We start from the raw sequence: 288,358 nt of genomic DNA, 5'->3' as shown, positions 1-288,358 counted from the left end.
TTATTTCACTGAATATATTACCCTCTAGGTCCATCCATGTTGCTGCAAATGGCAAAATTTCATTGTTTTTGTGGCTGAGTAGTATTCCGTTGTATGTATTGAATTGACCAAAAAGTTCATTTGAGTTTTTCCATACAATATGTCAAACCTTCTTTATTGATTCTTCTGTTGATGGACACTTAGGTCACCACCACATCTTTTTTAAAATTTCTATTTGTTTATTTACTTTTGGCTGTGCTGGGTCTTTGTTGCTATGCACGAGCTTTCTCTAGGTGCAGCGAGCGGGAGCTACCATCCAGTTGCAGGGCCTGGGTTTCTCATTGAAGTGATTTCTCTTGTTGTGGAGTATGGGTTCTAGAGCATGTGGGCTTCAATAATTGTGGCACTTGGGTTCAGGTGGCACACGGGCTTAGTTGACCTGTAGCGCATGGAATCTTCCAGGACCAAGCATCAAACCTGTGTTCCCTAGACTGGCAGGCAGATTTCTAACCACTGGACCACCAGGAAGTCTGGCCATTTCTTGACTGTTGTTAATAATGTTGCCATGAACATTAGGGTGCATGTATCTTTTTGAATTAGTGTTTTTCTTTTCTTTGGATATATACCCAGGAATGGAATTGCTGGATCATGTGGTAGTTCTATTTTAGATTTTTGAGGAAACTCCATACTATTTTCTACCAATTTATATTCCCACCAACAGTATACAGGCATTCTTTTTTCTCTACATCCTCACATTTGTTACTTACAACATTTGTGGCCTTTTTGATAAGAGCCATTCTGACAGGTATGAGGTGATACCTCATTTTGTTTTAATTTTTATTTCTCTAATAATTAGCAATGTTGAGCATTTTTTCACGTGCCTGTTGGTCATCTGTATGTATTCTTTGGAAAAATGTCTGTTTGGGTCTTCTCGTTTTCTAAATAGTTTTTCTTTATAGAGAGTTATATAAATTGTTTACGTATTTTGGATATTAACTCCTTTTCAGCTGTATCACTTGAAAATATGTTCACACATTCTGTAGTTTTTGTCAATGCTTTCCTTTGCTGTGCAAAAGCTTTTAAGTTTAATTAGGTCCCATTTATTTATTTTTGCCTCTGCCTTAGGAGACAGATACAAAAAATGTTGCTATGATTTATGTCAAAGAGTATTCTGCCTATGTTTTCTTGTAGGAGTTTTATGGTTTCCAGTTTTACATTTAGGTCTTTAATTAATTTTGAGTTTATTTTTACATATGGTATAAGAAAATATTATAAACTCATTCTTTCATGTAGCTGTTCAGCTTTCCCACCACTGCTTATTGAAGAGCCTGTTTTTTCTTCATTGTATATTCTTGCCTTCTTTGTCACAGATTAGTTGACCTTAAGTGCCTGGGTTTATTTCTGGGCTGTCTATTCTGTTCCTTTCATTTATGTGTCTGTTTTTACGCCAGTACCATACTGTTTTGATTACTGTAGCTTTGTAACATAGTCTGAAATCAGAGGATGTGATACCTCCAGCTCTGTACTTTCTCAAGATTGCTTTGGTTAGTCAGAGTCCAGTGAAAATTTTCTTGATTTCTGAATTATGACTTGTCTCATTCATCTGAATCTACCAAATTAAGCAATATATTTCTTCAGTGTAGGACAAAAGATGCCCCCTTCCCTCCTATTCTTCTATATTTTCTTCTCCTTTGGCCGATTCTCAGAGGTTGGAGTGGACCACATTTACTAGTCAGCTGTGGTCCACTAGTCAATTGACTAGTTGGACTAGTCAACCCATTGAAAACCTGAATTCTCTAGCTTGCTGATTCACACCTTCTTTAAGCAAAGAGATAATTATTTTTAACTTTCAGTGTCTTTTTTTTTCTGGTTCCTTTATGAGCTTCATTCATCTGAGATCCTTTTCACATCACACAAGTAAACACTTAAATAATAGAATAAAAATGACATGTCCAAAAAGAATTTCAATTTGAGACTGTTTTCCTTTAGAAATTGTCAAAATATAAATTTTCTGTCTGCTTACAATGAAAAGTTAACTGAACTGACACTGGTTAATCTCTACTAGCATTAGGCTGCCTCTTTTTGATGAAGTCCAGTAATTAAGCCCTACAGCTTAATGGCAAGACCAGTAGGCAGGAAGTTAGAAGACTTAGACTCTATTTTTATTTCTAGCTCTGGCTCATTACCATTACTTTGCCCTGACCAACTTCTGTTATTACTCAGAATCTCAATCATAATAGCAGTGCAGAGTGATCTGGAAAAACCACCCTGTAGACTGAGAACTAAGAGGATGCAGCAGTCCTATTCCTGCAAATTGATGTACCATTGTGGTCTTAGGCAAGAAATTGTCTAATTCGGTGCCTCAGTCTCATTGACTGTAAAAACATGATAAATTATTTGCTCCTCTTTCCTCCAAGATTCCTCACAGAAATACAGTGATAGAAATGGTATCAATACTGTAAAAGACTTTTGATCGCTCTGATCTGTTGCTACATAAAGAGAAATATCCTTTTATTATTTCTACTGGTATTTCTAGGTTCTTAGTGCTCCCTGAGTTAGAATCATAATAATTCTACTTAGGAAAGGTTACTATTTATACTGCCATTCTTTGCAGAAATAAAATAATCTATGGAGAATATGCTTTAAGAAAGCAAAATTATTCCAAAATATTTGTAATTGTTGGTAGTTAAAAATTCTGAGTCACATTATCATCCCTCATCATCCTGACTTGATGGAGACTGCTTATTAATTCAGAGTTGTCTATAGCCATGTTGTCTAGCTAACAATTGAGGATATTACTCAAGTGATCCTAGTTATTCCAGGATTTTTGTAAAGTGCCTGAAAAGAGTGTGGAGGTAGTGAGGGATCTTGCTGCTGCTAAGTCTCTTCAGTTGTGTCCGACTCTGTGCTACCCCAGAGACAGCAGCCAACCAGGCCCCCCATCCCTGGGATTCTCCAGGCAAGAACACTGGAGTGGGTTGCCATTTCCTTCTCTGATGTATGAAAGTGAAAAGTGAAAGTCAAGTCACTCAGTCGTGTCCAACTCTTCTCGACCCCATGGACTGGAGCCTACCAGGCTCCTCTGTCCATGGGATTTTCCAGGCAAGAGTACTGGAGAGGGGTGCCATTGCCTTCTGCAGTGAGGGATCTTGACAGCTTCTACTCTATTTAGTTCTGTGTGTGTGTCAAACCTAAGAATTTTATAGGGATATTCACCTATCATGTGTAGATAATAGGAGGGTTGAGAGATAACAATTATATCTTACCTAATTGCTAAAAGAAGTATTATCCTTACAATGCTCATTTTAATTTTTAAAGACTGTGATGATCATGTACTTTGTTACACAATCTCTTTGTCACCTTAGAGTACTATCAGATCTAAAACTCAGACAGTGAAGAAAAAAATTCTCAGACTGAGTCAGAAAATCATATTAATTCAAAAACAAGTCTGAAACTAAAAGATAAATTTATGGGTTAGAGGAACATACATACAAACAACAACAACAAAATAAGCCAAGGAAGAACCAAGATGTAGAGCTGGCCTAGTAACTGACAGAGATCCTTTCATGCAGGTCAGAACTGTAGATGCCTGGTAACAAGTCCTGAGGGTTAGTCACTAGGAAACTGGAGTACAAAGGCAGGAAATCCAGTTACTTTAGTTACAAAAAATACACATCGAAAACCTATAAACCTCCTTGAGGAATATCTTCATTTAATAAATATATATTAAGTGCCATTATATGCCAGACACTATTATAGACACTGAGGGATCAGCAGTGAATATAACAAAATTCACTGACCTTGTGCAGCTTATATTTTAGTTAATTGGGGAGAACAGAAAATAAACAATTAAGTAAAATATATTGTATGTCAATAGAAATTATTCTATGGAGAAAATTTAAGTGGTGAGTTCTGGAAGCAGGAAGTGGGGTTGCAGTTTTAAATAGAGTTGGTACAAAAGGTCTCACTGAGAAGATGGCATATAAGCAAAGACTTGGATAAGACAGAAGGAGAGATTCATGCAGCCAAGAAAGAGTGTACTAGGCAGTGTATACTGCAAATGCAAATACCTTAGGTAGGATCCTGCCCAGCACATCTAAGGAAAAGTAAGAAAGCCATCATAGTTGGGGAAGAGCAAGGAAGGGGGAGGAATAGGAAGTGATGTCAGAGAAGTAGAGACAGACACACTGATTATGTTGGGTCCTGAAGATCATTTTGAGAACTCTGGCTTTTACTTTGAGTCACATGGATTACTGAGCAGAGGAAAGGCACCATATGACTGACCAGATTAAAAGGATCAGGCTGGGGCTTCCCATTCGAGTGGCTAAGACTCTGCGCTCCCAATGCAGGGGGCCCAGGTTTCATCCCTGGTCAGAGAACTAGATCCCACATGCCACAACAAAGATCAAAGATTCTGCATGCCACAGGGAAGACCTGGGGCAGCCAAATGAACAAATAAATATTAAAAATAAATAAATAAGAGGATGAGGCTGACCATTGTTTTGAGACTAGATCACAAGGGAGCAAGATGGAAGCAAGACCATTTAGGATACTATTCCAATAATCCAGGTAAGAAAGAATGGTAGCTCAGAGAGGCTGGTGTGGTAGAGGGGTGAGAAGTGATTGGAATGTCATTATAGTCTGAAAGTAAAGCCATTAGGATGTGCTAAGGGACTTGAAATAAGATGGAAGAGAAAGAAAGGAATCAAAGATGACACTAAGACTTTTAGTCTGAAAAACTTGAAAATGGAGTGGCTCTCTATTGATGCAGGGAAGATTGTAGGAGGCGTCTTTTTCTAAAATTAACTTCTATTGGAGTATAGTCGCTTTACAACATTGTGCTAGTTTCTGCTTTACAGCAAAGTGAATCAGCCACATATATATATATGTCCCCTCTTTTACAAGTTTCCTTCCTATTTAGGTTACCACAGAGCCTTGAGTTCCCTATGCTATACCGTAGGTTCTTATTAGTTACCTATTTCACACAAAGTAATGTATATATGTCAGTGCCAATCTCCCAATTCACCCCACCCCCCTTTCCTTCTTGGTATCCATACATTTATTCTCTACCTCTGTATCTCTGTTTCAGCTTTTCAAATAAGTTCATTTGTATCATTTTTCTAGATACCACATAGAAGCAGTATTATACTAGATTTGTTTTTTCTCTTTCTGATTTACTCTGCTCTGTATGACAGTCTCTAGGTCCATCCACAGCTCTGCAAATGGCACAATTTTGTTCCTTATTATGGCTGAGTAATATTCCATTGCATATATGTATCACATCTTCTTTATTCATTCTTCTGTCAAAGGACATTTAGGTTGCTTCCCTGTACCGGCTATTGTAAACAGTGCTGTGATGTTCATCACAGGAACTATGATTTTGCAACTATGATTTTCTCCAGGTATATGCCCAGGAGTGGGTGTGCTGGATCACATGGAAGTTTTGGTTTTTTAAGGAACCTCCATACTGTTCTTCACAGTGGCTCTATCAATTTATATTCCCACCAACAGTGTAAGAGTGTTCCCTTTTCTCCACACCCTCTCCAGCATTTATTGCTTGTGGATTTTTTGATGACAGTCATTCTGACCAGTGTGAGGTGATACCTCATTGTAGTTTTGACTTGCATTTCTCTGATAATTAATGATGTTGAGCATATGTTCATGTGCTTTTTGGCCATCGTATGTCTTCTTTGAAGAAGTATCATTTTGGTCTTTGGCCCATTTATTAATTGGGTTGTTTGTTTTGTGTTGTTTTTAATATTGAGCTACTTGAGCTGTTAGTATATTTTGGAGATCAATCCCTTGTCAGTTGCTTCATTTGCAAATATATTCTCCCATTCTGAGAGTTGTCTTTTTGTCCTGTTTATGGTTTCCTTTGCTGTGCAAAAGCTTTTAAGTTTAATTAGGTTCCATTTGTTTATTTTTGCTTTTATTTTCATTACTCTAGGAGGTGGGTCAAAAAAGATCTTGCTGGGGATTTATGTCAAAGCATATTCTGCCTATGGTTTCCTCTAGGAGTTTTATAGCTTCTGGACTTACATTTAGGTTTTTAATCCATTTTGAATTTATTTTTGTGCATGGTGTTAGAGAGTATTCTACCTTCATCCTTTTACATGCAGCTGTCCGGGTTTCCCAGCATGTGGGAGGGGTTTTAACCTTCCTTGCGTCCTCACGGTCTAGCACAATGGGAGACTCATGGGAATATTCAGTCCTTTTGTTGTTTAGTCACCAAGTTGTGTTTGACTCTTTTGAGACCCCATGGACTGTAGCCCGCCAGGCTCCTCTGTCCATGGGATTTTCCAGGCAAGAATACTGGAGGGGGTTGCCATTTCCTTCTCCAGGGGATCTTCCTGATGCAGGGATTGAACCCTTGTCTCCTGCATTGGCAGGCAGATTCTTTACCACTGAGCCACCAGGAAACCCCAATTACATACCAGTGATCTAATCTGAATCTGGTTTCTGTATATTTAAGATGAGTTGTTCTAGATAGAAGACTGATTCATTTGAGTTGCTAAACTAGGTCTTGGTTCTAGAAACTGGGGCAAGGTTAAAACCATTGCTATGTTAGAGCTAGCTAGCAAGAGCCAATATTTTCAGGATATTATTGCAAGCCAAGAGTTAAACACAGCAATATTTTAAACTTAAGGTATTTACACTTACAGGTAGAAGGCTGTATTAAAAACAGAGGTAAAAATACTGAGACTCATTCCTTCCTAATTATTTTACTACATTTTACTATTATCTAATCTCTTGAGGTTATGTATGTTTGTTGTGTCTGTATGATAGAAATACTGTATAAAGGTGTGTTACTGTACATTGGTTCCCAGTTCTGTTTTCAGTGATATCATGTCAGTAGCTTCACATTGTCCATGACATGAGTATTTACAATACAGAAATTGGCCAATGCTACAAATCAGGGATCCCCGCTCCTTCCTTGTCCCCAGAGCTGGTTAAATCTATAAATGAGTAGTGGGATCAGCTTTGAAAGCAATGATTGGGAATGAAAAAAACTCATATATTTTGTAAATATACACATGTTTAGGCTCTGCCCATGGAGTATTATAGTATGGTTTTACAGGTAGTCTTCCCTTTTGGGGTGAGGGATGGTTGAGGACTGAGGAAATTGTCGTAGAGGACAAATATACAAATAATTCCACATGGTGAAAGGAAGGCCTTAGTTACTGACCAAACTAGAAGTTGCTAAAAGAGATTAGCTTCTATATTCAATCAATGTCTTAATAGAATTAAACCTAGATACAAATTACAAACTGTTAACAGGGGAGTTTAACAACTTTGGACTCTTTGTATATCTGATATTGTAAGGAGAAAATGAGATGAGCCAATGCCACATGTAGTGAGTACATATTTGTGAGACTTTCCCAAATCTTAAGTTGCTAGACCTTATAAAAAAGAATCATCAAGGACACTAAAGACACTATCTAATTATTCCTATGAGACACGTGGAAAAACAATACAGTTTCGTTTTACTGTGTGTATGTACACATGTGTATGTGTATGTATACACACATACACACATACAAAGGAAGCCTGGAGTCCTAACCACTGGATCACCAGGAAATTCCCAAGTAAAGCCTTGACAATCTCATTAGCCATCAGAATGTTACTATCTTTTGACTCAGTAATTCCACATTCCCATATCCATAAATATGTCTGGATGTTCAGACCAGGTGATTCTGCTAAATATGAAGTTTTGCCGAGCTATGGAAAACAATTTATGAAAACATTTTAAATTAAAAAAAAGATTACAGCTTTGAACCAAAAGCCAGTAGGGGAGAATGGGAAATGGAGAATGAATATATTTAAGGAGAAAGAAAAAAATAACATCTGGAAACACTTAAAATCAGTGAAGTGAAAAGATACGGGGAAAATGGGGATCAAAGATGTATTTTTTTTGTAGTATCTTTTGTCATTTTTAAGTTTTTATTGTTATAATTTCCATATTTGTAATTAATATTGATACTTTTATTCCTGCTTCTCTTGAAAAATGAATCACTTAAATACTGTGCTTTTTCACTATTGTCCAGTTTAACATTTTATATATACACTCTTTAATTTATATGGAATTTATTTGAATGTATAGTATGAGAGGACAACCTAATTTTTTTTCTAAATTGATAACCATTCCAAAATGGTCCTTCCTTACTCTACTGATTTATGAAATCTCCTGTATCAAACAGTAAGTTCCTATACGTAATGGGACTGTTTCTGCACCAGGCTATTTTTTTTTTACTTGTACTTCCCTGTTTTAGTATAGTGAAAAGTGAATGTGAAAGTGTTAGTCTTTCAGTCATTTCTGACTCTTTGCAACCCCATGGACTGTAGCCTGCTAGGCTCCTCTGTCCGTGGAATTCTCCAGGCAAGAATACTGGAGTGGGTTGCCATTTCCTTCTCTAGGAGATCTTCCCAACCCAGGGATCAAACACAAGTCTCCTGCATCGGGGGCTTCTGAGCCACCAGAGAAGCCTGTTTTAGTATAGTAGTTTGGGTATATTATTATATTCAATTGGCTTAGTTCTTTTCATAGTTAAAATGAAAACACATGTTACCCAAGGCAGATTCATGTTGATGTATGGCAAAACCAATACAATACTGTAATTAGCCTCCAATTAAAATAAATAAATTAAAAAAATAAATAAAATGTTTTTATCTTCTATTATTTGCATTCTTATTCTCCCATATAAAGTTTTAGAATCATTGTACCTATTACAAAAATTTTGATAGTTACAACAGTCTTTTTTCTTAATAGAGCAATGTTATTTCCTCAATATTACTAATTATACTAACAATGACTAATTAGGTTAACCACAAGGAAAGAAGGATGCCAAGTTAACTCAAGCTATTGAATTCTACAATATTGTCTGAAATACTTCTATGTCTCAGAAGTTTCATGGAAAAAGACTTTTTAGGACTCAGTTCAGTTCAGTTCAGTCGCTCAGTCGTGTCTGACTCTTTGCGACCCCATGAATCGCAGCACGCCAGGCCTCCTGTCCATCACCAACTCCCGGAGTTCACTCAGACGCACGTCCATCGAGTCAGTGATGCCATCCAGCCATCTCATCCTCTGGCGTCCCCTTCTCCTCCTGCCCCCAATCCCTCCCAGCATCAGAGTCTTTTCCAATGAGTCAGCTCTTCCCATGAGGTGGCCAAAATGACAAAAAAGTGACAAAAACATCTATGCAAATTTTTCCCTGGAAAGCTATTTTATGATTTGGAAGTAGTATTTCTCTTTGAAGCAAATAAAGAAAATATGAAACTCAGTGATTGAAGTATAAATTTACATGCCTTAGAGAATGTTATATATCTTTCAATAAACTTTTCAAATGTTTCTGAAACATAAGCCTAAGCATAGAGACCAAACTGAACAGTAGAGCTACTTGCACTAATTGTCCTAATTCGAGTTATTTTCCACGTATGTTAATTTGCCTAAGACTCACTTAGAGCCTTCTAGAAGTTAACAAAAGAAGGCTTTTCTTTCTCAATTTTATTTTCTTCAAAAATAATAAAATTATGAGATACCATATAGAAATTGAGAGATATTGAGAATCTCTAATTATGGCACGTATTTCTTGCTACTTAAAATAAGGTGAGACTTGCACTCCCATGTTCATTTCAGTATTATTCACAATAGCCAAAGAAACAACCTAAATATACATTGACGATGAATAGATGAAGAAAATGTGATATATAAACATATATGTGTGTGTGTGTGTATATATATATATATATATATATCAGTTCAGTTCAGTTCAGTCGCTCAGTCATGTCCAACTCTTTATGTGATATATAAACATATATATATATATATATACACATAATGAAATATTTTCAGCCTTTAAAAGAGGGAAATCTTGTCATTTATAACAATGTAGATCAACCTCAAGGACACCATCCTCTGTGAAATAAGCAAGATGCAGAAAGACAAAAACTGCACGATCTCACTTTAATGTGAAATCTAAAATAGTCAAATTCAAAGACATAGAAAGTAGAGCAGTGGTTGCTGGGGGTTGAGAGTAGCAAGAAGAAATGGGAAATGTTGGTCAAGGGATACTAAATTCCAGTGATGCAAGATATATATATAACTGTAATTAAAATACTATGTTGTATATTTTAAATTTGCTGAGTGTAGGTCTTAAGTGTTGTCAATGTACACACAAAGTAATTAGGTAAGGTGATGGATATGTTAGTTATAATTAGGATGATTATTTCACAATATGTATGTATATCAAAACATGAGGTTGTAAATTTAAATATATGGAATTTAAAAATTGTCAATTATATGTCTGTAAAGCTGGGGGTGGAAATGGCAACCCACTCCGGTGTTCTTGCCTGGAGAATCCCAGGGACAGCAGAGTCTATGGGGTCACACAGAGTCAGACACAACTGAAGTGACTTAGCAGTAGCAGTAGCAGTAAAGCTGGGGGTGGGAAGCAAAAATTAAATTCCATTGTTCTAACATGAACTATTAATACTTACTAAGCTTTCATGATTTTAGATGGGTCTCTACAGAGCTCCACTATGTCATCTTTCCTTTAATATATCACTCAGGTGAAAAGTAATAGAAACAGTTTGAAGTATTTTCCTGGGAGTTGATGATAATGCTTTAGAGTCCTTATCCACAGTTGTTCCTAACAATGTCTAAGTTTCTTAATTATGTGACAAAGGCATTAGTTCTCCAAAAATAACCAGGAAAATGGACTTGCCCAATAGCAACAGGGCTCTTCTTTGTAAAAGGAACACATAAGGCATGAGTGGGCATTCACATAAAGCAGCTTCATGTGCCCTGCATCTCTTTTTCAAAATGATTCTGTCAAAGATATTTCACTATATTATGGTTTCTGTTATAATTGGCTCCCATTTGAGAAGAAGTTGGCCACACTGGAAAAGAGTGTCCAAGACTTATTAACTTATGTGATCCCCTTTGGTCATGTTAAAAGTCTTTGAGATGTGATTTCCTTTTCTCATCTTGTTTTCATAAGCTCTTGCTTATGAAACATATATATTCTGCTTTTGATTTATCAAGTTTCTTTACACTGAATACTTAAATATTTTTCTCAGTTCAGTTCAGTTCAATCGCTCAGTCGGGTCTGACTCTTTGCGACCCCATGGACTGCAGCACGCCAGACTTCCCTGTCCATCACCAACTCCTGGAGCTTACTCAAACTTGTGTCCATCCAGTTGGTAATACCATCCAAACATCTCATTCTCTGTTGTCCCCTTCTCCTCCCACTTTCAATCTTTCCCAACATCAGGGTCTTTTCTAGTGTGCCAGTTCTTCACATTAGGTGGCCAAAGTATTGGAGTTTCAGCTTCAGCATCAGTTCTTCAAATGAATATTCAGGACTGATTTCCTTTAGGGTAGACTGGTTGGATCTCCTTGAAGTCCAAGGGACTCTCAAGAGTCTTCTCCAACACCACAGTTTAAAGCATCAATTCTTTGGTGCTCAGTTTTCTTATACTCCAACTCTCACATCCATACATGACTACTGGAAAAACCACAGCTTTGACTAGATGGACCTTTGTTGGCAAAGCAATGTCTCTGCTTTTTAATATGCTGTCTAGATTGATCATAACTTTCCTTCCAAGGAGCAAGTGTCTTAATTTCATGGCTGCAGTCACCATCTGCAATGATTTTGGAACCCCAAAAATACAGTCTTTCACTGTTTCCATTGTTTCCCCATCTACTTGCCGTGAAGTGATGGGACTGGATGCCATGATCTTAGTTTCCTGAATGTTGAGTTTTAAGCCAACTTTTTCATTCTCCTCTTTCACTTTCATCAAGAGGCTTTTTAGTTCTTCTTTGCTTTCTGCCATAAGGTTGGTGTCATCAGCATATCTGAGGTTATTGATATTTCTCCCAGCAATCTTGATTCCAGCTTGTGCTTCCTCCAGCCCAGCATTTTGCATGATATATTCTGCATGTAAGTTAAATAAGCAGGGTGACAATATACAGCCTTGTTGTACTCCTTTCCCGATTTGGAACCAGTCCATTGTTCCATGTCCAGTTCTAACTGTTGCTTCTTGACCTCCATACAGATTTCTCAGGAGGCAGGTAAGGTGGTCTGGTATCCCCATCTTAAAGAATTTTCCACCGTTTGTTGTGATTCACATAGTCAAAGACTTTGGCAAATTCATTAAAGCAGAAATAGATGTTTTTCTGGAACTCTTGCTTTTTTGATGAGCCAGCGGATGCTGGCAATTTGATCTCTGGTTCCTCTGCCTTTTCTAAATCCAGCTTGAACATCTGGAAGTTCACAGTTCACGTACCGTTGAAGCCTGGCTTGGAGAATTTTGAACATTACTTTGCTAGTGTATGAGATGAGTGCAATTGTACAATAGTTTGTACATTCTTTGGCATTGCCTTGCTTTGGGATTGGAATGAAAACTGACCTTTTCCAGTCCTGTGGCCACTGCTGAATTTTCCAGATTTGATGGCATATTGAGTGCAGCACTTTCACAGCATCATCTTTCAGGATTTGAAACAGCTCAACTGGAATTTCATCACCTCCACTAGCTTTGTTCGTAGTGATGCTTTCTAAGGCCTACTTGACTTCACATTCCAGGATGTCTGGCTCTAGGTGAGTGATCACACCATCGTGATTATCTGGGTCATTAAGATCTTTTTTGTATAGTTTTTCTGTGTATTCTCGCCACCTCATCTTAATATCTTTTGCTTCTGTTACGTGTATACCATTTCTGTCCTTTATTGTGCCCATCTTTGCATGAAATATTCCCTTCGTATCTCTAATTTTCTTGAAGAGATCGCTAGTCTTTCCCATTCTATATGTTCCTCTATTTCTTTGCACTGATCACTGAGGAAGGCTATCTTATCTCTCCTTGCCATACTTTGGAATTCCACATGCAAATGGGTATATCTTTCCTTTTCTCCTTTGCCTTTGGCTTCTCTTCTCAGCTATTTGTAAGGCATCCTCAGACAACCATTTTACCTTTTTGCATTTCTTTTTCTCGGGGATGGTCTTGTTCTCTGCCTTCCATACAATGTCACGAATCTCCGTCCATAGTTCTTCAGGCACTCTGACTATCAGATCTAATCCCTTGAATCTATTTGTCACTTCCACTGTATAATTGTAAGGGATTTGATTTAGGTCATACCTGAATGGTCTGGTGGTTTTCCCTACTTTCTTCTGAATTTAAGACTGAATTTGGCAATAAGGAGCCAGTGATCTGAGCCACAGTCAGCTCCTGTTCTTGTTTTTGCTGACAGTATAGAGCTTCTGCATCTTTGGCTGCAATAAATATAATCAAGCTGATTTTGCTATTGATCATTTGGTAATGACCGTGTGTACAGTCCTCTCTTATGTTTTTGGAAGAGGGTGTTTGCTATGACCAGTCCGTTCTCTTGGCAAAACTCTGTTAACCTTTGCCCTGGTTTGTTTTACACTCCAAGGCGAAATTTCCCTGGAGTCCAGGTATCTCTTGACTTCCCACTTCTGCATTAAAGTCCCCTGTAATGAAAATCTTTTTTGTTGTTAATTCTAGAAGGTCTTATAGGTCTTCATAGAACTGTTCAACTTCAGCTTCTTCAGCATTACTGGTCAGGGCATAGATTTGGATTACTGTGATATTGAATGGCTTGCCTTGGAAATGAACAGAGATCTTTCTGTTGTTTTTGAGATTGCATCCAAGTACTGCATTTCAGACTATTTTGTTGACTATGATGTCTACTCCACTTCTTCTAAGGGATTCTTGCCCACAATAGTAGATATAATGGTCATCTGAGTTAAATTCACGCCTTCCAGTCCATCTTAGTTCGCAGTTTCCTAGAATGTCAATGTTTACTCTTGCCATCTTCTGTTTGACCACTTCCAATTTACCTTGATTCATGGGCCTAACATCCAGGTTCCTATGCAATATTGCTCTTTACAGCATCAGACCTCGCTTCTGTCACCAATCCCATCCACAACTGGGTGTTGTTTTTGCTTTGGCTCCGTCTCTTCATTCTTTCTGGAGTTATTTCTCCACTCTTCTCCAGTAGCATAGTGGGCACCTACCAACCTGGGGAGTTCATCTTTCAGTGTCCTATTTTGTTGCCTTTTCATACTGTTCATGCGGTTCTCAAGGCAAGAATACTGAAGTGGTTTGCCATGCCCTTTCCCAGGGCATCACATTTTGTCAGAACTCTCCACCATGACCCATCCTTCTTTGGTGGCCCTACACAGCATGGCTCATGGTTTCATTGAGTTAGACAAGGCTGTGGTCCATGTGAGCAGTTTGGTTAGTTTTCTGTGACTGTAGTTTTCATTCTGTCTGCCCTCTGATGGATAAAGAGGCTTAAGGAAGCTTCCTGGTGACTAAGGGGGAAACTGCTCTTGTTCTGATGGGCAGGGCCATGCTCAGTATCTTTAACCCAGTTTTCTGTTAATGGGTGGGGCTGTGTTCCCTCCCTGTTGTTTGATCTGAGGCCAAACTATTGTGGAAGTAATGAAAATAATGGCGACCTCCTTCAAAAGGTTCCATACACACACTGCCGCACACAGTGCCTCCGACCCTGCAGTAGGCCACTGCCAACCCACGCCTCCACCGGAGACTCCTGGACACTCACGGGCAAGTCTGGGTCAGTCTCTTCTGGGGTCACTGCTCCCTCTCCTGGGTCCTGGTGTGCCCAAGGTTTTGTTTATGCCCTCCAAGAGTCTGTTTCCCCAATCCTGTGTAAGTTCTGGCAGCTCTATGGTGGGGTTAATGGTGACTTCTTCCAAGAGGGCTTATGTCATAGCCAGGTCTGCTGCACCCAGAGCCCCTGCCCCTGCGGCAGGCCACTGCTGACCCATACCTCCGCAGGAGACACTCAAACACAGTTCTAGCTCAGTCTCTGCGGGGTGTCTGGGTCCTGATGTGTACAAGCTTTGTTTGGGCCCTCCAAGTATCTCTGGCCCATATGGGGTTTGATTCTAAATGCAATATCGCCGCTTCTAACGTCTTGCTGTGGCTTCTCCTTTCCCCTGAACGTAGGATATCTTTTTTTTTTGGTGGGATCCAACAGTCTCCTGTCAATGGTTGTTCAGCAGCGAGTTGTAATTTTGGAGTTCTTGCAGGAGAAGATGAGTGTATGTCCTTCTGCTCTGCCATCTTAATTCCATTTTATTCTATTTTTATTGATTGCCCTAAGTGAAGTGAAGTGAAGTGAAAGTTGCTCAGTCGTGTCTGACTCTTTGCAACCCTGTGGAATTCTCCAGGCCCAAATATGGGAGTGGGTAGCCTTTCCCTTCTCCAGGGGATCTTCCCAACCCAGGGTTGAACCCAGGTCTTGTGCATTGCAGGCGGATTCTTTACCAGCTGAGCTACAAGGGAAGCCCAAACATTTTTTCTACATCTCTGTAATTACTTAATTTCTGATTGCTTAGCCTTGCTTTGTTATCTTAATAAAGCATAAATGGTATCTGCTGTGGAAATGGGTTTACTCATGCTATTAAATAACCACACCCTTATAATTAGAGATTTGGTAGTCATCTGAGTGGTACAGTCAGTACCAAAATATTACACAACGGGCATTATGTAAATTTTTTTGCATAAATCTGGAAACTAGCCAAGAGATGCACTAAACACTAGGGACATAATGGTTATGTTACCTACCCAAACTTGGGCCCTTTTGCTGGAATGCAGTAAAGCCAATCTACTGACACTGGGCTGTGGTGAAGGAAATTGCAATGTTTACTGTAGGGCACCAAGAAAGGAGACCAGGTAGCTAGCACTCAAAGCACCCCAACTCCCAGGTGGGTTTAAGGAAGGCCTTTTTAAAGGAAAGGTGAGGGAGGGGTGTCCCAGGGTATGTGATCAGCTTGTGCACAATTCTCTGATTGGTTGATGGTGAGGTAACACAGCAGTGTCACCAGGTTAATATTATCAGTCTCTAACATTATTCCTATCATCATCATCCCAGTGAGACAGACTGCTATGCACACAGTAGATATCTGATGAATATTCTATGTTGAATGAATAAGTATTGTAGTTTAGGTGCTGAATGGTGATTTCCAATTCCCAAACACTGAAAACTCTGGGAACTCGGGCTCATCAAGTAGTTGATTTCTTCCATTTAGAAGAAATGGGGGTTTAGCATCTGTAAAACAACTCAGGAAATGTGCATCAAGTACTTCAGAGAGGAGCTAAGGCAGAGAGGAGCCACTTCAGAGTGATGCTAAAGCAGAGAAGCTAAAGCTGAAGGTGTCCTTGGGGAGGGGGTGGTCTTGGGAAGACCCCATAGGGTTCTGCTCAGTTTAGCTTACTCTTCATTTTTATGAAAGTAGTAAGCTTGAAATTTGGTAAGAAAGATCACATGGTTACAAAAGTACTACTTACTATGTTTTCTACAGCTCAAAAAATCTGTTTCCACCTCACCTACCCCAACCAATACCTGCAACAGTTTGAATTACACTACAAAAATTTAGAATAAGGGGCAAGTGATGAGGAATCAATCAGTGTAAGATTTAGTGCTTTTTCAGAAAATAACCAAAAGGTTTTAAGAGTTATCTGCAAAAACAGAGGTGGCTAAATACATTATAATTAATTTACACAATGGAATATTATATGAACGTGAACGTGAAGTTGCTCAGTCGTGTCCGACTCTCTGCGACCCCATGGACTGTAGCCTACCAGGCTCCTCTGTCCATGGGATTTTCCAGGCAATAGTACTGGAGTGGATTGCCATTTCCTTCTCCAAGGGATCTTCCCAACACAGGGATCGAACCCGGGTCTCCCGCATCGTAGACAGACGCTTTATCGTCTGAGCCACCAGGAATATTATATAGTCTTTAAAAATAATGGTATAAATATGTCTATTGACATGAAGAGATATTTATGCTACATAAGTTGATGAAAGGAGCTTATAAAAAACAGGATCTCACTTTTGTTTAAAATAAGAAAAAATAATATTTGTATATATGCATGGAGAGAATATAAAAAAGATAGTTTGTGGATGTTGAACTCAATGTAACTTTACTTTTGTTCACATTTTCTGACTTTTTTGCAATAAGCATTTATTATTTTCATGATCAGAAAAAACAAAGATATTTCTACTTAAAAATAGTATGTATGAGTTTTTGGTGATGAGAAAACAAGTTCTCTCACTCCATCTTTCAATTCTGCTTGCTTCTAATTGGCTTACTACTATACTCAGGTTTACTATTACATACAGGTTCTAGTACCAAAGTGGGAAAAATGACTGTCCCTGGCTCCAGACTCAAAAACTGTAGCTACAATCAACTCCAGCAGACAGAAACAATATTCATGATTAGTGCCAGCAGCAAGTCAGAGTAGGCTCAGTGTCTTGACTTGGATTAGGAACCAAAATGTGGAAGGAAGTGAGTGGAAATGAATAAGGGATGTAATCATTTTCTGATGGGACAGGTCTTGGTCATAGTACACCCCTTATGACCAGTGAGGAGAAGGAGCCTACAATGTTTTGGTCCCCAAAGGGAAATAGGAGTTATAACATCTCAAGAAGGGAGGAGGAAGTGATGCTAAAAGGACTAGAATAACACAATACCCATTATAACATTTATTCTAGACTCCCATAGTAATAGTGACAATAACGAAGTTCTTAAAGGAGTTTCCAGAGTTTTTCAGTGTTTGGGAATTGGAAACCATCATTCAATACCTAAACTATAATACTTATTCATTCAACAAAATATTCATCAACTATGTACCATATGCATAGTAATCTATCTCATTAGGATGAGCAGTAAACAAAAAGTAAAATATTCCTGCCCTCATGGATCTTATATTTTCAGACATAATTAACAACTCTAAAACATGAGTCTGAAACTGGCCTCTGACTGGACATGTTATTGCAGTAGTTGGGATAAGAGAAAATGCAATTTGACTTTCATATGATTGATTTCTTTTGCTTGTCTGTGAACACCATATTAAGATCCTATTCTTAAAAGAAATCGAATTGAGACGAGTCATGAGATGTATAAGCAAGTAGGAAGAGTACACAAGGGCTTTTGTGCCTTGGTGTTAATAGAATATTGCATTGTCTAGACACACCCCAAGGTGTTCTATAGCACCCTTGAGCTTTAACTTTTATCTTACTTAACCTGCCCTTATAGTGACTCTGAGTAAACCAATCTTGCGGTGCATATTTAATTTCAAGCAAAAAATCTTTACGGTTGACTACAGTTGCTGCTGCTGCTGCTGCTGCTAAGTCGCTTCAGTCGTGTCTGACTCTGTGCGACCCCATAGACCGGCAGCCCAGCAGGCTCCACCGTCCCTGGGATTCTCCAGGCAAGAATACTGGAGTGGGTTGCCATTTCCTTCTCCAACGCATGAAAGTGAAAAGTGAAAGTGAAGCCTAAACAAACTTCCCTTTGCAGGTCAATAGGTTAAGGTACATGGTCAGAACAAGAATATCTTGTTCTGTTTTGTGTCTTGTTAGTGTCTGTCAGCTATGGACTGAATGTTTCTGTCCCCCCACCCCCAACTCATATGTTGAACCCTAATCCCCAATATGATGGTATTTCAAGGTGAGGCCTTTGGGAAGTGATTAGGTCATGAGGGTGGAACCCTCATGAATTGGATTTGTTTCTATATAAACGAAATCCCAGAAAGCTCCCTTGCCCCTTCTGCCATGTAAGGGCACAGCAAAAAGATAGCCACTGATAAACCAGGAAGTGGCTCTTACCAGATACCTAATGTGCTGATACCTTGATCTTGGTCTCCAAAACTGTGAAAAATAAAGTTTTGATGTTTAAGCCACCCAGTCTATGGTATTCTGTTACAGGAGACCAAACAGACTAAGACTTTATTTTTGGTAGCACAAACACACCTAACAGTGATTTTTAAAAGCTTTGGAAGGAAAATGAAAACAAGTTTTGGCAAATGTATCTTTTCACTTCTTTTTTTAAAAGCTTGAGGAACATAACAATTATAGTTTCCTAACACAGTGATTCTCAGCTTTAACTACACATTAGAATCACCTTTTAAAAATACTGGGATGGGGTGGAGGGTGGGGATTGGGTATTGATGTCTTTTTAAAAGACATAATGAGAGAGGGTAAGAAGGTGAGTATTTTCAGTCTGTAACTCTTGGGTATATTTATTTTATTGCCAATCTGACTTTCATCAGTGAATTACTTTAACTCATCATTTATCTACCTTCAAAAGAGGGATAAATAATCCTACATCCATTCATTCATCCATCTTCCTTTCTTTCTTCCTTTTTCTCCTCTTCAATTTCTCTTTCTCATTCACTCAACAATTCATCAAACCAGCATTAACAGTGTAAGTATGTGCTAGGTGCTAAGGATACAGAAATCAAATTCATACTTTCATTCGATTTGTACTTTCATTAATAAGGTTAATATAAATTAGTCATCCTGAGATTCTCAACTAAAGTTCAATTTTTAAAAACAGTTGCAAAAAATACATACTAATGTTGATTTACTTTGCAAAAGCTCATGTTGAAACTTGAGTTGTTGTATTAGACAAATGTAAACATTTCTGACCTATTGTGCTTCAGTGAGTCATAGTAAGCTCTCCATCTGTCACTGTAATTTTCAATCTTTCATACATTGAATGAAAGGAGGTAAATGCTTATAATTCATTAGATTCTAGATAAGACATGATTTATTTTATTCTATTTAGCTGTTCTCTGTGGATTGTGGGAATCTTAGTTCCCTGATGAGGAACTAAACCCTTGTGCCTGCAGTGAAAGCGCAGAGACATAACCACTGGACCACCAGGGAATTCCCATAAGAAAAGATTTAGAGATGCTATCAACTTTAATTAGGAATTATTCTAATTTAAGAGTCTGAAGATGCTTTGGGCATATTTGGTGAAGTCCCGTTACTGCTGATATACCAAATCACACCTGAAATCCAGCCATGTATCTTGATCTTCGGCTCCTAACCAATTCCAAAGTCAGGCTACTTTGTAGATAAAGGTGGATCCATGAATACTTAAAAGGTAAGCAGACACTTTTCTCTGGACGTTTCCTGCCATTTTCTTCATTTTAAAGCTCCAAGTTGCAGCACAGTAGCAGGTCAAAAACCCACTTCCGTGGTCAACTCTGAGACTAGGACTGCAGATCCCTCCTGAGAAGCTGGACACTATCATAATATTGAAGTAGTTGCTGATACATATTTAAAACTAAGAACAAATGCAGACTCACCTCTCCAACAGAAGCACCACGACCCTGTCTGCTGCAATAGTGCATCCACCCAACATCAAAAGATAAAAGATAAATATTTTGAATTAACCAACATCAGTAAGAAAACAGCACAGGGTATAGAGAGAGAACATTCTTCTTGCCAAGAACAGGTTCAAAGCCAATGGATTCCAAGAGAGCAAGCCTTATTCATAGCATGAGTTTCCCTATAACCTGATACTTGATTTAGGTACTACCATATAATATATAATTATATTACATTAGGACTTCCCTGGTGGCTCAGATGTTAAAGCATCTGCCTACAATGTGGGAGACCTGGGTTTGATCCCTGGGTCAGGAAGATCGTCTGGAGAAGGAAATGGTACTTTCCATTCCAGTACTCTTGCCTGGAAAATCCCATGGGCGGAGGAGCCTGGTAGGCTGTAGTCTATGGGGTGGCAAAGAGTCAGACACGACTGAGCAACTAAACGATATACTTATATAGCTATTATGAAGTTTGCTCACAAGAAGAAAAATACAATCAAAAGAGAAAAAGGGAAATCAACCTGAAGAGAATAAAGTAATTCTATAACTAGGGGAAGATGGATTTACATTTTTGAGGTATATAACCATTTGCTACTCATCATGAATAAATAATTGTGGCCTAAGAAATAATAACAGTTACTAATAAGAGTAATTGTTACTCGCTAAGTCCTGTCTGACTATTTTGTGACCCCCATGGACTGTAGCCTGCCAAACTCCTCTGTCTATGGGATTTCCCAGGCAAAAAATACTGGAGTGGTTTGCCATTTCCTCCTCCAGGGTATCTTCCCCACCCAGTGATCGAACATGCATCTTCTGCTTGGCAGATGATTCTTTACCACTGAGCAGTAAAGAGGCCAATAATAGTGATAACTAACAATTACTGAGCACTTATTTTATGCCAGGCACTGTTAGTGCTTGCCATGCATTATCTTGTTTAATCCTCACAACAATACTATTATTCCTATTTTCCAGATAAGAACAACGAAGCTTGGAGAATTTATGTAACTTACTTAAGGTAACACAGCTTGTAAATACTCAAGCTTTGGTTTGAAACCTAGACCTGTCTGACTCCAAAACCCATGCTCTTAACTATTATATACCTCATTGTACTAATTTACAGCTAGAGATTAAATACCTAAGCCTTCTGGCTCAGAGGGACTTATAGGACTTTAAAGACTTCTGTACTTTTTGTAATGACTCCAGGCCTTTTGTATCTGTCATCAATAGTAGACAAATTTCTAATGGTGATACAGTACCTAGGCAGGTAGTTGCAAATGGAAGCAATTTGCAGCTGCTGAGTACACACTGCACAAAGTTAGGGGCTGCAACAAATCGAGTACAAATGTGAAGCAGAAAGCAAAACTCATCAATATATATTTTGGTAACTAATTACTAAAAAAAATATTGCTAAGACTAATTGCTCCTCTTTAAAATAAAAAAAGGAATGAAAGGTTATAGGTTTAAAAAAATATTTGTTCTCATTTTGTATTAAAATTATCAATAGTAAATATAGCACACACACCATCTCCAGATTATCTTGGACATTAACTTAATGGGGATAATAGGTATGTTGTGCTGAAGTAACAACTTCAGCCTCTATTGGGGGAAATTATACTAGCAATGTGATAAGGAAGTAATTAATTTTCAAGGAATTAAAAAAAAATGAAGATCCTCTGACAATGCCAACACTATTATATTGCATAAAATGAAATGAACTGACTTCATTAGGAATTGATCATGAGTTGCTAAGGATAGGTTTTGGCTCACAATTTATATTTCCATATGCTTGAATAGCCTACATACATACAATGTAGGTTTCTATTCAACCTCTGAATGTTAAAGCTTTTCTTCTATTTTAAAATCCACCACCCATAACCTTTAGTTCAACATAATTCCATGACACTTAAGAACTTCTCTGGTGGCTCAGTGTTAAAGAATCTACCTGCTAATGCAGGAGGTGCAGATTCGATCCCTGGGTCGGGAAGATCCCCTGGAGGAGGAAATGGCAACCCACTCCAGTATTCTTGCCTGAAAAATCCCATGGACAGAGGAGCCTGGCAGGTGACAGTCCATAGGGTTTCAGAGTCAGACATGACTGAGCACACACGCGTGAAGGTTAGTGCCAAAATTACAGCCACATGATGCTTAACTTCCATGTACATAGTGGGAAGGTTAAGAAAAATCACTGTTATCAGGAAAGGAGGAAAAGAATTTCTGATAATAAGCTTCAGGAGATATAAACGTGTAACTTACTTTGGTAACCTCTTTAAGTATATACACATGAACATTTCCAGTAAATATAGGAAACTTTTAATTAATAGTTATAAGCTGTATACCCTGTGTTGGCTGTGGTCAGAGAATCCAAAGTCATATCCTCAAAGTTTATATTGCTTCTGGGTACCCCGGTAGCGTAGTTGAATCTAAATATGGTGATACAGAGATATTACAGTTTAAGAGGAGCCTCTAGCAACTGTAAGGGACCTAACACAGTGCTTCTCCCACTTTATGGGGCATAAGGACAGCCTGGAAAACTTGTCAAAGCAAATTATTAGTCCCCACCCCAGAGATTCTGACTCAGGAGGTCTAGGGTTGCATGGAAAAATTTGCATTTCTGATGTGCATTTAGGTGAGAGGAGAGCTGCCTATCCAAGGACCATGCATTGAGTAGTACTGATATAAAGGAATCTGTGAATTAAAAAGTTCACAAATTCTTTATATTAATCACATTCCTGTCTGAGTGCCAATCTGATGACTGTAGAAGGTATACTCCAGAAAAAGGAGAAACTGGCAAAAGGTATGAATTTCTTAGATAGAACCAAGATTCTTAGAATAGTAAAAAACTGTAAATATTCAATAGAGTTCCTTCTTGAAACAATAAAGTAAAGGTCTTTTGCTATATGATGATACTGGGGTGATGTATAAAGAAATTAATGGGAGGGTTTAGCCACCTATTAGAGAAATAACTCAGCTTAAAGCAAATATCCTGATTCTAAGCCCTTCACAGTTGTATTTCGATGTTTCTGGACCTGTGTCTAGACCACCACCAGCAGGAGCATCACCTGGAAATCTGTTAGAATAGAAATCTTTGGGCCACACTCCAGATTTACTCAATTAGAAAGTCTGGACGTAAGGCCCAGAAACTTGTGTTTTACAGTGCCAGGCTAGTGGTTTTCAAATTTATTGTGCATCACAATCAGATAGCCTGGAATATTTATTTAAAATACAAATTCCTATTCCTTCTTCAGTATGGGCCTAAAATTTTACAATAGGGAATTCCCATGTAGATAATACTTTGAGAAACAGTGCCCTAAACCAGAGGCTTTTAAACTTTTTTAACCAGGACCTACACATTACATCAGAATCCAGTTAATATAAAAATTTTATAAGTAAAACAAAAGTTTCTCAAAATAGACTAGCACAACATTGTATATCAACTCTATTTCAATAAATTTTTAAAAACTGAAAAAAAGTCACTCATAAATGCAATGCACTCTAATATTTTTTATTTCATTTAAAAAATGCTGGTGACAGAACCATTAAATTGATTTCTCGGCCTGCTAATGAGCTATAACTGCAGTTTGAATAACATGTCCTTCTCAAACTTTACAGTACATTTGAATCACCTGAGATCTTGTTATAATGCAATTTCTAATTCAGTAAGACTGGGATGGATCTTTAGAGTCTGCATTTCTAACAAGTTTCCAAGTGCTGCTAATGCTGCTGGTTCATGTATTACCTTTCATAGGGCAAACCCTGAACTATAATGAGTACAAGAAGGTAACAGCAAACTTGGTGCCTCTTCCTGTCACAAACCTATCTATCTTCATGATAGTGAGCTTTAGAAAAAAAAATGTGAGACTAGGGGTATTATCTCACACTCAGATGTAGTGGGCAGTGAGATGTCCTTAATATCATTGCCAGTAGCAATGAGGTTCAAACTCTCAGTTTGTGTGGGTGTATGTAGGCACTGATTCTCAAAAGATGTCAAATTGGTGCATTCATGAGAACCTAACAGGAGATTTTTGTCTTTCATCATCTATCTGGCTTAATACCAGAACTGGAAGAGTTCTAGAATGACCATTAAGTTCTAGAACAATGCTATGTGTGTCTTGTGTCACTTTATTAAATACCCTGTGATACATAAGTGAGGATGTGCAGAGGAGATGGTTGTACATAGAGAAGTCAGGGTATTGCCAAAGCAAAGCTGGCTGACTGATCCCTACGGAGGGGAGGGCGGGGGGAGGCGGTCCACCTGAGTGAATTCACAGGCTAAGATATAGCCTTCAGTTTTGAAGGCTCAGAAGCCTCGTATGTCAGCTACCAAAAGGTGTCAAGACGCTCAGAGGGAAGTCTGATATTAACCTAGCTCATTGAAAATAACATATAAAATAAGAACATTGGATTATTTCACAATGAAAAGTATAGTTGTCAAGAGAACTAACCCTTGTAATCCTTTCTCTTCCTTTAGAGAAGTTTATATGAGAAGGCAAATTATAATTACAAAGTTGCTGGGTGAGCATGGAATCAGAGAAGTTTGTTAAATGTTCCAATATTTATGCATCATCTCCAGAATACAATACTTGCTACAGGGTACTTTTTCGCTTGATCAGGCTTTAGACAGGCCATTGTCTGTCTCTGTATTTTCTAGATTCCTGTGGCTGGCTGATCCACATTTTAATTGAATCTTTCTTTAACTACATTAGTACATTTAGTCAGTACATCAAGTGTTCTGTGATATGTATCTATCTACATTTTATTTCTCTAGTCTCTCAGAAGGCATTTTAATATCCATTTTTTTGAAGGACATCTCATCTGCTTCCTTTTATTAGCTACAATAGGTTTAATGATTAGACTATTAGCATTAAGGAAATCTCACTCTCTCCCCATTTTAGTCTAAACAATTAAAAAAATTTTTTATTTTTATCAAATTATTATAAAATGTAACAGATTTAAAGGTCAGTAATGCTAGAATGATTATAGCAAAAAATGGTAGAACACTGCCCTTCTCCCAACACTTTCCCTGTAACTAGCTACCCAGAGATAGCCATTTTCAACTTTTAAAAACTATTTCTCCTGGCACTTACTTCCATCCATGTTTCTAAATAATATATTTTTGCTTATATTTCTTGAGTTTTCTAACTTAGACATTATTTACTAACTTCCTTCTATGGAGGATGAGGATTTGGCAATCTTATACCTACACTCATACATTTTCTTCTCCTCTTTCTAAACTCAGTTTAATTATGTTTCATGAAGTCAAAAATTAGTGTTTACTTTATTAGTATTATATAAATATCATCAACTGCTGAGCCATCAGATATACTATGAGAGCATTTCCTCATATAATTTCTTGGCTTTTCTGAATGTAATGATTGTCTCTCACTTATCCAAATTAGTTCTTCAGAAAACAAACTTAGAACAATTATAGATCTACAGAAAAGTTCTAAAATTAGTACAAGGGGTCTCCTAACTTGTATCTCATTTCTCTTATTAAAATCTTACTTTAGTATGATACACTATTATTACAATTGTTGCTATAATATACGAACCAATATTGATGGATTAACTAAAGTTAATAATTTATTCAGATTTCCCTAGTTTTTCCCTACTCTTCTTTTTCTGTTCCAGGGTACCGTTTTTCTTTGCAATTATGTTTCCTTAGGTTCCTCTTGGACCTATATCTGACATTTTTTCAGACTTCCCTGTTTTTGATGACCCTGATAGTTTTTTTTTTTTTTTTAATTATTTTAATTGGAGGTTAATTACTTTAGAATATTGTAGTGGCTTTTTCCATACACTGACATGAATCAGTCATGGGTGTACATGTGTCCCCCATCCTGAACTCCCCCTCCACCTCCCTCCCCACCCCCTACCTCAGGGTTGTCCCAGAGCACCGGCTTTGAGTGCCCTGTTTCATACTAAGGAGTACTGCTCAAATATTTTGTAGAATGTCTCTGAATTGGGATTTGCTTGATAGTCTTCTCATGGTTAGATCAGGGCGAGATGTTTTCTGGGAGAAAGATCAAAATTGTAAACTGATATTTTCATCTTTTGAATATGCTTGCTATATCTGGTTGTTGTATTATTGTTTTCCCCTGTTGGCACCCTAACTAACACTAGTACTTACTATGTACCAGGCACTGAAGATACAACAGTAAACAAAATGATTAAAATTCCCATTTTCTGGAAATTACATTCTAACCAGTTTCAAAATGCCCTATAGTTAGGGCTACATAAATTACAGCCTTGCCTGTCTGACATTTATATGCTTGTCTTGTCATTAGTCACAATTAAGGAAGTGCACACATGTGCCCGCGAGTATATTTTTGTGTAAACCCTTATAATTAGGACCTCGGGAAACCCTAAGGGTAGGAACTGTCAGACTTCTTCAAATCTCAAATGCATTGCTGTCGTTTATTAAAAAAAACTTTTTATTGAGAGCCCAAATGCTCAATACATGTAAGTTGTCTGTTACTGTGTTCTAGGCATGCTCCAAGTTGATAAGTGGATGATGGGTAGGGAAAAGGAGGGTACAAAGGTGAGAAATAAACTCATAAACAATCATTACACAGTATAAAAAGGCTATAATAGAGGTTTGTGAGAAGTGCTATGAGAGTAAGAGGAGAGAATGACTTGATTTGGGAAATTGGGAAAGTCTTCTTGAAGGTAATGTTTGATCTCAGCTTAGATAGATGGGTAATACTCTGCCAGAAAGAGGAAAAGGGAAGAATGTATAGGAAGAGGACAGGAGTTGAAAGGTATTGAAAGTTTGTTACAAAATGTGAAATAGTTTGCTTTGCAATGTAGACTACCACATTGGGGATGGTGGTAAGTGACGAGAATGGAAAAGGAATGCAGGGTCCAGATTTTGAAGGAAAATTGCATATAAAGAATTTGGAATTTATTCTACTAAGTAATGGGAACGTTTTTTTAAAAAAGGAGTAAATCAGATTTATATTTTAGAAAGAAAATTTGGGGAATAGGGAATATGGAAAAAGATTAAAAACACATTAGACATAGATTTTTGTTGCAGCAATGTAAGAGAGAAAAAGAGTCGGACACGACTGAACAACAACAGCAAAGAGAGTAATAATGAAGGCCTAAACTAAAACGATGGCAATGGGAATGAACCACGAGGGGCAGTGAATTTCACTGATATCTAGAACATAGAATCAAAAAGCTCCAATGTGAGAGAACAAGATGGTGGAGGAGGTGGATGTGGAGTGCGTTTCTCTCCACGGATACATCAGGAATACACCTTCAGACACAAAAGTGCATGCAGAACACCAGCTGAGTGGACAGGAGTACCTGACCAGAGGAAAAGAATATATACAACCACCCATCCGCAGCTTAACAGTAGAGAGGCTGGGCCATCAAACACCTGACGCACTGAGCTACAGACTAGGACCCCACTCAGGGTGCCCCTTTACGTGCCTGATGCGCTGATCTACAGAGTTAGGACCCCAGCCAGGGGGGCCCCTCTACGTGTCTGATGCACTGAACAACAGAGAAGGACCCCAGCAAGGGAGCCCTCTAAGTGCCTGAACGGAACTTAGAGAAACTACAGAGAAACACTGGCCAAAGAGGCCTTCTGATCGCCAGCTACAAGAGGCTCGAAAAAAGACTCTGATAGGGCCGTAACTCCTGCAGCAGGTCTGTGTCCCTGCACACTTGGCGCCACCAGGGTCCCCACAAGCCAAGCAGCTGCACCACCTTCACGCTCAACTCTCACTGGGGCAGAGCTGCCACATGCAAAAAAAGTCTTGTGTCTATGCACACAGGGTTGCTTCAGTCAGGTCCAACTCTTTGCAACCCTGTAGACTGTGGCCTGCCAAGCTTCTCTGTCAGGTAGGGGGGTTCTCCAGACAGGAATACTGGAGCATATTGGCCAATACTGATGGCCATACCCTTCTCAGTTCAGTTCAGTTGCTCAGTCGTGTCTGACTCTTTGTGACCCCATGAACCACAGCACGCCAGGCCTCCCTGTCCATCACCAACTCCCGGAGTCCACCCATGTCCATTGAGTTGGTGATACCATCCAACTATCTCATCCTCTGTCGTCCCCTCTAGAGCACTATATTTCCTGCTGCCCTAGACGCCAACCCCCCTGAGTACCTGGTGCTGCCAGAACCCCTGAGACCCATGCAGCTGCACCACCTCCACATCTGGCCCTCACAGGGGCAAAGCCAAATCCTCCGGGGCAGCCTCAGGAGCAAACCCCAGTGGACGACCCACATGCAGAGGTGAAAATAAAACCACAATTGAAATGCAGGGGCAGTGTGGCTAAGGAAGAAGACCTCAAAGCTTCCTACCAACTGTATAAGCTGCAGATTAAATCCACACAATCAACTAGGCAGACTCTGTGTCTATGGAATATATAAAAGGCCACTGAGAGCTCCCACAAAAGAAAACACGCTAGTTCTGATAGCTGTGGACATTATAGGCAAGAACACAGAGGCATAGGACCAGATTAGAATCTGAGCTGCCCCACAGCAGGTCCAGAGATCAGCATAGTGTTGGAGGGCATCCTAGGGAGGTAAGGTGGACGGTAACTCCCAGTGAGGGAAAGGACTCTGACAGCAGTGACTCAAGAAGAACATTTAATATTCTTATTTTTTTGACTTGTTCTGTATATTCTTTTGGATTTTTTTTCCTTTTCTCCCCCTCTGTTGTAGTTGTCAGTTTTATTGGCACTGCTGCTGCTGCTGCTAAGTCGCTTCAGTCGTGTCCGACTCTGTGCGACCCCATAGACGGCAGCCCACAGGCTCCCCCATCCCTGGGATTCTCCAGGCAAGAACACTGGAGTGGGTTGCCATTTCCTTCTCCAATGCATGAAAGTGAAAAGTGAAAGTGAAGTTGCTCCGTCATGTCTGACTCTGTGCGACCCCATAGATGGCAGCCCACCAGGCTCCCCTGTCCCTGGGATTCTCCAGGCAAAAACACTGGAGTAGGTTGTCATTTCCTTCTTCAATGCATGAAAGTGAAAAGTGAAAGTGAAGTTGTTCAGTCGTGTCTGACTCTTTGCGACTCCATGGACTGTAGCCCACCAGGCTCCTCCATCCATGGGATTCTCCAGGCAAGAGTACTGGAGTGGGGTGCCATTTCCTTCTCCAGGGGATCTTCCTGACCCAGGGATCAAACCCGTGTCTCCCACATTGTAGGCAAACGCTTTACTGTCTGAACCACCAGGGAAGTCCGGGAATGTAAATTTATACAGCCACTATGGAAGAAAGATGGTATGGAGATTCCTTAAAAAACTAGGAATAAAACCACCATATGACTCAGCAATCCCCCTCCTAGGCATATACCCTGAGGAAACCAAAATTGAAAAAGACACGTGTATCCCATTATTCATTGCAGCACTATTTACAATAGCTAAAACATGGAAGCAACCTAGATGTCCATCAACAGATAAATGGATAAAGAAGTTGTGGTACATATACACAGTGGAATGTTACTCAGCCATAGAAAGGAATGCATTTGAGTCAGTTCTGATGAGGTGGCTGAACCTAGAAGCTATTATACAGTGTGAAGTGAGTCAGAAAGAGAAAGATAAATGTCGTATTCTAATGCATATATATGGAATCTAGAAAAATGGTACTGAAGAATTTATTTATAGGGCAACAATGGAGTAACAGACTTAGAGAATAGACTTAGAGGGCAGAGAGGATGAAATGTATGGAAAGAGTAACGTGGAAACTTACATTGCCATATGTAAAATAGATGGCCACAGGAATTTGCTGTATGGCTCAGGAAACTCAAACAGGGTCTCTGAATCAAACTAGAAGGGTGGGATGGGGCAGGAGATGGGAAGGAGGTTCAAAAGGAAGGGGTTATAGTTTACCTATGGCTGATTCATGTTGAGGTTTTACAGAAAACAGCAAAATTCTGTAAAGCAATTATCCTTCAATAAAAAATAAATAAAATTTTTAAAAAGTTCCAATGTGGATGTGGATGAAGATGGAAATAGAGGAGTCCACGATGATGCTACATAGATGGAAGACCAGTCACTAATTTGGTAAAACAGAGAAAGAGAAATTGAAATCTATCTTGCCAAAAGAGAAGCCAACAAGAAGCAAACTGAAAAAGTTTAGGGATTGGAGATATCATGTATATCAGAAGCTGAGAGGTAAGCTGAAAACAGGTGAATAGGCAGATAGTTCTAATGTATAATGTTAGACCCACAGATCCTCTTTGTCCTCCTGGGTTAGTCAACAAATATCCCTTCTTCACTCTAGCAATATTCTCTTAAACTGACCTGGAAAGACTGTGAGATCAGGGATAACGAGGTCAGGTAGAGGGCCTGGATAAGCCACAAAAAGGATTAAGTGAGTCTCTCAAATCCTGAGACCACCCCCTTCCCACTCAGCTTCTGGGCTGTTGGTACCCAGTCAGAGACCCCAAGCAGAAGCCTCTGACCAACATTTCCTGTTATAGGAATGTCCAGTGGGCACAAGCCTTGCTCATGCAAAGTAAACTTACAATCAAATCTTTCAGTCCCTCATTCTTAAATATGAGTAGACACTCAAGAATCACCAGAAAAGTGAAGAAACACTGTTAACAAGAAAGCCAGAGATAGATGCAGACAAAAGTATCTTGGAGTAAACAGAGAGAGAGTTTAGGGAGCTGAAGAAAATATTTTTAAAACTCTGTTCTCTCGGATAAAAGAAGACATTTTATTCATGAAAACATTCAAAGAGCAATAAATAACTCTGGTAAGTTTGACATATGATGTAATCAAAGATTTAAAGGAATTTCCTAGAAGGTAACACAAGTCAGAGATGAAGAATAGGAGAGAAGAGAAACAGGCTAGCCAGTGTGTGTCACCACCGACCTTTCCCTTCTATGGTCCCCAACCTGGCCCCCAGGGCAGACTTTCTTTGTCAGTAACAGTTCTTTTTCCTACCAGAGAGAGCCCTCTACTACTCTACACAGTACTCCGGGCAGTGATTACCAGAAAATTGTCATGACCTGGTATGGAACCTATTTGCTAATCTGTATGTGCTGTGTGTGTGCTCAGTCGCTTCAGTTGTATCCAACTCTTTGCAACCACATAGAATGTAGCTTGCCAGGCTCCTCTGTCCATGGGATTCTCCCGGCAAGACTACTGGAGTGGGTTGCCATGCCCTCCTCCAGAGGATCTTTCCAACCCAGGAATCAAACCCATGTCTCTGGCATCTCCTGCATTGCAGGTGGATTCTTTACCACTGAGCTACTGGGTAAGACGTTTGCCAAACTGGCTCTGGTCAAATAAAGATACAAGTAGAGTTAATAGATACTTTCTAATTTGAAGAAGGTCCCTAACCATCAGCTAGGGATACAGAAGTTGGGTCAGCTCCAGGGAGAAGTGATTGCCAAACACTAGACTAAGCAGATTTTTTTCCCTGAGCCCCAGACAGCTAGGCCAGGGTTCAAGTTAGGATACTGATCCTAAGGGAAGAAATAACGCAAATCAGAAATCAAAATAAAAATTCTACAGACTATCAAAACAATGAGATTTGAGGAAAGGACATAGTAGGTATATATGGTATGTTTTCAAAGCAAGATTGGTTTCAGGCTCATCTGCTGGTAGAAATGGTATTTTCCATATACTATTAGGCATGATATGGATTGACTGAAATTTGGTGTGACTAAACGCACAGTTAGAAGACCTTAAGTACCTGCAGCTAAGTAAGGAAAGATAGAGAAAGGAGTAACAAACTGCTTTCTTTTTCTTCTCCCATCCTTTTAAATTTTTTTCTAAATGAAGCCTAAAGCTTTTGCCGTGAACAATTAAAACAAGTATATCACTTTATAAGAACTACCATTTTACTGTGTATCAACTACATTTTATGGTTTAGATAAGCTCTCATTAATCTGCATAACAACTCTATAAGGTATATATATGTATATTTAATTTACAATGAGGAAATGGGAGTTTAGAGTAATAAAAAAAATAGCAGCTTTAGGATTTTGATCCAAACTTATTTGGTTTTAAAGCCTGTACTATTTTTGATGTTTCAGCTGCCTATGCTACCTTGTCAGGATATGAGTTCAATCAACCTCAAGTCTTGGATTCCTCAAGGTCATCATAAATGGTGAGAACAAGCAAGCTTAATGTGATAAGGCCATAAAAGAATGGATATTAGTAGATTACCAAATATTAGCATGGTTAAGAATAACCAGAATATTTTATTTATCCTTAATTTTTTCCATGTCAGTCATTATACTTTCCGTACTCAAAGTACTTCCTAAGAGTGAGAAATCGTCTCACTTATGGTTTCTGATGACAGAGCAGTCTGTACTTTGATATTTTTTTCTTTCCTATTTTTCCCTGCCCAGGTGTGTAGCCCAGGGATGAGCATCTGTCGCCAGCCCTCACACTAGCCTGTGTCCTCCCACACAGCCTGGCATGAAAAGAAAAGACAAATTGAGTCAATTGCCTCAGATTTTTTCACTCAAATTTTGGAATTGGCAAGATTTAGAAATGCCAGAGATCAAATTGCCAACATCTGTTGAATCATAGAAAAAGCAAGAGAATTCCAGAAAAACATCTACTTCTGCTTCACTGACTAGGCTAAAGCCTTTGACTGTATTCAGTTCAGTTCAGTCGCCTAGTCGTGTCCGACTCTTTGTGACCCCATGAACCGCAGCACGCCAGCCCTCCCTGTCCATCACCAACTCCGAGAGTCCACCCAAACCCATGTCCATTGAGTCGGTGATGCCATCCAACCATCTAATTCTCTGTCGTCCCCTTCTCCTCCTGCCCTCAATCTTTCCCAGCATCAGGGTCTTTTCCAGTGAGTCAGCTCTTCGCATCAGGTGGCCAAAGTATTGGAGTTTGACTGTGTGGATCACAACAAACTGAGGAAAATTCTTCAAGAGATGGGAATATCAGATCACTTTACCTGCCTCCTCAGAAATCTGTATGCAGGTCAAGAAGCAACAATTAGAACCAGACATGGAAAAACAGACTGGTTCCAAATTGGGAAAGGAGTACATCAAGGCTGTTTATTGTACCCCTGCTTATTTAATTTATATGCAGAGTACATCATGAGAAATGCTGGACTGGATGAAGTACAAGCTGGAATCAAGATTGCCGGGAGAAATATCAATAACTTCAGACATGCAGATGACACCACCCTATGGCAGAAAGCAAAGAGGAACTAAAGAGCCTCTTGATGAAAGTGAAAGAGGAGAGTGAAAAAGTTGGCTTACAACTCAACGTTCAAAAAACTAAGATCATGACATCTGGTCCCATCACTTCATGGCAAATAGATGGGAAAACAATGGAAACAGTGACAGACTTTATTTTCTGGGGCTCCAAAATCACTGCAGATGGTGAATGTAGCCATGAAATTGAAAGATGCTTTCTCATTGGGAGAAAAGCTATGACAAATCTAGATAGCATATTAAAAAGCAGAGACAACACTTTGCCAACAAAGGTCCTTATAGTCAAAGCTATGGTTTTTCCGGTAGTCATGTATGGATGTGAGAGTTGGACCATAAAGGAAGTCAAGCACTGAAGAATTAGTACTTTTGAACTCTGGTGTTGGAGAAGACTCTTGAGAGTCCCTTGGACCGCAAGAAAATCAAACTAGTCAATCCTAAAGGAAATCAGTCCAGAATATTCACTGGAAGGACTGATGCTGAAGCTCCAATACTTTGGCCACTTGATGGGAAGAACTGACTCATTTGAAAAGACCCTGATGCTGGAAAAGATTGAAGCCTAGAGGAGAAGGGGACAACAGAGGATGAGATGGTTGGATGGTATCACTGACTTGATGGACATGAGTTTGAGCAAGCCCCGGGAGATGGTGATGGACAAGGAAGCCTGGTGTGCTGAGTCCAACGAGTTGCAAAGAGTTGGACACGACTGAGTGACTGAACTGAACTGATAGAGAATGTGGGCTTTCCAGGTGGTGCTAGTGGTAAAGAACCTGCCTACCAATGCAAGAGACAAAGGAGACGTGGGTTCAATCCCTGGATTGGGAAGATCCCCTGGAGTAGGAAATGGCAACCCACTCCAGTATTCCTGCCTGGAGAATCCCATGGACAGAGGAGTTGGCGGGCTGTAGTCCATATGGTTGCTGAGTCGGACACGACTGATACAACTTTGCACTCAGAGAATGTCAAGTAACAGGTGGTTCAGATGGTAAAGAATCTGCTCACAATGCAGGAGACTCGGGTTCAGTCCTTGAGTAGGGAAAATCTTCTGGAGAAGGGAATGGCAACGCACTCCAGTATTCTTGCCTGGAGAAATCCATGGGCAGAAGAGCCTCGTGAGCTATAGTCCATGGAGTCACAAAGAGTCAGACATGACTGAACGACTGAAAAAAAATGAAAATGTCAGTAGAAGTAGAGCCATGGTGAACTGAAGCAGAAGCTGTGAGATAAAAAAGAAAATAACAGAGAAACAAGTATGTAACTCAGGCTCCTAATTAAAAAAACAGATGACATGTGTGGATAAGGATAAGTTGAGGGGGGTTTATCTACCAAGGAACCAATAACAAATGTGTGGGCAGGGAGTGGGGAAGCCACAATGATAGCAGAGGAACCCAATCTTAGTAGCAAGGGAGCTGTTACCACCCCTAGATCTGAAGAGGCAAAGCAAAGAAGCAGGTGGAAAGGGAGAGTTGTTTAGAGTGAGTCATCTTGAGAGGAGCGGTGATTTGCAATTGAGAGATACAGTCTGCCTAAAGTGACCTTGCAGAGGGAGCCGGGAGAATAAATACACTGACCTCATTCTGTTGGTATAATCTGTACGGGCCAGATTTACTGGAAAAGAGAACACTGGAGAGGGTGAAGAGTGGATCCAGAGGAGGCAAACAAGATATTTTAGGTATGGAAGGATAAAAAGTGAATAAAGCAAGGAGTAGAAGGAAGAAAATAGAGTAGATATGTAGAGAGAAAAAATTGCTGTAAAAGAGAAAGAAGAAGAGAAAGAGAGCAGACTGCCCACAAGAAAGACTGAAAGGACATCTAATTCCTAGAGTTGCTTCACTTCCTGATGACTTTCCAGTTTTGAAATCCAGTTCCAATTTTAGTCTAAGTGTAGCTTTACAATAGCCTTTCTTTCTTTAGAAGTCTATGAGTAATTCCCCATTTCTTGCAACTCCAAAGCTTAATACTGGATACAAGGAGACAAATTTATTCACCTTACAAATTCTACAAACAAAGATATTGGAGACTGGCAGGCCACCTGCTAAGAAAGAATTCTAACACTCTCCTTAGCTTTCTGTAAAGTGTCTAGATTTTAAAATAAAGGTGTCAGTGTTGTAAAATCCACTTATTAAAACAGTCAAATTATTAAACCTACCTGATTAAATGAACTGTCTTGAATTATGGAAAATATAGACTGCTCTTTGAAAGAATCACAGATCATTCTACAGAAAATTAAAACAATAAATGTTTCTTTAATAGCCTCCTCTATCTTTATTGATTTATTGATATATTAATACTAACTTGCTCATATTTAAAGTGTACAGTTTGACCAGTTTTGACACATGTATTCATCAGAAATGTTAAAATAACATTTCCATCTACTCCCAGAATTTCTTTGTACCTCCTTGTAATCCTGCCCTCCCTCTACTCATATCCCCAAGCAACCACTAATCTACTTTCTGTTACTAAAGATTAGTTTGCATTTTCTACAATTAATACATAAATGGATCAAACCATATATATTCTTTTTTCCTGCTTGTTTTTCACTCTGCATAATTATTCTGAGATTCAATAATGTGCAAATCAATGAGTTTTTCTTTTTCAGAAAGCTAAATAGTTTTCCTTGTATGGCTATATGTAAATTTGCCTGTTCATGTATTTTTTTTAATTGAGATATACTTGACATACAATATTATATTAGTTCCAGGTGTACAACATAATGATTTGATATTTGTACATATTGTGAAATTGTTATCACAGTAAGTTTAGTTAACATCTATTACCATACACAGTTACAGAATTTTTTTCTTGTAATGAGGTCTTTAAGATTTACTCTGTTAGCAACTTTCAACTATATAATATAGTATTATTAACTATAGTCACAGTGCTGTATATTACATCCCCATGACTTACTTTATAACTGGAAATTTGTAACTTTTGACTTCTTTCACCCATTTCTTCCCCATACCCACTACTTCTGGCATCCTCCAATTATTCTCTGTATGGATGAAATTATATGGTATTTGTCTTTCTCTGCCTGACTTTCACTTCCCTCAAGGCCCAAGTTGTCTGACTTTTAAACCTCAAGGCCCATGTTGTTGAAATGGCAAGATTTCACTTTTCTACGACTGAATAATATATATGCTATATTTTCTTTACCCATCCATCCACTGATGAACATTTAGGTTGTTTCCATATCTTAGGTATTGTAAATAATGTTGCAATGAACATGGGGTTGCAAACATCTTTTCAAATTAATGCTTTTACTTTCTTAATATACAGAACTCGAATTGCTGGACTATATGATTGTTCTACTTTTAACTGTTTGGGGAGACTCCACACTGTTTTCCATAGTGGTTTCACCAATTTATATTACTATAAATGCACAAGCTTTCTTCTTTCTCCATATCCTGGCCAACACTTGTTATTCTTTTTAATAAGTCATTCTAACAAGTATGAGATGATACTTCACTGTGGTTTTAATTTGAATTCTCATAATGATTAGTGATGGGCATCTTTTAACGTGTCTGTTGACCATTTATATGTCTTCTTTGGAAAAAAAGTCTGTTCAGATCTTCTACTGTTTTTTTAATTAGTTTTTTTTTTTTTATACTACTGAGCTGTATGAGTTATTTATGTATTTTGGATATTAACCCCTTAGATAAATGATTTGCAAATATTTTCTCCCATTCAATAGATTGCCTTTGCATTTTGTTGATAGCTTCCTTTGCTGTTCAGAAGTTTTTTAGTTTGATAGAGTCAGCTTTTATTTTTACTTTTGTTACCTTTGCTTTTCATGTCAAATCTATAAAAACCATCTAGACTAATGTCAAGGGGCTTATCTGTTTTCTTCTAGTATTTTTATGGTTTCGGATCTTATATTCAAGCCTCTAATCCATTTTGAATTAATTTTTGTGGTATAAGCTAGTGGTCTAGTTTTATTCTTTGTATGTGACTGTCCAGTTTTCCCAGGACCATTTATTGAATAGACAATCCTTTCCCTATTGCATATTCTTGGCTCCTCTGTCATAAATTAATTGATCATATATGTGCTTATTTCTGGTTTATTTCTGGGCTCTCTATTCTTTGTGTCTGTTTTAATGCTAATATCATACTGTTTTGAATACTACAGCTTTGTAAGATAGTTTAAACCAGTCAATCTGAAAGGAACTCAACCCTGAATATTCATTAAAAGGACTGATGCTGAAGCTGAAGCCCCAATACTTTGGCCACCTGATGGGAAGAGCTGAATCACTGGACATGAAAAGAGCACGTTAGACATGACTGAGTGACTGAAGAACAATAACAATATAGTTTGAAATCAGGAAACATGATGCCTCCAGTTTTGTTTTTCTTTCTCAAGATAGTTTTGGCTGTTCAGGGTGTTTCGTCCTTGTCCATTCATGCAGAGGTGAACAATTGACTTGTTTTCAGTTCTGACTATTACACAACTGTCAGTTTTCAGGTAGAATTAGAAATAATATTTTTCTGGAAGACCCAGGGATGAAGAAATTAGAAGAAATTGCTTCAGTAAACAGAAATCCAAAGCACTAGACCTGAAGTTGGAAGATCTGGGACAGTTATTTACTGGATGTGGGTCTTCAAACCAATAACTTTAAACTTTTTGAGCTTTGATTTCCTCATTTGTAAAAGATTAATAATATCTGCCTTGTAGTGTTTTGTGAGGATTAAATAAAATAATTCATATATTTAACCTTTCTTTAAAATAATAACTTTGGTCACTATGAAAGTAGAGGGAAGAACACTGAGAAGTTAGAGCATACCTTCTTTACTTTTCCATGACCCCTGTACTGATGACCAAAAGACACTATCAAATATGACCGAGCAAAACAATAAAATATGTTAGCCAATGTCTCTTTCTCTTTGTCCTTCCCCCTCCCCCCCCTTTCCTCTACCCTTCTTCCTCCTCTTAGCTGTTTGTTATTGTTGAAGGAATCTCTTTATTTTTGAGGATAAGATTAATTTCTTTTCCTCTGCTTTCATATTACCTAATACATTACTCTTACATTAGACTCTCCATGAATATCTATTGAGGTAATAATAAGTACTTACATAGTGTTTTATAGATGATAATGCATTTTCAGATACAGTATCTCATTCTGATCCTCAAAATTCATCAGGGAAGTAGGATGGCATATAATATTATATCCTCACTATCAGAGGAGGAAACAAAAGCTCAGAGAGGTTAAAAACTAACTGAACTAAGAATCTAGCTCTACTTCAAAGGCCAATTCAGAGTGTCTTTCCCCATGGCACACTGCCGACCAACATTCTTGACAGAATTCAGGTGGATACTTTAGTCTTTAGTTAATACTAATATATAAAATCCTTGCAGGATAAAAGACAACTTTATTTTTAGAAAGCTAACGGTGGCATTTTGATGCTTGCACTGCAAAATATGCTTTTACAGGATAACAAATGAGAACCGAAATTTTCAGGATATAGTATTAGGGCTGTAACTGTTTACAGAATTTGAGATAGATATAACTATTATTCTCCTTCATCCTAAATACAATTCTGAGCAAAATGAGAATTTATACTATAAAGTACTCCATGATAGTTAAAAGTAATTTATTTCTAGAGTATTGTTTCTGACTTAACCAGTATATAAACATTGCCTGAGGATCACTTCCCACTTTTTCTTCTCTCTTTTTATCTAATCTTACTTGGAATAGGTTTTTAACTTTTTGCAAAGATATAATCATTGATAGCACATAGTACATCTATTTTGCATCTTTGTGTAAAAATTTCAGGGTTTTCATTTTCTTTGGGGCTAGTCTTCTCCTAACTTTCTCTCATCCCGCTTTTTTTTCTTTCCTGTAGATAGAAGAAGTGGTTGGGGAACCTTCTTAGATAACCACTTGTATTTCTGTTGCTTCATCTTAAATTAGATGTTATCTCAGAGTCTAAATTAGTACTTTTTATGGTTATCACATGACAAAGAGCTTAGCAAATGCACCCTGATATGGGATAAACTGGACTGTGTACTATTCATAATTAAAGCTGTTGATGTTCTTATTTTGAAAATTTAATTAGAACTATTTATTTATTAAGAGGGATTTGTGTGTGTGTGCTTAGTCCCTCAGTCATGTCTGGCTAGCTGAATTACAATGATTCTAACTCCTTCTCTAAGAAAAGTGAATTGTTGAGGAGATATAAAAATCATGGTAAATTTTTAAAATTCATTTTCATATAAATAAGATTTCATATTTCATAAAGTCTGAGTTTTTTCAAAATATAGAAATTCCATAACCCTATTGTTTTTTTATTAGTTTTATACTAAATGCTCCATTACTTAAAGGATGATAATAGTTTTCAACTCCATAGAATTATTGGCTACATTTTAAATGTACTAGATAAAGCACCTGTCTTGTTCTAGACATTGATAACAATCCCACAATACATTAGTCTGGTGAAATTAGAAAGTTTTCAAACTAAAATTGAGAGATTAAGACCTAATTTAGAGTTATGAAGTCAACCACTAGAAAAAAAAACAACAAAAAGTAAAAAATAAAGAATAAAGAAAAGTGAGAAGTAAAATAAAAATAGAGGAAAGAAGATATTTAAGAGTGTTAAATTTTTTATTTTTCATAAATCAGCAATTAATATATACTATTGAAAGTTGATAAATCAAGAAATAGAAATACCTTTATTTTAAAATATTTTGTACCTTAGAGTACTGTTTAAAAAATTTAAGTCACGTGCATACATCACTTTCATAATTAAAAAATTAAAACACACCAAAGTACTATTTTTTTAATCTGACTTAACTAGAGCAAGTATTTTGTGTTCCAATTTCCCACCCCTAAATTAATTCAGGAGACAGGAAGGCAGCTTCCTAAGGGATGTGGCTGTACTTTAATTGCTACTCAGAATAAAGCCTTATCTAGGCTATGGAGTTGTGTTCATTACTCCTCATTGAGAGACTAAACCAGACTCTACCTACCTAGGGCATAATGATGGTAAGCCAGAGGGGAAAAAGAGGTGATTTGCTAGACAACAGTCAAGAAGTAGTCCCTTGGAAGAGAAATAATTAATGTGCTTGTGGAGAAATAGGACAAGCAAGGGTTGGATTCACAATCTGTATATAGTTAGTGTTACTAACTAAATGCTTTAGCTTAGAAAGTAAGTTTTGAAGAGGCTGGAACACTAGCAAATTAGTTTGTGCATAGTAAGCATTAGTAATTTTCTACTAGATTGAGAGAGAAATGTATAATGAAATATAATATACTAATACTGGGCCCATCCCCAGGAATTCAAAGACTGAGAAGCCAACCTAGGAAAAAAAAAAAAAAAGCACTGGAAGAGAGCCACACCATTCATTGGATTGGGAGGAGAACCCTCTATTATGTAAGGTGTGCAGAGTTCCTAACATGTGTTATTTCTTTTATTTTTATGAAATTCTCTTCTGATATGTTCTGACTGGTATCCTGGCTGTCCAGTAAATAGATTTCCTGAGCATTTAGATGGAAGCTCAAGCCTAGTGAGGTATGATACACCCATAAAATGTATCATAATTCCATGACTACCTGTGACCCATGAATCAGTACTGGAACATCTTGTTGGTGTATGTTATGACATGCATTTATACAAGGTGCATTCTTGAAAACATGTCATTAAAATGTCAGTACAATTAATTGCCGGTAAAGGAAGCTTACTATGCTGAAAAATAGATTAGTTGAGTTCACCGTTATTAAATAACTCTTACATTTATGAACAAAGAGGGTGAGGTGAGGTAGGGATGCCCTAATGCTTAATTGCTTCTGTTTGGGTTCCTTCAAACATACCAAAGAAGATTCAGATGTAATGAGTTTATTTAGGAGAGTAAGGCAATGGGGAAGTAAGATAGGAGAATGAAGACAGCCAATAAGAAGTGAATTATCAAGGCGGTTATTGAGATAATATTAGGTTGGTGCAAACGTAATTACGGTTTTAGATAATGAATTTTAAATCATAACTAGGCTCAAACACATCTTTGATAATCATAATAGGAACCATTATAAGCAACACATTTTTGCCAATGAGAAATAAGTTTGTTTATTCTTGTACTTTGGGACTCGCCAACTCTAGGAAAGCGTTTGCAGCATCCTGCTGGTTGTGGAAGCATCTTCCCTGCAAAAAGTTGTCAAGATGCTTGAAGAAGTGATAATCAGTTGGCGAGAGGTCAAGTGAATATGGTCGATGACACAAAACTTCGTAGCCTAATTCATTCAACTTTTGAAGCACTGGTTGTGAGATGTACAATTGGACATTATCATGGAGAAGAATTGGGCCCTTTCTGTTGACCAATGTCAGCTACAGGCACTGCAGTTTTCCATGCATCTCATAGATTTGCTGAACATCCTTCTCAGATGAAATGGTTTCACTGGGATTCAGAAAGCTGTAGTGAATCAGATGGGCAGCAGACCACCAAACAGTGACCCTGACCTTTTTTTGGGTGCAAGTTTGGCTTTGGGAAGTGCTTTGGGGCTTCTTCAAGGTCTAACTGAAGGATGAACTGGTCATCGCTGGTTGTTGTCAAAAATCCACTTTTCATCGCACATCACAATCTGATTGAAAAATGTCTTGTTGTTGTGTAGAATAAGAGAAGATGACACTTCAAAATGACATTTCTTTTGATTTGTGGTCATCTCAAAAGGCACCCCCTTATTGAGCTTTTTTCGCCTTTTCAATCTGCTTCAAATGCTCAACAACCATAGAATGGTCAATGTCGAGTTCTTCCGCGACTTCTTGTGTAGTTTTAAGAGGATCAGCTTTAATGATGGCTCTCAATTGGTTGTTATTAACTTCCAATGGCCAGCCACTGTGCTCCTCACCTTCAAGGCTCCCATCTCCTTTGCAGAACTTCTTGAACCATCACTGCACTGTACATGCATTAGCAGTTGCTGGGCCAAATGCATTGTTGATGTTGCAAGTTGTCTCCACTGCTTTATGATGCATTTTGAACTCAAATTTTAAAATTACTCAAATTTCCTTTGTGTCTAACATCATTTCTCTAGTCTAAAATAAATATAAAATTAACAGCAAGAAATATCATTAGAAAAAAAACATAAAGCAAAAAACGAGTATTAAAATGCAATATAAGCCCAGAGACGGCAGAGCCTGGTGGGCTGCCGTCTGTGGGGTTGCACAGCCATACATGACTGAAGCGACTTAACAGCAGTAGCAGCAGCGACATATCCATGTTTAATTAGAAAGTGTTTTAATATCAAACAGCAAATTTCAACAATGCATAAACCACAATTACATTGCACCAACCTAGTATAACCAGGGCACCAAAAGAAAATAAGACTAAATTTCCTATCAGCTTTCAAATGGGGCTATAGCTTTAATTTTTAAAAACTAATGTTTTATATCTTGTGCATCCAAGTTTGTAGAGTAAGATTCACACTCATTTAGTTCACCATCTAGAGTCAATACTGGTTGCTATCATTTAGCTTGGAAAGAAATTAGGTTTTGAAGAGGCTGGAAGCTTAGTATAGTATTTCGGACCAAGTGAGCATTTAATAATATTGAATTGAGAAAAGAATGCATAATAACACATCATGATTCTAATACTAGGCCCATCCCCATGAATCCAAAGTCATTTGACTTGAGAAGCCATCCTGGAAAAAAAAGATAGGTGGGGAACTCCATTCCTTAAGAATTATTCTAGACACTTTATGATTCTGGATCATATTTCAGAGTCACCTGGTTAAGGATGTCAATCAAGTTTATGGCAAAATAGTTGACTATGTATCCTTTCATTTTCACTTCAGCCATGTCTTCCAACTTTCTCCATTACGAAATATGGCAAACGTGCACGAAATAGTGTAACTAACACCTGTATGTGCACCAGGCAGATTTCACTTTATTTGCTTCTGTTTTTTTCTTGAATCATCAAAAAGCTCTAGATAAGTTAAAACCCAGCCTTTTTTTCTCTTTCTCTTTTTTCTCATGATAATGACCATCTTCGAGGTGGTATATATTCTTTCCATGTTTGTTTTTATACTTCTGCCTTATGTGTGTCCATTAATAACATAGCGTTATGCGTTTTTAAACTTTAAACAATACTGGCATAATGTTTCATCTTACCTTTTGAAATTTAATCTTTTTACACATCATATTTTAGAGATTTATCTATGTTGTTATATTTATGTGGCATAGATTTCTATCAGTTCAGTTCAGTCGCTCAGTCATGTCCGACTCTTCGCGACCCCATGAATCGCAGCACACCAGGCCTCCCTGTCCATCACCAATTCCTGGAGTTCACCCAGACTCACGTCCATCGAGTCAGTGATGCCATCCAGCCATCTTATCCTCTGTCGTCCCCTTCTCCTCCTGCCCCCAATCCCTCCCAGCATCAGAGTCTTTTCCAATGAGTCAACTCTTCACATGAGGTGGCCAAAGTACTGGAGTTCCAGCTTTAGCATCGTTCCTTCCAAAGAAATCCCAGGGCTGATCTCCTTCAGAATGGACTGGTTGGATCTCCTTGCAGTTCCAAGGGACTCTCAATAGTCTTCTCCAACACCAAAGTTCAAAAGCATCAGTTCTTTGGCGCTCAGCCTTCTTCACAGTCCAACTCTCACATCCATACATGACCACAGGAAAAACCATAGCCTTGACTAGACGAACTATAGAATGAATAAATCATAGTGATTGTATTCTTCTATTAGTAGATATTAGATTTTTTCAAATCTTGCTATTATAAAAAATGCTGCAATACTCATGCTCAGTTTTTTATAGGGTATCTGCACAGAAATGGCTTGTCTTTTCATGTGGCTTATAATAACTTTTGCAATATGCAAGTTTTAACTTAAAAGTTAATCTAATTGGATCTTTAATTAGGATTTATTTTTGTATATACTGTAAAGTAGGGATCTAATTTTATACTTTTCCATTTTGGAAAACATGAAAAATTTCCACTTTTTCATATTAAATTAAAATATTTCAGATGTTTATCTCTCAGATAAAAACTTCAAAAAACCCACAATGTCATTATCACACCTAACAAATCAAAAGTAATTTCTCAATATTATTTAATCCCTCATCCTTGTCCAAATTTCACCAAATAACTTTTCACAGTTGATTTCATCAAAACAGGATTCAAAATAAACATATTGCATTTGGTTGACATATCTCTTAAGTCTATAGTGTATTACAGTTTCTTCTCTTCCATTTTTTTATACCACTTATTTATTTATGAAACAATGTTTTTTGTAAAAATCCCGCATTTTGGATTTGGTTTATTGCATCCTTGTGGTACTATTGCAATTCATGGGGTCGCAAAGAGTCAGACATGACTGAACGACTGAACTGAACTGTGGTACTATTTAATATAGTCATCTATCCATCACATTTCCAATAAACTAGTAATTTGATCTGGATGCTTGATTAGATTCTAGATCCGATCCTTTTGTCAGGAATACTTTGTAGGTGGTTCTTTGTACTTCCTATTTCCTTACATCAGGAGGAACATAATATCTGCTTGTCTAATTGTTTGTATTACTTTATTTTTAGAAAAATTTTAGATTTACTGAAAAACTGAGCAAATAGTAGAGTTCCTGTATTTATCTTATCTCCATTCCCACAGCTTTCCCATTACTAACATCTTGTGCTAGTATGGTACATTTGTTACAATTAATAAACTAATATTGATACCTTATTTTAACTAAAGTTCATAGTATCTCCCAGGTACTGAAGCCCCTCCATGTCCCTGTTTTTTGTTTGTCAACAAAGGTTTTAGTCTCCTAGGCCTTCCCTGAGTTTCAAAGACTCAGAAACAGTTACTAGAGAAAGGATGAAGGAAAAGCAGTTAAGAAAGATGGCTTCAGCAATAAAACAGAGTCCTAGCTCTTCCTCAAGAGATACACATAACAATCTATGCATATCTTTGAGTTGTTCTGCAGAAACTAAGACTTCCACGCAGGTGGAGGGTGATGACTGCATGCTGACCACAAGCACATAGACCCCACACTGGCTGGAAACAGAGGGATGATGATTAAGATTCCCAAAACATCACCCTGTTACCTCACACCAACCAATCAGAAGAAAGTCCATGAGCTGCAATCCTCACCTCAAATGTTGCTTTTAAAAACTCTTCTCTGAAAGCCACTTGGGAATTTAGGTCTACTGCACATTAGCAGCTCCTTCTCCTTGCTTGGCACCCTGCAAATAACCCTGTATTTTCCTTCACCACAACCTGATGTCAGTAAGTTGACTTTGCTGCATGGTAGGCCAGCAGATCCAAGTTTGTTCAGTAACTGAAATTTCGTAGTTTTCACCAAATGCCCTTTTTCTGTTCTAGGATCCCAACCTGATACCAAGGCTGTCTTAATTTATTTTTTCAAGAACTTTTTAAACATTTTATTTATTTAGCTGTGCTGGGTCTCAACTGCAGCATGTGTGAACCAGCTCCTTGACCAGGGATTGAACCCACGCTTCCTGTGCTGGGAACACAGACTCAAGGCCACTATATGGCCAGGGAAGTTTCTGTCTTACTTTTAATGATATTTAGTTTTGACTAGTAGACAAGTGTTTTCAGGTAGATGGATCCATCATAAAGTTCTCCACTCAACCTTCCTTTTAGTGGTCTTAGCATCTATTGGTTATCATTGCCTAGGTCCATTATTTCATTAGGAGTTGCAAAATTTAAAATTCTTTAACTTTTTTCTGTAAGTATTAGCTAGAATTCTCCTATAAAGAAGAAGTTCCCCTTCTCAGGTATTTGGTTACTTCTGAAATACTGAACAATTTATCTTGCATCATCTATAATGGTTCTAAATGTTAATGATTCTAATATACCCATGTGATATGTGGGAGAAATTCCAATTACTTTTTAACTTTTAAATTGTTTGCACAAAAGTCCAAAGAAAATGTTTTATACTGCTAGTCAAAATCTGTGGCTTTCATCTTCCTCTAACTTCTGCCATTTATGAAGACTGCCCAAAAACATGCTGAAAAGATAATAGTTATGTTGCATAAAATGAAAATGATTATATTTGTTTTGAGCCAAAAAATTCCTGGAACTTAATAGGTATTAACAATTAGTCCTCACAGATATTTTAAAACTTAGTTATAATAAATGCTGCTGCTGCTACTGCTGCTAAGTCACTTCAGTCGTGTCCGACTCTGTGCGACCCCATGGACAGCAGCCCACCAGGCTCCCCTGTCCCTGGGATTCTCCAGGCAAGAACACTGGAGTGGGTTGCCATTTCCTTCTCCAGTGCATGAAAGTGAAAAGTGAAAGTGAAGTCACTCAGTCGTGTCTGATCCTCAGCGACCCCATGGACTGCAGCCTACCAGGCTCCCCCACCCATGGGATTTTCCAGGCAAGAGTACTGGGGTGGGGTGCCATTGCCTTCTCTGAGTTATAATAAATACTATTCCTAATTAATTTTCATGACATAGTGACAAATTCCATAATAGATTATAGCTGAAGAACTGAAACCCAGAGAATTAAAGAAAGTAGCCTAAGGGAATTCAGTAATTTAAATATACAGGCCTATAAAAGAGAATCAATAATAAAAATATAAAAGAATATAACCCCTCTAAATACAAAGGTATGGCATGTCATCTGTTTCACTTCTATCAAATATAATCTGTGTAGAGAAATTTTCTAATAGTAAAATATGTTACATAATATTAGAGCCATTGAAAAAAATACCTAATAATGAGCCAAAAAGTATTTCCAATAAAACAGTGGCCTCTTCACATGCTCCATGATTCATTATCTACTTTATTTTGTTCACAAATATCAGTACCACAATTGTTTAGAAATTGAGAGGACATGATTCAAATTTTTAAAGTCATGTAAGACAGGGTCCTTGGCTAGTTAATTAAAGGAACTTTTCACATTTTCCAGCTCATGAACATATTACTAGAAAACATGTTCCTAAAACTAAGACAGATACTCAGTTGACTACAATACACTCACATGATTAATGATAACGACCTGAGGAGGTAATAGTTGAGGGCACAAGAAACTTAGAATGGATAGTTAAGGAGCAAAATGACAGCCTGAGACTAATTGCAGTTTGGGAAGACTGTAGCTTAGTCCTACTAATATTCCACTTCTATGTTTCCCCATGGGAAAAGAAGCCCATAGGAACCATGGCAAATCTATTTCCCAAACATACACAAAGAAATGGGTTTGTGCAGAATAAGAGGTAGACTGTAGTAGTCATGGAAGTGCCCACTCAGATTTCCTTTAAGAGATACTGCTGCAGGGAGCATAGCTGATTGACCATTGATACATTTTTTACTCTGATGCTTTTGGGTCAGGCCATGCTTCCTTAGGCTGTGCTGTGTGTGCTTAGTCGCTCAGTCGTGTCCAACCATTTGCAACCCCATGGACTGTAGCCCACCAGGCTTCTCTGTCCATGGGGATTCTCCAGGCAAGAATACTGGAGTGGGTTGGCATTTCCTTCTCCAGGGAATCTTCCCAACCCAGGGATCAAACCCAGGTCTCCCACATTGCAGGCAGATTCTTTACGGGGAAACCCTTAGGCTATTCCCAGTCAATGGCAGCAAGATGTAAGAACATTCCATTCCATTCCTCCACAAAGCAGGATTCCTTTAACTGGTAACTTCAGCTCAGGGATTCCCCATTGGCCTGGGTGAGATTTTCTCAGAATTGCTCTATGGTTTGAGGTTCTTTCCATACAATCCTTCCTTCTCTCTCTCCTGTCACAGGTGTTAGACCTCCCTCATTCTCCCTGTATGCCCCTTCTCCTTTCCTCTTTGTCTTTCATAAGCATTCCCTCCAATAAATCCCTTACACATCAGATCTCATCTTGGTGTCCGCTTCTTCAAGGATTCAAATTGATACACTTTACCTAAGAATTTAGCCTCCTGGGTTAACCTTACAACTGTTTATAGCAAGTACAAACAATTTCTTGGAAAACTATATAGATCAATAGATGACTTAAGATTAGAATACATACTTTAACTTAATGTTAATAATTTACATGTAAACCATTGAATGTTTTTTAAGGTCTTAATTAGCAATCTCCTGGATTTGACCTCAAAGGTCTATCCACTATTTAAGAGCTATTCTCTAGTTTGGGGATGATGTGATTATGTACAACAGAATTCTTCTCAATTCTGAATTCAAATTCTGCTCTTTCACTTCTTCTTAGCTCTTATGGGTGGGTATGAGATATTAAGGACCTGTGTTTCTACATGCTGTTGAGTAAGGCATATCAGCAGAAGGAAAAATAAAAGGTAAACAAGGAAAAGATCAACCATACTTCCTGGTTTATTCATGTTTTTTCCACCTACCACCAGTAATACTATATAGCTTTGGTGTGCTTTTTTCATAGTGCAAAGCAAACAAAACTGTAAATAGCAAATGCTGGGCATCCTGAAAGCCAACTGATACTGGACCGAATTCACCTACCTAGTGTCTCAAATACCATTCTATGCCATGCTGGGCAAGAAGTAGAGTCATTGAATGTATTTGTCTCGATTTCCTAAAAGAATAAATAAAGTCAAAGTCACTTGGCTTGGGAAAAAAAATCATATGATACTCATCAAGAAAAATGAAAGAAGTTTGATTTGGGAAAAAAGAAACAGTATATTTTGTTGGCTTACTTTTAAGCCCCTCACCTTGGAATATAGCCAGCACTTAATAAAAAAACTTTAAATTGTTGACAGTCTATGTCAAACATCAAAATGATATTAAAATTTTGAAATATCAAAATTGATACTTATTATAGCAAAATAGCTCCCTTTACTCCAGAGTGAATATGAATCGTGACTCCAGGTTGATAGAGAAGTAGATGTGACAAAAAATATAAATACCAGATCATCATTATTTTAAATGTTTTAAGAGATAAAAATTAGGAACTCCCCAGAATATGCTGCTTGAGGTGTGTGTGCAAGTGTTTATTTTCTATTATCTAACGAATGTGCTACTGCTAAGTCACTTCCGTCGTGTCCAACTCTGTGCAACCCCATAGACAGCAGCCCACCAGGCTTCGCCGTCCCTGGGGTTCTCCAGGCAAGAACACTGGAGTGGATTGCCATTTCCTTCTCCAGTGCATGAAAGTGAAAAGTGAAAGTGAAGTCGCTCAGTCATGCCTGACCCTCAGCGACCCCATGGACTGCAGCCTTCCAGGCTCCTCCGTCCATGGGATTTTCCAGGCAAGAGTACTGGAGTGGGGTGCCATTGCCTTCTCCGTCTAATGAATGTACTTAAGTGCAAATACTTGTGAAGGACATTCATTCAGTAAATATTTACCAATTTCCCACAATGTGCTAGATACTGTTGGAGGTTTTAGGATATCTGGAGAGCCTTAAAAGTGGTGATCACTCCCTGTTTGATACAAGAGACAACCTTAGCTCAGCTATCTTTAGAAAGTAATAGCCCACTGATTTTGTCTCTTGATGAGGATTTCGTGTATTATTAAACCTTGGATTCTGTTGTGTCTTTCATTTCCCTTTCTGTACTATCATGCAAATTATGTCTAGTAAACAGCAATCTAGACACCACCTACTGAGTGTTTTTTGAAAAGAGATCACCTCTGAAGAAATTCTAGAGAGAACAGGGAAGCCAGACAGGAGGAAATTATCAAAGAAGCAAATCAAGGTCCTAGAACTAAAGGACACAAGTCCCCTGCTATAGGACCTACTGAGTGGCAAGCAGATTAAATATGAAAAATACCCACAACATGATACATCATGCCCTGGGGAAAAAAGAGAAGCCCTAAGAACTTTCAAAGAGAAAACATGTATAAAAGATCAAGAATTAAAATTTCACTACACTTCTTGAGACCAACACTGGAAGCTGGAAGAGAGTGGTGAAATGTCTCAAAACTTCTCAAGAAAAATTGTTCCTAATCTAGAGTTCTATACCTGGTCATACTATCAGTTAAGCCTACAGCCAGATGAAAGACAATTTCTGACATATTTCTCAGAAACTTCGCATTCTTTCTTAGAAAGCTATCATCAAAAAGAAAGAATAAACTAAGCAAGAGGAAATGCTCATGAAAAAGAGGGAGAAAAACAAGAAAGACAACAAGGATACTGGTACCAGGAGATTTACCATAGGAGAGAGGTGAAGGGGATTCTCAAATTGATAATGAAGGGAAGTTCATGAATGACAGATACACAGGTGGTAAACAAAACAAAAGGTTGAGACGGGGGGATCCACGATGCACAAAAATAGCTTTTCTGATGAGTTGAACCATACAAAGGAAAAAGATACTAATTTACAATAAATATTTATTGAATGTTCACTTTGAGCCACAAACACTGTTCTCATGGCGCTTTCATTCTATAACAGACAGTGAGATAATAAACATAATATTCTTCTATATTAAAAGGCGGTGCTGTGCTTAGTCGCTCAGTCGTGTCTGACTCTTTGCGACCCCATGGACTGTAGCCCGCCAGGCTCCTCTGTCCGTGGGGATCCTCCAGGCAAGAATATTGGAGTGGGTTGTCATGCCCTCCTCCAGGAAATCTTCCCAACCCAGGGATTGAACCCAGGCCTCCCACATTGCAGGCAGATTCTTTACCATCTGAGCCCACCAGGAAGCCCAATTAGAAGGCAGTAAATGTTATTTTTAAAAGAAAATGTAAAGCAGGGTAAGGAAGATTAAAATTATTCTAGTTGGGGAGGGGTGTAGGGTGTGTATAACAATTTAAAATAGGATTATGAGGATAAACATCACTTTGAAGTGATACTTCAGGTAAGACCCAAGAATTCAATCCTGAAAAAGATTGGAATCAGGGAATTCGTCATGTAGCTTTCTCGTAGAAGAACTTTGTAGGCAGAGGGAACTTCTAGTGAGGGTGGAGAAACTTGAGAGGGAGAGACGCCCAAGCAGCAGTAGGAAATGAAGTCAGAGAGGTACAAGAAGGGAGATGTGTCTTGCACAGCCCTGCTGATCACTGTAATAATTGTTTTCTCTCTGAGGTGTTAGGTAGGTAGAACAGGGAAAAGGAGTCCAAAATGGCGGTGGCTAAAAGACAAGGAAGATCCGAGGACCAGAGTGAAGACTTCAGGCAGAACAAACAGAACAAACAGCACTCCTGGCTAAGCCCAATTTGCATAGGGCAGGCCCAGGTGGAGGAAAAAACATATAAAAGGAGGAGCCAAAGCACTTTCTCTGGGACTCTCTCTCCCGCGTGCGTGCACGCTCTCTCTTTCTCTCTCTCTCTCTGTCTCTCTCTCTCCCTCTCCCCCACTCCCTCCCCATGCACTCCTCCACTCTCTTCTCTTTGAGTCTTGGATTCTCCTGCTATCTTCTAAATAAAATGGAGCTGTAACACTGATTTGCCTAAGAGCTGTAGCACTGTTTGTCCAAGACCCGAGAGCTGTGACGCGCCGAGGGCTTTAATGTCCATCGCTCCAAATCTTTGTTGTGACGAGACAAAGAACCGAGAAACATACACTTGCGTGACAGAGGGAAATGGAGATACATTGAGGAAGTGAAATGACTGGCTTACATTTTAAAAGGATCAAGTCTGGCTTCCATGGTGACACAGACAGTAAAGAATCCGCCTGCAATGTTAAATGTTAATCTTTAACATTAAGAGTTCCTACAAATTACTTTAAAAAAATTAGCCCAGTAGGAAAAATGCAAAGGATAGAAATAGACACTTCAAAGAAAAAAAAAAGGACAAAAAGAAGTTTGACTTCCTTCAAAAAAAAAGATAGGAAAATTAAAACTATACCAGGACATCACTGGGCTCCCCAAGTGGCGCTAGTGGTAAAGAACTCGCCTGCCAAGGAGGAGACATAAAGAGACATGTGTTCAATCTCTGGGTCAGGAAGATCCCTGGAGAAGGGCAACACATTCCAGTATTCTTGCCTGGAGAATCCCATGGACAGAGGAGCCTGGTGGGCTACATTTCATGGGATTACAAAGAGTTGGACACAACTAAAGTGATTTAGCAAGCAGGCAAGCAAGACATCACATTTCACCTAATCAGATTGGCAAAGATTCAGAAGCTTGATAAAATTCTGAGTTGGGGAGGATATGAGTAAACAGACATTCTCATAAGTTGCGAGGTGGGAGTATAAATTGGTATGGCAATTTGGCAAAATCCACCAAAGTCACATACCCTTTGGGGTTGAACGTGGAGATGGGACACCTAGATACGCTCTTTCAAGGAAGGTTTTATTGCTCCAGCTTCTGGAAGATCTGTCAGTAGACAATCTTCAACTGTCAGCCCCTGAAAGTTTTGCCTTGCTGCAAAGAATTGCCCCACCAAAAGTCGATGCCTTCCTGGGACAGCCCACAACCAATGACTAACAGAGAAGGCGGTATAAAGGCCTTTTTCACTTACTGTGTAAGGGCTTCCCAGATGCCCAGTGGTGAAGAATCTGCCTGCCATATGCCGGAGACGTGGGTTAGATCCCTGGGTCAGGAAGATCCACTGTACAAGGAAATGGCAACCCACTACAAAATTCTTGCCTGGAAAATCCCATGGGGTCGCAAAGAGTTAGACACAATTGAGCAACTAAAACAACAGGCACCCAATGCGGGCCACTTCTGATAGGTCATCTCAGGTCCATGGCTTCCCTATGGAGTTGGCTGAGGCTTCATGCGGCATCTCCAAAGTTTAGCTTCTTTTGCTCAATCCCGCTTCCTCCTTCTCCCTTGCACAGCTGTTAAACCCAAGGGCACTCCCTAAAAACACCCTGAACTCTAAATTTCTGTCCCAGAATCTGCTTCTTAGAAGCCCTAATCTGTGAAAAATTTGACTCACAGCTCCACTTTTAGGAATCTATCTATACCATAGATTACCCACATATTGGCAAAATGATGTATATTCAAGGTTATTCATAGCAGATTATTTTTAAGAGCAAGAATTAGAAACAGTCTGACTAAATAACCAGGTGACTAATGAAATAAAGCCATGTCTATACAATGTAATATGACAGTTATATACAATTGAGGAACCCCTTTATGTAATGATATAAAAAGATCTTCTGTGTGTGGGTGTGTATGTGTGTGTGTGTGTGTGTGTGTATGTGCATGTATCTGTATATGAATGAAGGATGTATAAAAACCAATGTCATTTGTTGCCCATAAGTAGATTTGGGTATCTCAGGGACAGGTAGAAGGGAGATTATTCATGTTGTATACCATTGTACTTTCTGAATTTTAAGCCATGTGAATGTGTTACATAATGATTAGAAGCAATTTTTGCTAGTTGAATTATTTGTTATCCTACTTGTAAAAAAAAAACTATACATGCATAGCTTTGATAAAATAACAATTAAATTAAAAAAAAACTTTTGTAGCCCTGATGTTTAGCATGTGGAATCCTAATACCCTGACTAAGGTTAAACCTGCACCCTCTGAAGAGGAAGTGTGGAGTCTTAACCACCAGACTGCCAGGGAAGTCCCTAAAAATTAAGGTTAAAAAAGATTTATGTGTTAAATAAGAAATAAAAGAACTGTGCAAAATGATCACCATTTCTTAAAACATTGTATACACATACAGATAGATACAGTGACAGAAGCAAAGAAAAAAGTCTAGAAGGATATAAAATCATAAGTGTTGTTATCTTTGTGGGTAACATTAGAGAGAACCCACTGTGTATTGAGAACCCACTTCTCAATTCAAACAATTGAATTGAGAACACCTTCAAACTGAGAACAATTCAAACAATTGAGAAGTGTATGGCATGCATTTTATTTCATACACTGTTCAACTATTTGAATTTAAAGGCATGCATACATTTGTAATTAGAAAGTAATGTTTAAGAATTATGAGACAAATTAAAATTAGAAAAAAAGGAAAAAACCCTCCAACTTGACAATTATTTAGGGGAAACTTGATGAATGCTTATAGGAAGTAGAAAAATTAATTTTCTAAAATAATTTTAGGAAGACTGGAATGTGTGCTAATTTCCCTGCCTTGTTTAACCTTAATTCATCTAAACAGCTGTCTCAGTTAATTTCTTAAAATATCTAGAATCAAATTTTAGTTGCAAATATAAAAAGTTCCTGCAACTGGGATTAGGAATTGTTTGAGAGGGGCTAGCATGTGGCCATGCCAGAAGATGTATCTAGGTCTGAACTTCCGGGAATCCCCTGACTTGCTCTTAACATTAGAGATCGTTGTGTTGTTTAGTCGCTAAACATGGGGTCGCAAAGAGTTGGACACGACTGAGCAACTGAACTGAACTAAACTTAGTCGCTAAGGTGTGTCCAGTTCTGTGACCCCATAGACTGCAGCCTGCCAGGCCCCTCCTATTCATGGGATTTCTCAGGCAAGAATACTGGAGTGGGTTCTCACTGCCTTCACGAGAGGATCTTATTGACCCAGGGATTGAACCCACATTTCCTGCACTGCCAGGTGAATTATTTACCACTAAGCCACCAGGGAAGCCCAGCGTTAGAAATTATCTAGTCCTTAAAGGTACTCGAGAAATCATATTGTATTGAGCTTGGGGAAAGCAAAGGTCATGCCGTTCAATCTATTTTTCTATATTCCCTGTCTTAAAATGGAATGATACAGAGATTACCATGGCTCTCCATAAAGATGCCATGAAATTCATGAAGAGGTTCATATTTTTAAGGAAATTTTTCTCTTTTTGGCTTTTTACTCATCTGTATCAACCATTATGCTGTACACCTTAAACTTACACAATGATGTATGTCAATTATATCTCAATAAAATTGGGAGGGGAATTCTTATAGTAACTCCTGTGAGAGATAAAAGTGGCCTGAACAAGCTCAGTCAGTTGGGGTGGAGAAGAAGGTGCATTTTTTGATAAGCATTTAGATTTTAAATTATCTTCTAGATAAGTGCTCCTTTGCCCAAAGATACAATGAGTGAATTGTATTGAGTGAACAGATAGATAATGGTACTATCGACTGAAATATCAAATGAGAGAGCAGGAGGAGGTATTTGAAATAAGAGGATGAACTTTGTTTTGGATATATTGAGTTTGGTTGGCTGAGGCCAGCCATGGGGCCATTGTTTGAAGTGGACAAAGTCTCTCGAGTGTGAACAGGTCTGGGGTTGGAAGGTCACTGGAGGCTCAAGTCTAAACGTTGGTGGTTGAGTGATCCTGAACATAATCTCTGTCACTGCATTTACTATGGCATTTTGAAAGTCCCCTTGACTACATTTGTCTTTTTCCCTAGCATTGTGCTGTCAAATACTGTCATTCAACCACACGTGGCTATTTAACTCTTGAAATGTGGCCAATCCAAATTGAGATGTGTGGGGAATGGGGGAGGGATAAATTAGGGGGTTTGGATTAACATACACACACTACTATATACAAAACAGATAAACAAGAAGAACCAACTATATAGTACGGGAAGCTATACTCAATATTTTGTAATAACCTATAATGGATAAAAATCTGAAAAAAGAATATATATGTGTATGTATATGCATAACTGAATCACTTTGCTGTACACCTGAAACTAAAACAACATTGTGAATCAACTATACTTCAACTTTTTAAAAAATCCATGGGGAATTCCCTGGCAGTCTATTGGTTAGAACTTGGCCCTTTTAGTGCTGTGGCCCGGGGTTCAGTCTTTGGTCAGGGAACTAAGATTCCCACAAGCCAAGCAGTGAGGCAAAAAAAAAAAAAAGTCCAAATTGAGATGTGCTGTAAATATAAAATACACATTGATTTTGAAGATATGTTATCAAGCATAAAAACCTAAGATATCTCATTAATAATATTTTATGTCGGTTAATTGTTAAAGTGATATTTTGGATATGTTGGGCTCATTAAAAATATATCATTCAAAAAAATTTTTTAAAGGGTATTGCTTTTTGCCTTTCATAAAGTCAGTTGCTTTCCTTCTTTTGATAGTATATAATTAACTAAAATGATAAAAGATAATTACCATCTGACTAGTAGTAATAGTAGAAATAAAATAACTAAACAAAGGTTCATGATGAATGAACCCATTCTAGCCCATTTTGGGATGAAGCCTAAGAGAGACAAAGTGGAGAACTCTTAAAGTTTTTTTTTTTAAACATATAGAAAAATTGCAAGAATAGGACAGAGAATTTCTGAATATTATTTATTCGAGTTCAACAACTTTTTTTGCCACATTTGCATTCTCTGTCTCTAGATATTTTTATTTTTTGAACCATTTGAGAATAGATTGCATGCATTATGCCTCCTTATCTCTTCATACCTCAATGTGTTTTTACTATGAAAAGTAACTTACTTTATATAATCACCACACAATTATCAAATGTGGGAGCTACTTTTTTCTAATCTGTGGTCCATATTCCAACTTTGTCAACTGTTTCAATTAATCTTTAATAGTATTTCCCCTGCTCTGGTACAAGTTACAGTTTAGATCACGTGTCGACTTTAATTGTTAAGTCTTCTTGTGTTTGCATGTTAAGTCACTTCAATTGTGTCTGACTCTTCTCAACACTAAGGACTGTAGCCCACCAGGCTCTTCTGTCTAAGGGATTCTCTAAGCAAGAATACTGGAGTTGGTTGCCATGCCCTCCTCCAGGAGATCTTCCTGACCCAGGGATCAAACCCACATCTCTTTACATCTCCTGCATTCACAGGGGAGTTCTTAACCAGGGAACAGGGAAGTCCCATCAAGTCTCTTTAGTCCCTTTCACTAAATAGTTCCTCGACATTTTTTTCTGGGATGGGGTTCTTTCATGACAGTTACTTAAGAGAATGTTCTCTTAAGTTTGGTTGACATTTCCTCACAATTAGATTCAAGTGACATTATGTCCTTCTCAGAGTATCTCATCTGGAGGCATGTGGTCACTGATTAAAGTTTTGCCTAGTTTTTCCACTATTATAGTTACTTTTCCCCTCTTCTGTTACCTTAACACAAGTCAATATGCCTGGTGCACAGTGAGGTCAAACAATACCATAATGTCAGAGTTTGGAAGACAGGTTTATTGAAGGCCATACAAGGAGATGAGTGGCTCATACCTTAAAAACCCCAAACTCCCCCAAAACTCTCAGCAAAGCCCTTTTCTAGGAAAGATGGGGAAGGGGCATGGTTAGCTGTTGCAAACTTCTTGGTGTCAGATCCCTTGTTCTTGGTGTCCAGTCATGGTCAGGTACTGATGTTTCTGTAAAGCTGCACCAAACAGGTGGCGCTAGTGGTAAAGAACCCACCTGCCAATGCAGGAGACATAAGAGATACAGGTTTGATCCCTGGGTTGGGAAGATCCCCTGGAGGAAGGCATAGGAACCCACTCTAGTATTCTTGCCCAGAAAATCCTATGGAAAGAGGAGCCTGGAGGGCTACAGTCCATGGGGTCGCAAAGAGCTGGACACAACTGAAGTGACTTAGCAAGCATCACCAAACAAATGTTATTCTCTGTTCTGACAAGAAAGGGCCAGATTCCAAGGCACAGACTGTCACCCTCTGAGGTCAGGTCCTGGCTAAGGGGCAGCTCAAAGTTGGTGGCTGTTATCACTGGGGGAGCCAGGCATCTAGGACTCAGCTGGCCCTCAGCCTCCTCAGGCTGCCCACACGGCAGAGGCAGAACCCACAGACTACACCCCAGGCAGACAGATTATGCCATTAGTTCACAGAGGCAGGACTGGGGAGAGGTTCACTGCTGCCTCAAGGCCTGGGCGTAGCCCAATGGGCAGCCTTGGCAAGGGCTGTGGAGCTCTGCAGGACACATCCCCTTAGCCTGTTCCCTGGGCCCTGCAGCTTACCCACTGGCCTGAGGCCAGGTGAGCCTGACAGTCCCAGTGAGAAGGCCAGGATCCACTCTTACCTCATTCTTTGCCTGATGACCACCATTCCACCGACCATTAGCTGAATGGACCACTAACGGTCACTTACTGACAGTTGGTCCTTGGGGGAGGGGCTCTCTTTAGTGGCAACCAATGGCTGAGCAGACTACTAACAGTTGCTCATTGACAGTTGCTGGCTTGAGGGAGCAGTCCCCTGTGGTGCTGACCAATGATTGAATAGGACCTCTAACTACCACTCTAACCATCCTGTGTCAGCGGTTTTGGGGTAACCACTGCCTGGTAATGGGTTGTGTGGGAATGGTGCCCAGCAATGGCCATATGCTAAGGATTGGGCCTGCCCCACTCTATTATACTTCTAAAAAAATAGAAAATCCATGAAGAGATACTTTGAAGATTTGAAAAATATACTGCTTCTCATCAAACTTTCCCCCTAGGTTTAGAATCCATTGATGATGTTTTCCAAACCAATCTTTTCTATGATAGTTGCAAAATGGTGATTTTCCAACTGCACCACTCTCTCCATCTATCAGTGGGCAAGCTCTATAGAGAACACCTTTTCCTTTTCCCCATCTCTCTCGTTAGAATACATGAATAAATTCTTATTTTATTCAGTGGATCATAATTCATTACTGTTCTTATTTTGATACTCTAGTTATCCCACATTTGCCCAATGAGAGGCCCTTCAAGCAGGCTGCTATTGACATGCCCCCATTTTATTTTTTGAGCACTTATTTCTGACACAACAGGATGTTCCAGATCATCTTGTACCTTCCTGTGCTAGCCCTGAAATCAGCCATTTGTTCAAGAAGCTTTGATTCCTTTTCACGGGATAAAATATTTCGAAATCAAGATCTGTGCAGGAAGTCTTTAATTTTGAAGTTATTATCAATCATATGATTAAGAGAAATATATATATATATATCAACTTTTATTAATCATATTTATGGCTCAGTTAGCTATTTCTTTTATTCCCCTCTTTGTGGTAAGAGAGAAGGAAATATTAAGCTTGTTTTTAAAATTTTGTCTTATTTACTCGAATATAATTCTGGCTACAATATTGGCGAAGAACACTGACAGCAACAGAAACTATGGATCATAAGTCTCTCAATAGCTCCTCAAACATAACATATCCTCAAAAGAAAACCATGAAGAAAAACTGCATAAGTTTTGAAATACTATAATCTGTGGAATCCTAAAGATAAGCATAATGGAACATGGGGCATTTCATTGAATTCATTTTAAAGGAATTTAATCAAAGCTCTATAAAACAACACTTTGTCATCAGATTCTTGTTGCAAAAGATGTTTTGCTTCTTACAGTGGTGTCATGTGATGCAAACTGCTATGGTAATATCTCACATTATTTTTATGTGATAAAGGCAGATGAACTATACAATGTTTGAAATAAGTATGTCAATTTCTATTTTAACTGAATGAAATTATTTACTCTGTCTCTTGATAACAAGGTCTTCAAACAATAATACACTTTGGAAATATTGAAGATGAAATAAAGAGATCATATTTTACGTGTCACACTACTAGCGACAGGCTTTCCAGGTGGCTCAGTGGTAAAGAATCCACCTGCCAAGACAGGAGACATAAGAGACACGGGTTCCATCCTTGGATAGGGAAGATCCCCTGGAGGAGGGCCTGGCAACCTGCTCCAGTATTCTTGCCTGGAAAATCCTGTGGACAGAGGAGCCTGGCAGGCTACAGTCCAGAGGGTTGCAAAAGAGTCAAACACGACTGAGCACAGTACTAGGGACAAAGACCAAGTCCATTTTTTGTTGCATGTACTTTGTATTCATTTCCAGACCCATTATTATATGGAAACACTTGGGTCACTTAAAAAAAAATCCGAATTGTTGAGCACCATCCTGATGCACTTTAACATCATATCTCTTAAACTAGGAATACATATTTTTAAAATTTCCCCAGATAATTCTGAGACAGTTGATCATCAAACTCATTTGGGAACCATTGAATGTGGCAAAAATACATTTATACCAGGGTTTAAGTCTTATTATACATATATAAGTTGCCCAAGGGCAGGAACTGTGCTTATAAAATTTTATAAGCCCAGCACCTATTTAGGAACCCTGCATGTTGTAGACATTCAATATATGTTTACGAAAAGAATTTTAACTTCAAACTTTGGGTCTTAATTTGTGCAGGGAATATAAATCTACTTTAGTGGTATTATATATCATGTGACAGGAACCACCTTGGATAGCAGGCAGGTAGAAAGACAATATTGGATTGGTGTACCGGTTTCCAATGCAGAATACAGTTGTGTTCAGTTACTCCTGCTGCTGCTGCTGCTAAGTCGCTTCAGTTGTGTCCCAGCAGCCCACCAGGCTCCCGCGTCCCTGGGATTCTCCAGGCAAGAACACTGGAGTGGGTTGCCAACTGTGTTCAGTTATGACCCTGAATTTCGATAACTTAATCTGTGCTCCTGAAAATGGAGAAAGAGTACTCACGTTTACAAGGTTGGTCTAGTTTGCAAATTGTTTGTATTGTCTCTTCTGTATTGTCCCTCTTTCCCCTAAATGTTCTGCTTGATGATAGCTTTTGTTTGTTTGTTTGTTTTTTAAAGTAGCTGACATTTGTATGGTTTAAAACAGACTTCTCAAAGTATGGTTCATGGACTCCTGGGGGTTTCCTGAGTCCTTTCTGGTGATCTGTAAGGGCAAGAGTTTTTTCCTAATAATAATAAGCTGTAATTTGCCTTTATCACTTTCATTCTCTCAGTGTACAGTGGAGCTTTCCAGTGGCTATTTGATGACTGATACAGATTAGGCTTTGCTGGTAGCTCAGTGGGTAAAAAATCCACCTGCAATGCAGGAGACCCGGGTTCAATTCCTGGGTTGGGAAGATACCCTGGAAGAGGGCATGGCAACCCACTCCAGTATTCTTGTCTGGAGAATCCCCATGGACAGAGGAGTCTGGCAGGCTACAGCCCATGGGGTTGCAAAGAGTCAGACACGACTGATTGACTTAAGTGTGCACAGACACACTCATGGAAACAGATTAAAGAAGAAAAGATATGAGAATCATCTTATTTCTACAAACCACCCATTAAAAATTTAACAAAAATGTAAAACCATGATGCACTAAAAATATAGTTATTATTTTAAAATATCTATTTATGTCAACATACAATGTGCTCTTTTTAATGACTAAAAAAATTAAAAATTTCAAGTTTTAATTTCTAAAACATGACAAGTATTGATAGTTATAACACATAAAAGTTGTTGGAGTTCTTAATAATTTTTAAGAGTGTAAAGGGGTCCTGAAACTAAAAAGTTTAAGATCAGTGACTTATGTTTTTACATGACATTTAATAATTAGCTTAACAGGTTATTCAGTTTTATATAGACAAATTTAGACCTTTTTTTTTCTTGGCTGGACCACATAGCACATGAAATCCTAGTTCCCCCACTGGGGATCAACCCCTGCTCCTGCAGGAAGACTGGAAGCTGTGAGTCTTAACCACTGGACAGCCAAGGAAGTCCCTAGACAAATTTTGACTAAAACCAGGATTGAATTTTACTAATTCTTAATAACTGATCTTTGTCCAAAATTTATGTATTGATAACTTTCTTTTTCTTATTCTGAGAAACACTTGACCGAGCTACCAGTTAAGATTCCATGAGCCCCAAAGTGTTTTTTGATAGTAACCTATGACACAACTTGAAATGCCCATCATCAGCGTGAATGGATGGGCTGCCTGAGAAGGATACCATGCTAAGTGCCTTCTAGTAAACGGGGAAGGATGTCTTTATTAGATTTTTCATTTAACAGATAACAGGCTCTAAATAGAAATACAAAAAAGGCACATTTTGATAGCTAAGAAGAAAATCAGCCAAGATTCCTAACTCCTGAGGCAAGCGGATCCAGAGGACAGCAGATTGAAGAAAACTGCTTAAGACGTCCTTGGTGATCTTTAGATTAGGTCTGTGCCAGCTCTAGCATTTGCTCATTACCTTGGGGTCTTAGCCTGCAATTGTATAAAAAGTTTTCATCAGCAGGATGGTTGTAAACAAACATTGGGTTGCTTGTAAAGTGCGAGCACAGTGCCGTGAACACAATAATGTGTCGTTCTTAGGGTAGCGCGGAGGGACAATCCTCTGAGAAGAAATGCAGAAAATAGCTGTTCTACTTACTTCACCGAATCCAATGATATTAATAGTTCTATTTGTTGTAGCTTTTTCTACAGCTTTAAGGAAATTTTTGAAGAAACTTTTCTTTAAAACTTCTCTCACATCATAATCAAAATACTGTCATTCTGTTTCCACAGCAGAAGAGGGGACCCCTCTCCATCCTCAGTTCTAATAGGAACATCAGGAAAAAACATGCTACTAGTAGGTTAGTGACGAAACTCTTCAACATTAGTTTGCAAAGAGAACACTTAAAAAAAAAACAAAAAACTAAGAGTAAAAGAATTGGTGAGGAGGTTTTTTAAGTTGAAAAAAAAACTTCAAAATCAGGAAACAGGCAAATTTTATCAGATGCCTAAATCTAAATGCAGCTCGAAAATAATTTCCAACTCACTGTGGTCCAATTCTCTTTTCACTGACTCCTTTTTGCTTAGCCAGCACGAAAAAGGTATCAACGAGGTGGCAACAGGCACAATAAATCTTTTTAACAGATTCCTATACTTGTGTGTCGGGGAGTGAGGGCGATAAAGGTAGAATGCACAGAGCAAAAACCAGCGAGCGTCTCGGTGACAGCCTACCTTCGCTCCTAAATACTGCGGGGGGCGGAGCCGAGGCTAGGGCGGGGCCCGAGGCCGGGGCGGGGTCCGGGCGGGGCGGGCTGCTTCCGGGCCTCTCCCCACCCCTTTTCCTCCGTGCTCCTCCCACACGAATTTCACCACGATCCCGAAAGGCCCAGCGACTAGGAGAGTCACGTGAGGGTGGGTGGTGGAAGTGGAGGCTTGTCTTGGCTGTTTCTTCGTCTCCATGGTGTTCGGAGGTGGGCGGCTTTGACGGAGAAGCAACTGCAGCTCAGGCGTGGACGGGTGAGTCCTGGGACTGTGAAGGTTTGAGGAGACAGCCTTTTAGGGAAGGCGAAAGGAAGGCGGATGCGAAACAGCTTTAGAGACCAGACCTCTGGGGCCAGCCGTTTGTCTGCTTTGGGGTCAGGCGACTTCTCTGGTCGAGCGGGACAGCTGTCTCCCCCTGATGTGTCCAGACTGGGGCTTGAGACCAGTCCTTAGTCCTGCCTGCTTCGCTTCCTCAGCTTTCCTTCACTTCTCCCAGTCCCTTCTGCCTGTCCCGGGAGAACTTCTACTTCCGAGTTCCCAGCGGCAGGGTTCAGTTGAGCGCCGACGTCCCTCTTCTCACAGGCGACCAGGGACCATCCTTGGCATCTGGGGATGTGGTTGGAAGTGGGTGGGGAGCTTATAGTTAGGTCTCTGATGAGGGGAAGTTTTAATCACTGAAATGAAAAAAGTGGAAAAATAAATGGGGACCTGAAGGGACAAAACAAAGTGCAGGTTTCCTGGACCGTTCAGTTTTTATCTTTCCCAGTGTCTTACCCATTCTCTCTCAAGTTTCCTTCTCACTATCCTATCCTGGTCCGCAATACGATGTTTTGAGAATGAGCCGGGCGTTATTGACTCAGTGTAAAAATGTTGGAAGAAGAGTTTAAACCGAACTACTTTTTGAGTTCCTCCCTGTGTAGTAGTATGGTTTCTTTATCTTCTCTTTCAGATGCCTAAAAAGTATTGTAGATACTTGCGCGTATATGTAGAATAACCAGTTTATAGTTAGGACTAGAGTAAAATACTTTATTCTCTTTGTGGTACTTGGAAAGACATATTTACTTTCTGTTTTATAAGTAGATGTGTCTGTGAATTTGGGGGCAGTTTCTCAGGTATACCTTTGTTTATGGTAAAATATTCCTTTGAGTCACAGGTGCACGTGATCTAGCAAGAGAAAGGAATGAAACAGTTTGGGGTTGATAGCTGTTGGAGAGTTTAGGTTTCATTAAACGATATGACAAATTAATAAAATGTCAGCATCTTGAGACTTAGGTGTTGGCCACGTTGACCGTCCCATTATCCTCTTGGCGTTGCCTACGGTGTTGAGTTTCTTAAATATTGTCTCATCCTAAAACCTTTTTAGAACTCACTCCCTTGTTTGTGAAAACGTGGCTCTGGCTTCCAGCTGCTCTCAGTGTCCTTTTAGTAGCTGAGTTGTGTGGGACTCTTTGAGACCCCATGGACTGTAGCTCACCAGGCTCTTATGTCCATAGGATTTTCCAGGCGAGATTACTGGAGGGAGTTGCCATTTCCTTCTCCAGGGGATCTTCCAGACCCAGGTATTTAACCTGTGTCTCCTGCATTGCTGGCGGATTCTCTACCACTGAACCACATAGGAAACCCTCAGTGACCTTACTGAAGGTTATAAGACACAAAGTAATGCTAACACAAAGTAAAGATTCAGGGGTTGGTTGTGTACTTGGGGAGAAAAGGAAAATGACAGAAACTAATATGAGCAAGAGAACAAAAGAGTGTATTGCTATCTTCGTTTATAATCTAGAGAACATTTACTATGTAGCATAGACTTTGCATTCCCAAGAGGTAACTCTTGAGACTGACTTTCCTGTGTTTAACAATGGTATGTAATTTATCCTATAATGCAGTATTATGTAAAATAATAACTGAAAGACTTAATTGACCCTTCAGATTTTATATTATTCAGAAACACAGGACTGAGTAATTGACAAAGTTATTACACCTAATTTGGCCACTTTTTCCATCTTGACCAATTTTTACAATGACTGCGACACTTGTAAATGTTTACCAATTTTTTTCCACATGGAGTAGTTTTTTGTTTGGCCACGTCACGTGGCATGTGGGATCTTAGGTCCCCAGCCAGGGATGGAACCTGCGCCCCTTACGTTGGAAGCATGGAGTCTTAACCACTGGACTGCCCTTGAGTATAATTTTTTTTTAATATTTCCTTTAAAAGAGAACTAACTTTTTAAAAAGTTTACTCACAACTTTTTTTTTCCCCCACCAGAAAGGAAAATGGCTTGATTTTATGCTAAGGGAAAAAGTCTATTGTTTTTAAGTAGATTTTTACTCACTTAAGTAAATTCTGAGAAAATTACTAATGCTTTTTAAGACATTAAATATTGCTATCTCAGAATAGTTGAGAAGAAAATACAGGGGTAGTATTTTTAAATATTTTATATTTCCTATTATAAAAGTAATATGCATTTATTTTTGAAAAACAGAAACATTATAAGAAATACAACACTGAAACTTGAAATCCTAATTTATCTTTTCCCATGCCAACAAGTAACCACTACTTCCTCTTGCTTTGGGTTGGGCATCAGTGTGGAGAAGTTGAGTTTGGGGTCAGACTCCCTGGGAAAGATGGCATTGATAGCACTGGGCTTACATCCTACAACCTCAGAAACTCCAGAAGAGAGAAAATTTCCCTTTTTCTGATTCTATTATAATAGAATTCTGTTACAATAGCAAACTACTCTGTGGCCTTACTTGGGTCATCGCCCATCCTAGAGACAATCTCTGTGACCAGACAGATGGAATGCCGTGGGTGGTCAGAATTGGTTCTTCTTCCCACTGTGGAGTAGGATGGAGGGAGATACAGTTTAAAAGCACATGAATTAAGGGTAGGTGACATATAGTTCCCAAAGGAAAATTGAAGTGTCATTTCCTGGAGAAGGGAGAAAGATTGCTGGGCAGGTAGTAATAGCATATGTTCACTAAAATAATTTTACATGTATTTAAAAAAATTAACTGCTTTCCTTTCCCAATATAAATTATTTTTTACAGTTTGCATGTTGATTTTTCCTTTTTAAAATGTCTACTATTAATTTATAGAACTTGAAATTTGAACTCTTTGAGTGCACCTATTTGTATTGTTATTACATGTATAAGTACCCATGCTCTGGAGTACTCAGATTTTCCAACTTTAAATATGTTGTATATTTGGCCAGTTTGTTAAAATTGATTATTGGTAAGCATTTTTTGTTGTGTGTGAACTTGATTATATAAACTGCAGTTTATAAATAGTAAATAAATGTTTTAAGTATTTAAGTATATGTAGTAAATATGATTACATACTTGATTCTTTAATTATTTCATATTCAAAAATCTGTATAGAAACTACTTAATTTTGAGCATTGTTTAAGAAATAAATAATTGTCACTAATTGCTGTTACTGAGTGTTAACTTTAAAATTATAGTTAACATTAGTATCTTGTTTTGTATCTTCATGGATTATTCTGATGATTCATTATATTTTAAGAGCAAATATAATTGATGCAGCGTATTGTTTACTCCACTTTCTTGTTTTCATATAGAAGATGTTAGTAGCTCAATTGAGTGGTTGTTTGAACTGTACTTGCTAACACTGGTGGCACAGGCTTTAGTTTAGGCAGACAGGTCTCTATTCTAAAACTCAACTCCATCACTTCTTGATGTTGAGTAAGTTACTTAATCTCTCAGAATTTGAGTTTATTTGCAATGAAAATAGTAATATCTCATAGGGATTTTTTAAGGATTAATTAATATATGCCAAGTGCCTGGAATTTAGCAGATTCTCATAAATGTGATTGTTGTGTTTTTCAATTATTTATGTATTTATTTGGCCACGCCAGGTCTCAGCTGTGGCACACGGGACCTTTTTTAGTTGTGGCACATGGAATTTTAGTTGCGCCATGTGGGAACCAGTTCCCTGATCAGGGACCAAACCCAGGCCCCCTGCATCGGGATCACAGAGTCTAGGCTGCTGAACCACCAGGGAAGTCCCTAAATGTGATTGTTAACAGTGACAATAACAAAACATAATGTCTAAAAAGAATTTATTTTCCCAACTGGAGAATGTTTAGCCCAGAGAGTTTAAAATAGATAGATGTTAGAGGAATTAAGTTCTTTATTCAGTTTGTCTGGATTTTAGCGGGTTTTAAATTGCATGTTGCATATATAGCAATAAACTAGAAAACTTTGTTTAAGCTACACAATTATTAGCAGACTGCCCAATTTGTAAAGATTGCTTAGGCTTATACAGCTTCATATAAAAAAAAAACCCAAAACAACCCAATTGAAAAATGAGCATACTTAAATAGACATTTCTCTGAAGAATACTCACAGATGACCAACAGGCACATGAAAAAATGCTCAATATCACGAAGTATTAGAGAAATGCAAATCAAAACTACAATGAGGTATCACCTCACACCAGTCAGAATGGCCATCATTAAAAAGTTTAGGGAATTCCCTGGTGGTCCAGTGATTAGGACTCAGCTCTTTTACTGTTATGGGCCCAAGTTCAATCCCTGGTCCAGGAACTAAGATCCTGCAAACTGTAGGGCATGGCCAAAAAATTAAAAATCTACAAATAATAGATGCTGGAGAGGGTGTGGAGAAAGGGGAACCCTCCTACACTATCCTTGGGGATGTAAATTGATACAGCCACTGAAGAGAACAACATGGAGTTTCCTTAAATAACAAAGTAGAACTACCATATGATTCAGCAATCTCACTCCTGAATGCACGTCCGGAGAAAACTCTTAATTCAAAAAGATGCATGCACCCCAGTGTTCATAGCAGCACTGTTTATAATAGCCAAGACATGGAAGCAACCTAAATGTTCACTGATAGGTGACGATAGATGAATGGATAGGAAGATGTGGGATGTATGTGTATTGTGGAATATTTCTCAGCCATAAAAAAGAATGAAATAATGCCATTTGCAGCAACATGGATGGGCCCAGAGTTTATTGTATTAAGTGAAGTAGGACAGGGAAAAACAAGTATCATATGATACCATTTGTATGTGGAATCTAAAAAAAATGATATAGATTAACTTATTTAGAAAACAGAAATAGACTCACAGACATAGATAACAAACGTAGGGTTACCAAAGGGGATAGTGAAGTGGTGGGGGGAGATAAATTAGGAGTTTGGGATTAACAGATACATCAGATCAGATCAGATCAATTGCTCAGTTGTGTCCGACTCTTTACGACCCCATGAATTGCAGCACACCAGGCCTCCCTGTCCATCACCAACTCCCGGAGTTCACTCAGACTCACATCCATCGAGTCAGTGATGCCATCCAGCCATCTCATCCTCTGTCGTCCCCTTCTCCTCTTGCCCCCAATCCCTCCCAGCATCAGAGTCTTTTCCAATGAGTCAACTCTTCGCATGAGGTGGCCAAAGTACTGGAGTTTCAGCTTTAGCATCATTCCTTCCAAAGAAATCCCAGGGCTGATCTCCTTCAGAATGGATTGGTTGGATCTCCTTGCGGTCCAAGGGACTCTCAAGAGTCTTCTCCAACACCACAGTTCAAAAGCATCAATTCTTCGGCGCTCAGCCTTCTTCACAGTCCAACTCTCACATCCATACATGACCACAGGAAAAACAGATACATACTAATATATAAAATAGATAAATATCAAGGACCTATATTCAGTATCTTGTAATAACCTATAGTGGGAAAGAATCTTAAAAAAATATATTTATGTATAGCTGAATCACTTTGCTGTACACTTGAAACTAACCCAACATTGTAAATCAACTATACTTAAATAAAAAAAAAAACACACAAAAATAAAAATTGCTTAATTCAGGTATAAATGTCAGGATGGGGAAATGTATTGAGTAAATTTTACACAAACTCTGAGCTCAGTAAAGGTCAGTAAGAGGAAGATAGCTTGTTCCTTTTAAATAAGTTCAGGATAATACTCCTGCAAAACAGTAATACTTTGAGAACATGATATACTGGACACCTGCAGGTGGAAGAGATAGCAGTTTAGAATGTTACTTGAAAAACCAGAAGAGGCAACTGTGGAACTGAACAACTGTGAGAACTGATTGACATCAAATATCATTAATGATCTGGGGGTGGGAGTTTAAATACTGCTACATTGGGCAGAGAGGTGTTGGCCCTATTAATGAGAAAATAATCAGCTAGAGCTGGATTAATTTTTTCCCCCTAAACTAACAGAGTAATCAGTTTTGTGTTTTTGCAAATTGTAAGGATTCCTCGCCAACAATAATAAATTTAAAATAGGGTTACTGAGTATGAGAAAAAGAAAACTTCATGGAAATCTTTAAGAGATAAATCCTTATCATTCATGTGAAGCATACAAGTAAGGTTTGCATTTTCCTTCAAAATGATTTTGTTTTAAATTGGCCTGTGGTGGATTCATTTTGATATTTGGCAAAACTAATACAATTATGTAAAGTTTAAAAATAAAATAAAATTAAAAAAAAAAAAAATTGGTCATTTAAAACTTAAAATGCCTATCTTAATAATCTTGCTTGTTCAGAGTCAGACAGTTACTGATGTCTATTTATAAGCTCTACTTACAGTTCAGATTTTTCATTTTAAAGTTTGTTCATTGGAGTTATTGGACTTAAACCAGCAAGCTAAAGTTTACGTTTTTAAAAACTAAACATGTGAAATTTGTCCACTATCCTAGTAGGATTAAATGAGCATTCTGTAACATGGCACGTGAAGGGCATTAGAATCTAGCTGTAATATAACTTCATCTTTCTACCTTCTCTTCCTGTTCCTTCTCCCATGTTCTAGTCATAGTGAACTACTTTTTGTTCCCCATACGATTTGTGCCTTTTTGTGTCATTATGCCTTTACTTGGGCTGTTTGTTGTACTTAGAATGCCTCTTCACCATCCTACCATCTTCCAACTGGTGAGTTATTATTCATCTTCAGATTAGATTAATGAGTTGTTCTTCAGTTTGTGTATTTCCCTCCACTCTCAGGTGGTTATTTGCCTTGGTGGTTCCCATATTTATTTTTTTAAAAATACTCTTCTTATTTTGTGGAGCAGTTGTATGTATTTTCCTAGAGAATGAGTGATTCTTGATGCCATAAACAAGGCTTATTCACCATCATCTCCTGAACACTCAACAGAGTACCTGTCTTATATACAAGCTCAGAACACGTTTGGTGAATAAATGAGTAATTACGATATTTTATCTGCTTTAAAAATCAGAGTAGAAGTAAGATATAATTTAATAGATTAAGTCTGCATTCTGTAACCTTTATCAGACTGATGCATTTAGAGAATTTACTTGGACATTCCTAGAAAATTCTATCCACACGTTCTGCCACACATCAATTATTTTCTTTTCCTAATATGTGCCTAAGCACTAGAAAGAGAGAAATAAAACATATTCTACTCATTAAGGAGCTCACAGTCTAGTGGTGGAGACAGATGACTTATAACTAAATTTTATGATAATTAAAATTAAAAATCAGTTTATTACTTTTACTAAAGACGCTTCAGATGCTCAGTAGCCACAGATAACTAGTGGCTACTGTGTTGAACAGTGCAGATAGAAAACCTTTCTTTCATCCTGACATATTCTATTTGACAGAACTGTTGTGAATACTATAAATACACTTAAATCTACATTTTCTAGTTTCAGGTGATAGTTCATTTTCATTTCAATCATGTCCTTTCCTTGTTCAAATAAAACTTCCTTTTAGATTTGAAAATTGTGTTTTTAAAAATGATCAAGTAGATTCTATTGTAATGTGTTTCAAATAAAGCAGCATTACCAATTTTCTCAGGCCTGTAATCTGTGATAGCATTTGAATTAAGTAGTTTCATAATTTGATTTTCAACTTAAGGTTGATATCATTTGACTTTCTATCCTAATAATTCCTGAAATGGTAAGGAAGCATAATGGTTAAGAGCAATGGCTTTGGAATCAGAGAAACCTCAGAGTTATTGAGGATCAAATAAGGCAATCAAAAGGATGATTCACATGGGGAGCTGGCAGGACAGCGAATGGGGCATGGAACACGACAGTGAGATTTTTAATCAGGCTACTCAGAAGAGCACACAATTTAAAACTTCTGAATTGTTTATTTCTGGAATTTTGCATTTAATATTCTTGGGTCAGTGTTGACCATGGGTAATGGAAACCACAAAGAGCCAAACTGCAAGTAAATGGGGACTTGTGTACTCCGAACAGTTTTGCCTCAGTAGTGAGGTAAATTAGCTTTAATCTAAATACTGCTTTGGCCTAACCTAAAAAATTTAAAAGCGAGACTTGAACAGTCAAACTCTTTCCAAGTAATTTATTCGTGTCCCAGAACCAAGCTCAAGAATAGGTTCAGGAATACAAAAATATCCAGCACCCAAAAATGTAAAATTCACAGTGTCTGGCATCCAATCAGAAATTACTAGGAATGCAAAGGAGCAGGAAAATATGACTCATAATGAAAAAGAAAAAGAAAAACTGAAACAGAAGTGACATGGGTGATAGAATTAGTGGAGAGGGAGGTAAAACAGTTTTTTATAACTGTTCCATATGCTTAAAAAGCTAGAAGAAAGATTGAATGTGTTAATTAGAAACATGGAAGGTACAGATAACATCACCAACTTAATGGATATGAATTTGAGCAAACTCCAAGAGATAAAGAAGGGTAGAGGAACCTGGCATGCTTCAGTCCATGGGGTCACAGTCAGACACGACTTAGCAACTGAACGACAACAGAAGCAAAGCTATAGGTGGAAACTACAATGGCTGAGATGAAAGACAGACTTGATGTTATTAATGGCAGGTTAGACCTGGAAGAAGAAAACTTAAGCCAAGGCTTATGAAATATACAAAATGATCTATGATGAGTTCTTGCTTGAAGTACTTAATTTTACTCTGATCAAACTTTCAGGTGTAACTTCTAGTTTACAGGAAATAAAAGGACTAGAGAAATATTTAAACCATGCTACAAGGCAGCCATTAGATAAATCCAGAGTTTGAGAAATACAATTCAGGTGTCCTGTTAAAAAATTAGGATTGTGCTATGTTTGCATAATGTGGTGAATATATTTAATATAACCTTAAAATGGTAAATTTTGTGTCTATTTTACCACTGTTTTTAAAAATTTATTGTTTAAAAAGACATTTAAAAGTATACAATTGAGAGGCATAAGGTGTATCTGCACTGTTGTGCAATTACCACCACCATTCATTTCTGGAATTTTTTTCTTCTTCTCAAGCAGAAAACTTTTATACTCATTAAAAAATAAATCTCTCCTTCCTTCTCCCCACCAATCTCTGGCCTCAGCTTATTACTTTCTGTTTCTGCTATAGGTTCATCATGTATGTGGAATCATACAGTATTTGCCTTTTTGTGATTGACGTGTTTCACCTAATGTAAGACTTAAAGGTTATACAGGTCAGAAAGCAACAGTTAGAACTGGACATGGAACAATAGACTGGTTCCAAATAGGAAAAGGAGTACATCAAGGCTATATATTGTCACCCTGCATATTTAACTTATATGCAGAGTACATCATGAGAAACGCTGGGCTGGAAGAAGCACAAGCTGGAATCAAGATTGCCGGGAGAAATATCAATAACCTCAGATATGCAGATGACACCACCCTTATGGCAGAAAGTGAAGAGGAACTAAAAAGCCTCTTGATGAAAGTGAAAGAGGAGAGTGAAAAAGTTGGCTTAAAGCTCAACATTCAGAAAATGAAGATCATGGCATCCAGTCCCATCATTTCATGGGAAATAGATGGGGAAACAGTGGAAAGAATGTCAGACTTTATTTTTCTGGGCTCCAAAATCACTGCAGATGGTGATTGCAGCCATGAAATTAAAAAACGCTACTCCTCGGAAGGAAAGTTAGGACCAACCTAGATAGCATATTCAAAAGCAGAGACATTACTTTGCTAACAAAAGTCCGTCTTGTCAAGGCTATGGTTTTTCTAGTAGTCATGTATGGATGTGAGAGTTGGACTGTGAAGAAAGCTGAGCACCGAAGAATTGATGCTTTTGAACTGTGGTATTGGAGAAGACTCTTGAGAGTCCCTTGGACTGCAAGGAGATCCAACCAGTCCATTCTAAAGGAGATCAGTCCTGGGTGTTCATTGGAAGGAATGATGCTGAAGCTGAAACTCCAGTACTTTGGCCACCTCATGCGAAGAGTTGACTCATTGGAAAAGACTCTGATGCTGGGAGGGATTGGGGGCAGGAGGAGAAGGGGACGACAGAGGATGAGATGGCTGGATGGCATCACCGACTCGATGGACGTGAGTTTGAGTGAAGTCCGGGAGTTGGTGATGGACAGGGAGGACTGGTGTGCTGCAATTCATGGGGTCGCAAAGAGTCAGAGATGACTGAGTGACTAAACTGAACTGAACTAAAGATTCTCATGCCTGTTGTAGGATGTATCAGAGTTTTCTTTCTTTTTCCAATTTTTAGAATTGTGGTGGAATACACACACACACAAATTACCATATTAACCAGTTTTAAGTGTACAGTTTGCGCTTCCCTTGTGGCTCGGCTGGTAAAGAATCCACCTGCAATGCAGGAGACCTGGGTTTGACCCCTGGGTTGGGAAGATCCCCTGGAGAAGGGAAAGGCTACCCACTCCAGTATTCTGGCCTGGAGAATTCCATGGACTGTATGGTCCATAGGGTCACAAAGAGACACGACTGAGCGACTCTCACTCTCACTTAGTGGTATTAAGTACATTCAGGTTATTGTGAAACCGTCGTCCCTTTCAGGAACTATTTCATCTTGCAGAAGTGAAATGCTGCGTCCACTAAATGACAACTCCAGTGCCTCATCCATCTAACTCCTGGCAACCACAGTTCTGCTTTCAGTCCGTGACTTTGACTATCTGTGTGCCTTATGTGGCCTCCCAGGTGGCTCACTGATAAAGAGTCCACTTGCCAATGCAGAAGAGGCAAGAGACACAAGTTTGATCCCTAGGTTGGGAAGATCCCCTGGAGTAGGAAATGGCAGCCCACTTCTGTATTCTTGCCTGAAAAGTCCCATGGGCAGAGAAGCCTGGTGGGCTGTAGTCCATAGGGTCGCAAAGTTGGGTGTGACTGAGCACCTGGGCGTGCTCGCGGGCACACACACACACACACACACGACTCAGATCTTTTTCTGACTGATTTATTTTAGTTAGCGTAATGTCATCAAAATTCATACATGTTGTAGCATGTTTCAGGATTTCGTTCTTTTTAAGGCTGAGTAATATTCCATTGTACTTGTACACCACATTTTGTTTATCTATTCATGTTCATGAACACTTGGGTTGCTTCTGCCTTTTGGCTGTTGTGAAAAATGCTGCTATGAGCATGGATGTATAAAGACCTATTCAAGTCCCTGTTTTCAGTTATTTTGGATATATACACCAGAGTGGGATTGCTGAATCATATAGTAATTCTGTTTAATTTTTTGAAGAATTGCCATACTATTTTTTGTAGTGGCTGCACCATCTTACGTTCCCTTTAGTAGTGCACAAGGATAATAAATAAATGCCATTCTACTGGATGTGGATAAATTTTATGTTGTTGCTAAGTCACTTCAGTCGTGTCCGACTCTGTCTGACCCCACAGATGGCAGCCCACCAGGCTCCCCCGTCCCTGGGATTCTCCAGGCAAGAACACTGGAGTGGGTTGCCATTTCCTTCTCCAATGCATGAAAGTGAAAAGTAAAAGTGAAGTCACTCAGTCGTGTCCGACTTAGCGACCCCATGGACTGCAGCCTACCAGGCTCCTCCATCCGTGGGATTTTCCAGGCAAGAGTACTGAAGTGGGGTGCCATTGCCTTTTCCAAATTTTGTTATGTATAGCTAATAAGATTAGGGTTGTCAGGGGAGAAAAAGGTCATATGTGAAGAAACCATTTTAGAGAGACTTCAGAAAATACCAAAGATACATCATTTTTGTGTGGATCCTTGTTTGAAAAACCAGCTATATGTTTTATGGACGTTTGAATATGTACTATTAATAGTATTGGAAGATATTAGGAAATTGCTATTGAGTAAGTATAACAATGGTATTGTAGCTATATAGGAAAATATTATTGAAGTATTTAGGGATAGAGTTTTAATGTCTCTAACTTTGAAGTGGTGAGTTTAAAAATTAACTTGATAGACATAGATAGATAGATGAACAAAATAGATGAAATGTTAATTGTTCAGTTTAGGTATGATGTTCATAATAGTATTCTTTGAAATTTTCTGAGTGAAAGTTTTTAAATGAGTTGCAAAGGTTTGATGTTATATTTTATTTTCTGGAAAAGAAGCCATCTTAAATTTGCTTTTACTTTTATAAGTAATTTACTTTAATCCTTAATACTTTTATTTTCTCTCTCCTTTTTTAAAATTAGTTTCTCTTTATAATTGCTTTTATGGGCTTTGTCTTCCAGATACTGCATTCTTATTTTGTTAATTTCCTAAGTATGCAGTTAGTGTGCATCTTAAGAACTGATTTTTGTGTTCATCCTGACCAATGGAATATGCATTCTTCCTGTATACCCCAGATTTTGAAGGAGCAATTCAACTGTCAAAGCATTGGATGACTCCTATTACACATTTAACCCAGAGGTTTTAATTTTATGCTTTATAGGAAAATGGCTGTTAATTCACTGATAATTTCTTTCCTAACTGCGTATTTTCTTTAAACTCAGATTAAGGTCTCTGTTCAGCTTCTAGGTTCTGTGTGTACTATATGTATTAGGATTCATGAAGTGTAATTTTTTGGTTAAGAGGATAGAGGGCAGAATATTGTTATTGTGGGAAACCTAGGGTTCTACTGTAAGAAACATTCTAATCTGTGAGTCTGGGTGGTGATTATTTAACTTGTTTACTAGTCAGTTTCCTGAATATGAAGCATTTCCAGCTTTATGTCTATAGTGTATGGTGGGAAGAGAATGAGACAGAGAGTTACAGGATCTGGTTTATTTCCAACTTTGCTGCTAAATATCTTTGTCATCTTGATGAAGTTGCTTGAAGTATCATCCTCTCTGGCTTGTTTCCTCTCATACTGAAAATTTGAAAATTTCTGAGGTCTCTTTTAGCACTTAATATTCTGTTATATTGATCTTTTTTTCTTTCTTCATATTTTATCTCAGTGTTTGCAAGGGTATTGTGGCAGACTGTGTACTGAATGCTCTTGATTGTGGCAGCCTGTGTACTGAATCTTTTTGTCAAAATGTGTGAGTTTCCTTTTGTTTTTAAATAACAACAAAAGCCTTTGTCTTTTTAACCCATCAATTGCCCTACTTTTTATGGCAACAGGAACTTCTTATTTATACTGAAAAATACATTTACTTTAATTCTTCCTTCTGTATAGTAAAATAGACATGTGAAGTAAAGTAGTAGGTTATGTTGTACAAGATAGTCTTTATTTGCCCCCACTATTACTTCACCCTTCTCCATCCTACTTTGTACTCCAGGAAGCTGACCTTTATGGACTACATACTATGTTCCATTCGCTCTGGTATCCAGTAGGGTTTGGCTAATGACAGAGGGTGGAGAATGAGTCTGGGTATGTACGTTTTTTGGTGCCTTCTTTGTAGGTTGGTAATTATGATTGGCCCCTGAACAATGTAAGATTAGGGACACCAATACCCACCCAACCCTAAACAGTTGAAAATCCACGTATAACTATTGAATCCCCCAAAACTTAATTACTAGAAGCCTACTGTTGACTTGTGTTAGAAGGCAGAGATACTGAATAGTATCTTCTGGACTAAGAACAAACTTTGAGACCAAAAACAAAGCAGGCAGCTCCATAAAGTACATTGATGAAGTTTCTTTATAGCTGCATGACATGCTGCCATAAGGGGTACAGGGGAATTCAAAGGACCCAAAGCTAAAAATAGAATCTGACTACTATGTTGTAATATGTATCAGACTTTCATTTCTGTTTAAGGCCAGATAATCCATTATATGTACACAGCATAGTTTGGTTTTATGTTGATGGACATTTGGGCTCTTGCCACCTTTTGGCTATTGTGAACAGTGCTGCTATATATTCTTTTAGAGATAAGCTTAGGGTTGCAGCTGTTAGATTACATGGTAATTCTACATTTGACTTTTCCATAGTGGCTACACTGTTTTACATTCGTACCAAATGTGTACAAGGGTCCAATTTCTTCATATTTTCTCCAACACTTGTCATTTTCTGCTTTTTGTTTGTTTGCTTTTGTTTTTTGGTAATACCCATTTCCCTAATGACTAATAATGGTGAGCATCTTTTCAAGTGCTTGTTGACCATTTGTATATCTTCCCTGGAGACATATTTGTTGAAATCCTTTGTCCGTTTTTGAATTGAGTTGTTCATTTTTTTTCTTGTTGTAATAGATAGTTTCGAGTCAAAATACAAGGTTTCTTAGAAATGGTGAAGTGATTCCATGGATTTGAAATGGTTTTTAGACTAGAAAAAAGCAAGTGTCCATTTCCTTGATTAGATAGCAAGGATAGATAATAGATAAATTTATGATTAGAGTCTTACTTTGCATAAATGTTTGCTTTAAAAGGAATATATTTAGGCGTTATGTGTTTATGTAACATTTTAGTGAAATTTATGTTGCAAAATATAGTTTTTATTTGAATTATCACTGTCAGCAGCATTCTGTTACCTTCCAAACATTTTTTCATCACTCACTTCATGTTAGGTATTGTGCTCAGAATTTTATAAGCATTTCTCATGTAATTCTCCTTAAAGTTCTTTGCAGTAAGTGTTACTATCCCTGTTTTATGGAAGCACAAAGTTGCCAAAGTCAGAAACACAGGTCTTACTGACTTCAAAATTAATGGCCAGTAAGAGGTTGAGTTAGTAAGGTCTGGTATCTAAAATTAATTAATTAACTAGATAACCCTGAGTTAGACACAACTGTCTGGGCCTCAGTTTATTAAAACAAAGCCGAACGAAACAAAATATGTAATACAAGTTTATATACATGTTTAGTAGAACTTTGTGATGTTCTAATTTTGCTTTAATTAAATTCTTAAGTTTAAAACAACATTTTCAAGTAAATAAATGAAAGTCCAAAATCACTGCAGATGGTGACTGCAGCCAAGAAATTAAAAGATGCTTGCTCCTTGGAAAAAAAGCTATGACAAACCTAGACAGCAGGATATTAAAAAGCAGGATCATCACTTTGCTGACAAAGGTATAGTCAAGGCTGTGGTTTTTCCAGTAGTTATGTACAGATGTGAGAGTTGGACCACAAAGAAAGCTGAGCACCATAGAGTTGATGCTTTCTAACTGTAATGCTGGAGAAGACTCCTGAGAATCCCTTGAACAGCAAGGAGATCAAACCAGTCGGTTCTAAAGGTAGTCAACCCTGAATTTTCATTGGAGGGACTGATGCTGAAGCTGAAGCTCCATTACTTTGGCCACCTAATTCAAAGAACCAACTCATTGGTTAAGACTCATCATGCCGGGAAAGATTGAGGACAGGAGGAGAAGAGGGTGAGAGAGGATGAGATGGTTGGATAGTATCACTGACTCAATGGACACGAGTTTGAGCAAACTCAAGGAGATAGTAAAGGACAGAGAAGCCTGGTGTGCTGCAGTCCGTAGGGTCGCAAAGAGTAGGACCTGACTGAACAACAGCAATAGTTTTGTTTTAATGAAATCCCAAAGTTTAAAACAACATCTTCAAGTAAATAAGTGAAAGTCTTAAAAAAAAAGTGTACCTGGGTAAATAGAAATTGAAGTAAAGGTTAAAAAAAAGAAAAGCAGCCTGTGAAATATCTAATATTACTGTCAGCCTAGCAGGTTTGTTTGTAGAGAGAACATAAATATAGACAGATTGTTATAAAAGACTATCAATAGAGATGTCTGTTGCTGTGAATGCTAAAAAATTCCACTGAAATTGTTATTTATATAGAAAGAGACTTCCTTTGGCAGAAATGTATCTTATTCTTACAGATTGGCCTGTACTGCTGACCAATCCTTTGCTGTTGAATGAGACTCTGAGAAACATGTCATGGACTCACAGTTGACTTCTGACATGGAATTATTATGACATTTTAATCATGTACCCCATTTTCCATTTCTGGAAATTGAGTATAATGCAAATGGGAGAGTATTCATTAGAGCATTTTAAAATATAAAGTTCTCTGAAAATGCAAGGTGATATTCTTTTAAAATATTGATTCCTTCATTCTGTCTTCACATATCATTTCTACATCACAGTAGGATTTAGAGCTTTTAATTTAATAGTGGAAGTGAAAGTGTTAGTTGCTCAGCCCCGTCCAACTCTACAGTTCACAGCAACCCTGTGAACTATAGCCCATCAGACTCCTCTGTCCATGGAATTCTCCAGGCAAGAATGCTGGAGTGGGTTTCCATTCCCTTCTCCAGAGGATCTTCCCAACCCAGGGATGAAGCCTGGGTCTCCTGGATTATGGGCTCTTATACTGTTTGAACCACTGGGAAGCCCATAAAATATTTTTTTCTATGGTATATATTGTTGTTGATCGAAAATTTATGTTTTCCTTATTTTAAAAAAATGTACTCTTTGTGGAATCAATCTCAGCTTTTTGTAAAGTTAGATTTAGTCAACTACTATTTTTGCTATACATTCCCATGTTACACTTTATGGGCAAAGCAAACAGACTTAACAATGAATGAATTCAATGATTAGCAAATTGTGAATGAGGTTATGGTTGTAGGTTTATATAGGCCATTTAGGTTTGTTCTGTTGTATGAGTAGATTAACTCAATCTAATATTAGCTTTTGAATGGTTGAGTATCATTAAGAAAGAGTTTTATATTGTATACTTCACATATAGCTATGGCATATAGCATATATAAAGAGTACATGAAACAGATATGTACACTTTAAATAATAATTTTAAAAAGTGAATCATGTAGATAGCATCACTCAGGCCAAAAGAATATTTCCATCACCCCAGAAGTCCCCGATATGCCCTTCCTTGATCACACAGCCTGTTGTGTGTTGGCTTGTTATGATTTCATTTACTTGTTTATGGCTTAAGTGAAGTTGTTTTGATCTGAGGGTGTGTTTGTTTACATCCGGGAGGCTGTGTCAAGATGATAGCATCAAAATTTTTGTGCTGCTGAGTGCTTGTTGATGTGAACATATGGAGGAGTGACTATGTCGTAATGAACATTTAAACTTTAAATACCAAGAACTTGAGAGGACTTACTGAGAATGTTCAATCTGGGCAAGGCTACTCTTTACTGATCTAAAATAGCTCTCCAAAGACGTGCTGTAGCGAGGCTGCTCTTTGCCAGCAGTGATGAAAACTGTGCAGTCATCCTGTGAAGGAGATCGTCTCGTCCGCCAACACTGGTGCCTTCCTTCCACTAACATCCAGCTCTAGCAACAAGGGATTTCAGTTTGCACTGGCAGCTCTTGGTTGGCTAAGCTGACTCTTCTGAAAACCAACTCATAAAAAGGTTCCCCTTGGCTAAATTTGGACTTATTTCTTCATCTCCTCTTTGTCTGGAAAAATAGTGTATTCATTTGAATCAACTATCCACAGCAGTCTACCACTGATTTGGAGTATGTTATTTCTTTATTTACTTATAAAGAGACTATCCTGTATGCTGTTGGCTTGTGACATATTATCATGTAATTCCTGCAGTGAACCTGGGTTAAATAAGTTATTGGCAAAGACAGTCTCAGTCTCTGAACATAATTTGCTGAAACAATTTTATCTCTTCAGGAGATAAATTATCCTCCAGAATTTTGATGATAATCATGATTATGTGTATCCTTAAACACTTAGTTTTGTCTGGTTGTGAACTTTATATAGATGAAGTCTAACCATTTATATTCTTTTATGGTATGCTTCTCCAATGAACATTATATTTATGAGGCTTATCCTGTGTTACTTGTAAAGCATTTTGAGGGGGATGTAAATTTTCCAAAGTTAATTTAGTAATTCCTTTTTAAAAATGTTTTATTTTGAAGTAAAAGTGTGTAAAAAATTAAGGTACACATAAATGAGTATGACATGAATCCCTGTTTATTCTTTTATCTGCATTAGGAATTAGGACATGTTTATTATCCCTTTAACTGTTGATTAACATTTGAGTTGTTGCTAGTTTTGATTATTATAAACACCATTACTGTGAACATTTTGTTCGTATCTCAAAATATGTTTGAACTTTTCTACAGTACAGTTTCAGGGTTAGGAACTTCCCTGGTGGTCCAGTGATTAAGAATCTGCCTTCCAGTGCAGGGGACGTGGGTTCAAGTGCTGGTCAGGGAACTAAAAACCCACATGCCACAGGGCGATTATGCCTGTGTGCCGCAACTAGAGAAGCTCAAAGTGCCACAACTAAAGAAAGCCCACAGACCGCAACGAAGACTCAGCAGAGCAAAAAAAAAAAAAAAATTGCAGGGTTAAAGGTGTTCATGTTTTCTATTTATCAAGATAATGTCAAAGTTTTCTAAAGTGATTAAGCCAATGTACAGTTCCAACATCAAGTGTGAAAGTTCCTATTGCTCCACATCTTCCCAAGTGACGCTAGTGGTAAAGAACCTGCCTGCCAATGCAGGAGATGGAGGAGACACAGGTTCAGTCCCTGGGCCAGGAAGATCCCCTGGAGAAGGGCGTGGCAACCCACTCCAGTATTCTTGCCTGGAGAATCCCATGGATAAAGGAACCTGGCAGGCTACAGTTCCTGGGGTCACACAGAGTTGGACACTACTGAAGCAATTTAGCATGCAAAGCTTCATGTTGTTGGACTTATTTTATATCTCACCTCAGAACATAGGTAAAATCCATTAAGTCTAGAGGAGAGGAAAAGAAAAAAATCTCAACCCCTGGGAGAGGGGCAGGAAACTGTCAGAAGCTGAGATCTTGAGAAGTCTACATCTGAGGAAGAAGAGACAGGGTCACTGAGAAAGCCCTGTGCACAAGATCCAGTGGCACAAGGTAACTGCTGAAAATTGTAGTTATCCTGGGACAAGGGGAAACCCGTTGCTACCAGGCTAATATGCACCAAGTAACGAGAACTCAGAGGGAAAATGACATATTACATACAAAGGAACAAAGGTAAAAGTTACAGCACACTTTTCAGAAATGATGAAAGACAATTTCTGTTGTTTTTTTCTTCACTCCTGAATTTTCAGGTTTCTCTCCAATATTATATAGTTTTTTCTATTTAAAAAACTTTATGTAGTTTTTTAGAGCAGGTCTATGGGCAGAGAATTCTCCTAGAATATCATATTTTGACTACAGATCTTATTTAAATCCTGTAAAGAATGTTGGATTTTTTCCTTTAGTGAGCAGTTGGCCTCGTTAGGTTCAGGCTGCAAATTCCACCCCACCTTTTACGGGCTGTAGCTGCAATGTCAGATCAGTTTTCCTGGCCTTTGCAGTGCTATCTGTATTTGTCCCTTGTGTGCCCCGCACAGTGGCCAGTCTTGAACTTTAGTGTGATCTACCTTGCACCTTAGTTCATAGATCCTTTGCTGTGCTGCTTAAGATAAAATCAACGTGTACCTTGGAGGTGAGCTCAGGAGATCATACGGAACCTATGGTTTGACTTTATTGAGTGCCCCCTTTCTGTGATATCCTCAACACTCACTTGCTCCCAAGGACCACTTTCCTTTTAATTCAGGCCTAGAATTTTCCTTTCCCTACCCTGTCACATAATTCAAGTATATGAGCCTCCTGGGTCTAGTGACCAGAGGATAGAAAAGTAGAAGAGATGACCGAGAGCTCCTGGGGCACAGTTCCTTGGGTTAGAATTTTTTTTTCCTTTTTTCTGGTTTTAGATGACTTACCAACTGCTGGTTCCTCGGCACTACGGTAGGAATGGTTGTTGCTTGAGTGGGAGAAAACAAACAAAGGCAAACACACACACACACACAAACCCAGGGGATTTCTCCCACTCTTTCTTACTCAGAGAAGTTCCTTTTCCTGCTCATCAAACCAGAAATAAATGGCTCTTGGAGACCTTTCTGTCTGCATCCAGTGCATGTGCTTGGTGTCAGGCTAAGTTGGAATTCTTGCATGGAGAGACCAGAGGGAAGAATTGGAAAACTCATTGCCATTTCAACATTACCTTAGGATCTATTTCCTTTTCCATTCTGCCTGCTAGCATTTACTGTTCAGAGTCCTCAGGTAAATACTCCTTCAGGGCTTTTAGCTGTGTTCAGTGAGAGACAGGAAGGAGTGAGTGTGCCCACTTCATATTAACTGGAGCCAGAACTTCTATAAGCAAGTTTTAAACACTTTGTTATGAAAAATTTGAAATCTATACAGAATTTTGAAAAACGTCTTAATATACAGAACCCCTATGCATCCATTACTCAGCTTCGTTATTTATCAACATTTGGTCAATCCTTCATCTGTAACTTTCCACTTCCACTGTCACTTGACTTTTAAATGTAAAACTCAGATGTTACTTCATGTGGTTAATTTCTATAATATTTGTGTGTATTTGAAATTAATGTGTAATATGCAACTGTTCAGTATTCTGTGTTCGTTACATTAAGTTGTTGATCATGTTGATAAAAATATTTTATATCTATACTGGTTTTTAAAATATTCCTTCTGATGTGTTTTTTCTTATCCTGCACAATCCTTTTTGTAAGGTAATAATGTGTAGTTGTGTTATTTGAGTCTAATATATTGTGTTGCAGGACATTGAACGTAGCTTTTTTTTTTCAACTTTAAATTTTTGGTTCAAAGTAATATTTTAAGCTGTTTTAGAAATTAACAGTTAGAAGCATTAAGACTATATATGATAAAGATATTATTCCTGTGATGTATTGTTATCATCCTAGTACATTACATATTTCAGTTCTAGCTTAAAAATCTTAAAGGTCTGAGAAATACATTTTTAAATTTGACAATAGCCATCCTATAGGTGTGAAATAGTATATCATTGTGGTGTTGATTTACATTTTCCTAATAACTAGTGATGTTGAGCATCTTTTCATGTACTTATTGGCCATCTGTGTGTCTTCTTTGGAAAAATGTCTGTTCAAGTTCTTTGCCCATTTTTGAGTTGGATTACTCTTATTTTTTTTAATTTCATGGCTGCAGTCACCATCTGCAGTGATTTTGGAGCCCCCCAAAATAAAGTCTGACACTGTTTCCCCATCTATTTCCCATGAAGTGATGAGACCAGATGCCATGATCTTCGTTTTCTGAATGTTGAGCTTTAAGCCAACTTTTTCACTCTCCTCTTTCACTTTCATCAAGAGGCTTTTTAGTTCATCTTCACTTTCTCCCATAAGGGTAGTGTCATCTGCATATCTGAGGTTATTGATATTTCTCCAGGCAATCTTGATTCCAGTTTGTGCTTCTTCCAGCCCTGCGTTTCTCATGATGTACTCTGCATAGAAGTTAAATAAGCAGGGTGACAATATACAGCCTTGACATACTCCTTTTTCCTATTTGGAACCAGTCTGTTGTTCCATGTTCAGTTCTAACTGTTGCCTCCTGACATGCGTATAGGTTTCTCAAGAGGCAGGCCAGGTGGTCTGGTATTCCCGTCTCTTTCAGAATTTTCCACAGTTGATTGTGATCCACACAGTCCAAGGCTTTGGCATAGTCAATAAAGCAGAAATCCATGTTTTTCTGGAACTCTCTTGCTTTTTCAGTAATCCAGCAGATGCTGGCAATTTGATCTCTGGTTCCTCTGCCTTTTCTAAAACCAGCTTGAACATCTAGAAGTTCACGATTCACCAGTTGTTGAAGCCTGGCTTGGAGAATTTTGAGCCTTCCGTATGTGAGAGTTGGACTGTGAAGAAAGCTGAGCGCTGAAGAATTGATGCTTTTGAACTGTGGTGTTGGAGAAGACTCTTGAGAGTCCCTTGGACTGCAAGGAGATCCAAACAGTCCATTCTAAAGGAGATCAGCCCTGGGTGTTCTTTGGAAGGAATGATGCTAAAGCTGAAACTCTAATACTCTGGTCACCTCATGAGAAGAGTTGACTCATTGGAAAAGACTCTGATGCTGGGAGGGATTGGGGGCAGGAGGAGAAGGGGACGACAGAGGATGAGATGGCTGGATGGCATCACTGACTCGATGGACGTGAGTTTGAGTGAATTCTGGGAGTTGGTGATGGACAGGGAGGCCTGTCGTGCTGCAATTCATAGGGTTGCAAAGAGTTGGACACGACTGAGCGACTGAACTGAACTGAACTCTTAATTTGTTGTTCAGATGTAGGAGTTCTTTATGTATTCTGGATATTAATCCTTATTTGAAAATATTTTTTCCCTCTGTGTGGGTTGTGTTTTCATTCTCTTGGTATTCTAATTTCATGCACAAAAGTTTTTATTTTGATGAAATCAATATATTTTTTATTTTGTTACCTGTGCTTTTGATGTTCAATCCAAGAAGCCGTTGCCAAACTCAGTATTATAAAGATGTTTTCCCTGTGTTTTCTTCTAAGGGTTTTACAGCTTTAGCTCTTATGCTTAAATGTATGGTGAGTTTTAATTTCTGCATGTGGTGTAAGCTAAGAGTTCATCTTCATTCTTTGGCATGTGGACATGTAGTTTTTCCACACTGTTGAAAAGAGGTCCTCTCTTTGTTGAATGTCTTGGTACCCTTGCTGAAAATCAGTTGACCATATATGTGAAGGTTTATTATTGGGCTATTTTATGCCATTTATGTCTGTCTTTATGCCATATCATACTGTTTTGATAGCTATAGCTTTGTAGTAGGTTTTGAAATCAGGAAGTAAGGGTTCACCAACTTTGTTCATCTTGTTTTCCAAGATTGTTTAGGCTATTTGGGGTCCCTTGAGATTCCACATGAATTTTTTAAAAAGAGTTTACTTTTTTTTTTTAAGAGCTCTTTTATGTTTAAAGCAAAATCCAGAAGAAGGTACAGAGATTTCCCATATACCCTCTGCCCTTATGCATATTTTTCATGGTTTTCATGTGACTGTTTTCCCCTTCTTGTTGTTCTGCATTGCTTTTGGGGAAAATATTGGGAGATAGAAATGTAGGCATTCTCTAATGACTTCAGCAACTCCTCTATTTGTTATCTTAAAATCGTATATATGCAAACCTTAACCTAACACTTTATACTTTGGTTTGTTGATAAAGATTACATTTTATATTCTGAGAGTTGACAGAAAATTCCAAGTGAATAATCAAATATTGGTTAACAGCACATTATTGGATTATCCTATAATAAGAATTGTTTAAACAGAAATATTTTAAGTGACATTTTTTGTTATATAGGAGGATTTTGTGACTGCTGGTGTTGCCAAAAATATAGCTAAGTCACCATAAAAATTTTGAGGCTTAGGGCTTGAAATTGAAATGTATCTTAATTTTGGATAAACCAAAGGTGTTTAGAGGAGGTGGAGAGTTAAAAATGGTTCTTCACAGTGCATCTTCTAGACTACTTCTGTTCCTCTTCACTTCTACAGACCCTGGCCTTTGCTTGTACAAGGCAGTACTTTCTTGACACTAATTTCTTTAGAGCAGTGCTTAGCTTTCCTTACTGATAAGTGATTTTTTTTTCATTCGATAATTTTCTGTAATGGTTCTTCAGTTCATTAAAACTATTTGTTTACCATTATAACTCTATAGGTACCTAATTTCCAAGACTTGAATCAAAAGTTGGAGACATTCTTTTATGGAAATTCTAAGTATTGGAAGAAGCTTATTCATCTCAATACATTAGCACATACTAGTGGTTTTAGAAAATTTATATTGATTACGATTATTTGTGTTGTTTCCTGGGTGGTGTTTTTCTGTTTTAAATAGACTTCCTTTGTTCTTTTGTGCAGTTGTTCAAGGAAGGGAAATTGCTACTCATTTCTTCTTCCCTCCCTCACCAGATGTGAGTTTCAGATTTTATAATTGCAGTAATAAAAACTGTGTGTGTGTGTGTGTGTGTGTGTGTGTGTGCAGTGCAGGTGTGTGTGTGTGTAGGGCAGGTATGTGTGTGTGTTTTGAGAAAGTGAACTTTGGAGGTTCTTAGATGATTGAAGGAATGTTTCACAGAGTTTCAGAGAGTTGCATACTATGAGATATTGACTTGTTTTTCTGTAGCAGGCATATAACAAAAGTTCTGTGTAAAACCTAACATTTCTGTGACATGATTCTTGTGCATAGTTTTTTTTGTTGTTTTTTTTTTTACTATTAGTGACTTCTATGACTTAAATTAACTTTACATTACCAACATCATTAAAATAGTTCTCTCTCTGCTATTGAAAAATACTCACTTCTCAGAACAGAATGAGCTGAAGTGTGAGGTTTCCTTATTTATACTGTCAGTAATGTCACTTTGAGGTATGAAAATGCATCTTTTCTAGACATGAATGTTAATCTCTACTGTGTTTTGGCAGTCATCCTGGTGTCTTCATTGCGGAACTTTGAATCTGACTCATTTCATCTAAAGGAAATGTATGCAGATGTTTTAAAAAATTATTTGGCATAATTAAAATCTGACATTTTACTGCATTTTTAGAAGTGTCATAGTTGTACAGCAAAGATTATATTTCTGGTAGCTTATCCCATTCCTCAGATAAAATGACAAAGGCTTCTAAGACAGTGTATTCAGCCAAGATCTTTTGTAAGGAATGCTTAGCTTTTTCCCACTCTCAGTAAATCTTCCTTGAATTCTTTCTTGAGCCCTTTCTGCTTTTCCACCTAGTGTAATTTTTTCTTTCTTTGAATCTGTTTCTATGTTGTAGTAACACCTTTTCCCCTGTTTTGCATTATGGTTATTTGAATAGTTGTTTTAGGTTCACTACCAAGTTATAAGTTATTGTAGGCACACTATATCTCACTCATCTTTGTGTCTCCTGCAGTGCCTTCACAGTACCTTGTTCAATAAATAACTAAAGACTTAAATGAAATAATGGCAACTGGACATTTTAGATTATATGAAATTTTCTTAAGCCAATGAGGCTAATGTAGTTTGTTATGTCATTAATAGCCAATCAGGATGACTTTCTTCTTCCAAACAGTACAAAATACCTTTACATTTTGTTTTTCTGAAAAAACTCTTAAAGCCAGAAAGGGCTTAGAAATAACCACCTGTGCTGTGCATCTCCCTGCATTATTAGACAGGATAAGGCTTTTATTGGTCACATAGCAGGGTAGTAGTAGAGGTAGAAAGAGACCCTAAGTTTTCTGTATGTACTCAAGTGTAATTGAACATTAACACTGTTATTACTGTTAGTAATAACTTCAGATCCATTAACTGGCACTTGGGATACTTAGAAGCTAAAATATGCTTCATATCTTTAGATTTGTAGTCTCTTTGGCAAGTTTGCAGGCATACATTAAAATGATTTCATAAACAAGGCACTATAATAGTGGTACAAACTGTTAATTATATAGGAATTCAGAGCAAGGGATCGAGAGTAGCAATGAGTATTTTACACAACTTTTGTAAGTTATGTAAATAAATCCCACTTGGATGAGGTGGGATTTCATTCGGGTCTAAAGAAATGCTGGTCAGAGGAGTAGTACAGAAATAGTTTGTCATGTTAAGGCATTTAGAAACAACCAAGCTAGAAACTTGATTCTTCTCACTTTCAGTCCAATAGCCTATTAAGTCAGTATTTTTATAAGTATTTGGCATTATTCAAAACACTGTATTTCTATTTAAGTCAACAAACATTTGAATGTGTCTAAGCCCAAAGTATTATATTAGGCTTTATATATTGTATTAGTTGCAGTCCTTTGTTTCTGCTTTCATGAAGACACATAAGCCCAGGTTAGTGAACTCTCAGTTCAGTTCAGTTCAGTCGCTCGGTTGTGTCCGACTCTTTGCAACCCCGTGAACTGCAGCACTCCAGGCCTCCCTGTCCATCACCAACTCCCACAGTCCACCCAGACCCATGTCCATTGAGTCGATGATGCCATCCAGCCATTTCATCCTCTGTCTTCCCCTTCTCCTGCCCTCAATCTTTCCCAGCATCAGGGTCTTTTCCAGTGAGTCAGCTCTTCACATCAGGTGGCCAAAGTATTGGAGTTGCAGCTTCAACATCAGTCCTTCCAATGAATACCCAGGACTGATCTCCTTTAGGATGGACTGGTTGGATCTCCTTGCAGTCCAAGGGACTCTCAAGAGTCTTCTCCAACACCACAGTTCAAAAGCATCAATTCTTCAGCACTCAGCTTTCTTTATAGTTCAAATCTTACATCCATACATGACCACTGGAAAAACCATAGCCTTGACTAGACAGACCTTTGTTGGCAAAGTAATGTCTCTGTTTTTTAATATGCTGTCTAGGTTGGTCATAACTTTCCTTCCAAGGAGTAAGCGTCTTTTAATTTCATGGCTGCAATCACCATCTGCAGTGATTTTGGAGCCCCCAAAAATAAAGTCAGCCACTGTTTCCCCATCTATTTGCCATGAAGTGATGGTCATGTAGTGAACTCTATGGGCATATAAACTATGGATATGAAATCAATTATGAAAATATTAATTACAGTAATTCTTAAAGTTTGCCCAAGGAATATTTTCACCGGCAACCTGAAATCTGCTTAAATCTGCTCTCAGAAGTCAGTGAATCTTAAATATAGCAATAGCAATGCTCGTTTTTCCCCTATTGTTTATTCTCCTGTATTCATGGCAACTGTTGCTTTCATAGATTGCATGTACTTTGGGGATAACACACACCCTAGGCAAAGAATAAGTGTTACAAATATCAGTGAAATCAATATACTTGTTGATGTTTGTACTACTGCCTAGTGTGTATTTAATGAGTGTTCTAGGTTGTAGCTTTAGTAAAATAAATTTTAAAAATTGTATCCATCTGTGTTGTGAAACACTGAAGTAGCTGTCCCTGTACTGCAGTTGAATTGAGTGCACTGTAATTTTTAGTATATGTAAAGTGTAAATTTTAGCTAGTGTGAAGATGAAACACTTGAGGGGTATTTATGAGAACTTCATTGCTGTTTAGATTAAGTCATCTTTTCTTTTCAGTAATGTGATGAATGACTAATCAATTCAAGTATTTTGAAAGTGTAACCAGTCATTAGAAAGCATAACATTAGGTAGAACAAATCTTCCCAGGCAGCTCTGGTGGAGCTCAGTTGGATTGAATTAGAAAAGTATTGAAATGGTTCAGATTAAGGAAGTTATAACCTTTTGTTGTTGTTTAATAAAAATAACATTCTACTTAAAAATAACATTGAATGAAAGGATTAATATTACATCTAACCTAAATATATTATTTTATACCTAAAAAAAAAACCTAGATGAAACAAATGCCCCTTTTTGCAAGTAAGGAAAGATAAAGCATGTAGATTGGGAATATGGAACAAAAGAAAATAAATGCAGTTTAATATTCTAATGGTCCTCAGAAAACCAACAATGAACTCTTGAAAAATAAACAAATACTGTCAAACTCATTAACTATAGGGTATCAGTTCAGTTCAGTCACTCAGGACACGTCCGACTGTTTGTGACCCCATGGACTACAGCACGCCAGGCCTCCCTGTCCATCACCAACTCCTGGAGCTTACTCAGACTCATGTCCATCGAGTCAGTGATGCCATCCAACCATCTCATCCTCTGTCGTCCACGTCTCCTCCCGCCTTCAACCTTTCCCAATATTAGGGTCTTTTCCAGTGAGTCAGTTCTTTGCATCAGGTGGCCAAAGTATTGGTGCTTCAGCTTCAGCATCAGTCCTTTCAATGAATATTCAGGACTAATTTCCTTTAGGATTGACTGGTTTGATCTCCTTGCAGTTCAAGGGACTCTCAAGAGTCTTCTCCAAAACCACAGTTCAAAAGCATCAATTCTTCAGCACTCAGCTTGCTTTATCGTCCTATTTACCTATAGTCCTATATACCTATAGTGTATATATGAATTAAATTAGATTTTTTACCTATCGTATTAATATAAATGGAAGGATTGAGACTAGAAAATACAGGAGAAGGAATACCCTCATACACTGCTGGTGGGTATGTAAATTGAAGTGTCAGTGTTGAAGGATAATTTGTCAGTATCAAAGTTAAAAATGGGGTTAGAGAAGGGGAGGATGGGAGTTTAAGGTTAACAGATGCAAATTTTTATATATAGGATGGATAAACAGCAAGGTCCTACTATATAGCACAGGAACAGGATATTCAATATCCTGTGACAAACCGTAGTGGAAAAGATGTGAAGAATATATATATGTGCATGTATACATAGTTTCTTTATATATTTCTCTACAACAACATTTTCAACAAAAATGTATTCCTATATTACTATTGTAGAAAAAGTGCAAGTAGTCTTGCTTACTTCATACAACAATCTGTATCATGTCCAGCAAAACAATATTCCCATCATTTCCCTTTCTTTAGACGCTTCATTTATTGCCTTCCACTTATTCAGTTACACCCTGGGCAGAAGGAAAAGTAAATGTGGTTCCCTAGGTTCAGTGACTCTGGCCATGCAAAACTTCTGGGAAATTCTCTCTGGGGTATAAGTTTGAATGAAATGGCAAGTCAGAGGGGCAAGATGTCACCATGGACCAAGGCCTCAAACTGAATCTTATTATTTGCCATGTAATTTATCTGCTTTGGTGAAGCTTCATTATACTGACTAATATGGGAGATTAAAATTATAAACCACTTTGCAGATTGCCAGTTTAATTTACCATGAGAACTAGAAACACCCATCTTCAGATCAACATGCTCTCTCTTTAAAGGCAGTCTAAACAGGAAGCAGAATTATGATCACAATTACTAAGTGAACATCGGTTCGGTTCAGTTCAGTTGCTCAGTCGTGTCTGACTCTCTGCGACCCCATGAACTGCAGCATGCCAGGCCTCCCTGTCTATCACCAGCTCCAGGAGTTTACTCAGACTCATATCCATTGAGTCGGTGATGCCATCCAACCATCTCATCCTCTGTCATCCGCTTCACTTTCATCAAGAGGTTCTTTAATTCTTCTTCACTTTCTGCCAGAAGGGTGATGTCATCTGCATATCTGAGGTTATTGATATTTCTCTCGACAATCTTGGTTCCAGCTTGTGCTTCCTCCAGTCCAGCACTTCTCATGATGTGCTCTGCATATAAGATAAATAAGCAGGGTTACAATATACAGCCTTGAGTACTCCTTTCCTAATTTGGAACCAGTCTCATGTCCAGTTCTAGCTGTTGCTTCTTACCTGCATACGGATTTCTCAGGAGGCAGGTCAAGTTGTCTGGTACTCCCATCTCTTGAATAATTTTCCTCAGTTTGTTGTGATCCACATAGTCAAAGGCTTTAGCATAGTCAGTGAAGGAGAAATAGATGTTTTTCTAGAACTCTCTTGCTTTTTTGATGATCCAGTGGATGTTGGTAATTTGATCTCTGGCTCCTCTGCCTTTTCTAAATCCAGCTTGAACATCTGGAAGTTCACAGTTCACGTACTGTTGAAGCCTGGCTTGGAGAATTTTGAGCGTTACTTTGCTAGCATGTGAGATGAGTGCAATTGTGTAGTAGTTTGAGCATTCTTTGGCATTGCCTTTCTTTGGGATTGAAATGAAAACTGACCTTTTCCTGTCCTGTGGCCACTGCTGAGTTTTCCACATTTGCTGGCATATTGAGTGTAGCACTTTCACAACATTATCTTTTAGGATTTGAAATAGCCAAGTGGAATTCCATCACCTCCACTAGCTTTGTTTGTAGTGATGCTTCCTAAGGCCCACTTGACTTCTCATTGCAGGATGTCTGGCTCTAGGTGAGTGATCACACCATCGTGGTTATCTGGGTCTTGAAGATCTTTTTTGTGTAGTTCTGTGTATTGTTGCCACCTCTTCTTAATGTCTTTTGCTTCTGTTAGGTTCATACCATTTCTGTCCTTTTTTGTGCCCATCTTTGCGTGAAATGTTCCCTTGGTGTATCTAATTTTCTTGAAGAGGTCTCTAGTCTTTTTCATTCTGTTGTTTTCCTCTATTTCTTTGCATTGATCACCGAGAAAGGCTTTCTTATCTCCTTGCTGTTTTTTGGAACTCTGCATTCAAATGGGTGTATCTTTCCTTTTCTCTGGTTTTCGGTTCTCTTCTTTTCATAGTTATTTATGACCTCCTCAAAGAATCATTTTGCCTTTTTGCATTTCTTTTTCTTGGAGATGATTTGTTCACTGCCTCCTATACAATGTCACGAACCTCCGTCCATAGTTTTTCAGGCACTGTCTGTCAAATCGAATCCCTTGAATCTATTTGTCACTTCCACTGTATAATTGTAAGGGATTTGATTTAGGTCATATCTGAATGGTCTAATGGTTTTCCTGACTTTCTTCAATTTAAGTGAGCATAGAAATAGAATAAAGGAGAGTTAAGTGTATAATTAAGATACTTAATGATTAAGGCTCTGATGGCCTACTGAATCCAGTTCTGTGGTTAGTATACAGCTGCCATTCAGATGACTATGAAGTTGTGAGTACTCGAGATATTGCTGATTTTACAATGTAGTTCTCAGAGAGCAGCTGTATTTCCAGGTTCATGGAGTTCGCTGGACCATGACCTGTATAAACTAGCTGTGACAGATACTGTATTAAATATTAGATACTGTATTAAAGTCTAGAAATACAGATATAAAGAACACTTAGTCCTTGTTTTCTCAGAAACTTAGTTCATGTAAACTAAACACTTTGAAAGCTGAGGTTTTAGTTGAGGTCTGAGTTTTATTGATTGCCAAATATAGATATTTTTTAATATAAATTTATTTATTTTAATTGGAGGTTAATTACTTTACAATATTGTATTTGTTTTGCCATACATCAACATGAATCCGCCACAGGTATAGATAAATCTTAGAAATACATCTTGGCCTTAGTATTATCAGATATTGCTTTTAAACAGTAGTGCTGAGTAACAAACAGAAATAGTACAAAAGAGGTTTATGTAGGCCAGTGTCTGGAGTGCAAGAGCTAAGCAGTTGTTCTTTACATGTGCAGTTGTTCTTTACATGTGCAGTTGTCAGAGGTCATAAATACCAGGAGCATAACATAGAGTGTAAGCAGATATTTTAAGTCAGCCTCAGGATAAAGTCTGGAGCGTAGTTTTAAACATGAAATGCTATGTCATAAAAATCTCCGTCTGATATCTTACCCATTTCCCAACCCTGACAGCACTGTTGGTATTACTTACGTTTATTCGTATTGGTATAGGACACACACTATTGGTGTGTCCTTCCAGAGTTGCTTAATAAGAATATACAAATACGCATTCTTCTTTCCCCTCTTTTTACATGAAGGGTAGTGTACTACATATGCTATCCCACACCTTGCTTTAGTAAGACAACAGTATGTTTTGAAAATCTTTACAAATATATACATAGTTTTTTCTTTTTCTTTTAATCTCTATGTGTTATTGCCTTGTGTGTATTATCATAGTTTAAGCAGTTCTCTCTTGATTCTCTTTGGGGTGATTTTTAGTCTTCTGCTGTTTGTTTCATGGGCTTCTCTGGTGGCTCAGATGGTAAAGAATCTGCTTTTAATGTAGGAGACACAGGTTCAATCCCTGGGTTGAAAAGATCCCCTGGAGAAGGAAGTGGTTCCCCACTCCAGTATTCTTGCCTGGGGAGTTACATGGACAGAGGAGCCTGGCAGGCTATAGTCCATGAGGTCGCAAAGAGGCGGGTTTGTCTTTAATCCATTGTATATTCTTGCCTCCTTTGTCGAAGATAAGGTGTCCATATGTGCATGGATTTATCTCTGGGCTTTCTATTTTATTCCATTGATCAATATTTCTGTCTTTGTGCCAGTACCATACTGTCTTGATAACTGTGGCTTTGTAGTAGAGCCTGAAGTCAGGTAGGTTGATTCCTCCAGTTCCATTCTTCTTTCTCAAGATCGCTTTGGCTATTCGAGGTTTTTTGTATTTCCATACAAATTGTGAAATTATTTGTTCTAGCTCTGTGAAGAATACTGTTGGTAGCTTGATAGGGATTGCGTTGAATCTATAAATTGCTTTGGGTAGTATACTCATTTTCACTATATTGATTCTTCCAATCCATGAACATGGTATATCTCTCCATCTATTAGTGTCCTCTTTGATTTCTTTCACCAGTGTTTTATAGTTTTCTATATATAGGTCTTTAGTTTCTTTAGGTAGATATATTCCTAAGTATTTTATTCTTTCCGTTGCAATGGTGAATGGAATTGTTTCCTTAATTTCTCTTTCTGTTTTCTCATTATTAGTGTATAGGAATGCAAGGGATTTCTGTGTGTTGATTTTATATCCTGCAACTTTACTGTAGTCATTGATTATTTCTAGTAATTTTCTGGTGGACTCTTTAGGGTTTTCTATGTAGAGGATCATGTCATCTGCAAATAGTGAGAGTTTTACTTCTTCTTTTCCAATTTGGATTCCTTTTATTTCTTTTTCTGCTCTGATTGCTGTGGCCAAAACTTCCAAAACTATGTTGAATTTAACAAGTGGTGCTGGGAAATCTGGTCAACCACTTGTAAAAGAATGAAACTGGACCACTTTCTAACACCATACACAAAAATAAATTCAAAATGGATTAAAGATCTAAACGTAAGACCAGAAACTATAAAACTCCTAGAGGAGAACATAGGCAAAACACTCTCCGACATACATCACAGCAGGATCCTCTATGACCCACCTCCCAGAATATTGGAAATAAAAGCAAAAATAAACAAATGGGACCTAATTAACCTTAAAAGCTTCTGCACATCAAAGGAAACTATTAGCAAGGTGAAAAGACAGCCTTCAGAATGGGAGAAAATAATAGCAAATGAAGCAACCGACAAACAACTAATCTCAAAAATATACAAGCAACTCCTACAGCTCAACTCCAGAAAAATAAACGACCCAATCAAAAAATGGGCCAAAGAACTAAATAGACATTTCTCCAAAAAAGACATACAGATGGCTAACAAACACATGAAAAGATGCTCAACATCACTCATTATCAGAGAAATGCAAATCAAAACCACTATGAGGTACCATTTCACACCAGTCAGAATGGCTGCGATCCAAAAGTCTACAAATAATAAATGCTGGAGAGGGTGTGGAGAAAAGGGAACCCTCTTACACTGTTGGTGGGAATGCAAACTAGTACAGCCACTATGGAGAACAGTGTGGAGATTCCTTAAAAAACTGGAAATAGAACTGCCTTATGATCCAGCAATCCCACTGCTGGGCATACACACTGAGGAAACCAGAAGGGAAAGAGACACGTGTACCCCAATGTTCATCGCAGCACTGTTTATAATAGCCAAGACATGGAAGCAACCTAGATGTCCATCAGCAGATGAATGGATAAGAAAGCTGTGGTACATATACACAATGGAGTATTACTCAGCCATTAAAAAGAATACATTTGAATCAGTTCTAATGAGGTGGATGAAACTGGAGCCTATTATACAGAGTGAAGTAAGCCAGAAGGAAAAACATAAATACAGTATACTAATGCATATATATGGAATTTAGAAAGATGGTAACAATAACCCGGTGTACGAGACAGCAAAAGAGACACTGATGTATAGAACAGGCTTATGGAGTCTGTGGGAGAGGGAGAGGGTGGGAAGATTTGGGAGAATGGCAATGAAACATGTAAAATATCATGTAGGAAACGAGCTGCCAGTCCAGGTTCGATGCATGATGCTGGATGCTTGGGGCTGGTGCACTGGGATGGCCCAGTGGGATGGTATGGGGAGGGAGGAGGGAGGAGGGTTCGGGATGGGGAACACATGTATACCTGTGGCGGATTCATTTTGATATTTGGCAAAACTAATACAATTATGTAAAGTTTAAAAATAAAATAAAATTGGAAGAATTAAAAAAAAAAAAAAAGAGGCGGGTTTGTTATACTTATGATGCAATGAATAACTGTCTATATGTGTAATTTCAGAGGTGTGCAAGTGTATCAGTAGTGTATTAAATCAGAAGTGTAATTGCTACGTCATTGTATGCAACTTATTTGGGTGATTTTGATGGATATTACCAAATTGCCCTCCATCAGATCAGATCAGATCAGTCGCTCAGTCGTGTCCGACTCTTTGCGACCCCATGAATCTCAGAACACCAGGCCTCCCTGTCCATCACCAACTCCCGGAGTTCACTGAGACTCACGTCCATCGAGTCAGTGATGCCATCCAACCATCTCATCCTCTGTCGTCCCCTTCTCCTCCAGCCCCCAATCCCTCCCAGCATCAGAGTCTTTTCCAATGAGTCAACTCTTCGCATGAGGTGGCCCAAGTACTGGAGTTTCAGCTTTAGCACCATTCCTTCCAAAGAAATCCCAGGGCTGATTTCCTTCAGAATGGACCGGTTGGATCTCCTTGCAGTCCAAGGGACTCTCAAGAGTCTTCTCCAACACCACAGTTCAAAAGCATCAATTCTTCAGCGCTCAACCTTCTTCACAGTCCAACTCTCACATCCATACATGACCACAGGAAAAACCATAGCCTTGACTAGACGGACCTTTGTTGGCAAAGTAATGTCTCAGCTTTTGAATAGGCTATCTAGGTTGGTCATAACTTTCCTTCCAAGGAGTAAGCGTCTTTTAATTTCATGGCTGCAGTCACCATCTGTAGTGATTTTGGAGCCGAGAAAAATAAAGTCTAACACTGTTTCCCCATCTACTTCCCATGAAGTGGTGGGACCGGATGCCGTGATCTTCGTTTTCTGAATGTTGAGCTTTAAGCCAACTTTTTCACTCTCCACTTTCACTTTCATCAAGAGGCTTTTGAGTTCCTCTTCACTTTCTGCCATAAGAGTGGTGTCATCTGCATATCTGAGGTTATTGATATTTCTCCTGGCAATCTTGATTCCAGTTTGTGTTTCTTCCAGTCCAGCATTTCTCATGATGTACTCTGCATATAAGTTAAATAAACAGGGTGACAATATACAGCCTTGACGAACTCCTTTTCCTATTTGGAACCAGTCTGTTGTTCCATGTCCAATTCTAACTGTTGCTTCCTGACCTGCATACAGATTTCTCAAGAGGGAGATCAGGTGTTCTGGTATTCCCATCTCTTTCAGAATTTTCCACAGTTTATTGTGATCCACACAGTCAAAGGCTTTGGCATAGTCAATAAAGCAGAAATAGATGTTTTTCTGGAACTCTTTTGCTTTTTCCATGATCCAGCAGATGTTGGCAATTTGATCTCTGGTTCCTCTGCCTTTTCTAAAACCAGCTTGAACATCAGGAAGTTCATGATTCACATATTGCTGAAGCCTGGCTTGGAGAATTTTGAGCATTACTTTACTAGCGTGTGAGATGAGTGCAATTGTGCGGTAGTTTGAGCATTCTTTGGCATTGCCTTTCTTTGGGATTGAAATGAAAACTGACCTTTTCCTGTCTTGTGGCCACTGCTGAGTTTTCCAAATTTGCTGGCATATTGAGTGCAGCACTTTCACAGCATCATCTTTCAGGATTTGGAATAGCTCAACTGGAATTCCATCACCTCCACTAGCTTTGTTCGTAGTGATGCTTTCTAAGGCCCACTTGACTTCACATTCCAGGATGTCTGGCTCTAGGTCAGTGATCTCACCATCGTGATTATCTGGGTCATGAAGATCTTTTTTGTGCAGTTCTTCTGTGTATTCTTGCCATCTCTTCTTAATATCTTCTGCTTCTGTTAGGTTCTGATCTCCTTTTGAAGTGTGGCTTTCATATTTATTTTGCTGTGAACAGTTAATTAAGGAGAAGGCAATGGCACCCCACTCCAGTACTCTTGCCTGGAAAATCCCATGGACGGAGGAGCCTGGTAGGCTGCGGTCCACGGGGTCACGAAGAGTCGGACACGACTGAGCGACTTCACTTTCACTTTTCACTTTCATGCATTGGAGAAGGAAATGGCAACCCACTCCAGTGTTCTTGCCTGGAGAATCCCAGGGATGGCGGAGCCTGGTGGGCTGCTGTCTATGGGGTCGCACAGAGCCAGACATGACTGAATCAACTTAGCAGCAGCAGCAGCAAGGGTTATAATTTTAATATTTGTATTACATTGTAGTCTGTTATAAAATTGTTTATCTTTCTATGGTTGGACACTTGATCTCCTTTTGAAGTGTGGCTGTTATATTTTTTGCTGCAAACAGTTAAAGTGATTCCCCTTCCTTGGGTTGTTTATTTGGAATCGAGAATTTTAGGATCTACTGTAGGTTTTTGTACTAATTAGCTATGAGTAAACTGCATAACTTATCTGGATCTTTGTTCCTTCACCTGTAAAATAGGGATGTTTAATTAAGTGGTTTTCTGGTTCTGTGCCCCTTTGAAATTTACCAAAAGCGATACCTTAAGCATAATAGTTTAACAATAATAGATATGGAAACACAGTAATGTTATACTGTTACAGGTTTTTATTTGTTTGTTTTTAACTAACTTGTTCTGTTTCTTGTTGCATGGATAATGCTTTTCTTCATAACAGAATTGTCTTTTACTTGCTTCCCCTGACATTTCTTGATTAGAAATACCTCTTCATCTTTTTTCAGTTCACATAAAAGCTATTTTTTAGAGGCATGATTTTTTTAGGAGAAGGATGGGGACTCTTAGGGAAGAGAAAAATACACTGGTTTTGATTTTATTTAATCCATGTCATAAGTGTACATGTTAATTTTCATTACTACATAACTGCTGCCGATTGGCCTATTCAGTTTTCCAGACTCAGTTGGAAAGTGGATCTCCTTAAATCTGTTTAAATGTTTTCTCATCAAAAATTAGCACATTCAACTAGTTACACCATTTCTTCAGTACGAAGCTGGGAATTAAATTATAATAGTCTGTGCTCAGTGAGATAATTTTTTCCCTCAGTTTACTTGACATCTTTGGAAATTACACTAGAGAAGATGAATAGATATATATTTTGATGTGTACTTTGGGGAATGAGATTAAAATCAGTGGTGAAATGAGATGTAGACAGTAACAACTGAATTACAATGCCCAATGTAAGTGGAATGTTCCTATAACTCAGGACCTCCAAAGTTTAAAATCCTCCGAAGCCATACCATACAGAAATGGGTTCTCAAGGCTAGTAAGTTTTGAACCATGTATATACTGTTTTAGTCTCTCCCCCTAACTGAAATAGATTAAATTTTGCTTTATCTTTTTTCACCAGTGGTATAAGAATATGAAAGAGAGAAAACAAACCCTAAAACTCCTGGAGGCAGTTGTCTCATCAGTAGATGAAACTCTTCTCTGGGGAGGAGAGATGAGCTTACTTTGTGCACAGCTGTTTAGCAGTAGAGTTGAGACTAGATCGTGAGTCATTGGATTCCTATCCCATTTTACCTTCTATATTACTTAATGTTGTCGTTATTATTTTAGTTTTTTTCCTGTTTGTCTTCCACATCTCCTATGCAGTTCGATTTTTTTTTGGCCATGCTACACAGCTTGCATGACCTTAGTTCCCCAATCAGAGATTGAACCCAGGGCTTCAGAAGTGAGAGCACAGAATCTTAACCACCGGACTGCCAGGGAAATCCCTGGTCCAGCTTTTGAATTGGTTGTTATTTGTCTTTCACATTGAAGACTTTCAAGTGCCCTTTTCTTTCTGTTGTCAGTGAGGAATAATGTTTTCACCAGATATGAGTATTTTAGTTATGCTTGTTTTTGTTATAGATAAAAGCAATGCTGTGTGTGAATGCACTTGTAGGTTTGGAAAATGTTAATTAAAAAATGAATTGGAAGTTGACTGACAGGAAGAAAACAAAAGGACAATCTTCTTGGTGCTGGAATTTGCTAGATTATATGCAATAAAATGAGGTGACTTCTAGGATAGGAAGGGATATAAGAATTGTGTTGCTGAAGCTTAGGTTATATGACATAGAAAGAACTAATTATTCCCCACTTTATCTGTAAGGGCAAGATTTAGCTCCAACTTTGATGTTGGAGCTAGGTCGAATGAAGGAGGCTAGGAGAAAGATACACTTGAGATTATAAGTATTGATCTCAGAGAAGAGTCAGTAAGCAGCTCAGGGAGACAGCGAAATAGTCTTAACTTGACTTGGACCCAGACAACAAAAGACATAGTATATTGGGGCCGAGAAACACACTTAATGCACAGAGCCAGTACCTGTGTAATTTGTAACTTGACATTTTTCACATTAAAGTAAAATTGTTAAATATTTTAAGCAGTTATAATGTAACAACCACTGTGTTAGACTGTTTTCAGAAAGGTGAAGAATAATTTTGACCTTAAAGGAAACTCAGAACCAAGTATGTTGAAGGTGGGGCAAACTTATGTATGTTACAAATATGTGACTATGTGAGTATATGTACAAAGTACAAGATAATTTAAATCAGGAAGAAGTAAACTATGCTTTGAGAAAATCAAAAAGGAGAAGCATGGTTACTTTTTGTGATTTAAATGAATTGCCACTACAAAAAGTCATGTAATCTAGAAGAAATGCCCGTTTCTCCTTCAGTCACCTGTGGATGGCTTTACGGTGAGTTCTTTTGGTATAGCATTTTAGCAAATCTCTCAGACGTCCATAGCTGCATCCTCACCACAGTGTCTGATCTCAGCCCAGTTGGGAGTGGCCCCTTTACAGATACATTCCTTTTTTGTTGCTCTGAAATAGCCCTGTAAGTAGTGACTGCTCCCTATGTCTTAAGTCTCTACGCCTTAGTACTTCTTTGCCTATTGTAATTAATAATGCTTTATATTAAACTTTTCCTGTTCAAATTACCATGTGGTTTCTTCTAATTGTACCTTGACTGATATATCAGGTTTATGGGTCGTAGTATTTGTCTCATTTGATTGTCCTGAGGATTTAATGGGATAATACATGGTATTGTCAAGTGTTTAGAATATTGTCTACCATTAAATATCTAGTGTTTATTGGCTTTAATACTGTTATTATCATCATCATCACTGTCACTGCCATTTGCTAGGAATAATATTTCTACTTTTCGTCCATAGGATGTTTCGTCTTAACTCACTTTCTGCGTTGGCAGAGCTGGCAGTGGGCTCTCGATGGTACCATGGAGGATCACAGCCCACCCAGATCAGGCGACGGCTAATGATGGTGGCTTTTCTTGGAGCATCTGCAGTAACTGCAAGTACTGGTCTGTTGTGGAAAAGGTGAGTGTTAACTGACCATCCTATTCCTACGTGTACTTTTATTCTTCCAGTTGTCTCTTTTATGGAAAAGGGGTTGATTTCGGGCTTAATATTATTCTATTATATGAGTATACCATATTTCTTTTATCAGTTTTATCTGTCAGTATATATTTGGGTTGTTTCCACATTTTACTATTATGAGTAATGCTGCTATTAACATGAGTGCAAAAATCTCATGACCCCGCTTTCAGTTCTTTTGGACGTATAACCATAAGTGGAATTGCTGGATTTTATGTTAGTTCTATTTTTAATTTTTTGAGCAATCTTTTCTTGTATAACTTTTAATGAATTTCATTGCTGTTACTCCTGCTAAGCTCCAGCTGAGAATCTTTTGTTTGTTTAATGTGATGGACTTTATTGATTGATAGACTTTTTAATTTTTATTTTTTGTATATCCAGGGCCCTTGCAGAATCTCCACCATCTGCAAACAACATCAAGAGTGAACTTGGAGATAAAGGGAAGAGTAAAGAGGAAGGGGAAGATTGTAATGCTGAAAAAAAGGCTGCAGGTGTTTGTCTTGAGCCGTATCCAGAAGAGAAAAAGAAGAAACGTTCTGGATTCAGAGATAGAAAAGTATGGAACACAATCTTATAAATTAATTAGAACTATAGTTAATTATATTTTATATATAACTATATAGTTATTTTATATATAACTATATATAACTATAGTTAATTATATTTTAGAATAATGCTGTTGAGTCTTTTATCAGATATTTCAAATGATTTATATTCTCTTTGAAGTGATTCACTTCTTTGCAATTTTCCATCATGTTCTAAGGCAAATGTATTCTTTGAATGTGAAGTTAATTGGGGTAGTGAGAAGAATATAGGATTTGTAATCAAGATTAATATGTCTTTTCTTTGTTCTTCAATTCAACTACGTAAGGTGATCATTGCTTTTTGGATCTTTCTCATGTTGAATGTTCTCATATATGTGAAGTTGAGTCTGTGATATACTGATCTATGATGCCAAATTATAAAGGCAGAAGATCTCTTTGGAAGTCTACAAATCAACTACTTTTTGAGGACAGCATAAACTTTACATAACTCTAGCATTTAAAATCTTGAACAAAGTATGTTGTTGTATATAGCTTTACCTGTGAAAAGTTTTAGCTCCTCTCTGGTAATCCCTGTGATGGTGGGCGTTTGAATTATTCAGCAGATATGTGATGAAAAGTCAAAAGGCTGAATTTCTTAGACATTTTGCATATTGATATTGAAATTCTGAAAATTACCTTTACTTGTTAAAAAATATATCTAATCAATACAACAAGATAATTTGAGTTACTTTATGTGTGCTGGGGAGCATGTATAATTGCAAGCAAGAATAGTTCCTTTGAGAATTGGGATCTTCTGTTTACTTGGAGGAAGCTCTTAAATATGTCATTCCCCAAATCCACTTCTGATTAAAGTGAATTTGAACAGAATTTATGCATTACAAGTTAATTATCCATCATGCCATTGTTTCCAAAATGATACATCTATTTAATCTTTTGCCCTGAGTGAACTTAAGGAAAGTTCAAATTTATCTTGCCACCAGCAGTTTCATTTATAGTCAAATATTATATTGTAGGGCTAAATGACCCAAATAAACATTTATTTTTGAATCTTCTGTTTTCTGCTTCTACTTTCTACCTAGCAATTGAGTTGACTATATCCTATACTTCACAGAAAAAATAAAAGCTATCAGTGTAGTTTACTTAATTGGTAACTCCCAAAGCTATAAACCCTTTTTAATCTAAATCTGAAATATATTCTTTATTTCACTAAAGTCTCAGTGAGTAGGCAATCATCCCATTTGTCATCTTGTCCCCCCAAACCTATTTAAACACTTATTCTTTCTGTATCCTTTTTTTTAGTTACTCTTTGTTATTCATTCCTTTACATAGTCTATATACAGACATGTTGAAGATTCTTCTCTCATTAATTAAATTATAAGCTTCATTTTTAGCCGTAGTACATATATACAATGGAATATTACTCAGCCATAAAAAGGAATGTATTTGAGTCAGTTGTAATAAGATGGATGAACCTAAAACCTATTATACAGAATGAAATAAGTCAGAAAAAAACAGATATCCTATATTAATGCATAATTTGGAATCTAGAACAGTGGTATTGATGAACATATTTGCAGGGCAGCAATGAAGACTTCTGTTGGTGGCTTCCCTGGTGGCTCAGATGCTAAAGAATCTGCCCACATTGTGGGAGACCTGGGTTCAATCCCTGGGTAAGGAAGATCCCCTGGAGAAGGGAATGGCAACCCACTCCAGTATTCTCGCCTGAAAAATTCCATGGACAGAGGAGCCTGGAGGGCTACAGTCCATGGGGTTGCAAAGAATTGGACATGACGGAGTGACTAACACTTTCAGTTTCAATTGAGACACAGACATAGAGACCAGACTATGGATACAGGAAGAGGGAAAATAGAGAGTGGGACGAATGGAGAGAGTAGCATGGAAACATATACATTACCATATGTAAAATAGATAGCCAGTGGGAATTTGCTGTATTACTCAGGGAACTCCGACTGGGGCTCTGTGACAACCTTTCATCAAGGTGGGATGGGGTGGGAGGTGGGATAGAGGTTCAAGAGGAAGAGGACATAGGTATACCTGTGGCTGATTGATGTTGATATATGGCAGAAACCAACATAATATTGTAAAGCAATTATCTTTCAATTAAAAAATAATAAGCTTCATTTTTGTTCTTGCACTTTTTTCTAGATACTGTTCTATTCAGATTTTTACCCTGGAATACCAAACTGCTACCATCTTTACATGCTGCCTTTGATATCATCATGCCTGCATGCTCAGTAGCTCAGTCATGTCCGTGGCTCAGTCTTTGTGACCCCGTGGCCTGTAGCCCACCAAGCTCCTCTGTTCATGGGGTTTTCCAGGCAAGAATACTGGAGTGGGTTGCATTTCCTCTTCTGGGGATCTTCCCACCTCTCGTGTCTCCTACATTGCAGGCCGATTCTTTACCTCTGAGCCATCATTTTTATGTAAACTTTTTGCTTTTGTTCTTTTATGTTCTCTTGATTTTTCTGTAATATTTTAAATATCCAATGAGAAAAATAGAGACTACTATAATAAATATACATGTACCCACAACTCATTTTTATCAGGTTTTAACATTTGGTTACATTTGCTTCATTTTTGTGTGTTTTCCTCTTTTTGTAAGAAGCAGTGAATATAAAAAATACATTGTTGTGTACTCTCCTGACCTCATTTTTCTCGCCTCCTCTTCAGATGTAAACAAGTGTCCTGAATTTGTTTTTATTCCTGTGCATGGCCTGGTTGTCTTGTGTGTTTTATGTTAATTTAAACAAATTCTCAAGTACAAAGGTCTAGGACTGTCCTATCACTTAGTTCATGGCATACTATTGTTGTTAGTTTGTGCATGCTTCTCTTTTTTATTTTATTTAGCTTTGTTTTATTTTTTAGCTTTAATTTTACTGTCCCTTTTGAAACCTCAAGTTCTGAAGTCTGAAAAATTCTTACACATTGCTTCAGTACTGATTCACTGTCATTTCTTTTCTTTGGGAATTCTTTTTAAATGTCCTTTCTTTTCTCTTGAATCCTTACAATGTATCCTGTATATCTGTTAAATATTTTTCATATTTTTTTCTCGTTAGTTCTTCCAGTACTCCCCCAAGGTCTCTTTTCTTTTTCTTCCAATATTTTTTGTGGTAAACACATGTACTGTAACATTTACCATCTTAACCAGTTTTGAGTGTACAGTTTAGTGGTAATAAAAACATTCATAATATTGTGCAACCATCACCATCATCCATCTTCATAACTGTTTCATCTTATAACACTGAAAATCTATACCCATTAAACATAACTCCCTACTATCCCCTCTCCCCGATCCCCCTAGCAACCACCATTCCACTTTCTATGATTTTTGAATATCTAAGAAAGAAAAACCTTATGCAAGTGGATTTGTATAGTATTTGTATTTTTGTAATTGGCTTATTGCACCTGGTTCTCAAGGCTTATCACGGTGTAGCATGTGTCAGAATTTCTTAGGGCTGAGTAGTATTCCACTGTATGTATATACCATGTTTTGCTTATCCATTCATCTGCTTATGGATATTTAAGTTGCTTCCACATTTTAGCTATCATAAATAATGATGCTCTGAACATGGGTATATACATATCTCTTTGAGACCTTGCTTTTCATTGTTTGGGGTATATACCCAGAAGTGAAATTGCTTTCAGTTCAGTTCAGTCGCTCAGTCGTGTCCGACTCTTTGCAACCCCATGAATCACAGCACGCCAGGCCACCCTGTCCATCACCATCTCCCGGAGTTCACTCAGACTCATGTCCATCGAGTCAGTGATGCCATCCAGCCATCTCATCCTCTGTCGTCCCCTTCTCCTCCTGCCCCCAATCCCTCCCAGCATCAGAGTCTTTTCCAATGAGTCAACTCTTCGCATGAGGTGGCCAAAGTACTATCATATGGTAATTCTATTTTCAGTTGTGTGTTTTTTTTTAATGGAAGTGCTTGTTTTTATGGAAGCACTGTTTTTGGCAGTGCTGCACCATTTGACGTTCCCACCAGCAAGGGTTCCTCTTTTACCACATCTTTGCTAACACGTGTTATTTTTTTGTTTTTTTTGATATTAGCCATCCTAATGGATCTGAGATAGTATCTTGGTGTAGTTTTCATTTGCATTTCCCTGATGATCAATGATGTTGAGCATTTTTTCAAGTGCTTTTTGGCCATTTGTATATCTTCTTTGGAGAAATGTCTGTTCACATCCTTTGCCCATTTAAAAATTTTCTTTAATGGAATTTTAGTAGTTTTCTATATGATCTAATTGCTAATTCCTGCAGATTACCTTTTTACTCTATTGATATTATTGTTTGATGTACAGCAGGTTTTTTTTAACTTATATATGGTACCTTTTTTTTGGCCACTTTATTTTTTTAATTGAAGGATAATTGCTTTACAGAATTTTGTGGTTTTCTGCCAAACATCAACAATAATCAGCCATAGGTACACCCATGAAGTCTTTCTTTTTTTTCTATTGTTGCATATGCTTTTGGCATCACATCCAGGAAAGCACTGCTAAATCTAGTGTCTTGAAGCTTTGTTCTGCGTTTTCTTCTAAGAGTTTTGTAGTTTTAGATCTTTCATTTTGGTCTTTGATTCACTGTGTGTTAATTTTTGATTATGGAGTTAGATAAGGGTGCAACTTCATCTTTTTAAAAAGTTTTCTTGTTTTTTTCTTTTTTGGCTACATCTCAAGCATACAGAACTTCCCTGACTAGGGATCAAACCCGTGCCCACTGCAGTGGAATTGGAAGTCTTAACCATTGGACCACCAGGGACGCCCCCAACTTCATTTTTTTGTATGTTTTTTGTTTTGTATGTGGATATCTTGTTTTCCCAATACTATTTGTCAAAAAGACTGTCCTTTCTCCACTGAATGATTTTGGCACCCTTGTCAAAAATCATTTGATGATGTACATGAGGGTTTATTTCTGGGCTTTCTTTTCTGTTTGTTTGGTGTATATGCCTATCTTTATGCCAATACCACATTCTTCTTTTGAGTGTAATAAGTTTTGAAATCAGAAAGTTAAGAGTCCTCCAACTTTGTTCTTCTTTCAAAATTATGTTGGTTCTTTGAAGTCCCTTGAGATTCCATGATGAACACAGATTTTTTCTATACCTTGGCTATTGTGAACAAGTTGCAATGAACATGGAATACAGATACTGCTTTGAGATGCTGATTTCATTTCCTTTGGCTGTATACCCAAAAGCTGGATTATTGGGTCATATGGTAGTTCTATTTTTAATTTCTTGAGAACCTCCATACTGTTTTCCATAATGACTGAATCAATTTAACATTTCCACAAGCAGTGCAGAAGTGTCCGCTTTTCTCGATACCCTCACCAATACTTGTTATCTATCTTCTTTAAAAAAACAAACTGTTTATTTTACATTGGAGTATAGTTGATTAGCAATATTATGTTAATTTCAGGTGTACAGCACTGTGATTCAGTTTACACATGCCAAGTATCTATTTCAAATTCTTTTTTCATTTAGGTTATTATAGAATATTGAGCAGAATTCCCTGTGCTATACAGTATTCCTTGTTCATTATCTGTTTTAAATATAGCAGTGTATACATGTCAGTCCCAAACTCCGAGTCTGTCCCTCCCCTCACCATGAGTTTGTTCTCTTAAGTCTATGAGTCTATTTCTATTTTGCAAATAAATTCATTTGTGTAATTTACATAGATTCATACATAAGCCAATATCATATGATATTTGTTCTTCTGACTTACTTTACTTCATATGATAAACTCCAGGTACATCCGTGTTGCTATAAATGGCATTATTTCATTCTTTTTAATGGCTGAGTAATATTCCCTTGAGTATAGGTACCTCATCTTCTTTATCCATTCATTTGTCAATAGATGTTTAGTTTGCTTCCATCTCTTGGCTGTTGTAAACAGTACTGCACTGAACACTGGGATACATGGGTTTTTTTTTCCAAACAATGTTTTTCTCCAGATATATGCTCAGGACTGGGATTGCTGGATCATGTGGCAGCTCTATTTTTAGTTTTTTAAGGGACCTTCATAGTGTTCTCCATAGTAGCTGTACCCATTTACATTCCCATCAACAGTGTGGGAGGATTCCCTTTTTACCACACCCTCTCCAGCATTTATTGTTTGTGGACTTTTTGATGATGACCATTCTGACCAGTGTCAGGCCCTCATTATAGTTTTAGTTTGTATTTCTCTGATACTTAGCAGTGTTGAGCATCTTTTCACATGCCTTTTGGAGAAGAAACAATATTGTAACAAATTCAATAAAGACTTAAAAAAAAGCTAGATTGCTAAGTGAAAAAAAACAAAAATATAAAGTAGATCTATATTAAACTCTAAAAATGTGGAAATGCAGGAAGTCTGTTACTTTACCTATTATTTCAAACTAAAACTAATTAATAATATTTAGCAGTGTATTTTTTGGGTAACAATGAAGGATCTGATTTTCAGTCTGTAAATCATTGACTTTTAAGTTGTTCTTTTTCTACCTTTATCTTACATATGATTGACTTAACATTTTAGTTGACAAAGCCATCTTTGGAAGTAGCTGTAGCTTATACCCTAAATATTGCAAACTGATTATTTTTGTTTTGTAGCTGGTATGACGCAGCAGATGTAGTAAAATATAAAATGCCTTTGGTTTAAGACTTCTAGCTAAGTTTCAAGGCTGCTAAGGGGTTGAAAGGCTGCTAACGGAATGCTTAGTGTGTCTGCCATGTGCCAAATCTATTGAAAAATTTTCTGAAATCAGTATTCAGACTTTAATGCAAATTAGCTTTAGAAAGATCCCTGTCATGTATAGTTACAAATTAGCATTCCTTTCTTGGTGACTGAAAGCACATCTGGTAATGGAATTGAGCCCATTGTTAACCAGCTGCTCTCGGTGACCTCAAAGCGACCATCTAGCCAGAAATGACAGTTACGGTAATAGCTGGGTTAATAAAGCAAATTAAAACATTAATAACTTTTTTAAAAAATAGAGACACTGAATAATGTTTTTTATAGACATTGAATTCACTGATAGATTTTTAAATTTTTATTTGAAGGATAATTGCCTTACAATATGGATTTTTAGATCATATTGCCTTGACATATTTTCTAGCCAGTTATTTATGAGATACTATTTAGCATTGGTTATCTCAACATATAAAATTCAGGTATGAGAGAAATCTTTTCACCAAAGTACGATATAGGTTGTACAAGAATATTATGCAAAATATAACAGTATTTTTGTATGTTTCATGTACAGACGGGGTCTTGGGTGCTAGGTAAGGAAATGGAATTTAATATTAATGTTATATTAACTTTTATATTAGCTTTTATGTTAATGTTATACTCTTTAGTTAAATGTATGCCAGATATAACTTTGTTCCTATTCAAATATTTTCTTGTGTTCTTCCCACGTCTACTCTTTTCTAAATATGCTATATTTAAATGTTCTCTGGAAGTCTAATGTTTCAGTCCAAAGTAAAAGTCTTTGCTTCAGACGTGTTAATAATTGAGTTTCCGTGATATGTAATTTTATTTTGTATGCTGTTGTTTAAAGTATTTTGTATTTGAGAAAGTTGTTCAGATCTGTGAAAGTCCCATGTCTGTTTTGTTTTAGAATTCATGAAATTGCATGAAAGTAAAACTGTGAAACCAATCCCTTCCAGAAAACTTGGTATTTGAAAAATGATAGGCTCTCATGTGTATGGAGCTTTTGACTGAGACTTTTTGACTTCTTGTACGACATTTTTCTTATGCTTGCTTTCAGTGATTTAGGAAATTAGGAAACTATTCAAAAACTTCTAAGGCTTCCCTGGTGGCCCATGAGTTAAGAATCCACCTTGGATTGCAGGGGATGCCGGTCAATCCCTGGTCCAGGAATATTCCACATGCCTTAGGGCAACTAAGCCTGTGGGCTTACAGCTACTGAGCCTGCACACCCTAGAGCTGAGATTACCTTCACTGGCAGCAACTAGAGAAAGCTCTCATGCAGTAGTGAAGACCCAGTACAGCCAAAATTTAAATAAAATAAAATTGTTTAAAAAGGGAGGGGACTTACTGTATATATGGAGAGAGTTATGACTGATTTGTGATGCTGTACAGCAGAAACCAACCAACATTGTAAAGCAATCATCTTCCAACTAAAAAAAACACCTTAAAAAACATTCTAAACAAAACATACAATCATTGCTTCAACTGAAGTATGAGTAGTATGTCATAGGTTTTTGAGACACAAGTAATTTCTAATATTAAAAAAAAAAGTTATAGGAAAAATGGTATAAAATTTCTCCCAAGTAAGAGAACATACATGAAAATGAGAATTGCTTAATACAGTAACACTTTCTGATTTTCTAATTTTAGGTGATGGAATATGAGAATAGGATTCGTGCATATTCCACACCAGATAAAATCTTCCGCTATTTTGCCACCTTGAAAGTAATCAGTGAGCATGGTGAATCTGAAGTGTTTATGACACCACAAGATTTTGTGCGATCCATAACACCCAATGAAAAACAACCAGAACGTAAGTTGCTACAGTGAAAAATAAGAGTGTGGTATTTATTTCATTATATGCTACTTTGTTTCTCTGTATCACCTAAACTATGTAAGTCCATGCAACAATTATATTCACTGTGTTGCTGCTGGATGTTAGGCATTATGCTAGGCTTTAGGAGTAGAAAAGAGGAGCCTGTAATCTAAAATGTTAAGGCGATTGTACCTCTCTGGTTGAGATTCATTGCTTGTTATAAAACTATTCCTGAAGGCAATGCATTACAGATGTGACTTCCGTCAAGTTGCTCTTTGGTGGGATACACAGAGATAGTAACAGGTAATTTCAGGAATGTGATGATTTGTTAAAGAGCAGGTGCTATAGCAGTGTAAGTAAGGGGCACTTAGCCTGAAAGTTTAGAGAATGGTTTCTAGAGAATATGCTTAAGTTTGAATTAAAGTTTTAAAGAACAGAGGAAAGGATGTCTCATCTAGATGAACCAGCCTGAAGAAATGAGATGTGAGGAAAGAAAATAAAGGGCTTAATATTATAAGTTAAAGGTAATAATTTGCAAATGCTTTTGGGAGACATGGTGGGAAAAATGACTCTTGTCATTTTCTTCAGTAAAAAAATCAGTTCTTTCACTGAAGCAAATCATTATGCTGCCCAAAATGGACAGAATCAACTTTTTGGATCACTGAAATCTAATAAAAAACAGAGCAATCAGGGTAATATTTAATGAAGAAAGAAGCCAATAAATTTTGGAAAGAAAGTGTTGTGACCTTCTGCTTACCTGCCTACCATGCCCTATTTCCCAGCTTAGCAGCAGTCATGGGGATGGCAACCTATATTCCTATTGTGGCTTACCTAGTGATGGGGAATTCAGTGAGGGGCAACATACAGAGTTTTGTTTTTTAAAAAGTGGGTGTGCCTTTTAATTCATCTGATAGTTTACTGAGCTGCTAGCACAAAGATTTGCCTTTTGTTTCACCCACCTCAAGATGTCATCTATTTTAAAAATTTAAAGACATGTATACCACCTATAACCCATCAGGCCAAGAGATGGCAGATAGGACCAGTTGTAGACAGACTAAAAAGCTTAGGAAGGAGGAGGATGAAAATAAAGACATTTCAGGGAATAAGAGCTTTGAAAGGCTACTGCCTAATGAATCCAAAGTGATGTTCAGGGCCTGATGCATACTTGGAAAAGACTTGAGTGGCCTTGTATTTCTTGTTGATAGTTGTACTCCGTGGAAGTGGAGGTAAGTTAAGACGGAGTTAGAGGAGAGTCTAGCTAAACATCAAAAGAGCACCCTAGCTCAGAGCCAGTCTACAAACACTAAAATAGCTGGGATGTGTTTTGTTTGTTGGTTTGTTATTTTTTGCATCTAACATTTAAGGAAATTTCTGTGAGAGCACTTGATGACTGCTTAAATAATAGAGCAGAAACTTCACTGATGACACATGAGGAAGAATACATACAGTCTTTGCAAGAATAGTTTGGAAAAATCACTAAACAAAGTGATGACTATAGTCCTCAGCAAGTTACAATGTCAAACTCTGGGAAAAAGAATCTGATTTCCAGAATTACCACATTGCAATATTAAAAATGTCTAATTTTCAGTTTGAAGAATTGCATGGCTTATCAATAATTATCAGAATAGGAGGGGGAAAAAAAGAAATAGAAGCCATCCCCAAGGAAATCCAGGCATTGCGCTTACTAGACAAAGACTTTAAATAAGCTATCCTAAATATGCTCAAAGAGCTAAAGGAAACCATAGGCAAGGGGCTGTAGGAAATAGGAAGTATTATGTATTAATAAATAGAGAATATTCATAAAGAATTAAAATTATAAAAAGGAATTGAGTAGGAATTATTGAGCTGAGGGCTTCTCTGATGGTGAAGTGGTTAAGAATCCACCTGCCAGTTCAGGGGCCACAAGTTCAGTCCCTGATCTGGGAAGATCCCACATACCATGGGGCAGCTGAGCCCATGCGTCACAGCTACTGAGCCTGCACACCTAGAGCCTGTGCTCCACAACAGGAGAAGCCACTGCAGTGGAGAGGCCTGCGCACTATAACTAAGAGTAGCCCTGCTTGCTGCAGCTAGAGAAAGCCTGTGCTCAGCAGCAAAGACCCAGTGCAGCCAAATAAATCACAAAATTTTAAAAAGTATTGCACTTTTTAAAAGTAGATAAAATAAAAAACTTACTGAAAGAGTTCAATATAGATTTGAGCAGCTAGATTAAATAATCAGAATCTTGGCAATAGGTCAGTTGATGTCCAGTCTGAGGAGCAGAGCAAGAAGAATGAATACAAATGAATAGAGCCTAAGGTACTTGTGGGACAATAGCAAGTATACCAACATATGCATAATAGGAGTCCCAGAAGGAGAAATTAAGACAATTTCTAGATAGTAAAAGCAGAGGAAGTTTGTTGCTAGTAGACATTCCCTATGAGAAACGCTAACTGGAATCCTTTAGGCTGAAATCAAAGTATATTGAATAGTAACCAAAATCATACAAAGAAAAAATTTTAATGATAAAGACCTGTAAAGGTATATAGGAAAATAGAAAAGTCAGTAGTATTGTTTTTGGGGTTTTAACTCCTATTTTGTTTTCTGTATGATTTAAAGGAAATTTGTAAAATAACAATTATAGATATGTTAATGTTGATTCAAAGTAGATTATTAATTTAAGATGTTAATTGTAATCCTCAGGTTAACCACTAAGAAAATCACTAAAAAATATACAGAAAAGGCAATGAGGAGTGAATTGAAATAGTACACTAGAAAAAAAAAAATCAAACACAAAAGAAGGAAAGATCAGAGAAATGAAGGGATAAAAAAGTTTTACATGACATATAGCATACAAATAACAAGATGGAAGAAGCAAGTCCTTCCATATTAATAATCAGTTTAAATCTAAAACAAACTCACCAGTTAAAAGACAGAGATTGACAGGAGATAAAAAAATATGATCTACCTATATAATGTCCACAGGAAACTCACTTTAGAAAAATGTTGCATGCCTGCTCAGTCCCTCAGTTGTGTCTGACTCTTTGCAACCCATCGACTGTAGCCCACCAGGCTCCTCTGTCCTTGGAATTTTCCAGGCAAGAATCCTGGAGTGGGTTGCCATTTCATACTCCAGGGCAGCTTCCCAACCCAGGTATCGAACATGTGTGTCTTGCATCTCCTGCATTGGCAGGCAGATTCTTTACCAAAGGGCATCATATAAAAAAGCATTTTTATATATAAAAGGGTTAGTTCATCAAGCAGGTATAACAGTGATAAATATATGTGTATACACCCGCCAAATAACAGACTCCAAAATATGTGAGAGAAAGATTGACAGAACTGAAGGGAGAAATCGTTGTACAATAATGGTTAGAGACTTCATAACCCTGTTTCAGTGGTGAAAAGAACATCTAGACAGAAGGTCATTAAAGAAACAGAGGACTTAACTCTATGAACCAACCAAACCTAATAGACATATATAGAACACTTCACTCAAGAGTATCAGGATACATTTCTTCTCAAGCATACATCAAACATTCTCCAGAATAGACCAGGTAGACCATATGTTAGGATACAAAACAAATCTTAATAAATTAAAAAAAAAAGTCATCAACAAACCAGACACAAAAGGCCACATATCATATGATTGCTTTTTTAATTTTTATTTTATATTGGCATAGTATTTCATTTGTATAAAATGTCTAGGTAAATCTAGAGATAGAAAGCAGGTTGTCAATTGCCAGCAGCTGGGTTGGGGGAATGAGCGCTGACTGCTTAGTGGGCACAAGGTGTTTTTTGTTTATTTTTGTTTTGGAGTAATGAAAGTATTTGCAATTAGATAGATGTACTAAATGCCACTAAACCAGACAGTTTCCATTGATTGCACTGACTTTTAGATTTTGAATCTTTTGAATTAGTTTTATTTTTTTTTTGTTTTTGTTTTTGAATTAGTTTTACACCTTATTTTGTGACATGTGGAAGGAGAGATTAAAGATGATGTGTATAAGACAGAGAAAAAGGATTGCGAGATATATTCCTGGGTTTTATGATGGCAAAATATTTTGTACTGTCAAATTACTTCTAATACCCAGATGAAACCTAATATGTAGCAGTAACTTTAAATAAAACTGTACTTTGCTTCCAGTGTGACAGGGAAAATGAAGCAACACTTTAGGTAAGTTAGTAAAAATTATCTGGTCATTTAAGGAATTTTTCCCCCTTTGGAAATCATTATATATTCTAATTGCTTACCTACATTTTGGCATTTAACTTTGTAATTTTGTTTTTTAATTATTGAAAGACCTGTATTTGGAAAGAATGGTTACTAAATGTCTCGTATGCCAAGCATATTTCTGACTTTGATAAAAAGTCAGAATAATGAATAATTGCTTTTCTTTTAAAACAATAATCATGAGGGAAAATTGTAGTATATTAAAATGAGATTCAGGAGAAAATTTGGCTTCATTTTTGTTTGCTCATGAACACAAATTTCCACAAATGTTGATGTAGCAGAAATAAAATATATATTATTCCAGTGTGGGTTGAAACAAAGAAAAGAATGAGGCTGTTTTTTTGTAGTTTGAATTTCTGTCATCAGATGGTTGGACTGTAGCCAGTAACTCATATTTCAACTTTGTTTTGTCATGGCTTTCACACATACTGTATCCCAGGATACCTAACAGATTTAAACTTGTAAGTTTTAGTTTTAGAATAGTTCAAAAATAATCACAAAGCATACACAGCCCTAAAATTAAACAGATTTTAAGTGAGTAGAGTGCTAATGAATTTCAGTAGCAAGCTGATTAAGAATATTTTTGTACTGAATACCAAGAAAGTTTAGAGTAGCCATAGGTAAGCAGGAAGGACGTTAAAAGGACTAAAAATATGTAGTGTTTGTTTTTTTGTTTTTTTGTTTTTTTTAAATATGTAGTGTTTGACTTGAATATGTCTCATCTCCTTTCTGTGCAGCCTTAATATCATCAGCATCTCTGTATACAATGGATAAGACAGTTGCTTGCTGCTTGTAGTAACCAATTTTGCATAGCTAGCCAATGACTTGGAGAAGCAGCAGCATGGATAGAGTTTTTAAAGTACTTTATAGAAAAACTTGAGCTTTGATCAGAGCAAAGAGGATCTCTGTTTCCTTTCCACTGTGTACCACTGGCTGATCTATTCATCTTGATCTGATTTTATCTACATGGAAGACAAAAGGGATGTGAAAAGAGAGATCATGCTATGAATTACTTGTTCAGGACTCCATATTCTCCTTAGAATAAGAGTCATGCCCTTAGTGATAATCTTACTAGAGAGCCCTTTTTGATCTTACCTGGGGCACTTTTAGTCTGAGACACATATATATATGTGTCATATATATATGTGTGTATAATTTACCCTCGATTATATTCAGTGATTCTGGGTCAAGTTGGTTATGTAGGAGGATCCTGACCTCACCTCCTCCCATGGACACTCCAAATCTACAACTGTATAAGGAAGAATAAGAAACTCCAAAACTAGATGAGCCACTCCTATACTCCTACACATCAGACAAATGAGAAAAAACCCACACCGAAATGGGTAGAAAAGGCTGAGACACAGTCTCACCCTAAACTCCACTCCTGGCACAGTAACCAGTGGTTGGGAGGGAACTCGCAGAGCTGAGCTTCTAACTGAGGAGTGGGAGGTTTAAATCTCACATCTGGCACCCCAGCTTTTGAGACCTACACCTGCGAGGTAAGCCCCAGAATATCCAGATTTGAAAGTCAATGGGACTTGCATCTGAAAGACCCACAAGGCTATAGTGAACTAAAGAGCAGTTCTTTAAGTGCTCATGCCTGGCTACCCTGCAGGGTCCAGTGCAAAGGTAGTTGAGTGAAAAGTGTCCAGTCTTTCTGTGAAAGAGGCCTATTTGCTTATCTTACAGCACTGGCCTGAGAGTTAGACATCTAATTTAACACATATCTAGGAGCCTACTGAAATATTCTCCAAAGACAGAGGCTTGCACTCTCCCTCTGCCTTGTTCCAGGTCTCCAGTATCTCCTTGAGAAGAGCTTGTGCACATCTAGTGCCCTGTTCTTTGCAGCAGCTGCCCAAGAGACACCCCTTGATCACCTGCCTCTGGTGGGCAGCAGGGTTTATGTTCACAGGTTCCATAGGACTGTAACAAATAAAGAAACCATTCTTAACTGACTACCACCCTCAGGGCACAGCACGGATGTAGCAGACTGAAACACCGCCAGTATTTCTGTGAAACAGGTACCTTTGCTTATCTTAGAACTTTGGCTTGGGGAGAAGGCTTCTGGTTTAATACACATCCAGAGACATGCTGAAATACTTTTTAAAGATTGTAGAGGCCAGTGGGAGCCATCTTTGCATACCTTTTTGCCTTGCTCTAGGTCACTGGTATCTCCCAGAGAGGGATTTGTGTGCATGTCTAGCATCCTGGTTTTGCAGCTGGCACCCAGGACACATCCTTTGATCACCTGCCTCTAGTGGCCCCTGGGGCTTACATTCTCAGGTCCCACAGGACTGTAACAAATGGAGAAACAGTTGTTAACTGGTTAGCCCATTCTAGAGCATAGCACAGATCAGTTCAGTTCAGGTCCGACTCTTTGCAACCTCATGAATTGTAGCATGCCAGGCCTCCCTGTCCATCCGTCTTACTTGGGTTTCTCTTACCTTGGGCGTGGGGTATCTCTTCACGGCTGCTCCAGCAAAACGCAGCCGCTGCTCCTTACCTTGGACGAGGGGTATCTCCTCACCGCCGCCCTTCCTGATCTTCAACGTGGGATAGCTCCTCTAGGCCCTCCTGCGCCTGCGTAGCCACGGCGCCTTGGACGTGGGGTTGGTCTTCCCGGCCGCCGCCCCTGGCCTCGGGCTTGGGGGCGTGGGATAACTCCTCTCTTCGCCGCCCTTGACCTCGGACGTGGGGTAGCTCCTCTCGGCCGCCGCTATTCGGGCATAGGGTTCTCCCGGCTTCTGCTCCTGACTTCGGACGTGGGGTAGCTCCTCTCGGCCGCGCTTAGTGCGCCGGTCCCATAGCACAGATAACCAGCATGAAATACACCCCAATCTTTGTGTAAAGAGGCTTACTAACTTATCTTCATGGCTGTGTCCTGAGGGGAGGCTTCTAATTAAACTTTACACATCTATGGTCTGACTATAAACTTCTTCAGAGACTGGGCACCCAGTGGGCATCATTTTTGTGCTCTCCCTGTACCCTGTCCCAGATTGCTGGTATCTCTGAACAGTGTGTATGTCTGACTTTGCAGCTTTTGTGACTGCCACTGGGAGGACACATCCTTAATAGCTTGACTCTGGTGACCAGTGGGGCTTGTGGTAGCAAACGAAGTAGCAATTCTTAATTGTCTAGCACGTCTAGGCTTAGTGTCCAGTTGAGTGACTGAACAACAAACAAAAACAACAAGCAGCACATATTTAAATGTTTGATGAGGTTTTGGTATACTAATTGGATGTATACAGTGGTGAAACCATCAGCATAATCAAAATAATGAATATATTCATCACCCCCTAGGATGTCTTTGTGCCCATTTGTAATCCTGCCTTCCCACTTTTTCCCTGGCAAGTCCCAGGCAACCACTGATCTTACCATCTTCCATATCCTTACTGGTTATCTATTCCTGTCTCTGTCAATTATTGAGAGAAGGGAGTTGATCACTTTATTTGTGAATTTGTCTGTTTGTATCTTTTCAGTTCTATCAGTTTTTGCTTTAGATGTTTTGAAACTCTCTTACTAGGTACATGCACGCTTAGGATTATTCTGTCTTCCTGGTGAATTGACCCTCTTTCATTATATAATTGACCCTCTTTATCCTTGCTAATATTTCTTTTGCTCTAAAGTCCACATAGGCTGATATTTATGTAGCTACTCTCTTTATTTTAATTCACTTTTCATGATACCTCTTTTTCCATTATGTTACTTTTAACCTACCTATATGATTATATTTAAAATAGGTTTTTTATGGACCACATGTAATTGGATCTTGTTTTTTATCCAATATGACAGTTTCTACCTCTTAATGTATTTAGATGATTTATATTTAATGTAATTTTTGATATGTTTAGATTAAGGTCTACCATTTTATTGTTTGTTTTCCCCTTTTATGTTACTCTTACCTCTTTCCTGCATTCTTTTCAGATTATTTAGAGATTTTTAAAAAAATTTAGTTTACTTATTTATTTTTGGCTGTGCTGAGTCGTCCTTGCTGCACAGGCATTTCTCTAGTTGCAGTAAGCAGGGGCTGCTCTCTAGTTGAGGTGCATGGACTCCTTATTGCAGTGGCCACCCCCATTGAGGAGCACAGGCTCTAGGGTGCACAGGCTTCAGTAACTGTGGCATGTGGGCTCCACAGTTGCAGTTCCCAGGCTCTAGAGCACAGGCTCAGTAGTTGTGGCATGTGGACTCAGTTGCTCAGCATATGGGAGATCCTCCTGGACCACAGATCGAACCTGTGTCTCCTGCATTTAGGTAGATTCTTCATCACTGAGTCACCAGGGAATCCCTGAAGGTTTTTTCATATTTCGTATTGATTTTGGCAGAGGAATTTAAGTATATTTTGTTCTGTATCTTTAATGGTTGCTACTGGGATTATAATATATCAATACATAGTTAATTTTTCACAGTTTACTAAGAATTTATAGTTTACTGCTTCAAGTGGAGTATTCTCCCCAGTTTATGGTATAGTACCATATGTATTAGGCTTCCCTGGTAGCTCAGCTGGTAAAAGAATCCGCCTGCGATGCAGGAGACCCCAGTTTGATTCCTGGGTTGGGACTCTCTTCCTGGAGAAAGGATAGGCTACCCACACCAATATTCTTGGGCTTCCCTGCTGGCTCAGACAATAAAGAATCCACCTACAATGTGGGAGATCTGGCTTTGATCCCTGGGTTGGGAAGATCCCCTGGAGGGGGGTATGGCAACCCACTCCAGTATTCTTTCCTTGAGAATCCCCACGGACAGAGGAGCCTGGCAGGCTATAGTCCATGCAGGAGTTGGACACAACTGAGCAACCAAGCACACATCATATGTAGTACAGCTACATAACTTGAAAACTTTTCCAGATACTGTTTTAAGGTTTTATTTTGACTGCCAAAATAATCTGTTAAATTTATCTGTAATAGGTATTAGGTATTTCTGTTGTTCTTTATTTATTCCTTAAGTTCCATATTTTCTTCTGGTATCACTTTCTTCACACTTGAAGGATAACATTTTTAAAGCAGTTCTGCTGGTGATGAATTCTCTTGGTTTTCCTTCATTTGAGAACATTTTTATTTTGTCTTCCTTTTTTTTTAAGGTAGGTTTTTTTTTTTTTCAAATATTTATTTATTTATTTATGACTGTGCTGGGTCTTTGTTGCTGCCCACAGTCTTTCTCTAGTTGTGGGCAAGCAGGCTCAGGAATTGTTATGCATGGGCTCAGTTGCCCCCAGGCATATAAGATCTTCCTGGACCAGGGATTGAACCTATGTCCTTTGCATTATTGCAAGGCAGGTTTTTAATCACTGGATCACCAGGGAAGCCCTGTCTTCATTCTTGAAAAATATTTTCACTAAATAAAGAAATCTGGGTTGAAACTCTTTTCTTTTAGCACTTTTACAATTTAAGCGAAAGTTTCTCTCTTGTATCTGATGAACTTGAACTATACTTTGTTGATTTACATAAGCTGAAAATACAATCATTTATATAAAAATTTAGGATACTTTTCTGCATCCATTTTTTAGGATAAATTCTAGTATTAAACTGAAAAATGAGTCTCTAAATATTGAAGGATAGCTGGGACTTCTTATGTAAAATTATATAGTTTCCATTTACTTAAGCTCTAATTTTTAGATTTTATTTATGTGATTATATCAAAATTATATATGTGATTCAGTTTCATTTATGTCTTTTGACAAAATGAGTAGCTATCATCTTTAAAACAAACCTGTTAAATGTTCACTTAAGAGCTTCAACTGAGACTATTCTTACATGCACATTTACATTATTTTTAGTGTGGATTCAAGATGGGCAACTGTCATAATTTAAAAAGATTGTTAGACTTAAAATCCAAAACAATCATTTAATCCTTTTGAGGGTCGTCTTTCTCATGAATGAAAAGGAGGAGATAGTGTTCAGGTCACTCTGTTAACATTAAATGACTGTGGGAGTTATTTGAAGGGAAGTTTGAGATCCATAGAAAACACCCTAGGCATAGCAGCATAACATCCAGTGTTTCTAAGTTAAGACCCAAAGAATGAGGGTGGAGAAATGGAAGGGGAGTCATCTGATTACATTTTCAAATTATACATGCTATGTTTTCACCTTTCAGCATACTCTCCCTTCCCCACTATAATTGAGGCTATTAGAATTTTAAGAGAGTAGGGAGTAAGGACAGAATGAAGTAGTCCATCCACATTTCCCATACTTCACCCCCCAACCATGTTAAGAACTGATCTAATCCAACCATCTCCTTCATTTGACAAGTAAAGAAATCTAAATATAACAGGATAAACCAATCATGTATTTCAACTAAGTACTTATGTCTAATACAGACATAAAATATTGCTTTTAAATGACAGGAATTCTCAGTACATGCCAGGCTGTCCACACATGCCCCATTCTTTTTTTGGATAGATGCCCATGGTAAAATATGTTCCCAACTATAGTAAAGAGCATTCAATGAAAAACATAAATCCGTTTAAGTTAACTTTTGAATTCTTTTGGATATTATGGTAATAACTTGAATTGTAGCTAGTCTAAATTGAGATGTGCTATAATTGTAAAATACACACTGGATTTTAAAAACTCAGTATATATGTAATGCAAAATATCTCAATAAGTTTTGTATTGATTATATGTTGAAATCATGCTATTTTGGATATATTCAGTTAAGTTAAATATATTATTAAAATTAATTTTACCTGTTTCTATTTACTTTCTTAAAGGCAGTTGTTAGGAAATATTATATTATGCATGTAGCTCACATGTATTTTGTGTTGAACAGTGATGCTCTAATTAGTTAGCATATATTTCCCTTACTTATGAGATATGTGATCCTAGACTGATTCTCATTCCTTTGTAAAGGACTAGGAAGGGCCTTTTTTTTTTCTGGGAACTCTGAGGATTTTCCTGTTCTTGGTTTTCTGAGATTTCATAAGCATACACTGAATTACAAGTAAGTTTTGTTCATTTTACTTAAATGAGAAATTTTCTGCTAATGTTTTCTGAATTATTTCATCTGTATTTCTGAATGAGAAAAGATCTTGCATGACAGAAGACCTTGTATTGAGTCTCTGTTTTTCTATAATTCACTCTTCTGTTTTCTCTTTTCCATTCTGTTGTTTTTTTGGCAGTGGTCCAGGGAGATAACTTTTCGTAATTTCTTGACAGTATATTAAGAAATATGGGGAAATGGGTAATCACAGTTTTGTTGTTGTTCAGTCGCTAAGTTGTGTCGACTCTTGCAACCCCATAGAATGCGGCATCACAGTCTTCCCTGTTCTTCACCATCACCTAGAGTTTGCTTATATTCATGTCCATTGAGTCAGTGCTGCCATCCAACCATATCATCCTCTGTATTCCCCTGTTCTCCTCCTGCCTTCAATCTCTCCCAGCATCAAGGTCTTTTCCAATGAGTCAGCTCTTTGCATCAGATGGACAAAGTATTGGAGCTTCAGCTTCAGTATCAGTCCTTCCAATGAATATTCAGAACTGATTTCCTTTAGGATTGACTGACTTGATCTCCTTGCAGTCCAAGGGACTCTCAAGAGACTTTTCTAACACCACAGTTCGAAAGCATCAATTCTTTGGCGTTCAGCCTTCTTTATGGTCCAACTCTCACATCCACCATGACTATTGGAAAAACCATAGCTTTGACTAGACAGACCTTTGACGGCAAAGTAATGTCTCTTCTTTTTAATACACTGTCTAGGTTTGTCATAGCTTTTCTTCCAAGGAGCAAGCATCTTTTAATTTCATGGCTGCAGTCACCATTCTCAGTGATTTTGGAGCCCAAGAAAATAAAGTCTGTCACTGTTTCCGTTGTATCCTCATCTATTTGCCATGAAGTGATGGGACCGGATGCCATGATCTTAGATTTTTGAATGTTGACTTTTAAGCCAGCTTTTTAACTTTCCTCTTTCACCTTCATCAAGAGACTGTAGTTCCTCTTTGCTTTCTGCCACAAGAGTGGTGTCATCTGCATATCTGAGGTTATTGATATTTCTCCCAGCAATCTTGATTCCAGCTTGTGCTTCATTCCCCCCAACCATTTCGCATGATGGTCTGTTCTCTGCATATAAGTTAAATACTCAGGGTAACAATATACAGCCTTGATGTACTCCTTTCCCAGTTTTGAATCAGTCCGTTGTTCCATGTCCTGTTCTAACTGTTGCTTCTTGTGCTGCATACAGGTTTCTCAGGAGGCGGGTAAGGTGGTGTGGTATTCCCATTTCTTGAAGAATTTTCTTCAGGTTGTTGTGAGCCACACAGTCAAAGGCTTTAGCATAGTTGACAAAGCAGAAGTAGATGTTTTTCTGAATTCTCTTGCTTTTTTGATGATCCAATGGATGTTGGCAATTTGATCTCTGATTCCTCTGCCTTTTCTAAATCCAGCTTGTACATCTAGAAGTTCTCAGTTCAGATACTGTTGAAGCCTAGCTTGAAGGATTTTGAGCATGACCTTGCTAACATGTGAAATGAATGCAGTTGTGTGGTAGTTTGAATATATTCTTTGGCATTGCCTTTTTTTGGAATTAGAATGAAAACTGATCTTTTCCAGTCCTGTGGTCACTGCTGAGTTTCCAAATTTGCTGGAATATTGAGTGCAGCACTTTAACAGCATCGTCTTTGAGGCTTTGAAATAGTTCAGCTGGAATTCCGTTATCTCCACTAGCTTTGTTCGTAGTGATGCTATTGAGGCCCACTTGACTTCGCACTCCAGGATGTCTGGCTCTAGGTGAGTGATCACACCATTGTGGTTATCTGAGTCATTAAGATCTTTTTTGTATGGTTCTTCTGTGTATTCTTGCCACCTCTTCTTAATTTTTTCGGCTTCTGTTAGGTTCATACTGTTTCTGTCCTTTATTGTGCCCATTTCTTCATGAAATGTTCCCTTGGTATCTCTAATTTTCTTGAAGAGATCTCTATTCTTTCCCATTCTATTGTTTCCCTCTATTTCTTTGCACTGTTCACTTAGGAAAGCTTTCTTATCTCTCCTTGCTAGTTTTAATTGTCTACAACTCTTTCTTGTTCTCTATTTTTTTTATCATAGCAGCATGTTCTGCCTTTATAACTGATATTTTCTTGAGTACATGTGAAGTTTCAAATTAGATTTGTTTTTAAATTTTTTTTTTTTGACTTATCTTCTTTTGCAGTCAGTGGTTCATTTTATTCTGGATAGACTTCTAGAAGGTGAAGCACATTTTAGATTAGCATGTGTAACCAAATGGGTAGAAGCAGAAATGCAAAAAGCTTCCTTTGAGACAGTGATACTCTGATCATTGTATTACTGTGAGCATAATGAAATAAGGGCCTGAACTGGCATGAAGAAAGTGAGAACTGAAAGAAAACAACTGAGTAATTATGCAAGAAAAATAAGTATAATTGGGAACTGATTTCTCCACTCTAAAAATTCCCACAGCATCCTCTTACTGAACTCATTGTATATCCCCTTGCAACATTATTGCATATGTCTTTCTTACAAAACTGTGACTCTTCAAGGCAAGGGCCGTATCTTACTCATTCAGTTTTGTGTTTTTTTTAAGTATTTAGTGATCAAGCACTACTCCAAATACTGGGATAAAACAATCATCAAAAACAGAAAATCCCAGCCCTCAAGAACACTGAATATATTTCCTTTTATCTTTCATGGTGCTTAGTATTTCACAATGCTAGGAATTCCCAAGGCTAAATTTATTATTTAGCCCACCTTTAAAAGGTCATATTAAGGTGGCCGATTTGAATTTGTTAGGTGTGTTGCAAAATGTCTCCTGGTATTAAACTCATATCTCTTTATACATTTTTATACAAAAAATGATTATGCTTTCAGATAAAACTAATATCCCCTCACCTTATTTAGAGGTAATATATCATTTTGATGTAATGAAAAAGTATCATCCTGGGAAGAGTCCAGGGTTCTAGTTTGGCTTTACTGTTGAATAGGTTTGCACATGACTAGGTCTGTAAATGGACCCTTTTTATCTCTTAAGGGTTTCATATTCTCTTATATAAAATAAACGATTGGTATTTTTTAGTACCAACACTTTACGTCTGAAAGTGGGACAGAATTTTCATTTCTGTTCAAATAATGCTGTAGCTAAACCATCTCAATGGGATTGGAAACAGAACTGAGAGCTAGCATTTCACGTATTTCACCGGAGTTATAATCAGTGACTAAGCATTATTTCTTTCTGTTTTACAGACTTGGGTCTGGATCAATATACAATAAAACGCTTTGATGGAAAGGTGAGTGAACTACGACACAACATGTATATCCTGTTGTTTATTAAAGTTCCTCTAAAGTTATTTGTGAGAAATTTCTGAATACCTGTTTATCTTATTGAAAAAGCTTGGTGCTTACATTGGGAGGCCTTGTAAGTGCCTTCAAATGGTTCTACAGAAAAAATCAAGCAGAAGGTTCTTCTGTGTTTTTGCATATAAAGTAATACTGTTGGGTTGTCTGCTGTGTATAATGAGGGCTAATTGAGTGTGTTTTGACATTTGAATTTTAATTTAGAAGCCATTATAAAGGTTAACAACTCCCCAATATTATATTTATATTTCTTATAAAAACACCTATCTGATTTGACTTTCCTTAGACTTTGATAGTATGTAGTCATAACCCTAACAAGAAAATTGCAGAAATCCTTACTAGTAGTTTTAAAACAGTTATGAAGAGCACCCCAATATGTATATAAAATTTGCATTATACTTACTTTCAATTTATTTTATGCCTGAATAAATCATATAATAAATCATTAAGTATAGGAAATGAAACTTTCAATTTTATTATCTCAAAACAGTCAGTTAAACATGTTTTTCCCTTTCAGGCTGAATTCTCCAAAAAGAAAAAGAAAATATTACACAGAGTCAGAGAGAAAAGTAAAAGTTCTATTTTCAAGAGGAGAAAGAAAGCACAGCAGGAAAAAGATCGAGCCAGGGATGGCTTTACAAAGCTTAACAAGAAGGAAGTCAGAAGGAAAATCATGAAGTGGCTGAAAAAGGCAGGATTACAAACTAGGCTCTAGACAGGTAGAAGTCAGGGTTAATAGAAGCTGATATTACAGGAATGTGTCGATCCTGCATCCTTATATAAAATACATGTATTGGTAAGGTGAAGATATAAGTGCTCAGATTCTTGCACAAGTGGAAAGAATGAGTGGCTGCTTTAAAAGTCGAGAGATCTGAGAGATCTTGGAAGCCAAGGCTTCCAGCCTAAAATTTACTTTTTCTATTCAGGTGGCACAATGCCTCCATCTGTGGTTATCCTCTTTTTAAAATTACATGTTCTAAAAGAAAGAATGATAAAAAAAGAAAGGGCATTTAGATGCTAGGAGACCCAGATTCAGACTTCTAGCTTTGCTTTGGGACAACCCCGTCTTCTCTCTGATCCTTGGTGTCTCTACTATCCATATAAAGGGTTACTGCAGACACTGGTGCCAGGGTCTGATTTCAAGTCTCTGGCAGGTTAGGCCCCTATCTTATCTATCTTTATGTCACTCAGAGTCCAGAGTATGCTTGGCACATAGGAAGGAGGTAACCGATAAAATGTTTGACCTGAGAAAAAAATCAACCAGTCAATTGCATATTCCTTGGAGGTATGACTCATGATGTCACTAATATCTTACAACAAAATCAGTTTTGTAGATCACTTGTTTTTTTTTTTTTTTTGGCTACTGAAGGAATCCAGAGTAACATGAGAATTCAGTCCTTTTTTGTAAACCCGAAAATATGTAAAGTTGGATATATGTGCAAGTCGAACAGCAACTTTACATGTTAAAAGGGGAATTTCCATTCCTAGAGAACTCCCAAATATAGAAGCCCTAATAGTAACTCATGTTTTATATGTGCTCTTTACTTTTTCCTGTTTTGGCCAGTGCTTGTCAACTTGATGCTAGAAATTTGCAACTTTTGGATTGATTGATGAGCTCTACTTTTGTTTCAATTGATTTAAATCTTTGACCTCTACATTTCTTATCATTTGTGTTGTTTGCATTTTTTTTCAATTTCCACTCATCTTTATAAAATAGCAAGAGTAAAATGCAATAAAAATATAAAGTATTTGAGTTTCCTGAGCCATACAGCAGATTCATGTTGAGGTTTGACAGAAAACAGCAAAATTCTGTAAAGCAATTATCCTTCAATAAAAGGCAAATAAATTTAAAAAATAATTTAAAGTATTTGTGTACTCCTCTTGCTATGGAGACAAAAATGGCAGTGCTTCTATGTTTGGAAGGCACTCTTAACAGATTATAGTTGCAAATGTTTATGCACTGAAGCGCAAAATCTGAAATCAGAGTAGGAAAGGCAAGATTTAAGGATATCAGTGTTCTAATGTTTGAAAGTATGATTTATATGAAAGTCAGGCATATAAAAGTTGACTTCATCCAGGGAAACAGATTCTGAAAGAAAATAAAAGAATGGGACGCTTACATAAGGAGATATAAAATTGAGCCAGTGACCCTGAGCCAGCTAGCCTGTTCCCCAGAAAAAGTGCACAAATTCCCCTTTCATCCACATAATGATGTGCATGTTTAATTCCTTTGCTAGTTTCTTCATTTAAGTCCTATATTCTATCAAATATATTATTAAGGTTTTATTTTAAGGAGTGAAGGTTATGCTTTGTAAATGGGATACTTTAACTTAGTTCATGTCTAGTTTATGTCTTTATGAATTGTCTTTGTTTCATATGAAGTCTAAGAAAGTAGTTTCTATACTGTTTTTAAATCTTAAATAATTAAGAGTGCAAGTTCATTCAGTGCTTAATTAACTTAGTAGTTTTTTCAGGGATTTTTGCAGTGTATCAAGTTTTTTTCTCAATAATTTTAAGAATCAATGCTTATTCTGTTGTAGCCACGCGTTCTGGGAAACAAACTCACTCAGAAGGACAATGCAGATAGTGGAGTGCAGTTTATTATACCGGTGGGCCCAAGGCTGTTAGCCAAGGACCCTGACCAGTTTTTCTGAAAACCTTATATACCCTAAGTGTACATGCCCAAACCCACCTCCCCAAATTCCCTGAAACTAGTGTGAACAAAGGAAAAGAAAGATACGATCAAAGTTAATCCCTGATTCATATGCCTTAAGCCTAGGTAGTTAACAGTGGACAATTATCAATAGGCCTGTGGTCATACCCCAATAAGCATAATAGAATGTATGATTCTATTCGGTTACACAGATAATTAGGGTATTCTTTTAGGCAACAGAGAGTCTAGGTATGAGCACTAGGGCCCTTCCATCCAGGGGACCTGGTTTTCCAGTTGGTATGTTGTATCCATAGGTACTGGGCATATAGCTCAAGGTCCACAGTCCGGCCCAAGATGGAGTCCAGCTTTCAAGATGGAGCCTGTTCTGTATATTTCCTCCTTCAATTCAAGTGTTGATCTTAATTCTTTTCCTTTGGATCTTCATGACTCTTGTTATCCCAATCAGAAAATCTCAGTTGTTGAGTAGCAGTTTCCAGAGTACATAACTCCTAAAATAATTTCCTGTTGAAAAAACAGATGTATGTGGTAATTATAGTAAATTTCATGCATGATGGTTAAAAACTTAGTAGTCATTACTACTAAGAAAACACTTACGTTTCCTTTCAAACTTACTTTGATTTTTAAACAGATAATTTTCTTTCTCCCTCTCTCCTTTTTTTAACTTGAAAAGATGAACTAGTTATAAATTACTTAGAGAAATATTTGTTCTCATCCTCTTTATTTCTCCGTTGTTTTAACATTCAGCACACCATTTAATTAAGTCTATCATTTGACCGCTAAGAAATTGTCTTATTTTATTGCCTTCATGTTGACAAAACACTAAAGTGACAAAAACACTTTTGTGTTTTTGGTCAATAAGAGCAAGAAGAAATGTAGAAGTAGTATCATTTTCCTGAAGCGTTTTCTCATTTGTACTTGAATTTCATACAAACTCCAGCAAAGTAGAAAAGAATGGCCCAATGATATTGACAAATAATTGCAGTTATTCCTTACTTCTCATCTTTTCTTCTTTTTGACTAGAGAATTTTCAAGAAGTAAATGAAACTGCTGTTTCAACTGATAGTTTGTGAAATTGAATTTGATTAAGCAGCTTTTGAATTTGAGGGGGAAGATCTTTTTCCAGAGCTCATCACTACCTTATGTTAATGTATGCTAAGGATACTTAGCATACCCTTACGCTAAGGATGCTTAGCAATTTCCTTTGTAGAAAAGTCATGCAGTACATTATTACTGAAACTTGCAGCATTTATGCATTTCAAAACTATCTGCTAACACAGGCCTTTTGTTTTAAGAATATATTTTGTAGGGACTTCCCTGGTGGTGCAGTGGAAAAGAATTCACCTGCCAGTTCAGGGGACACAGGTTCAATCCCTGATCCGGGAGGATCCCATGTGCCTCGGAGCAACTAGGAGAGTGCTCCACAATAAGACAAGCCGCCACAACAAGAGGCAGGTGCACCACAACCGGAGAGCAGCCCTGTTCACTGCAGTTAGGGAAAGCCTGCACAAAGCGACCAACACCCAGCACAGCAACAACAAAAAAAGAATAAATAATTTTTAAAAAGTATATATTTTGTAGGTAAATGATATTTTTAAAAATATTCAGACTAGTTTAAAAACCTCAACACTTAAAGAGTTCAGATTTTCTATTTGAGGATATTTGAAAATCATTATAATTAGAGTGTTGGCACTAGTATACAGATGGTAACACAGAATATGGTCTAGCTTTTCTTTTAGTGTAATATATCATAGATTTTTTAAAAAAATGCATTCTTTCCCCACAGTGTCTGTACATTCTCGTTATGATTTGTTAATGCCATTATTTCATGAATTATTTCTTTAATGAAAGCTGTACTTTTTCCTGAGTTTAACTTTTTATCATCTAATAATTGGTCTGTAAGACAAAGCACCCTTCTAAATAGAGCCTTTATTTTACATAGTTGCCAAATATTTGTTCATGTAATTGCTGTCCTGAAACCCTTCATTTTCCTGTTTCTCTTACTTCTCCTTTTTTCCTTAACATTCCACCAGTTAGAAATTATGTTTTATATTTTCTGTTCTTATTGTCTGTAATAGACAATTTTCTCTATCTCAAACCCTACCATGAGTTTTTTTTTTTTCAAGTTACGGTAGAAAACTGCATCATCTAGGTAAAATTGTTTCTTCAAAGAATACCAGTATTCCAGAGCCTTGAAGTAGTCAAAGTTCATGCTGTCTTTGAAGTAGTTAATACTCTATTTTTAAGTAATGGTGAATTGCCCATTGAAACTAGTTGTCCATTATTATCATTCCAAAACATTTTTTTTTTGAAAATAGATTTTTTATTCTTTCCTTTATATCAGGTTCCCTTTTCCCCTAACCTCTCCCTGAACTTTTCAAAAATCATGCCTCTGGAATGAGTCTTTTCATTATTTGTAATTTCAGTCCCCTTAGAATCTCTCCTAATTTGGAGAAAGAATTAACATGTGTTTTATTTCCATCTCCTTTATGATGCTGTCAAGAATATTTGTTTACATGGAAAAGGTAAACATTTTAAATCAAATTGAAACATTGTCCACATTGAGGTGAAAGAGAGGAAAGTACAGTCAAAGTCTAGAAAAGAAAATACAGATTATAGTGTTTATAATAAAAAGATGATATGCAAGAATAAAAAAGATAGAGCTATAGTTAAAAGTCAAAGCTTTAATATAACCAAATGCTTTTAATTACTCACTTAGGTAAAAGTTCTTTTTAAAAATATTGGTGAAGTTTAAAATTCCATTCCTTTTAGGGAGAAGTCTTGTTTCCCCAAGTGGAGTATGGGCACATTTTTTTTCCTGTACTGTAATGGTCTGAATGCTGTGAGTTGTGATTATTCATATCACAGATAAAATATGAGTCTGCCAATAAGGTCAAGTATAGTATTACTCCTTGATGCATATAGTAAGTTATGTAAGAGATTTCCTGTCTTTTAAGAGTAAATTGTATTGCAGATCAAAGATGTTAGTTAGCAGGGGGACTGAAATTCTTATGGTATGGAATTTGGTGGTCCCCTGGAGAAGGAAGTGGCAAACAACTTCAGTATTGTCTTGAGAACCCCATGAACAGTATGAAAAGGCAAAAAGATAGGACACAAAGATGAACTCCCCAGGTCGGTAGGTGCCCAATATGCTACTGAAGATCAGTGGAGAAATAACTCCCGAAAGAATGAAGAGATGTAGACAAAGCAAAAACAACACCCACTTGTGGATGGGACTGGCGATGGAGGTAAACTACAATGCTGTAAAGATCAATGTTGCATAGGAACCTGGCATGTTAGGTCCATGAAGCAAGGCAAATTGGAAGTGGTCAAACAGGAGGTGGCAAGAGTAAACATCGATATTTTAGGAATCAGTGAAGTATAATGGACTGGAATGGGTGAATTTAATTCAGATGACCATTATATCTACTACTGTGGGCAAGAATCCTTTAGAAGAAATGGAGTAGCCATCATAATCGATAAAAGAATCTGAAATGCAGTTCTTGGATGCAATCTCAAAAGCGACAGAATGATCTCTGTTTGTTTCCAAGGCAAACCATTCATTGTCACAGTAATCCAAGACTACGCCTCAGCCAGTAATGCTGAAAAAGTTGAACAGTTCTATGAAAACCTACAAGACCTTCTAGAACTAAACCCAAAAAAGATGTCCTTTTCATTATAGGGAATTGGAATGCAAAAGTAGGAAGTCAAGAGATACCTGGAGTATCAGGCAAATTTGGCCTTGGAGTACAAAACGAAGCAGGGCAAAGGCTAACAAGAGTTTTGCCAAGAGAATGCACTGGTCATAGCAAACACCCTCCTCCAGCAACACAAGGGAAGACTCTATGGTCAATACTGAAATCAGATTGATTATATTCTTTGCAGCCAAAGATGGAGAAGCTCTCTAGAGTCAGCAAAAACAAGACCGGGAGCTGACTGTGGCTCAGATCATGACCTCCTTATTGCCAAATTCAGGCTTAAATTGAAGAAAGTAGGGAAAACCACCAGACCATTCATGTATGCCCTAAATCAAATCCCTTATGATTGTACAGTGGAAGTAAGAAACAGATTCAAGGGATTAGATCTGATAGAGTGCCTGAAGAACTGTGGAAAGTAGTTCGTAACATTGTATGGGAGGCAGTGATCAAGACCACCGCCAAGAAAAAGAAATCCAAAAAGGTAAAATGGTTGTCTGAGTAGGCCTTACAAATACCTATGAAAAGAAGAGAAGCGAAAGGCAAAGGGGAAAAGGAAAGATCTACTCATTTGAATGCAGAGTTCCAAAGAACAGCAAGGAGAGATAAGAAAGCCTTCCTTAGTGATCAATGTGAAAAAATAGAGGAAAACAATAGAATGGGAAAGACTAGAGATCTCTTCAAGAAAATTAGAGATACCAAGGGAACATTTCATGAAAAAAGATGGGCACAATAAAGGATGGAAATGGTATGGACCTAACAGAAGCTGAAGATATTATGAAGAGATGGCAAGAATACACAGAAGAACTATACAGAAAAGATCTTCATGACCCTGATAACCACGATGGTGTGATCACTGACCTAGAGCCAGACATCCTGGAATGTGAAGTCAAGTGGGCCTTAGGAAGCATCACTACGAACAGAGCTAGTGGAAGTGATGGAATTCCAGTTGAGCTATTTCAAATCCTAAAAGATGATGCTGTGAAAGTGCTGCACTCAATATGCCAGCAAATTTGGAAAACTCAGCAGTGGCCACAGGACTGAAAGAGGTCAGTTTTCATTCCAGTCCCAAAGAAGGGCAATGCCAAAGAATGTTCCAACTACCACACAATTGCATCATCTCGCACACTAGCAAAGTAATGCTCAAAGTTCTCCAAGCCAGGTTTCAATAGTATGTGAACTGTGAACTTCCAGATGTTCAAGCTGGTTTTAGAAAAGGCAGAGGAACCAGAGATCAAATTGCCAACATCCGTTGGATCATCAAAAAAGCAAGAGAGTTCCAGAAAAACATCTTACTTCAGCATATAAAAAGCAGAGACATTACTTTGCCAACAAAGGTCCTTCTAGTCAAAGCTATAGTTTTTCCAGTAGTCGTGTATGGATGTGAGAGTTGGACTATAAAGAAAGCTGAGTGCCGAATAATTGATGCTTTTGAAATGTGGTGTTGGAGAACACTTTTTGAAAGTCCCTTTGACTGCAAGGAGATCCAGTCCATCCTAAAGGAAACCAGTCCATCCTAAAGGAAATCAGTCCTAAATATTCATTGGAAAGACTGATGCTGAAGCTGAAACTCCAATACTTTGTCCACCTGATGCAAAGAACTGACTCATTTGAAAAGACCCTCATGCTGGAAAAGATTGAAGGCAGGAGGAGAAGGGGATGACAGAAAATGAGATGGCTGGATGGCATCATTGGCTCAATGGACATAAGTTCGAGTAAACTCTGGGAGTTGGCAATAGACAGAGAGGCCTGTCGTGCTGCAGTCCTTGGGGTTGCAAAGAGTCGGACACGGCTGAGTGACTGAACTGAACTGAATCTGCTTCATTGACTATGCCAAAGCCCTTGTCTGTGCGGCTTATGATAAACTGTGGAAAATTCTGAAAGAGGTGGGAATACCATACCACCTGACCAGCCTCCTGAGAAATCTTTATGCAGATCAAGAAGCAACAGTTAAAAAAAAAAAAAAGAAGAAGAAGAAGAAGCAACAGTTAAAACTGAACATGGAACAACAGACTGGTTTCAAATCGGGAAAGGAGTACGTCAAGGCTGCATATTGTCACCCTACTTATTTAACTTATATGCAGAGTATATCATACAAAACGGTGGGGTGGATGAAAAACAAGGTGGAATCAAGATTTCTGGGAGAAATATCAATAATCTCAGACATGCAGATGACACCACCTTTATGGCAGAAAGCAAAGAAGAACTAAAGAGCCTCTTGATGAAAGTGAAAGAGGAGAGTGAAAAAGTTGGCTTAAAGCTCAGCATTCAGAAAACTAAGATCATGGCATCCAGTCCTATCACTTCGTGGCAAATAGATGGGGAAACAATGGAAACAGTGAGAGACTATTTTTTGGGCTACCAGTCACTTCAGATGGTGACTGCAGCCATGTGGTGTTGGAGAAGACTCTTGAGAGTCCCTTGGACTGCAAGGAGATCCAACCAGTCCATTCTAAAGGAGATCAGTCCTGGGTGTTCGTTGGAAGGACTGATGCTGAAGCTTAAACTCCAATACTTTGGCCACCTCATGCAAAGAGTTGACTCATTGGAAAAGCCCCGGATGCTGGGAGGGTTTGGGGGCAGGAGGAGAAGGGGACGACAGAGGATGAGATGGCTGGATGGCATCACTGACTCAATGGACATGAGTTTGAGTGAACTCTGGGAATTGGTGATGGGCAGGGATGCCTGGTGTGCTGTGATTCATGGGGTCGCAAAGAGTTGGACACGACTGAGCAACTGAACTGAACTGAAGAATTTGGTGACTCTTCATATTTATTTGAATTACTTTAATTTTGCTCAAGTTTTAATAGCAGGATTGATTTTCTTATGATTTCTACTTTGTTAATTAGATACTTCCTCCTCTCCTTTCTTTTGCTTTTCACAGACTCAAAACCAGTCAGTTCTAAATTCCTGGTGAATTGGTATATTTATTCAGGTCTTTCTATAGATAAATAGGGCTTCCCAGTTCGGGTCAATGCAGGAGACATAATGAGACGGCGGTTCAGTCCCTGGGTTGCAAAGATTCCCTGGAGAAGGCCGTGGCAACCCACTCTAGTATTCTTGCCTGGAGAATCTCATGGACAGAGAAGCCTGGCAGGGTATAGTCCATCGGATCACAAAGAGTTGGACACAATTGAAGTAACTTAGCACACGTGCATTGATAAATAAGAATATATAGACAATTTTATTGTTTCTGCTTCATATTTTTTTTGATCCTTGTTTGTATTTGTCCTAAAAATTGTAAGACATTCGAAGAGGATACATAAAGTATTTCAATTATTTGAAGCCTGAAGTTCTCCACAAATATTTCATAATTACATATTATTTTAGGGATGATAATTTAGCCCTTTTAAAAAAAACTCCATTGACACATTCATTCATTGGTTGTCAGTGGTTTGTTTTTTAGTTGAAAGTAAAATTTCTAAATGAAAAATGCTTGATTCTGTTTGTCTCTTGAGGGAGCTATTACTGTCAGTACTACTACTAATATGAAAAAGAACAACAGTTGAAGTTTTTGAGTATTTATTATCTACCAAGCACTGTTCCAAGTGTTTATACATAATAATTCTAATGCACACAACCACTCTTTCAGACAGCTTGCTGTTTTTATCATTTTACAAATAAGATACTAAAATACATATAAGTTAAGTAGCTTAGCCTTTTTTTTTTAACCTGAGATCATACAGTTGGTAATTGGTGGAGCCAAGAGTCCGAATTGGAACTCTGGCTCCTGCATCCACTGTCTTAAGCACTATGCTATTATCTATCTCCTTTCATGTATCTAAGCTGTTTGTCTATATGATCTAGTTGTAAATAGAAACTTCTCTTGTTAAATATTTCTTATAGTTTATTAACAATGTTATTTGTGCAAAAAAGAACTTGGTGTTTTCACTTTGTTGAAGAGTGCTAATTTTTTCTTCTTGGATTAAAAGCCTATGTTAACCTGAAAAACCACAGTGTTTAATTTTAAAGAAAGAAAACAAAAGATACACAAATTTCAATACCTGAATTTAGAAGAATTTCAACTTCACTGTCATTTCCTCCATTGTTTTCTCAAATGCCATGAATATCAATTGGCATTTTGAAAAATGCTGTGTCTTTTTTTTCCTTTTTCTTGTTTAATCGAAACCATCACTCTTAAAGTGAAGACTGTTATCTATATTTGAAAATTGGATCTTGGCTCATTAAAATGAAGATTACTTTCTATTGAGAAAATAATATTCCTGTTAGAAACTGAACTGTTTAGTCTTTCAAATGTTGATTGGTTTTGTGTTAAATGTTGCATCATTTGATTCAAGCTACTCTGTAGCCTTTAGATAAGCAAAAGTTTACAATGTAATACATTACCAAAATGAAATCAAGTACTGGTTCAGCATTTCAGAAAATCCTTTTACACCTGTTGTACTTTTCTGTTTTATTTTTAGTCTCAGATTTTTTCATCTTCTTTCTTTCTCATCTGAAGTTCTTTAAATAATTTTAAAAACTATTTTCTCACTTTTCTCTCTTCTTACAAATTAGCAATTTTAGTTCTTTGTAGACACTACAGCCCTCAGAAAATCTGGTTTTGGTGTTTAAAATATTTTACAAGGGATGTACAATTTGAGCATCTCATAGCTACAAATAAATGATTGGTAGATATTGTAGGTATGCTGAACTGAATTTGAAAAATACAGAATTATGGATTATTATATTTATTAGTGTGTAAAAGCATAGGATGAGATTAATGTGGTTTTGGGTATAGACAATCTTGTATTCATATATGAATTCTGCCACATACAACTTTGGGCAAGGGACTACTTAACCTCTGAGTATCAATTATCTTCTGTAACTATAAGAACAAGACAAAAGGCAAAGTATCTGACTCTACAGATTATAGCTATTTTGCATTACTTGGAGCCCTTTACTCAGTTTATGAAAGGAGTTAGCTGCTATTGTGTGTGTTATCTTCTTCATTTGTATGAAATGCTAGAGAAAAGCATGCTGCTGCTGCTAAGTCACTTCAGTTGTGTCCGACTCTGTATGACCCCATAGACGGCAGCCCACCAGGCTCCCCCGTCCCTGGGATTCTCCAGGCAAGAACACTGGAGTGGGTTGCCATTTCCTTCTCCAATGCATGAAAGTGAAAAGTGAAAGTGAAGTCGCTCAGTCGTGTCTGACTCTTAGCGACCCCATAGACGGGAGCCCACCAGGCTCCTCTGCCCGTGGGATTTTCCAGGCTGAGTTGATTGTCTATATGGCAAATATGGTTAGTAAACCAACAAATTGCTGTCAAGTTAAAAAATATGTCATGAAATGACAATAAGATACCCTTAAAGGAAACCTTAATTAAAGAAATGGCTTGACTACCTATGAAAAAAAGTTAAATATTTGCTTTCCCTTTTCTTTAATTAATTAATTATTCATGTATTCTCTTTTTATAGTGTTGTGAAGTTTTTCTGAAATTGTATGTTTTTTAGGGGAAGGTTAATTGAATTACTTGGGTTTTTGTTTTGTCCTACTGTACCTACTAGATAATATATAAAATATTTCTATGTATTTCTCATTTCCTGTTTACAGATTTTCAGTCCTTTTATTACAAATCTCATTTGGTCCTTATATGTTATAATTGTTTGTGATACATATATATTTAGGAGTTTTTGTTCATATAATCAATGTCAATTTTTTTCTTTTTCTCATCTTCTGATCAGGATTTCTGGCAGGTACCGACTCAGCAGCATGTGCTTTAAATTAATTAATGTTTCAAAACCCATAGTTATGGTGCAGGGATAAAGGTTCAGTGCATGCTTATGTCCTTTCCCTGCTCCCTTCAGAATGATTCAGTTCCTGTCACTTTAAATTAACGTACTTTATCTCTAATATGACAGGTCAAATACTTCACAAGTCCTTGAGAATATAGAACCTAGCATAATTTAAAAGGAAGTTTTAACAGTATGTGTCACACAAAAGTTAAAGAAACTGTTTTAAACATTGTATAGTAGATACTCAGTTGGGTCATTTAAATTGTCTTAGTAGGGAAGCCATGTTCCTGGCTGAACTGTAACAGGGATGGTGAGACAACTCCAAGTGAAAAATTAGTCCTTTTTCTTTCTTTTGAAATTTCTTAAGTAATAAATACAGATAGGCAGTTACTTAGTTGTACTTAACTCAGTAAAATGACTTAAGAGTAAACAGATGAAGCATTTAGAAACACTTCATTATTTTGCTTTTTTGAGCTAAACAACAGCTTTAACTTGGAAAAGCAACAAATACATAGAGAAAATGATGAAAAAGAATATATAGATTTGTAGGCTGACAAAGGAGAATTTCAAGGACACACGTAAGAAGTACTTTTCAAATTGATCTTTGAAGGTTTAGACTTCTTATAGTTTATAAACTACTAAAATTTATTTTAAAATATTCACTAAAAACATTACTCTTGCATTTCTTAATAAAAATATAAAACTTAATTAGAACATCTTTTGGCTTAAAATAATCAATTAGTGAAGATTACAGGGTGTTCTTTATTTTTATACAAAATTTTCCCTGTGCTTCCTTGTTCTTAAAATGGTATATGTATTTGTAGTAGTTTCCTTACCAACCCCTCAAACCATTCATCCTGTTAGTGGTTCTGTAGATTATCTTAATTTTCCTTTAACTACATTCTGAAACAAATCAACAAATACTTAAATTACTATATCAAAATGATTGATAACCTCATGATCAATGTTCCTTAAGTCCAGAGATTTTGTTTTAGAATAGCTATGGCTCAACCATCATGCAAAGTGCTAAGGAGCATAAATCAAATGAGATGTTAACACCTGCGATTGAGGAAAGCCACTTCCAGTTCTCTTATTTATGGCAGGACAGTTTGTAGGAAGCAGCTAAAAATTCTTATTAATAAGCTTTTTGTATTAAAAATAATAAGATTTTTTTCTTAGAATAGGTAGTGGGGGAATTGTTGACTTACGTTGGGTTCTATAAACATCACTCATTTTGGTGACACTACTAAAAATTGTTTAAGCTTCCAAAGGTCAATGAGCAGTTACTTAATAGGAGAGGGCTTTCTTGCTTGCTTCCTTACAGGGATTTGTCCTTTGCATGCTAAGTTCCTATTGCCTGTGGAAAGGCTGGAATCATTTTGTTGTTTCTTTTTCTGGTAGTACAGTATGAGTGCTGTTCCTCAGATACAGCTAATGAATGGTGTCAATACTTATTATATTTCCGTAGGGAATGACTGTAATGTCTCTTTCCAGTCCCTGAGTTCCACCACTGCTAAAGTCTGTTGATTTAACCCATGTCCTTGATTATTCATCTTGAACAAAGAAACAATAATATAATCATTAAGTGCTCCCAAGAAGGGTATAGTTTACATGGTTACCCCAAATATTAAGACTTCTAATAAGATGTCTTTAAATACATTTTTATTTTAGATTTTGTTGTGTTTGAATTTGGGATCAACTGTGAACCCATTTGATTTATCATTGTTGATTTGAAAGCATGAACATGACTAACCATTACATTTCCAGTGCCTTTTTGTTTAGCATTTCCATCATGAAACAAAATTTGAAATTCACTTCAATCTGAAAGGACTTTGTTCCAAACTAACTTAATTTTAAAAATCATTTTAGCACAAACATGCTAGCATCTTTGAACGTTACACAAATAGATTTCTATGAAAGTCACTCAAAACATTTTTTTTCTTCTAATGATGGTTAAAAATGATTTCTCAACTCATATGTGTTGATGACCTTTGATTGCAGAGGATAGTTCTTGGTTTGCATATTTATCTTCGCCATGGTGCATTTTTTAAAAAAAAATTCTAAACTTAAAAAGCTTCTCCAATTATAAATCAACCTAACATCTACTAGTTAAGAAGATTATACAGAATCATTACATTCTTTTAGTGATACTTATTTTGCAAATTATTAAAATACGTGTTTGAACAAATCAAGACATAAAAATATGATGTGCACCTACATCATTAACTAGATTTTCATCTTCAAGATAAATAAGCTAATACAAGCTAAACCTCAAGATTAGTTTTTTACAATAACTAACTGTTTTGTTCCAACAGTATTTGATCTGCATTATCAGTTTTAGAATTGCAAATAGTTGGACTTCCCTCATAGCTCAGTTGATAAAGAATCTGCATGCAATGCAGGAGACCCAGGTACAATCCTTGAGTCAGTAGATCCCCCTAGAGAAGGAAATGACAACCCACTCCAGTATTCTTGCCTGGAGAATCCCATGGACAGAGGAGCCTAGCAGACTACAGTCCATGGGGTTGCAAGAGTCGGACATGACTTAACAACTAAACCACCATATAGACACTTGATGTATTTTTGTGCATTTGATATAATACAACATATAATACAACATACAATAGTGTGTGCATGGGTTCTGGAGTCAGATCATGACCTGTCCTGCCACTTTATAGCATTGTCACCTTGGGCTTCTTACTTCTCTAACCCTCAGTTTTATATCTGTTAAGTGTAGGTAGTAGTATCACCTATCTCATAGAATTGCAGTAAGAACTTAAAAGAGATAATAGAAGTGTTTAACACAATACCTAGCATAGAATGGACTTCCCCAATGGCTCAGAGGGTAAAGAATCTGCCTGCTATGCAGGAGACACAGGTTTGATCCCTGTGTTGGGAAGATTCCCTGGAGAAGAGAATGGCAACCTACTCCATTATTGTTGTCTGGAGAATTCCATGGACAGAGGAGCCTGGTGGGCTACAGTCCATGGCATTGCAAAGAGTCAGATACGACTGAGTGACTAAGTGTGCACGCAGAGAACATGCAAACTATAATTCTTAGTATGTCTTTAATCATTGGTGGTGTTCAAGGAATACCTGAAACTGTTTGACTTTGAAATGATTTAAAAGTTCTTCATCCAAAGGATTTCCTGGGAAATGGTAGTTTCTAGAACAGTGTAAATCAAGGATATGAACAGTGATCCTCAGAGTGAAGCTCTTTTTCTTTTTTCCTATGGTGTATTTTTTCTTGAAAGTGATTTTCCAAATAGAAGAAGGCGCAACACTATTGACTTATTTTTCAAAATTTGTATGTGAGGTTTTTTTCCCCACGGAGTGATAGGGAAGCCTTTTCTAACCCATGTGACTGAAATAAGTATTGCTGCTGAGCTCAGGACAGTTCTTTTCAGCACTGATTGATTTGAGTGGCCAACATTCAAAATTAAATTCTTAGATTTGGATAGCAGATAGTCAATAATGACAAAATATAGATTCTCCCACCCAGAGCTGCCTTGAAGCAAGTTCGCAGGCATAATGTGGTAGAAACTAACATGGTTGATGATTTTCCACATCTAGGGTTTTGATAACACCTCATCAAATACTAAGAACTGAAATAGATCATTTCAATAAAGTTATATCATTTCTTTGAAATGAATCTATTGCATTACACTTTTGAATTTTTATCATTGCTTTAATCAAATCTTCTGCCACTGTTTTATTTTTTTAAAAGCATCCTCATTTATTATCCTTATTCTCTCTAGCCATCTAGTTAATGAAGTAGGAAAGCATTTGTATTCTAGGAGTTTGGAGTTGTTCTTAGAGCTAAAGTGGCTAGAATTGGGACTGAAAAGAGAACGGCTTTCTGCAAGAGTGAAGTTTCCAGGATCTTAAGCATTCACGTTCTGTAGTTTGTTGCACAGAAATTTTTGTTTGTTGCCTCAAATTCAATAATACCTTTAAAAAGTTTGGAAATTGAGTTAGGAATAGAAGAAATCATGAACTATAAATTAGAAACATCTCAATTTAATTTTCATCTGACATATCCCCAAATTCTTTCTTTCTGCAAGTTCAGGTATGGGATAAAAGAAGAATAACAAGTATTTTAACTGTGCAACATTTTCTGTTTGATTGAGAATAGTGTGATTGTTTAAGATTGATATCTTACAGGCTTTGGCACCTATCTATGCACCAACTAAACAATGAAGAGTGAGCATTAATTGCATGAGGAAATTGCTGACTTTTCTCTTTCTTTCTAACATCCTTCTTTCCTGGGTTCCTAAGGCCTTAACCCAGCCTTAGGTAGAAATACTGTTATCATTTGGAAATGATATGCAAACATTGCATCTTTTGGAAGAAGCATATTATTATCATTGTTTCTGAAATACAACCTCAAGTACTTCTTGAGGGATTTGGGCAGGCTTTGAAATGTATTTCAGCAACATAGAGAAATGTTAGTATTAAAACAATCCAGTTATTTCCATCTCATAAAAGATGACACCTTAATTTAAATAGTAAAGCTGTGTTCTTTATCAGGTTTTCTATATACCAGAGATGTTTTGAAGTTCTAGATGATGTGTTAGCATCTATTTTGCTGGCACAGTCAATCAACTTTTATTCAACAGAAAAAAGTTTACCTTACACTATAGAACTTGAAAAGTAGATCTTAACTAGAATAAATAATTGAGGTTAAGCTCATAGATACAATTTTTTTCCTTTGGCTTTATCTAGTTGAGTCCTAGAAGGCAAAATTGTTGGCCTTACTTTGTTCAAACCTATTACAATACTCACTGTGTTTGAGCACAGTGAGTATTAACAAGTTTGTTTGAATCGTGTCTGGAAATCCCAGTCCCAGGTCTCCTGATGGTCTCCTGCAATTATAACCAGATATTTTAGAAGTTTTTGTGATGGGTAAGAAACCAGAGTGTGAATCTTTCAGCATAAAGCCATTCTGGTGAAACAATTTGAGGTTTTAGACTAACTGAGAAGTATATTACACATGTAATTGCTGATTTGTTCTAAGTTTACTCAAGTCTTTCAGCTTATCTGAAAAATTAAAAGATTTAGATATGGTGCAGTTGAGATCAATACCAGGACTCCTATGAGGTTATTAATTTCTTTGTACTTGAGGTCAGTAATTCGAATGTTCTAGTGCTTTTGAGTCTGTTGCTATGTTTTAAAATTTAAAACATACAAGATCTAAGACTAGGTCATGTAAATGAATGGTAAAACAGTTAAATTTCATTTTAAGTCAGTGAGCCCACTGCTTTGAAATATTGTGCATAGTTTTGTTCTTCAAAAGGGGAATAACATTTGTCAGTAACTTGAATAGAAATTCTGTTGTGATCAGTTTATCTGCATTCTATCAGAGATTCAGGTGATTGGAGTAGTGTTTGATATGCCGCTTCTAAGATACATAAAATAGTATAGTGCTCTGTAAGGTATCTGCAAGTACTGCTTCTTTTTAAAATACCCAATTCTGTTTAATTGTCAGCATATACACTGAAGTAGTTGCTAGAATCTTAACCTCAGGAACTTTAATATGAAATAAGTTTCTATAAATTTTTTTACTGAATAACATGTTAATATGTTGCTTAATCTTATATTGTATGGTCTTACAATAGAATTAGAATATATTCTATTTCTTTTAACTTTTATATAGATATCTTCCTTTTAGTTTGTTTTATGTTCATTATCTATATTGAATTTATAACTTATATTGAATTAAGTATAAATCATTATGATAGGTTTTCCTAGTAAAAATGCATATTAATACTAAATGTTCATTAGTAACAAAAAATATAAATAACCATCTCTGAAACAGTGAGAGAAAATGAGCATCACCATCAGTCTGCTAAGGAAGACTATGTTTTACTTGCTCTGTGCCTCCTGAAGTGTATAAATGGTATTTGCTTAGAACAAAAGTGAGTTAAAATTTAGGCAAAGATAAAGCTTTATCCAAAAGATTAAGTGAAGGAACAGTTTACTTGACATTCTCAATTTGCAAAATGAAACATTGAGAAGACTTTAGAAATAAGAAAAAATAGCCAAAAACCTTCCTTCCACTGTCCTTTAAATCTTGATTTTCCATTTTCATCATACTTTGGTACTTTTAAAGATTTATTCATTGTTAAACTCAAATATATCTATTTTCACAGATTCTCCTCTGGCTTTGTTGTTTGACTTGAGGATATCATTTTATGGTAGAATCGGGCATTTGATTTGAAAAGATCAGCTAAGAAACATTCATGCAACACAAAATAGTCTAAAAATTTATTTTCTTCTTTCCAAATCTTGACATTTTTATTTGATTCTCCTCCTAATTTGATGGATCAGTTATGATGGTGTTATGATAGTTTTGGTGTTTGTGATTAATATATATTATGAATTTTATAAGAATTGTCTGAGTCTTGGAAACTTGAAAACCCACTTATAAGTTCTTAAGAGTTAATAGATAGTTGTATAATCATAAATGTACCTGAACTACTCTTTGGTATGTGGATGCCTCAGAAAACATAATGTAACTTCTCTCCCTCTCTCCTTCTGCCCCCACCCCAACTCCAGAAGTATGGAGAAACAGTGCAGACCTTTACTAAAGAGACAGAAGACTGTTGCACAGGGCACATCACAAAGCATGACTAATTTAAAAGTCCTCTTTAAACATCTTTGTTTCTTGTTTTCAAAGAGCTACTGCAAAATACGTGTTCTCTGTCCATCCTCACACACACGTGTGCCCATATGTGCTCACCTGCCTTCTTTTCTCCGTTTTCCCAGCTTTGATGCTTTCTATTCCTCTCTGGTCATGTCTCCTTATCCTTTTCGGCTCACCTTTCAAGAGTCCTTTTTCCTTTTATATTTATTCTCCCAGATGTCTTCTTCAACTTTTTCTTATGTAGAGCAATTTGACCTTCTTTTGGCCTCTTCTGGTCCCTATAGCTGTACTCAGTACAGCAGAGGTCTTGTATATAGCCCTGCAAACAGAAATATTTTCTCATTTAGAGGGCTTTTCTCTAGGAGAAAAATCACACTAACTGTACTAGCACTGTAAAGTGTCAATGTAAAATAGCCCCTATGGTCTGATAGTAATTCTCAATCAGTATACAATTTAAGGTCTGTTCAGTGACATCTTTATTATCTCTGCAAATTTTATAATTGCCCCAATGGTGGAGGTGATTAGACCTAAACTATAACCCTAAATGCATCTCATGCAGAGTCTCTCAATCTACATTATTTATATTTTGGAAAACAATCATATGCTTTGCTAGTAATCAAAAGACCTTCAAAAGAAATAGGCTGCTCAAGTCAGAAGCTGTTAAAGAAGAGTGGATGCACACTTATATGTAAATGGATTTTTAATAAAGGTACCAAATTAATTAAATGGAGAAGGGAAGATGTTTTCAGCAAATGGCTTAGAAACAACTATGTATCTTTATTTTAAAAAATAAATCTTTACCACCTTACTTCACTATACACAAAATTCTTTTGAAATGGATCATAGACCTAAGAATAAAATCTAAAACTATAAGGCTTCTAAAAAAAAAACAGAGAATATTTTTATGGACCGGAGATAGGCAGAAATTTATTAGATAGAATACAGAAAGCAATAGCCATAAGGGGAAAATTGAAAAATTAGATTCGATGAAGGTTTAAAACTTCTAATTATTGATATACAATAGAAATTATAAGCCACAGACTAATAGAATGTACTTTTAGTACATATTTGATTGTATTTGTTATCTGTTACCCAGTAACAAATCCAAACCTTAGTGGCTTAAGACAATTATTATTTCTTGTCTCATGCTTTCTGTGAATAAGAAATTGGGGACCAGTTTGCCTACATGATTTTGGCTCAGTCTTTTCCATTAAGTTGCAGTAAGGTGTTGGCTAGGACCTTAGTCATCTAGCTTGACTAGGGGTATAAGATTCATTTCTAATGTAGCTCACTCAGATGGTTGATAAGATAGTACTGTTACTGAGAGGCCTCAGATCCTCTCTCTGTAGGCTTTCCATAAGCCTGCTTCTTGACTGTTCTGTTCTGATGACAGCTGGCTTCCCTCCAGCAGAGCAAGGTGCCTTTTATGCATTAGCATCAGAAGTCATACATTATCACTTGAACTGTATCCTATTAGTTACACAGACCAGCCCTGATTCAATGTGGGAAGAGACTAGATCTACATAAGGACATGGATACCAGAAGGCAAAAAACACTGGGGTCATTTTGGAGACACTGAAAAGAGTCTCACATCTGGAACATACCATGATCAGTAATAAAAAGACAAACAACCCAATTAAAAATGGGCAGAAGACTTGAACAGATACTTCCTAAAGAAAGATATATTAATTGCCAATAAACTGAGTGCATAAAGTGCATAAAACAGTCATCAGAGAAATGCTCAATAAAACCATGATGAGAGAACCACTAAAATGGCTAAATTAAAGAAAGTGGCAACATAAATTTTGACAAAGATGTGTTGCAGCTAGAACTCATACTCAACTTTCAGTTCAGTTCAGTCTCTCAGTTGTGTCTGACTCTTTGTGACCCCATGAATCGCAGCACACCAGGCCTCCCTGTCCATCACCATCTCCCGGAGTTCACTCAGACTCACGTCCATCGAATCAGTGATGCCATCCAGCCATCTCATCCTCTGTCATCCCCTTCTCCTCCTGCCCCCAATCCCTCCCAGCATCAGAGTCTTTTCCAATGAGTCAACTCTTCACATCAGGTGGCCGAAGTTCTGGAGTTTCAGCTTTAGCATCATTCCTTCCAAAGAAATCCCAGGGCTGATCTTCAGAATGGACTGGTTGGATCTCCTTGCAGTCCAAGGGACTCTCAAGAGTCTTCTCCAACACCACAGTTCAAAAGCATCAATTCTTCAGCACTCAGCTTTCTTCACAGTCCCAACTCTCACATCCATACATAACCACTGGAAAAACCATAGCCTTGACTAGATGGACCTTTGTTGGCAAAGTAATGTCTCTTCTTTTCAATATGCTATCTAGGTTGGTCATAACTTTCTTTCCAAGGAGTAAGCATCTTTTCATTTCATGGCTGCAGTCACCATCTGCAGTGATTTTGGAGCCCCAAAAAAATAGAGTCTGACACTGTTTCCACTGTTTCCCCATCTATTTCCCATGAAGTGATGAGACCAGATGCCATGATCTTTGTTTTCTGAATGTTGAGCTTTAAGCCAACTTTTTCACTCTCAACTTTACTTGCAAGTAAAATAACAAGTAAAAAAGTTACAACTTGGAGGAAAGTCAAAATAGCCAAAATCTGAAACATGCCTGTGTTTAATCAATAAAGGAATGAATAAGTTTTGGTATTACTGTGTGTATTAGTATTAGATGCACAATATAATTAATACACAAAACAAATTGCATAAATTACTTATTTTTATTTTGTCGAGTTATTATACTACTCTGCAATCAAAATTAATGAGTTGCTCATTAATAGAGTGTGGATGAATCTCCCCAGCACTATGCTAAGTCATAGAAGCTGCACACTGAAGCATATGTGTTGATGATACCATTTGTAGGCAGTTCTAGAATAGGCAAAACTAATCCTTGGTGCAAAAATATGGTGGGAGTTAACTGTGAAGGGGCATAAAGGAAACATCAGGGGTGGTTGAAATGTCCTGCAACCCAAATATAGTATGTACCTGGGTTAGTCAGATATGTTTATAGAACTCATTGAATTGTATATTGGATTTGTGCATTTCACCATAAGTGGATTTTACTTAAAACTGTAACAAATATTGAAGTCTACATTTGTTTTTTGCAGAGATAATTAACAACTGTGAAACTATCTTTCTTGTATTCTAAGCCTGAGCAAACGAGTTAATGTATTGCAGATAATGGGAATCAGTTTTCTCCCCTTTGGAGAAGGGAGTAACATGTATAAAGGGCAAGACTAAACTGTACTCTGTGATATTAAAATGGAATTAGAGCTACTATGAATTCATAGTTTATAATATATATGATTATAATCATGAGGAAATACCAGCCTAATTCAAATTGAGGAATATTTTACAATATAATTCACCTGTACTTTTCAAATTGTTCAAGGTCAAAAACTAAAGAAACCAAATATAGTCATGAATCTGGAAGGGGATGTACATGCTAGGGCTGAATGACTACTAAGAGGAAAACCTCAACAGACCCTAAACTTTCATCTCTGGCTGATGTGTAGCTTCCATGAAAACAAGAAGTCAAAGGTAGAATGGTAAACAATGGGTAAGCGTTGAAAGAATGCCCACCACAGAGCCAATCTGCAAGCATCTAGAGAGTTTGTCTTTCCCACCCTTTGGATCCAGAAACTTAAGGAAATCTCTGTCAGATCATCAGCTGGTAATGAAACAGAGATTTGAGTGACTATGCTTGACAAAGTGTTTACAGAAGAATTTAGAGAAATTATTAAAGAAATGACTACAACCCACACAAGCACCAACAACAAACCCTGAGCAGGTGGGAGAACCCTATTTCCAGAATTACCACATTATAATATAGAAAACATTCAATTTTCAGTAAGAAATTATGCTTGAAAAGAAAGTATGACTCAGGAAAAGAAAGGAATAGGAACTACCCTTGAGAAAACTCAGATATTGAACCTACTATAAACAGACTTTAAAACAGACTTTAAATGTCCTAAGTATCCTCAAAGAGCTAAAGGAAAGTACACTAATGAACCTAAGGGAAACAAGGAGAATGAGTTTTGCTGCTGCTGCTGCTGCTAAGTCGCTACAGTTGTGTCTGACTCTGTGAGACCCCATAGACGGCAGCCCACCAGGCTCCCCTGTACCTGGGATTCTCCAGGCAAGAACACTGGAGTGGGTTGCCATTTCCTTCTCCAATGCATGAAAGTGAAAAAAGAAAGTGAAGTCCCTCAGTTGTGTCCGACTCTTAGCGACCCCATGGACCACAGCCTACAGGCTTCTCTGTCCATGGGATTTTCCAGGCAAGAGTACTGGAGTGGGGTGCCATTTCCTTCTCCAGTGCATGAAAGTGAAAAGTGAAAGTGAAGTTGCTCAGTCATGTCTGACTCTGAAGTAATAGCAATAAAGAGATACAAATTGTAAAAAAAAAAAAAAGTATCAAATAGAAATTCTGAAACTAAACATTTCCTATAGCTGAAAGGAAAATTTTAGTGAAGGGGTTCAACAGCAGATTTGAATACACAGGAAAAATCTTCAGTGAACGTGAAGGTGGGTCAATTAATACCATCCAGTCTGAAAAAACAGAAGAAAAAAAAATTGAAGAGAAATGGACACAGCTTAAGAAACTATGTGACACTACCAAGTATACCAACATATGTATAATAGGAATTTCAAAGGGCAAGGAGAGAAGAAAAGGGGCAGAAAGAGTATTTGAAGATATAATGGCTGAAAACGTTCCAAATTCAATGAAATATATGAATCTACACATCCAGGAAGCTGAATAACTCCCAATAGGAAAAAATCAGAGACCCACACTGAGACACATAATTACTGTCAAAAGCTGAAGTTGCTGAATCTTGAAAACAGCAAGAAAGAAGCAACTTACAACATACAACCTGTACACAGTAAGATTAACAACCAGTTTCTCTTCAGATACTATGGAGGACAGAGGGCTGACATATTTAGAGTACTGAAAGAAAAAATTGTCAACCAAGAATTCTATACCTACAAAATTATTCTTCAAAAATGAAGGAGATAGATATTAAACCATTCACAGATTAAGAAAAACTGAGGGAGTTTGTTGGTAGTAGCTCTACTCTACCCCAAATGCTAAAATGAGTACTTTAAGGCTGAAATGAAGGGACACTAGATAATAACTTGAAGCTATATTAAGAAATAACACTAGCAAAGATAACAACATAGGTAAATTAAAAAGGCAATATTTTATTTGTAGTGTATAACTCCTGTTTATCCCTCTGTGATTTAAAAGACAAATGTGTAAGACAGTAATTAAAAAATCTATGTTAATGGTCACACTGTATAAAAATGTAATTGTGAAAATACTATAAAGGAAAATGGAACTCTACAAGAGTAGAATTTTTTAAAATACTGTTCAAGTTGGTATTTATTCAAACCAGATTGCTGTAAATTTAAGATGTTAATTGTAATCCACAGAGTGGCCACTAAGAAAATAACTAGGTATGGTTCCATTTACATGAAATATCCAGAAAAAGTAAATCCATAAAGACAGAAAGTACATTAGTGGTTTCCAGGGGCTAGAGGGAGGAGCAGTGGAATGTGACTAAATGGATAAGGGGTTTCCAAATGGGGTGATGAGAACATTCTGGAACCAGGTAGTGGTGGTGGTTATATAATGTTTTTATTGTACTTAATACCACCAAATTGTACATTTTAAAATGGTTAACATGGTAAATTTTATGATAAGTACATTTTACCACAGGTTTAAAAAATTATGAGAAAAAAAAGAGCATGGTACTGGCATAAAAATAGACACATAGATCAGTAGAGTGAAATGAGGAATCCAGAAATAAACGCACATATATATGGTCAATTTGTTTTCAACAAGAAATAAATGGTAAAAGAATAATCATTTCAATAAATGGTATGGGCTCAACTGGATATCACATGCAAAAGAATGAATTTAGTCCCTACCTCTCATTAATACAAAGTTAACTCAAAATAGATCAGTGACCTAAATATAAAAGCTAAAACTGCAGAACTGTTAGAGAAACAGGTAAATCTTCATGATCCTGGATTTTGTGATGAAGTCTTTGATATGACATTAAAAGCACAAGCAATAAGAGAAAAAAAATAGACAAGTTGAGCTTCATCAATATTTAAAATTTCTGTGCACCAAAGAACATAATCAGGAGAGTGAAAGGCAATGAGCAGAATGAAAGAATTTATTTGCAAACCTTATATCAGATACATGTTTAGTATATAGAATATATAGAGAACCTTACAACTCAACAACAGAAAACAAATAACCTGATTCAAAAAAATGGGCAAAGGATTTGAATAGATATTTCTCCAAAGAAGATAATACAAATCGCCAACAGACACATGAAAATATGCTCAACATCATTAGACACTAGGGAAATGTAAATCAAACCACAATAAGATACAAGTTGGCACTCACTAAGATGGATATAATTTAAAAAATGAAGAAAAGAAACTCAGGATGTGGAGAAATTGGAACCATTTTACATTGCTGGTAGTAATGCAAAATGGTATAGCTGCTGTGGAAAACAGTCTGGCCACTCTGCAAAAACATAAACATAGATGTGTGATATGACTCAGCAGTTCCATTCCCAGATATATACCCAAAAGAATTGAAAGCAGATACTCAAACAAATACTTGTACATGAATGTACATAGTAGCATTATTCACAACAGCCAAAAGGTGGAAACAACTCAAATAACCTTTAATGGATGAATGGATAAACAATTTATGGTACATATACAATGGAATATTATTTGGCAATAAAAAGGAATGAAATACTGATTGCTGCTACAACACAGACCAACAAAAACCCTGATCTGCAAAAGAAACCAAATTTTTAAAGCCCACACATTTTCTGGTTAAATGGTTAGAATGCTGAATTTTATGTCATGTGAATTTTACCACAATGGAAAATAATAATAAACCTCCAAGGGGAAAAACAAAGATGGACAAAGAAAGCTATTTTGGATTAGTGGAGATTAAAAAGACATGACAACTAAAGGCCATTTGTGTTTGTGGACTACACCCTGGACTAGAGGGAAAGTTCAGTTCAGTTCAGTCGTGTCCGACTCTTTGCAACCCCATGGACTGCAACATGCCAGGCCTCCCTGTCCATCACCAACTCCTGGAGTCTACTCAAACTCATGTCCATTGAGTCGGTGATGCCATCCAACCATCTCATCCTCTGTCATCCCCTTCTCCCGCCTTCAATCTTTCCCAGTATCAGGGTCTTTTCAAATGAGTATGTTCTTTGCATCAGGTTCCCAAAGTATTGGAGTTTCAGCTTCAATATCAGTCCTTCCAGTGACTATTCAGGACTGATTTCCTTTAGGATGGACTGGTTGGATCTCTTTGCAGTCCAAGGGACTCTTCAAGTGTCTTCTCCAACATCACAGTTCAAAGGCATCAATTTTTTGGCACCCAGCTTTCTTTATAGTCCAACTCTCACATCCATACATGATTACTGGAAAAACCGCAGCTTTGACTAGACAGACCTTTGTTGGCAAAGTAATGTCTCTGCTTTTTAACATGCTGTCTAGGTTGGTCACAACTTTTCTTCCAAGGAGTAAGCATCTTTTAATTTCATGGCTGCAGCCACCATCTGCAGTGATTTTGAGCCCCAAAAAGTAAAGTCAGCCACTGTTTCCACTGTTTCCCCATCTATTTCCCATGAAGTGATGGGACCAGATGCCATGATCTTCGTTTTCTGAATGTTGAGCTTTAAGCCAGCTTTTTTACTCTCCACTTTCACTTTCGTCAAGAGGCTCTTTAGCTCTTCTTCACTTTCTGCCATAAGGGTGGTGTCATCTGCATATTTGAGGTTATTGATATTTCTCCCAGCGATCTTGATTCCAGCTTGTGCTTCATCCAACTCAGAATTTCTCATGATGTACTCTGCATATAAGTTAAATAAGCAAGGGGACAATATACCGCCTTGACGTACTCCTTTTCCTATTTGGAACCAGTCTGTTGTTCCATGTCTGAGTAAGTTCTAACTTACTTCCTGACCTGCATACAGATTTCTCAGAACGCAGGTCAGGTGGTCTGGTATTCCCATCTCTTGAAGAATTTTCCACAGTTTGTGGTGATCCACACAGTCAAAGGCTTTGGCATAGTCAATAAGGCAGAAATAGGTGTTTTTCTGGAACTCTCTTGCTTTTTCAATGATCCAGCAGATGTTGGCAATTTGATCTCTGGTTCCTCTACCTTTTCTAAAACCAGCTTGAACATCAATTTCACGGTTCACATATTGCTGAAGCCTGGCTTGGAGAATTTTGAGCATTAGTTTACTAGCGTGTTAGATGAGTGCAATTGTATGGTAGTTTGAGCATTCTTTGACATTGTCTTTCTTTGGGATTGGAATGAGGAATGACCTTTTCCAGTCCTGTGGCCACTGCTGAGTTTTCCAAATTTGCTGGCATTTTGAGGGCAGCACTTTAGCTCAACTGGAATTCCATCACCTCCACTAACTTTGTTCGTAGTGATGCTTCCTAAGGTCCAGTTGACTTCACATTCCAGGATGTCTGACTCTAGGTGAGTGATCACACCATCGTGATTATCTGGGTCATAAAGATCTTTTTTGTATAGTTCTGTGTATTCTTGCCACCTCTTCTTAATATCTTCTGCTTCTGTTAGGTCCATAGAAGGAAAGTATTAATAGCTAAAAAGTAAATTACTGAGATAGTTTGCTAAATTTGATAATAGGCTGTGGATTACAAGTAATAATATGTATCAGTGTTAAATATCCTGATTTTATCAAATTTTTACTGTAGTATATGAGAGAATGTCTTTGTTCATAGGAACTATTTATTGAAGTATTGAAGTCTAAAGGGGCATGGCTCCAAGTTTTGATATAATATAAAAGAAGATATGTAAAATGATAAAGCAGATAAGGAGATATGTAAACTGTTGGTGAATGTGAGTAAAAAGCATATGGGAGTTCCTTATACAGTTCTCTCCACTTTTCTGAGTTTGAAATTACATCAAAATTAAAAGTTATAAACTTAAGATTTGTCTTTTTATTTTCTGAGCAGCAGCATGGTCCAGATGATTCTTAGAAAAATAATATTGGATATGTTTTTTTGGCCTGGTTTCCTCCTTTCAGTTTGTCCTTAGATTTTTGTCTAAAATTTTGTCTTAAGATTTTTGTTTCTCAACTTCTGGATCCCAATGTACTATTTATTTTCTTTTATTATAGCAGTTTCTCTATAAGATTATTACATAATTAATATGGGTTACTCAGCTTCTATTGATATTTATTCTAACAAGTAAGATTGTATGCCTTTGACAGCCTATTCTCATTTTGTGTATTTTTTTCTAGTTCACATGCTTTTCCTTTGCAGTATCTTGGATAATGTTAAAAAATGTACAATTTTCTTTTGAGAAATTAAAATATTAACTTGCCAGTGAACAACTTTGCTTCTTTTTTCATCCAGTAGCCTTTTTTTGTCTGAAATTTGTGTTTAATCTGTTGGTAAAAGATCAAGTGTGATATGAGGTCTAACCTTAATTGGACTGTGGGCTCATTTTTGGTTTTGGCTCAAGCAAGTAATCTCTAAATGCTGTTAGGCCAGACCAGGCTTTCTGCCCATCACAAATGAGTCAGAGAAGCCCTTTCCTAAGTAGAAACTGCCATCAAAACCTCTTACTGCTTCGTTGGCATTCAACTGTGGATTTTTGCCTTTTCCATCGTTGCTGTTTCATATTATAAGCAAATATCCAGGAGAGGCTATTTTGAGGGGGTTTACTAAGAAGATCATGATGATTCATTTGGTCCTCATGTCTTCCATTGGTTAACCACTTTTCTTTCCTTTGTGTGTATGATGGGATCTTCACTAGACAGAGGTAACCTATTGGGTGGCTGTGTACCTGGATGATGGTGTGGTCGTGCTTGTTGGTTTAGTTTCCATGATGCTCCTCCCAAGGTTATGCCTGCAGTGCTGCTGCTTACTTTGTGCTTGCATGATATTACTTTGACTGCGCTTTGTTGGTTTGGGTTTTTAAAACCTCCTCTCCCTTTTTTTGGTACTTAGAATAATTCCTGAAATTTCTTTGGTTGGTCCAAAGTGAGTCAAACTTATAAAAATGAGTTTCAAGTCTAACTCTTCCATGGATCCTTTTCAGTTTTTGAAAGTATCATTGATGTCACCTCTTAAGTTTCTGGTCTGGTAGGGAATTATAAAAAAAAAAAAAAAAAGGTGGGGGTAGGTTTCCCTTAAACACCCAGGAATAGACTGCTTCCCGGATAGACCATTTCTGAACCTGAGAATGGTTCTCAGAGAGAGCTGACAAAGCTGTCTCTGAGAGAGAGACCTGAGAGAGCTAACAAACTCTCTTTGTTAGCTTATAGATTAAAGAAAATAAATACATACATAGAGTTAATACTAAGTTATAGGAGAGTTTCTTCAAATAGCTAAAATTTAGGAGCCTCCACCAAAGTAACAGTAAATATGACTAAATTATATCATGCCTAAAGCTTGATGTGTATGTCTGATTTGACATATTTCAGAGGTGCTATTTACTCTGTAAACTGTTCTACATTTCAAAAACTAAGATTCTTGGGGTTCATAAGATAAAAGTTAAAATTAATATTTCAGAAATTAATTTTCTGAGCATTTGGGTGGATGCTGACAATAGTTGCTAACTTCTTCATTTCTGATCACTAGTTCTAATCATTAGTTGTTTTTCTTGGGTATTTAGAACTGATTTTTTTTTTTTCTCTACCTTATATACCTCTATAGAAAAAGGTGGATTGTTTTTCAAACTCAGAAACAAATTCAGACCTGAAATGGGCCTGTTACATGTTAAATGGCAGGAGTTCATAAAACTGAAAACTTTCCATTGCTCACATTAAGCCAGTGTTGGAGCAAATAAACAAAATCATCTTTTGCTTATAATTTTAATCATCTTAAAAACTGTAAAGGATCCATTAATTTGGAATGGCCATCAGAGAAATGCTTATAATAAATAGCATAAAACTGTCAGATAAATGATCATTCATCTCTAACTATTTATATTCTCATTCTGTTATGTCTTCTTTTTATCTTTTGGTTGGACCCATACATTCAATAGAAAATTGCCCAGGAACGAGAAAAATTTGCTGATGAAGGCAGTATATTTTACACCCTTGGAGAATGTGGACTTATATCCTTTTCAGACTACATTTTCCTTACAACTGTTCTTTCGAGTAAGTATGAACTTTTTATTCACTTACAGGTAGCATACAGGACTATAAAAAGAGTTAAGTTGATTGGAGGAGGAAACAAAACATGTTTGCAAAGTTAATGAATGATGTTACATCAAATTTCATTTGTTTTGGATTCTCTATAACTTGTATATAGAACCACCCGAAAAACAGGGAGGAAAATAAAGTATCCAGGTAAAGTTAGAAGAAAACAAAAAAGCAACTGCGAAGTTACCTTTTAACTGTTTGAAGCTCAAGATAATTTATACATTGCCTGCTCCTTTAGCCCTCATTAATGTTTATACTTCCTCAGTAAAACACATATTAATCTAGTATTTCCTTTACTAAAGATGATTGGCTCAGTTGTTCTAATTGTGTTGAACATTCATTTTTGAACCTTGGAAGATTACTTCTTAAAACACAAAACTCAGGTTTTACTCCTTTAGAGCACTGATGAATTTCTGATTATTCTAGGCTAAACAGTTTTGTTGATTAGTATGCTACTGTAAGTGTTCTTAGCATTATTTCCCTTTAGTATGACTTTGTTTTAACCATTCAGGAAAAAAAGTGTATGTCTCTAGCTCTCTGTGTACATTCCATTGAAATCCACCTAACTTGATCCAAAGAGATCTGATACTTGAAAGAAGTGATTCTCAATTTTTTCCCCATGGAGGACAGAACCAAATAAAAATAAGCACCTCTTCCTACTCTTCTCCAGAGTAGGCATCTATAAAGATAAAACTGTAAACAGTTTTCCAAACTTATGGTTTCCAGTGGGGAAGGGATGAGGAGGGGTAAATTGGGAGATTGGGATTGACATATATACTACTGTATATAAGTGTGTTAGTCGCTCAATCGTGTCCAACTCTTTGCAACCTCATGGACTATAGCCCACCAGGCTCCTCTGTCTATGGAATTCTCCAGGCAAGGATACTGGGGTGGTTTGCCATTTCCTCCTCCAACTGTATATAAAATAGATAAGTAATAAGGACCTACTGTATAGCACAGGGAACTCTTCTCAATACTCCATAATGACCTATATGGGAAAAATATCTAGAAAAGAGTGAATATATGTGTAACTGATTTACTTCGCTGTATAGCAGAAACTAACACAACATTGTATATCAACTGTACTCCATAAAAATTTTTTTTAAACTATAAACAATTTTCAGTAAGTGATACACAGTTCTTGCCATAGCTGTGACTCTTCTTTCCTCCAATTGACAGAAAAAATGAAGAAATATAGATTGATATGCTTTACCACAGCTGTCCCTGAGTACCAAAGTAATTGACACGTGTATACCTGTGGCAGATTCATGTTGATATATGACAAAACCAATACAATATTGTAAAGTTAAAAAAAAAAAAATTTGTAGTGGACCAGTGCTCTAGCAGCACAGATATATATTAACTTGTTATGAAGACCCAAAATAGTAAACTGAAAGCACATTTATGATCTTATATTTTGTATTATTAATATTATTTTGATGCATTTTCAAAACAGACTTCAGTTCAAATCCTGGCCCCACCACTTCTTACCTATGATTAAGTGTCAGGAAGATCACAGAGCAGAATCTTCAGTTTCTGCTGAAGATAGAAACTGCACATTGTGTAGCTCCCTAAATTCAGATTTTTTTTTAAAAGTCACATTGACTTGTGAGTACTGGGAACCCCTCCAAGTAGCTCTACAGGTCTGGACACCTTTACTTCTTCGTACTCAGCTCCTGGCTTAACCTTGGTGTGTGATTTACAAAAAATGCTTAATATTACAATCTCATATACTTTCTGTATTTTTCAGGATGAGAAAATATGATAAGGATATGATTTTTAAAATTTTCTCTTTTCACTAGTTTTAAGCATTTTGATTATTACATGCTTTTAGTATTTCTCTTCCCTCATTGCAGGCAGACTCTTTACCATCTGAGCCACCAGGGAAGCCCCGTATTTCTCAGCCTTAGCACTGTTGATGTTTTAGGCAGGGTAACTGATTTTTGTGAGGGCTGTCCTTTCCATTATAGGATGTTTAGCAGCGTTCCTGGCCTCTGCGCATTAGATGCCAGTCATGCATACTCCCCCACCCAGTTGTTGCAAACAAAAATGTCTTTGTCAAATGTCCCCAGAGGAGTAGGAATGGGGAGGAATAATCCCTGGTTGAGAACCGCTGATGTAGTTTTTAGCAGGGCTGTTTGGTTTTCGTTTCATTATGTACCTCTGTATAGTGTTCTTGTGTTTCTTGTCTTGGGATTCTTTGAGTTTTGGGGTCTGTGGGTTTATAGTTTTCATCAAATTTGGAAACATTTCAGCTATTTCACCAAATACTTTTCTTTGAGGACTTCAATTGCACCTGCATTTTCCTTATATCAACCATGTAATGTTTGTAGTTTACTATCTTCATTTTACAGATGAGGAAATTGAGGCATACAAAACAATTAAAAACTTGCAATAAATGCTGGAGAGGGTGTGGAGAAAAGCGAACCCTCTTACACTGTTGGTGGGAATGCAAACTAGTACAGCCACTATGGAGAACTGTGTGGAGATTGCTTAAAAAACTGGAAATAGAACTGCCATACGACCCAGCAATCCCACTGCTGGGCATACACACTGAGGAAACCAGAATTGAAAGAGACACATGTACCCCAGTGTTCATCGCAGCACTGTTTATAATAGCCAGGACATGGAAGCAACCTAGATGTCCATCAGCACATGAATGGATAAGAAAGCTATGGTACATATACACAATGGAGTATTATTCAGCCATTAAAAAGAATACATTTGAATCAGTTCTAATGAGGTGGATGAAACTGGAGCCTATTATACAGAGTGAAGTAAGCCAGAAAGAAAAACACCAGTACAGTATACTAACATATATATATGGAATTTAGAAAGATGGTAACGATAACCCTGTATGCGAGACAGCAAAAGAGACATAGATGTATAGAACAGTCTTTTAGACTCTGTGGGAGAGGGTGAGGGTGGGATGATTTGGGAGAATGGCATTGAAACATCTATATTATCATATGTGAAATGAATTGCCAGTCCAGATTTGATTCATAATCCAGGGTGCTTGGGGCTGGTGCACTGGGATGACCCAGAGGGATGGTACAGGGAGGGAGGTGGGAGGGGGGTACAGGATGGGGAACACGTGTACACCTTTGGTGGATTCATGTCAATGTATGGCAAAACCCATACAATATTGTAAAGTAATTAGCCTCCAATTAAAATAAATAAATTTATATTAAAAAAAAAAAAACTTGCCTCAAGTCCCACAGTAAGAAAATGATTTAGGGCTTGAACCCAGGCCACTCCAGCACATGGGCTTCTGTCAGTTGGCTTTACTGCTGTGGTCACATTTTCAGCAGTGATAAGCTACCATAGTGCCTCTTCTTTCTCTAAAACTGAACTGTGGAAAGACTGGTCATAAACTCTCCTGTAGATAATGGGCAGTTCAGGCATTCTTAAAATCTGTATGTTTTGCACTGCATTGTTTACTTTATTTAACACATCATGGAGGGAAATATGCCACAGAAATGACATTGAGATCAGTTATTTCCCACGTCCTAATTGCTGCTAGAACGATAAGTGAGGCATTCAGTGAATCCACCTTTTTGTGAATAACAAGGAATCGTTACATCTAAATACACTTCTTGCAAGGTCGTCAGGCAAAAGGAAATGCAATCCTTTAAACACCAAAAGCTTTGCTAAGGAGTAGCTTGGGCCTTGGAGAATACGTTAGCGTATTTATTCATCTGTTACTCTAATGAACAACATGGACCATTCTTCAGATTTCTAATGGAAAACCAGCTAGAGCAATGTGAACAGCATAACCCGTATAATACAAGACTGTTGTATTTCTAATTATCTGGTTTTTTTTTTTTTTTTCAAAATTAATAGAATCAGTGGTGTTCAAGAATTTGCTATCAATTTTAGAAGTTTCATTTTTTAGCTAAACAAGAATTTTTTTGACTCACACCCAGAATAATAACCAATTTGGCAGCAATATCTTGTGCTTATAATAAGCAGTGACATAAATTTCTCACTCTTCTCTGTATGTACTTTGGATAATGGGTGCCTTCTCTGGCCAGCCTAAAATTTTAAATACCTTTTATCCTGTCATACACACACACTTACACATACACATCTCCTAAATCCCTCTTTTGCTCTCTTTTTTCTCCTTGGCATTTGTCATGATTTCACATTCTATATCAGTTTAGTTTTGTTCAGTCACTCAGTCGTGTCCAACTCTTTGTGACCCCATGGACTGCAGCACGCCAGGCTTCTCTGTCCATCACCAACTCCCAGAGCTTACTCAAACTCATGTCCATTGAGTCAGTGATGCCATCCAACCATCTCATCTTCTGTTGTCCCCTTCTCGTGCCTTCAGTCTTTCCCAGCATCAAGGTCTTTTCCAGTGAGTCATTTCTTCTCATCAGGTGCCAGAATATTGGAGTTTCAGCTTCAGCATCAGTCCTTCCAATGAATATTCAGGACTGATTTCCTTTAGGACTGACTGGTTGGATCTCCTTGCAGTCCAAGGGAGTCTCTTTGCAGTCCAAGGCACTCTCAAGAGTCTTCTCCAACAACACAGTTCAAAAGCATCAATTCTTGGATGCTCAGCTTTCTTTATAGTCCAACTCTCACATCCATACATGACTACTGGAAAAACCATAGCTTTGACTAGACAGACCTTTGTTGGCAAAGTAACATCTCTGCTTTTTAATATGCTGTTTAGGTTGGTCATAGCTTTTCTTCTAAGGAGCAAGTGTCTTTTAATTTCACATTCTATATGATTGATTTATTTTCTTTCCTAAAAAATTATATGAGTTTCAGGTGTTCAGCATTATAATTCAAAATCTTATATACACTACAAAGTGATCACTATTACAAGTCTAGTTATCATCCGTCACCATGTATAATTAACCCGCTTTACCTATTTCACCTATCCTTCAACCCCTTTCCCCTGTGGTAACCTCTAGTATGTTCTCTCTGAATTTCATTTTGCTTTATGTTGTTTGTTTTTTTTTTAGATTCCACATGTGAATGAAATAATTTGGTATTTGTCTTACTCCATCTGAATTACTTCACTTAGCATAATACCCTCAAGGTCCAAGGTTGTCACAAGTGGCAAGATTTTACCTTCCTTTATGACTGAGTTATGTTCCATTTTGTGTGTGTGTGTGTGTGTGTGCGCATGCATGTGTGTATACCACATCTTCTTTATCCATTCATCCATCAGTGGACACGTAGGTTGTTTCTGTGGCTTGGCCATTGTAAATAATGCTGCATTGAACATAGGGATACCCTTATCTTTTAAAATTAGTATTTTTGTGTTCTCCAGATAAATACCCAGAAGTGGATAATTGATATATCTTCTTTATTGTCCATCTTCCTACCTAGAATGTAACTGCTTGACAGTGAGCATAGGTTTGTAATGATTATTTGTTATAGATTTGTAGTGATATTAATTACAAACTTATCTACTATATATAAAGCATTGTGGCAAAATAACAAAGCAAGGATTGTTTTTTTTTCAGTCTTCTCTGAAATGAAGTTTGTAAAACAGAAGACTCTACTGTTTATATCCTGAGTTGAGAACAATTCTTTCAGCTGTTGATGGCCTCAGTCCACATCCAGTACCAGTGGAGTGAGGAAAATATGTTTTTAAGCTAACCTACTTCTAAATGAAGAAATATAATTATATGAGAAATAAATTATAAGCTTTCTTATAATTCAGAATTAAATTATTTGTATCCCCCTCTTACCCTAATTCATAGATTTTATTGTTTCATACTTTATCTGTCTGATGAGGTCTGATGGATTAACTTGAACAATTGTCAAACATGAGCCATAGCATCTGTATTAAGTGGAATACTAAGTATTTACTAAATAACTGCTCACTGATAAAATAAATTTAGATTCATTCCAGGCACGATAAAGACTAATAATTATTATTATTATTAAATAATTTCCAAAGAGGCTTTGATCCTTAAACTAGGTTAACTGAAATTGAATGAGAATGCCAAAGCATGGTTTATTAATGGCTTAGTACTCTGGACTCACCACCTACATTAGCTGGTGGTCTTAAATCCTGGAATTTGAAGTCAGAGACTTATAATTTGATATAAAGAAAAGTCATCTAGATTTATCTAGAATGCTATATATTATTTATTGATTTGGATCATTCATAGCTAATACTAAGATTCACTACATTATCATAACATAACTTAGAATCTGGATCTTGGGCATTGACAGGTTGAAATATTTATATATGTTCCTTGTGTTCATATATTTTCTAAATAAAGTTATTGACGCTGTGGGCTATTTAGACCCATGTTTTAGATAGCTTGTGGAGGCAATAATAAAATGATCAAAAGTGGATTATTTGTAAGCAATCTTACTATGCACTATTAATCTTTGAAAAGCCATCAGAAAAATCAAAAGCAAGAACTGGTACAATGTGTTCAGTACCTAAGAGGAGACATAATGAAAATCAGGCATAAGTCAATATGTTCTGCTTTTGATTCCTTCTTTAGATTTGGAGGAATTAGTGGAGAAATTTAATTAAGTGGGTTTTCACTATAGGAGAATTTGACTTACTAACAGTTATCCCCATTGTGATGCATCTTTCTCACAAATATACAAACCTTTTGGGAAATTACAGCATCATTCAAGTGAAAGCTTATAATATTTTATTTCTCTTGCTATATTGAAGTCAAGAACTGATCACAAAGTGTATGTGACTTGGAGGTAGTAATATTGATCAGTGCCATTCTGGCTAATGAAAATGTTATAGAAGTTATATCTCAAAATAAGTTTTTCAAGTTGAGTGATCTGTTGGAAAATATGGGCACAGCAACATACTGAAATCTATTAACAAATCTTTTTTATTGCCATATTATAGTTAGAGAAGTTATAGAGAAAATTTGGTTTAACTATTTTCTGTGCTTCTCAATCAGCAAAAACAAAATGGGGAGCTGACTGTGGCTCACATCATGAACTCCTTATTGCCAAATTCAGATGTAATTTGAAGAAAATAGGGAAAACCACTAGACCATTCAGGTATGACCTAAATCAAATCCCTTACAATTAGATCTGAAAGACAGAGTACCTAAAGGACTATGGGCAGAGGTTTGTGACATTATACAGGAGGCAGTGATCAAGACCATCCCCAAGAAAAAGAAATGGAAAAAGACAAAATGGTTGTCTGAGGAGGCCTTACAAATAGCTATGAAAAGAAGAGAAGCTAAAGGCAAAGGAGGAAAGGAAAGATATACTCATTTCAATGCAGAGTTCCAAAGAATAGCAAGGAGAGATAAAGAAAGCCTTCCTCAGTGATCAGTGCAAAGAAATAGAGGAAAACAGTAGAATGGGAAAGACTAGAGATCTCTTCAAGAAAATTCGAGATACCAGGGAACATTTCATGCAAAGATGGACACAATAAAAGACAGAAATGGTATGGACTTAACAAAAGCTAAAGATATTAAGAAGAGGTGGCAAGAATACATGGAAGAACTATACAAAAAAGATCTTCATGACCCAGATAACCATGATGGTGTGATCACTCACCTACAGCCAGACATCCTGGAATCCAAAGTCAAGTGGGCCTTAGGAAGCATCACTGTGAACAAAGTTAGTGGAAGTGATGGAATTCCAGTTGAGCTATTTCAAATCCTAAAAGATGATGCTGTGAAAGTGCTGCCCTCAGTATGCCAGCAATTTTGGAAAACTCAGCAGTGGCCACAGGACTGGGAAAGGTGTTTTCATTCCAGTCCCAAAGAAGGGCAATGCCAAAGAATGTTCAAACTACCACACGACTACACTTATCTCACAGGCCAGCAAAGTAATGCTCAAAGTTCTTCAAGCCAGGCTTCAACAGTACATGAATCGTGAACTTCCAGATGTTCAACCTGGGTTTAGAAAAGGCAGAGGAACCAGAGATCAAATTGCCAACATCTGTTGGATCATAGAAAAAGCAAGAGAGTTCCAGAAAAATATCTACTTCTGCTTTATTGATTATGCCAAAGCCTTTGTGTAGATCACAACAAACTGTGGAAAATTCTTCAGGAGATGGGAATACCAGACCACCTTACTTGCCTGCTGAGAAATCTGTATACAGGTCAAGAAGTAACAGTTAGAACTGGACATGGAACAACGGACTGGTTCCACATTGGGAAAGGCTGTATATTGTCACCCTGCTTATTTTAACTTAATAGAAGAGTACATAACGCGAAATGCCAGGCTGGATGAAGTGCAAGCTGGAATCAAGATTGCTGGGAGAAATATCAATAACCTCAGATATGCAGATGACACCACCCTTATGGCAGAAAGTGAAAAGGAACTCAAAAGCCTCTTGATGAAAGTGAAAGAGGAGGGTGAAAAAGTTGGCTTAAAACTCAGAGTTCAAAAAATTAAGTTCATGGCATCTGATCCCATCACTTCATGGCAAATAGATGGTAAAACAATGGAAATAGTGACAGACTTTATTTTCTTGAGCTCCAAAATCACAGCAAATGGTGACTGTAGCCATGAGATTAAAAGACGTTTGTTCCTTGGAAAAAAAGCTATGACCAACCTAGACAGCATATTAAAGAGCAGAGATATTACTTGGCCAACAAAGGTCTGTCTGGTCAAAGCTGTGGTTTTTCCAGTGGTCATGTATGAGAACTGTGGTGTTGGAGAAGACTTTTGAGAGTCCCTTGGACTGCAGGGAGATCCAACCAGTCAAATCCTAAAGGAACTCAGTCCTGAATATTCATTGGAAGGACTGATGCTGAAACTGAAACTCCAATACTTTGGCCACCTAATGTGAAGAACTGACTCATTGGGAATGACCCTGATGCTGGGAAAGACTGAAGGCGGGAAGAGAAGGGGACGACAGAGGATGAGATGGTTGGATGGCATCACTGACTTGATGGACATGAGTTTGAGCAAGCTCCAGGGGTTGGTGATGGACAGACAAGCCTGGCGTGATGTAGGGTCACAAAGAGTCACACACGACTGACGACTGAACTGAACTGACTGATGCTTCTCAGGTGGCTCAGTGGTAAAGAATCTGCCTGCCAGTGCAGGTGACATGGGTTCAATCCCTGAATCAGGAAGATCCCCTGGAGAAGGAAATGGTAACCCATTCCAGTATTCTTGCCTGGAAAATCCGATGTACCTGGTGAGCAAAAGAGTTGGACATGACTTAGCAACTGGGTACGAGCACATGTAATTTTTATGTCTCAGGATTTTCTGTTGTTGCCTAATTGTCCTTATGAAGGGTAAAACAAAGAAGAAAATGGTTGATCTTATTCAGTGTTGTTTTACCCTATAAAAAGTGCTTAGAACTTCAGAAATACTCATTAGCATGCTGTTAGGCCAAAAGTGTCTCACTGTGTTGTTTACCAGTAACTTCTTTCTCTAGCATAGCCCTTCTTATGGTTAATTCATTGATTTTATAATAGTACAGCTTCTGTCAAAACAATAAAATAATGCATTTAAGTATATCAAATATTTATGATGTTAAGTTCATTTTGAACCAAATGTACTTGAAAATATTATGTCATTTCAGTAGACCCTGTTGTTACAGAAAGTTGAAGCATTTACATCTTTGTATCAACAACCACAAAACAATTTTAGTTCACATTAGCAAAAAATAAGTGGTGTTTGTATTTAGCTCTCTCAAGTCTCCTTGTGACTTTACTAGATTAAATTTTTTCATTTGCAAAAGCAAAGTTTATCCCTTGAGAACAATGCTTGAGATTTGTTCTGAGGGTTCATAAAGCCAAGGGGAGAACAGAGACTAAAGTAGTAAATTGTGACTTACAATAAAGATAAGATCTAAATGTGTTTTGACTGTGTCTTGAGAAAGATTTTATAATTTTATACCCATGAGGAAATCAGTTATTAGCCTTTTCATATTTGTGTTTTATTTAAATTGATCCATTTTCATGTTTTGAAAATTCTATTCTAAAAATTCTAATATTATCTTAAAATCTTATGGAAATCTGATTGAGATCGCAGGATTCCTAGAGAGCTCTGCCCTTTCAGTACAGATAGTCAAATGGGCCTGTTTTCTAAAAAGAATATTGAGTGAGGTGATCAGGAGTATTTTCTGTATGCTCTATGAGCTGGTGCCGCCACTCAAAATTATTGTTTGCATAGACTTTGTTCTCTCTTGAACGGCTTGTGTTGGCCTGTAAAGCTTTCTGCCTCTTTTCCCATGGAGCCGCTTTTTATGATATATGAGATTCATATATAGGAGCTCTGAAAGAGAGAAAAGAAAGAGGTCTGCCCTTGTTTTTCAATCTCTGCTCCTTAGGACCTTGGGAGCAAAGGCCTAACAAGGGAAGGCTTCCTTCCACTTTAGATCTCATTTATCAATGGGAGAAAATTCCTGGAGCAAGAAAAGTAAAACTCCAATATAGCTAAATTCTCTGCCTTCTAGAAAGTACCCTAACCTGTCACATTGTTTCTTCTTCTCCCTTCACTCTTCATATCAGAATTTTCTCCTATATCTCAGCTAAGATTCTAGTTGTTTTAAAAATCAGAATTAAAAAAAATTTTTTACATTGAATTGTGAATGAATTATGATTCCTTGTAACAGCTCCAGAGGTATTTGTTAATTTGAAAAACTCTCTAATTAATGCAAGTTTAGACAGTGGTTATGGTATCACTGAATAATATCTTGAAATTAGGAACTCTGCTGTGTGGCTTTGTATCCCCAAAGTACCTAACACAGCATCCTACTAATAGTAATCATTCCAAAAATATTTCAGTGAAAGAATATTTGGGATGTGACTTCTCCGGGTCTCTTCTAGGTAGAAAGGAGACAAAACCACCTATCCATCTCTATACCTTTGATTACAGTGTCAAATAGACCTCAGTTTACCCTCCTGCCAGAGTCTTCCCTTCATTTCCCAAGAACAGATTATAGAAACTTCCCCTCTTGTACTTCACCTACCTTCTGTTCTGTCTTCCTCCACCTCTGCTGTGTCTTGTTTTTGTTCTGTTGATGGTTGGCATGGCTCTGTAGAATTCAGCCCTCAGCAATTTATGTTGTGTAAAATATTTACTATGGCCTGTGAGCCCCACTTTTTCATATTTTTGCCTCTTAGAAGCTGGACTGAAATCAAGTGTATCTGTCCTTTCTGTATATCTGACTTTTCCCTAAAACCCACAACTTAATAGTGTTTGGTTATGCTTAGGCTTCATCATGTGTTGCTTACCTATTTCTGGAACAGCTTTGGAAAATGCTCATTTGTTTTGCTGAAGAATTTGAGGGTGCAAAAATGAAACCAGGGCAAGAAATAGTGGTTGTCATGGACTGATTTGCCTAATCACTATCGCTTTTGGAGAAGGTATCCAGCCCAGTATCTGGCTCATAACAAGTACTCCGTGTATATTTGTTGGCTAAGTATCTAAGAATTTTTCTGAATAGTTACTTTAGTATACATACTAAAATTTTATATTGCTCCAAGTACCCTTAGCCTCCTGCCTAGTATTTAAAACTGGTTTAAAATAATAGTTAATCTCTATACACAGTGAAAGCTAGAAAATTAATTAGAATAGCAAATTTTTTTCTATTTGGACACTAAACCGAAAAAATAGCTTTTTATGTGACACTAAACTAAGTCACATGTACAGAGGATCCTTCAGAATGAGCATAAATTAAGTATCAAATATCAAATCTCTTTATTAAAGCAGCTAATTATAAGCACATATGCATTAAGTTGTATCTTGGCGTAAATTGTCACTTTGGCTATTGAGCACAAGGAGTGGAATGAAACCACATAGAATGAAATAAATGTCAAGCAGATGATTATATTTTTTAGATCTAAGAAGGTGGGGTGGGGAAACTATCACCCAGGTGTATGTAATTTGGCCATAAAAATAGCAACATGCATTTGAAGAAAATATATTTCTGGAGAAGGATGTGACCTTAATAAAAAGGTAAAGCACTGGCATGCCCTAGAATCTACTTCCCAGAAACTCTTGGGGAATCAAAGGTTTTTGACATCTCTGGCATTTAATACTCTTCCTGTAGCACAACTGTCAAGTAACAGTGTTAAGGAAGATCTATTTAAATGCAAGACTGTTTCTGGCAGCCCTCTGAAGGTCATCTAGCAACTGAGGCAGAGATACAGTGTAAAAACGGGTTATATACCTTGAAGTAGGAACAGTTGCTATTTCTTTTCTTCAGGTGTGAAACTTTATTTAAAGAGTTATGTAGATAGATAATCTAGATAGATAGATATATAGAATCAGGGCTGAAATGTATTTTCAAGAAAAGATGTAAATGGAAGAAGAGCAATAGTTAGACGGAAGTGTCTGAACAGCTACAGCCTTGCTGAACAAATTCAGAAACATTTCACAGTCTTATGAAGTTTTTAATCTCAGGTTTTTGACAGGTAGTGTTTCATATTATTTAGAAAACCTTGCCACTTGACATGACATAAATCACACTGAGACACAATAAAGAATAAAGAACTCTCTCTGTAGCCATTGCAGAGTCTATGTGTAAGGCTGGTAAGCTCATAGTAACATCTCTTGTAGTTTCTTTGATTATTTTAGGATTTTCACATAAAAGCAATATGAATTTTAAGTTTTAAGAATATACATTAAATTTCTAAGTGTGTTTTTTTTCCTTGTGGTCAGAATCTGTTAAAGTAGAAACCAGGGTTTTCCAATTAGTGCTGCTAAAAAGAGCGTCGTAACTCCCTTCCTCCTACCCCATGTTCTTGGGGTCCTGTGGCTGATTATAGACTTGTAAATGAAAGGTAATGGGTTTGTCTAGGAGATGTACAAACTGTAGGCATTGAAGCTGTACCTTGCATACTGGGCAGCTTTACCACCCAATCTATGCTACAGTTAAACTAGCTTAGACTTGGGCTTAGTCTTCCAAACTACATGAGGTGAATGAAGTCTTTCCTAAACTAAGATGACTCTCAAAAGTCTAAAGAAATCCAAGAAACTGGGATAAAGATTAATGTTGATTACCTCTTATGAAGGGGCAATTAGTTGTTCCTGCTCTCATTGACAGACAAATCCATAGTGTACCCAAAGCTATTTGTGCATCAGAGTTAACTATTGGAATAACACTTAAATTTAATTGACTAGATAGTGTTAGTGAAAATATAAAATATTAACATGCCTTTTTAGAATCTTGGCAGTGTTTCTCAGACATTTTCATAAGTGCTTACCCTCTGGCCCAGCAGTTACATTTCTGCAAGTTTAGGTTAATAAAATGACACATGTGTAATGATACTGTCAGAAAATAAATTGGGAAGAATTCAAATATCAAACAGATGGCTGAACAAATTACAATAAATCTATGCAATGAAATTCAGTACAGCACTTTGTACATGTAATGCAGAGATTTATTAGCATAGAAAACTGCTCACAATATACTGATGAGTCAGAACATACATACTTCATGATTCCATTTTGGGAAAAGAAGGGTGTGTGTGTGTGTGTTTTGAGTTGTGTGTGTATTTTTTAAAATAGTCTGAATATTTTCATTTCTGATGTCAGCAAATCCTGTCATACCTACTTTGAAATAATCCAGAATCCCACCATAAAATCACATCATTCCTCTGCTTTAAATTCCCCAGAGGCTTCCAGTCTCTCTCAGATTTTAATCTCAAAGTAAAAGCCAAAGTCTTTACAGTGGCCTACAAGGTCCTATGTGCCCTCGCCACCACCATCCCTTTCAAGGAAAACACAGATATTAGTGGGCACTAGAATTCAACCCACCCCAGTGTTCTTGCCTGGAGAATCCCAGGGACGGGGGAGCCTGGTGGGCTGCCGTCTATGGGGTCGCACAGAGTCGGTCACAACTGAGGGGACTTAGTAGCAGCAGCAGAATTCGCTATGCTTTTTTTCCTTTCTCCCTTTTTCTTCTTTTAGCCGTTTTACTTTTTCTTTTAGACTCCGTGGGAAAAAGGATAGCTATTAGGGCCATTAGCGCCACCTGGGAAGCCCTGGAAAAAAGTATAGCTACTCTAATTATTGCTAATAAATAACAGTTAAGGATGTTTGGGATGATAGGCATAATTTATTAATCTTCTCTAATGATTCTAAAATTTTTCCTTTTTTAAAACATCTCTTAAAATTAATTAAGTTTTATATTGAAAGCTTGTCTTTCACATGTCTAGGTTGACTGGGACTATAGAATTCCAAAGTTTATTTTACTGGCACTTTAGTGTACAGAAATAAAAAAAGAAAAGATGTTAGATTCTTTTAGTGAAAAAATGTAGAGAATTAGAGTACAGTTAAATGTATTTATGTACCTGGAATTCCTCCATGGGTCAAATACGTTGGATATCTAATCTGTTATTTAGGACCAAATTAGATACATTAAATCTGTGAAGCTCCTAGACAATTATATAATTAGCTACAGTCTTTCTGTGTCATTTGTCACAGAGTTGCTGGTAAGCTAAGGAAATATGAATCTTTAAGATAAAGAGAGTATTAAATGCCTCACATTAAGAAAAACAATGATGCAAAGTCTCGCCTTATAAAGCAGTTAAGTTAAACCATAATTATTTTCTCCAGAGAAGAAGTCACTGTTAATATTTCCTTTAATAATTTCAACTATAGTCTTAATGTAAAGTAATATATAACTGTTTGATGGTAATGAGAAGAAATTGTTTCATATACTTTGAATAACAATAATAAATCATATGTTGGGACTTGTTGCAAAATAGTGCATAATTCAACTTGTTTCACCAACCAGAGGTAAAAATATTCAAAGCAGTTTTATCCTAACACCATTATTCTCACAGATGGAGTCACCTGTCTTCTTTTTTTTTCTATTTAAAATATTAAATTATTTCCATTCAAACTACAATACAACTTGAAGAAAACAGAGCTTTGAATGTTTAATAAGCATTTTATAAATGACCCTGGATATGCAGTTAGTAGTTAGCACTTTTTAATAGAATTTTTAAAAACTAACATCAGTGAAAACTGCATATTGAACCTTTTGGCTAGAGTGTATTACTTTTTTTTTGGCTATGTGATGCAGCTTGTGGGGTGTTAGTTTCCCAGCCGAGGATAGAACCTAAATCCTTGGCAGTGGGAGCGCAAAGTCCTAATTAATCACTGGACTGCCGGGGAATTCCCTAAAGCCTAATTCTTTCTTAGAATAACTGAAGTGAGGTAGTTAGGGCCTTAATTATTATACTCATTGTGTTAGTTGGAGAACTGAAATTAGAGAAGTTGTCATGTGTTCAACGTATTTACGAATACTGCTTGGGAAAATCCTCTCTATTATGGAACTGAGAGCTCTTTTCACTAAGATAATAGTTTGTAAGAGGGTTGCCAAATTTAGCAAGTAAGTATACAGAATACAAATTGAATTTTAATTTCAAATAAACAACAGCTAATTTTAAAGTTTAAATATATACTACTCTCTACTTAAAAATCACAGTCCACAAAAACATTAGGAGGTCTGCAGAGTCCATTTATGGATTTCTTGGTGAGGAGGGAAGGTATGCAAAGTTCAGAGTTTCCTCATCCCTTTCCCTATCCAATCAGAAAGGCTATATGCTTTTAAATAAGATTTTTTTTAGATGAAAATTCTAAGTCATAAAAAAGGAGTTGAATAAAAAAAATCTTAATGCTAGAAGACTTCTTGACTTCACTGTCTGACAAGAAGTTTGATATGCAAAAATGAGAGTTTTAACAGAAGTAAGTGTATAAATTTGCTAAGAATCAAATGAAACCTACAATTTACAATTTTAAAGCAATTATCTCTGCTAATTCGAAAAGAAAATGAATTGTAACCAGAAGGTGTATCTTTTATATGTTTACATTTAATTGTAACCAGGGAGAAACATATTTTATAAAGCATCTATATTGGAATTGATCAGGAGATATGTATATATACAGATACACATATGTGATATTATATGTCACATTCATTTTAGGGTATGTATCTATAGATATTTATATACATCCTTTGTGTGTATGATATAGGATGTACCTAAATAAGAATAAAAATTATAAGATATCATACTCTGTATATAGAAGTATGGCTGTTTGAATAAAGGAAAATCTATTTTCCAAAATAGAGGGTTCTATCACAACCTTCAGAACAAAACTTAAGTTGCCTAAATTTTAAAAAGAAATCTGTTTGGGTTCACCTACTGCATATTAGCAGCATAAACCATATATTGTCTTCTACTTATTCCTAAAACTTCAAGAAATTTATTTTTAATTCCTAGAAAAACAGCAGAAGTAGTAAAGATCTTTATCTGAAATCAGAGTAAATTATATCTTGGTAGTTTAGGCAGACTGTAAATAGTGTTTTCCTTTGGGCTAATCTGATTGGCCTCTCCACTTTCACTTTCATCAAGAGGCTTTTGAGTTCTTCTTCACTTTCTGCCATAAGGGTGTTGTCTTATGGCAGGGTGCATATCTGAGGTTATTGATATTTCTCCCAGCAATCTTGATTCCAGCCCAGCATTTCTCATGATGTACTCTGCATATAAGTTAAATAAGCAGGGTGACAATATACAGCCTTGACGTACTCCTTTTCCTATTTGGAACCAGTCTGTTGTTCCATGTCCAGTTCTAACTGTTGCTTCCTGACCTGCATACAGGTTTCTCAAGAGGCAGGTCAGGTGGTCTGGTATTCCCACCTCTTTCAGAATTTTCCACAGTTTATTGTGATCCACACAGTCAAAGAGACAGAAACCACACCAATTACTTGAAAAGAGACAAGTAATAAAAGCCTCTTCTCTAAGTTTTAATAATTCTATTTTCCTTTATGTTCTCAGCCCTAGAGATTGCAGCTACTTCTTGAAGTTGTTACCTAATGATTTATTCAAGTTTTCTTATTATTATTAACATCGTTTTATCTGTTGTTTGTTGTTCTGTTGCTAAGTTATGTCTGACTATTTACATATATATAGTGGTACTATATATATATATATATAGTGGTACTATATATCATAAAGAAGCGTCTGTCTCCAGATGTGATGCAATATATGCAGTCTCTTTCCGGGACAGTTTCTGAGCAGCTGCTTTCCTGAGGCTGAGAATCCAGGTCTCTGAAGTTCCCTTTCCAATTCTTGATTTCAAGAAAATAAGAGACTGAGAAAAAGAGAAAATGTAGAGAAAATTGCCACAGATGACAGTAATGACTGTCAGCTACTGAGCCCTTTGAGCTCACTGCTTCTGTAGGTGGTGGGTGAGGCCCTCTTGGATCCTGGCTCTGCAGTTTTGCTTTATGAGCGTCCAGATTTTGCACATTTCTTTTTCTGAACTGGATCTAGAAACCTGCCAGAGTTGGACTGGGTCTGATTTAAAAACCCCAATTGGGTCCATTGCCAGACTCACCTGTCTTAAAGTTTGTGCTGAATTTATCAGGAACTCCTCCCTGGCCTTTTATAAACTAACCCAGCTCATCTTTCTGTTTTGTGCTTGGCTCCATGCGCTTTCCAGCAGTGGAACATTAGTTGGTACATAGGGCTTCTTTCTTCCCTGGGTTCTTTCCGCAGATGGAAGCCCTTAGATCTGTACCAAGACAAATTGAGAGGAAAATATTGGTCTTTGGTGAAATGTCAAGGGAAAATGTATTTCTTCGTCCAAAAAAAATTACTTTTTTCCCTTTGTTGTGCAAAGGGAACACTAACACACATATTGCTAGTACTGTGTAGCTAAACATAATTTAAGATTAGGTCTAGTGGGGGAACTCACAGGCAGAAAAGCAGCAAAATTACCCAGTCCCCATCCACATGCTGTTTAGCAGAAGAAAGTTCTTAGTTGGATCAGACACAGCTGAAGCACATCAGGGAGAGGGCTCTAAGGAAAGATGGCTGCCTCCCTCCCTCCACCCACCCCGACTCTCTATGATAATTGGGATGAGAGGCAGAGAACATCCAGGAGCTGTGTGATAACAGGAGCATCCTGGTTGACAAAGTGGTCTTGTTAGAAAGAGGGAGGTTCCATTCCACAGGTAGCATTAGCCTTTCTTTCATTGAGCTAATTCAGATCTACGAAGCCAGCTTTTTGCTAAGCCATGAAAGGAATATCTCTCTTTTCACCCTTCCTTTCAAAAAACAAAGTTTCCTTTCTCAACAAATTTAAGGTCAAAAAAAATTTGAATCCTCAGATTCAATGAATTCACACTAATTATAAATGATCTATAAATTCCTATAATAGTTCTAGAAATATTTTCAAGAAGATTCTGACAAAACCATTATATTCCCTAAATGGTGAAGTCCATGCAGTGGACATGGTGGTAGTAATAAAATCTTTGAAAATAGGGATATAACCTGGTGTGAAATCTCAGAAATTTCTTTAAAGATAAATGGACACCCAGAAGTGAATTCACTGGAATGAGGGTCCTACTTGATGATGTCACAAAGATGATGGAAAAGGAGACCCCAGCCTCCATCCTTCCACAAAGATCAGCAGTCAACTATCTACAAACAAAACTAGATCTGGGAGAGCTCTGGAGGTAACGTAAGAAACTGCCTGAAGACAGTAGAACAAATAATTTGAGAATATCCACATAAAAAGGAAGGAAAAACAGCTCCACTTAACTGCATCTTCCCAATCACACAAAGGACTTGCTTCAGTTTCATCCTTGCCAGAAACCAGCAAAACTGAAACATTGAGGAGATGGCTAGGAATAAGAAAGAATTGCAAGGATACAAATATAAGCCATGCAGTGGGAGTGACCAGCTTGCCAGACACATGCTCTGTAGAAGACTCCAGCACGTTTCCCCACTAAACAAACCAATGGCCAGCACAGCTGTCACAGACTTCTGCAGATTTCACAGGTTTTTATCCCAGAAGTATTTGCATATTTGCACTTACTGATATCAGCACCAAGGTCTCTCCCCAGCACCCTCTCCACTGGCACCTGGGACCCACACCAGCAGCAAGTTCAGGCTTCTGAGGCTACACAAATGCAATTCTCCAGCCTAGACTCTTACAGCTGACCCCCACCGCTTGCAATGCTTAGGGAGCTTGCATTGCTAGGTATGCACCAATGCAAGATGCTGAAGCCGCTGGAGTGCATGCTGACTGCCAGAGAGAAAGGTGTAAAAAGCTTATTTAAAGAAATAATGACTGGGACCTTTTTGAACCTTGGGAGAAAGTAGGACATCCAAGTTCACGAAGCTAATCGGCGGGCCCCAAATTTCAGTCCGAAATGATCTTCTCAAAGAGACATTTTAATGAAACTGACCACAATCAAAGACAAAGACAGAATTTTTAAAGCAGCAGAAGAAAAAAATCTCATACAAGTGAACCCCAATAAAGCTATCAGCTGAATTCTCAACAGAAACCTTGCAGGTCAGGAGAGAACAGAATGATATATTCAAAGTGCTGAAAGAGGAAATCTGCCAAGCAAGAATACTTTACCTAAAAAATTTGTCCTTTAAAAATGAAGGCAAGATAAATACTTTCCCTAATAAAAGCTGAGGCACTTCATTACCACTAGATCTGCCTTACAAGAAATGCTGAAAGGAGTTTTTCAAGATAAAGGATATTAGTAACATAAAACATATGAAAATATACAAAACACCAATAAAGTTACATAGATAGATTCAGAATAATATTGCAATATGGTGACATGTTAACCACTTTAATATAGATGTTAAAGGACAAAGTGTTCAAATTAGCTATAGCTACAATAATTTGTTAATATACAGTGTACATATATTGTGAAATCAACAAAATGTTGAGGAAAGAGTAGAATTTTTGTATGCAATCAAAATTATCAGCTTAAAATAGACTTTTATAGCTCTGAGATATTTTGAGTAAGCCTCATTGGTAACCACAAAATAAAAACCTCTAGTAGGTACACACTAGATAAAAAGAAGGAAACCAAAGTATTTCACTACAGAAAGTCATAAATTCACAAAAGAATACGAGAGGGAGAGAAAACAAAGGAACCAACAAGCTAGGAATAGTAAATCCTTACCAATAAATGGATTAAATTCTCTAATCAAAAGGTGCAGAGTTGCTGAATGGGTGAAAAAAAAAAAAAGCATAAGACCCAATTCTATGCTTCCTGCAAAATACTTCAGCTAAAAGGAATACCTAGGCTCAAAGTGCAGGGATGCAAAAAGATCCTCTGTGCAAATGAAAACCAAAAGAGGGCAGGAATAGCTGTACTTGGACAAAATAGACTTTAAGTCAAAATCTGTAGTAAAAGATAAAGATGGTCACTCTATAATGATAAAGGGTTTAATACATTAAGAGAATATGACAATTTAAATATGCAGAAGTACCTAAGTATACTAAACAAATAGAAGCAGATCTGAAGGGAGTAATCAACAGTACAATGATAGTAGGGAGCTTCAGTATCTAATGTTCAATAATGGATAGATCATCCAGACAGAAAATCGATAGGGAAACATTGAACTGTTCTTGAAACCAAATGGGCCTAACAGACATTTACAAACATTCCATCCAAAAGTACAGTATGCATTCATCTCAAGTGCACATGGACATTCTCCAGAATAGATGATACGTTAGTTCACAAAACAAGTGTCAGCAAATTTTAAAAGATTGAAGTCATATCAAGTAACCTTTCTGGCCTCAATAGTAAGAAATCAGAAATCAATAACAAGAAGAAAATTGAGGAATTCACAAATATATGGAAATTAAACAGCACAATCGTGAACCAACCAGTGAGTCAAAAATGAAACCAAAAGTTCAGTTCAGTTAGTCAGTCACGTCCAACTCTTTGTGACCCGTGGAATGCAGCACGTCAGGCTTCCCTATCCATCACCAACTCCCTGAGCTTGCTCAGACTTATATCCATCAAGTCGGTGATGCTATCCAACCATCTCATCCTCTGTTGTCCCCTTCTCCTCCTGCCTTCAATCTTTCCCAGCATCAGGGTTGTTTCCAATGAGTCAGTTCTGCACATCAGGTGTCCAAAATATTGGAGCTTCAATTTCAGCATCATTCCTTCCAACGAGTATTCAGGACTGATTTCATTAGGATTGACTGGTTGGATCTCCTTGCAGTTCCAAGGGACTCTCAAGAGTCTTCTCTAACACCACAGTTCAAAAGCATCAATTCTTTGGCACTCAGCTTTCTTTTTTTTTTTTTTTTTCTAATTTTATTTTATTTTTAAACTTTACATAATTGTATTAGTTTTGCCAAATATCAAAATGAATCTGCCACATGTATACATGTGTTCCCCATCCCGAACCCTCCTCCCTCCTCCCTCCCCATACCATCCCTCTGGGCTGTCCCAGTGCACCAGCCCCAAGCATCCAGCATCGTGCATCGAACCTGGACTGGCAACTCGTTTCCTACATGATATTTTACATGTTTCATTGCCATTCTCCCAAATCTTCCCACCCTCTCCCTCTCCCATAGAGTCCATAAGACTGTTCTATACATCAGTGTCTCTTTTGCTGTCTCGTACACAGGGTTATTGTTACCATCTTTCTAAATTCCATATATATGCGTTAGTATACTGTATTTATGTTTTTCCTTCTGGCTTACTTCACTCTGTATAATAGGCTCCAGTTTCATCCACCTCATTAGAACTGATTCAAATGTATTCTTTTTAATGGCTGAGTAATACTCAATTGTGTATATGTACCACAGCTTTCTTATCCATTCATCTGCTGATGGACATCTAGGTTGCTTCCATGTCTTGGCTATTATAAACAGTGCTGCGATGAACATTGGGGTACACGTGTCTCTTTCCCTTCTGGTTTCCTCAGTGTGTATGCCCAGCAGTGGGATTGCTGGATCATAAGGCAGTTCTATTTCCAGTTTTTTAAGGAATCTTCACACTGTTCTCCATAGTGGCTGTACTAGTTTGCATTCCCACCAACAGTGTAAGAGGGTTCGCTTTTCTCCACACCCTCTCCAGCATTTATTATTTGTAGACTTTTGGATCGCAGCCATTCTGACTGGTGTGAGATGGTACCTCATAGTGGTTTTGATTTGCATTTCTCTGATAATGAGTGATGTTGAGCATCTTTTCATGTGTTTGTTAGCCATCTGTATGTCTTCTTTGGAGAAATGTCTATTTAGTTCTTTGGCCCATTTTTCTTAATGGTCCAACTTTCACATCCATACATGACTACTGGAAAAACCACAGCTTTGACTAGACGGACCTTTGTTGCCAAAATGATGTCTCTGCTTTTTAATATGCTGTCTAGGTTGGTCATAGCTTTTCTTCCAAGGAGCAGACATCTTTTAATTTCAAGGCTGCAGTGATTTTGGAGCCCAAAAAATAAAGTCTGTCACTGTTTCCTTTCTTTCCCCATCTATTTGCCATGAAGTGATGGGACCAGATGCCATGATGTTCGTTTTTTGAATGATGAGTTTTAAGCCAACTTTTTCACTCTCCTCTTTCACTTTTATCAAGAGACTCTTTAGTTCCTCTTCACTTTCTGCCATAAGGGTGGTGTCATCTGCATATCTGAGGTTGTTGATATTTCTCCTGGCAGTCTTGATTCCACTTTGTGCTTCATCCAGCCCAGCATTTTGCATGATGTACTCTGCATATAAGTTAAATAAGCAGGGTGACAATATACAGCCTTGATGTACTCCTTTCCTAATTTGGAACCAGTCTGTTCCATGTCCTCTTCTATCTGTTGCTTCTTGACCTACATACAGATTCCTCAGAAGGCAGATAAGGTGTTATGGTATTCCCATCTCATGAAGAATTTTCCACAATTTGTTGTCATCCACACAGTCAAAAGGCTTTAGCATAATCAATAAAGCAGAAGTAGATGTTTTCCTGGCATGCTCTTGCTTTTTTGATGATCAAGTGGATATTGGCAATTTGATCTCTGATTCCTCTGCCTTTTCTAAATCCAGCTTGAACATCTGGAAGTTCTTGGTTCATGTACTGTTGAAGCCTGGGTTAGGGAATTTTCAGCATTACGTTGCTAGCGTGTGAGATGAATGCAATTGGGCAATAGTTTGAACATTTTTTGGCATCGCTCGTCTTTGGGATTAGAATGAAAACTGAACTTTTCCAGTCCTGTGGCCAGTGCTGAGTTTTCCAAATTTGCTGCCATATTGAGTGCAGCACTTTCACAGCATCATCTTTTAGGATTTGAAATAGCTCAACTGAAATTCACCTCCACTAGCTTTGTTCGTAGTGATGCTTCCTAAGGCCCAGTTGACTTCACACTCCAGGTTGTCTGGTTCTGTATGAGTGTTCACACCATCATGGTTATCTGGGTCATGAAGATCTTTTTTGTATAGTTCTTCTGTTTTCTTGTCACCTTTTCCTTTCAAATATTGATAATTGTTTTTTATTTTCTAGCATGTGTGCTTTATTTCATTGGCTATAACTTTCAAAATATTGTCACTAATAATGAGCATCCCCACTTTATTATATTAAAATAAATGTTTTTGGCATTTTTCAGTTAAGTATATTGTGAATCTTTCTGTCAGATAAACTTTACCATATTGAATAAGTTCCTCCTATCTCTATTTCTCAGGTGAAAAAAATTTATTAGGAAAGCTTAAAATTTTGTCAAGTGCTTTTTCAGCATCTTCACCTGGTGCTCAGTGGCTTTATTCCTATGACATAGTTTAATTGTATTATAGTTGTAAAAATTCTGCATTTGCCATTTCTTATTTTACTTGTGTTTGTGTGTCTGTTTGTATGTCGACTAATATCTAATGTCTTTCTAAATTTCCTTTGAAGATTTAAAAAATACATGCAGACTCTGTGGCTCAGATATTAAAGAATCCGCCTGCAATGCAGGAGGCCCAGGTTCAATCCCTGGGTTGGAAAAGAAAAGAAAGTGAAGTTGCTCAGTCGTGTCCAACTCTTTGCGACCCCATGGACTATAGCCTACCACGCTCCTCTGTTCATGGGATTTTCCAGGCAAGAGTTCTGGAGTGGGTTGCCATTTTGGAAAGATCCCCAAGAAAAAGAAATGGCAACCTACTCCAGTATTCTTGCCTAGAGAATTCCATGGACAGAGGAACCTGGTGGGCTACAGTCTATAGGGTTGCAAAGAGTTGAACATGACCGAGCGACTAACACACTAACATTGACAATATATATCTATCAAATTGAACTTGTTGTTTGTATTATATAAAGTCTCCATGACCTCATTAAGTTTTCTGTAAAATACGTCAGAGATTTAGATATTACAGTAATTTTTGTAATTTCTTCTTTATACCTAATATTTTGTAATATATTTTATGTAATATTATCCTGTACATAAAGATATATAATAGATATTCTTTATGGATGGTAGTTATGAGTAATATGGAAATGGTGTTTGTTCTTAATCCTTCTTCTCCTCTTGGTTCATTTCTGTCTCATATTAATAATAAGACCTCTGCTTTCTTTCTGTTTTGTTTTCCTGTATTTCCTCTTACTCTTTACTTTTTGTGATATTTTGTTTTCAATATATTTCTTATAAATAACAAATGCAGTCTGACATGCTCTGTGTCTTCTAATAGAGCAGTTTAGTTCATTTAACTTTGTTGTGATTTATTTGTTCTTCTGTCACCTTATATCTTGTTTTCTATGCTTTCTTCCATTTTTTTCTTTCAAGCTTTTGCTTTGTTCATTGAGTTTTTCTTCCAAATAATTTTAATGCTTTCCCATTTGTGGTAACCTTTGAATTAACTTAAGTGTGTATGTGTATATGTACTTATGGGGGTTCGGAGAAGACATGATTTACCTGGGCTTCCCTGGTGGCTCAGACATTAAAGAATATGCCTGCAGTGCAGGAGACCCAGGTGTGATCCCTGGATCAGGATGTGTGTACGTATCTGTGGGAGTTCAAGGGTGACACGGCTTTTTGTATCTAGGACAGAATCATCTATTTCTTTTGATGTCTTCTATTGGAAATCAAGTAATTTAGCTTCCTTTCACTTTCTTCTCTACACACTGTTTTTACAGTTTTAATCTGGTATTTTTTATTCCAAGTCATTTTAAAAAATAATTTTACATTTATATATTTTCTCTTTCAAGGACTATCTTATACTTGATTATTTTTATAACCACTTTTGTATAATGACTAAAAGTGGTGCATACTCTAGTAGAATGTCTAGATTTGAATCTCGGCTCTTTGATTCTGGACACCCAATACCTTAGCTCCCTCTTTCGTAACAGGGGATGGGTATATTAGTACAGTGTCACAGAACGATTGGGAGGATTAAATAATTTATATAAAGTGCCTGATACATTTAATAAATGCCACATGCTATGATTGTTTTATTAATAACCATTATTTAAGCTTAACTCTTCTCCTGATTTTATTGCTCACTTAACTTACTGCTCACTTCTTAATTGATCTCATCTTCCCAGTCTTTATTTTGATTGATTTTTTTTTTTTTTTTTTTTGTCATCGTTGGCTGAAGAATTTCCTCGACCAGGGGTTGGCAAACTTTTTTTTTAAAGGGCAAGATAAATATTTTAAGCTTGCTGGCCATAGGTTCTGTGTCACAGCTACTCAGTTGTAAGCAGCCATGAACAATATACAAACAAATAGCCAGCACATCATAGTTTACCAATCCCTGCTTATGAATTTTGTTACTGTTTTTTGTGGAATATTGTTAGGAAAGTTTTGTGGATTATACAGTTTCTAAGTCCTTGAATGTCTGAGACTATCTTCTGTTGCTAATGTAGATAAATGATGAATTGACTGGTATGTAACCCTTAAAATTACTTTCCCTCAAGATTCTATAGAATTTGCTCTGCAGTATTCTGTAAGTGTTGTGGAGAATTATGATACAACTCAATACTTTTTTCTTTATAACTTTTTTTCCTCCTGGATAACTGGGGCCTCTTTTTCTTTATCTTTGGCATTTGTCATTTCAATCATGGAGGGTTCCTGCTCCACCATGTTAAAAGAGCAAACCTAAGAAGAACTACATTATCTACATACCATTAACTTTGGCTATTTCAGATCACCTTACTGTCTTTTTTTCCTCCACTAAGGAAATTTTCTTGATAGTGAATTCCAGAAGTTACCAATAAAAGTGTCGTACCATTTTATCATTTCAAATTGCTCATCATGGGAGGAACTAGATATTTTAAGTGGTAAAGTGTTCATTGTTTTATATTGTATAGTTTGATTCCCCTGTATTTCAACTTCATGGGAACATACAGCTGCACAACTACAGAAAACATATTCAGGAAACAATCCAATTAACTTACCCTTGTTTGAGCATAGTTGAGTCACTTAAATGGTTATTAACTAAAATTTGTTAGTATAGTCTAAAAGTTATTACAGTGTTTTAAATTGTAATTCTCATACAACCAACAGAGAAAATCTTGATTTTAACTTTATTTCACAGTACAGTGTCTTCTGTAACCAATTATAGTAGATGTGGATTTTTTTATTTGCTGTTTCACATCTTGCATTTTAAGAATAATCATTTCTTGATTATAGAATATTATAGTTATTTTACAAAATCTTATAGTTATTTTCATCATCTCCAGTGACTTCAGATGGATTGCAAAATTAATAGTGGATATTTTAGTAGGTTATTCTACAAGACAAAGATGAGGGCAGGCCTGTCTATGGGACTTCTGAGTTGAAGCGGAAAGTGTGTAACTGTTAAGTTTTTGAGCTACTGATACTGTTCATGCTATGTCTTGCTGCCCAGGTAGAGCAGTGGTAAAGAATCCCCCTGCCAACGCAGGAGACACAAGAGACGCGGGTTCCATCTCTAGGTTGGGAAAATGCCCTGGAGCAGGAAATGGCAACTCACTCCAGTATTCTTGCCTGGAAAATTCCATGGGGAATTCCATGGGAGCCTGGTGGGCTACAGTATGCGGGGTTGCAGAGTGGGACAGGACTGAGCACGCCCACACACACACGCCTTGCTTCACATAAATATGGAGTGCTCAGTATCTTAGTCATGTCTTTGCAGCCCCATGGACTGTAACCTGCCAGGTTTCTCTGTCCATGAAATTTTCAAGGCAAGAATACTGGAATGGGTTGCTATTTCCTACTCCAGGGGATCTTCTCAACCCAGGGGTTGAACCTGCCTGTGTCTCTTGTGTGTCCTGCATTGGCAGGTGGGTTCTTTACTACTAGCACCACCTGGGAAGCCCCGCACATACATATGCCTCTATACAAAGTTAACTATGTATAAAAATAAAATAGAAAATGTATGGCTTTATAATAACTATTTCTTGACTTTGTCCTTAGATTTTATGATTCTTGAAGTCTTTATTTTTCAAATATTTGCAGTCCGTTTGCTAGCTATCGTGTTGGCCTGGCACGCAGCATGAAACCTAATATTACAAAATGCTGAAAAGGCTAATAGATTATCAAAGAGAACCTGTGAAATAGTTACTAACAGACATCAGAGCAGACTTAGAAAGCAAGTATGTCATTGAAAAGGAAATTGATCTGCTCTTGCTTACGTATGTTTTTTAAAAATTCTTAGGATATTTTCACTTTACGTAGCGTCCTTTGGAAGCTAAATTATCCCAGGGAAATACTACAATACAACTACAGTGCTTCCAGTCTATGTTAAAAAAAAAAAAAAAGAAAAACAACGGCAGAAAGATTCTTCCAGACTGCACCTAGCTGTCATACCTTGAAGAATTCAGGAGAATTGAGAGAGGGCAACTTTTTTGAAATCTAATCTTGCAGGTTTTTCTACTCCTTTGCTCTAGCCTAATGTGGAAAAGCAAAACATTATGCCCTCATATAAGAAAAATGTTATTAGTCTGCAGAGAAGTCCTACTATTATTAGAAAGGATAAGTCATTCCAGAATTAACCATTTTAGAATATTGCATTTATGGGAGCCATTGGTCACCTAAAGTACCCCAGAGAAGGCTATTACAAAATAACCTTGACGTTCTGGAAAGAGGTTCTGAGAAACCTTTAGTAGAGACATGATGCTATGTTCTTACGTATTCAGAGGGACATCATAAAGGTGAGAAGCAGTTATATTTTGTATTTCTCTCAAAAATTAAATTAGGACAGTTTGTAAGAGCTACAAAGAATTAGATTTGAGCTCTACACGAGAAGGTGGTGGTGAGTGTGCGCTCAGTCGTATCCACCTCTTAGCAACTCTGTGGACAGTAGCCCGCCAAGCCCCTATGTCCATTGGATTCTCCGGCAAGAATACTGGAGTGGGTTGCCATTTCCTCCTCCAGGGGATCTTCTTGACCCAGGGATCAAACCCATATCTCCTGTGTCTCCTTGCATTGACAGGGGAATTCTTTATCACTGAACGACCTGGGAAGCCCATTCTGCATGAGAAAAAAAGTTCAATTAATATGGCCATTGCTGGCCAACAATGGTTAGATATTGCAAGCGGTGACCTCCCTCAGAAATAATCAGAGGCTATATGATCATCCTTACAAATTCAGTAGGCAGGTTCATCACTGAATGGAGGTTCATCATACTATATACAGTTTTTTCTCCTCACTCAGAGTTCTCTGATATTGTGTATTAATTACCTCATTTGTCCTATGCATCATTTTATAACAGGAATAATAAGGTGGGAATTTTGTGGTAGGAGAACCAAGCTTAACAGAAAATAAGAAACTTGTTTAGAATCTAACCTATTCAGTTTTTTTTGTTCATCCCATCAGTACTACCAAAAAAGAATTTAAGGCATAATAACTCATTAGATTGGAAAAATCAGAATTAGAGCCCAAGTCTTTTGCATTTTCTATTAAAAAAAAAGTAAGTGAAACAGTCATGGAAATCTTGAGACACCTAATGTTGTTGCTATCTGATTATTTGACTTACATACATAGAAAAACATGGTTTTTTACTTATTACTAAAACAGTATAGAAAAATCTACTGTGCTTTGAACAAATCTAGAGTTGTTATTGCTATTGTCATTATTGTCAATAGTAGAATAACATAAAAATGTTTTATTCTACACTAGAACAAGATCTAATGTATCTCCATTTACTTGTAGTAAAAACTATCACGGAATTATAGGTAAAAGATGTAGAGTGATGAACTTTGTGTAGAATCTCATTGTTTTAATCAGTCCCAACACAGGATTGTTTTAGATATTGCTGTGTAGAAAATATATTGAACCATTAACACAGGGACGGATGGGGCGAAGCTTCACTGTTCACTGTAGAAGTAGCCTGAAATTCAAAAGAATTCCCCTCTCTCTACCTTTCTATGGCAATAGGTTGTGAATTAATGTAAACTCAAGATACTTTTAGCTTTCCAGAGCAGCTAGATTTAAAAGTTACTCTGAAGTCTACTTTAAAAGGGAGACAAGAGAGTTCAAGAAAATTGCCTAGCAGCTTATTCCTGTGTGATCATCCCTGGTGGCTCAGACGGTAAAGTGTCTGCCTACAATGCGGGAGTCCTGGGTTCGACCCTGGTTAGGGAAGATCCTCTGGAGAAGGCAATGGCCCCCCACTCCAGTACTCTTGCCTGGAAAATCCCATGGACGGAGGAGCCTGGTAGGCTACAGTCTATGGGGTCGCAAAGAGTCGGACACGACTGAGCGACTTCACTTTCACTTTCTTTATTCCTGTGTTGCACGTTTCACTTAAGGCAAGCTGGTTTTTCGCTTGTGTTGAGTGCTTTGATACGATCAGCAAATGAAGATTGAATGACCTGAGAGAACTACTGGAAGGACCTCGGGTGATAGACTGCTAAGGCCTAAATGAGATCAGAACGTGCACGGCTGCTGTCCTGACGTGCTGCATCAGTGACCAGGGCACAAGAGCTCAGCCTGAGAGTGTCAACGCATATTCCTGAATAAACACTCTTAAAGTCATTCCACATAGAGCAAATACTGTGTTTGAGAGTAAGCCAGGATTAAAAAGATAAAGAAACCTCAAGTAGTACAAGATGTTCTTTGTTTGGTAAAAGTGAATTTAACCTTAGTTGTAGGAGACCATATAAGTATGTTACCAGAATAACTCATTCAGTCATTTAAATGCCTGTGCGTATGCCATCACAGAACTTGTAAGATAGTAGGAATAGAAGCTCATAATAAACCTAAAAATTTAAAAACTCTGCGTTGTCTCTGTAATCAGTGAAGACAGGAAATGAGAATGCTGCTGTGATTCATGAATAGCAACCCTTTGAGTGCCTCTGGCCAAATCTTCCCCTATTTGTATTCATTTTGAACCACACTTCTCTTGGTGGTGTGATACCACTTGTCACTGCTTCCTCTCTTTTTACTTTCACCTTAAATATTAGCTTCCAACTACTTTCTATCCTTTCTGTACACTTCTCCTCAATCTTCAGTTCTCCTTGGACATCTTCATTTCAGGTCTTTGAAGCTAACCGGGTGGCTCAGTGGTATAGAATCTGCCTGCAATGCAGGAGGTGTGTGTTTGATCCTTGGATTGGGAAGATCCCCTGGAGGAGGGCATGGCAACCCACTCCATTATTCTTGCCAGGATAATCCCATGGATGAAGGAGCCTGGTGGGCTACAGTCCATAAGGATCACAAAGAATCAGACACAACTGAGCATGCATATGTAGGTGTGTATCTGTTTATGCTAATGTGACTACTAGCTTTAAGCTCTCTCCTCTAAGCTTTAGACCCATATTTCCAGCTTTAGACCCATATTTCCAGCTTTAGACCCATATTTCCAGCTATCTCCTGAACATTTTCATCAGAATATGCTGTGGACTCCTTGAATTCAGCAGATCTTGTCTGAAATCATTTTTTCCTCAAAACTTTTACATTGTCTTTTTCTCTTTAATGATATGTAAGCTACCTGGTAGCCTAAGCCAGTCATGCTGTCAGCCTTTTTTACTCTCAGTTCATCACAGCTAATTAATCATTAAGTTATATACTTTCTGCCTCCTTATTTCAAATTTGTTTTCTTCTCTCCACGACCACTGCCTCAGTTCACATTTTCAAGTTTCAGGAGCTTTAATGATGTTCTCTGAGACTGAATTTTGTTTTCCAGTACATTCTTCATACTGTAGCCAGAGAAGTTCTTTTTAAATGCCTGTGTGATTGTGGCATTCCCCTACTTAAAACTTTCAGTGGCCTCACATTGTCTGCAGTTGTTAAAATTTCAAGTATCTACAAGGATTAGGTAAATAATGTATGTGAGTGAAGTGAGCTAAGCTTGTGAGACAACAGGGAAGAACAGAATTTATATTCAGAATTTTTAAAAAACATGACAAACCCATTACAGAATCTGATGTTACCTATGCCTGCGATTGCAACTAAGCTTAAACTACTGAGCGTTGCACATGCAATGTTTCTTTGATATTAGGAATGTCCTTTAGATGAAACTTGAAACTCTAAGCTATTTCAGAGACTGACATAACCAGTGAGTCATGTTTTGTTGTTTTGTTTCTAAGTTAGAGCATACCAGAATGAAGAGTATGTGTTTATTATTATAAGAACCACAATTTTCATATTGGAGGCTGTAGAACATAATGAATAGTTTATGGGTTTGAAGTCATCGTTGACCTCAGTCACTTACCAGTTCTGTTTGTTGCCTATTAGCTGTGTGATTTGAGCGAGTCATTTAGTGGCTTGGAGCCCCAACATCCTACTCTGTTTTAAAAAAAAATTAAGAAAGAAATAATTTTAGGATTAAGAGTACAAAATTAGAAAACAGCTTAAAATTATCCAGTTCAGTGCTTGGCGCATAGTAACTCTTCAGTAAAAGATAGCATCCAGACAAATGGGAATAATTTAAGAAGTGACAATAAATATACAAAAATCTAATCCCCACCCCCCTGCCCTGCATCCTTCTCAGCAATCATACTGGTGGCCTAAGAAAAGCAAACCTGTTGGAAGCCATTATCAAGTGAAACAGGTGGATGGAAACTGAGAAGCATACAATTCATCCAGGCAACTAAAAACCAGGAGCTTACCCACCTAGTAGGCTCGCTAGCTGAAAATGGAATTTAAGCTTAGAAAGTGTGGATACTGACAAATTAATGAGCAAGACAGGAATATGAACTGTGTACAGTAACGCATAATATACTAAGCCCTTGTTTACTTTTTTGTCTATGTATTTTCTTTAATTTTTTTAACTAAAAGTGATGTTAACTGAAAATTTATATATAGGAAATTTTACTTTTATTTGCTATAGCTATATAAATTTGAAGCACCGAAGGAAGTAAGTGACTTAGTTTTCTTTTTTTTTGGCCATGCCACACAGCTTGTGGGATCTTAGTTCCCCAACCAGGGATTGAGCCTGGGCGCCACCAAGTCCCTAGTTTTCTTTACTAGAATATTTAGCATGGTAAGGAAGGAGAGGAGCGCTGTTGAATTTATATTTTATCCTAATGTTCAAATATAATAATTGTATTTTGATTGATCTGGGACATTAAAGAAGTCTTGAAACACTTTCACCATTCACTTAAGGGAAAAAAATATACTGTCTTCTGAAGCTTTGCATTTTTCATTTTGATTTTTAAACATTTAAGTATACTTTACTCAGTAATTTATGTATCAAGCTGATACAATTAAAATAGGGGGCTGGGTCGCTGACCGTGTGCTTTTCTGCCTTACCACAGAGCTGTAGTGACACTGAGGAGAATGGTATCGATAAAGTGTCAATAATAACCTGTTGGCAGAGTGATATCCACTGAACTCCTGATTGTACTTACAACAGAGAGACTAGAAAGAACAAGGTAGAACGCTAGCTTGTTTTAAAAAGGCAAGACAAAGATAGTTTCAGCTTCTTACTTTGCAGCAGTATATCTCACTCCAAATAGACTTTCATGCCCAGATAAATAACACTGTATTTAAATAACAGAACAACATTAATGTTATTCAATTAAAAGAAGATGGTTTCTAAGAAAGTAAAGTATTTAAGAGAGTGTTGAAACACGAAGATAGATAAGTACTATCTTTACTGGCCATGGTAAAATTCTCTTGGTTTTAAGAACTGTTGTAAAAGGTTAATCAAGATAAATGTGGTGGCATTCTTTGACTTGAAGTTACATTTTAATGTTTAACCATCCTTTTTTCTTAAAAAGCAGTGATTTTATTTTGGTCAATACCTTCTAAATATTTTTCTCTTTCCTTCCTCCTTCCCTCCTGCCATTCCTTCCTTCCTAACTTACAGCTCCTCAGAGAAATTTTGAAATTGCCTTCAAGATGTTTGACTTGAATGGAGATGGAGAAGTAGACATGGAAGAGTTTGAACAGGCAAGTTTCCTGGAAATTTCCTTTAAATACATTAATGTTTAACACATTTTCATGTGCCTTGGAGTTACTTTGGCCTTGATAGTACATTCTGATGCTATCCAATTTTTGAAGTACCTAAAGTATCATTTTTCAGAATTATCTCCACTTACAATAGGTGAGGGGTTTTTGTTTGTTTTTACTCTAAATGTAAGGAATTATTTCGGCATATGATTCAGGTCAAGGTTGCTCTAATTCCCCAACATGAATTAGACTCTAATGTTGAGAGGCTAAGTATGGCTAGTCAATCATATATTCAGTCAGTATTTATTAAATAGCTTCTTTGTGCCAGGAAGTTCCAGAATACAAGGATGTATGACGTATGTTCTGAAAGGATTTCTATGAGGGAAGGAAAAATGATACCATACCTTTTACTGTACCAGGTCCTAGCCATAAATATATGTGCTGTGCTGTGCTGTGCTTAGTCGCTCAGTTGTGTCTGATTCTTTGCAACACCATGGACTGTAGCCCACCAGGCTCTTCTTTTCATGGGATTCCCCAGGCAAGAATACTGGAGTGGGTAGCCATTCCCTTCTCCAGGGGATATCTTCCTGACCCAGAGATTGAACTTGGGTCTCCTGCATTGCAGGCAGATTTTTTACCATCAGAGCCACCAGGGAAGGCCATAAATGTATATAGTTTCTTCTGAATTTTAGGAAGAGATTACATTTCCATCAAAATTCTGTCCTTAGAGGATCATGGTACCTCTCCAAGTATAATTATTATGATTAATAGAAGTGTTTTCAAAACAGGAAAAAATATATATGTGCAAGAAAGTGCTTTTGTAGTCAAAATGAGTAAAGGGGCAAAAAGGAAGTAGGAAAAAGTATCAGGTATAGTGTATCTTTAAGTAAGAACTACACAGAGACAAATATTTCAAAATACCTATAGATATTTATTCAATTTGCAAGCTATGTCCATCCAATACCTTCAGTTTTCTGTATTTCTGCACTTTACTGATACTACTGGGTGGCATCAAATGATTTTAAATAGAACTTATTTTGGTATTTTAAATTTTACTTTATACAGAACTATTTTACTTTATACCGAACTATTTTATTTTTATTGAGATATAGTTAACTTATTGTATTAGTTTTAGGTGTGTGATGTAATGATTTGACCTATATATATTTTTTTTTGCAATGTTACCACAATAAGCACACAGTTATAATTTTTTTCTTGTGATGAGAACTTTTAAGATCTACTCTCTTAGCAACTTTCAAATATACAGTTTTGTTTTGTTAACTATCGTCTCCATGCTTACATCCCCAAGGCTTGTTTATCTTATAACTAGAAGTTTATACCTTTAGACCACCTTCATTCCTTTTGCCCACCCTTAACCCCTCACTTCTGGCAACCAGTGATCTGTTCTCTATGAGTTCAGCTATTTTTTGGATTCCACATATAAGTGAAATCATATAGTATTAGCCTTTCTCTGTCTGACACTTTATTTAGCACTTTATTTATTTAGTGTTTATCCATGTTGTCACAAATGGCAAAATTCCCTTCTTTTATTATGTCTCAATAACATTCCCTTGTGTGTATGTGCGTGTGTGTGTGTGTGTGTGATATTTTCTGTATCCTTCATCTGCCAGTGGGACACTTAGGTTTCCATGTCCTGGCTATTGTAAATAATAATGCAGTGAATTTGGTGGGGAGGTGAAGATATCTGTTGGACACAGTGATTTGATTTCCCTTGGATAAATACTCAGAAGTGGAGTTGCTGAATATGGCAGTTCCGGTCTTACTGTTTTGAGAAACTTTCATGCTGTTTTCCATAGTGGCTACACCAGTTTACATTCCCACCAGTAGTGCATGAGAGTTCCCTTTTCTCCACATCCTCACCAATATTTTTGCCATTGCTGTTGAGCTGAATGACTTGTAGCAATCACTTCACCATTCTGTTCACCTGACAGAGAAGAGAATACAAATTTCATCTAATATGATCCCCTGACAACTGGATGTGTTAAACTGATGCAACTTGTAATATTGATCACAAGAAATTTTGATGTAAAAACTCTTTAGAAAAAGAAAAGTAATTATAAGGTGACTCAGAGATGAATGTCTCTTATTAGAAGTTTCTCAGCTTCATCTTTCTGTGTTTTACATTTTTGGGCAATATGATAATTCATTAGGTTGAAAATGCACTAAGTTTTCAATCATTCAAACTTCGCTTTAATTTCTAGCTAAATAGGTATTTTCTTGACAGAATGTTTGTCGAGCTTATTTTAAAAAGTTAAACAGCCCAATATGAAGACACACACATTTCATCATTATGTGTCTTCCAAGTGAAGGTGACATGAGGCAGACTAATACCTAATGTGACTCTTTCATTCATCGTTTTTCAAAAGTCACTTTCATCATGCATAAACATAAATTACTAAAAAGCATTACTCAGACTTCCCTGGTGGTCCAGTGGTTAGAGCTCTGCACTCCCACCACAGGAGGAATGGGTTCAATCCCTGGTCCTAAGGGGTCAGAGAAGATCCCACATGCTGTGTAGTGTAGACAAAATAAGTAAATAATAAAAAATAAAATAAAAAGCATTCCTCTGCTCTAAATAAAGTGTGAGTTTTCTCTGATCTTTCTTCCACATGGATCCTTTTCCTTAACCCATTTCATAACAGATCATAAAATAGAACTAACCTAGCCCAAAGATTTTTTTTAAAAAACTCATATAACTGTCAGGGCTACATTCACCCAGGCCATGACAGAAATTTCTTTAGTATTAAAGTATGAGAAATAATACCTGTCAGCTGTGAGACAGAGAAAGGGGATGAAATTTTCACACAGACTGTCAGCACCACATTTTTGAAGCTAACATACAGTTTCCACCATAGAAAGTATATAAGCTACAATATTATAGCACAGGCAAAATTTAAATCATGACAGGTCCTGACAGGGGTACTCAATGTTGATTCACTGCTACTAAAAAATTCTTCAGTTCTCACAGTTAGGCAGAGAAAATGAATTGTGTATTGCCTTCAAATATAGGCAGCACTGCACTGATTATCCTATATTTCAATTTGAAGTCTAAAAATCCTCAACGTAAATAATTTGAAAATCCATCTTTCAAATCTCCATGTGCATGAAAAACAAACGTCAAACAGTCTTATTCACTTGATAAAACATGAACCCAGAAAAAAATCATAGTCAGAAGCATTTATGATATTAACTTATAGTTATAAGGAAACTTAGAGACAGTGTCCTCTAACCAGGAACTTTTCCAGTGAGAAAACTAAGGCCCAAAGAAGTTATATGACCTATATAAATTGTGCTTGTAGACCCCATGTTTCCTGATTCCTCATCTCATGTCTTTGCATTATACTACTGTTACCTTTTAGAGCCAGGGACTATTCAGTTGGGTTAAGTAAGTCTTTTGTATGGTCATAGGTAATAAATAAAATAAAGACATTTAAATAAGTAAATCCATTGTTACAAATCTTTTAAGTTTTTAAATATTATACTTTTCTAATTTAGCAATTTAAAACTCATTATTCACAAGGCTATATATATTATTTATCTATTATAATATAACTTTATCTGTCTTTACGTATCACAATTTTATTCCGAATAGTTGTTTTTATTAGCTTGTAAAGAGGTAGAAAAGACTACAGGAACCAGCCGGGGGAAAAAATGCTTAGCAATCATAGACTTGCATCAAAAAGCTCATTTTGTATATCAATAGTTAGGTTATGGTTGCTAGCCCCCAAAATTATTCTTTCTCAAAATCTCATTTAAAATTTCTCAAAGATTAAACTAATTCCCTATCTTCTCTTGGAGAATTGCTCCGTACCAACTTTATATTTCGCATTATCATTCTAGTTAATGTGTTACCTCTCTTAGATATCAAGTATTTGCCTATAGCTGTACTGCCTCTCATCACAACTGGAGAGTCAGTAGTAGAAGTGTGAAATTTTTAAAAGTCTCCTGAGATATGGAAGGTATTACTGTGAGGTTGATGATTATTTTAGTGTTGTGTGTGAGGTTTTGAGCCTAAAACAAATGCATACTTTTTTCTCAAGAGAGATTTTTAAGAGCATCCCAGTTATAAAGGTGTCAGGCATGTGTGTTACCAGCTCTTTTACTTGCTGGCTACTTGACTCCAAGCAAGTTACTTAACAGCATACCTCAAATTCCTCGTCTGTAAAATGAGGATAATCATTGGACTTATCTCACAGGATTGTTGTGAGCATTAAAAGAGAGAATTGTAGCACAGTGTAGGCAGATAGTAACTAGTTGATTGTTATTACCCTTACTTTTCTACATTTTCTACCTTGTAATATTTTTCTGGACTGGGGTTTGCTTCTCCATTAGGTTCAGAGCATTATTCGCTCCCAAACCAGCATGGGAATGCGTCACAGAGATCGTTCTACAACTGGTAACACCCTCAAGTCTGGCTTGTGTTCAGCCCTCACAACCTACTTTTTTGGAGCTGATCTTAAGGGGAAGCTGACAATCAAAAACTTCCTTGAATTTCAGCGTAAACTGCAGCACGATGTTCTGAAGCTGGAGGTAGGTATTTCTTGCACTTCAGGACGCTGTCCATCATGTACCCACGAGGAGCCTCTGGGCTGGGAGGGGCCTGCACTATAGGTGTTCTTTTTATCTACCTCTAACCATGAGAACTGATTGGTTTGAACCTTATCAGTGATCTGCAGCCTGACAGCAAGTAGGAAATAATATGATTCTAGGACTGAAAGCCCAAGAAGTCTAAATTGAAAATCTTAGTTGTCTCTGGATGCTCAGCTTGAGGAAACAGAAATTCAGGACTCACAGCAGTTCTCAACCTGAGCATGTATGCTTATTGTGTAAAAGGCACCAGGGGATGAAAGCAGGGAGGATAATAAGGAGCTCTTTCTATGAAAGTTTACAAAGGTAATAACAGCTGGAAACACAAAAGGTCAGAAATAAAGATACATGTACTCAGAGTTACAAAGGTGTCATGCTGGGTTTGAGGATTTACTTTTCCACTTAAAGTTTAGACTGTCATGGTATTCAGTTCCTGGACACAACTCTGTAAGAGTTTATTACCTTTTTCTGTGTCTATATTTGTTGAATTAAGTACTTTTAGATTAGTTGGCTAATGAGACTATTCGGTTCAAAACATGCATTAAATGCCTTTTGTATGCATTTTTGTTTGAGGACAAAAAAATGAAGTCTCTGATTTCCTCAGATTTGAAAAAATTCCCTTATGCTGGTGTTTCTCCACCCCCTTTTTTGGGTTAACATATGCCCTGCTTTTAATGTTATTTGAAATTTTGAAACATTAAATACTGTGACTAAAAACACAAAAAAGTATTGGAGAAAAGTGCTGCTTTGTTTTTAAACTCTGAATATTACTTCTCTATCTGCTCTCCCATCTTTCCCCCGAGATTCTAATATACTACTCCCACCTCTTCCACCCACTTACCTCAGTTGAGACAGTTTAAAAAATCCTAACTGAATTCCTATTATTGATCAGAACAGTATTTAATATTCATTCTCTAGAAGAGAAGCAGAAGAATAGATCATACTAAAAATCAGATCTAACTTTAGAATGTGCTTTCACACTGTTTTTTTGGAAATAGAATAATTAATATTTAAGAAATGTACCTTAAAATAACAAAGTAATGGTTCTCCGCGATTCAGCCTCCTTCAAGAGTCTCTTGTAGCCCCTGTAATACTTGGTAAGTATTTATTTATTTTATATATAGTGCAGGGGGCACAAAACTTTACCTCTATCCTCCTGGGGTCTCCACCTGGGCCTGAGTCTTAAATTAATGTAAGACAGATTAACAAGAGAAAAGTATACAGATTTTTACACATACATGAGAATCCCCGTAAAAAAAATGAAGACCCAAAGAAGTGGCTCAGGCTAAATGTTTATATACTAAGTTGAGCAGAGAGAAGCAACTTAGCTTTATGAAGTTTGCATTCTTATCACCAGAAAAAGGGAGTCAAAGTCAAGAGATATCTGTACAAACAGATTTTGTTAAAATAATTCTTATCTTCCTTTAGTCCCCCATATGTTTTAGTTACTTATCCACAGTTGCCTTTCTTTGTTTCCTGCTGGTGTAAGGAGGACATTTTTCACATGGGAGTTTTACATCCTGCTTTCAGGAACCCAGCTGTTTTTGTGTAAGAGTTCCTATGTACTAGGATTCTAGACATATGCCTTGGCCCCTTGTATGCATACCTGAAATGGTCTTCTTTGGAAACATTATAACATAATTTGGGGATGCGAAATTATTTAACTTATTAATTATATAATTACAACTTAGCATGGAGTATACATCCATAAAATATAGTTAGAAGATAAAGCACAAGTCAGAATGGCAGTTTTAACAAACTTTAAACAACAGTACAGGGTCATCAGAATATGGAGTAGATGCCGGCTTTACCACAGTCTAGCCTGACACTCATTCTTGGACACATGACAGAGTCTCAAGAGACAGAGCATGGACCTTTGTCTTTTATCCTGAGATGCTGGAGAGCTTAAAGCCCATTAACGTACCATGTAGATTGCTATTGAAATAGAATCTTATAAAGCAGATTAGGGATTAGGGATTTCATACATGTGTACCCGCATGTAGACTACACCCAAATGCTGAAGAAAAGAGATCTAAAAGACAGTTATATCTAAAATATTTACTCCAGAAAGCTGTCTTCTATTTGACACTGACTTGGATTATCTGTAGTCTTTGGGCCAAGACATACCAAAACTGTTTCTGTTTGACAATCCATAATCCCTCATGTAAGGGAACAAACAGACTTTTGTAAAAGAACCCAGCCTACGACATAATAAAAATCCTATTTATTACATAAAAATGTTTACTAATCTTAAGTCCATTCTTCCATTTAATGGCACAAGATCAGTGAATGAATAACCCCCATATTTAAAATTTCATGGATCAGTACTGTGTCTTCCTAACTAGATGTATAATTCTTTGAAGAGGTATGAATAGCAGAAAGAGCAAAGGTTCTGGTATACTCATAATGAGACCTTGGTTAAAATTTTATTTCTACCACTTACTGGCTGTTTGTGATGAGTTATTTATTCTCTCAAAGCCTAGATTCTCCTTGGTACAACATAGTGGTGGTTAAGTGAGATGGTGTTTCTTATCGGCTGAATTGTGTCCATCCCTCCCCACCCCTACACCAGAGTTTCTGTATTGAATCCCCAAACCCAATTTGGAGAGATCCAACCAGTCCATTCTGAAGGAGATCAGCCCTGGGATTTCTTTGGAAGGAATGATGCTAAAGCTGAGACTCCAGTACTTTGGCCACCTCATGCGAAGAGTTGACTCATTGGAAAAGACTCTGATGCTGGGAGGGATTGGGGGCAGGAGGAGAAGGGGACGCCAGAGGATGAGATGGCTGGATGGCATCACTGACTCAATGGACGTGAGTTTGGGTGAACTCCGGGCGTTTGTGATGGACAGGGAGGCCTGGCGTGCTGCGATTCATGGGGTCGCAAAGAGTCAGACATGACTGAGCGACTGATCTGATCTGATCTATCTGATGATTAAGTTAAAATGAGGCTATTAAGGTGAGCCTTAATCCTGTCTTACTGGTAACCTTGTAAGGATGGAAATTTGGAAAGAGACACAGACACACCAGGGGTGAACTTACACAGAGGGACAACCGTGTAAAGAGACAGCAAGAGGACAGTCAACTGCAAACTAAGGAGAGAGGCTTCAGAGGAAAGCAACTCAGCCTATACCTTGATCTTGGACTTCCAGCCTCCAGAACTGTGAAAAAATTAATTTCTGCTGTTTGTCACCCAGTTGGTAGTCTGTTATGGCAGCCCCACTGAACTAACACAGTGATGTGTGCCTGAAACACTTGGCATGTACCATGCCTTTAATAGTTATCCTTCCACCTTCTTTTATATACCCTCTACCCTTCAGTATATCAGTTGGCACATAGTAGACACCTAAACAGATCATCCCAGACGAATGACCGAAAATCCTTACTTTCATTTTGAAATAGTTTTCTGATAAAACATCTGGAAAATAGAAGCAAATTTTGTTTTTATGAAACATTTTTAATTTTAGTTTTTGAAGTTTAGATAATTTCTCCCCTCACTGAATATGAAATATAATATCATCACAGCCAAGAGGAAAATAGAAATGATTAACATTATCTTAACTTTCACATGGGTTTTATAAATTCCATCATTTTATTTATCTCTTACCAGTTTTATTTCATTGCTTACTAATCTACTTTAAAATTTTAGATCAAGGAGATTTATACCTCCATTTAGTTACTTCTGTCTTTTTCTCACCACAGTAGCTTTGAGAGTGAAGACAACATGATTTATCTGTCAAATTTAATTTCCACACGGGTCAGGGAAGGGAAAAAGTCCATGAACAAAATCTATCGAATGCCTACTATCAGCCAGACAATGTGTAGATATTACATGCCTTCTTTATTTTAATCATCACCAACTCTATTGGATTTGGTGGTATTATACCCGTGTTACAGCTATAGAAACTGAAACTCGAAAAGATAAAAGTTACAGAGGTAGTAAATGGTACAATCAGGATTCCAACTCAGCCTTTCAGACTAAGCTCTTTTCTGTTCATTATCTGATTGTTATTACTTTTAGTCTGAGATAAGTTTTCTGTACATGACTTATTTGGAGCTCTAAAGAAAAAATGTTCAGAAATTTAGGAACAGAAAAAAAAAAAAATTTCCTGAATATTTATAGTTTCCCTTTTTCAACACCATGTTTTTCCAGTTCCTTTGCCCCTCAAATTGAGTCTTATGACTGAAAAGAAATACACCATTCTTTGTGTTTATAAAATACTATGTAAACTACCTATTTAGTTTCTTTTCATAACAGTCATTGACTTGTTAGATTTTTTGTGTTTTAATGCTCTTAACTCTGGTCATATTTGTTTTTTTTACCCTTTGTCTTTATTTGGGAACTCAGAAAACATAGATTTAAAAGAATGACTTTAGAATGCCCAGTTTTATAAGAAAAGATGAGTTAGTAATGGTGAAATGCCTTTTGTGTTTAAGGCTATTGGGAAAAGCAGTTAAAATGACTTGGGATAAAATTATGAACTATTTAATTAAATACTTCACTTTTCATATGCATATAAAAACCACATATACATGCATTTTAATAAATCATAGTGGCTTAATATCAAAAATGCACAGTTTTTTAAAATATCTCCTTTGAAGTTATTAAAAATTCCATCTAAGTCTACCAAGAACGATTGAGCTGAGTTCCTTGGAGACAGGTGCCAAGTCTAATTTCAGTTAATATATTCATTGATTTCTTGAGGACTGCAGCAAGTAGGATGTCAGTCAAAAATGAAAGGTAATAGAGAACTCTTTGAAAGATTATGATTAATTTTAATTTGGGGGGAGGAGAAAAAGGAGCTGTCATTATGTCAAAGAAAAGTAAAAACTAATTTATACAAGGAAGAAGGCAACTTCAGAATACACAAGAGGCAAACTGAAAGAGTATCATCTAACAGATTTCCAATTTGTAACATCTTTTTATAAGTTTTGGGGTTCACATGCTTATTGCATTACCAACCAGATTATCACATTTTAAAATGGAATGAGTATCAGTTATCTGAAGGCAAATTATGTATAATTCAAAGGGTAACAATGACTGTCTCATATTCCCAGTCTTCAAGAAAAAAAATATTGGTGTTAACTAGATTTGTTCAATCAGAAAGAAAGATAACAAGGTGACATAAAAATCTATGCTAATTATTCTCATCTGCCATTAAGAGTAGAACAAAAAATGAGGGTTAATTTAATTTAAATTGTAAGGAACTTAATATTAAAGAATTCCAGAATCACCTACCCTTTACATCATCAAGCTGACATCCTTGTACTCATCTCTTTAAAGTACTAAAGTAGAATTAAATCTTTCTTGCCTCAGTGGAAGACCATATTAAAAGACAAACCTCAGCTCTTTTCTTGGCCAAAAGATTGTTGGAAAGGAGACCAGAAGGCAACCAAACATTTTCCGGAACTAGAACACTCTTGGCAAAGCAAATTTCTTTTTATCTTAATAGTCTGTTTGGGACTTTTTTCCTCCTGGGAAACTGATTCTTATTATGTAAACTTAAAAATGAGAGTTGACTTTGATTTAACTAAATCTAAGAAAAACAAAATGAGGTATGTTTGTTGGTTTTTTTCTTCTTTTTTTTAGTTTTATTCTTCTATTTTTGCCTCTACAAAGCAGAATGTAAATAGTAATAAATCTACCGTTTCTTATTTCATCCTTAGATGTTGTCAACTTGAATTTTCCAAAAATCATTAAAAGAGTTATTAGAGAGTACTTGATTCTTTTACAGATTTGTAACTTTAGGGAACGAAGTATATGTTTAAAGGCTTAAAAAACAAAGGAACAAAAAAAACCTTTAACCTTGTTATTAAGATAACAGTCTGCACTATAAAAAATCTAGTTATATTTGGTTATGATAATAAAATTTTTTACCAGTTTATCTTTTGTAAAAAATTTGAAGTTTATAGCCAGCATAAACTGCTTTATGCTTATAAAACTCTGTTCAGAAAAGGCCTTTAGCAAGCATTATTTCCCCAAGTGTTTAAAAAAAAAGGAATCTATTCTTTCACCATATAAAATACTTTTATTTCATGCTTTTTTGTTTATTTTTATGCTTTACTTTACTTATTTTTAATATCTAGATACCTACCAATCCTATAAGAATTAACAAATTGGGTAGGTAACATGAAATAATCATTACTTTAAAATATAGATCCAGGATAGATCACATCCTGGGCCATAAATCTAGCCTTGGTAAATTCAAAAAAATTGAAATCCTCTCAAGCATCTTTTCTGATCACAATGTGATAAGATTATATGTCAACTACAGGGAAAAAACTATTAAAAATACAAATATATGGAGGCTAAACAACACACATCTGAATAACCAACAAATCACAGAAGAAATCAAAATATGCATAAAAATGAATGAAAATGAAAACACAACAACCAAAAACCTATGGGATTCAGTAAAAGCAGTGCTAAGGGGAAGGGTCATAGCAATACAAGCCTACCTCAAGAAACAGGAGAGAAATCACATAAATAACCTAACTCTACACCTAAAGCAATTAGAAAAGGAAGACATGAAGAACCCCAGGGTTAGTAGAAGGAAAGAAATCTCAAAAATTAGGGCAGAAATAAATGCAAAAGAAACAAAAGAGACCATAGCAAAAATCAACAAAGCTAACAGCTGGTTCTTTGAGAAAATAAATAAAATAGACACACCACTAGCCAGACTCATCAAGAAACAAAGGGAGAAGAATCAAATCAACAAAATTAGAAATGAAAATGGGGAAATCATAACAGACAACACAGAAACACGAAGGATCATAAGAGACTACTATCAGCAACTATATACCAATAAAGTGGACAACTTGGAAGAAATGGACAAATTCTTAGAAAAGTATAACTTTCCAAAACTGAACCAGGAAGAAATAAAATCTTAACAGACCCATCACAAACACAGAAATCAAAACCGTAATCAGAAATCTTCCAATAAACAAAACCCAGGACCAGATGGCTTCACAGCTGAATTCTACCAAAAATTTAGAGAAGAGCTAACACCTATCCTACTCAAACTCTTCCAGAAAATTGCAGAGGAAGGTAAACTTCCAAACTCATTCTGAGGCCACCATCACCCTAATACCGAAACCAGACAAAGATGACACAAAAAGAGAAAACTACAGGCCAATATCACTGATGAACATAGATGCAAAAATCCTTAACAAAATTCTTGCAAACAGAATCCAACAACATATTAAAAAGATCATACATCATGACGAAATGGGCTTGATCCCAGGGATGCAAGGATTCTTCAGTATTCACAAATCAATCAATGTGATACACCACATTAACAAATTAAAAGATAAAAACCATATGATTATCTCAATAGATGCTGAGAAAGCCTTTGACAAAATTCAACATCCATTTATGATAAAAACCCTCCAGAAAGCAGGTATAGGAGGAACATACCTCAACATAATAAAAGCCATATATGATAAACCCACAACAAACATTATCCTCAGTGGTGAAAAATTGAAAGCATTTCCCCTAAAGTCAGGAATAAGACAAGGATGCCCACTCTCACCACTACTATTCAACATAGTTTTGGAAGTTTTGGCCACAGCAATCAGAGCAAAAAAATAAAAGGAATCCAAATTGGAAAAGAAGAAGTAAAACTCTCACTGTTTGCAGATGACATGATCCTCTACATAGAAAACCCTAAATACTCCACCAGAAAATTACTAGAGCAAATCAATGAATACAGTAAAGTTGCAGGATATAAAATTAACATGCAGAAATCCCTTGCATTCCTATGAGAAAACAGAGAAATTAAGGAAACAATTCCATTCACCATTGCAACGAAAAGAATAAAATACTTAGGAATAAATCTACCTAAAGAAACAAAAGACCTATATATAGAAAACTATAAAACACTGATGAAAGAAATCAGAGATGACACAAATAGATGAAGAAATGTACCATATTCATGGATCGGAAGAATCAATATAGTGAAAATGAGTATACTACCCAAAGCAATCTATAGATTCAATGCAATCCCTATCAAGCTACCAATGGTATTTTTCAGAGAATTAGAACAAATAATTTCACAATTTGTATGGAATTACAAAAACCCTTGAATAGCCAAAGCAATCTTGAGAAAGAAGAATGGAACTGGAGGAATCAACCTGCCTGACTTCAGGCTCTACTACAAAGCCACAGTCATCAAGACAGTATGGTACTGGCACAAAGACAGAAATAGATCAGTGGAACAAAATAGAAAGCCCAGAGATAAATCCACGCACATCCAGGACATGGAAGCAACCTAGATGTTAATTGGCAGACAAATGGATAAGAAAGCTGTGGTACATATACATAATTGAATATTACTCAGCTATTAAAAAGAATACATTTGAATCAGTTCTGATGAGGTGAGTGAAACTGGAGCCTATTATACACAGCGAAGTAAGTCAGAAAGAAAAACACCAATATAGTATATTAACACATGTATATGGAATTTAGAAAGATGGTAACGATGACCCTATATGCGAGACAGCAGAAGAGACACAGATGTAAAGAACAGACTGTTGAACTCTGTGGGAGAAGGCAAGAGTGGGATGATTTGAGAGAATAGCATTGAAACATGTATAATATCATGTGAACTAGATGACCAGTCCAGGTTCAATGGGATGAGGAGGGAGGTGGGAGGGAGGATCAGGATAGGGAACACATCCTGAATGTATGGCAAAAACCACCACAATATTGTAAAGTAATTAGCCTCCAATTAAAATTTTTAAAATAGAAATGTATAAAAATGATAGAATAAAAATTTAAGGGCCCACAATAATTCTTGATAAGTCAGTCACTCATGACTTGATGTCAACACTTTTTAAAGCTCATTCTGTCTTCTTTCTGTAGCATATTGTGAGGTAGGTCCAAAGTCTTGCACTGATGAAACCAAGTTAACTCTCAGGGTAAGTTAGTTTAATAAGAAAATACGTAAAACCTAAAGCCAAACTCTGATTTAGTTTCTTGCAATTCCCTTTACACCCTATAGCTCAAGTTTGCTGTCATTTGCTGCTTGTAGGTAGAATCAGATGGAAGGTCTATCCATGGTAGAATGTCTATGGTGATACAAAGTTCCTTTAATGTAAATGTAACCTGAATTAATTATTCTATAAAAATTACATAAAAGAGTGCTTATTGTTTCATATTTTTTGGAGAATGAAAGGAAAGTTTGAAACTTTGGTGCTTAAACATATATGATCTAGGCATTATTTTTTAAAGATATTAATTAGTATTTCTGAATCTGACATTTCAGATTGATCATTAAAGTGCAGAAAACTTAGAGATTAATTTTTTTTAATTTGCAGATAGCATTGTAATTCCAAAGTCAATATGTTAGTCATACCTCTTATCATACTTGGCAATCACCAGGATTTTCTTGTCATCACATATCTTTAATTCACATTCTAAGTTAACTAAACTGGCCACAAGAAAAAAAGGGCCTCATAAATCATGAAAATTTGATTTTTCTCTGGTGGAAATTTTTCCTCACTCTTATCATTCAAATAGTCTTATTAACCATTTTTTTTAGTAGAACACAGACACTTCTCAATTTATGAATGAGCTGTGTACCAGTGTGTTAAAAGTTCATAGGTCAACTCTTTGGAAATCAGAATGCAGTGATAATTTCTTTAGTCTTACACACAGATCAGATCAGATCAGATCAGTCGCTCAGTCGTGTCTGACTCTTTGCAACACCATGAATCGCAGCACACCAGGCCTCCCTGTCCATCACCAACTCCCGGAGTTCACTGAGACTCACGTCCATTGAGTCAGCAAGCCATCCAGCCATGTCATCCTCTGGCGTCCCCTTCTCCTTCTGCCCCCAATCCCTCCCAGCATCAGAGTCTTTTCCAATGAGTCAACTCTTCGCATGAGGTGACCAAAGTACTGGAGTCTCAGCATTAGCATCATTCCTTCCAAAGAAAACCCCAGGGCTGATCTCCTTCAGAATGGACTGGTTGGATCTCCTTGCAGTCCAAGGGACTCTCAAGAGTCTTCTCCAACACCACAGTTCAAAAGCATCAATTCTTCAGCACTCAGCCCTCTTCACAGTCCAACTCTCACATCCATACATGACCACAGGAAAAACCATAGCCTTGACCAGACAAACCTTTGTTGGCAAAGTAATGTCTCTGCTTTTGAATCTGCTATCTAGGTTGGTCATAACTTTCCTTCCAAGGAGTAAGTGTCTTTTAATTTCATGGCTGCAGTCACCATCTATAGTGATTTTGGAGCCCCCAAAAATAAAGTCTGACACTGTTTCCCCATCTATTTCCCATGAAGTGATGGGACCAGATGCCATGATCTTCGTTTTCTGAATGTTGAGCTTTAAGCCAACTTTTTCACTGTCCTCTTTCACTTTCATCAAGAGGCTTTTGAGTTCCTCTTCACTTTCTGCCATAAGAGTGGTGTCATCTGCATATCGGAGGTTATTGATATTTCTCCCGGCAATCTTGATTCCAGCTTGTGTTTCTTCCAGTCCAGCGTTTCTCATGATGTACTCTGCATATAAGTTAAATAAACAGGGTGATAATATACAGCCTTGACATACTCCTTTTCCTATTTGGAACCAGTCTGTTGTTCCATGTCCAGTTCTAACCGTTGCTTCCTGACCTGCATACAGATTTCTCAAGAGGCAGATCAGGTGGTCTCGTATTCCCATCTCTTTCAGAATTTTCCACAGTTTATTGTGATCCACACAGTCAAAGGCTTTGGCATAGTCAGTAAAGCAGAAATAGATGCTTTTCTGGAACTCTCTTGCTTTTTCCATGATCCAGCGGATGTTGGCAATTTGATCTCTGGTTCCTCTGCCTTTTCTAAAACCAGCTTGAACATCAGGAAGTTCACAGTTCACATATTGCTGAAGCCTGGCTTGGAGAATTTTAAGCATTATTTACTAGCATGTGAGATGAGTGCAATTGTGCGGTAGTTTGAGCATTCTTTGGCATTGCCTTTCTTTGGGATTGGAATGAAAACTGACCTTTTCCAGTCCTGTGGCCACTGCTGAGTTTTGCAAATTTGCTGGCATATTGAGTGCAGCACTTTCACAGCATCATCTTTCAGGATTTGGAATAGCTCAACTGGAATTCTGTCATCTCCACTAGCTTTGTTCGTAGTGATGCTTTCTAAGGCCCACTTGACTTCACATTCTAAGATGTCTGGCTGTAGGTCAGTGATCACACCATCATGATTATCTGGGTCGTGAAGATCTTTTTTGTAGAGTTCTTCTGTGTATTCTTGCCACCTCTTCTTAATATCTTCTGCACACAGCAGAATGCTTAATATGCAATATAGTTGAATGTGATACAGTAAAATGGAAAGTAGTATAAAAGATCATTGTGAATGTTTAATCAGTAGCTACTCTCCTAGCTACAACAGTCTGTTGTAGAAGTATCAAATGTTTTAACAAAAAATTGAGTATATATTACATAACAAAAATACTAGCCAACATATCTCTTGAGTTCACTGTAAGTCAAGCACTATTGTGGATGCCTTATTACATTATTTTCATTTAATCTTCACAATACTATTTGATTGGCATTATAATTATCCACATTTAACAAATGAGAACGCGAAGAACCAAAGAAGTTAAGTAATTTACACAAGGTCCCTAACATGATAAAGGAGGAGCTGATATTTGATTCTAGACAGTCTACCTCTACAGTCTGCTCTTTTTTTAAATTGAAGTATATGTAATTTACAATGTTCTATTAGTTTCACATCTACAGAAGTGATTAAATTATACATATATATATATATCTTTCCCATATTTTCCATTATATCTTATTGTAAGATATTGAGTATAGTTCTCAGTGCTGTACACTAGCTCCTTGCTGTTTACCTATTTTATATATACTAGTGTATATATGTTAATCCCACACTCCTAATTTATCTTCCATCCTCTGCCTCTAACTATCCCCTTTGGTAACCATAAGTTTGTGTTCTATATCTGAGTCTGTTTCTGTCTTAGAAATAAGCGCATTTGTATCATTTTCTTAGATTTACATATAAGTGATAAGACCGGGAGCTGACTGTGGCTCAGAAAATGAACTCCTTATTGCCAAACTCAGACTTAAATTGAAGAAAGTAGGGAAAACCACTAGATCATTCAGGTATGACCTAAATCAAATCCCTTATGATTATACAGTGGAAGTGAGAAATAGATTTAAGGGACTAGATCTGATAGAGTGCCTGATGAACTACGGACGGAGGGAGGTTCGTGACATTGTACAGGAAACAGGGATCTAAACCATCCTCTTGGAAAACATGCAAAAAAGCAAAATGGCTGTCTGGGGGGGGCCTTACAGATAGCTGTGAAAAGAAGAGAAGTGAAAAGCAAAGGAAAAGGAAAGATATAAGCATCTGAATGCAGAGTTCCAAAGAATAGCAAGGAGAGATAAGAAAGCCTTCCTCAGCAATCAGTGCAAAGAAATAGAGGACAACAACAGAATGGGAAACACTAGCGATGTCTTCAAGAAAATTAGAGATACCAAGGGAACATTTCATGCAAAGATGGGCTCAATAAAGGACAGAAATGGTATGGACCTAACAGAAGCAGAAGATATTAAGAAGAGATGGCAAGAATACACAGAAGAACTATACAAAAAAGATCTTGAAGACCCAGATAATCACGATGGTGTGATCACTCACCTAGAGCCAGACATCCTGGAATGTGAAGTCAAGTGGACCTTAGGAAGCATGACTACAAACAAAGCTAGTGGAGGTGATGGAATTCCAGTTGAGCTATTTCAAATCCTGAAAGATGATGCTGTGAAAGTGCTGCACTCAATATGCCAGCAAATTTGCAAAACTCAGCAGTGGCCACAGGACTGGAAAACGTCAGTTTTCATTCCAATCCCAAAGAAAGGCAATGCCAAAGAATGCTCAAACTACCGCACAATTGTACTCATCTCACATGCTAGTAAAGTAATGCTTAAAATTCTCCAAGCCAGGCTTCAGCAGTACGTGAACCGTGAACTTCCTGATGTTCAAGCTGGTTTTAGAAAAGGCAGAGGAACCAGAGATCAAGTTGCCAACATCCGCTGGATCATGGAAAAAGCAAGAGAGTTCCAGAAAAGCATCTATTTCTGCTTTACTGACTATGCCAAAGCCTTTGACTGTGTGGATCACAATAAACTGTGGAAAATTCTGAAAGAGATGGGAATACCAGATCACCTGATCTGCCTCTTAAGAAACCTATATGCAGGTCAGGAAGCAACAGTTAGAACTGGACGTGGTACAACAGAGTGGTTCCAAATAGGAAAAGGAGTACATCAGGGCTGTATATTGTCCCCCTGCTTATTTAACTCATATGCAGAGTACATCATGAGAAACGCTGGGCTAGAAGAAGCACAAACTGGAATCAAGATTGCCGGGAGAAATATCAATAACCTCCGATATGCAGATGACACCACCCTTATGGCAGAAAGTGAAGAGGAACTCAAAAACCTATTGATGAAAGTGAAAGAAGAGAGTGAAAAAGTTGGCTTAAAGCTCAACATTCAGAAAACGAAGATCATGGCATCTGGTCCCATCACTTCATGGCAAATAGATGGGGAAACAGTGGAAACAGTGTCAGACTTTATTTTGGGGGGCTCCAAAGTCACTGCAGATGGTGATTAAAGCCATGAAATTAAAAGACACTTACTCCTTGGAAGGAAAGTTATGACCAACCTAGAGAGCATATTAAACATCAGAGACATTACTTTGCCAACAGTGGTCCGTGTAGTCAAACCACAGTCAGACTACTGTGGTTTTTCCAAACTGTATAGGTGTGAGAGTTGGACTGTAAAGAAAGCTGAGCACTGAAGAATTGATGCTTTTGAACTGCAATGTTGGAAAAGACTCTTCAGAGTCCCTTGGACTGCGAGCAGCTCCAATCAGTCAATTCTCAAGTAAATCAGTCCTGAATATTCATTGGAAGGACTGATGTTGAAGCTGAAACCCCAATACTTTGGACACCTGATGGGAAGAACTGACTTATTTGAAAAGACCCTAATCCTGGGAAAGATTGAAGGCAGGAGGAGAAGGGTCCAACAGAGGACGAGATGGTTGGATGGCATCACTGACTCAGTGGACATGTTTGAGTAAGCTCTGGGAGTTGGTGATGGACAGGGAAGCTCAGGGTCAGACACAACAGAGCGACTGAACTGAACTGAACTGAACTGATGTTCTGGCTTTTGTAGACAGTGCTGCTGTGAACGTAGGGGTGCATGTATCTTCTTGAGTTAGAGTTTTCTCCCGATAATATATCCAGGAGTAGGATTACAGGGTCATAAGGTAATTTTCTTTTTAATTTTTAAGGATTCTCCATACTAATTTCCATAGGTCAGTTCAGTCACTCAGTCATGTTCAACTCTTTGCAACCCCATGAACTGCAACATGCCAGGCCTCCCTGTCCATCACCAACTCCCAGAGTCTACACAAACCAATGTCCTTTGAGTCATTGATGCCATCGAACCATCTCATCCTCTGTCATCCCCTTCCCCTACTGCCCTCAGTCTTTGCCAGCATCAGGATCTTTTCACATAAGTCAGCTCTTCGCATCAGATGGCCAAAGTATTGGAGTTTCAGCTTCAATATCAGTCCTTGCAACAAACACCCAGGACTGATCTCCTTTAGGATGGACTGGTTGGATCTCCTTGCAGTCCAAGGGACTCTCAAGAGTCTTCTCCAACACCATAGTTCAAAAGCATCAATTCTTCTGTGCTCAGCTTTCTTTATAGTCCAACTCTCATATCCATACATGACTACTGGAAAAAAATAGCTTTGACTAGATGGACCTTTGTTGACAAAGTAGTGGCTCTGCTTTTTAATATGCTGTCTAGGTTGGTCATAACTTTCCTTCCAAGGAGTAAGCGTCTTTTAATTTCATGGCTGCAGTCACCATCTACAGTGATTTTGGAGCCCCCCAAAATAAAGTCTGACACTGTTCCCAACTGTTTGCCATGAAGTGATGGGACCGGATGCCATGATCTTAGTTTTCTGTATGTTAAGCTTTAAGCCAACTTTTTCACTCTCCTCTTTCACTTTCATCAAGAGGCTCTTCAGTTCTTCACTTTCTGCCATAAGGGTGGTGTCATCTGCATATCTGAGGTTATTGATATTTCTCCCGGCAATCTTGATTCCAGCTTGTGTTTCTTCCAGTCCAGCGTTTCTCATGATGTACTCTGCATATAAGTTAAATAAGCAGGGTGACAATATACAGCCTTTTCCTATTTGGAACCAGTCTGATGTTCCGTGTCCAGTTCCATGACTGTTGCTTCCTAACCTGCATATAGGTTTCTCAAGAGGCACGTCAGGTGGTCTGGTATCCCCATCTCTTTCAGAATTTTCCACAGTTTATTGTGGAAAATTATTGTGATCCATACAGTCAAAGACTTTGGCATAGTCAATAAAGCAGAAATAGATGTTTTTCTGGAACTCTCTTGCTTTTTCGATGATCTAGCAGATGTTGGCAATTTGATCTCTGATTCCTCTGCCTTTTCTAAAACCAGCTTGAACATCTGGAAGTTCATGGTTCACGTATTGCTGAAGCCTGGCTTGGAGAATTTTGAGCATTACTAGTGTGTGAGATGAGTGCAATTGTGCGGTAGTTTGAGCATTCTTTGGCGTTGCCTTTCTTTGGGATTGGAATGAAAACTGACCTTTTCCAGTCCTGTGGCCAGTGCTGAGTTTTGCAAATTTGCTGGCATATTGAGTGCAGCACTTTCACAGCATCATCTTTCAGGATTTGAAATAGCTCAACTGGAATTCCATCACCTCCACTAGCTTTGTTCGTAGCGATCCTTCCTAAGGCCCACTTGACTTCACATTCCAGGATGTCTGGGTCTAGGTGAGTGATCACACCATCGTGATTATCTGGGTCTTCAAGATCTTTTTTGTACAGTTCTTCTCTGTATTCTTACCGCATCTTCTTAATATCTTCTGCTTCTGTTAGGTCCTCACTATTTCTGTCCTTTATTGAGGTCATGGTTGCATGAAATGTTCCCTTGGTATCTCTAATTTTCTTGAAGAGATCTCTAGTCTTTCCCATTCTATTATTTTCCTCTATTTCTTCGCACTGATCACTGAGGAAGGCTTTCTTATCTCTCCTTGCTATTCTTTGAAACTCTGCATTCAGATGTTTATATCTTTCCTTTTCTCCTTTGCTTTTCACTTCTCTTCTTTTCACAGCTATTTGTAAGGCCTCCTCAGACAGCCATTTTGCTTTTTTGCATTTCTTTTTCTTGGGGATGGTCTTGATCCCTGTCTCCTATACAGTGTCATGAACCTTCATCCATAGTTCATCAAATCGAGTCCCTTCAGTCTATTTCTCACTTCCACTGTATAATCATAAGTGATTTTATCTAGGTCATACCTGAATGGTCTAGTGGTTTTCCCCACTTGCTTCAATTTAATTCTGAATTTAGCAATAAGGAGTTCATGGTCTGAGCCACAGTCAGCTCCTGGTCTTGTTTTTGCTGACTGTATAGAGCTTCTGCATCTTTGGCTGCAGAGAATATAATCAGTCTGATTTTGGTATTGGCCATCTGTTGATGTCCATATGTAGAGTCTTCTCTTGTGTTGTTGGAAGAGGGTGTTTACTCTGACAGGTGCATTATCTTGGCAAAACTCTATTAGCCTTTGCCCTGCTTCATAGACTGTAACAATTTACATTCCCACCAACACTGTAGGAACGTACCTTTTTCTCCCTACCCCCTCCAACATTTGTAGACTTCTTAATGATGGCCATTTTGGCTGGTGTGAGATGATACCTCATTGTGGTATTGATTTGTGTTTCTCTTAATAATTAGTGATATTAAGTGTCTTTTCATGTACCTGTTGACCATCTGTATGTCTTCTTTAGAAAAATATCTCTAGGCCTTCTACCCAATTTTAGAGTCTGCACTTAACTACTGATTTACACTAGCTTTCCAGGAGCTGTGCTGAATGCTCAGGATTCAGGTATGAACAAAATACTGTCCCTACTCCCAAGAAACTTATAAAAATGAGCTGAATAAACCAGAAATTCTTGCACAGTGTTGTAAGTACAATATTGGAGAGATTTATGTGGTGCAATTAGAGTATAATAGGGGACATGTAAGTCAGTCTGTGAAGTAAAAGAGCAAGGGACCACTCAGGAAGTTTTCCCAGAGATGGCAATATTTGAGTCAGCTTTAACTCTGCAGTTTATTATATCTAAAGAAAGAATTTTTGTCAGCTGTTCGTCCTGGTTGTAGGATAGATGAGAAGAGGCAAGGAAGCGCTGAGTACACTGGGACTGGGGCCAAGAGAGGGGTGACAGAGAAAATGACCTTTCTTACCCCGTTTGTCCCAAACAAGATTTAATGTGTCCCTTAGGTGTTCTCAGGTTGGTAGAGTCTCTGTGCCTTCAAGTCTGGGTCTGCAGAGATTGTTGAGAAGCATATGAAAAGCAGGGGACTGGATAAGAGAAGAGAAGCTTTCTCCAGATTTCTGGAGCTAGCGGGACCGTAGAAAGATCAAATTTGGCCTCTAAATCAGACCTTGAATGAAGAACTTGGAACTCAGTGTTGCCTAAGGGATCTGAGTAGGTATTTTCATTTTTATCCCTCTTCTAGCCATCTTTCGCCATATTTCAGAATTATGGTTCTCAGAATTTATGGACATTTTAAAAGGAAGAATGTGAGCTTTAAAGAATGATAACTGTACCAATGATTGGAAAGAAGCTTTTTGTCCTTTAATTTTTTTCCCTTCTTCTAAATAATTTGGCCTTAAATAACTCTTCTAAGTCTATTTTTTTCTTTCTTAGAGGGAAAGGAGATTTTTTTAAAAATACCTTTATCCTCCAGCCTGCCATATAAGCTTAGAGGAGACTGAGAAGTCTAGACAGTGTCTTAGGAATCAGAGCCAGCTTTGCAGTAATTTGTGAATAAATAATGCAATGCAGCCTGTTGAATTCAGACTCTGAGCAAATGCCACTTTGAAGTGAAGTCGCTCAGTCGTGTCCGACTGTTTGTGACCCCGTGGACTGTAGCCCACCAGGCTCCTCCATCCATGGTATACTCCAGGCAAGAACACTGGAGTGGGTTGCCATTTCCTTCTCCAGGGGATCATCCCGACCCAGGGATCAAACCTGAGTGTCCCGCGTTGTAGGCAGACGCTTTACTGTCTGAGCCACCAGGGAAGTCCGCTTTAGAGGATCATATAAATTACATCAGGGTATTACCCTCTGAATTCAGTTAACAGCACAAAAACAGCTTTTGTCAAGTCTCTTTCATTTCTGATTTTAATATAATGCCTTTTCTTCCTCTCTGCCCACATTCTCCTTGTGCAATATTAGCATGAATGTTTTTTCATATTAAAGCTCCTTGGCCTAATAAAATATAAACTACTTCAATCATTTTTGACATAAAAAGCCTCAAATAAAGTGAAAGTTGCTCAGTTGTGTCCGACTCTTTGCAATCTCATGGACTATATAGTCCTTGGAATTCTCTAGACCAGAATACTGGAGTGGGTAGCCTTTCCCTCCTCCAGGGGGTCTTCCCAACCCAGGGATCATTCCTAGGTCTCCCGCGTTGCAGGCGGATTCTTTACCAGCTGAGCTATCAGGAAAGCCTCAAATAAAGCAATGCCAAAAAAGCTTTATGGGAGATGCCCCTTTTCTTTACTAGTCTTTCCTTGAGATATGGTAGCACATCTACCTAGCAGAAGAAATAAAAACCAAAAATGTAAAACTTAGTCATTTTCTTACTAATAACAAATTGAAATTATTTAGTGTTTAGGTATGTGCCAGGCATTGTGTTAGATACTGGATATATGAAACCAAGTAGACCCTGATTCCTAAATTTAAGGAACTATAAACAGTCTGGGAAATTAGTTACTACAGTATAGGAAGAAAAGTACAATTATGGAGGTATGCACAGAAGAGGTGAACAATAAATATTTGTGAAAAGAATAATCAGTATACGGTTATGCCATTTGGGTTTTTTGAAAGTTGGTCTAACTGTGAGTTTTACCTCTATGGCCTTGGAAGCCTGTGTTTCATCATTTGTACAATTAGGGTAATAGCCACCTCACAGACTTGTAAGGAAGATTGCCTGAGATAAGAAAGACCCCAGTGGCATGCCTAGCACCCACCAATCACTCTAGGAAGATGTATTCATTTATTCATTCATCTGTGGCTGCCTGTGTGAAATTTTAGTGCCAAATGTTGGACAGCTCCACAGAGCCCTTTCCCAGAAACTGCTGTTTTCTCCTGCGCTTCTTGCTTTATCAGAAAAGGAAGTGAGGGAAGAGTCAGTAACTTCTTGACATCTCTGTCCAGTGGCCCATCTTGATATTCTTTGCAGTTTTGTCTCCTTTAATGTTTGAAAAGATTCCAGAAAAATTCCAATTTCACAGTCATTATGTTTATTCAATTTTTCATCCCAAATCAGTGATTTCCAGAATATCATTGAAGATATCACTCAGTGAGATGTGTGATAATATTTTTCAAATTTCCAGATGGATACATTATGGAGCATGATGCCAGAAATTAAGGAACTGAAGTAGTTTTTCCTTGAATATAATGTTGATTCACTTTCTCTTTAATGGACATCATATACAGAACCATTAATACAAAGTTATTGCTGTCATCATTGCTAAAGATATTAATATACTATTATTCGCCTTCCTATTTAGAAGCAGTTTCCATGAATTTTCTGTGCTGTTAAGACTGGCAGAGTATAAACCCAGAAACTCTAAAAGCATCTCATTTGCTGTAGTAAAAGTACCTTTCTTATCTGGTGGGTCATTTTTTTTTTTTTTAACTGGTTTTTTTTTTTTTTTTTTTTTTTGGTGGGTCATTTTTGTTGTGGTAGTAATTGTTTCTCTGTTTCTCTCTAACATGCTGCTGCTAAGTCGCTTCAGTCTCGTCCGACTCTGTGCGACCCCATAGACAGCAGCCCACCAGGCTCCCCCGTCCCTGGGATTCTCCAGGCAAGAGCACTGGAGTGGGTTGCCATTTCCTTCTCCAATGCATGAAAGTGAAAAGTGAAAGTGAAGCCGCTCAGTCATGTCCGACTCTTAGTGACCCCATGGACTGCAGCCCACCAGGCTCATCTGTCCATGGGATTTTCCAGGCAAGAGTACTGGAGTGGGGTGCCATTGCCTTCTCCGCTCTCTAACATAGAGGATGAATTAATGTTAATAGGGTTGATTTCACAGTTGCTCTTGTTCAGGGTAATGTGTGTGATGCTGCAACTCCAGCTCTGATGTTGGTGTTACTACCACTGCTGGTATAGATTTCTGCTCAAGCTCTAATATTTCTTCAAAGTAGGAAGATGGTTTCTAAAAATTGAAGTATTACAACTCTGCATTAGTTAGCTATTATTGCATAAGCAATTATCCCCAAACTTAGCCATTTAAAGAATTTATTATATCACACAGTTTCTAAGGGATAGGAATCCAGGAGCAGCTCAGCTGGGTGGTTCTGGCTATCTCTCATTTGGTGGTGGTCACAGTGTCAGCCAGAACTGCAGTCTTCTAAAAGCCTGACCAGTCTGGAGGGTCCTCTTTCAAGCTCACTCACATAGCCACAGGCAGGAGGCTTTCAGTTCCTCCTCCTCTGGACCTCTTCACAAGGCTCTCTTGACATGGTCCATTGTGGGAGGAGACTGCACGTGAGTGAATATTAGAAAATGGGGAACACTGGGGACCATTTCTATATAGGGTACCACCTGTGTACACTTACCACCTTCCTCAGGGTATAAGAGTAGCCTTCGGCAGGCTGTGTCAAGGATAGTTCCAGTGACATGCCATCTCCAGTAGTGCTGTCTCATGGCCCTGCCATCATCTCTGCCTTTCCCAGCACTTGTCGTGGAGGCCATCCCACCAGTTTGTCTTTCTGCCCTGGCTTGATTTGTCGCAGATGCCTCATTGCCTTTCTGAACCACTGGCACTGCTCAGGGTCACCGCAGCTCTCCCTCACATGTTCCATTAGCTGTGAATCTAGTGAACAGAGGATTGCAGCCTTATGTTCTTCCTTCCCAGAAAGCTTGCTTCCTTGTAGTCTTCAGGCAGTGTATATCCATAGTTTCTCTCTGCTTCACCAGACACCCAGCTGCATGTTCATGTAATCCAGATTCAGCAAATGCTTGCCATATTCCTGCCCCAGTCCCTTCTGTTTCCAAAGAAATGTGTCCTGCTATGTAGCTTTTGAATTAACAAGGAAGGCTCCTCTCATCTCCAGGATTCAAGTTTTCCCCCCAAGGGATGAAGCTTAATCTCTGTTTTGTTATGCAGCATGGTGTATTGCTCCCCTTAGTGGCAGAAGTATTGGACATTTTGAAGAAATAAATGTACAGCTAAAATGATGTGATATGTTTTAGTTTGCATGCTTGTAATTTAAGGAGTATATCTGTTAAGATCTCTTTTAAATCATTATCTATAATGAAAATACTTCATAGATTTTTTTCTGAAATATTTTGTAATCAACTTGGAAAATTCCCACTGTAACACCAAATGAGAGACTGTGTTAAAAACTAACAGGTTGCTTTTTTTTTACTCAGGATTTAAGGAATTTTGTTCTCATGATTCACAGAAGATGGTATGTATTAAAACACCTGGATAATACATCACTTAGTGATAGCCTTCTGTATGTCTGAGAATGTTGATTTCTTTGGTCTAACGGACTTGGAACTTTTAGGCAAAAAGTAGCTACTGTTTGGTTATCCCTTTACACAATTTACAATTATTCACTTAGGTATAAGCTCATCTTACTCTGTGATGTTAACTAAAGAAATGGGATCAAACTCTGCTTTCTGTCAGGAATTCTCCCTATAGGCTCAGTTCAGTTCAGTTCAGTTGCTCAGTCATGTCTGACTTTTTGCGACCCCATGAACCGCAGCACACCAGGCCTCCCTGTCCATCACCAACTCCCGGAGTCCACCCAAACCTATGTCCGTTGAGTCGGTGATGCCATCCAACCATCTCATCCTCTGTTGTCCCCTTCTCTTCCTGCCCCCGATCTTTCCCAGCATCAAGGTCTTTTTAAGTGAGTCAGCTCTTTGCATCAGGTGGCCAGAGTTTCAGCTTCAATGTCAGTCCTTCCAATGCTAAACTGAACTAAATTTTTAAGTAAATGAGTATCAGGTTAAATTTGATTGAGACTAGTTTTTAAATTTGGATCTAAAGTAATGCTGGGATTTTTCTAATGCTTGGGAAATGGTGCTGGTTGGTTTGTTGATTTGCTTATTTTGATTTTAAAGAGCCTATAAAGGCATTTCCTTTTTCTCCATCAGGGAAGGTTAATTAAAGTTCTCTTAGTACAGTATCTCCACAACTGGTCTTAAAGAATATTGTGGTGTATTCGTTTCCTAACTGTGGATTTGAAATAAGTTTTTTAGTTCACTGTATCTTTATGCTCTGACAGGGTTATGATAGCTAGGGGAACAGTCTCTTTGGTTCCTCACTTGTGAGTATGTATAACCTCAAATGTGATGTTAATGTGGCTTTGCATTCAATTTCTGTCAAGGAAAAATAATAAATTGTGGAGCTGGTTAATCCAGTGAGTCTAGTAAGAAGTCATTTATTTGAACATGTAGTCATTAACTCGCCAAAGCTAATCAGATTTTATACATACTTTGTCAACAGGAGCCTGCTCTGCCTAGTGAAACATAATTTATTTTAAACTGGCATAATGGAGCGTAACCTTAGCTGCCCTTCTCAACTAGCTTTGCAGAAGTTATCCAGAAAGATTCACCTTCCCTCTATGACTTTTTAGTGATCATCATGTCCATGTGCCAGAGGGCTCCATGGGGCAAATTTTACTCTCAGAGCAGAGTAGAAGTTAACACAGTTTTAGTAAATGAATACTGCTAAGCTATAATTAGTATATCTCAAACCATAGTTTCTAGATAGCTTCAAAAATTTGAAATACCTGCCTCTCTGCCAATATGTGCTGATGAATATATGACAGAAGAATGTGCAGTTTTCCTTTTAATGTTATCATGGTGGTATAATTTTAGTGTATTTAATTGGTTGGTTCTGGTCTGAAATACTAATCAACTTCCTTTCTGCCTCTGTACTGAAAACGGTGCAATAATTTTGACCTTGTGTTTATGTGGCAGTCTCCTCTGTATTAAAAAAGCCATGGACAGCTTGTTCCTCCCTAAATAATTTGAGGCTTATTTTTGCCTCCCAGCTCCATGACAGCCAGAAGCGAAGAATTCAGTATTTGAATTATAGTAAAGGGATATAACTGAGAATGACCAACCAATACTAATATCTTTGTCTTCAATGTTGCAACTCGCTCTTAAGATCAAATACATTTGAAGGTAGGAGATCTCTGCTACTTTGGAGAGTGACAAGAGATGAAAAGAGCAGCTTCCTTTATAGTTGTCACTGCCCCTATTACCTTGTATTGGCCATTCACATGAGTGTATCAGATGTTGCAAGTTTTATAGGATCCTAAGAAGGGAAGGTGTTAAAAGCAATTTAAAGATTTAAGGAAGTATAATTTCACACATGAAAACATTCTCTTAGGACCAGCAAAGAAAGACCTGCCAGGCAGAAATGAGAATTTATCTGACTTTCTTTTAGTAAAAACTTCAAGTTTGTAGTGAGAAAGTCAAGCAACCATCAGCTTTCCAAGTAGCTAAAATCACATTCAAAGAACTAGATATGAAGCAGAAAAGAATCTATTAGGCATAGATATCTTAATCACACCCATTCCCACAATCCCTGTTAGTAACATCATCTCATCTTGCCACTTCTGTTCGTATCCAGCACCATTCTAGTCTACACTACAGGTTATCTTTTGGCTGAATTACTTTAGTCACTTCCCAGCTAGTCTTACTATAGCTACTCTTTTTGTTTGTTTGTTTCATCAGGTCTTACTTGTTTCTCACGAGATCTTCATTGCATTGTTCAGGATCTTTTGTTGTGGCTCGCGGGCTCCAGAGCACTTGGGCTTCAGTAATTGTAGCACATGGGCTCTCTAGTTGGGGTGCATGGGCTTAGTTGCTCTATGGCAAGTGGAATCTTGGTTCCCCGATCAGAGATCAAACGGGTGTCCCCTGCATTGCAAGGCCAATTCTTAACCACTGGACCACCAGAGAAGTCCCACTATAGCCACTCTTGCCTTCCTCATTCTTCTTAAACTAAAGACTTAAACCCTTACCCCTGGACTCTGTATAATTTGACCTCTGTCACCTCCTCTTCCAAGTTCATCTCGTACCAATCATTCTTCCACCTAAGGGCCTTTGCACTATTGTTGATTTGCTTGAAATACTCTCTTCCTCATTTCCCTTACCCCAGTTACCTCCTTGTCTCTCACAGCCCAGTTAGACCTCATTTTAGGTTACATATTTCCAAAGCAGTCTGTACTTTTTCTTCAGGTGACTTGACTATATAGTCTCCTGATTAATTCTTAAATACCTGTCTCCAAACACTTCTTGAGAACTTTTGATAGAGTTTTGGACTCATTATTACTTCCTTAGTGACTGGTACAGTGTCTGACACAAATCAGATGCTCAGGAAATAGTCAAAAGCTTGATAAAGGCACACACACATGCACTCACCCTCTCATTCTCTCTCAATGGCATCATTATGTGTTAATTAATTAGGCGTCTTTTGGGATATCTACTCAACTTTCAGCACTTCCCTTTTCTCCAGGATTTGTCCCATTCTACCTACCAAACACAGCTGTGGGCTCCTGGAAGCAGTATTTATACCTTGCACCTCCCACTTCTTGTCCTCCCATCACCCTCCCCTTCCCCTATCTCAGCTAATTGGACTGGCAGTGGATGCCCAACCCAAGTCAGGCCATTCAGTTTCTCCATAGGGAATTTGAAGCTGGAAGTGGACATAGTTGGTGTTTTAACATATGAACTCCAGGGTAACCATCTGCTGCCTACTGTGTAAACTCATGAAGTGCAGAGGAAGAAAGGATAACAGAAAATGAGGAGTGAAGCAACTGCACAGAGACAAGACCTGCCAATATTACAGTCCTGGCTTTCAGTCTTTTTTCTTCCATGAGCTTGCCCTTGTCTCTTGAGGATCCTAAATTTCTTTTTTGCTGAACTTATCTTGAGTTCGTTTCTATTATGTGCAACCAAAAAGAAGCGTTAGTACAACTAGAAAAACTAAAAATAATGACCTTAAAATGTGCCCAGAATAAGAATCAGTAGTGTCTTAACCCATAAGAAAATGAACAAACTTCACATAATTTAGAGGTACCTTATAGGGTATGATAGTTTAGATAATTTTAACTAACTGCTATCTTGAAGACCTGCATGATTAAGCATGAAAAATTCCTAATTATCTCTTTTTAAAAACTGAAATGCTACCACATATTTGAAAAGTATCTTCTTTGTCTCTTAATTTGGTTTTTTAAAAAATGAAAAACTAACATTTAAGAAAACCTTAATTAGCTTGATGACTTAAAAAAAAACGGAAATCTTTTACTGCTGAGGGATTTAATACATAACCTCACTCGGTGGTTACTCTTTGGCCTCTAAAACACATAACTGACCAGCCAGGGGGAGCTAAACTTACTGTTAACCTGAAATACAATTCAAATAGAAAGCAAGTTCTCTTTCTATTTTTACCATTGTCATCATAAAAGGATTTGATGACTTTCCTCCGTTTTCCTATGTCAGGGAAAAACATGTATTATCTTTTTTTCTTTTTTTTAATGAAAGACAATGACCACAAAAGTGATCTTGCCCATTAGATACTTTGCCTTTCACCTGCCTGCATTTGGACTCATCATTTCTTCCCACCTTCTACATTAAAGCTTCAGTGAGCTGCATATTTCTAAGCTTTAGTCTCTCAGTCTTTCTTACATTTGTCTTTATGCTTGTCAGTCAACCTGAATTCTAATTTCTGTATATTATTTCACTCTCTAGCTCTCTATTTTATGTTCTAAGAAAATTGGCAGTTTCCAGCATAATTTTTAGTATATTAAAAATTAGTAACCAGTTCCATAGCACCTAATAGGCATGAGCTTATTGCCTATGCAGTGGCTTTCTGAATGGGCAGATTTAAAATGGGTAATAAGATTAAGCCAATCAAAACGGGATCATCATTTCAAAAAGGGAAATAAATTGAGATTTGAGCTCCAGAAACCACAGAATGGAATGTATTGCTAATTTTACAGATAGTGTCCTCAAACTATAGTATTTTAGTGTTTTCCGAGAAGGTAGAAATTTGAGAATATACAACTTAATACTCAACTTAGTTCATCATGTAAAAACAGGTACAACCGTAACTGTTCCATTGTTTTAGTGTAATGAACCTGTATTTCTTTCAGTTAAACTGTCTAGCTTTTGTGAAGCATAGAGAGAGTTGTCACGATGGATTCCTTGAACACAGCTCTTTTTCAAATTGAGCCACAATTGATTTTTTCATATCTTGTATCTGTGACATTGTTCCTATAGAAAACATCAAGTAATAACTATTTTTAATGATGCTGTCTCCTCCTGGGTATAAGCTAGCAGTTTAATTTATAATTGCCTAGCTAGGTTTTCTTTTTTCTTTTTTTTTAATTTGTTAGGCAAATGTGTAATTACATGATCTTAAATCAGCCTTTAGGGATGGACTTTTAAAATCATTCACTCATAAAAAGTAGTTACATAATTTTATCATGCCGGTAACGCACATTCGTTTTAAAACCCACTAGACTATTGTCGTTTTGGCTTTGTCCCATTTACTCTTCTGATCTCACATTCCTCTTATGTAAATGGAGATAGTCACTATTACACCTATTTCAAAGGTGATTATGAGACTCAAAAGAATAGGAAGTAGTTTGTACATTATTATTCTCAGCCCACTTGTTTATTTGTGTCCCATAGGTAGTAACTGCAGAGCTTTTTTTTTTTTTTTAATTTTATTTTATTTTTAAACTTTACATAATTGTATTAGTTTTGCCAAATATCAAAATGAATCCGCCACAGGTATACATGTGTTCCCCATCCTGAACCCTCCTCCCTCCTCCCTCCCCATACCATCCCTCTGGGGCGTCCCAGTGCACTAGCCCCAAGCATCCAGTATCGTGCATCGAACCTGGACTGGCAACTCGTTTCTTACATGATATTTTACATGTTTCAATGCCATTCTCCCAAATCTTCCCACCCTCTCCCTCTCCCACAGAGTCCATAAGACTGTTCTATACATCAGTGTCTCTTTTGCTGTCTCGTACACCGGGTTATTGTTACCAGCTTTCTAAATTCCATATATATGCATTAGTATACTGTATTTATGTTTTTCCTTCTGGCTTACTTCACTCTGTATAATAGGCTCCAGTTTCATCCACCTCATTAGAACTGATTCAAATGTATTCTTTTTAATGGCTGAGTAATACTCCATTGTGTATATGTACCACAGCTTTCTTATCCATTCATCTGCTGATGGACATCTAGGTTGCTTCCATGTCCTGGCTATTATAAACAGTGCTGCGATGAACACTGGGGTACACGTGTCTCTTTCCCTTCTGGTTTCCTCAGTGTGTATGCCCAGCAGTGGGATTGCTGGATCATAAGGCAGTTCTATTTCCAGTTTTTTAAGGAATCTCCACACTGTTCTCCATAGTGGCTGTACTAGTTTGCATTCCCACCAACAGTGTAAGAGGGTTCCCTTTTCTCCACACCCTCTCCAGCATTTATTATTTGTAGACTTTTGGATCGCAGCCATTCTGACTGGTGTGAGATGGTACCTCATAGTGGTTTTGATTTGCATTTCTCTGATAATGAGTGATGTTGAGCATCTTTTCATGTGTTTGTTAGCCATCTGTATGTCTTCTTTGGAGAAATCTATTCTTATACCTCCTATTTCCAGAAATTTTTGCAGAAGTACAGTTTTTATAAGGAAAAACAGTTCAGAATTAAACTTTCTGTGCCCTGAGCACAGTTCCACTCTTGCCCACCTCTTTTCCTTTTCTTCTCATAAACAAGAAAAATGCTCATGTGAAGAGTAATAAGGAGAGAGTTAAGAGAATTACTTAGTTGTAGTTTTTCTCTCCTTTCTCAATTTTTTTCTGTATTGTCTTTGTAGGGAAAGAAAGTTTGTTACTCTTTAAACAGAACTGAAGTTAACAGAAGCAAAATTGTTGTTTATTATTGTTTGCAGCTAACTTAACATTTATTAATAGCGGCCAACATTTACTGAGCTCTTAATATGTGCTAGACAATGTATTACCATATTTCATTGAATCTAAAACACAAACATTGATGAGATGTACCATTATTTTACATACCACGTATTCATAAAAGGAATTATAAATAAGACAAATTGGTATAAAATGTCCTCACGTTCAGGGCCCAACTCTTCTGAATTTCTCTTTTGACTCAGAATTATGAATTTCTTTTATTAGACATCAAATTGTCCTTTGAGCCATCAAGAGCATTGGTAATGCAGCATTTCTTAAAGAAATACTCCACTGTTACCTAGGATTTTCTTCCAAGCCACTGACCTTCATTTTGTAAGCTTCGACATCTTGTATAGGCAATGACAACAGTATTGCAACTGCTGCCTAGCCAATAGCAATTATAAGAAGCATATTGATTTCAGAGATATTAAAATATAAAAAATATAAGTAAATGCATTTTGTAAAATATTAAATGGGGTGATTGTTTCACATGTATTATCTAACTTAACCCTCAGAATAATCTCACAAGGGAAGTACTGTTATTATACCCATTTTACAAATGAGGGAAACAAGGGTTAGAAAGGATAAATAGATTGCTCAGGAGTTTACAGTTGGTAAGAGACCAAAACAAAAAAAACCAACAAAAAAACAACAAACTCAAGTCAGCCTGACCGCAAAACCTTTATCCTTGCCACTGTGATACACTGGATTCATTTACATACCCCAAATAATAAGATCTCTGATATGGGCACAGGAAGCATATCCTAATTCTTTAAGAGAGCCAGAACAGAGACTATATAGAGCTGCATAAAGTATTTCCCAGAAGCTACCAAACTAGAATTTCAGTGAGTAAAGACTAAATGAGGGCCTTCCCTGGTGGTCCAGTGGCTAAGACTCTGTACTTCCTATTGCCGGGGCCAGAGTCAGTCCCTGTTCAGGGAATTGGATCCCACATGCCGCACCTAAGAGTTTGCATGCTGCACCTAAAGATCCCTGCGTGTACAACAAAGATCAAAGAACACGCATGCTGAAACTAAGACCTGGTGTGGCCAAATAAATAAACATATATTTTTTTAAAGACTAAATGAAAAGACTCCTGCACATGTCTTCAGCTCCGTATAGATGCTGCAATTCAGACTTTTAATTTAGAAGAGTGGGTCTCTGTATTTTGATCAAAATATTCCCATTTTCCTAATGGATGACAGTGTGACTATAATGATTTTATGGCATCTACCCTGGCTTGAATTTTATGAAAATTGATGATATGGTGGTTTTCTAATACCAAGTGACAGAAGAAGGGAAACTTTACTGATAGGTTTTTGTGGTTTTCACTTGAATGAATTAATGAACCTGCCATTCTCACCTAATTTATCATTCCAGCATAGTTGCAGACTCCGAGTACAAATTATTTTGGCCTACAGAGTCTGGCATTGCCTATCCTGTCTGTATCCTCCAGTATGCTTATTTATTTACCTATTTTTTTTATTGTTTCTTTCAGTTTTTTAAATGCAAACAATATTATTGAGAAATTTTATATATAACTGGACTTAGGTAAAGCAGCAAAAGGAGCTTCATAGTGGAGCCCACAACTAATCATATCCTTGAAATTCTAGTGGTGGTGTTAAGATTTTCCATCCCCAGGAATAATTATCAATTCTAGTGAAGTGGCATAGTCTCACCTTCAGTATTCAAGAGTATAGGCTGAAAAGTGTGTCTTAAGCTCCTAGTAGATGATAAGTAAAGAATTGATAGGGGAGTCTTATATGAGGCAGAAATCTAATCAGTCAACAAAAATTATTTATTGAGGACATGCTGTGTGGCCCAGCTCTGGGTATGACAGAGTAAAAAATATAAGACATGGACTCTTCCTTTAAGAAGTACATAATGTTATCAAAGCAATTATGTGCACTTTCAAAAAGAAAAGAAAATATAATGCAAAGCGTAATTTTCTATGATGCCTCAGTTCAGTTCAGTTCAGTCGCTCAGTCATGTCCGACTCTTTGCGACCCCATGAATCGCAGCACGCCAGGCTTCCCTGTCCATCACCATCTCCTGGAGTTCACTGAGACTCACGTCCATCGAGTCAGTGATGCCATCCAGCCATCTCATCCTCTGTCGTCCCCTTCTCCTCCTGCCCCCAATCCCTCCCAGCATCAGAGTCTTTTCCAATGAGTCAACTCTTCACATGAGGTGGCCAAAGTACTGGAGTTTCAGCTTCAGCATCATTCCTTCCAAAGAAATCCCAGGGCTGATCTCCTTCAGAATGGACTGGTTGGATCTCCTTGCAGTCCAAGGGACTCTCAAGAGTCTTCTCCAACACCACAGTTCAAAAGCATCAATTCTTCGGCGCTCAGCCTTCTTCACAGTCCAACTCTCACATCCATACATGACCACAGGAAAAACCATAGCCTTGACTAGACGAACCTTTGTTGGCAAAGTAATGTCTCTGCTTTTGAATATGCTATCTAGGTTGGTCATAACTTTCCTTCCAAGGAGTAAACATCTTTTAATTTCATGACTGCAGTCACCATCTACAGTGATTTTGGAGCCTAAAAAAATAAAGTCTGACACTGTTTACACTGTTTCCCCATCTATTTCCCATGAAGTGATGGGACCGGATGCCATGATCTTCGTTTTCTGAATGTTGAGCTTTAAGCCAACTTTTTCACTCTCCACTTTCACTTTCATCAAGAGGCTTTTTAGTTCCTCTTCACTTTCTGCCATAAGGGTGGCGTCATCTGCATATCTGAGGTTATTGATATTTCTCCCGGCAGTCTTGATTCCAGCTTGTGCTTCTTCCAGTCCAGCGTTTCTCATGATGTACTCTGAATATAAGTTAAATAAACAGGGTGACAATATACAGCCTTGACATACTCCTTTCCTATTTGGAACCAGTCTGTTGTTCCATGTCCAGTTCTGACTGTTGCTTCCTGACCTGCATAGACCTAACCTATTGTAAGATCTTAGAAAACTCAGAGAAATCAAGTGTTTTGGAATAACCAGTAGGGCCATGAAGAGAGATTAAGTTCAAGAAAGGACAGGGTTGTACAGATAGATAAAAAGTGGGGACAGTATCCCAGAGAGGGAAAATAAAGAAAAATCTGAATGCTTAGCATAAAGCAATTTACTTTCCCTAGATCCATGAGGTGTTCCAAGTCCTTTCACAGCTGAAAAAAGTCTCCTTTAGAATACAGACTGTTTTAACACTGCTATATTTAGACTGGATAATCAACAAGGACCTACTATATAGCACATTGAATTCTGCTCAATATTATGTGGCAGCCTAGATGGGAGGGGAATAAAAAAAAGAATACAGAATGTCTAAAATTGATTGAATTATTCTTGCTGTAGAAAGGCTTTATGTTTAATTGTATTGTTATAAATTAGGTACAAATCAGTACAGCTTGGGAGAACTCATATTACATATTTTAGTGAATTGATGGCTAATTTACATCATGCTGGTGAAGATACACAAGACTGGGACTTGAACCGGTGGGCCTGGAATTCAGCCCAGCCAAAACTCAGATTGGGACCTGACCCCACTGTCTTTCAATTGAGATCACACGCCTGGTCTCAAGATTTAATGAAATTCAGGCTCTTTATGTCTAGTCACAAAAGAATTCAGTGAGAGACAAAGTGATAGGTAAAAAGTAGATTATTTAGAGAGATACTCATTTCATAGACAGAATGTTTAGGTTTTTTTTAAATATCACTCAGTTGTGTCCAACTCTTTGTGACCCCATGGACTGTGGCCCACCAAGCTCCTCTCTCCATGGAATTGTCCAGGCAGGAATACTGGAGTGAGTTGCCATGCCTTCTTCCAAGAGATCTTCCCGACCCAGGGATTAAACCTGAGTCTCCTGCATTACAGACAGATTCCTTACCATCTGAGCCAGTGTTCAGTTCAGTTCAGTTCAGTCGCTCAGTCCTGTCCGACTCTGCGACCCCATGAATCTCAGCACACCAGGCCTCCCTATCCATCACCATCTCCCGGAGTTCACTCAGACTCAGGTCCATCGAGTCGGTGATGGCATCTAGCCATCTCATCCTCTGTCGTCCCCTTCTCCTCCTGCCCCCAATCCCTCCCAGCATCAGTCTTTCCCAATGAGTCAACTTTTCGCATGAGGTGGCCAAAGTACTGGAGTTTCAGCTTTAGCATTATTCCTTCCAAAGAACACCCAGGGTTGATCTCCTTTAGAATGGACTGGTTGGATCTCCTTGCAGTCCAAGGGACCCTCAAGAGTTTTCTCCAACACCACAATTCAAAATCCTCAATTCTTCAGCACTCAGCTTTCTTCCAAGTCCAACTCTCGCATCCATACATGACCACTGGAAAAACCATAGCCTTGACTAGACGGACTTTTGTTGGCAAAGTAATGTCTCTACTTTTGAATATGCTATCTAGGTTGGTCATAACTTTTCTTACAAGGGGTAAGCATCTTTTAATTTCATGGCTGCAATCACCATCTGCAGTGATTGTGGTACATCTCAAAAAGAAAGAACACATTCCATGGGAGAAACACATTCCACAGACAGAGTGTGGGCCATCTTAGAAGGCAAGAGACCCCAAATATGGGGTGATTAGTTTTTATGGGCTGGGTAATTTCATAGGCTAACAAGGGGGAGGATTATTCCAACTGTTTGGGAAAAGGGGCAGAGATTTCCAGGACCTGGACCACTACCCACTTTTTGTCCTATTATGGTTGGCCTCAAAACTGTCATGGCGCTGGTGGCTGTGTCATTTAGCATGCTGATGTTTTACAATGAACGTATATTGAGGCTTAAGGTCCATTGGAAGTCAAATCTTCTGCCATCTTGGACCTAACTGATTCTAACCAGTCTTTGTCATATCCTCAACAGTATGTCATTCTTTTAAAGGTTTTACCCTGTCCCTTCCCTGCTCTTTCACTGGGGTCCACTAAAAATGTATATCCTTCTTGTCTCTATTAGGCAAATTTTGATATTTTCATCATTTGCCAGTAATTGCTGTCTACTGACTTAGAGAGTTTTCTCTTTAATGAAAGTAGGAGAAATTACCCATATTCTCATATGAAAATGGGAACAAGAAGAAATGTCTGCCTCTCTCCCCATTTTTTTTTTTTTTATCATTTAGTTTTTGACCTTTATTCTCTTGATATGTCTTACCTTAACTGACTTTCAGTTGTTAAACTATCCTCTCATTTGTGGGATATATCCCACTTGGTTATGGTATTCAATCCCTTCTATATGTTGCTAGATTGGCTTTGCTAATTTGTTGAGGCTTTTATTTTTCTTTATTTAATAATTCACTGTGGTGAGGAACTGATCAATTATGAATACACCAAGCCCAGAGTAAATTGTATGTCTTAATTTTCATCATTACTTTTTAACAGCTTCTCACACTGGTTGCTGCCTTCCACGGTTTGCCTCACCTTTAGGTAAAATCAGCACATCAAGTCTTTTATAAATGACATTAGGTGTCAAGTAATGAACAAGGTAAATCTCCAGCTCATAAAAGAGTGCTGACATGCTGTCAGCAATGCTCGGACTAAAGCAGCATGGAAATATATGTTGTATTTTCACCTAGACAATAGGTCTCAGAGAGCCATCTACAGAAATAATGAAGTCAGAAGAAAACAAACTGACATTCAGATGAGAAAAAGGCAGCACTTTGCTTTCCTACCACGATTAGTCCTTGGTTCTTATCTCCTAAAATTGGAGCTTTTATATTTTTTTCCAATACATGGACTTTCTGTTTCCAAAATTCTTGTGATCTCATGAAAAGAAGAATGTCCTTGAACTCTGAATAATGTTGGGCCTCAAATCTCAAAGGAATATATAGTGCCAAGACTAAGGTATTTTTCATGTTGCTGTGATTTAGAATAAAATGGTGTTGAAAGCAGAAATGGGATATGGTAAGATCTACTGCTTTCTGAAAGAGTTATCGTAGAGGAAAAAACAGCTTGAAACTAACATGATATAGTGATTCCATATGGAAACACTAACTTCATAGATTGATTAGAATATTAAATAGCTGTTAATTTTGCCAGAATTTGAGTCTTTTTCATATTGATCAAGGTCATATCTTAGGGAAAAAACAACCACACAGATTTTGTATAATTCAGAATGTTATGTGAATTAATATATGGAAAGCACTTAGAACAGGATCTGGCACATAGTAAATGCTGTAACAGTAATATTTGCTATTATGAATGATAGAGAATGGATTATTCTTTAACAACCTGAGGAATTTTTCTAAGAAACTATAATAGTCCTTTTAGGCCTTCTTTTCTTTAGAACTGAACTTTTTTTTTTTTTTTTTTCGCTTTCTCCATCACTCCATGAAAGTGAAAGTTGCTCAGTCGTGTCTGACTTTTTGCAACCCCATGGACTATAGTCCATGGAATTCTCTAGGCCAGAATACTGGAGTGGGTAGCCTATCCCTTCTCCAGTGGACCTTCCCAACCCAGAGATTGAACTGGGGTCTCCTGCGTTGCAGGTGGATTATTTACCAACTGAGCTATCATCACTCCAGAGCTGATTATATTCCTTTAAACAAAAAAAGATTGTTAAATGGACTGAATTTCCATGAGTTTATTCCCTCAATTAAAGGGAACCTGGTTAAGTTAGGTTTAAATAACCCCATTTTAGTCTAAAGTCCCAAACATTAAGACTAGTTAAAGGGACTTCCCTAGCAGTCCAGTGGTTAGGACCCCACACTTCCAGAGGCATGGGTTCAATCCGTGATTGGGGAACTAAGATCCTGCGTGCTCTGTGGCATGGCAAAAGAAAAAAAAAAACTAGTTTAAAAAAAGTCAGCAAGTTGGAGGATTTATTTATTTATTTATTTTAATATTCTCAGTTGATTTTATTTTGTTGAAATTAATTTTTATTGGAGTATAGTTGATTTACAGTGTTGTCCTAGTTTCTGCTAATCAGCAAAGTGACTCAGTTATATATAACATATATCCACTCTTTTTAAAATTCTTTTCCCATATAGATCATTACAGAATATTGAGTAGAGTACCCTGTGCTATACAGTAGGTTCTTATTAGTTATCTATCCCCAGTGGCTCAGCAAGTAAAGAACCTGCTGGCAGTGCAGGAGACGTGGGTTTGATCCCTGGGTTAGGCAGATCCTCTAAAGAAGGGCATGGCAACACACTCCAGTATTCTTGCCAGGAAAATACCATGGACAGAGGAGCCTGGCAGGCTATGATCCATGGGGTTGCAAAGAGTCAGACACTACTGAAGTGACTGAGCATGCACACATGCACGCACACACACACACACACACACACATTTTATAAATAGTAGTGTGTATATGTCAGTCCCAACCTCCCAATTTATCCGTCCCCCTTTTCCCCCTGTTGGTAGCCGTTAGTTTGTTTTCTTCATCTGTAACTCTGTGTTTTGTAAATAAGTTAATTTATACCTTTTCTTTAGATTCCACATATAAGCAGTATCATATGATATTTGTCTTTCTCTGTCTGACTTACTTCACCTAGTATCTGGAGGACTTCTTAAAGCAAAGCTTACCGTTGTTCTGAGGATTTAATCACTTTCATTGATTGACACTGAAGAATATGTTTTAATATTTTAGGTTATGTTTCCTTTTTTTTTTTAATCAAGAAATGATAAATCAATACTTAGCCTCTTATCTAACAGGAAAAGAGTTACTAGCTATAAGCCAGTGAAACAAGTTGCAAATAGATCCATGTGTTTCACCACAATAAAGACTTAAAACAGACTTAAGCAAAATTGAAAGATGGGCAAACTGGGTAAAAAAACGTATACTATATTAATACAGGGCGAATATTTTTAATCTTATAAATTAATGAGACATATTTCAGCACTTCTGTAAATAAATAGGCAAAGAAGGTAGAAAATTCAGAGGAAGAAATAGAAATGACCAGTACACATATATGAAAAATGGTCAGCCTCACTAGTAATCAAAGAAATGCTAATTAAAATGGGTTACCATTTTTACTCTAGCAGAGATTTTTAAAAATTATACTTGATGTTATCAAGGGTGTTCTCATATACTGTTAGGATTGTAAAGCAATACATCTTTCTAGAAATTAAGCAGTATATATCAAAAGCATTAAAGAATGTATACCTACTATTTTTACACACACTAGATTGGCAAAAAATAAAAAGTCTGACGACACCAAGTACTGGTGAAAGTATGAAACAAAGGGAGCTCTTGTACATAGCTGATGAAAAGTATTGGTGTGATTCTTTTGGCAAGTAATTAGATATTATCTTGATAAGACAGGAGTTCCACTTCTACATACATGCTCTAGACTTGGAACCCTTGTTGCTGTTTCATCAGGACACTGGTATAAGAATATTCATAATAGCCTTATAAAAAAGGCTGACAGTAACTCAGATGTCCATTTATAGGAAAACTGATAGTGATATTTTCAAATAATAGAAATCTACAATAGAGTAAGAATGAAAGAAGCATGCTTAAATGTACACCCATGGCGGATTCATATTGATGTATGGAAAACCAATACAATATTGTAAAGTAATTAGCCTCCAATTAAATAAATTTAAATTTTAAAAAATGTATCAACATGAATGAATTCTAAAAGTATAACGGTTAATTGGAAAAAGAAAATCACAAAAGAATACATCCCTATGATACCATTTTATAAAGTTCAGAAGAAAGAAGAAATAAACAATATTGTTAACGTGTTTTAAACTAAACAAAGATTGCAAGGCAGTAAAAAATGAAGTCCATTGATGTTACCTCTTAGGGGAGGCAGAGGGATGAACCTCAACTGTTTGTGCTAATGCTTCCTCTCAGATTAGTGGTATATTCATGGAAGTTTTTTAATTATTATGCTTCATGACTTGTCTATCATGGGTTTTATTTGTATATATCAAATATTTCATAGTCAAAAATTAAAAGAGCCTATAGATTTTCATTTCATAATTCATTTCTAGAGATCAACCCAAAAATAATGATGAAAAATACAGAAAAACTTTATCCCAGTGGTGATATTTATCATAACCAAAAACTGAAACAACAAAGATGTCCAACACCACTTTTTTATACCCTGCTTTGTTCAAAAAAGGGTTTAATAAAGCCCTAAAGAATATATTCAGTGAAACAAAATAAAACTTGCTGAGAAATGAAAGTTAAAAAATGGAAGAAGGTTAAGAGAAAGCCAGAAGTAAGATTATTATGAAAAATATAAGTTGTAAAATCCCGTTCTTGCTAGAGATAGGTCACAAACTTGACTAAGCTTTCCGTAACCAGAGTAAGAAAGGAAATATGATTGTTGATGCCTTTAAGATAACCCTGTATGCAAGACAGCAAAAGAGACAGATGTATAGAACAGTCTTTTGGACTCTGGGAGAGGGCGAGGGTGGGATGATTTGGGAAAATGGCATTGAAACATGTATAATATCTTATATGAAACGAATCGCCAGTCCAGGTTTGATGCAGGATACAGGATGTTTGGGGCTGGTGCACTGGGATGACCCAGAGGGGTGGTACAGGGAAGGAGGTGGGAGGGGTTTCAGGATGGGGAACACGTGTATACCCATGGCAGATTCATGTTGATGTATGGCAAAACCAATACAATATTGTAAAGTAATTAGCCTCCAATTAAAATAAATAAATTTATTTTTAAAAAAAAGCAAAAGATTGCTTTGGCCAAAAGAGAAATTTCTTACCAGATTAACTGTATGAGCAAGTTATTTAATTTCTCTCTGCTTGTGTGCCCATGTCTGTAAAATAAAACAATAATAATAATACCTATTATATAACATTGTGAGGATTACATAAGGTAAGTTCTTAGGACTGCTGCTGCTGCTGCTGCTGCTAAGTCGCTTCAGTCGTGTCCGACTCTGTGCGACCATACCTGGCATATTAATAAGCACTCAAATATATTACTGACTAGTCATATTTAATGACGTTCTCAAACATATTCTTATAAAAATCAATATTGTGGAAGTAGGTGTTAAGGGAGAAATGGAGAGGTAATCCTTGCCTCCGATAGGAAATATTCTCAACATTAGGACACCGTGCTGTGAATTAATTTTCTAGTGTTCTACCTCTGTTCACTTACTACATATTTATTGTGTACCTCCTTTATGCAAGTTTTCTGTCTAGTAATATATGGCCAGGATACAGGTCTTATTAAGTTGTTATGCTTCAGCCTCCTCTAGGTAGTTTAATCTAGGAATTATTCTATTATATTGTATAACAAATGATATTTGTCGCATTCACTTTTTCTGCTCTTCAAATATGAAAGTAGTAGTCTGTAAACAGAGACGGGGCGAAAGCAATTATGAAAAGAGAAGTGAGACCTAGTAAGTTGAACTTAGTTAACACTTACTAAGAAGAGAATAATCCCATGGTGGATTCATGTTGATGTATGGCAAAACCAATACAATATTGTAAAGTAGTTAACCTCCAATTAAAATAAATAAATTTATATTTTTAAAAAAAGAATAATCAATTGAGGCACTTTCCTGAGAAGTAATATGGTGATAAGAATATTAATTGCTACATTTATTGGAATTCAGACTATGCACCAAACTCTGTACTAATTTCTCTGCACACATTATCCCAAGTAATCCTTATAACACTTTGAGGTTGTGAATATTATCTCCCTTTTATTTTTTTGATGAGAAGAAGTTAAATTTTTAGAGAAAGTAAGTCACAGCAGCAAGTATGGGTTCAAGCTGAAATTCAGACCCAGGCAGCTGATTCTAAAATCTATATTCCTAGTCATTTAAATATATTACTTGGCATGGAATGAAACCAAAACGTATCAAACCTTGAATCCTTTTGTTCCAGATCTAAAATATTTTTCTCCAACACCTTTAGTCAAATACATCCTGATTTTTATTATCCTATATTAAGTTCATGCATTAGTCTTGTTATTTTCCTAACTTTGACTATCAGACTATAAAGTTAATCTTTTTCCGATCTAACTGTGTGATTGGTACTCAGGTCTTTTAGTCACTTGATTTACTCACCAACATGAATTTTCTTTAAAACCGTTTTTAAATAGAATCCTTGGATTTGGAGTAGAAGAGTCTAGCAAGTTAAAAATTTGGTAATCTATAATCTCATGGCCCTAGATGCCAATGGATTGTTTTGGCTCTTGCTCAGGGCACTGAATCATGTTGCCTTCAATCCAAATTGTAGGCCTTCCTCCTTAGCCTAAAGACAGTCATATTAATTATTGACAATGAAGATCCATCTTGTATTTAAAGATTAAGAAAATTCATACTTTTAAGATTAAGGTAATTTGACCTGGAGCTCTCTAATGTCCCTTACCAATTGTAGAAACATAGATTTCATATTTAAGCTATGGAATGTACATGTCATGTTTGCTGGGTGGTTTGCAGTAGAGAACTGGGCCTGAAATCATTTTTCCAAAACAGTTTTTCTGAGACTCCTAGTGGTAGCAGCAGTGACATGATTCACATCTCAAAATCCAAATACTGTCAGATGGAAAAAGATGTATTCAGCTCAGTGGCTTGAGATTACTCTGCATTACTTGAATTGTACAGTTCAGAAGCTAGGAAAAGCCTATACTTGTAAAAGGGCAGGATTTACTCTGAGGGGTAGACAGAGTCACCTGAAATGTAATTTTGTGATAGAGAAGAATTTTACATTTGTTGAAATATATTAACCTCAAAAGGCTTTAATAAATCAAGACCCACTTGCAGATACTGATTTCTTTTTTCTTTTACGATTTTCTAATCTTATTTTGGCCTTTGTTCATAGTACATGTTTTCTTCCTAGCTTCCCTTCTTCCTTAAATCATTTCCTCTCTTTATATGTGTGTGTGTGTGTGTGTGTGTGTGCACGCGCATATGCATACAAATACCATCTGTCCTTCCAAAGAACAACAAGGGGCAAGGACGGGAAGAGAGGCACAGTGTGGTCAGAAACCGATGGAAAATCTTGCAGACAGTTTTTTGGCTCCTCTTCTCTGTCCCCTGTTTCTCTGCCCTGCAGCCCCCTGGGGAACAACAGGAAGCCAACAGCTTGTATCCATTTGAGGAAGTGGCAGTGACAGAAGAGAAATGCTAAGCTGTTCAGCTCTATTCCTAGACTCAGGGAAGCCATGCAAATGGTGGGTAGTGTGCTTGAACATACATATTCTGTGCCACAGGATTCAACAGATTCGAATTTCTTTTTTGTTTTATTGAAGTATAGTCAGTTTACAATATTATGTTCATTACAGGTGTACAGCATAGTGATTCAGTATTTTTGCAGATTATACTCCATTATAGATTACTACAAGATAATGGATATAATTTCCTATGCTCTACAATATATCCTTATTGCTTACCATTTTGTATATAGTAGTTTATATCTATTAGGCCCATACCCCTAATTTGTCTGTCCCTCCTTTCATCTCCCCTTTGATAATCGTAAGTTTATTTTCTGTATCTTTGAGTCTGTGTCTGTTTTATATTTACATTCATTTGTACTATTTTTAGATTCCACATGTAAGTGATAATATTATTTGTCTTTCTCTGACTTATTTCACTAAACATAATGTTCTCTAGATTCATCCATATTACTGTAAATGATTGTATTTCTTTCTTTTTATAGCTGAGTAGTACTCCATTGCATATATGCTTATATATATACTGCGTCTTCTTAGTTCAGTCATCTGTTGATGGCTTTTGAGTTCCTTCCATGTCTTGGTTATTGTAAATAGTGCTGGTATGAACATCGGGGTGCATGTGTCTTTTGAATTAGTGTTTTCTTTTTTTTCAGATAGATATACCTAGGAGTTGAATTGATGGGCCATATAGTGGTTCTATTTTTAGTTTTTTAATGAACTTCCGTACTGTTTTCTGTAGTGACCTGCTGTCAGGAAGCATTTAACAGGAGGCTTCCTGTGTGCTGTTTTGGATCTGTCATGAATCGTTTGTCCCTTAGTAATTCCTGAATATTCAGGAATTAAGTGGAGTAGCAAACTACTCCCTGGGGCTTAGGAATGCATGCATTTCCTTCATTAGTTTTTCCATATGGTGATAAGTAATTATTTACGACCCTCTTCCTTTTTATGACCCATACGGTAAAAGTGATTATTCACAACCCTCTCTCTTTCATATGGATGACCTCATGTTTCCTTGATAACTTGTAAGTTTTGATTTTATCTCTGCTGAAAACAGCTACCTTGTAAGACAGTATAAATACTCACACAATGTTGAATAAAACACCTTTGCTCCATCAGAGCTTGGGTCCCCGTGTCTTCTCTCTCTCTCTCTCTCTCTTTCAGGCTATTTCTCTGGAGCGCAGAAGCCCACTGGGCTCACTTTCTTGCCCAGGCTAATGAGACCGTCTCGAGAAGGTACTCTGTGCCTTCACCCCATCGAGAGGGTGCCAGGTGCCCTCATGAATAGCGCAAGCCCCGTGTCAGGAGCTTTATTGGTTTTCTGTGTAAACCAAGGAATATCAGCCTCTTTCTCTCTCCTTTACTTTCTTATCATCGACACTGGACCACCAGGTTCCGGTCCATGAAAGGACCTCAACAGCCTGCACCAATTTACATTTGCACCAGCAGTATAGGAAGAGAGTTCCCTTTTCTCCATACCTTCGCCACCATTTATTTGTAAACTTTTTGATGATAGACAGTCTGACAGGTGTGACGTGATACCTCATTGTGGTTTTGATTTACACATTTCTTTAATAATTAATGATATAGAATATCTTTTCATGTGCCTGTTAGCCATCTGTATTTCTTCTTTGGAAAAATGTCTATTCAGGTCTTCTGCCCATTTTCTGATTGGGTTTTTTTGATACTGACTTGTATAGGCTCTTTGTATGTTTTGGATATGAACCCCTTCTCATTATTTACAAATATTTTCTTCATCCCATAGGTTGTCTTTTTGTTTTGTCAGTGGTTCCTTTGCTGAGCAAAAACTTTTAAGTTTAATTAGGTCCCATTTGTTTATTTTTTTATGTTATTTCTTTTTAATTTCATTTTTAATGTTATTTCTTTTTATGTTATTTCTTGTCTTAGAAGACTGATGCAAGAAAATACTGCTACAATTTATGTCAAACTTTTTTTCTGGGAGTTTTATGGTTTCAGGTTTTATGTTTAGATCTTTAAACCATCTTGAGTTTGTTTTTATATGTGGAATGTGTTATATATGATAGGAGGGAATGTTCTAATCTCATTGTTTTCAGTGTCTTTCCAGTTTTCCCAGCACCACTTATTGAAGGAATAGTCTTTTCTCCATTGTGTTTTCTTATCCCTGTGTCATAGTAGTTAACCCCAGGGTGTGTGGGTTTATTTCTGGGCTCTTTTGTTCCACTCATCTTTATGTCTGGTTTCATGCCAGTACCATGCTGTTTCTATTACTGTAGCTTTGTAAATACAATCTGAAGGAGCAGAGAAAATTGTGGGTGGTACCCTGGAACACACATATTCTGTGCCACAGGATCAAATAGAATGGAATTTCTTAATTGTCCTACTGAAGTGGAACTTAAGAGGCTTTATCAATATCTGATAAATAAAATACAAGCCAATCATTTGAATTGCTTCCAGATGTATAATTAGAAGCTTTCTACACTGTGATAATTTTGTAATAATCTATCTTTCCCCAAAGACCCTCTCATGACCTTGGGGATTATATTCATGTGGTGCCACATGATGTCAAGCTATTGCCCTTGAAAATATAGCCCTAATTCAGGTCCTTGAGAAACTACACTTGACGCTCCCTGGCCTAGTAGGTCTTTAGTGCTGCTCCAAATCTAACTGTAGAGAAGGTAGTGAACTTTGAAGTGGGCTATACTGCTTGGAGCTGAGTTTTATAGTTTTTAGGCTTCCCTGGTGGCTCAGACAGTACAGAATCTGCCTGCAGTGTGGGACACCTGGGTTCAAACCCTGGGTTGGGAAGATCCACTGGAGAAGGGAACAGCTACCCACTCCAGTTTTCTGGCCTGTAGAATTCCATGGATAGAGGAGCCTGGCAGGCAACAGTCCATGCAAAGAGTCAGACACTTTCACTTTCACTCCCTTTCATGTTCCAACCACATCAAAATATCAACAATAATAATAATGATAGAAAAAGGCAAGTCTGTGTTTTCAAAGAACATTAATAAAAATGCTCATTTGAGCACTGGAATTGTTACTTGGGGATCTCCACTGGAAATTGTCTTTACTGCTTTGAAACGTGGCAGAGGTGAGGTTTATGCCCCTGTGGAGAGCAGATGAATGCAGGCTTTCAGAAGCCTGAGCACACTGCTGCTGCTGCTGCCAACACTGTAAAAAGAGACATTGCAACCTTGAATCTATCTTGTGGGATAAAACTTAACTCATCTAATTCAAATTTATGGGATTTCTGTACAACTGTGAAATCTCCCAGATAAAGGTAAAATGAACACCCTAAATAGTGGAAGCCTAGGAGACCAGGGATGGCAGCTTTGTTTCACTTGCCTTAAAGAACCCCAACTTTGGCGTGGATATCACTTGTCACTGAAAATCTGATTTAAACATTGCAGAAAGTATGTTCATTTGCAAAAAATCTTTATCAGTCCTCCATTTTTGTTTCAGGGTAGTTAATTGAATCATAAGTCAAACTTAAATCCTGAAAACTTTTGGTATTGTCAAAAATTAATCAGCTCTGTAGAAGTGATGGTGTGGCAAACATGAAATACTGAGCGGTTGAGTTAAAAACGAGGCTTTTGCTTAGTATTGCTGATGCTGATTTCTATGGAACAAGTTTTGCTTCTCACTCAAATATGACTAAGCACTCTTGCTTTATAAGTTTATCCAAAACAACATATTGCTATCCTATAGGATAAATATGTACTAGTGTTTAGAAGGAGGAAATAGTATGTTATTGAGATAACAGTCTGTGGGTCCAGACAGAGCCACATATGACTCCCAGCTCTAACTTCATCTACCTCAGTTTTCTCAACTGTAAAATGGAGCTGATAATATCTACTCCATAGGATTGTTACAGCAATTAAATGAAAGATTGTATGAGTGAAGTACCTGGATCATAGTACACTATCAGCAAATGATTGCTGTTGTTAAAAAGTAATTCTTGTGTCTTGCTCACTGACGTAGTCTGACCAATGAGGAGACAAAGTGTATATTGATTTACCAAACTAAGCAAGGAAATAAAAACTGAGAGAGACTTTCACCCTTAACTACATACTTCCTTATTTTATGTCTTACATGTAAACCTTATCTTGTTACTAGATGGTAAAGTTCCTAAGGACAGAAACTGAATCTTCTTCTTTCCTGTACCCTACAGTGACTAACAGTGCTAGATAACTAGTAGACATTCAGGAAATGTTTGTTGACTTGATCTTACTTAGCAATGTCCTATGTCTTTATATAACCCTCTTAGGAGAATAAGATTTTGCCCTACCATGTAGGAATCTGAAAGTTTCTTTGTAACTGTTATTTTCCATAAAACCATGGGGAAGTTTTACCATGTTAAAATCATTTTGCTTTCTAATTGGTTTCTAGGCCCATCTTTAGCCATGTTATTAATAGGCATTTACATATTATTAACACTGCAGCTGGTACTGAGATCACTTCTCTCTGTTTTTATTTATTTTTTTTTATTTATTTATTTTTTTTCTCTCTGTTTTTAAATGACAGTCTTCATTTTCTGATATTACTTAGATTAGCTTGAAGTTTTTTGTGCTTAGCCTTTCTGTCTGCATATTTAAATATGCCTAATGATTTTTTGTAGCTTTGTGATAAGTATGCATGTCTAATTGAGGCATCGTATGCCCTATACATTTTTTTTTCAAGTTCTGTTGATGTTCTAACATTTGATTACCATTTGGGGGAAAACTGGAAAACACATTGCTCTTCTTTGAAATTTTTAGAGGTCTGTATAACAACATTAAGTACAGATCAAGGAACTGGTATGTACAATTGATCAAATTTATAATAATTAACTTTTAAGAAGTTTTCTTTGAGTAACAGAGATGTGGATGATCCAGAGAGCACTTATTACTAATAATATTACTGATGAGTTTGAATGGAGATTTAACATGATTTTTATTCTCACAAGGAAGTTCCTGATCTAGAAGATATAGGAAATGTTATAGCAGCTGTTTTATTGGTGAGAAAATTGACTCCTAGAGTAGTTGGGTAACTTAGTGGCAGATCTGGAAAACCCAAATATTCTGTTTCTAATTTTTTTAAATCTTGGTAAGAATTATAGTTCAAAATATGATCCCAGCCATTAGTTGTTCTCAGAATCCAACAGTTGATCATTCCACATCCCATGTCAAAATACTTTCCATTTGACCTCGTGAACATTCTTTCTGTTCACTTTCCAGTTTGAACGCCATGACCCTGTGGATGGGAGAATCACTGAGAGGCAGTTTGGTGGCATGCTGCTGGCTTACAGTGGAGTGCAGTCCAAGAAGTTGACTGCCATGCAGAAGCAGCTCAAGAAGCACTTCAAAGAGGGAAAGGTAGGTATTTTTGCTTAGAGGAACCCATGAGAGCATATTGTTACTGCAAAGGTACTAACATAATGAGAGTGAACTAGTAACTAATTATGACTAATTTATTTCTGGTACTTGAAAAAAAAAATAAGCAGTTTGTGAAGGAGAAGGGATAGCCTCGAATGACCCTAGGTTTTTTTGTTCAGATCACAATGTGACCATGAACTGAAATAGTGAATTGAAAGAGAGAGACTGGTTCCCCAGGGGAGATATAGAGTTCCCTTGTAGATATCTTCAGTTTAAGGTGCCTGGGGACTACCCAAGTAGAGATGGTTAGCCAGCAGTTGAATATTCAAATCTATTTTAGAGGACTGAGCTGGGTTTGGGAATCATCAACACACTATTAGAATTAAAATCATGAAGATTGATGAAGTTACCCAAAGAGAATATTATACAGAAAAGAACCATGAGCCAAGGGCAAGATCAAGTGGAACACTAACATTTAAGCAGTTCCACAATGAAATCTTGAGGAAATGGTTAGAGGAGTACCTAGAGAAAGTATTGAAATCAAAGCCAGGGAAGAAGAGGGTTCAAAAACTAAGGGATCTGCAGTGTCCCATGGGAAAGAGAGGGTCCAGTAAAATAAAATGGTAAATACCTGGTGGTTTTGGTGAAATGGTGACGTTCGGGAGAGTTGTTTTATTACAGTGGTCCAATTGGAAGGCATATTAAACAGAAAGTGAGAAAGTTGAAAAAAGGAAGGAAGAAGAAAGAGGGAGGGTCCAGAAAGAAGGAAATAGCATATGTTTAAAACTCTGAGGCAGTAGTATATTAACTCTGCTTGGGCTTCTATAGCAAAATACTATAGACGGGGTGGCTTCAAAAACAGAAATTTGTTTTCTCACTGTTCTGGAGGTTAGAAGTCTGTTATCAGTGTGAAGGCAAACTGGGTTTCTAATGAAAGCTTTCTTCCTGTCCTTTAGACAGCCACTTTCTTGCTCTGTCTTCACATTACCTTTCCTTAGTGTTTATACAGAGAGAGAACATGCTCTCTAATGTGTCTTCTTATAAGGACACTAATCCTATCTGACTGGGGCCCCAGCATTGTGACCTCATTTAACCTTTATTATTTTTTTAGAGGCCCGATCTCCTAATACAGCCACAGTGGGGGTTAAGGCTTCAGTGTATTAAGTTTCAGGGGTGAGATGACACAAACATTCACTCCATAACAAGCAGGAAAGATGAATCTGGCATGTGTAAGGAGCTAAACCGGGATTATTGTGGTTGTCAAATACTAACAAAGAGGAGAATGGCCTGAGATGAGGTCTGAGAGGAAGATGTGGGCAAGAACCTGCAAGACCTTGTAGGCATGGAATGAGTTGGGGTTTTATTCACAGTGCAATGAGAAGCTATTATTAAAGAGTTGTGAGCAGGAAAATAGCGTGGTTGTGTGTATGTTTAAAGAGACAACTCTGGATGCTTTATGAAGAATAATTTGGAAAGGAGCAAGCATAGAAGCAAAAGACTGAGACTAAGATTATTAGAGATTTCAGGAGGAGATGAATGGGTCTTTTTTGAGCAGCATGAGATTGGAGACCATGGATTTGTGATGACACTAGTCAACACTGCTCTGTGAGAGCCTTCAGAGCTGTACCTGGTACAGGAAGAAGCAGATGGTAGAACTGAGTCAGTGTCTGGGGTTTTCTAGGCAGTGGATGAACAAACTGAACCAAAAACTAGTAAAGAGGCCAGATCTTTTAAAGATCATGTACACACTCACAGAGACACACATACACAAACACACACAGCAGTGCAAGGGCTAGACCCCAGATCTCATCCTCAGCCCAATACCCTTCCCACATGACAACAATTACCACTTAGCCATGCCTGGAAAATTGACCTAACATTAAACATGTTCCATGAGGGATTGCGAAGGTAGTGTGATATAGTAGACATGGAGCTAGAAGACTTGAGTTCAAGTCCTGCCTGAGAAGTTTCTGTGGACGTTGGATAGATCACTTAACTGGCCTCGTAAACTGAGACCCTTGTCCTTTATGCAGGCTCTAAACTTTAAAGACTCAGTAAGAAATAGAATTGCCTGGGCTTATTTCCATCAATCTTTGTTCAGGAAATCTTGCTTGAATAGCATCACCCCCAAGTTGGTGGAAAGCAGTTCTTATCAGCTAGAGTTTTTCCTCCATACCTTGGGTGTTGAAAAGCTGCAAGGACCTCTGAACAGACTGTGGACTGCAACTGAGAGCAGGCTGGATTCCGAGAGAGAGTGTCAGCTTCTCTGAGCAGTCCAGCCAGTCTGAAGGTGTTCTCTTGGCTATGAAGGAAGACTCCTTAACAGAAAGTGACAGAGGACAATGCTTCTCTCCTAAAGAGAACTCCTATATTACCTAGTACACAGCTCATATCTATTGGAAGTTGTAATTTCAGAAAGTTGATCACAAATATCTAGGTGAATTTTGTAGAGAACGCACGTTTCTGTTGACCAGACCCTTTTTTAATGTTTTGGCTGCACCACACAGCATGCACTCCCACCAGGGATTGACCTGCAACGCCCCACCCCCATCCCTGCATTGGAAGCATGGAGTCCTAACCGCTGAACTGCCAGAGATCCCTGACCAAACTTATTTTTAAAGTTTTGGTCCTGGCATTGATTTGACCTTAAAATAATTTTCTGTCACTCCCCAAGTCTCTCAGTGGTAAAGAATCAGCCTGCCAGTACAGGAGACACAGGTTTTGTCCTTGGGTCAGAAAGATCCCCTGAAGAAGGAAATGGCAACCCACTTTAGTATTCTTGCCTGAAAAATCCCATGGACCAGAGGATCCTTGTGGGTTACAGTCCATGGGGTTGCAAATGAGTCGGACACCACTTGGCAACTAAACAACATTATCTATCATGATAGGTCAATTCATGTTTTGATATGAATTTATATTTAAAAGCAATAAATTGGGTGTTGGAGACATCTCCCTTGAAGAAATAAAGTATTCTAGCTTTGGCAGGAGTTAATTTAGGACCCAAAGACCTTGCAAAAAAGCCCTGAAGTAAAAAGACAAATTTTGTCAGGTGATAAAAATCTGGGGTGCTAAATTATTTCTGGCCCAGAATTTCTAGCCTGCTTTAGAAAGGAGATGGAGATTGATTGTACTCTCATGTTGGTAAAATAATTTGTGAACATAGCAATTAACTAAAATGAGAGTTAATGAAGGGCCTTTCCTCCTAAGGTTACCAGTCCATCTCTCTGGGACCATTTCCCATTATAGAGGAATGACTATCTGATTTCTAATTGCTTCCTTTATTCCACTCTGGATTTGTTAACATGAAAATGTAAGTTTTCATTTGGCACATGTTAATCACTTTCTGTGTGGGGTTCTGTACAAAATTTCAAACCAGAACTAAAAGACTGAAGGTCCTAGTGGTGATATTAAATAAATATTGGCATATTAGTGACCATGCAGTGCTTCACAGCCATTTTTATTTTTTGTGTTTCTAACAGCTTTGCTAGATCTCATTTTGCCTTTGAGAATATAGAGACACAGAAGAAGAGAAATTAATGATCTGCCCACAATCTGGACTAAAATCTGAGGCTTCCTATTACAGATCTTGTCCCTTCTCTAACAAAATTCTGTTTTTCCTGACCATATTCTTCCTCTAACGCAGTTCTCTGGACCTGGTTTTCCAGTAGGCTCACTTGGGGAACTTTTCAGAAATGTGGTTGTTGAGACCCTCTTCAAATCAACTAAATCAGAAGCTCAGTGGGTGGGTCCAGGCATCAGCAGTGCTTAAAAGTCTCCCCAGGTGATTCTAAAGTGCAGTAAAGCTTGCCACAGCCACTGGACTGGAAAAGTCTGCTTCATCAGTGTCTCTAGTTCTGTCCCTGAGTAATAGCTGGAAGAACTGGGGAGCCTGCCATGCCCGGAAAAATGACTCTGTTCATGCTGAATAACCACCATGTTTCTTATTTAACAAAGGCAGTTTTTTCTTTTCTTTCTTTCTTTTTTTGTTTTATGGAAAACATGTTTTGTTTCAGCTTTGCTTTCAAGATTAGTCCCTAACCTCTATCAGATTTTCCCCATTCCCCTCACTGTCTTTTTTTTCTGTGAATTTTTCTTCTAGGTCAAATGTGACTCAACTTAAAATGTTTTAAAACTTTCCATCCTTCAAATTACCTTCTTCTCCTCATTAAATAAAAGAGTTTCCTGAGACTTCATAGGTGTAATTCACAGTGTTGCTTCTCTATGGTTAAGAGTGCAGACGCCCACAAGCTTTAATAATTTAGTAAATACACTCAAGAATAAATTGAAAGTTACAGTTCAGTGGCAGACATTGCTATATTCAAAACCAGGTACTTTAGGATAAAAGATAAAGCCATCACCTATCCTCAAGAAATATGTAGTCTGTAATAGTCTAATAAAACATATATCTATGCAAAGGATGATCTAATTTCATATCAATATTTATTGAGCACCCATGTGCCAGGCACTCTTCTAAATATTGGGAATACAAGAATGAGCAAAACCAGCTGTCTGTTCTCATAGTGGAGGAAGACATAATAAATAATTATAATACAACCCACTCAACTTTGAGCCTCTGAAAAGCACCATCTTACTCATCTTTGCCATCCTTTGTATGATGTCTCACAGGCAGTTGTTTATCAGATGCATTGATGAATGTATAGTATGTACCCTCATAAAGATATAATAAAACTATTAGGTTATTTACTTTTCTTGTTTTCTGTGGATAATATTCATGTGGTCTCTTCTGTTCATATATTCTCTCAGATGCTTGACAGTTGAACCCACATTGTGGTCTTCATAAGATGTCAGATTCTAGAAACATTGATCCCAGAACCTTTGAGAAACTCTAACCCCAATTACTGGGTGTCCACCAAAACTATGTAGTATAGCACCCAAGATGTGGCCATTAAACTTAAAAGGTTAGAATTCTACTTCATTGATTTGCTTTGTGTTACTGATTACCTTTGAAACCTGTACCTCCCTCAAAAGAGTACTAAGCTGTGAGTTACTATTCAGAGATTTAATTTTATTTTTCCACCTATTTTATTTTCAATTCTCCCCACCCTCAATACAATTAGTGTCATATACCTCAGCCTTTTCCTTATTTCCTATCCCTCAAGACCCTATACAAACCAGAGAAGAGAATATATCTCAGAGCATAACTGAGTAAATTCATTACTACTAGTTTTGTAGTAATGAGCCTGACAGCTTACTCGGGACTTTGACCTATCGTTTCAGTTCAGTTCAGTCACTCGGTCGTGTCCAACTCTTTGCGACCCCATGGACTGCAGCACGGCAGGCCTCCCTGTCCATCACCAACTCCTGGAGTCCACCCAAACGCAAGTCTATTGAGTCGGTGATGCCATCCAACCATTTCATTCCCTGTCATCCCGTTCTCCGCCTGCCCTCAGTCTTTCCTAGCATCAGGGTCTTTTCAAATAAGTCAGCTCTTCGCATCAGGTGGCCAAAGTATTGGAGTTTCAGCTTCAGCATCAGTCCTTCCAATGAACACTCAGGACTGATCTCCTTTAGAATGGACTGGTTGGATCTCCTTGCAGTCCAAGGGACTCTCAAGAGCCTCTCCAACACCATAGTTCAAAAGCAATACTTCGGCGCTCAGCTTTCTTCATAGTCCAACTCTCACGTCCATACATGACTACTGGAAAAACCTTAGCCTTGACTAGGCAGACCTTTTTTAACAAAGTAATGGCTCTGCTTTTTAATATGCCATCTAGGTTGGTCATAACTTTCTTTCCAAAAAGTAAGCATCTTTTAATTTCATGGCTGCAGTCACCATCTGCAGTGACTTTGGAGCCCAAAAAAATAAAGTCAGCTACTGTTTCCATTGTTTCCCCATCTGTTTGCCATGAAGTGATGGTACCAGATGCCATGATCTTAGTTTTCTGCATGTTGAGCTTTAAGCCAACTTTTTCACTCTCCTCTTTTGCTTTCATCAAGAGGCTCTTTTTAGTTCTTCTTCACTTTCTGCCATAAGGGTGGTGTCATCTGCATATCTGAAGTTATTGATATTTCTCCCAGCAATTTTGATTCCAGCTTGTGCTTCATCCAGCCCAGCATTTCTCATGATGTACTCTGCATATAAGTTAAATAAGCAGGGTGACAATATACAGCATTGATGTACTCCTTTTCCTATTTGGAACCAGTCTGTTGTTCCATGTCCAGTCCTAACTGTTGCTTCCTGACCTGCATACAGATTTCTCAAGAGACAGGTCAGGTGGTCTGGTATTCCCATCTCTTTCAGAATTTTCCACAGTTTATTGTGATCCACACAGTCAAAGGCTTTGGCATAGTTGATAAAGCAGAAATAGATGTTTTTCTGAAACTCTCTTGCTTTTTCAGTGATCCACTGGATGTTGACAATTTGATCTCTGGTTCCTCTGCCTTTTCTAAAACCAGCTTGAACATGTGGAAGTTCACAGTTCACATATTGCTGAAGCCTGGCTTGGAGAATTTTGAGCATTACTTTACTAGCATGTGAGATAAGTGCAATTGTGCAGTAGTTTGAGCATTCTTTGGCATTGCCTTTTTTGGGGATTGGAATGAAAACTGACCTTTTCCAGTCCTGTGGCCACTGCTGAGTTTTGCAAATTTGATGGCATCTTGAGTGCAGCACTTTCACAGCATCATCTTCCAGGATTTGAAATAGCTCTACTGGAATTCCATCACCTCCACTAGCTTTGTTCGTAGTGATGCTTTCTAAGGCCCACTTGACTTCACATTCCAGGATGTCTGGCTCTAGGTGAGTGATCACACCATTGTGATTATCTGTGTTGTGAAGATCTTTTTTGTACAGTTCTTCTGTGTATTATTGCCACCTCTTCTTAATGTCTTCTGCTTCTGTTAGGTCCATACCATTTCTGTCCTTTATCGAGCCCATCTTTGCATGAAATGTTCCCTTGGTATTTCTGATTTTCTTGAAGAGATCTCTAGTCTTTCCCATTCTATTGTTTTCCGCTATTTCTTCACACTGACCACTGAGGAAGGCTTTCTTGTCTCTTCTTGCTATTCTTTGGAACTCTGCATTCAAATGGGTATATCCTTGCTTTTCTCCTTTGCTTTTCGCTTCTCTTCCTTTCACAGCTATTTGTAAGGCCTCCTCAGACAGCCATTTTGCTTTTTTGCATTTCTTTTCCATGGGGTTGGTCTTGCTCCCTGTCTCCTGTACAATGTCACGAACCTCCGTCCATAGTTCATCAGGCACTCTATCAGATCTACTTCCTTAATCTATTTCTCACTTCCACTGTATAATCATAAGGGATTTGATTTAGGTCATACCAGAATGGTCTAATGGTTCACTGAGTACTTTTTATGTACAAGACATTTATTTGTCATCTCCCTAATTATCACGTCCTGCTCGGTGGGTAGGATCCCTGTTTTTGAGATGAAAAATGCTTTTTCCAAACCTTCATTATTTGTCTGAGAACACACAGTGTCTTACGAGGTGGCACTAGGATTCAAAGCCAGGCTATCTCATTCCAGGATCCATAATCATCCTACTGATGAATCTGTTTATTGTCACTGTTCTCTATGATTTGAATAAGCAGAAGAGTTTGGAGTAAACAAAAAAAAACAGTGTTACTAGACTGTAGCCTATCTCTTAGTGAGATAGCTAGAAAGGTGAGTTATGGGACCAGATTGTAGAAGACCTTGTATACTACACTAAGAAGTTTAGGGGTTTCCAGTTGACACTGAGTGTCACTGATATTTTGTCAACAGTAGGAATGAACATATAAAGAAAAGTGATGTTTTAGGACATTTAGATTCTTAAAGAAATGTAACTAATAGAAATGGTGTAACTTCCCCCTACTGCCAGGCACCAACCAGTTGAAGAAACCTCTGGGCTTCGCAATGGGACGATGCTTTGTTGAGCAAGACAAGCATAGTAACACCTCTGAAAGGGTACCCACTTGTTGGCAGTGACCACGTGGAGGGTGGGAGACTAGATGACAAGGGTAGAGGAAGAATTACTTTGCACTGTACGAAATATATTATCTAGTATAAAAATAATGTAAATGTTTTTTAAAACTAACCAGAAAAATTGAGCAAATAATAGATTGGTAAGAAGCATAGCATATAAGAAAGAAGCATATAAGAAGGAGACTGTTCCTTTTTTTTAATGGGCCATAGAGGGAACTCAGGCAGTTGGGTTGATTATTGGCAGATGGATTTACTATGACCAGTTAAAAGAGAACACAAGAGAATCATCATTACAGTGTGTTTATACCACCCATGGCCTCTCAACATGAGATACTAAATTTACAGCTGACTCCAGAGGAAGCCAAATTTTCCTTCCTTCTCTTCTCATTCTACTATAACTGCCTTTTTATTTTTTAACAGTTTTATTGAGGTGTAATTTATATATCATAAAGTATGTATAAATTAACTGAACAATTCACCCATGAATGATTTTTTGTAAAGAGACACCCATCAATGATTTTTAGCAAATTTAGTAAATTTGCAGTCATTACTGCAATATCTAGTTTTAGAAGATTTCCATCACCCCAAAAAAGAGCCCTCATGCTAGTTTATAGTCAATACCCATTTCCGCCTAAGTCCCACACAACCATAAATCTTCCTTTTGTCTCTATAGACTTTCCTTTTCTGGAAATTTCATATAAATGCATTCATATAATAATGTAGTCTTGTGTCTGGCTTCTTTTACTTATATTTTTAGGTTTATCCATGCATACAATAGACTACTATTTACTATCTATATAGTGGAATTATTGTTCAGTAACTCAGTCATGTCCAACTCTTTGCGACCCTATGAGCTGCAGCACGCCAGGCTTCCCTGTCCCTCACCATCTCCCCAAACTCATCTTCATTGAGTTGGTGATGCCATCCAACCATCTGTTCCTCCATTATTCCCTTCTCCTGCTTTCAGTCTTCCCCAGCATCAGGGTCTTTTCCATTGAGTCAGCTCTTTGCATCAGGTGGCCAAAGTATTGGAGCTTCAGCTTCAGTATCAGTCCGTCCAGTAAATATTCAGGATTTAGGACTGACTGGTTTGATCTCTTTGCAATCCAAGGGACTCTCAAGAGTCTTCTCCAACATCATATAGTTCAAAAGCATCAATTCTTTGGCACTCAGCCTTCTTTATGGTCCAGCTCTCACATTTGTACATGACTACTGGAAATGCCACAGCTTTGACTAGACGGACGTTTGTTGGCAAAGTAATGTCTCTACTTTACTATACAATGGAAGACTATTTACTATCCATGCAATGGAATACTATTTACTCTTCAGAAATACTGTTTACTATTCAGTATAAACTACATACTAATGCTTTATAACTTTTTATTTCTGAATAGTAAATAATATTCCACTGTATAGATATTTATATCTTGTTTCTGCCATCACCAGGGCTTCCCTGGTGGCTCAGAGGATAAAGCGACTGCCTGCAATGCAGGAGACCCAGGTTCGATCCTTGGGTTGGGAAGATCCCCTGGAGAAGGAAATGGCAATCCACTCCAGTATTCTTGCCTGGAGAATCCCATGGACAGAGGAGCCTGGTGGGCTATAGTCCACGGGGTCGCAAAGAGTCGAACATGACTGAGCGACCTCACTCGCTCACTCTGCCGTCACCAGTTGATGAACATTTGAATTGTTTCCAAATTGAGGCTGGTATAAACATTTACATACAAATCTCGGATGTGCATCTATGTCTTTACATCTCTTAAGGAGATTCCTAGGAGTGGCTAGCTGGGTCATATAGTAAAATTTTGTGAAACGTCCTTTTTAAGAAATTTGCCATACTGTTCCAAAGTGGGTGTACCACGTTGCATTCCACAGCAATGCATGAATTCATTTTCTCCATATCCTCACTAAAAGTTGTTATTATCTGTCTTTTTGATTAGTCATCCTAATAGATATATAGTGATATCTCATTGTGATTTTAGTTTGCATTTCTCTAATGAATGATGATCTGAAGCATTGTTTCATGTACTCTTTAGCCATTCATATATCTTATTTGGAAGATGTCTGTTCAAGTCTTTCTTTAATTGGGTTATTATTATCTCATTATTGAGTTGTAAGAGTTCTTTATATAATTCTGGATACAAATTCTTTATCAGATATATGATTTTTAAATATTTTCCCCAGTCTGTGATTTGTCTGTTTTCTCAGTATTTTGAAGCACAAAATTTTTAACCTTGATAAAATCTATCAAATTTTTTTCTGTTGATGGATTGTGTTTTTGGTGTCATATCTTAAGAACTCTGCCTTGCCCAAGGTCAAAAGATTTTCTGTTTTTTTCCTGAACATTTTATCAGTTGCTTTTAATTTTGAAAGACCATTCTGTCTGCTTGTTTAACAACTTCTCTAATGTTAAATTCATTTTAAAACAACATAAAGAAATACTTCTGTTTAGAGTCGAAGTACTATTAATTTTATTTATTTTTTTAGTCCAGTCATGCAAGTTCTTTCAGTTGGTTTGTTGAAAATCTGGTCACAGAATAAAATAACTCCTGCTTCTTGTACTTCCCCATAGTATATTTTTTTTAAATCCATTTGATGCCAAGCCTAAGAGAAGGGTATTTCCTTTTGACTACTATGTCTGCAGTTCAAGTCACCCAAAAAGATTGTGCTTAAGCTATAGCCTTCTAAGTCCAGCAACTCAACTTTCAAAAAGCCTGTCTTTGCACTTTCTATCCACATACTTCATGTTGCACTCTTATTCTAGCTTTATGCTAATAAATCTCTGGACTTTTTACTGAGGTAGTTACCAAGAAATAATAATTTTGTGAATAGCATCACCTTTTCTTTAAGGAGGCCTATCAAAATTTTAAGCTCTTTAAGACCCAAGACTCATGTCCAAAGCAATTTTATTTTCCTCACTGTTCCTAGTAGAGTGCTAAGTGGTTAGTAAGTGCTCAATAAAAATTTTTATTATATTTATGTAGTAAAAGGCAAAATGTTGCATATTTTTATTTAATAATGGCTTAATATGATTTATATTCCACTGTTTTTCTGTCATCAAATGAATAATCACTCAATTTAGATTTTTCTGTTCTCTAATAATTCTCAGTGTAAGCACTGTCGTCTTTAATGTTTCACAGTAAATTAACTAACACACATTAGAGGTTGCCCTTTCAGTTTTAGGAATTTATGTTAACCTTTTAGCCTTAAAAATCCTTTCATAAACTCAGACACCAATGCTCCCCTACCCTGTGGAAATTCATATGTAAAATTTAAAAAGGAGAAAAGCTTTAGCATATCTTTTTTTAAATTTACCATTAAAAATAAAGAACAAAATTTACCATTTTAACCACTTTTAAGTGGTTTAATAGTACTAAGTACATTCATACTGCTGTGCAACCAAAACCATCATTCATCTCCAGAACTTTTTCATCTTCCCAAACTGAAACTCCATACCATTAAACAATAATTCCTCATTATCCCCCTCCCCGTTCCTGGAAACCACCATTCTACATCCTGTCTCTAGGAATTTAACTACTCTAGGTAATTCATATAAGTGGAATCATACAGTATTTGTCCTTTGTATTTTTTGTAATTTGTGTTATTTCCCTTGACATAGTGTGTTCAGAGTTGTCCTTGTAGCATGTATCAGAACTTCTTTCCTTGTAAAGGCTGAATACTCTTCCATTAATGTCTTTTGATGGAAAGAGAAGATGGTATTAGTGTATCCATTTGTAAGCAGATGATATAAAACCTGTGCTTCTGATCCAGTGGAATTCTCCTCGTATTATGTTATAGCCTAGTGCTTACATTAGTTAGCATATTGTAGCATTTTTACAAGGAATGAACTCTGAGTGCTCTAAGTCAAGACCATGAGAATGACTTCAAGTTGAGAGGAATTATTTAATATAGGCCTTCCAGTTCACCACCAAAAGTTATGGAACTTGGTACATACTAGGTGCTCCATAAATGTTTGAATGAATTTTTAAATATGGATGGACCACTGTTCATAATTTCCAAAAACTAGAAATAGCCCAAATGGAATAGTCACACAATGGAATAGTTACAGGAATAAAAGTGAATGAACTACAGACATAACACTAAAGCATTAAAAAATGTTAAAGACAGAAGCCGGAGACTTCCTGGCAGTCCATTGCTTGCCTCCGTGCTTCTAGTGCAGGGGATGCAGGTTCAATCCCTGCTCAGGGAACTAGGCTCCTACATGCCATGTGGTGTGGCCAAATATATATGTATGTGTGTATATATATATATATATATATTTTTTTAAGACAGAAACCATATAAAATAGAATACATACTGCATGGTTCCATTTATAAAATTCAAAAGTAGATATACTTAAACTCCTTAAACATATGTTAAAGGATGCATAAATAGATAGAAAAGCTGTTTTTTATGAAAGGCAAGGAAATGAATCTCCTAAAATTCAGAATGGTTTTTATCACGGAGAACAAGCTCATAACTGTAAAGGGCTATTGTTGGGGAAGGGGAGGGAGGCTCCTGGGATGCTGACAGTAATCTGCTTCTTGACCTGAATTGAGTTTTTATGGGTGTAAAACTTCATTTTACAGAGTTTGCTCATTTGTATGTTTATGTTTTACATACCTTTCTATTTGATCCTCATATTCCACAATTTTAAAATATTTAAATTCTGTGATTCTAAGGGGAAAAGCCAAGGGAATATTTCTTGCAAAGATGGGCACAATAAAGGACAGAAACAGTATGGACCTAACAGAAGCTAAAGATATTAAGAAGAGGTGGCAAGAATACACAGAAGAACTATACAAAAAAGATCTTCATGACCCAGATAACCATGATGGTGTGATCACTCACATAGAACCAGACATCCTGGAGTGCAAAGTCAAGTGGGCCTTAGAAGCATCACTACGAACAAAGCTAGTGGAGGTGATGGAATCCCAGCTGAGCTATTTCATATCCTAAAAGATGATGCTTTAAAGTGCTGCACTCAGTATGCCAGCAAATTTGGAAAACAGCAGTGGCCACAGGACTGGAAAAGGTCAGTTTTCATTCCAATCCCAAAGAAAGGCAGTGCCAAAGAATGTTCAAACTACTGCACAATTACACTCATCTCACATGCTAGCAAAATAATGCTCAAAATTCTCCATGCTAGGCTTCAACAATATATGAACCAAGAACTTAAGATGTTCAAGCTGGTTTTAGAAAAGGCAGAGGAACCAGAGATCAAATTGCCAACATTTGTTGGATCATAGAAAAAGCAAGAGAGTTCCAGAAAAACATCTGCTTCATTGACTACGCTAAAGCCTTTGACTGTGTGGATCACAACAAACTGGAAAATTCTTAAAAAAAAAAAAAAAAGAAATACCAGACCACCTTACCTGCCTCCTGAGAAATCTGTATGCAGGTCAAGAAGCAACAGTTAGAACCAGACATGGAACAATGGACTGGTTCCATATTGGGAAAGGAGTACATCAAATTTGTATATTGTCACCTTGTGGCATCATGCAAAATGCCAGGCTGGATGAAGCACAAACTGGAATCAAGATTGCCAGCAGAAATATCAATAACCTCAGATATGCAGATGACACCACTCTAATGGCAGAAAACGAAAAGGAACTAAAGAGCCTCTTGATGAAAGTGAAGAGAGTGAAAAAACTGACTTAAAACTTAGCATTCAAAAAACTAAGATCATGGCATCTGGTCCCATCACTTCATGGCAAATAGATGGGAAAGCAATGGAAACAGTGAGACTTTATTTTCTTGGGCCCCAAAAGAGGTGACTGCAGCCATGAAATAAAAGACTTGCTCCTTGGAAGAAAAGCTATGACCTAGACAGCAGAGACATTACTTTGCCAACAAACGTCCGTCTAGTCAAAGCTGTGGTTTTTCTAGTAGTCGTGTATGGATGTCAGAGTTGGACCATAAAAGAAAGCCGAGTGCCAATGAATTGATGCTTTTGAACTGTGGTGTTGGAGAAGACTCTTGAGAGTCTGTTGGACTGCAAGGAGAGCCAACCAGTCGATCCTAAAGGAAACCAGTCCTGAATATTCATTGGAGTGACTGATGCTGAAGCTGAAGCTCCAATACTTTGGGCGCCTGATGTGAAAAACTGACTTCTTAGAAAAGACCCTGATGCTGGGAAATATTGAAGGCAGGAGGAGAAGGGGATGACAGATGATGAGATGGTTGGATGGCATCACCAGCTCATTGGCCTCGAGTTTGAGCAAGCTCTGGGAGTTGGTGATGGACAGGGAAGCCTGGCGTGCTGTTGTCCATGTTGTCACAAGGAGTTGGACACTACTGAGCAACTGAACTGAACTGAGGGGGGAAAACTAAGATTATATGACATAATCATAGAGTAGTTTAGCTCTTAGTTAGATTGATAAAGATATCATTGGCCAGTTTCCTGGTCCTACAGTACCAGGAAAGTACTGTAGTCTATATTAAGTTTTCCTTTTTACTGAGTTACAGATATAAATTCCTAGGCTCTGTAGTTTGCATGCATGCTTAGTCATGTCCAACTCTGTGCAATTCCATGGACTGTACCCCACCTGGCTCCTCTGCCCAAGGTATTTTCCAGGCAAGAATACTAGGGCGGGTTGCCTTTTCCTACTCCAGGAGATCTTCCCAACCCAGGGATAGAACGCATGTCTCCTGCGTCTTCTGACAAGTGGATTCTTTACCATTGTGCCACCTGGGAAGCCCAGGCTCTATAGTTCAGGGAAATGGAAATCGGAAGAGGAGCGGTACTTGGTAGAAGCCCGTCAACATGTGCAGTCCATTAAGGACCTTATGCTTCATTAAAATGCACTAACCTCAGTGTCTTCCCAGTGTTACTCACTTCTTTGAAATTGTATTCATTTCCGTCCCAGCATGATGTGTGAGAAATGGAAAGCAGGCAGATAGGACAGATCTTCCTCCCTCTAATCTGTCTTTATCCAACTACTCTCTTGAGCCATCATAAAAGGTAGAATTAAAGATCAGCAAATCTTTGACTAGCTTTTGAAAAGAATTTCCTCGTTCACAGAAATTTCATCAAATTAAATTTACATGGCCAATTGCTTCATTGCTTCGTTAGTAGCTTTTAAATTGGTATAATGAACAACTTTCCCAGTTGCTTGGGTTCTGCTAAATTCTGAAACTATTCCCATGTATATCACTGACTTTGGTGATTCTTTAATTAGCTTAAGCCTCAAAAAAGCTTGACTGGCCTATTGAGTAGGTTATTAAAATGAAAGTCCTAATGGATCTTACTTGTTAAGATGTATAACAAATCAAGTGGCTACAGCTCATTTAGGGAGTGTCACAACAGATACTGTGGCTAATTGGAGGATATAGTTAAAAATATTTTGATTAAAGATATCCAGCCATCACTGTAAACAGCTTCATGTCAGATTTTACATATAAGGGGAAAGCAGTTAGCTAGCATGCCTTTCTTAGAGTAAAATGGAAAAGTTTTGTTCCCCTGTTGTTTGTAAATTTGACATTCCTTGAGTAATTTGTTGAGTCTCTGTTCCAGACATAGCATAAATTTCTGATTTATAGGCATGAGTAACTGCCTAGTCTTCTGCATTTTATGCTGCTTTTTGCACAGGCTCCTGCCTTACCTTATTGTTTTTCTTCTTTCAGGGGCTGACATTTCAGGAAGTGGAGAACTTCTTTACCTTCCTAAAGAATATTAATGATGTAGACACTGCATTGAGCTTTTACCATATGGCTGGGGCATCTCTTGATAAAGGTAATGAAACCCAAAAGTGTTTTTCTGAAGCTATAAACAGTGAATCTGTAATCCATTAGGTGACTGCTGCTGCTGCTGCTAAGTCGCTTCAGTCGTGTCCGACTCTGTGCGACCCCATAAACGGCATAGACCCCACAGACAGCATAGACCCCATAGACAAAAAAGAAACCAAACTATTCCTTCCCAATACAGAATGAATTAAAATGAACAGCAACTTTAGCTTCACATTATATATGTCATGACTCTGGCTCTGATAAGAGAACTTCCAAATTCCATGCATTGGTCCTCAGCTTAGATGTATTTCTAAGACTAATCATTTAAAGATGGGCATCTGCCTTGACTATAACCCTTCCTTAACAGAAATGTGTGAATTTTTCTTGACATTGTTTTAATTTGCTTTGTTTTGTTGGCATTGCATGGGCCTTGCATTTCACCCTGAGAGGCCAAGTTCAGCAAATATATTTTCTTGAGCTAAACACTATAGTCAAGGCAGGTGCCCATCTTTAAATGATTAGTCTTAGCTGACCTAAGACACATCTAAGCTGAGGACCAATGCATGGAATTTGGAAGTTCTCTTACCAGAGCCAGAGTCATGACATATATAATGTGAAGCTAAAGTTGCTGTTCATTTTAATTCATTCTTTGTTGGGAAGGAATAGTTTGGTTTCTTTTTCGTGTTAGTTTTTGTGTTTTTCTTTAAAGATAAAATCATGAGTCTGAGAATAGCACCTCCACTGGCTTACTTCATACAAATTCAGTTCCAGTTTGTACAGGCAATGGGAGAGAGCCGAGCAATTGCAAGCAGTTTTTCCCAATATATGAAAAACTTCAAACATACACAACAGTTTAATTATTGAGAGAACATCCATATGTCCAGCTCAATTAACATTTTGCTATATTTCTCTGATAACTGTGCATATATTCATCCTTCTGCTTATCAGTCCCTCATTTTTTCTGATGCAGAGTCCATTAGAGACTTAAGTGTACGTCACTCCAGCTTTTTGGCTTCCAGCCCTTGAATGTGAAGTGTCGTTGGCATGTCTGGCAGTAGTCTCATTCACTCCTCAATAAACAACGTTGAAATACGAAAAAAAAAAAAAAAAGTACTTCAGCATGAATGTTAACTGAAGTTCAGTAGTTGTTTACAGCTCCCTTGTGCCCTTTTGCAGTTAATTTCTGCCCCTGGTTATCAAGAGGCAGCCTTAATTCTGCATATTTTTCCACCATAGATTAATTTTGTTTGTTCTAGAACTTCATACAAATGGAATTAGACCATGAACACTCAGTTTCTCTCAGCCTGTTTTTGAGATCCCCCATGTGGTTACGTACACAGTAGTTGGTTTTGTTCCTTTTTTATGAATAGTAATCTATTGTATGACTATTCCAAAATTTGTTTATCCTTTCTTCTGTTGGGCACCTTAGCTGTTACCAGTTATTGGCTATCTTGAATCAAGCCACTATGAACATTCTTGTGTTAATCTTTTTGAGGATACGTATTTTCATTTTTCTTGGATAAATACCTAGGAGTATATTGCTGAGTCCAGAGAAAGGTGAGTATTTCTTTTATTAAAAAAAAAACCTTTTAGACACTTTTTCACAATGTATCTTTTATTTTTATGATTCTGGAATGTACATTAAAGTGTCTCATTGTATTTTTAATTTGTACTTTTCCTGATGACTTCTGCTATTGAGCAGCTTTTTGTGTTCTCATCATTCAGATACCTGCTTTGGTGAAGTGTCTGTTCAGATCTTTTGCCCATTTTTATAAGTTGCTTATTGAATTGTGGAAGTTCTTGTTATGTTCTAATACAAATCCTATATCAGATATATATATTTTGTGAATAGTTTCCTGGTCTTGGCTTGCCTGTTCACTTTTCCATGAGGTCTTCTGAGTAGTGGAAATTCTTCTTTTTAATTTATCAAATTTTTTTGTTTATTACTTTCTCATCCTAATAAACCTTTGTGCTCAATTGTTCATTTGTGTCCAACTCTTCGCAGCCCCATAGCCCTCCAGACTCCTCTGCCCATGAAATTTTCCAGGCAAGAATACTGGAGTAGGGTGCCATTTCCTAATCCAGGGGATCTTCCCAACCCAGGGACCAGACCTGTGTCCCTGATGTCTCCTGCATAGGCAGGCATTCTTTACCACCAGCGCCACCTGGGAAGTCCGCCAGACTGATAAGATATTCTCCTGTATTTAATTTCTAAATATGGTGTGAAATAAAAGTCAGGATTTCTTTTTTCCACATGGATATTCAGTTGTACCAGCACTATTTGTTGAAAAAAACCTTCCATTAGTTTGTTTTGGCACCTTTATCAAAAATCAGATGACCTTTTAAGTAGAGATCTATACATCTATATACCAATGGGCTTCCCTGATAACTCAGTTGGTAAAGAATCCGCCTGCAATGCAGAAGACGCTGGTTCAATTCCTGGGTTGGGAAGATCTGCTGGAGCAGGGATAGGCTACCCACTCCAGTATTCTTGAACTTCCCTTGTGGTTTAGCTGCTAAAGAATCCACCTGCAATGCAAGAGACCTGGGTTTGATCCCTGGGTTGGGAAGATACCCTGGAGAAGGGAAAGGCTACTCACTCCAGTATTCTGGCCTGGAGAATTCCATGGACTGTGTAGAGCATGGGGTCGGACATGACTAAGCGACTTTCACTTTCACTTTATACCCATATTCACTGTCTTGGTTACCTTATAGCAGCCTTATAGAAATTCTTGAAGTGTCATGTATTATAAATTCTCCCAACTGGATTCTTCTTTTTCAAAATTGCTTTAGCTGTTTTAGGTCCTTTTATTTCCATGTAAGTTTTAACATCAGTTTGTCACTTTCTCCATAAAAAAGAGGTAGGACTGTGATTAAAATAACATCAAATATATACATTAATTTGGGGCGAATTGACATCCTAGTGAAATATGAGTCTTCTAGTTCCTGAGCATGTTATAACTCTCCATCTTTATAGGTCTTATTTTATTTCTGTCATCAGTGGCTTGTGGTTTTAAATATACAGGTCTTACACATAATTTTTTAAAAATTTATGCATATTTTATTGTCTTAATGCTATTAAAATTGAATTTTTATTTCATTTCCAGTTATTTGCTATTATAAAATATAATTGATTTTTGTTTATTAATATTGTATTCTGTAGTCTTGCTAAATTTGCTCGTTCTTCTAGGTAATCTGTGAATTCCTTAGGTTTTTCTGTGTAAGTAGTAATGTCATCTGCAAACAGAGATAGTTTCACTTCTTTTTTATATTTATTCCTTTATTTTCCTTGCCTTACTGCACTTGCTTTAACCACCAGCACAGTGTTGAATTCAGGTGATGAGTGTGGGTATTGTCGACTTCTTCCTAATTTTAGGGGGGAAAAATTCAATATTTTACAATTAAGATGGATATTAGATTGGACTGTTCATAGGTGCCCATTACCGGATTAAGGAAATTCCTTTTTCTTCCTAATTTAAAAAAAAGATTTTGTCATCAGTGACTGTTGAATTTTGTCAAAAACTTTCTGTATATAGAGAGAGGAATGATTATATGGCTTCTCTCCTTTATTTTCTTAATATGGTAGTTACATTGATTATCCCTTATTGTCCTGAGATAAACCCAACTTGATGATTATGTATTAGGCTTTTTATATATTGCTAAGTTTATTTCTAACATTTTGTTAAATATTGAGGAATGTTGATCTGCAATTTTCTTTTTTGTAATATCTTTTCAGATTTTGTAATAGACTAAACTGTCCTCATAAAATAAGTCGGGGAGTTTTTTCTCTTTTGTTTTCAGTAAGAATTTGTAATGATATATATATATATATATATATACACACACACACACATATATATACTGTTCTTTCATTTTGAATTTTTTGATAAGATTCACCAACGAAACTATCTGGGCCTGCAGTTTTCTTTGTGGGGAAGTTTTGCTAATTTTTTAAATAGATATGTAGGCATGCAGAGTTTGTTTTATCTTGTGTGATAAATAAGTTGTCTTTTTTTAAGAAATTTGCCCCTTTTGTATGTTATTTATTTACCTAAAGCTGTTCATAATATTTTATCATTATCCTTTTGATATCTATAAAATCTGTAAGATCTGAAATTTAGCCTTTATTCCTAACATTGGTGAATTATATCTTCTCTTTCTCCTTTTTGTTTTTTATTTAATCTACCTAGAGGGTTAACAATTTTAATTTTTTCAAAGGATCAATTTTTTACTTTATTTTGTTTTTTCTTTTGCATTATTTCTTCTCATATCTTTATTATTTCCTTCCTTCTATTTATTTTTCAGTATGCATCCTCTGCTTTTCTTTTTTTAGTTTCTTAACCTATCTTTTCTAAGATAATCTTTGGAGGCTATAAATTTCATTCTAAACATTGCTTTATATTCTATAAATTTTGATATGTTGTATTTTCATCATCATTCTGTTTGAAATATTTTATGATTTTCTGCATGATTTCAGTGGTGGATTACATATTATTTAAAGATAGGTTGTTTTTCATTTCCAAATATTTTATTTTTCTAGATATACTCTTGTTTTTTATTTCTAATTTAATTCTTTTGTGGTCAGAATACACACTGTATAAAATTTCAGTTCATTAAAATGGACTGAGAACTTGTTTTATGACCCAGAATTTGGTCAGGTTTTTTTTGATGAATGTTTCATATACATTGGAAAAATGTGCATTTTTTGGAATATAATGTTACTTAATCAACCCAGGTCAAAGTGGGTTGATAGTGTTCAGATCTTATATGTCCTAACTGATTTTTTTGTCTAGTTGCTTTTAGTGAGACTGAAATGTTAAAATCTCCAAATATGACATGTGAATTTTTCTGTTTTTCCCTTTAAATGGTGTCAGTCTTTACTTCATGAATTTTGAGCTCTGGTATTAAGTACATAAATATTTAATGATTACGATTATTGTGTTTTCCTGATGAATTAGCCATTTTATAATTATGAAATATTCCCCCTTTATGTTTAGTAATATAGCTTTTCTTGAAGTCTGTTTTGTCTGGTATTAATTTAATTACTCTAGCTCTTTGGGTGGGCTTCCCTGGTAGCTCAGCTGGTAAAGAATCTGCCTGCAATGCTGGGGACCCCAGTTCAATTTCTGGGTCGGGAAGATCCCCTGGAGAAGGGATAGGCTACCCACTGCAGTGTTCTTGGGCTTCCCTGGTAGCTCAGATGATAAAGAATCTGCCTGCAATGCAGGAGACCTGGGTTCGATCCCTGGGTTGAGAAAATTTCCTGGAGGAAGGCATGGCAACCCTCTCTAATATTCTTGCCTGGAGAATCCCCATGGACAGAGGAGCCTGGTAGGCTCTAGTCCATGGGGTGGCAAAGAGTTGGACACAACTGAGTGACTAAGCACAGCACAGCACAGCACAGCACAGCACAGATCTTTGGGTAGTTATTCTTTGTGTGATTTGTCCTCCTCTATTCTTTTTGTGTTAAACCTGTCTATGTATTTAAGGTTCATCTCTTCTAAACATAGAGTTGGGTCTAGTGGCCTTTTCAGTTCAGTTCAGTTCAGTCGCTCAGTCGTGTCCGACTCTTTGTGACCCCATGAATCGCAGCACGCCAGGCCTCCCTGTCCATCACCAACTCCTGGAGTTCACTCAGACTCACGTCCATCGAGTCAGTGATGCCATCCAGCCATCTCATCCTCTGTCGTCCCCTTCTCCTCCTGCCCCCAATCCCTCCCAGCATCAGAGTCCTTTCCAATGAGTCAACTCTTCGCATGAAGTGGCCAAAGTACTGGAGTTTCAGCTTCAGCATCATTCCCTCCAAAGAAATCCCAGGGCTGATCTCCTTCAGAATGGACTGGTTGGATCTCCTTGCAGTCCAAGGGACTCTCAAGAGTCTTCTCCAACACCACAGTTCAAAAGCATCAATTCTTTGGTGCTCAGCTTTCTTCACAGTCCAGCTCTCACGTCCATACATGACCACTGGAAAAACCATAGCCCTGACTAGATGGACCTTTGTTGGCAAAGTAATGTCTCTGCTTTTGAATATGCTATCTAGGTTGGTCATAACTTTTCTTCCAAGGAGTAACGTCTTTTAATTTCATGGCTGCAGTCACCATCTGCACTGATTTTAGAGCCCAAAAAAATAAAGTCTGACACTGTTTCCACTGTTTCCCCATCTATTTCCCATGAAGTGATGGGACCAGATGCCATGATCTTCATTTTCTGAATGTTGAGATTTAAGCCAACTTTTTCACTCTCCTCTTTCACTTTCATCAACAGGCTTTTTAGTTCCTCTTCACTTTCTGCCATAAGGGTGGTGTCATCTGCATATCTGAGGTGATTGATATTTCTCCCGGAAATCTTGATTCCAGCTTATGCTTCTTCCAGCCCAGCGTTTCTCGCTCTACCTTTTTGCAGTTTATATTTTAGTGATTTCTCTAGAAATTGTAATTTTTCATGGTTTACTTAAAGTTAATATTGAACCACTTCAAGTTAATTGTAAGGACCTTGTTTTCATATAGTTCCATGTACTGTCACCCCATCTTTTATGCTATTGTTGCCATATTATATTTCCTCCATATATGTTATAATCACTGTCATATAATGTTAGGATTTTTGTTTTCAACAATTATACTTTTAGTAAATTAACAAAAAATTTTTGTACTTAGCCACATTTACTCATGCTTACCAATTTGAGTGTTTTTCATTTGTTCCTGAATATCTAAATATTTATCTGTTATCACTATCAGTTTGAAAAACTTCCTTTATCATTCTTTATGGAACATATCTGCTGGCAGTGATTCTCTTAGTTTTTGGTTTATCTGACAATGTTTTTATTCCACCATTGAGTACTGCAATTTGTGATTTTTAAATTTCTCCAAAGCATTGACTCGGGTTTTAATAACACAGTATTGCTTATTCAATACTTTTTGGTGGGTTTCTTAAGATTTTCTAACATAAGATCACACAACCTGCAAATAGAAATCATTTTACTTCTTCCTTTCCAACAGGGATGCCTTTTATTTCATTTTCTTGATCCACATAACATTTTAAGAGAACATTCGTCTCCTTGCTTATTTACTTATATAATTTTATTTGTTTAAAATAATCCCTCTTCTGACCTTTGTGAAAACCTTTGGAAAAACTTAATGAAATCATGGAGGTTATGCATGTATTTGTATAATACCAAGGGGTCATTTCTATAGAATAGCTTTGGTTATATTGCTTTGTTTCACAGAACAGATCTGACAGCATCTATAAGTCCAACATAAAAGATTTGAAGTCATCACTTATTATTAAATAAAATAAATAAGCTCATCTTTATATTTGCATACCTTTTTTTGAAAAGTCTAACTAAAGATCATAGATTTGCTCTCAGGAACAATTATATAGGATGAATCACTATCTGTGTTAAAATTATAGGATGCACAAAATAGAATGATTCAGGATAATGATAGCAAACAAAAGTGTAACCTGGTGGTTAAAAAAAAGGATAGTATTTCTTTCAAATAACTGCAAACCATCTCCTGCAATGGTTAGTCTCTCCGTAGAGTTCACACCTCATTATCCTTGCTAATAGAGGCAGCAGTACAAATTATGTAGTCATATCTGATATCCAAAAATATGTTTGGCTTTGAGATAGATGATGTTTGGCATTTATTTTGACTTCTTAGTTTGTTTCATCTGTATAACTTTGGATTCCCTGAGTGTAAAAGATAGATATCTAGGGGAAACTGGCCTAGATTCATGCTAAGTAAGAGGGAAAAGCCACGTATACTCATTTCCTAGGGCTGCCATAACAAATTACCACAAACACAGTGATCTGAAACAACAGAAATCTATTTCACAGCTCTGCAGGCCACAAATTTGAAATGAAGGTGTTGGCAGGGCCATACTCCCTCTGAAGGCTCTAGGGAATAGTCCTCCCTTGCCTCTTCCAGCCTCTGGTGGCTTAGGCACTCCTTGGCTTGTGGCTGCATAACTCCGGTCATGCTTCTGTCTTCACATGGCCTCCCTACCCCCTTCTCCCTGTGTGTCTGTCTTCTATTTATCTCTTCTAAGAACACTTGTCATTGGACTTAGGACCCACCTGGATCATCTCAGGATTCTTAATTACATCTGCAAAGACCCTTCTTCCAAACAAAGTCACATTCATAAGTTCCAGGGCGTAAGATGTAGACATATCTCTTGGGCCAACATTCAACTCACTATAGCAACCAAGAACTAAATATTACTCATATGTAGTCCACAAAGTAAAGCAAAACTAGAAAAAAAAAATGAATTTAATTTACTATGAGAATATTTGTATCGTCTATTTAAAACTGAATTTTTTGTAATTTATTTGGCTGTGCAGGGTCTTAGTTGTGGCATGTAGAGTCTAGTTCCCCAGCCAGGGATCAAACCCAGGGTCTTAGCATTGAGAGCTCAGAGTCTTAGCCACTGGACCACCAGGCGAGTCCCTAAAACTGAATTTTTTAAAAGAAACCTAATTATGGTCTTTCTTTCCCTGGCTAACTTCTGTTTCTTCAAAGAGCCCTTCCTGACTACTCAGTATAAATTATATAAAACTAAATACATTATCTATAGCTTTTGTAATTTTTAGCCTAAAATCTTCTGACTTCACTCTTGTAATCAATTCCTGTTCATAAATTATAGACACGGCTTGAATTTTCACAAATACAGGTAATCAGTAGAGTAGAGATTACTGTCTGTGATGTTTTGTACATCGATAGTAGGCTTTCAATAAACACTTAACTGAAGTAAACAAACAAAAGTAAGAATTATCCTTGATTCCATACTCATTCATCTGCATATTTATTTTTTCAATGAATCTACATCTCTACTTCCAGAAATCCCAAATCTGACTTTGTTTCTCCATCTAGCCCACTCTACTTCTAGTCTCTCTACCTGGGCTTACAGGGCTCCCTGTGGCATGGCGCTTATATACTCTTGAGTATAACAAATATCACTTTCTTACCAGTTCAGTCCACTCTGCATGCTCTTCTTTTATTTTCTAGATATATGAAGTTCATTCCACCTGAAACCCCTTGTTCTGGCTGTTCCTTCACCTCAAGTGCTGTTTCCCGGGACCTCAGTGTGTTGGGCTCCTTGTAACTAAGGTGTCATGAATCACTTCCTAGGTAGCTCCATCAGCCTGTATCATAGCATTTATCACTACCTGGTATTTTCTTGTATATTTATGTGTGTGTTTATTATCTGTCCCTATTTGCTAGAATGTTTATCTGTCTTGTTCCTGGATATATTTCCTGTGCCTAGGACAATAGCTAAGATACAGTAGACATTCTGTAAATAGTTGATCAATTAATAGGTGAATGAGTGAATATCTTGATAGATGTGAACAAGACATAGGATCTCAAGCCAGTAACCCCTCACCTTTGACAGTAGACCCAGAGAACAAACTCATGTCATGAATTCACTGTCTTCTGTAAGCCCTGTGTTTTAGACTTGACACAGATTGCACAAGAAAAGACTAGCATGTGCTTGGCAACCATTCCAAGTTCCTTCCCTCTGCCAGATGTGCCTGTCTTTTACAGGCTCTCCTTGCACTCTCCCCTTTTAAACCTTCCTTAGCCTGATAGTCAGACTGGTGATTTTTCCATGGATTTGAGTTCTGTACCAATTCTGCTTCCACAGAATCATGATATTTCACTGCTGAGATAAATCTTAGAAGAGAGGAGGAAAAATACAATGGTTAACCACACGAGCCTGGATTTGAATCTTGGCTCCATCTTTGACTAGTTTAGTGAATGTGTATGTGCGTGCTCAGTTACTTACAACTTTTTGTGACCCCATGGACTGTAACCCTCCAGGCTCCTCTGTCCATGAGATTTTCCAGGCAAGAATACTGCAGTGGGTTGCCATTTCCTCCTCCAGAGGATCTTCCCAAACAGGGATCGAACCCACATTTCCTGCATCTCCTGCATTGGTAAGTGGATTCTTTACCACTGAGCCACCTGGGAAGCCTGACTAGCTGAGTAGCTTTGGGCAATTTCTGAATTTAGTTTCTGTGTTTTTAAAATCAGGATAACTATATCCACTTCACAGGATTGTTCTGAGGATAAATCTACATATAACACTTAACCTTATGCCTATCATGCACTGGATGTTGAGTAAATGCCTGCTGCTTGCATTATGAGGTTGATGATATAAGCAGATTTAGCCTGGCTCATGCATTCATTGAGCTGGCAGCATAGGCACTGTGCTGGGCACAGGCTTCTGCTCTCAAGAAGCTCACAATCCATCAGGGGAGAAAGAAGAGGATACAAGTTGTTCAAGTTGTGATAGGTGCTAATTAGAGCCTCTGACCTCCATGGGAGGTGGGGGAAGAGTACCTTTGGGTGGACATATGAGTACCTTTGTCTGCCTGCTATTCTCAATCTCAGCTGTCTTCATTTTTTCCTAAAAGGTTAGGACCTTCAGAAATTGGCACCTTTTAGAGGCCCTGGCATTATCTCTTCCTTGGCTATTTTAGAGCTTGCAAACCTGTCTTTAGACATAATTTAGCACAGAATTTCCCAAACAGCATTGTGAAGAACATTATATACTGCAATATGTTAATGGTTCTGTGGGTTTAAAACAAAACCCCCAAAAAGTGTTCCATGGGTCAAATAAGTTTGGAAAATGCCAAGTTATACAGCAATCCTTCCTGCAGCACTACTCCTGCCAACTTTTTAATATGCTAATGTGCATTATTAATCTCCAAGAGAGTGATAAAATTCCCAAACTTGACTTGCCCTAAAATGTCTTTTAACAACTTACAGAGCTAATGTTCCTCAGAACAGTTGGAGAACCTAGGCAGGTGGCATTTGCAGATTTACATTCCAATGTGATCTAATCCCTCTAGAGTGAAAATGGCAAATTTTGTTGAGGCTACTTCTTTAGTTCCTCATGGCCCATGTGAAAAAGACAACTGTCAGGCAAGAATGAGATGTCTTTGGTGAATCTGACCATCTGGAGAAGCAACCTTTCTACATGAACTAATAGTGTGTTTCTACTATGGGTCATCTCTTATTTCACAATAAAGAGGATTTGGTTCTATTGCTTATTCATACACATATTGGGCATAAAATTAGATGTATAACCTCTCAAGGGCTGTCTGAATGATTTACCTAGTCTGCTGAAGAAGGTAATGGAAAATTGAACATGACTCCTTCCCCATGGCATCCTATGATGGAACAGTTAGAAATTATTTGAATTGGAGCTCTAGAATGAGCTATGGCCTGTATGACTTAGAGTGTTCTTATTTCTGCCAAGACAATAAAAGGTTTCCAGGTGGTGAAAAGCCCCTTATGAAACATCTTAGAATATTAGAGATTTGGGACCTTGTAGGTCCAGTTGTGCTTCCTGTGTACTTTGGACTACAATACAGGAAACAGTGGCACAGATACAGTCCATGACCTTTAGTACTCATGCTCCAGCACCGGCCCCTTAAATTGAAAACCATAATTTATGACATAGTTGCCCTCAATTCTGTATAGTCATTCTATACGTACACTTTACCTAATTACCTGACAAGTCAGGAAAACAAATAGTAAAACCTGTGGCATAACTCCTACAAGGGGCCCTCTGCAACCCCAAGTATTTTTACTGACAGGTAGGATTATCCTCTGTTTTATGGAAAAGGAAATACAAAATGAAGCACCTTACCCTTGGTTACTCAGCTAATAAGTAGAGCCAGAATTCAACCTCAGGGCTCTCTGATCCCAAAGCCTATATTCTTTCCATACCATCATGTTGTCTCTCTATACCCCAAAACGCTTCTGGGATTTGAAAATCTTTGCTGAATGTAATCTAGGAGGAGACAAGGCAGGTTCACCATTCTGAACTCTGGTTCTCAGTAGCATAGGGAGGACAGGCACTAGCTTGTTTCCTCCCAGTTCCCTTTGGTTAAGAGTTGACCATTCTTGGCTGGGAATAGAGTCCTTTTGATAAACTCTGATGTTTTGGAGTCAGTGCCCTTCTGTTAGATATGGAATAGGACATTTTTCCCCCTACAGTTGTCTCTTCTGTTCAGAACCATGTTTTCCAGCTCAGACACACTCTGACATCTGTAGTGCATACTCTACAGTGACACAGATTCTTGGAATTGTCTAATCTAGCTTCTTATGCCCACAAAGGAACGTCTTAGTAGACACATCTACGTTGTTCACTTTTCTGACCATATTTCTCTTCGGTGAAAAAACCAATACACAAAAGCCTGCAATGACTTAAATATGGTCATCTAGCAAGGAAAGTTGGTACCCCTTTGAAGGATCCCACAGGACAGAAAATATATATGTCTATACTAAGCTGTCATTTCTGAACATCAGATTATAGGATATACAGATGTGGACTCCTGAACTTCTAACGATCCAGGTGTTCCTTATCACCTCTACTTGTAGGTGTGGCAGTGTTTTATTATACTTTCAGAGACACTTCCAACATCTAGCACTTATTGAAAGTTAAATATACTCAAGAAGTTTGTAAGCATAAATTCTGGTTTTAAACTCAAACCTGATTTTGAGTCACTGTAACTCACTAGCTTTGTGTCTTTGAACGAATCACTGAAGCTTTCAAACTTCAGTTTCCTGATCTGTAGAGTGGTGATATAGACTCCTTGCTTCAAGCCACTGAGAGAATCAAATGAGATAATCCTATATTGAAGAAAGTAGGGAAAACCACTAGACCATTCAGATATGACCTAAATCAAATGCCTTACAATTATACAGTGGGAGTGAGAAATAAATTCAAGGGATTAGATCTGATAGAGTGCCTGAAGAGCTATGGACAGAGGTTCGTGACATTGTACAGGAGGCAGTGAAGAAGACCATCCCCAAGAAAAAGAAATGCAAAAAGGCAAAATGGTTGTCTGAGGAGACCTTACAAATAGATGAGAAAAGAAGAGAAGCAAAAGGCAAAGGAGAAAAGGAAAGATAAACCATTTGAATGCAGAGTTCCAAAGAATAGCACAGAGAGATAAGAAAGCCTTCCTCAGCGATCAATGCAAAGAAGTAGAGGAAAACAATATTATGGGAAAGACTGAAGATCTCTTCAAGAAAATTAGAGATACCAAGGGAACATTTCATGCAAAAATGAGCACAATAAAGGACAGAAACAGTATGGACCTAACAGAAGCTGAAGATATTAAGAGGTGGCAAGGAAACACAGAAGAACTATACAAAAAAGATCTTCGTGACCCAGATAATCATGATGGTGTGATCACTCGCCTAGAGCCAGACATCTTAGAATGCAAAGTCAAGTGGACCTTAGGAAGGAAGCATCACTATAAACAAAGCTAGTGGAGGTGATGGAATTCCAGCTGAGCTATTTCAAATTCTAAAAGATGATGCTGTTAAAATGCTGCACTCAATATGCCAGCAAATTTGGAAAACTCAGCAGTGGCCACAGGACTGGAAAAGGTCAGTTTTCATTATAATCCCAAAGAAAGGCAATGCCAGAGAATGTTCAAATTACTGCACAAATGCTCTCATCTATAAAGAAAGCTGAGTGACAAAGAATTGATGTTTTTAAACTGTGGTGTTGGTGAAGGCTCTTGAGAGTCCGTTGGACTGCAAGGAGATCCAACCAGTCTATCCTAAAGGAAATCAGTCCTGAATATTCATTGGAAGGACTGATGCTGAAGCTGAAGCCCCAGTACTTTGGCTACCTGATGCAGAGAACTGACTCGTTGGAAAAGACCCTGATGCTTGGAAAGATTGAAGACAGGAGGAGAAGGGGAAGACAGATGATGAGATGGTTGGATAGTATCACCGACTTGATGGACAAGAGTTTGAGCAAGCTCCAGGAGTTGGTGATGGACGGGAAAGCCTGCATGCTGCAGTCCACGGGGTCGCAAAGAGTTGGACACTACTGAGCAACTGAACTGAACTGAACTTAATCCTTTATTATTATACTAGATTGAAATTATGACTATAGACAGCCACCTGTTCTGTTTTCAACCCCAAAGTACTGACTTTCCTCTGTCTATTTATCTTCAGTTAAGTAAGGAGCTAATAGATTAGAAACATCCTCTCCGGATATGGCAATTTGGCAAAAAGTTATTTTTTAAAGTATCACCCTAGACCCTGATATGGCTTACTGTTTGTTCTCTTGGAAAGTAGTATCTACTGCTTTTTTCAGCCACTTTTTGAGATTTGTATTAATTTAGAAGTTGTTGTGATTTCTCTGGTGGTCCAGTGGCTAAGACTCTGCACTCCCAATGCAGGGGGCCCAGGTTCAATCCCTGGCCAGGGAATTAGATCCCACATACTGCAACCAAGACCCAGTGCAGCCAAATAAAAATCAGAAAAAAGGAATAAAGAAGTTGTAAGTTGCTTTGTTTTTAATGAGGAAGATTGGAGCTTTTAGTTTCTCCTAAAATTCATCATTCATCTAAAATATCCTGGGATTATTGCTTTCAGAAGGCATTGATTTTCACTGTTCATTCACTGTCGTACGCATCTCTTTGCAGCCCCATTGACTTCAGCACGCCAGTTTTCCCTGTCCTTCACTATCTCCCAGAGTTTGCTCAAACTTAGATCCATCGAGTCAGTGATGCCGTCCAATCATCTCATCCTCTGTTGTCCCCTTCTCCTGCCTTCAATCTTTCCCAGCATTGAAGTTTTTTCCAGGGAGTCAGCTCTTCACATCAGGTGGCCAAAGTATTAGAACTTCAGCTTCAGCATCCATCCTTCCAATGAGTATTCAGGACTGACTGCCTTTAGGATTGAATGGTTTGATCTCCTTGCTGTCCAAGGGACTCTCAAGAGTCTCCTCCAGCAGTAATTCTTCAGCACTCAGCCTTCTTTATGGTCCAGCTCTCACATCCATGCATGACTACTGGAAAAACCATAGCTTTGAATATACACACCTTTGTCGGCAAAGTGATGTCTTTGCTTTTTAATTCGATGTCTGGGTTTGTCACAGCTTTTCTTTCAAGGAGCAAGTGTCTTTTAATTTCATGGCTGTGGTCACCATTCTCAGTAACTTTGGAGCCCAAGAAAATAAAATCTGTCATTGTTTTCACTTTTTCCCCATCTCTTTGCCATGAACTGATGGGACCAGATGCCATGATCTTAGTTTTTTGAATGTTGAATTTTAAGCTAGCTTTTTCACTGTTCTGTTTCACCCTCATCAAGAGGCTCTTTGTTCCTCTTCACTCTCTGCCATTAGAATAGTATCATCTCCCTGTCTGAGATTGTTGATATTTCTCTTGGCAATCTTGATTCAAGCTTGTGATTCATCCAGCCTGGCATTTTGCATGATGTGCTCTGTGAACTTAAATAAGCAGAGTGAAGTATACAGCCTTGGCATACTCCTTCCCCAGTTTGGAACCAGTCTGCTGTTTCATGTCCGGTTCTACCTGTTGCTTCTTGACCTGCATACAGGTTTCTCAGGAGACAGGTAAGATGGTTTAGTATTCCCATGTCTTTAAGAATTTTCCACAGTTTGTTGTAATCTACACAGTCAAAGGCTTTAGCGTAGTCAGTGAAGCAGAAGTAGATGTTTTTCTGAAATTCCTTTGCTTTTTCTATGATTCAACGGATGTTGGCAATTTGATCTCTGGTTCCTCTGCCTTTTCTAAATCCAGCTTGTACATCTGAAAGTTCTTGGTTAATGTACTACTAAAACCTAACTTGTAGGATTTTGAACATTACCTTGCTAACATGTGAAATGAGCATAATTGTACAACAGTTTAAACATTCTTTGGCATTGCCTTTCTTTGGGATTAGAATGAAAACTGACATTTCCAGTCCTGGGTCCACTGCTGAGTTTTGCAAATTTGCAGGCATATTGAGTGCAGCACTTTAACAGCATCATCTTTTAGGATTTTAAATAGCTCATCTAGAATTCTATCACCTCCACTAGGTTTGTTCATAGCAATGCTTCCTCAGGCCCACTTAACTTCACACCCCAGGATTTCTGTCTCTAGGTGAGTGACTATATCACGGTTATCTGGGTCATTAAGACCTTTTTTGTATAGTCAAGAATACACAGAAGAATATACCTTTTGTATATTCTTGCCACCTTTTTTAAATCTCTTCTGCTTCTCTTAGGTCTTTGCTGTTTCTGTCCTTTATTGTGCCCATCTTTGCATGAAATGTTCCCTTAGTATCTCCAATTTTCATTATTTAACTTATCTATTCCTAGGACTGTGTGTGTGTGTGTGTGTGTGTGTGTGTGTGTGTGTGTGTGAGTCACTCAGTCATATCTGACTCTTTGTGACCCCATGGACTGTAACCCACCAGGCTCCTCTGTCCATGGAATTCTCCAGGCAACAATACTAGAGTGGGTAAGCCATTCCCTTCTCCAGGGCATCTTCAGGACCCAGGGATCAAACCCAGGTCTCCTGCATTGCAGGCAGATTCTTTACCATCTGAGCCACCAGGGAAGCCCTGTTCCTAGGACTATCTATGCCCTATCAATATCTCTAGTATTTGTAGCAATCAAAGGGTAATTGTCTACTAGACTGTAAATTCTTGAGGACAAGAACCATGTTTTCCACATCTTTGTGTCCTGCTCTGAGCCTAGAATAATTATTTATATATAGTAGATATTTAATTAATGTTGAATAAATGAGTGAATTAATTTTTAACCTGATCAGATCCTGAAAAGGATGGTATAACTCTCTAATAAAAGCCTAGGGTGAGGGGGAGGACAAGAGGAGTATGACACCTTCCCTTGTCATTACTTTCCTTGACACATGGGCAAATCACAATTTCTCTGACCTCAGGTTAGATGTTATACTAAATATCGCCAAGCATTCTTCCAGATTTGAAACTCTGTAACTAAATCAGCTTTTAACTGAATGTAGTAATGTTTTAAGGAACATGTTGTAGCCTAAAGCTGTATCCAAATCTGTGAAAATGAACTGACTTATAATTATCAAATACATTTGAAATCAGAGCAAGGCTGTTGAATTCCCAAAAGAATGGTGGCAGTTTTAATTTATTTTCTTGTTAAGAAATCTAAAACTTAATTAGATCTTGGCTAGTGCCTTGATAAGAGCTGATTTATAAAGCTTGGTATAGTACTTGCAGAAAAGTGACAGTTCCATAAAATGTACCTAGAATGAGCATAGCTGTATATAAAGTATTATTTGAGGAATCTCTAAAGGACATTCCCAACCATAAATACCTTCCCTACTTTCTTGCTTATAACAAATTACAACAAATTTGCAGCTTAAAATACCACCTGTTTATCATACTAGTTTTCATAAGTCAGAGAGTCAGGCACAGTGTAACTGGGTTCTCTGCTCAAAGTCTTTAACAAGACGGAAATCAAGGCATCAGTAGGACTGCTTTCTCATCTGGAGTTCACAGACAGTCCTCTTCTAAGCTTATTTGGGTTCTTGGCAGAACTCAGCTCCTTTTGGGTGTAGGACTGAGGTTCCTTTTTCATACTGGCTGTCGCTCTCAGCAGGCCACTGCAGTTCCTTGCCATGTGGTCCTCTTACAGTATGGCAGCTCACTTCTTCAAAGCCAGCAGGAGAATCTTTTTCCTCAGTGTGCGAGATGGGTTCTTACATAATTGTAATCATGAGAATGACTATCCCATTACCTTATCCATATAAAGTAACCTAATCACAAGAGTGGTATCACGTCCTATTCACAGGTCTTGCCCACTTTCAAGGAGAGGAGATTTTACAGGGTGTGGGGATCTTGAGGACCATCTCAAAATTCTACCCACCATACCAGCTGTAATTCCAGAAATTACCAGTTAAATTCTTTTGAGGACTTCTGAAGATATGCACATTTTAATTCATCTAAGCCATGTTATCTAAAAGGATGTTAACATGTCAGTCATAAAATTTTAGGGCTTAAAGGGAGCTTAGAAATCATTTTACTTAAACCCTCACTTCCTTGTTTTTAACTTCTTTAATTACACTTGAAGGAAAATGGCTTGCTCAAATCACAGCTAGTGTGATACAAAACTGAGACCAGAGATTCCAGTTCATTCACTTCCATACCACTGTTCTGTCAAGTGCATAGCACTCACTGCCACTAGAAGGGTCTAGAGAATTCTATAGGTGACTCAGTGCTTTTATGAGAAGACGAAAATGGGGGAAAGTTTACAACAAGAATGTACGGGAGAGCATCCCCAGACAGCCGTAGCATGAAGACAGGAAATGGGAATGTCATAAAGATGTGTGGAGAAGAGGTTATGGGGAAAAAGCTCCTATTTTGTAAATTCTTGTATTTTTTTAATTTATTTATTTATTGGCCATGCTGCCAAGCATTCAGGATCTTAGTTCCCTGACCAAGGATTGAACCTGTACCCCCTGCAGTGGACGCACAATCTTAACCACTGGACCTCTAGGAAAGTCCTTATAAATTCTTTTAAAGTTTGTGGGAGGCAGGCTCCTGTGCTTCAGTTCATTATTTCATTTTGTAAGAACGTTTATGTGTGAAGGAGAGTGCTTGCCAGGATTCCATTCATTTAAGACAAAGGCATCAATTTTTAAAACAAAAGTATTCATACTGTAGGCACAGAAGCTCAAATTCTGAAAGAAATGTTTGCTTTATGAGGCACTTTCTCTCTCTGCAGAGAACTAATTTATTTTCCCCAAAATTTAAAGTCACTTAGCAGTTCTAAAGATTGATTCTGGCTTACCTCTGTTGCTTTGAATATGTTGTGATTTAGTGAAATTATTTATAAGTGCCCCAAGGAGAAGGAGAGCTGCTTTAGGGACTCATGATTACCATTGAAGGAGAGAGGAAAGAGGGTAAGATAAACCACCAAAACACCCACCTAAAGAGACAAGAACATCAGCAGCATTATATCCTGCTATGAAAAGGATCAGAAAGAAATTACACCAACTGGGGAAGTATAGAGGTTAGTATTTAATGCAAGCGCTGCTTTGCAGGGGCTTCAGGGGCTACTGCCCTTAGAGACCTCTGCAGTTTTGATAAGACACTTGTTAAGATGAAGTGTATTTAGCCTTTTGTATCATTTCAGCAAGCTGAACTTAAATATCTCAGTTGCTTTCAACTTTAGTTATCAGAGATTCAGACTCTCTTGAGGCTGACAACTGTAGCCCACCAAGGAAGTAATTTTGCAAAGCAAGCATAAAAGCCACTTCCAAGATTGAGGTTAGAATAATATAAAGAAGTGGTTATCTAAATAATGACACGTGCTCTTGGTGGAATGCTGTGCACCTGTCAAAAAGGAATTGCTTATCTATTGGAATGGAATTATTTCTTAGATATGTTGTTAAATGAGTCAAGGAAAACCATATATTTAAATCATTTTGTGGGAAGAAGTGAAGAATAAATACTTGATTTTCTATCTATAAAATATTTCTAGGGAAACTGGAGATGTTCGTTGCTTCCGGACAACATCTGGAGGGGGAAGGGACATTGAGAGGGAGACTTCAACCCTTTTGTACCATTTGAATTTCAAACAACTAAACGTATTATATAATGAAAAATAACTTTTTAAAATAAAAAATAATGAAAATTTAAAAGAGTCAAAGAAGGAAAAGCAAATATGGTAAATTTTGGTAACATGGTAAATTGGTCTCGAGTTAAGACCTGGCTGTGTTATAAAGGTTTCCCTGCAAGGAGACTTGACTGGCCCCTTGCCAGTCTGTCCTGATGGCAAATCTATCCTAATGCTCTCATCCCCACCTACACCTCTGTTCAAGCTGTCTAGTCGGGCATTAGCCTCCTTTCCTGCTTCCAGTCCTTACTCAAACTGATTCCTCCACCACCTACTACTTACTACTTTACATGCCATATCTGGAGCAGTCTGTCTCTTTAATCCTTTGGAATGAGGATCCAAAATGTACCTCTAACCAAATACAAACTATTCCACTGTAACCCATGTGTGTCTGTTAATATGTCTGATAATTCTCCTATATGTTTCACAATCTTAATGATATGTATGGTTTCCCCCACTGAACTGTGATTGCCTTCTGAATGTGGCACCTGAAATCACTGCCTAATGGAGCTGGTAGAAATGCTTGCCTTTTGTGGACAAATGTGATGAGCATTTTTAATGACACCAGATACAGTACTGGACAATGGCAATAAACCTTCCTGTCAACCAGTTTTACTAGGTTAAGCATGTAAGCCTGTTGAGACAGTCATCTGGAAGGATGCTCTGAGGTTCAGAAAACCTGGCCACAGTTTTTTTTCTGGCATATACCAGTATTTAAGAGCCAGGATCACCAGCATCACCTCTGACAGGTGGACGGCCTGAGCACACAGAGCTGGTCAACCTGCCTGTGGCTCGGAAGCACTGTGCATAACACAGAGTGTTACAGTTTTCATTATTAGTGTACTGCGTTACTCTTGGCTCCTGAAATTGCTTGTTATCCTAAATGTTGTCCTTTCCTTCCCACCGCCCCCCTCCTTCAGTCAGGTTGAAATGTGTGTGTTGTATTAGCCAAAGTACCCTGGAAGAAGATGCAAAAGAAAGGACAAGTGCTCTTTAAAGGAAAATCCTTCCCCCTGTCCTCACCTTCCCCGAAGCCATCCAGGGATGGACTTAAGAAACTAAGACCTCTACATCATAAGCCTTTTCAGAGCTGAAGCAGAAATGTCTCCCTCACTTAACCTTGGCTGTCACAAGCCAGCTTTTGATTTTCTCCACTACGGCCCAGGAAGACAGGAACCATCACATGGCCACACAGCTAGAGACTGTCAACCCAACTTGGCGTATCACCTTTCCAAACGCCTTTGCATTAGGAAGAGACAGGCAGCTCCTAATTGGGTCACGCTGTGCACAGCTCAATTTATGCATCACAGGCAGAACTCCCAGGGCCACCTTTATTTCATATGCTTTTCATTGGGTTGCATTTTAGTAAACCTTTCAAGTTGTCCCTAACATTGTCAGTATATGTTCCAAGGGAATACTGATGTCTTCCATCATACAGGACATCAGATCTGTGGTCAGACTACAGTGCTGGCTCCTCACAACCCCTAGTTATTATTCAGTTATTCATCCCTGCCCACTAGCGAGGAGTAATTCATATTTTGGCTTTTCTTCCACCTGAGTTCTTTCTCTTAACTTATAATGAGAGATTCCTGGGAATTTCCTGGTGGTCCTGTGGTTGAGACTCCACACTTTCACTGCCAAGAACACAGATTCAGTTGCTAGTCAGGGAACTAAGATCCCGTAAGTTGCATGGCATGCCCTCCCCCCACAAAAAAAATAGAGTGACAGATTCATGGGGGGATCCACTGTCCACATAAGGGATGGAGTGAGCCCAGTGTGTATAGGAAAAAGCATGGGCTGAAAGTCAGGAGACCTAGATTCTAGGCACAGCCCTGCTACCAGCTAGCTTTGTGGCCCTTTGAATAACGTTGAGCAAGTTATTCAAATTCTTTGCATTTTATCTTTCTTCTGAGGTCTCTTCCAGTTCTAAGATTCTCTGATTCCAAATGGATATTTGGGCTCTTATCCCTCCAGAACTCTCCTTTCCTCTGTTTGAGTACTGTTGTGAATAGATAGTTTTGTGTAATATAGCTTCTGACATTATAGTCACACAAACTCAGTATGTATTTCTTTGTGCTGCTGAATTGTCCAGTCATGGACTATGCCAGAGAGTAATCTGGGGACCTGGCGCATCTCAGATTCTGCTTAGACTTTTCAAAGAGCCAGATGGTTAACACATTTTTGAGTGCCAGTGAGCCTGCTTCTGCAAATTCCTCCCCATCCCAATCTAGTAGAAATCACCCAGTCTCATGCCCATATATTGTTCAGGCAACTGGAGCAGATTTATATCAAAGGAATAGATAGGCCTTGGAAACCTAGGCCTTCTCCAGGGGGATTTCATGCTCCATAGGGATATCTTTCAGATTAGAATCCCAGTCATCCATCAGTTAGCATCATTAAATAGGTGAGGCCCACATTCCAGTACCAACAACTGGTCTGCATGGAGAAGCTGAGATCTGGGGCAGAAGTGGTGGGGGATTGTTCTTGCTGTGATTTAATTATGACTTTGTGGTTCAGAGATGTGGAAGCAAATCTGAATGAGCCAGCTCTCGGGACCAGCTGTCAAGCACTTGGCTTGTAATCTGTCACCCTACTTGTCCCCAGTACTCTTGGCTGGAGCTCACCAGCTAGTTTAATGTTCCACTGCTCTGATTCACACCCTGGGGCCCTGTCTGAGGATCTCAGACAGTGAAAGGGCACCCCAGCCAGGCCCTTTGCTGGCTGGTAACATCCCAGTGGTTTGAATACCTCAGCAGCCCTGTTTTCCTCCTGTAGTACAGAGGGCATTCGAGCCCTCTCCACATGAGATGAAACATACTCTGTAACTGTTCTGTTAAGAGATGGCCTTTGTAATGAGGCATTCTCACCTGTGGATTCGAGAAGTCCCTGTTCTGCAACCACTTAATACCACTTCAGTGACCTTTTCACCTGAAAAAGCCAAGAGCTCTCACTAACATTGAATATTATTTATTTAATGGTTTATTTAGAGGAGAAGGTCCATCTTCATAGGGAATAGGATGGGCACTGGGAGCATCAAGAAGAATTGATGATGGGCACTCTGCCCTGAGAGAACTGAGAGAAAAAGAGGTGTAGTTATCAGTTAAAACAGGTGTGGTATTGATGTGAAAAGGGCATGGTTAACAAACATTGGCAGAGAAAGGAATGGTTAACATAAAGTGTCCGTATTTATCTAATATAGAGCAGGTTTTGAACTGCTTTTCAGGACACATTTCTGTGGCTGCATAGGGTAGTCTGGTAAATGACCACAATTTGAGAGCACCCAGGGTCTTCTGATCTTATTCTCTTTTCACTGAGCAATCTTCTGAGGTGAATTGTTTCCTTAGTAGATTTTCCTACTGAGAAGTATAATGACCAGCTGTTATCCCTTTAGTTCTCTTAACAGTTACTGTTTTCCTTGCAAATTGGCCTTCTGCTTTCTCTTCCTTCCCCAGGCCATTTAGTTAGCAGGAATTGGTTCTGCCTGAGCCAGCTGAGAAAATAAAGTGTCCAGATCTACCAGGAGAAGTTTCTAAACCCTAAAACTTCCACAGTCTGATAGAGGCCCCGTCTCCCCTGGCAGCACTTGACTACATCTCATGAATATCCACACAGTAGATAGTCTGCTTAAGTCTTGTAGTTCCGAGGGATGATGATTCCTCTTTCATGCTAACTCATGTCCTGGGAGGAAGTGCAGTGTGAGCACTTCCTAAAGAACCTAAAGCCCTTCACGCCCTGTGAGCAGCCCAGTCCCCTCCAGCCAGAGACTGTGGACACTGAGGCACAGCCCAGCTTGTGGCCTTTATGCCTTTCTTCTGTCCTTCACCACGCAAGATCCTCAGCTATTTCTGTGTCCCTCCACTCCTGTCTCTCGCCCTCAGATTCTGGAAAACGCCAGTGAACCACTCTTTGCACTACTAAGCCACCTTAGCAGTTATCTTGTGGCATCTCCTCTTTTGGATATGAGAAATTGTATCCAAAGAGATCACATAACTCCATCAGGGTCACACGAGCAAGTTGGTGGAGCCAAGACTAGAACTCAGGTCTTATGACTGCAAGCACAGTTTTCCTCCTGCGTCACCTTGCTCCTCTGCCTTGTTCTGGCGTTTGTATCAGCTGACCTTGAGAGCACGGTGGAGAATGCATGGAGGCACAGAGGTGAAATGAGAGATAAAATGCAGAAAAAAAATGACAAGAGAGAACTGAAATTATAGGAATGAAATAAGCAGAGAAAACACGCTGACTTTGAAAAGTTTACATTGCTTCTGGAAGCAGCAGTGGACAGAGGAGTCTGGCAGGCTGCAATCCCTGGGGTCACAAAGAATCAGACAGGACTTAGCGACTGAGCACACACAAATCTGAGGTTTATAGATACAAACACTTCGTTGCTAGTTGATTCATGAATAGAAATTCATCTTTTTCTCTCCTCTTAGTTTTACCTCACTTAAGAGTGTGTCTATAAGCAATAACATAATTTCTAGATGTAGCTAGATCAAGCTTGAGGATAAATGGCAGAGAAGGCAGGGGAAATCGCCTAATTTCCTTCCTGGCTTGTTTTTCATGAGAACCAATTTTCACATGATTGCTAGTGTTTAACAGTAAATGTCAAAGAAAGAGAAAATGGCAGGAGAGAAGAGATTTTCTGATGAAGTCTGGAAAAAGAAAAAGAAAAAACTATTCTGATCTAGCGAGGTGGGGACCACTGCTTCTCTCAAGGGGCACAGTTGGGAGAAACAAAGTGGGTGATGGCAGACCTGTCAGGAGGAGGGGCAGGAGCTCAGCTGTGCATTTCCGCTGTTCATCAATAACTGGTGGTGAAGCCTCAGTGCAATCAGACTAGCCTCCTTGTTTCTCACCTCCCCATCCTTTGGCTGCCTCATTATTTCCTTAACTTTTTGTTACTGTGTTCTTTCCAGTGAGAGGGAAATGCCAAGATGGAGACTATAATAATATCAGATATTCTTTACTTTTTGGCAAGGCACTCTTCTGGTAATAAGTTATTAGAAAAGCCACCACTATATGCTTGAGACTTAGAATTCCATCCTTAAATACTATGTGGATTTTAACTTTTAAAAATTTTATTATGGTAAAATATATATAACAAAAGCTGCCATTTAAGTCATTTTTAAAGTATGTCAGTGGCATTCATTACATTGACAATGTTGTACAACCATCAATACTATTCCAAAAATTATCCATCACCCCAAATGGTAAATCTATACCTATTAACCACTAACTTCCCAGCTGTTGGTAACCTCTTATCTACTTTCCCTATGAATTATTATCAGGCATTCTTACTTAATTATATATACCTCCTAAAGTGTGGCAGCAATAGAAAAAAAAGGAACCTGAAGTGAAAAGGAAGGGTGGTTATGGATTAAAAACTAAATTATCACAAATACATCTGAAAATTTTTTACTATGATGGAATATTTTTATCCTTCCATTCAGAGAAAGCAAAACGAAAGTCCCTCTGCTGGGCTAACTCAATGTCTTTCTTCTTTCAGTGACCATGCAGCAGGTAGCCAGGACAGTGGCTAAAGTGGAACTCTCAGATCATGTGTGCGATGTGGTGTTTGCGCTCTTTGACTGTGATGGTAAGTGGGGCCCTCTGGAGTCCGGCAGGAAAACCGAGCTTACTGCCCTTGGCGTAGACACTGTTTCTGACGGAGCCTTGCAGATAGCTCCAGTGTACCAGCCGAGACTGTCACAGCAGCTTCTGAACTGGCTCCCATACTCCAGCTGTGCCATTCTCCAGGCCATCGCCATCATCAGCCAGCCAGAAATCCATCCAAAATGAAAATCTAACTACATCTTCCTCCCTTCTTGCAGTCCTCCTTTCCTGCCCTGAAGATAAAGTACAAACCCTTTAAGGAGGATGCAGGCTCCTTAGGGACCTGTGTCCCTGCCTGCCTCGTTGGTTTCCTGACCCTGCCTGCACCTCTGTGTCCAGCAACACCTCACTCAGTGTGGTTCTCCAGCAGCTGGACTGCTTCCTGCCTGTGCCTTTGCTTGTGCTATAACCACCACTGAAATGCCTCCCCCGTCTCACTCCCCTGTGTGTGGCCAATTCCTGCTCATCCTTTGGGAGTCAACTTAAGAGTCACCTCCAGGAAGTCTTTACTGATCTGTAATTGTACCCTCCCCATCCTGAGCTAGACATTCCTCCTCTGTGCCCCGTAGCATCCTCTGTTTACCCCATTATGACGTCTACCATAATACTTAAATAATTTACTTGTCTCTCCCACGATCTGATGGTATTTCAAGGGACAGAGTCATTTTTATCTCTTTATTCTCAACATCTAGCATAGCACAGGACCTGACATATAATATAGTCTCATTCAACTTCTGTCACACTACACTGAATTGTCACTGAGTTGCAGTTGAAAACATCAGGGAAGGCACAAATCAATTCACTTTTAGCCAAGAGAATTGAATTTGGCCGTGAGAGAGTGCTAGGCTTTGGAACCGACACGATGTGACAGTGGAATTTTCTCATCTTTGTTTCAAGGCCTTCACTTATCTCTGTTGTGTTTGCCTCTTCTTTTAGGCAATGGAGAGCTGAGCAATAAGGAATTTGTTTCTATCATGAAGCAACGGCTGATGAGAGGCTTGGAGAAGCCCAAAGACATGGGCTTCACCCGCCTCATGCAGGCCATGTGGAAATGTGCACAGGAGACTGCCTGGGACTTCGCTTTGCCCAAACAGTAACCCAAAGCTGCACAAGGAGCCCCTCTCCACACCAGGCTCCTTGCACAGAGCCTTGGCACAGCCTCCCTGCTGCTACTTCTGGAAGTAGCGCTCCCGTTCTCCTGGGAATGATCTTAGGATTCAAGTCTCCCCTGTCCCCACATTCTGCTAGGCTGATTCTGATCCAGTGAGTCTCTCTAGAGGTTCTCAAAAACATGAGCAAGTCCGAAAAGTGCAGACCCTTTGCATGTTCAACACTACTATGCGTTCAAGCACCTATGGATAAAGAATGCAGGCAACTGTCCACATACCTGCCAACCCTGGGAAACACCCAGTTCTCAAGCCGTCTTGCTCTGGATTTATATTAACAAGAACATTCCTTGCTTCTCCTCCTGCTGGTGTTTGTAAGCTACAAATTTGGGAAACCTCTGACAGAAAAAGGAAATCAGTGATGAGTGATAACAAGGATGACCAAGACCCCCCGAGTTGGCAGGAAGCCTGGGCCCAAGGATGGATTTGTGTCAGTCCCCAGGGTGGCTCTGAGGCCTGCTCCGAAAGGCCATGTGCACAGGGGGGATGGAGCGAGATTAGGAATTTAAAGCAGCTGCTTCATGGCTGTCCCCACCCCCTTCTTTTCCTCTCAGGCTCCCTAAGAAGACTCCAGCACGACTGTGCTTACGAAGTGAACAGCAGTTGAGCTCGTGTTCCCTGCAAGTGCCATTTCCCCCCCAGGTGTGTGCCTCTGGAGCTGAGGCCCAGCTCAGAGCCTGTCTGTCCTCTGTCTTAAAAACACTTGTAAAATACCACTTTAATTATAACAGTTTGCAATAAACAACCCACACACACAAAGGCTCCTGTGTCCTTTATTTTAGGATCCTCCAGGGCCCTTTCCATTTCACTTCTCCACTGGCTTTGAGATCCTGCTAGCAAGAGACCTATTTTCTTTCTACCAGAATCTGGTTCTTCCTGTTGAGAGGACACATCAGGCATAAACAAAAAGTGAGGGTATCTGAAGGTTAGTGGTGGCGTTTTTCATCATGGTTTGGATAGCATTTCATCCTGGACCACGTTAGGTGGTCCATAATCACTCATGCCCCACGATAAGGAACTAAGATAGGGGTGGTGGGGGGTGTGGGGGGATACGAGACATCATCTGGTACGGCAGATGTCAGTGTTAAGCACTATAGCAACTGGGAATTCCCTGGTGGTCCAAGGGTTAGGACTCCACATTCCCATGCTGAGGGCCCCGGTTCAGTCCATGGTCAGGGAACTATTAATAAAATCCCACAAGCCTTGCAGCATGGCCAAAAAAAAAGTCCATAGCAACCGGTGTTTTCTATGGATTTAGCTCTGCCACTAATTCAGTGTGACCTTAAGCAAGCAAGCGATTTCCCATCTGTTTTCTCAACTATAAAATGACAGATAGGGTTCAGCCTAATGGGCTTAGAGGTTTTACTCCATGTCCAGAAACCTCTCCCTCAGCTCTTCTCCAGAGTACCTCCAACCTCCAGAACCTGCTCCCTGGCAGGATAGGGTCTCACTGCCAATGTAATAGAACCCCAATACCAAAAGCCCAGTGCTTCCTTTGAATCCTGAAAGTTGGTAGGGAGTGTTTATCAGCAGGAGAAGAGCAGAGATGTGGGTCTGCACCTGTGGACTGTGCCAACCCCAGCATTTTCTCCAGAGCAGTTTAATAAGTCTAGTCCTAAGATCTTTTCTGGGAGCAGATTAGATTCTCTCTCAAAGGAGTTTGCCAGTATCTTCCAGTCTGTGCTTTCTTGGGGTACGTATTCTTGGTACCCAAGTGTAGCCTTTGTCTTGCTCATTGTCTCAGGGCTAAGGATCAGCAAAATACGAGCTTTTTCTTAAATTTGTCCCATGGTCCCCAAATCACTCTCTTCCCCAGTCCTTGTCTCTCCAGCCTGAAAGAAGAGTCCCATTCACAGCCTATGTGGGGCATTCATTCCCTCAAGGAGAGACTTGCCAATGGCCTGCGTTCACCGAAGCTGAAAACCAGAGCACAGAAGGAAAGGGAAGGATCCCACCCACAACATCTTAGACCCGGCATCAAGAGCACAGGTACATGGAATTCCAGCTGAACTCCCGTTAGCTCCTAGGAGAGCCTGAGGAAGCAGAGGAGGTACGGGTGCTCAAGAAGACGGGAGAGCCACACCTCGGCACAGCAGGGCAAATGTGCAGATAAGAAGCACAGGCTAAGGCACCCAGAAGAGACCAGATGCCCCAAGGGAGGCTTTGACCAAGGACACCTATGAGTAGGCTGAGAGGATTTTAATAGGCAGAGTTTGGGAATACAGAAGGCTGATTTGTGTTCTCCTTTTATTCCCATTGTTTTTCTGCCTAGATAGGATAACCTTTCCCTCTGCCATCAAGAGTCACATCAAACTGTCCCTTTGTTGACCCTCTTCCAGACAAGATTAGTAGCCCCACCGTTACCTCCCAAGGATCACTTGCCCACCTATAAAAGCACTGCTGTAATTTGATGTAATTTTTGTGAGATTGTCACCCATCAAGTTCAGACCCGAAGCAGTGACATGATCAAAGGAACTGTCCACCATCAAAAGCTAATTTTAAAATGTCTCAGACAACATAGAGGTGATACTAACAGTGCCTTAGGAAATTCCTCCCGAGATAGACTGGAGTCTGGGACCCTTTCCCAGAGTGCTTGCACTTGCAGCTGGACAAACATCTCCTTGAGCAACAGAATGCAGAGAAACTACACGGAATTAAAAACAACAGCATGCCTGCCTCAGTCAGTGCAGTGATGAACAGTAAGATAAAAAGCTACAGACCAACTGCCACTTAGGTGCCAGGAGCAAAAGCAGGGTACTGCGCATGATCCCTGCACACAGCGCCTTCAAGGGAATGGGCAGAACACCGAACCCACCCTCCAGCCCCAGCGTGAATCCACTCCTATTCTCACCCCATTGAGGGAACAAGCCTGCCCTCCATGCGAGAGCGAGCAGGGCACTTGTTACCTGCTCTTGCCCTTTTGTGCTAGTCTAAGTCCCAATAAAGCCTCGCCTGAATTCCTTATCTGGCCTCTTATCAATTTCTGTTAAAGAATCTAGGGACCCAGGTCAGCTGCTGCTGCTGCTAAGTCACTTCAGTCTTGTCTGACTCCATGTGACCACATAGATGGCAGCCCACCAGGCTCCTCTGTCCCTGGGATTCTCCAGGCAGGAATACTGGAGTGGGTTGCCATTTCCTTCTCCAGGTCAGTGGCACTCCTAAACACACATACACACAAAAGTTGTCTACTTTTTGTTCTCTACTTCTTAAAAAAAAAAATAGGACTTCCTGGTGGTATAGTGGGTAAGAATCCACCTGCCAGTGCAGGAGACATGGGTTCGATCCCTGGTCCAGGAAGATTCGATCCTGGTCCTGGAAGAGCAGCTAAGCCTGAGCACCACAATTACTGAGCCAGTGCTCTAGGGCCCATGAGCCGCAACTGTTGAGACTGTGAGCTTCAACTGCAGAAGCCCGTGCCCCTAGAACCTGTGCTGTGCAACAGGAGAAGCCACTGCAGTGAGAACCTGAGCACCACAACGAAGAGTAGCCCCCACTTGCAGCTAGAGGTAATCCTTCACACAGCAACAAAGACCCATCACGGCCAAAAAAAAAAAAAAAATTGTTTTAATATTTAAAAGTAAAAAGAAAAAAATAATAACTGCAGTTCTAGCCCTTAGGCTTTGGACAGGAAAAGAAACTAAGAGGGGAGCCAAGCTGCTGGGCTTCCTTGATGGGCTCAGATGGGTTTCCTAGATGATCTAAGAGGAAGCAAGGAGAACGTGGAGAGAGGGTTAGTAAGGAAAGAGCATAAGAACGTACATGATATTCAAAAATCATCCTTTTATTAGCATTTAGTGCCTGTGCAGTTCAGGAAGCAACAGTTAGAACTGGACATGGAACAATAGACTGGTTCCAAATAGGAAAAGGAGTATGTCAAGGCTATATATTGTCACCCTGCTTATTTAACTTATATGCAGAGTACATCATGAGAAACGCTGGTCTGGAAGAAGCACAAGCTGGAATCAAGATTGCCCGGAGAAATCTCAATAACCTCAGATATGCAGATGACACCACCCTAATGGCAGAAAGTGAAGAGGAACTAAAAAGCCTGTTGATGAAAGTGAAAGAGGAGAGTGAAAAAGTTAGCTTAAATTTCAACATTCAGAAAACGAAGATCATGGCATCTGGTCCCATCACTTCATGGGAAATAGATGGGGAAACAGTGGAAACAGTGTCAGACTTTATTTTGGGGGGCTCCAAATTCACTGCAGATGGTGACTGTAGACATGAAATTAAAAGACGCTTACTCTTCAGAAGGAAAGTTATGACCAACCTAGATAGCATATTCAAAAGCAGAGACATTACTTTGCCCACAAAGGTCCGTCTAGTCAAGGCTATGGTTTTTCCAGTGGTCATGTATGGATGTGAGAGTTGGACTGTGAAGAAAGCTGAGCACCAAAGAATTGATGCTTTTGAACTGTGGTGTTGGAGAAGACTCTTGAGAGTCCCTTGGACTGCAAGGAGATCCAACCAGTCCATTCTAAAGGAGATCAGTCCTGGGTGTTCATTGGAAGGACTGATGCTGAAGCTGAAACTGCAATAGTTTGGCCACCTCATGCGAAGAGTTGACTCATTGGAAAAGACTCTGATGCTGGGAGGGATTGGGGGTAGGAGGAGAAGGGGACGACAGAGGATGAGATGGCTGGATGGCATCACCGACTCAATGGGTGTGAGTTTGGGTGAACTCCGGGAGTTGGTGATGGACAGGGAGGCCTGGCGTGCTGCAGTTCATGGGGTCGCAAAGAGTCGGACACGACTGAGCGACTGAACTAAACTGAACTACCTAGTTCTACATCTGATTGGAATGTACACACTGAATCAGACTATGAGGCAAATGGGAAGTCCAAGCAATGACTGCTACTAGATCAGGAGGAAAGGACAGCAGCATGGGAGCCAGGAGCCAGGTCCACAGGCCAGAGCATCTTCTCCAAGCCCAAGCATAGCCCAAGCCAGGTAATGTGTCCCAAGAAGCAGCTCAGAAAAACAACGTGAACAGAGTAGTTTAGCTTTCAGGCTTTGGGTGCCACCTGCTGGCAAGAAGGCTCAGTGCAAGGGAGTCACTGAGCTGGAGCAGGGTAGGGGAATCGGCTGGAGTCCAGCCTGGCCCCAGTCCTGCTCTGGAGAATAGGCCTCCCAGGGACCTGGGTGGTATGGGCTGGAGCTGGATGAACAGCCAGTGATGGACCATAACCATAAAAAAAGATGCGGTGGATATGATGATACTCCTGAGGGAAGGGAAGCAGCCATGTATTGTTCTCTGTGGCTCCAGAACAGGAGTTTTTACCAGCAAGTGAGAGGGTATAAGAGTCACGTGGCCGGGCATTGAGCAAAGTCTTCAAGGAGTTTGCAGAAGGAGATTCAAAGTGAGGTGAAAAAAAAAAAAAAGCAGTAAGGTTAAGTGTAAGCTGTGTGATAGCACTTAGAAAAGCAGAAGGCTATCTAATCCAGGTTGGAATTTCAAGACAGATTTGCAGAGAATTTTTTTTTTAATTAAAAAGATATGAGCCCTGATGGTTGAGTTGTTATTATTCAGTCGCTCAGTCCTGTCTGACTCTTCAGACCAATGGACTGCAGCACGCCAGGCTTCTCTGTCCTCTTATCTCCCAGAGCTTGCTCAAATTCATGCCCATCAAGTCGGTGATGGCATCCAACAACCATCTTGTCCTCTGCTGTCCTCTTCTCCTCCTGCCTTCAATATTTTCTAGCATCAGGGTCTTTTCCAATGAATCGACTCTTCACATCAGGTGGCCAGAGTATTGGAGCTTCAGCTTTAGCGTCAGTCCTTCCAGTGAATACTCAGGGTTGATTTCCCTTAGGATTGACTGGTTTTATCTCCTTGCACCACAGTCCAAAAGCATCAGTTATTTGGCACTCAGCCTTCTTTGTGATCTGACACTCACATACATACATGACTACTGGAAAAACCATAGCTTTGACTATACAGACCTTTGTCAGCAAAATGATGTCTCTCCTTTTTAATATGCTGTCTAGGTTTGTCATAGCTTCTCTTCCAAGGAGCAAGCGTCTTTTAATTTCATGGCTGCAGTCACCATCCACATTGATTTGGGAGTCCATCACCATTTGCATTGTTTCCCCATCTGTTTGCCATGAAGTGATGGGACCAGATGCCATGATCTTAGTTTTTTGAATGTTGAGTCTTAAGCCAGCTTTTTCACTCTCCTTTTTTCACCTTCATCAAGAGGCTCTTTAGTTCCTCTTTGCTTTCTGCCATAAGGGTAGTGTCATCTGCATATCTGAGGTTATTGGTATTTCTCCCGCAATCTTGATTCCAGGTTTTGCTTCATCTGGTCCAGCATTTCACATGATGTATTGTGCATAGAAGTTAAATAAACAGGGTGACAATATATAGGCTAGACATACTCCTTTTCCAATTTTGAACCAGTCTGTTGTTCCGTGTCTGGTTCTAACTATTGCTTCATGACCTGCATACAGGTTTCTCAGGAGGCAGGTAATGATCTGGTATCCCATGTCTTTAAGAATTTTCCACAGTTTGTTGTGATCCACACAGTCAAAGGCTTTAGCATAGTCAATGAAGCAGAAATAGATATTTTTCTGGAATTCTCTTGCTTTTTATGTGATCCAACAGATGTTGGCAATTTGAACTCTGGTTCCTCTGCCTTTCTAAATCCAGTTTGTACATCTGGAAGTTCTTGGTTCATGTTCTTTTGAAGCCTAGCTTGGAGGATTTTGATCATGACCTTACCAGCATGTGAAATGAGTGCAATTGTGTAGTAATTTGAATATTCTTTGGCATTGCCCTTCTTTGGGACCATTGAGTAGGAGTTAATAAAGCAGGGAGGAGGAGTGTCTGGGCAGAGGGAACAAAGTATGCAAGAGTCCAAAGGCCAGAAAGCATGTCTCTGGGGATGGAAGTTCTAGGATGTATCCAGGAAGTACAGACTGGGAGTGATTTTGTGACCCAAGGATTAATTAAGATTGGTGGTCATTCACAAAAAAGATAAGAAATACAGTTGGGCATTTTGAAACACTATTATAGATAACTATTGAAACCTATTAGTTATAGATAACTAACACATCATGATTGAAATTTTTAAAATTAGAATTGAATATGATAATGAAAATGCTAGATATGAAAATTTGTCAGACACAGTTAAAGGGAAAGTTAGAAACATCTTAACAACTTCCATACTTATTTACAGAAGATGGGCTGACAATTAAGAAGCTAGGCATCTGCCTCAAAAAGTTGGGAGAAGAACAACAGATTAAAACCCAGACAAAAAAATAACAGAAAAAATAAATTTTAAGAATTTTCAAATGTATATAACTAGATACTATCACAGTTTAAAAAATAATACTATAGACAACTTATGCCAATAAATCTGAAATGAACAGTTGCCTAGGAAATATAACTTACTAGACACAATAAAAAAATAAAAATCTGAATAGACTATGAAAGTGAAAGTGTTAGTCAGTGATATCTGACTCTTTGCTACCCCATGGACTATATAGCTCTCCAGGCTCCTCTGTCCATGGAATTCTCCAGGCAGAAATACTGGAGTAGCCACTTCCTTCTCCAGGGGATCTTCCCAACCCAAGGATCAAACTTGGAATAGACTAAGCTATAGTAAATTCATAGCATCCCTACTCAATGGACATGAATTTGAGCAAACTCCGAGAGATAGTGAAGGACAAGGAAGCCTGGAGGGCTGCAGTCCGTGGGATCACAAAGAGTTGAACACAACTTAGCGACTGAACAATAGTAAATTGAATCAGTAGTTAAAAATCTTCTTAGAACAAAAAATACCAAGCCCAGATGGCTTTATATAAGGATGAAAAGAAAAATAGAACCAAGTTCTATAGGACCCCAATAGGAGTTTGGACTTCTGTCTTAATGCCACGTAGGAGCCACTGAAGGGTTTTAAGCAGGAAGATGACATAATGAGCTTTGCGTTTTGGAATGATGACTTTGCCTACAAGGCTACAGATGGATTGGAGCAGGATCCAGGTTGGAGACTGCTATAATAATCCAGTTAACAGATGCTAGAAGCCTGGATTA

General features: G+C 37.8%; 1 protein-coding gene and 1 non-coding gene across 3 annotated transcripts; both read left to right on the top strand.

The window, feature by feature from the left end:
• The first annotated feature begins 62,836 nt into the window (after positions 1-62,836).
• On the top strand, positions 62,837-281,079 carry MICU1 (mitochondrial calcium uptake 1). 2 transcript variants are annotated; one of them, XM_019953951.2, is made up of 12 exons: positions 62,837-62,995; positions 101,535-101,696; positions 102,135-102,309; positions 110,657-110,819; positions 125,221-125,264; positions 155,178-155,292; positions 188,239-188,321; positions 192,675-192,872; positions 238,316-238,453; positions 254,018-254,126; positions 279,048-279,137; positions 280,091-281,079. In XM_019953951.2, exons 2-12 carry the CDS (start codon positions 101,536-101,538, stop codon positions 280,249-280,251), a joined length of 1,437 nt encoding a protein of 478 aa, XP_019809510.1. In that variant the 5' UTR covers positions 62,837-62,995; position 101,535; the 3' UTR covers positions 280,252-281,079. The 2 variants fall into 2 exon arrangements, with proteins under 2 accessions (XP_019809510.1, XP_070638455.1); XM_070782354.1 differs by lacking the exon at positions 62,837-62,995 and adding an exon at positions 64,281-64,299.
• On the top strand, positions 268,286-268,358 carry TRNAG-CCC (transfer RNA glycine (anticodon CCC)). Its single transcript has one exon. It is a non-coding gene; the product is annotated as a tRNA-Gly (tRNA).
• Positions 281,080-288,358: the final 7,279 nt, after the last annotated feature.

The sequence above is a fragment of the Bos indicus genome, chromosome 28 (assembly GCF_029378745.1).
Source record: "Bos indicus isolate NIAB-ARS_2022 breed Sahiwal x Tharparkar chromosome 28, NIAB-ARS_B.indTharparkar_mat_pri_1.0, whole genome shotgun sequence".
In the NCBI taxonomy this organism is placed as follows: Eukaryota; Metazoa; Chordata; class Mammalia; order Artiodactyla; family Bovidae; genus Bos; species Bos indicus.
Note: the sequence above shows the minus strand (reverse complement) of the source record. Positions and strands in the feature narration are given on the sequence as shown.

What these genes read in the sequence shown, in the direction of transcription:
- MICU1 (XM_019953951.2), top strand. Translation starts at nt 101,536, where the DNA reads ATGTTTCGTCTTAACTCACTTTCTGCGTTGGCAGAGCTGGCAGTGGGC. An exon ending in CAATGAAAAACAACCAGAAC is followed by an intron (nt 110,820 to 125,220) that starts GTAAGTTGCTAC and finishes TCTGTTTTACAG; the next exon opens with ACTTGGGTCTGGATCAATAT. An exon ending in TAAAACGCTTTGATGGAAAG is followed by an intron (nt 125,265 to 155,177) that starts GTGAGTGAACTA and finishes TACATTCAATAG; the next exon opens with AAAATTGCCCAGGAACGAGA.